The 234,335-nt window shown below is 43.4% G+C and overlaps 1 protein-coding gene and 2 long non-coding RNA genes across 9 annotated transcripts; 1 reads left to right on the top strand and 2 right to left on the bottom strand.

Moving 5' to 3' along the window:
* The first annotated feature begins 600 nt into the window (after window positions 1–600).
* SV2B (synaptic vesicle glycoprotein 2B) lies at window positions 601–155,932 on the top strand. Of its 5 annotated transcripts, none has more exons than XM_010975718.3 (13): window positions 601–763; window positions 96,001–96,854; window positions 121,089–121,269; window positions 121,602–121,753; window positions 125,465–125,598; window positions 126,225–126,314; window positions 131,522–131,632; window positions 132,681–132,769; window positions 135,338–135,502; window positions 143,880–144,013; window positions 146,173–146,373; window positions 150,489–150,648; window positions 152,887–155,932. In XM_010975718.3, exons 2-13 carry the CDS (start codon window positions 96,404–96,406, stop codon window positions 153,068–153,070), a joined length of 2,052 nt encoding a protein of 683 aa, XP_010974020.1. In that variant the 5' UTR covers window positions 601–763; window positions 96,001–96,403; the 3' UTR covers window positions 153,071–155,932. The 5 variants fall into 5 exon arrangements, with proteins under 5 accessions (XP_010974020.1, XP_031296369.1, XP_031296370.1 ...); XM_031440509.2 differs by lacking the exon at window positions 601–763 and adding an exon at window positions 1,311–1,498; XM_031440510.2 differs by lacking the exon at window positions 601–763 and adding an exon at window positions 22,758–22,898.
* On the bottom strand, window positions 63,230–69,920 carry LOC135319593 (uncharacterized). Of its 2 annotated transcripts, none has more exons than XR_010378389.1 (3): window positions 69,671–69,920; window positions 68,552–68,738; window positions 63,230–63,411 (listed from the first exon to the last, which is right to left on the bottom strand). It is a non-coding gene; the product is annotated as an uncharacterized LOC135319593 (long non-coding RNA). The 2 variants fall into 2 exon arrangements; XR_010378388.1 differs by lacking the exon at window positions 63,230–63,411 and adding an exon at window positions 67,554–67,763.
* Window positions 85,874–87,479, bottom strand: LOC135319560 (uncharacterized). 2 transcript variants are annotated; one of them, XR_010378266.1, is made up of 4 exons: window positions 87,443–87,479; window positions 86,407–86,494; window positions 86,194–86,301; window positions 85,874–86,103 (listed from the first exon to the last, which is right to left on the bottom strand). It is a non-coding gene; the product is annotated as an uncharacterized LOC135319560 (long non-coding RNA). The 2 variants fall into 2 exon arrangements; XR_010378265.1 differs by lacking the exon at window positions 87,443–87,479 and having other exon boundaries at window positions 86,407–86,547.
* Window positions 155,933–234,335: the final 78,403 nt, after the last annotated feature.

Here is a 234,335-nt window from a genome sequence, read left to right as displayed (position 1 = left end):
GTTAGAAGGAGGGAGACAGATGTACGTGGAGGGCTTGGTTTAACACATCAAGCCCTCCAAGGCTTCCTCCTTTCCCCCACCTCTCCAGGTAGGTTCTTCTCAGTTCCCAGATGAGGTCAGTACAGAGTCATTTAAGGACATCCATTACCTAAGATACTTTGGTCAGAGGATTCCTCTTACTAGGAATTTGAGTTGTGTCCTCTGACATCCTAGTTTAGGGTTGGTGAAAGGGGAGTACACAGCGCCTCCTCGCCCCAGGCCAGGTGGACAGCACAATGAGACGACGACCATAATCATTTGGGTGTGAAACTCGAAACTTGAGGAATAAGAAGTTTAATACCTATTGCTCTGCAAGTCCAGGGAGCCTGAGGTCCGGCTGGGTCCCTTTCCCACCGAGCTATCCCAAACACTCCGTTTTGAATCAGAAAGGGATTTAGAAGCGAAGAGCTGCCGGCCGCGAATCCCTTTAATGCCCAGGCCGGGAAGAAAGCGCGTTAGGATCTGATTCCGCTGAACAGAGGACCCAGGAGCCTCCCGCTCTCGGGCTCGGTGTGGCGGGGGCGTGCTGCGCGCTGCGCCAGGGCGGGCAGGCGGCGGCGGCGGCGGCGGCGTGGGCGCCGTGATGCAGGTGTGACACCCGAGGACTCCTGCCTCCGCAGGGATCGTCCCAGCACCGCATTAGCCCGAGCTGCCGGCAGAGCCACCAGGGCGGACGATGCTCCGCCCGCACCCGGAGGCGGCCGCCCGCGAATTTCCCACCCAGGTAGGAGACGCCGTTGCTCGCTCCGGTGCGTGTAGATCCAAGCGGGCTGCGGACCCCGCGCGCTCCCGGGGACCCCCGAGGCTCCGGCTCGCCTTCCGGGGCTGAAACGAACACGTTGCTATCTCTGAATGTTGTTTATAGTAAATAGCGTGAAAGGCAGGGGAGAGTCTTGGAAAGCCGGCGCAGGAAAGCAAGGACTTGTCCGCTGCCCGGAGCTGCGCGCCTGTTTGAAGGTGGCATCCCCAAAGGCTGTTTTTAAATCCTGTTTGAACTGTTAGCGCCATACATAGTTTTGCAACTTAGGCTACTGACGTTTATAACCCCCTTTCCGTAAGCTTCCTTGTCACCGTTTTTAGTTTCAATTTTTTCCAGTTAGATGAATTTTTGTTGTTGGTTTGTTCCTAAAGAACAGATTAAAAACAGGTTTACACCTGGTGGCTCTGGGTTGGGGTGAGTGTGTATTTCTGCATGTGGAGGGCGCCCTCCGCGGGCGTGGGAGCCGTTTCTTAGGGACACAGAGAGGATTTGTTTATAGATGGATTTTAGCGCAAGGAAAAGAACATGATTTGTTCTGCAGGGATGGGTGAGCAAATGCGTTTAGCCAGGGAGGAGCGAGGCACTGCCGTTTCTTCCGCAGACGGGTGTTAGGTATCTCTGCTGTCCAGGGTTCAGCCGGGCTGCTGAAACGCGAGCCTTTAACCAGAAATCACAGATGCAAACTAGCTCCTTTTAAAGGTAACTTAACACCGGTGCCTTGGGCTCTGACAGGGGCAGCCCACTGGTGTGGGGTGGGGTGGGGCACTGGGGGATGCCTGCTCATTTTTTTTAAAAGCTTGTTCAGAGACAAATGTGGGTAGCTTTGAGGTACAGGGAGTGGCAGGTGAGGGATGAGAGGTATGTGCATGAAGGGGAGAACTGGGCATTGTAGCCAGCTCAGTGGTCCTTCTGGTTTACACTGGTCTCTGCTTCTGCTTCCTGCTTTTTCCAGAAGAGGTGACTTATCCTTTTTGCTCCAGGGGATGCAGCAGATAACAGTACAGGGTCACTCTGCATCTTTCTTGAGTCAGCAAATACTGGTTGGGCACCTAGTATATGTCAGAGGCCGGCTTAGTCCTTGGGGGTACAGAGATGATGAAAACAAAGTCCAGCTCACGCCTGGTGAGGGAGAAACACCTGTAATAATGAAGTGTGATAACTTCAGTAATGCAGGTGTGAGAAGAGTGGTGGGAGCAGAGAGGAGGGAGGAATTTATTATGGTAGTGATTAGTTTGGAAACGAAGCCCTCCTAGGTGAGGCATTACATGGATTTCAGTAGGGACGTGGACTCTGTCTTGATCCCTTGGTCTGTGAGTGACCCACATCACTCTCCCACCCCGTCAACATCGCAGCCACTGGTTGGGCAGAGCTCTCCAAGTCACAGTGGGGCTGGCATTTGCGGGATATGACCAGACCCCGGTAGACACAGACATAGGCTGAAACCAAGGGAGGAGCGTGCCCAATGCAGGTCAGACTTTTTTTTTTTTTTTTTTTTAATAGTCTGTTTTCCTAAATCCCAGGACCAAGAAAGTTTTGGAGCATTACTTCACAAGGACAGGGATTCAGGTTATTCTCAGAGAAGATGAACTTCTGCCTTCTTCCCCCTTGGGTCCCTGACCTGTCTGTGCCTGTCTCAGTTCAGAAGGAAAGCTCTGACCTTGAATGTCTCTAAATGGGTGGAATAAAGGAAAGCTAGAGCTGTTCCAACCAGTATGCTCTGGGAAATAAAAATCCAATCTGATGTATGTTTCTTCCTGGACCAACGCTGTGGTGGGTGATGAGAAATGGTAGAATGAAGAGCTCTTGTGTTATGCTTGTCGCCAGAGATGCGTATCACGTGTATTTTGTAATCTAAACCATCATTAAGGTATTTGAAAAGCAGGCTGGCGCTTGCACTGCAAGGAGCGTGGGCTTTGATGCTCAGACAGAGCTCGGTGAGTGTCTTGCGCAAGTTACTTAGCCTCGCTTTGAGCTTTGGTTTCCTGATCTGTAAAATGGAAATGACAATGCAGTTCTTATGCTATAATTGTGCCATAGGTGCTTAAAAATATTTGTTCCTTGTGAGATGATCATCATATATAAATTGCTTGGCACAAAGTAGGTGCTTAAGAAATGGCAGTTCATTCACTGAGTACCTACTACGTGTCAGGTCCTGCTCTAGGTGCGGGGAATACAGAATTGAACTAAATAAAGCCCCCTCAAGGAGCCTACCTTGCGTGTGTGTGTAAGTATGCGTGTAAGATAGTGAACAGATAAGTGTCTAGATTGTGGATCAGCCAGGGATGTATTATGATGGAGAGGAATAAAATAGGGTAAGAGGAATGGGGACTGCTGCCAGAGGAAGGGGTGAGGATTGTTAGTTTTCAAATTCAGTTTGGCCAGGGAAGGCTTTGCTGCTAAGTAACATTTGACCAGACCCCTGGGGAGGTGAGGCGTGAGCCAGGCAGATGTGTGAGGAAGAACAGTCTGGGCAGAGTAACAGCACCTGCAAGAACCCCGAAGCTAGAGAGAGGTATGTTCATAAGAAAAGCAGAAAGCAGGCCAGGGAGGCTGCGGTTGAGTGAGTGAGGGCAACAGCAGGAGGACCTGAGGTCACAGGGGTAACACGGCAAGGTCACTGGGGTATTGCCTCTGATGATTTCTATTTGTCATGAAGATTAATATCTCGAGCTCTTGTGGAATGAACTGGCTGAAATCCTACACTCTGTGTTTGGAAGGAGGCTGGTCGGGAGACATAGGTTCCTATGGTCACTCTGCATAAGTGAATGCGGCCAGCAGAGGCATAAATCTTTACAAGGTGATGAGAAGCACAGTGCAAAACAGTGCTCAGAGACCTTGCATCCAGATCAAGGACTGTTTTAGTGCTTCTTTGGAACCTTAGTGTTATGTTCGTTTCCTTTCCCCACAATGAAAGAAAGGGTCACCGTTAGTGAATAGTCCCGCAGGTATTGTCTTTGCTAGTTATTGTTCTTTTCCCTTTGAGAATGACAGCAATTTCTATGGTTATGGAAAGGTGTTAGAATCAACTGGAAATGTATTGCCCTTTGGTGTACCATGGACTGCGTTTACATTGTGTTATGTGATGCATTTATTTAAGGCTTCCATCTTGAAGGCTTAATATGAAAACCACAGTTTGCTGCTCTGCCCCTTTCAGACCTGGTTCCCGTAGAAAGCACGGTCTGGGGATTTGAGAGCTCCACCCCACAGCTGTGCTTCATACAGTAGGGCTGCTGCAGTGTGTTCCAAGGGCAGAAACTGGGGCTGGATGCTGGATGTTTATCAAAGTTTTTGTGAAACAGGATGCGATGAGGCTGGGTCCTGGTTGGGTGACTGACTAGGTGTCCCCCAAGTCACCTAAGAAGGTGACCTTCACTTCTGTGAATTTCTCCCATCTAGGATCTGGCCTTCAGTCTTGCTGCCTCAGAAAGCCAGCGTCTCTCTGGGATATATCACGGTGACCCTGCTTACCTGCATGCCAGTCTATTGATTTGCAATGGCTGGGACACTGTGTGGCAGGGAGGTGTGTCTTCTTCCTGCCGACCCCCCTTCGTGAGAACTAAATCACAGGGAGAAGCTTTTCTGACGAGCATGTACTCAGAGCAGAGCAGCTGAGATGCCTCCCTTAGGGACTGATCATACACTTTAGGGCTGACCTTGACCTTGGGACTACAGAACAAATTTCCCCACAGCTTAGTGGCTTAAGACAGCAGCCATTTCTCATTTTCTCATGTCGCTGGGCTGGCTGGGCAGTTCTGCAGACCTGAGCTGTGCTTGGTTGATTGCAGCTGAATTTGCTCATGTGATTTTTATCTGCTGTTGGAGTGGCCGATGGCTGGCTGCTTTAGGATGGCCTGGGCTGGGATGACTTGGCTCTGCTCTGGGTGGTATCTTATCCTCCAACAGATGGGCCTGGCATGCTCACACGGTTGTCGCAGGAACCCGAAAGAGAGTAGAAACTTGCATGACCTCTTGAGGCCTAAGCTTATAACTGGCACACTGTCATTTCATCCTTGTCTTATGACCAAAAGTGAGTCACAAGGCCAGCCCGGAGTGAAGGAGTAGGGAAGGGAATAGAGTACACTTCTTGATGGAAGGAGCCACATAGTCACATTGCAAAGAGCATGGATACGGGGAGGAGGGTAAGAACTGGGACATCTCTGCAATCAGTCTACCATAGGGATCTTGATATGTGAAGTCTCCTTAGCTAAGGCTCTTTTCTCCTGAATTCTGCTTGAATGGGCAATGCCTGCAATTTGCCCTTTTCCTTTTTTCTATTTTTCTGTATCTCCATGGCTGACCAACTTCAGACATGTATATCTTTAGATAGTCATTCACTCACCAAATATTTATTGAGTGTTCTCTATGTGCCAGGCATGTTGTAGGCAGGGGATCCAGCAAAGCCCAGCCTCCTGAAGCATTCATTCTGGTTGGGGGAGAGAATATGTTAATCAGTAAATATGTCATATTAGGTGATGAGAGAGCATCAAGCAGGGAGAGGAGGATGGGGGGTGCCTGGCTGGGGGGCCTGGGGAGTGGGGTGGAGGAAGGGGTGGGAGTGGTCAGGGTGACATGAAGGAAGTGAGTGAGCCAGATGGATGTCTGCGGAAAGACCCTTCCAGGCAGGGAAAACCGGTGCACAGCCCCAAGGGAACAGAGAACTGGTGTGTTCTGGGAACAGCAAGGGGGCTCAGGTAGAGGGAACTGAGAGAGGATGACGATGATAGAAGAGGGGACTGGAGGAACGGCAGGGGGCCAGGCCATACGAGGTTGTTTAGGACCTTGTGTGGACTTCGGCTTTTACTCCTTGCGAGGTGGGAAACCGTTGGAGAATTCTGAGCGCTTGTTGCCATTCTCTGATTTAGGTTTTGCAGTGATCACTTGCGCGTTAGAGCTTAGAATAGACTGTAGGGGTTAAAGGTGGAAACAGAGAGATCATTCAGGAAGCTACTGCAGTGATCTAGGTGAGAGGTGGTGGTGGTTTGGACCAGGGTGGATAGCAGTGATGGTGAGAAGTCATCAAATTCTGGATGTATCTTGCTGGTGGGTTGGATTTAGGGTACGAGAGAAAAAAGGGAGTCAAGGATGACTCCACATGTTTTGACCTGAGCAACTAGAAAGAGTAGCCCTTCACTGAGATGAAGAAGGAACAGCCGTGGAGTTCAGTCAGCCACCCAATGGGAGATGTTCAGCAATTACTTATATATGTGGGTCTAGAGTTGAAGGAAGAAGTCCTGGAAGGAGATGCAGACTTGAATTAACATGTTTTTTTATCTGTCCCTTCAATGAGCTAACTCACTGCTGTGTCACCAGCGCCCAGAATATTGCCTGGCACATAGTGTGTGCTCCATGAGTATTTACTGAATGAACGAATGGAATCATTTAATCACTGGAGGTGACTGCAGATCTTTGCATTGATGGATTTTGAAGCATAATGCCCTGAAGTTATTCCTTTTCTTTCCAAGGTCTCATGAGAGCCTTACTGTGGATCCCCTGGACTAAAAACAGACTCTAAATGTGAAGGCTCCGATTGCTTACATCTTATAGAACGCAATGTGAAGTGACAAGTAAGAAGGAGAAACAAATGGAAACCAAAAAATAGCTCATACTTTCAAAAAAGGAGACAGGATCCTCCAGAGAGAGGTGCTGAAATTCAGGGGTGTGATGTTCTTGGGTTATTATTGTGCTGCTCTTAATTTAAGATTAAGCAGGAGCAGGGAAGAATCTGGAAGAAGGGAGACGTTTATTTAAATCGATTTATGCCAAGTGGAAGAGTGTCACCAGCTTGCTTGAAAAAATCTCACATCTACAGCGTCTTGCATAATGTGTTCCTGTTTATAAAAGGAGAGAAATAGACAGTGGCCTTATAGGAAAAGGGGAGGGCTGGAATGACTGCAGTCTGACTCTGTCCATTTCCTCCCCGCGGTGTGACTGCCCATGTGTGAGTTTTGTTTGCTGTGATATTGAGGGGGTGGGAGTGGAAAAAAGAAAAAGTAGAGTCTGCAATGGTAAGTGGTTTCACATGTGTGTGTCTGTGAGCGAGAGAGAGAGAGAAGGGGCAATAGTGGGAAAAACAAAGAATTGAATCCTGAGAGGTATGAGGAAGGGAGATCCATTTGGCCCCCATTTGCATGTGTGGGCACCATGCTTGACCACGTTGGATGAGACAGTGGGCTTTGAGATCTAACAAAACTTGAACTCAGGCTTAATTACTTTCTAGCTGTATAAACTTTAGCAAATTATTTAATTTCCCTAAGCCCTAGTTTCCTCAGTTGTAAACTGATGATGATGGTGATGATGGTGATGAGCTCAAGGTGGTAGTAATAATACCCAAATGCTCTGCAGTTTCTTTCCTTCATGCTCCTGGACTTGAAAACATGTTGTTCTAAATATCAATTAAGGGACGACTATACCTAATGAAAGGCTTGAAAATTCTGGGTGAAGAGAGAATTTAGAACCTATCATTTAAAATTGTTTATTTTTAATTTTTTATACAACTTTAAAAGATTACATCCCATTTACAGTTATTCCAAAGCATTGGCTATGTTCCCTATGTTGCATGATACATCGTGAGCCTGTCTTGTACCAAGTAGTTTGTACCTCATTCTCCCCCAACTCTATATTGCCCCAACCACCGGTAACCACTAGTTTGTTCTCTATCTCTGTGAGTTTGCTTTTTTGTTTTATTCACTAGTTTGTTGTATTTTTTAGATTCCATATCCAAGTAATATCATACAGTATTTGTCTTTGACTTATTTCACTAAGCATAATGCCCTCCAAGTCAATCCATGTTACTGCAAATGGCAAAATTTTATAAAACCTACTGTTTAACACTGTCAGTACTATTGAGAAGATTATTTGCATGAGGCCCATGATGTTCAAAACGAGGCAGGTGGACAATAATCAGTCCTATGAACTAGTCATTTCCGAGGTGCCTCAGAGGGAAACCAGCCTTCTATTCTCTGCAATAGTCCAGCCCCACAGGCTTGGCTCTGCACTGTCCCATAGTTTGTTGGAATTCCACGATGAAAATCTCTGAGTCACTTGGATTACGTAGATGCAGAAACTCTGTCACATGCCTCTGGGCTCTGCTCCCATAAAATCTGCCGCATGATGTTTTCTACTGGGAAAGCTGCAGTTTTCCCTGCTCCAGGCTCATAGTAGGCACGCAGCATGCACTTAGTAGATGTGTGAGTGAGAAAGTGCTGTTGCGGTCGCTCCGTTGGCTGAGACTCTAGCTCCTCCTTGCTGGCCTGGGCGAGACGTGGGAACGTAAGTGACAGCGATGAGCTGGGTCTTCAGCACCTAGTACGTTCTCAGCAGCTCATGGTTTCTCTCTCCCCCACCTCTGTGCTTTGCTTCCGTTCTGGCCTCTAGATCAAGGAATCAGACTCAGCTTCCTCTTGGAGCGCTCAGACACACCGGCAGCATTGGCCCGTGCTCCCTTGCTGTCCTGACCATTGGTCACAGCCCACCCAACATTGTCTCCTCCCCTGGCAGTGAAGACCCCCCAACCCTGGATTCCGTCCTCTGCTCCCACACAGAAGCCTTGGTCCTTTCAAGTTTTCCTGTTTCTGTAGACGCTCCTGCTCCACTCACTTCCTGTGTCCTCCAGTCTTTAGAGTTTGCTCTGGCTTGGGCAGCAGGGGAGAGATAGGACTAACTTTTTTTTTTTTTTTTCCCCAAAAGGCCATTGACAATTCTCCCCTAACCAGTGGCTGTGTAACCTCTCAGAGGTAGAGTTCAGCTGAACTTATTTTAGAAGCTAGAACATGGAGGCCATATCTGGTCTCCTATTTCCACTTTACAGATGGGAAACCTGAGGCCCCAAGAAAAGAAATCCCAAGTGAAAGTCCCTTGGACAAGTGGATGAAAAACCTCATTTCTTTCTGTTCCAGCTCTGCATACATGCAGGAGAAGGGGATTTTTCCAGGCTTGTGGGGCATTCTTGCATCACAGACGTCTGGGTCTGGCAGTTGGCTGTTTAAGCTGAGAGCAGGGTGCTCCTACATCAACCCCAGATGATACATGTGTTGGCAGGAGCTCTGGCACCTAAAACTCACGTAAGCAGCGATAGGTGTGAGCTTTCAAGGCTCCCCATAACAGAAACCCACCAATGAACACACGTTCCTGGATAATTGTGCATCCGTCAGTACCCCACAAGCGCACAGGACTTGACCTATCAGAACTTAGTGTTTCAGAGCTGAAAGGGCACAGGAAACTAAACTCCTTACTAGGCAAAGGCGGGTGCTGAGTCTAGAGAAGGAAAGGACTTGTTTAAAGTCCTACAGTCAGTTAGCGCTGGAGAGAGGATTAGAGCCCATGTCAGGCCTGCAGCAACGTAAGTTCACCTGAGGGTAGGGATCAAGAGAGAACAGGTTCACAGCAGTACTATTTACAATTGCCAAGGTATGGAAGCAACCTCAGTGTCCATCCACAGATGAATGGATAAAGATGTGATAGATAGACACACACACACACACACACACACATTCAATATGGAATACTACTCAGTCATAAAAAGGAGTGAAAACTTGCCATTTGTAACAACACGGATGGACTTGGAGGGCATTACGCTAAGTGAAATAAGTCAAGCAGAGAAAGTCAAATACTGTATGATCTCACACGTGGAATATAAAAAATAAAGTAAACTAGTGAATATAGCAAAAAAGAAAGAGACTCAGATAAAGAGAGCAAATTAGTGGTTACCGGTGGGGAGAGGGATGTGGAGAGGGGGGCAAGATAGGGGTCGGGGGTTAAGAAATACAAACTACCATGTATAAAATAAATAAGATACAAGGATATGTTGTACAGCAGAGGGAAAATGGCTCATATTTTATAATCACTATAAACGGAGTCTAACCTTTAAAAATTGTGAATCACTGTGTTGTATGCCTGAAACTTATGTAATATTGCACAGCAACTATACCTCAATTAAAAAATTAGAAAAAAAAAAAAAAAGAGCAGGAACCCAAGGCCTGGGTCCCCTTCATCATTATGCTTGGAAACTCTCTGAAGCAGCACAACTCATTTCCCCAGGCAGGTGAGAGCCTGGTTAGTCTCCTGAACAGCTTCCTCTGAAAAATCCTCTGGGGTGTCCCCTGCCAGCTCTCAAAGCCCAGGTCCAGTGAAAGCTGCTCGGGGTTTGCCTGTGGTCCTGGCTCTCCTGTTGTGCGCAGAATCCGACCGTGGCCTTTCTCCTGATCTGGAGTGCAGCAGATGGTGCCCGGGAGTGGAGCCCAGCTGTCAAGTGGGCGGCTCTGGGAGAGAGGAAATGGCCTTGTGGGGTGGCCCTCTCTGGGCAGAGTCCTGGGCCCTGGGATAGGGCTGGAGAGGTCACAGCAAAGTCAGGAGCTCCTGACCTTGGCCCTGGAGGGCTGAAGGGTCTCGGTTCCACTCCTGCCCCTCTGATGTGTGATGAATGCATCGCACCCATGGTCGCTTAAATGTCCACGGGTTAAATGCAGCCACTTTAATGTTTTTTTAAGCAGAGCATAAAAATGAGGCTTGAAGGGAAGGGAAGCTCTGTGAATGCAATGTAAAAGCAGTAGCTTACAAATGAAAGTGGTAGAAGGTAAGCCCGCATGGAGCCATGAAGGGGTAGATTCGAAAGGCTGAGAAGCAGTGTGGACACAGGGTGGGATGCTGAGCCGAGCTCCCTCTCATCCCGGTGCTGGGTGACGTTGTCTTCTTTTGGTGGTGCCAGTGGATCTCTGGCAGAGAAGCTGTGCTGGGCTCCAGCCCTCACATCCCGGGATGGGCAGCCTCCTGTTTCCACAGTGGCCCAGTGTGCAAGATCTGGGGGCACCAGGTAGGGTTGTCAGAGGCCAGGTTAGTTCTATCAGGTTTCTCAAGTTCATCTGTATCCCTGCCAGGTTGATGTCCTGTGACTTTCAGCCCCTTTCCTCTAGACAAGTAAGGTCCCTTCTGGCTGACTCGATCTTCTGAATCATTCCTGGATTCTTGAACTTCTTTGAGAAGCTAGAGAGCAAAGTGCCCAGAGCCAGCGTCTGCCTAGGTTCCTGGCCTGGCCTTGCTTCTTACTAATGTGAGATCTTGGGCAAAACATTTCACAACTCTGTGCCTTAATTTCCCAATCTGCGAAATGGGAATGATAATAGCATCACCTACTCTGTAAAGTTACAGGGAAGGAGGTGTGAGTTAACTTGCACAAAGGGCCTAGAACAACACCTGCCTCCTAGTGAGAGCTCCCGATGGCAGATAGTATTAGATGCCACATCCTCAGTCCAACAACTGGCTGAGGTCCATTTATGGCAGCTGCTGCTCCAGTTTGAGCCTGTCACCCCCAGATTCCCTGCAGCCTGCTCAGGGCTCTGGTCTGCCCCCTCTGCGCTCACCTTGGGAGGATGGGGAAACACTTGGGGTTTGCCCATCTAGGAATCAGAGGGGAAAGTCACCCTGAGGTTATGAGGACAACCCAGCATTTGTTCAGCACTTAATATTCCAGGAGTGGCATCCTCACAATTGGCAGCTTATAAAACAGTTTTTTCCCATTTTACAGATACAGCGATAGAGACAGCAGAGAAGTTTAATTTTACAGCAAATACTAGTTTTGTACTGAGTCCCAAGGATACATACATGCATTAGATGTGGTTCCTCCAGGAACTTGGAGTCTGATCATGTGACAAAAGTGATGCTTATTATGCATATATGATTTCATTTAATTCTCCCAGTCCTTGTGAAAAGTGGATTTATTGTCTCCATTTTATTATGGAATAAACGGAGATTCAGAGAAGTTAAGTAACTTGCCCAAAGATTAGCATTTACTCAAGGGCAGAGTGGATTCAAGTGCAAGGCTGCTTAATGCTCTAGAACATGTTCTTCGTCCCTCTGAGGTGTTCCCTCCTCACCAAGTCCAGGAAGGCAGGTTAGGTGCGGCACCGGGCCTCAGCCCATAACCTTGACCTCAGCCTCCCCCACTTTTGCTGCTACAACCCACAGTCTCCTAAAGGGAGTTTTCAAATATCTACCTCATAGACTTAAACCAGGAGCTGGACACAACCTAATTCCCAGCCTCTGAAGCTGCTTTCCTACATTCATGTGTCCACCTGCCCTACCTGTACCCTCCAGGCCAGTAATTACTGAAGCAGCAGATGGTTTACTTGTGAAAAGGCTCAGACTTCAAGTGTCCTGGATGGTAATGGGCCCTAACGCAGGGCTCCATGGCTTATAACTGAGTTTCCTCTATAGTCTTGGGACCAGTTTCCTGTCTTCCCCAAGGATGAGTTAAGAAAAACCTGCTTGTGTCCCTCTGCATAATCTGGCTTCATTTATTCTAGACTCTAAGATTGGTTTTGGGCCCATACCCAAATCAGACTCTTTTCCAAATATTTATTCATCCACTGCTACTTTCTAGGCCTTGTCTCTTAAGCTTTTCTCTTATTGGAAGGGTATCTGTTGTTCTCTCTCTGAAACCTTCCGTCCTCTGGAAGCCGGGGTCTCTGAGGTTTGCCTCTCTTGCTGCCCCAGATGTATCATGTGCCCATGCAAACAACCCCCAGGGCCTTGCCACTCAAATTATGGGCCCTGGACCAGTAGCACCAGCATCACACGGGAACTTGTTAGAAAATTAGAATTGTTAATTGTCAATTGTTAGAAAATTAGAATTGGTAAATGTCATTGTTAAATTGTTAGAAATGTAGAATTTCAAGCCTCACCCCAGACTTGCTGAATCAGAACCTGCATTTTAATGAGATCCCTAGGTAATCTGTCTGCACAATAAAATAAGGGAACAGGCTTCAAGCTCTCTATATCATTTTTTCCTAGCTTGAGGATCCCCATGGTCACATATTCTTGGCCCCACACCTCTAGTTCATCAGGGAAGCAGGACTGTGACTTGCATGGGGACCAAGCTGCTTCTGTTGGCCAAATCCTACAGTGCCTGGGTTCCACCAGTGGGGAGCTCATTAATTAATAATTACACTATAAGGTGAGAAGGAGATATACACTAAGTGAATGTTTGTGGGAGTACAAACTATAAACAGTGGCTATTGCTGCATGAGGAGAGAAGGCAGGGCCAGAAAAACTATTGGACAGGGCGAAGGGTGTTACTTAATTGGGCCTTGAACGATGAGTAGGAGTTTTCCAGGTGGGTGCTGGGGAGGAAAAGGGTATTCCTGTTAGAGAAAATAGTTTGAGGAGAAGCGTGGAAGTCCTTGGTTGATTTGGGAATAACAGGCAGTCTGGTGTGGCTAAAACATGGGGTGTGAGGTGGTGTTGGCTGGGGGTGGGAGGAGGGGAGAGGAATGGTGGGAAGTGGCATGGACACCCACCTGAACCTCTTGGGGTTTTAAAGGTTATCGTCAGGTGTGCCAAGGAGGAAAAATATCAAGAACCACTAATATACTCAGAAAGGCTGATTGTTGGCTTGGCTCCTTGAAATGGTGAGATATCTTCGAGTAGTGAGGTAATCACTGTCCTGTGCATCATCCACAAGGCTTGGCTGAGTGTGAATTGAGTGGATCAGAAGTCTGATATGGCCTTGATCACAGGCATCCATCCAATTAGAGAAACAACAGCCTTGGAAACTGTGATTGATGTCCTGGGGTTGCTTTAAGGCACAGAGAAACCCAAGAGAGTGTGGAAATCATTTGAGAAATCTAAAGAAGTCCTAAACCATAGTTGCCCAAAACAAACAGAGCAGGAAGTTCTGTTTTGTCTATTTGGAGTAGATGAGAGAGCTTCCAGGGGGCCAGGGAAGCAGTGTAGCTACTCCTTCTCAGGCAGTTGTCTGGATAACACGGGCCCACCTGTGACTGCTCCAAGGGGACTTCCCCGCTTTCCCCTTCTCCTCACCACTTTGGGTGTATTGGAACCACAGTACAGATCATCCTGAAAACTGAGAGAAGAAAAGGAAAATTCACCTGTAATCCCACCATCCACGTAAGCATTTTTGGAAATAACCACATTAAGCGCAGTCAGGTCTCCGTCCCTGTGAGTTCTGTATCCATGGATTCAACCAACTGTGGATCAGAAAAACTTGGAAAAATTCCAGAAAGTTCCAAATAGCAGAACTTGAGTTTGCTGCACACCAGTAACTCTTTACATAGCATTTACGTTGTCTTAGGCATTATAAGTAATCTAGAGATGATTTCAAACACCCAGGAGGATGTGCGTAGTTTATGCAAATGCTATACCATTCTATATCAGGGACTTGAGCATCCGTGGATTTGGGTATTCACGGGAGTCCTGGAACCACTCCCCTGCAGATGGTGAGTGACAGCTCTGTGCAATTTTGGAGTGGCAGAGACTGGTAAGCTCTTCTTTAAACCTGCTTCCTACTCTTCCTGGGCTCTCAGACTCCATCTCCCAGCCTCTTTTGCAGGGGGGTGTGGCCATGTGACCGGTCTGCTGATGTGATGAGAAAGGGTGTGGTGGGCACCACTTCCAGGTCTGGCAGGTGAACCTCCACCTGCGCTCCTCCAGGCTCTTTCCCACCCACTGACTGGCCCTGCTTGGGGCTGTCTCATGCGCAAGACGTAAACTCTGCCTACGTTAAACTACTGAGATTTTAGAGTTTGTTACAGTGGTTAGTCCACCTTCGTCAATACAGAGCCTGATATTTTAATTAGCATTTTCTCATAAGCTTATGGGAACACATTGCAGAGGATCAAGAAGAGTGTTTCTTGCTAAAAGAAAGACTGAGAAGGGACCTCTGGGCTGAGTGTTGGGTTGCCGGTTTCCTGGGAGCTTCTTCAATGCAGAGAAGGGTACGGGGTTAAATAGCCAGTGTTTCCTCTGATGACTGTTCCAGGAGTGAATGCACTCTGAAAAGACTAAAGTTCAATATTTTCCCTTTCCTTCCACATTGTTTCTGACTTCTACAAAATGATGGGAATATCTGGTAGACTCCCATATCATTTAACAAAATAATACTCTTTTTTTTTTCCCTGAAGACCTGGGAAATTCTTGCCACATAAAGTACATGCATGATTAAAAGTGTTGGATCTAGTTGTATTATGCAGTGTGATCTAGCATCTTGTATGCTGAGAACAGGGCTGGGCAAGTCAGGAAAGCTTCCGGGACATAAGCTCTACCTTGAGTGGCATGTGTCTGTCCATCGTGTAGCGTATATATTTCAGATGAGGCTGACCTCTCTGAGGTTAACCAAGGCAAGTTGGTTGTGGGTATCCTAGTTTGTAGATTTGGCCATCCACTGAGATTTGGAAATAACAGGTGGATTCAGTCTTTTGGTCCCTAATGCTGTAGTACAGATTCTCTAATGGCTTGGTGAGAGGCATGGCCAGACATTTACTGGCTACTGTATTTGCAAAGGCTGATGTTGTGAAGGTGTATAGGAGGTGTTTTGGGGCCAAATGTAGCATTGCATAAATTTTTTAAATTGAAGTATAATCAGTTTACAATGTTGTATCAATTTCTGGTGTACAGCATAATGTTTTAGTCATATATATGCATACATGTATTCATTTTCATATTCTTTTTCATTATAGGTTACTATAAAATATTGAATATAGTTCCCTGCACTATACAGAAGAAATTTGTTTATGTATTTTTTATATAATAGTATCTGCAAATATCAAATTCCCAATTTATCCCTTTCCACCCCATCACCCCCTTTCCCCTCTGGTAACCATACATTTGTTTTCAATGTCTGTGAGTCTGTTTCTGTTTTGTAAATAAGGTCATTTATGTCTTTTGTTTTTTTTTAGTTTCCACGTAAAAGTGATACCATATGGTATTTTTCTTTCTCTTTCTGCCTCACTTCACTTAGGATGATGACCTCTAGGTCCATCCATGTTGCTGCAAATGGCATTATTTTATTATTTTTTACGGCTGAGTAGTATTCCACTGTGTAAATATACCACAACTTCTTTATCTAGTCATCTGTCAATGGATATTTAGGTTACTTCCATGTCTTGTCTATTGTAAACAGTGCTGCTGTGAACAAGGGGTTGCATGTATCTTTTCAAATTAGAGTTCCCTCTGGATATATGCCCAGGAGGGGGATTTCTGGATCATGTGGTAAATCTATTTTTCGTTTTTTGAGGAATCTCCATTTTGTTTTCCATAACAGCTGCACCAAACTACATTCCCACCAGCAGTTTAGGATAATTCCCTTTTCTCCACACCCTCTCCAGCATTGATCGTTTGTGGAATTCCTAATGATGGCCATTCTGACTGGTGTGAGGTGATACTTCATTGTAGTTTTGATTTGCATTTCTCTGATAATTGACAATATTGAGCATTTTTTCATGGCATTGTATAGATTTGATTCTTGTTCAATAGTGACCACTTCAAAGTTCTATTTCTACCTCATTTATTTCATTTTTTTGGATCATACTGATTCATTATTTTAATATGAAGTGGGGAGCTTCTAGCTCTGTCACAGTGCCATCTCTTTCCAGTACAGGTGAACAGTACAGGAAGTATTATAGTGAACACTAATGGAGTCCCCAGTTCACATCACACCCACATGATTAGTCTAGGTCAACTAGCGATTGGCTCAGAAATGTGGCTCAAGTCTGGCTAGTTAGACATGAGTATAAATTTAAAAAGGGGCTTCTGGGAAAGATTTTTCTTATTCTTAGGGTGAAAAAAAAAAAACACAGGAAACACAGCCCTGTTTCTACCTCTGGGCACTGTCACATGTTAATGTTACACCTGAAATTGCAGCAGCCATCTTGCTATCAGCTCGAGGCTGACACCAGTGCTAAGGGCCAGCAGAGCAGAGATATGGAAGGAACCTGGGCTCCAGATGGTATCATAGAGTTAACGAGTCAACTCATTCTGGTATCTCTACTTCTGGACTTCCCATTTCCTTCCTGCTTAAGCCAGTTACTGTTTCATTGTGACAAAATAATTTTGTGTGTGTGGAAAAAAAAACACTGTTGGCTCCCTGTTCAATACTTTCCCTCCCTTTTTTCATCACTATGAGAACTTCACTTTTTTTTCCCTCCAAGGAAGAAAGGGCACTATGCCCAGCTAAAAATGCTTTCTCTCCAGTTTTCTTTTCAGCTAGGGATGGCCATATGACTCATCTGATTCTAGCTATTAAAATGGAGATGAAAATTTCTGAGGGGAGCCTCAGGAAACTCTTTTTAATGGGAATAGATTTTTTTCACCTTTAAGCTCTTTATCATGTTTAGGATGATAGGTAATATGTGTTAAATTGTGGAGTACTTCCTATAGGTGTACTGTGGAGCAGATAACCTTTAGAATTTGTGGCCACTGTTTAGTTTCTGTCTACATGCAGTTCATATCGAATTTGAGCTCCTTTTTCTTTTTTGAAAGAGTTTTTTTTTTTTTCATAAATTACTAGACAATAGTAAGCTATTTTCTGGTGTTGCTCAGTAATGCATCATATTTATTTTTTTTTTCTTTTTACCTTTTGACCCCCTTTGCCCATTTCTCCAACTCCTTCCATCTCTGGCAGCTGCTAATCTATTCTCTGTCTCTATGAGCTTGTTTTTTTATTTACTTATTTATTTTTAGATTCCACATATAAGAGAGATCATGTGGTATTCTTCTTTCTTTGTCTGACTTACATCACTTAGTATAATGCCCTTGTGGTCCATCCTTTTTGTTGCAAATGGCAAGACTTCATTCTTTTTTTATGGCTGAATAATATTGTATTGTATACAATATATATTTTGGTTATTAGCCCATTATTGGATATATGATTTGCAATTATTTTCTCCTATTCAGTATGTTGCCTTTTCATTTTGTTGATCATTTTCTCTACTGTGCAAAACCTTTCTAGTTTTATGTAGTCCCACTTGTTTGTTTTTGATTTTGTTTCCTTTGCTTTTGGTGTCAGATTAAAAAAAATCATCTCTAAGACCTGTGTCGAGGTGCTTACCACCTATATTTTCCCCTAGGAATTGTATGGTTTTAGGTCTTACATTTAAGTCTTTAATCCATTTTGAGTTACTTACTGCATATAGTGTAAGATAGTTTCATTCTTTTGCGTGTGGCTGTTCAGTTTTTCCAGCATCATTTATTGAAGAGGCTATCCTTTCTCCAATGTGTATTCTTAGCTTCTTTTTTGTAAATTAATTGACCATATATGTGTGGGTTTATTTTGGGGCTCTCTATTCTGTTCCATTGATCTATGTGTCTGTTTTTATGCCAACACCATACTGTTTTGGTTACTGTACCTTTGTAATATAGTTTGAAATCAGGGTGGTGACACCTCCAGTTTTGTTATTCTTTCTTAAGATGACTTTGGCTATGCAGGTTTTTTTTTCTATGTGTGTGTGGTTCTATACAAATTTTAGGGTTATTTGTTCTATTTCTTTGAAAAATGCCATTGGAATTTTGATAGGGAATGCATTGAAGTTGCCTGCAGTTTTTAACAATATTGATTTTCCTAATCCATGGACACGGAATATCTTTCCATTTGTTTGTATTTTCTTCAGTTTCTTTCATTAACGTCTTATAGTTGTCAACACTGAAGTCTTTCACCTCCTTGATTAAATTTGTTCCTAGGTATTTATTCTTTTTGATGCTATTGTAATTGGGATTGATTCCATTTACAAATGATGCTTTCATTTAAAAATTTTTAATTTTTTTAGAGCAGTTTTGGGTTCACAGCAAAATTGAGAGGAAGGTACAGGAATTTCCCATCTTGCTGCCCCCACACATACATAACTTCTTCCACTATAAATATCTCCCCCAAGATTAGTACATTTGTTACCACTGATAAACCTACATTGAGCCATCATAATCACCCAAAGTCTGTAGTTTACCTTAGGGTTCCTTCCTGGTGTTGTACACTCTATGTCTCATATCATTTTAGGACCAAGCAGCTTGGTCCGATACTTACAGTTTGCATAACCTTGGGCAAGTTGTTCAACTTCTCAGAGCCTCAGTTCCCTCATCTGTAAATGGTCATAGTAAGATCTAATCCCAGGGGGAATTGAGGGGCATTTGTGGAGGAGATGATGGTTGTCTAGGGTACATGGCACTCAGTGGGTATTTTCACACCAGACTGGAAACTCCCCGAGAGCTAGGACTGTGTCACCTTGTCTCCCTCTGTAGCTCTGGCGTCTAACAGTCCCTGGCGTAGTAGGTGCTCATTGGTTAGTTATGTAACAAACTTGGAGTACCTGAAAGAGATCTGTGTATTTCAAAGGAGAAATGCTGTAACTCTGGATTGGAGAACTGGGAAGGTGATGGAGGATCATGGAGGGGGTCTAACACCTTCACCTTGGGGTGCTGGAGGGTTAATCGATCAGCTCGCCAAAAGGGTTAGAGAACAAGAATTTGCAAGAGAAGGTGGGGGTGCTCCCCATTTCGAATGTGTATGCTTGGGATTGCTCTATATTTGGATGATGACTCTCTCGTCTGAGGGTTAATCCTCTTTGTCTGAGTCATCTAGCCCAGGGATTAACTGCTTTAAACTCCAGGCCTCACTGTCCCTGACAATGTGAGTTTTGCGTTGCCAAGAACCAGAGCTTCGAGGGGTCAAATTTTTATTGACCCAGTACAAAAGGCTCTTTTGTGGTTATTTAATCCCAGCCTGTGAGTACTATGGAGAGAGAGACTGAGGCCTCAACAGGGGAGGTAACTTATTATTTCTTGTGGCAGAGGTATGATCGGAGCCCCTGTTTCCAGCTTGGACTCCTCTGCTCTGTTCTATTGTTTAATGAAGGATTCAGGAGGAGCTTAGCTGAAGAAGCAAAACAATGGAGTGGATGGCTGGAGTACTGATGTCAATTCCGTGTTGCATTCTGGGGAATCTTTGGTCTGTCTGTGGAAAGTCCAGCCTGCCCCCTTGCTAATAGTTGGGCTGTTTGGAAACACCCTCAAAGGGCTGAGTCCCCCACTTGTTTTCTGGCTTTGTGTGCCCAGCTTAAGATTCCCATTTTGGGATGAAGGAAATCTGCCTGGCCCAGCTGGGGTCACATCCATATACCAGAGGCCACCCTCTGAGTCCCACAGGGAGTGAGGAAGGGGAGTTCCTCAAAGGGAAACAGAGGACTTGTTACCAAAAGAAGGGGACACAGTTGCTGGGCAGGGAAACTCCAGGTATCTGCCACATACACTGTGCTGACTTCTCTTGCTGAAATAAAGATGATAAAGTATTAGCTTTGTTGGTGAGTGTCACAGGCTTTAAAGTCTGGCTATGTCTTCATCTTCCCTTCTTTTCTAAGGGGTTCCAATTTTCATAACCCTGTCCTTGCTTGCCCTATTCTTGCATTTTAAGTATTAAAATCTGCAAAATTCAAAGATGGATTCCCTTCCACCCCTGAAATCCCTTTTATGTCAGTCTATTCAGCAAATTAACGGTAGGCAAGGAAGACACCATCCTTTCCCTCTGAATTTCTAGCTTGTCTATAACTGGTTAAGACCCATAAGCCCCACTGCTGCCCATCAGGGATACTAACTTGGGTTAAAGAAACGAGTGCATTGTTGAATCACACTGATGGTTCTGCCAAAGAACGTGACTTGGCATTCTCCTTGTGCACAGAGCATCTTGAAAGTTGAAGAGAAAAAAAAAATCCATCTTGGGACTAAACACCCTGCCATTCTGTTCTCCTCAAACTGGGAAAGAGCGGGTGGTTTTCACTTGTGCTGCTTCTGTTTGCAGCCTGGGAATGAGAACCGCGCCCCCGCCCCAGGCTGCTTTGTTGTTGTGTGGTGGTGTTTGAACACCGGACAGCATCTCGCTTTGCTAGTATCGGGTTATTTGTGTGATCCCAGCAGCTGACAATTGTGTAATCATTTTTAAAAGAAAAAGCCAGAGCTATTTGCTTAGAGAAAATAAAAAACAGGGCAGAGAATGCGGTGGGCTGCACAGTCCCGTGCAGAACGCTGGACGACTACTCTTCACAAAGGCAGAATTGTTCCTTGGTTAGAATTCCCCATGGGACCTCCCTGCCTCCAAGTTCAGGGAAGGGTCATGCATTCTGGAAGGGAAGCCTGTCTCATTCTCTTTGCACGCACTGACAGAGCTAGAAAAGTTGTTTCAGCTCTTGGGATCTGGTCAGGCTTGTGCTAAGAACCACTGTGGCTCTGAGCCCAAGGTCAGCCCAGAGTACAGATTGCAAAGAGCACAGAGCTATGCCTTTCTCTCTTTCTGTCTCTTTCTGTTTCTGTTCCATGGTGTTTAGAGTGTAAGCTCTGGAGTCAGATTACTGGGCTTGAAGCTTATCTCCTTCATGTACTAATTGTGCTTAAATGCTCTGTGCCTCAATTTCCTTCTCTGTAGAATAAAGATAATATTCATAGTGCTTGATCACATGTAGTTGTTAAGAGAAATAAAGTAAGTGAGGAACTACAGTGCTCAGCATAATGTTAGGCAGAGAGCCAGTGTATTAATCAGCTGTTGCTGCATGAGGATAATAATGCTGCATAACAAACAGCCCCCCAAATCTCAGTGGCTCATACAAGTAACATTATTCATCGCACTCATGAGTTTGCCAGTCAACTGGAGTGGCTCTCCTTCTTGCTGTAGGTCAAATGCAGGTCTGCTCCATGTGCCTCTCATCCAGCTACTTGGGTGCTGCTAGCAGCTGCTAAGGGACATGTCCTCATGGCAAATGGTAGGGGGACATGAGGGATGCCAAACTGTAAAAACACATTTAAAGCCTCTGTGCACATCATGTTGCTAAAATTTCATTGGCCAAAGCAAACTGCATGACCAAACCCAACATCAGTGAGCTGGGGAAATACACTCCTCTCACAGTGGAAAACGGTGCAACATGTGGCTTAGAATGTGGATTATAATCATGTTATATGGGGGAGAAGAATTAGGAATAATAATTTAAGCTACTAATGCAAGTTAATTATGTAACAGGATGTTGAGACACATTTTTCTGTTGTCCCAGAATATGCAGTCAGAGTGCAAATCTGAAAATAAGAAGTCTTAGGTACTCTGCTTTTTAAGGTGAGCCACAAATAGCTGGGATACCTTGTGACTTTCCAAGAAGTATCAAAACTGACCTTGGAGCCCTCAACTCTAAGCTGTCAGGTCAATGTAAGTGTAGAGATGGAAAGGAAGGCATGATCTTTGGAATCCTGGCCAATAGGAAGAACTTGCTTGAGGTCAAAGACTGTTCGCTCCCCACAAAGTCAAGTGAAGGGATTCTGAGAGGCTCCCTTGTGGGGATGCTCGCAAGGAGGGGACATGGGGCATCTTGTATCCTGGCTGAGTGTTTGCTGACCTGCAAGCCAGCAGACGCCTCACTCCTTGGTGGTTCTGATGGAGTGGATTGGACTTGGAGGGCTTGACGTGTCCCCTGGAGTTCAGGGCAATGAAGACATCGAGCCTGGTGCCTACTTTTAGTCTGAAACATTTGGTAGGCAGTTGGCTTAATGGAGTAGCCTATATTAGCAGAAAAAGATTCATGGCTGTACAGCGCTAAGGGAAGAAGAGAATCTTTTTCTATTCCATTCATTCAGGGCTTTGGAAGGTGCAGAGGGCTCCTCAGGAGGAAGCATGACGCTTAAGGGAGGGGCAGAGGCACCAGGGCTGCCCAAGTCGTAGCTGAATCACGACAGGGGGAAATCTACTTGAAGAAGTGGCGGGATGTGTGGCCAGCTGGTGGGTGTGAAGTGGGACCCCACTGCTCCTCTCCGAGAGGCTCCTCAGCACTGAAGAGAGGCTGAACATTGCTGCAAGGCAACAGCGTACACAGGAACCACCGGCATCAGTGGGGGCGGTAGGAACCAGAGCAATGGCGGGGAGGGACAGCTCCCTATTCTAATAATTATTGTTATTATGCTTCACTCACATTCCTGTTTGAATGAAGAAAGTCAATCTGCATCCTTCCTCCACTCCTGGCTCCTCTTCTTAGCTCCTTCCCACCTCCCTTAGCTCTGCTGGGAGCCTCACACATTTTATGCGCTGGCTAATGAGCTCTCTCTGCAAGGAGGCAGGCCTGGGGGGCGTGGGCACGCTGGCTGATCCGCTTGGGGCTCCCAGCTTTTCCTCCTAATCCCCAGCTTCTGTCCGGCCAGCGGCAGATGGAATCCTCTGCAGGATGCAGGAGCCAGGATGCTCCACTTTTTAGGATAAGGCGGGGTCCAAAACACAGAAATAAAATGCTGATACAGAGCACCTCTTTGCAAGGAGCAAAGGGTTGGCATTTCTGGGGGGAGCGAGATTTTCCCAATGGTAAGAGCTATCTTTTTCATGGTAAATCTTTTTTTTCATCTCAGGGAGATATTAAATGGCTAAAGTGGATGAGGAAAGGAGGTAAGATGTGCCTAAGGCACTCTTGTTTGAGATGTGAGTACAAAGCTATTGTGAGCTATTCATTTGTTCTCCTGTTTAGATCTGGGCCTCTTGGTGAGCTGCCTGAATTTAGCAAGTGACAAATCCCAATTCTGGCTCCAGTTGTTACAAACTAATACAATATACAAAATGTGACTTATTCCAAGACTTGTGTTTGCAAGGGAATTTGAAATTACCCAAATCTACTGGTGAAATTAGGGGCTATTTAAGTTTGGCCATCCAGGTAATTGGTTTCCTTCTGCTTATTAATTTTTTTTTCTGATTAGAAAAGTAGAACTCGCTATTGAATAAGATTTGGAAAACAGGAAAACGTACGAATTATAAAGCTCTTTATTCATGCTGCCAAGTTGCTTTCCAGAAAGTTTGTGCTAATTTGCCCTGAAACCAACAATGTATGAATGCCCTCTTAATGCATCCTTGCTTGTGGCATTATTATTAAAAAAAACCATTTTCAGTTTGTTAGTTGAGAAAATATCTTATTTTCCTTTTCATGTATTTGATTGCTAATGTGACTGAGCACTTTTGCTTACTAATTGTATTTCCTCTTCTAAGCATTGTCTTTCCCTGTTCCTTGTCCATTTTAAATTGAGTGTTAGTGTTTTCCATATTGTCAGTAAAAGCTCTGTGTATACTGAAGTTATTAAATCAGTGACCCTCATAATTACTGTAATCATTTCGCCAATCTGTTTGCCTTCAATTTTGCACTTTTTTGATCTTCTTTCCATGTAGCAGTCTATAGTTTTCATATATTCACATTGCCAGTGCTTTCAGTTAAAATTTCTTTTTATGCCTAAGAGGTCCTTCCTTACCCTAAAATCAGAAAAGTATTCACCTGTAAATTTTGAATGTTTTTATTATTTTAATTTTATACATGAGCTGTTAATCATTTTCACTTTATTATGAGTTACGGTGCGAGGTAGAGATCCATCTCTATTCAGTCCATTTTCACTGCTGTTAATCAGTTCCTTCAGCACCACCGAATGAATATTCCTTCTCTCCTCAGTGATTTGAAAAGCCACCTGTATATTTTGTTTTGTTTGATCTCTCTGTCTCTTGTGCCAAACTAATGTACTTATAGTTTTATGTTATGTTTTAATGTCTAGAGGTACAAATCCCTCTTCATTCTTACTTTTAAAATATTATTTGGCTGTTTTCATTCACTTATCCTTCCAGATGAATTACTGAATCATGTTGCCAAGTGTGTTGAGAAGCCAGAGCTGGTGTATTGAATCAAGAATATGAAGATTATGACCTGTTGAATGAGGGGGTGGGGCCTCCCATACAGAGTCAGCAGGTGGCTCCCTCAGCATCGAGCGCCCCACTTTGGGGAAGGGGAGCCTAAGGGGTCGTTTTGATTGAAAGAATAGTTTCAATACTCCCGCACAAAGGAGATGAGGGGGCCCAATGGACAAGGAGGGCAGTCTTACATCCCAGGTTATGATCCGGCAGGAGACAGCAGAGTAGGAAACACTTATTACTTATAAGGTGGTTAGGGTGGAGGTCACTAATTTTTTGTGGGCTTAATTCTAAGTGGTTATTTTAAGGGGTATCCTGGGAAAAGCAAAGCAGGAACTTATGTCAGGCATCCTAAACTCAATTCTTACTAAATGTCTTACTAAATGTCACTGGGTGTGAGCAGGGTTATCACACCATAAAATGCCTAGGCAACAACTCAGAACAACAAAAGTTGTTTTTCTCATCACACCAGGTTAAAAAATATCCTGTTGGAATTTGGATAGCAATTACAGTTTAATTCCATTACAAATTACATTTGTATTTATGTAGTTATACTACAAATTTTTCCTTAATTAATTAATTAATTATTTAAATAGAAGTGTAGTCGGTTTACAGTGTTGTGTTAATTTCTGGTGTACAGCATAGTGATTCAGTTATACATAGATATTCCTTTTCATATTCTTTTTCACTGTAGGTTATTACAAAATATTGAATATAGCTGCCTGTGCTATTTAGTAGAACCTTGTTGTTTATCTTTTTTACATATCGTACTGTGTATCTGCTAATCCCAAACTCCTAATTTGTCCTTCCCCACCTGCCTTTCCCCTTTGGTAACCATAAGTTTGTTTTCTATGTCTATGAGTCTGTTTCTGTTTTGTAAATAGGCTCATTTGTCCCATATTTTTAGATTCCACATGTAAGTGATAGCATATGCTATTTTTCTTTCTCTTTCTGGCTTACTTCACTTAATATCATGTTCTCCAGTTCCATCTATGTTACTGCAAATGGCATTATCTTATTCTTTTTTATGGCTGAGTAGTATTCCATTGTATGTATACGTGTGTGTATATACACACACCATAGTTTCTTTATCCAATCATCTGTTGATGGACGTTCAGATTGTTTCCACGTCTTGGCTATTATAAACACATTACAAAGTAATTTGGTGAGAATTGGCATTAACAAACATGGTGTATTTATTTATTCAGTGTTTACTTTCAGCCTCCCTATAAAGCTTTGTATTTTAAAATAATGAAACTATTAAAATAATAAAATAATACAGACTAACTCTTACTGAGTACTTAATATGTGCTGGGTTCTGGATCCTTTAAATGCAGCACATCATTTAAGCCTCCCAACTTACCCAAGATGATCCAGATAGTAAGTGGCAGAGAAACTGACTCAAGGCCTTCTGATTCTGGAGTCTGAGCTGTTAACGTCTACAGTATATCCCCTCCCTTAAGATTCCTGCACATTATCTCTCGCAGTTTAAAGTGGCAGGGAAATAGTCTATGAACATACTCATTCTTGTCCTTCCTTTAATAACTTATTTTAAAATTTTCTCTTTGAAATTAAAAAGTGTCAGGGTAGGGCTGACCTTACTTGGAATTTAGTAAACACCCTTGATTTGAAGAGTCCAGATTTTCTTCACGTTAGGCAAGTTTTCATCTAGTGCTGTGGTTCTCAATCTTGGCTGTATATCAGAATCAGCTGAGGAGTTTATTTTTTAAAAAGCCAATTTCCTAACTCTCTTGAGAATACTTAAGCCAGACTCTAGGGTTGGGACTGGGAAATTGAATTTTTTTGAGAAACTGTCTGGTGATCCTGATGCACAGCCAAGGGCTGGGGCCCAGTGACAGAGCGAAGCTTCAAAGATTGCTTCTGTTTCCATTGTTTTCATTTTCCTTCTAGGTCACCCATAATTCTTGGGTACCACTTCGTTTATCTTTCACATCTGTCCTATCCTCTCACAATTTCCTACCTTTTTATATTTTTAATTTCCTTTCTGAGTGTGGACTCAACAGCTGGGCAGATCCAACAGGGCACCCACTAGCTGGGAGGGAAGAGAGTTGGTTTAAAACTGGAAGCAAGTTGGGGGGAAGGTATCGCTTAAGTGGCTGAGTGCATGCTTAGCATGCATGAGGTCCTGGGTTCAATTCCCAGTACCTCCTCTAAAAATAAATAAACTTAATTGCCTCCCCCCACAAAATAATTAAATAATATAATAAATAATAAATAAATAAAATATTTTTAAAATAGTGATAAAATAGATGTAAATTTTTTTTTTTTGAATGGAAGCGAGTGAGATCAGAACATCAGCTCTCTTGTAACACGTAGGTCCTCAGCTCAGTCAGGGAATTACTTCCTCTCTGCCACTCCCTCTCATTCTCCACCCACCTCAAAAAAGCATCTGTTTGTATTAATATTTTAAAAAGTTATGCTTGTCCATTGACTCCAGGAGTCTGACTTAAGAAGACTGTGTGGGCTGAACAGTCCCCATTTGTTAAACTCCCACGATGTCAGGTTCTGTAAACATATTTCCTTGATTTAAGGCCAGGGTGCTGTGGATGCTGGTTACGGAGAGCACAGAGCCTGATTCAGAGTAGGTGTTTCTCAAAGATGCTCTCCCTCCCCTCTATCAAGACTGAAGTCATGATGTTCACAAATGGGGTCCCCAGCATCCTCCCTGAGGACTCAGTTGGGAAAGCAGGGGTGCTGGAGGTTGATGTCCATGTCTGAATCATCGTTACCTGCTCAGCTCTCTCCTGGTGGGTTGATTCAGCTCCGTCCTTATGCCTTGTGAGCCACTTGGACACCAGTCCCCCGCGTGTTTTCTGCCAGCACACTGGCAGCAGAGCTCGACGGCACTCCCCACTCCCCCCGTTCTGGCTCCCCTTCCATCCTTCCTGCTGCTTCAGTCACTTGTCTCTCTGAATGATTTAACAAAGCTGGATGACCTAGTTAAGATACTTTGCATCTGGGCTCATCTTCCCCAACCTTTCATCTGTTCTTAGCCCTGCACTTTCCGAGACACCTATTTCAATAAGAGCTTCAGGAGGAGACAGTGTGGGTGGGCCATGAAACCACAGAGCCTGCGCTGTTTATCCAGGAGTAACCTAGAAAGTCAAGATCCATGCAGTAAACACTCACGGGCCCCTGTGCCCTTCACAAGAAATTCCTGCAAGGTAGAGGGTACTATTCCCACTTGGCACAGAAGCTGAGTCACTCATCCAGCATCTCCTAGTTGGTGTGTGATAGGGTTGTGATCCAGGCCTTTGGACTCCTTGTCCAGTGCTCTTTTCTCTGTACTGGGCACCACTTCACGGAGATTCTCCAGAGAGGAGCAAGGGGAGGTTAATTGGGAACAGGCTGGATTCTCTAGGTAAGCCATCCCCCGGTGGCGGGGGGTGGGGGAGACACGCCTGAGCCCTCAGCACAGGTGGTCTGTGTTCCCTGCAGGTCCATAGGTTACTCCTTTACCTGGAAGTCACCTAGGATGCGTACAAGACTGTTGCTCAGAGAGGTGTCCAAAAGAGGTGCGTAGGGAAAATGGAGTGCAAAAAGCATTTAGCTTTACCGGTTCAGAGATGATACTTCAAGCCCCTCAGGAAATAATTTGTCCATGAAACCTTGCTCTGCCTCTTCTCCCGAAGAAATCACCCTGAGTTGAGACCAGGGTGAGCAAACTGTGTTTTGGCTTGCCGGTCCTGGGTTGCTATTCTTTTCTCACCACCTTCATTGAATGATCAAAATGTGATTAAGATTTAAATGAAATCTCCCAGCCTCAGGGGCCCATCTGTTCTCGCTATTTATTCCCTCAGGGGAGTCACGAATCTGTCATTTGCGATTTTAGTTTTCCGTATCCAAGGTGCCAGTGGTGTTCCCTCTGCGAGGCTACGATAATGCTCTCCGATGATGCACGACTCCCCGTGCAGGGCTCTTGGGGGGCCTGAGAAACTAGTGAAACCTCCTTCCTCAGGAGGTGAGACGCCCTCTCCTGCGGGCCAGGCACAGCAGCCAAGTCCTGCTGGGAAAATGTGCATCCTCACCTCGCAACACAGAGACTTGCAGGCCTGCACGGGGATCAGGGACTTGTTTAGGTCATACTGCAGCGTCGTGCTGTCCAGAGATACAGACGTCATTTGTTCTTGAAAGCGGAGGGTATGAGTTTGCTGGGGCTGCTGTAACACAACACCACACCCCCGGGCGGCTTAAACAATGCAGAATTTTCTCACAGTTCTGGGGGCTGGAAATCTGCGATCAAGGTGGTGGCAGGTTGGTTTCCCCTGAGGCCTCCTCGTTGGCTGGCAGACGGCCGCCCTGTGGTGCTACCTCACAAGCTTTTCCTGTGTGAGCACCTCTGCTGTCCCTCTGTATGTCTGATCTCTTCTTATAAGGACGCCGGTCAGCATGGGTCAGGCTCCACCCTGAGGGCCTCATTTTAATTTAATCAACTCTTTAAAGGCCCCCATCTCCAAATACAGTCACATTCTGAGGTGCTGGGGGTTAGGACTTCAACGTATGAATTCTGAGGGGACACAATTCAGCCCTTAACCCCACGTGAATGAGGGAGGATATAAACACTCTGAGTTTCTGTTCTGTGCTAGGCACTGTACTCGCAGATTCACATACGTTTTCTCATTTATTGGAAAGGATCTTACAGATCATCCATCAGTGACCCCAGCTGGTCTTTGTATAATCAGCACTGTGCAGTCAGGACACAGGCTTCCTGCAAGAACTTGGAAATTTAACACCAGATGTAAAGAGCAGAGTGGGAAAATGACGTCACCTTGAAGAGAGGAAAGGGCCCCCCAGTCCCAGGGGACTTGGACATAACTGGGTTGAATGTATTAATAATAACGATAATAATAATGATCATTGATACTTGAGTGCTTGCTGTGTTCTAAGTGCTTTAAATGTATTACTTATTTAAGGGTCACAATTCTAAAGAAAGAACACATCTAACATTCTTAAGAGGTGTTGGTCAGCCAAGGATGCCTAGAAAAAGGAGCTTCTCAGAAGGCGATGTTGGCAGTGCCTTCCAAGCACTGCCCAAGAAAGAGGACATTCCAGCCAACGGGCGTTGGCATGGCTGTGCCTACTGGGGGCATGTGGGCAGCGGGCTCTGAGCTGGAGACTGGGAGCAGGGTGACTCATCTGCCTCTGTTTGCTCCAATTCTGTGCTTCTCAGCATCGTTCCAGGTACGGATGGGCCTCCCATGCTGGCCTGCCTAATGGGAGAGGAGGTGCTGGTGGTGCCAGGATGAGGATTCTGTCTTAGATGTAGATGTCTCCTGGCAAATAAGTCGAGCATTCGGGTTGCTATCTGGAGTCCTTGGGTCATGGGAGACAGACTTGTGTTGTAGGGCTGAGGAAACCTGGTTTGGGGTGGGATATTATGTTCGTTTCCTATTGCTGCTGTAACAAGTTGCCACCTATTTAGTGGCTGAAAATAATACAGATTTATTGTCTTACAGTCCAGGAGGTGGGATTTGGAAATGGGTCTCCCTGGGCTAAAATCAAGGTGTCGGCGGGGCTGCGTTCCTCCCGGAGGCTCCTGGGGAGAACTTTTCCCCTTGCCTTCTCCAGTTTCTAGAGGCCAACTGCAGTCCTGGGCTGGTGGACCCTTCTCCATCTTCAAATTTAGCTGCTTAGCATTTTAAGATTTCTCTCTGAGTCCAATTCTTCTCTCTTCCTCTTCTCCTTATGAGGACCCTTGTGATTAAAACGGGTCCACTCAGATAACCCAGTGTGGCCTCCCCATCTCAAGAGCCTTAACTGAATCACACCTGCAAGTGCCTTTGCCACGTAAAGTAATGTCTGCACCAGGGATTAGGACACGGACACGTTTGCGAAGCCATTCTTCTACCACGGTTATCCTTACCGAGAGAATACCCCTCTGGGAAAACTCTTGGATGACAGTCAGCTGACCACATTAGCTACACCCAACCCCACCATTGGCTGCACAGTCTGCTTTTTGAAGTTGGTCCTCCTTACCTAGTGAGGCAGGGAGAATGGTCTAATAGCCCACGGGAAAGTTAAGGAAACTGGCGGGGAGGGGAGAGCTCAGTGGTAGAGTACGTGCTTAGCATGCACAAGGTCCTGGGTTCAATCCCCAGTACCTCCATTAAAAACAAATAAATAAATAAACTTAATTACCTTCCCCCCCCAAATTTAAAAATAAATAAAATTAAAAAAAAAGAAAGTTAAGGAAACTGAAGTTCACAGAGGCTGTGTGATTTTCCTGGGATTGGAACCTCTCCTGGTCAGCATCCCTGTCATTGCCAACACATCATACTTTCTTCCCAATCCGTTTAAGAGACAAGGAGACCGAGACTTATCCCCATCAAGATAAATAAGTGGAGAACCGGGAGAGGGAATATCGTTTCATACTAGGTGGTGGAAAAGTAGAAATAGTACAGGTGTAGCTCTCACATTGTGTGGCAGAGATTGCTCTGTCTGTTTCAAAAGCCGACTTCCCTTGGGTGCTGGTGTCTCTCTGCATTTGGCTTTATTGTGAAACGTAATCCACAAATCAGGTTACAGACTATCTCAAGAAGGAAGTAGGAAGATCTCTTATTTCATTAAATTGTTCATGCAGGCATGCATTCATTTTTTTATCACACACTGAGGTGGATGTTGTGAGAGATAGATGTTTCAAGAATAGTTCTTGTTCTCAAGGAGTTTACAGTGGAGCAATTCAGTCTGGTCCTCTGTCCTGTAGGCCACATAGCATGGGCTTTGGAATTGAAAGACTTGGTCTCAACTGTGAAGCTCCATCAATCACTGGCTGTGTGATGTTGGCAACTGGCTCAACCTCTCTGAGCCTGCCTCAGTTCCTCCTGCTATACAATGAGACAATAACTGTACCTACCTTGGAGGGTCCTTGGAAGGACTGAATGAATATCAAGCTTCCGGCTCTTGGCTAAGCACATGGCAGATGCTTATGAGATGTTCTCCACCCTTCCTTCCCCTGGGTGCTTAGCTTTATCTTTAGAGAGAAGAGAAGAGTGTGGGTGAGACAGGATGGAGAGAGTGGGAAGTGAATTTAAGCATTGCTGGGCTGTTCTAATTATTGGGCAGAGGCCAGGCTGGAGACAGATCAGCTGCACCCTTTGTACGGCCAGTCCAGAACAAGCTCATTATGCTGTGCCCTCTGTCTGAGGCTGCCAGGAAGGCGTTCTGTTCTCCAAGCCCTCACGCTGACAGTGCTGTCCAGCGGTGCTTGCATCCTCTGGCAGAAAGGCTCAGTCGGTGTTTAGAAAGTAGTCTGTCCATTCTGTTCTGATCTTGAAAAGAAAATCTCTTTCAGTGGAACAAATAACCTTTTGGATGAGAAAGAAGAGAGATACTCCAGAGGCGTAACAGACACAGAATGGACTCAGGGACAGCCCAGAAGGGTGCATGTGTGTGTCAGGAGCTGAGATGCCAGCAGGGAGGCGAGGTGGGTTGAGGGGAAGGAGGAGAGAGACATTTGGTCTAAGAGTTCTGCCGGGCTCTGCATGATGCCTTTGGAGGTGGAGTCCAGGTTTTAACCCCTGCATATTGGGGTGCAGAAAGAGTCCCAGGGATTCCCCAGGATTTCTATGTTAACTCTGACAAGCCAAGCAGATTCAGGAGTAAGTTCTTTGAGATTTTCTTTTCTTTTTCTCATTATACGCATTAAAGTGACCTGCATTTTCTGGACTGTAAGGAGCCTTGAGAGGAGGGAGTGAATAATGACATCTGGTGCTCTGCAGAGAAAACATCCCCCAGGTATTCGAGCATATTCCACGGCTAAAAGGAGGTGACTGCACTTGTGAATGCTCTTATCTTTCTTAAGTCCATCCCAAGGGCTCAAGTCAAACCTGAGATTGTGCAGAAACTGCATCTCACCCTCCGGGGACAAATGCCGTCACCAGCCCTGCTCTGTGTCTAGCAGAGATTGTCGGCCCCCTCCTGGGAGCTGTTTTCACTCTCTCCCACCAATGAGTCATCTTCAGAGGCCGGTTCTCGAGAAGGTGGGAAGGGAGAGCAGAAGGAGGTGTCAGAATGCGAAAGCTGTTCTGTTCTTTCCTTGGAAATTAACTTTGCAGCTTGGAAGTGGTGACTTTTCTGCACAGAGTCAGAACAAGTGACTGGACCAGGTAGTGACCTAGGGTCTGGGACCCACTCCTCACCGACCACCTTGTTGAGTAAGAGATCCTGGTGTTGCCTTATGCAAGTCTCTTGTCCTGCTGCTTTACAAACAGGGGTAAAATAATCACAGCGATGGTGTATATGCAAGATCCTTGGGATCAAGTCATTTCAACAGATATTTAACGTGCCCTGGGGTCGGGATATGAGATATACTGAAATGAGTACACGGAGGGTGTCTGCCCTGAGGACAGGGGGTTTAATTGGCAAAATAAACACGCACGTGACCATCATATAAGGTCAACGGAGATGAAGGCTGTGGCAAAGGTATAAGGAAAGTGCTGGATGTGCCAAAGGAGGAGAAATCAGTTGTCTGGAGGAGTTGGCACTAGGGGAGGAGGGAGCATCAAGGCTGAGCCAAGTCAGATGGCGAAGCCAGCAAAGCTGTATTACGTTTAGCAAAAGCCCAGAGCTGGAACGTGGTCTGAGGGCACAGATGTGGCTGTGACGTGGACAGAAGCCGAATGGAATAACATGTGGAGGGTCCAGCGTGAAGAGCCTGGTGCAGGTGATGGCTGCCTGGCTTCAGGGGAAGCGGGCTTGGGGACCGTGTTGGGGAGGGGGAATTGGTAGGCAATATGGAGTTACCCTGGGCTTCTTTGAAAGGGATCCTTTTGGTCTGATCTGGTCTGTGATTAGAGGCAATGAGACTCAGGCTTTAGGTTTGTTACCTGGTTAGACTCTCAGCCCTGACACTTGCTCACTGTGTGCCCCTGAGTGCGATTTTCCTCAGCCTCTGCTTCATTATCTATGCGGAGGCAGAAATGGTACCCACGTGGGGATTTTGGGAGAGTACTTGGAAAGCTCAGCACAGGGAGTGCATATTCACAGCCATTCCGGGAGAAGCTCTCCATGGTGGGGAGCCAGGGGTCGGGGAAATGAAGGACTGCAGATCTGAGCCATGTGGGCAGTTTCTGCGCATGCCGGCAGGGGAAGCCAGGGCCTGAACCTGGATGGTGGTGGGGAGGGGGAAGGAGGGATGGGTGATGACTCATAACGCTGAGACTGCAGGCCTAGGACTCAGTCAGTGTGGGAAGTGGGGCTGAGGAAAGAGGTTCCTAGGTTAGGGGGACTGGGAGGGAGGTGGGGAGGAGTGTCAGGGAAGTCCTGAATTCCATGTTGGGCATTTGGGAGCTGGAGGACGTCTGAGTGGGCAGGCTCATGAGCTGATTGCAAATCAGGGGCGAGGTCGGGGTCTAGTTACGTGCTTGGCTAGGGCTGAAATGGGACATGGCTGCAATCTTCCAGGGAGACAGAGTAGAGGCAGGAGAGAACAGGGCTGCACACAGGACCTTAGGGAGCATTCCCATTTAAAAAGGAGATGAGGGATAAGGAACATGGAGTGAGAGAAGCAGCATTCAGGGGAGAAGGAGGAGAAAAAGCTGGCAGGGAGCTGGTGTCATGGACCTCAGTGTAGGAGATGTCTGACCAAGAAGGAAGTCCAGGAGGTTAGAGGCCCAGAAGAGGCACCTGAATGGTAATTAGAACAGAAACTGGGAGTCTGGAGGACAAGCCACCAGCGAAGCGGTGAGAACAAGAAGCCTAGGACCAGGAGTGAAGGAACCAGGGTGCGAGGGACACAGGCCAGTGAACCCAGACATTCGTCAAAATGCTGGTGGTGGAAGGAAAGAGACACTGTAGACTGAGTTAGTGGGAGAGAGAGTAGAGAAAAGTGTTTTCAGAATGTGTGATATGTGAGCAGTTTTACAGGGTACAAAGTAAGTGTGAGAAGAGAGATCTTGATGGTACCAAGGGAGAGGGGCCAATGGTAGGGGGTGGGGCTGAGCACAGTGGGGAGATCACCCTTCGAAATGGGAAGTGATGCTGTGGAAGCAGAGGGGGGGAGGGGAGGAGAATGGAGACATTTTCAGAGAAGGCCCCATTACTTAGCGAATGGGGGTGAGGTCAGGAAGTAAGAGGGGAGGTTTTGGAAGTAGGGTGGGATTTATGGAAAAGGTTTGGAACAGCCCTTACAGGAAATCAGACTAGGCACTAACCAGGGGCTGTGCAAACCCTGACCAGCAGGACTGGGCTCAGCTGACTCGAGCATCTGTATTGGAGGCTGAGTTGATGAGCACGTGTGTGTGTGCCTACATATATGTGTATTGGGTATGTATATATATGTACAGGTGTATTTGTATATATGCATATATGTTTTGTTTTGTTTTGATTTGTTTTTTGTTTGTTTTACCATGAGCATTGGCAGGCTAAGCCAAGGAAGAAAGTGGGATTATGCAGGGCTGGAAATTGTGCCTGTCCAGGGTACTGCATGGGAACTAGTACCTTTTCCCTCAAGGTCAGTGCCTAGTAAGGAACAGCACACTAAAGACTGTCAGGTGTGTGTTGTGTGCCAGACCTTGAGAGAGGGGTGGTACCCCCATTCAATACAATAAAAACCCTATGAGGGAGGCCACATTATTATTCACATTTTGCAGAAACTGAGGGTCATAAAAATGACTTGAATAGGGTCCCACACAGAATAGGTGGTAGAGGTGGAAATGGACAATGCTTAAGTGAGAACTAGGTGTTTTCTTCTACAGCTGGTGCAGGCAGCAGTGGACTTGGGTTTAGCACTAATGAGACATGAAAGGGCAGCATTCCCTGTGGGGACAGGTGGACCAGGGAGCCAGGGGCTTTCACTCTAGAAAAAAGACCAACACTGAACCGCCCTGCTCCAGTTCCACTACTTTGAAGCAATATGTATGGGAACTTTTTCTTCCCTTTTCTCTTCTTCCTTCCTTCCTTCCTTCTTTTGTTTTGTTTTGTTTTCTTTTTTTTTCTTTTCCTTTCCTTTCTCTTCTCTTCTCTTCTCTTTTTTTCTTTTCTCTTCTTTTCTTTTCTTTTCTTTTCTTTTCTTTTCTTTTCTTTTCTTTTCTTTTCTTTTCTTTTCTTTTCTTTTCTTTTCTTTTCTTTTCTTTTTCAGGTTGTCTGCACAGGAATTGATGAATTCTAATGATAGTCTATTTTGGAGGGAGTGTTAAATTATTCAGACACAGGCAAAAATAGAATGTTTCCAGCAGCCTCAACTTCCTGCTTGAACCTGCAGATGTCAATTTGCTGAGCCCCACGAGGGTCTGCAGAGGATGCTCAGGTGGGGGGTGGGTGGTAGGGCTTTCACCCACCGCCCCGGGAGGTGGGTGCTCACAGGCTGCCATCTGGAGCCGCAACTCCAAACCCTCCCCGTGTCGAATGACACATGCGGTTTTGCATTTCTCTGAGCCTCAAAAGGGCCACATGTGCATCAAGGCTTTTTTAAGGAAGCTTCCAGAAGTGAGGCATGTTGAGGTTTCTCCTACCTCTCTGCCACTTTCTTTTCATACCTCCCCATCCTCTCCTCTAGAAAGTCCTTCGCCTCCTCTGATGAGGATGCTGCTGCAAGAGGCCATTCCGGATCGCTCTGATCCCAGACCCTCTCTGTGGACATCTCGAAGGACTGGACAGAGCAACAGGGTAGCTGCAGCGGAGGGTGGCTATTTAATTTATTATCCAAACCCAGACACTTAAGAGAGTGAAAAGGGGTGCTCATTAGTAGCGACTCTGGGACATCAGGCACCGTCGGGCATTGTCCAGAGCAGTTTGAAAGGACAGCCACTCTAGAGAGAGCAGGCGCCTTGCAGTTAAGTGTTTTGTTTATCTAAACCACCTCAGTTTTCTCAGTGGTTCAACGGAAACCTACTTTTCATGATCATGTTGGAGTGATATACACCATATGCCAGGCTCAGTCCCTAGCACATAAATGCTCACTGTGGACCGGCTTTTTTTCTTTTTTCTTAAACACACAAACCCAACAAAAACAGTAATGACAACAAAAACTGGTCGGCACCAAAAATCATTTGTAGGTTTCCAGCAGGTGACATTGAACTCTGCCTATGTTTACCGCTTCCTCCAACCCCAGCAGTCCTGCTAATCCACAGGTGGAGTGTTGTCTTTATTATTATTTTTTAAATTGAAATATACTTGACTTACAATGTTGTGTTAGTTTCTGGTGTAAAGAAGTGATTCACTCTCATAAACACACACACACACACACACGCACACACACAGTCATATTCTTTTCCATTATAGGTTAAAGATATTGAATATAGTTCCCTGGGCTAGACTGTAGGACCTTGTTGTTTATCTATTTTACGTAGAGTAGTTTGTACTGAGTATTGCTTTTTCAGTCAACCATTTCCTTTTCTTCTCAGATGTTTCTGGTCTCTATACAATGGAGTTTCTCAATCCTCCCCCTTCTTTTTTATTATTACCTCCCAAGGAGATATTTTACATACTTCCCCCTAATTGCTGACTTTTTGCTCCTCATCTTGCAGTTTTAATACCACAGCTACCCCATATTGTTTACGCACCGTGGCCCTTTGAGAAGCCACAAACCACTGTGCTATCCAGGGTCCCTCCTCCCACTTGCAGAACCAATTTCCACTTCCTCCAAGAAGTGATTTTCACCCCCTCCTTGGGGGTCATATCACCCCCCTTGAGAATGCATGGCATATAGCATGTTCATCTTTGCTCTTCCCAGCCCATCTCAGATTCGCCCACACGTCCGGTGCGGTCCTTCTCAGTTGGACCCCACCTGGTGGGAGGGTGGGGAAACCATGAAAACCAGTAAGAGCTACCTTCTGTTGAGCAAATAGTTCAAGGTACCTGATCTCTAATCCTCACAGCAACCCTGCCAGGAAACCTTTCTTTCTTGCATAAGAAAACGCAGGCTCAGAGAAGTCAAATTACCCCTGTGGCCATTGGACTGTTGATTGTCAGAGAATTTAACACTATGCTTGTCAGATATGAAGGTCAAAACCACCCGCCACTGTGCCTCTTCACTCGTAAAGGGAGAAGGTCATGGTAGAAGGAAACCAGCATTAACTGCACTCCTACTGTGTGCTTGGGGCTCTCTTAGGTGCTCCACGTACTTGATCTCATTTAATTCTCACCTCTGTTCGGTAAAGTAGGTGGGATGTCCCCAGCTTTCGAGATGAAAGATGGGTTTGTAGTGATTAATTTGTTAACATTCAGATGTGTTCATGAAGAAGGCTGGATTGTAACCCAGGTCTGCTTGCTCCTGAATACCCCTCTCTTTGGCCATGATGAAACAGACGCCTGGAAGGAAGTTCTCTGAGCCTCTACCCCCATGCTTTTTCCCATGGCCAGCTTCTTATGTGTCAACTCCCTTTCCTCAACACACAAACCTCGATTTTTTTTTTTTTGCATGGTTAGATATGAAGAAAAATATAAAGTATAATGTTTTGAAAACTTTGTAAATATCACTCTCTTTGCAAACTCTGTGGCATCTGGAAATCTTAGGTTAAATCATTGGTGTCTGATACACTGATGAGTGACCTGTGTTCCTGGAGATAATCCAGCAGGACAGCATTCAGGCTGGTGTGGTTTAGATGTGAACCTCAGCGAGGAGGAAGAGCGTGGGTGGTTGGGAGGTTTGATTCAGGGCTCATGCCTCTGACACCACCAGAATACAAGGAGTCAGTTTGGGGGGGTGGGGGGGGGGTGGGGAGCGTTATTCTCTAGGGGCCTTTGGTATATTTTTGGAGAGGAAACTTTTATTTACATGTGCTGATCCCGGCCAGCGGAGCACCAGTGGGAGGGTCCAGCCCCCTTGGGTGCTTTGTTCCCAGCAGAGAACTGTGCAGTGGAATAAAGGATTTTGGGGGCAGCTGCCTGCAATCCCCTTACACCTTTCATTCCACTATTGACTAGATTCACTGAGCCCTGACCTGATGGCTGGGTAGGATCAACCGTTCCTCCATACTCCGGAGGAAGGAGTCTAAGCTCTGGTAGGCAAGCTGCCTTTTCAGTTGTCATCATGTCTGTCTCTCCAGGAACAGGACTGGCTTCCTCTTTCCCTGGGGAGGGCAGGGGTGGTGACAGCCAGGGCTGGCTGGCTCTCCTGCCCTGCTGAGAGGCATCTGGAGGCTGGCTCACAGAGATCCAGAGCTGGCAGTGATGAAACAGAGAGTGGCAGTTTTGACTGGAGAAGACAGATGGCTCCGAGGTGGGTACTCATTCCTGCTCTCCTAGTCATGGGTCACTTCACCTGACTAAGGTTGTGGCAGATTCAGGAAGAAATAGCTGCTCCTAAATGAAACATTGAATCCTGTGCAGAAGACAATCTGTTGGGAAATGAAAAGTGCCTCTGTCTGACTTTCAGGGAATGGAAGTCCCAACTCATAAACCAGTTGTTGGGGCAACTTGGGAAAATCAGGACTTTGCTGAACCTTGGTTTTCCCAGCTCTCAAATGAGGTGGTTTGGTTAGGTAACTCCTACGTTCCATTTGATGTTTTTTTTCTGATTCTATAATTTTAAAAATGGTTTCTTTGAAAACTTGAATATGATGGTCGGAAACCCCTCTGGACTCCAATTACTTATCACACCAGTTATTAATGAGCGTTTAAGCCACCCTTACATCAGAATCCAGCCAGCTCAGTTCTTCTGAAAACTGTGTGATTCTAAATGTGAGATTGAAGGTGAGTGTTGCATTAGAGCATTTACCAGAAAACTATTACTTATTTTAAACTCATATTTGGATTTACTTTGGATCAAGAGTCAGCTTGTAACTCATGAGTAGCTGTGTGCCAGGCATGAGATGGTGGACAAATTACATGTGCTTTTACTTTTAGACTTGGAAATTAATTATACTTTGAAGATTTAATTCCAAAAATACGAAAAAAAACCTTATACAAGCTTATTAATCATAACTCAGAATACCAATTGATTCAAAGATATCAAATATGTTTAGACCTATAAGTTCATACTGGTTCTCAGAATAAAACACCTCCTTGATCACTTTTAGAAAATGTTAGGGAGCCAACTTGTTATTTTAAGAACTGGTAAATAAGTTACCTTGCCTTTCATATACAGACTAGCTCAGGACAATCAAATAGCAGATGAGGAGAAGTTTCTTTTTATAGAGTTGCTCCAGGTAATAAGTAAAGAGTGACAGGATTGGAATTTTGTCATCCTGACTTTCTGGGTCTGGGAAGTGATCACCAATGACTATTAATCTGATGAGAAAAAAAGACAAGATTTAATGTGCTTCTTAATAGAAATACCATACTACTGCCTATGAAGTCGCCTTGAAAAAAAAATCAAATCTGAATGTGAACAACAGCAGCAATGTCTAATAGAACTTTCTGTGATGATAGAAATATTTTACACCTGTACAATCCAGCATAGTCCCCACTGCCACATGTGTGTATTGAGACCTTGATCCATTCAGAAGGACTTAAAAATAATAAAAATGCCTTTTAGCGTTTTATGTAAACATTTTCTATCCTAAAGTTCTATAGATTCTCCCAGAAAATTGGGACAAAAAAATCCTTTTAAAGGAGACTTTAATGAGATGTATGCCCCTTCTGTGTGCCAATTCCCAGGATCTTCTTCCAAGTCAAGTTCTCAGACGCTCCTGGCTGGAACGGGTCCTTAGCACTAGCTCAGTCGGGTCTGGTCTCACTTAACCAGGGGTCTGAGCAGCAGCTGTTCCTCTCTGTTCTCTTTGATCTCCTCTAGCAAAAATTGGAGACCATGGCTAATATTAATTTCTCTTTCGCTACCGGGCTTCCTGTACTAACCAGATTGGATTTGGGGCAGATACTAGATTTTTCTGTGGCTTAAAACACCCTCTTCTCTCAAAGGCATGCTTGCGCTTGTCCTGAACAAGTTTCTGGTATGCCTCAGTGGCTGTTTATCACCTCTGTATTAGCATAATAGGATGCTCCCCCCACCTCCCCATCCCCTGTTAATTACAGCCTTGCTGGGAGTGGACAACCCTATGGAGAGAGAAAATTTCTGCTTTCTTATGGCCACAGACAGCAAACAGAAACCTATCCAGCCTTAGATGAACATATGTTAATGCTTAGATTCCCCTCACTTCCTCCAACGTCTCTTAAAAATAGAGCTATTATTGTGATGGAAGCTGGAAGTCCTACAAGCACTAAGGTGGTAATTCTTGTACTTAAGAGTGGCATAGAATCAGTGTTTCTTAAACTCCACTTCTGGAATGGGTTACTTCACTATGGAACCTTTAAAAAATACAGTTTTTTTGCATCTTGCTTCACAAAGAGTTTGCTTCAGCAGGTCTGCATTGAGAAACTCCAATTTCAGAATGCTTCTTGGGGGATTATAATGTACAGCTTGAGTTTGGAACTGCTAATGCCAAGTTAGAACTGTTCTAGCAAAGACTTGACGTTTTTCCAGATCTTTTGCTAGGCTCTTTTGAGGAGTAGGGACTTGAGGTTTTCAGGAGCATTCTTGCAGTTGGCTATTCCAATTTTGTCCCAATCCAGGGAGGGGTCAGCCCATCAGGGTGGCCTGGACAGGAGCACAGGCAAGGTGAGGCTGGCTCTGCCACTCACCACCTGACACCTGGGGCAAATTACCAAATTCCCATGAGCCTCACTTTGCTTGTCTGAACAATGGTAAGAATAATATCTATTTGGGAGGCATCTTGTGAGGATTAAATGGGAGAATGTAAGTAAAATACTTGAATCTTTAGTCTGGCACATAGTAGATACTCAATAAATAAACATATACATAATTTTTTTTCTCCTTAGAGGTTCAATCTACAGAGTTGCCAGCTAGTTGGTTTTTCGTTTGTTTGTTTGTTTTTTAAATTTTCTGGACAGAGGTTACATTTTGGCAACATTTTTTTCTGCGCCGGGAGATTATAGAAAGTTTCATGCAGAGAGGTGAATTCTGTACCTGAAAGAGTATATGTTAAAAGACTGACAGAAATTGGTGATAAAGAGCATAGGGTTCCCCCAGTGTCAGTGCAAATTTCCTTCAGAGCTTCTGAGCAGAGAGTGGTGTGAAGGGAGGCGCGATGGAAGAGATGCAGGTGACTTCTTAGACATCAGAACGCAGCCGAGGTGTTCGCGGGAGGCACGCGACTCTTCGGAGCTGGATGTGGTTGTCTCATACTCCAGTCAATAGCGTGGAAAAATTCAAGATTTCTTGCAGTTCCCGGGGCCTTTCACGCCAAGATCAACTTGGACTTCTTTCCTCTGCTGATTCTTGTCCTTTCCTCTGTCTTGTTCAGCTCCTTTCCTTGGTTGCCCTAAAAACTCTTTGTATGTAAATTTTACCTAAGTTTGGAGAGACGAACATGCATTTACATCACAGCAGGGCAACTATTTAAATATTAAGCATCTCTGAGACCCTCTTCCTTGCTGCTTACCCCCAATCACACTGTTCTCTCTCTCCTCCCCTCTCTTTTCTGCTAAGCTCTTCCAGTTTGTTTCAGAGGCAGAACAATTTTAGTTACCTCTTTCGCTACTTTTTCTCTTGTTAACCCAAGCTCTCAGGATGTCTGCTGCCCCAAGTGGTGTTGCAAGATATTTTTCTGAACTAAGAGAGTAACTCCCTGGAAGGAATTATGGAACTTGCCTTTAAGATGATAATTTATTTCTTATCCCCGTCTAAACCTAAATAGGTAAGCAGTGAGGTGGTGAGCAAGTCTAGGCACAATCACGTGGGAGGCAGTGGTGCTACTGTTAGTAATGGAGAGAGGGATTGGATCCAAGAGATAGAAACAAGAGCTCAAAACAAATTGAGCATAGAAGAAAAACAAAAGGAAGGGGAAGGAAGGAACCAACATTTACTGAATGCCAGTATCTCATGTAATCCCATGATGACCCTATTATATTGATTTTAATCCCAATTTTCCAAGAAAACCGAAGTTCCGAGGGGTTAAATGATATGTCTAAGGCTACTCAAGCCGTACAGGAAAGATTCAGGATCCAACCGAGTTATGATGGAAACACCTGTATTCTTCGCATTGTATTCTTAATTGCTTATGCTTCTACCGTAGACAGCTTAAGGTTCGTTCTAAAACTGTATTTAGTCCAGCTCTTATTTTAACCTAATTCAGACCAAAACCGTTTTTGATAATAATAAAGTTTAGGATATACCCTTGTTTTTCTACAACCTGCAATTTGGATCTTGGTGTAAATCTTTATACGGTTTCTCAGGTGAAAGCGACAAAAATCTGTCCTTTCGTAAGTGCCAATGAGGCTCCTCTTACTTCCATCCATGTTAGAGCAGGGCCAGTGGTTGGGCATTCTGGGGGGAACTGATTTTTCCAACAGTTAGTTGCATCCAGGGATAGACTGGGTGGCTTGCTCTCATGGGAGGAAGCACGTAAGCAAAAACTGTAGAACCACCTGGTTGGGATGTTGTGAGGATTCTGGTTTGGATGAGACGTTCCCAAATCTAGCCGTCTATCAGAATCACTTGGGGAAGATATGTTCAAAAATCCAGATGCCTGCATCTTATTAGACATGATTCAGTATGTCTGGGATGGTTCGGTGGCATTTCAAACATACTCCCCAGGTTTGGGGACTGTTGGAACAGGTTGCCATTAAAGTCCCCTCTATCACAAGATTATATAAATTCAGTCTTCTGTTGGGGGTGGTGGTCATGGTTGTCCCCACCTTGTATTCTTTAAAGCACAATGTTCTATTCATGTGGGCAGTGACAAGTGGACAAACATATCTGTTTCATTCTTGGAGAAGATAGAATACTGAGATGCCTTTAAAATATCTGGGTTGCACATTCTCTTTGTAATGGGAAGTGGTGTTTATCCTGGTAATAGTACTTGTTGCTGATGCCAGGAGACCTCACACATTTTACTTTGAAGAAGCTGCATACTGTTTAGGCACCTGCAGGAACTAGCTTAGGGATCAAGATGAGATTCTTAGTTGATATCACATTTGTTTTTAAAAACAGTGAAAGGGTAAACACAGGACTGCGATGGTTTGGGGGAATGCAGCATGCTTAAGTACACTTTTCCTTGGCATATTTGAAGCAGAAAAAGAAAACTTCTCAAGGGATTCAGTGGTAAATACATATTTTCTGGGTCTTGGAGAATACATTACCCAATATCTCTCTAGCTCTTGGCTTGCAGTTTTCCTGGATATTTTTATTAAAAAAAAAAAAAAGCTTTGACTCATTCTTCCCCAAATAGATGGATGCCGGTAATAAATAATGAAAAAAGAATCGAATGCTAGGAAAATGCCCTGCAGTTTTTCCTTCCTCCTTGGTATAAGTCCTTCTTAATGATTGATGCACACATCTTTTCTAGTAGCAAAGAGTCTTTCCTTAAAGAGCTATGTAGCATGAACAAAGCTGAGAGACACTTTCTGAGTCCGTGGTCAGCTCTGAGGCACTGGCCACTACACCCTTTGCTTCTCAACAGGGGTCTATCCCAGGCGAAGACATAGTGTACGGAAGTGGTGTCTTCCTCCACTCTCTCACTATTCCGTGATACAGAGCCTTCTTTGGCAGCCGGTCCGTCCCTTTTTTTTTTTTTTTTTAAGTAGGAAGGCTCTATAATTAACTCGAGCCTATTTCTGCTGTGTTAATTAATGTGTTCATACAAGAGGTTGCTGTTTTCCCTTAAGGTGTGATGACTAGAACCGGATGTTCATGGAAGTCACCTAGAGCTTTAGCAGATGTACCAATTGGCTTTGGGAAACATTCACACTGAATGCAAGACATAACTAATTCTACTTGATAAAGTCTGTCAGGGTCAAGGGCGTAAAGAGTGGTCCCCAGACTCCTCTAGGCTCCCCATGGGCACTGGCAATGATGAGAAAAGTGGAAGGACCTTGTCCACTGAAATCAGTCAGACCTGGGTCTGATTCTCAACACCACCCCATGGTGACTGTGTGGTCTTTGCTAAGTCGCTTTATCCATCTGAGTCTTGTTTGTTTATCTATAAATGGGGCACAGAACATCTCTTTTTTTTTTTGCCAGAATTAACTCAGGCAATATTTGGGAAGCTTCTCAGACATGTAACTCAATTCATGAGCCTACAGGTTGGCTCTGAGCATTTATCCTGTAAGCTCTGTGAGCTCTTTGGGGACAGAGACTGTGTCCTGCTCGATTCGTGTCTCCAGTGCCTGGTAACGGCAGGAACTCAGGCTTATTGAAAGACTGAAAGATGAATTGGTCTTATTTGATTAGTGACCTTCACAACAATGCAGTGGCTTGTGCCGGAGTGTGAACAAACTTTACAGCCCTAAACCCTTAACTTGTCTGTCCCTAAAAGAGTTTGAATCTATCACTCAGACCTCCTCATCCTCTTTGGCAGAGTTTTGGTCTTGCCTCTCTACAAAGGCAACACTGAGAATTGCACTGTCCCTTCCTGCGTGGTCCCTCTGGTCTGGGAGTCTTCTGTAGCTCCCTGAGATGTGAGGTGGATGCAAAACTTTGCAGAGATGCCAGAGATCCAGCCTGCCCAGACCTGTCATGCCATCACTCCTTTCTTGGGGCTTGCCAGCAGCCAGTGACAGCGCTGTGGGCAGAGCATGGCAGGCGGCAGGGCACGGGTCTCCTCTGCTCTCAGTGACCTCTCCCCAATCTCTGCTTTGGCTCCTTTCTCTACCCCGGGGAGGGGAGAGGGTCCTCTTTTTAGCATGTGTGAGTTCAGCTCTCCCTTTGTGCTCTTTAAGACACTCAGTCCATGCCCTGAACCCCCCTTCCCCGAAGGCCTTCAGTCTTTGGAACACATGACCCAGGACACTCTCAGGCAGTTTATTTTCTGCTCTATCATAAGCTTCTCCTGGGTGCCGACATGCGAAACTCACCACTTGCTTGACTGAGGCAAGGGAGAGTTACTATCTTTAAAAGTTATACGCATAGTGCCTAGAAGAAATGATTAGATTCTAGGGGCTGGTCTGATTAAAGACAGCAAATGTTACAGGACTTTAGGGGATATTAATTCAAACGGTCCTTAAGATGGTAATGAAACTCCAGGCATCATCTCCGCATTTAAGGCAGGAAGAAGAATGGAAGAGACAACGTTTTTTTCCCCCATATTTTTCCATTTTCATGAGAAGTCAAATCGCATGTTAGAGCCCCACTGCCCCCCAGCAGACGAACGTGTTTGTCTCACGGGCCAGGGTGGGGCCACTTGGCTGCCTCTGACTGCATGGGACGCCAGGAAAGCAAGTGCTGGGTCTCCAGCGTCGAGGGGAGGAGACAGCCAGAGAGAAGGGGGTCAGGGATGCTGTTAGGTCGGCCTGTCTGAGTCTGAGTTCCTGCAGAAGCAGGTCCTGTTACGAGGATGTGAATGCTGGTAGTTTGTTTGGGTGGTGAAGTAAACCCTAGTAGAGTCATCGGGAAATGAGACAAAGGGAAGGGCCATGCGTATTAGTGAGTTCTCCGGAGAAGAACAAATCAGGCATCTCTGTATCTATCCACATCTGTATCTCCATGCACTCACACACACACACACGCATGCACATAGACACACAGACACACACAATAAGGAATTGGCTCACATGGGCTGTAGATACTGAGGCATCTGCCATCGGTAAACTGGGGACCCAGGAGAGCCAATGGGTGGTTCCAGTCTGAGTCTGAGTCTGATTCTGAAGGCAGGAGAAGACTGAGGTACAGCTCAAAGACAGTCAGGCAGGGAGAAAGGATTCTTTCTTTCATTCTTCATCCTTCAGCAGATGGGATGAAGCCCACTCACACTGGGAGGGTGATGAGGGGATAGGGGTGGGCTCAGACAGCACCGGCCACATCAGCTAACAGAATCTGTCACGTCGGCTGTGGTAAAGCATTTGCATGTTCAATAAATACTTTTTTTTTATCTTTAATACATTAAAAAAATTAAATAATAAAAATGTTAAAGAAAGCACTAATAAATAATAATAAATAATACAATTTATTAGTGCTTTTTTTATCTTTAAAGTTTTTAAAGCTAAAGATTGATTCTAAGTCCCAGATGTTTTAACCTCTAGGACCTTATCTCAGAGGAGAAAATCGTGCTGTTAGGACACTTTCTCTGGGAACAACCTGCCAAAGAATGAGGACTCTGCAGACAGACTCTCACGTGATCCAACTGCTGATGTTACAGCCTGGACCACTAGGAGTCTCTCCATCTTGGGTTGGTTTGGAGGGGGTAAATCACATTATTGTCTTATGTAACATTCAAACTCAGCCTCGGGGAAAGGTGGTGCTACCTACTGTCTTAAAGAGAGAAAACTGAGGCTCAAGGAGGGGGGAGCAATTTGCCCAAGTCGCACAGCTGGAAAAGTCACACAGAGTGGAGTCCAGAGCTACATAAATCTGGTGCCCTTTCCATGATACCTGGCTGTTCTCCCCAGGAAAGTGACCTTTCAAAGGCACAGTATGAATTAATAATGGCATAATTATACACTTCTATACTTCTTGTGCTGACTCACATCCAGGCCTGCGGTGGAAAGCTGTTTTTCTGTTGGGGGAATAGGTTGCATGGACCCTCTGACCTCTCTCCTCTCTTCTCTCTCCTTTCCCTTCTCCTCTGTTCCCTGTTCCCTCCCATTCCCGCCCCCCCGACTCCCCCCTCTCCCACTCCCGTTAGTAGGATCTGGTGTCATATTCCTGAGCCAACGGAGTCAGCTCACACGGGGCTGACCCACGCCCTTCACATCTAGCTCTAGAGTACTCAGACAGCTGCAGTACCTGAGTTGATACATAGATGGGTCCACAACACCCTCTCCTTTGGAATTGCTCTTGACCCACAGCCCCTCCGGAAGGGGGGACCAGGTGTGCTAGTGTACGTCTGCTTTCACGAGCACCCGGGTGGACCCATGCCTGAGAGGGAACCAATCTGATCATGTTTTCTGTCCTGGGAATCTTGTTCTGAGGCTGTGAGAGTCTGAAATAGTCACATGGTGGCTAACTATGCGGCAAAATCGAGTCTAAGCCTCAGATACGGGGAGGGCAGAGGAGCTGGGAGTGGGCGGAGAGTAGGCAGAACTTGCTGGGAAACAGACACAGGGGAGCAGATGGCTCCCTATGGAAGGAATTTGGATGCCTCCCCCCACTCCCGCCACCCCGCCCCAGTACTTCCCTGGGCTGGACATTCTTCCCCTGGCTCAAGACAACCGTGTAATTCTGCTTAAAGAAGCCTCCCTGACACCTGCAGCTGGGAGAGGGAGGCGGCATGGGTTTCTTTCCATCCAGATGATCCCCAGTCAAAAGGGCTCATGTCACAGCTGGTGGGCATGCCTCACGGTGGGCACGGAACTTTCTTCCGTGCTGACACGGAACACAGCTAAGCAGGCTTGTGGAAATTCAAGGCTGTGTGTTTATTCACAACGTTGCTCAAGGTCAGAACTCCTAACTGAAACCAAACCAAACCAAACCACAGCCATCAAAAAAGACAACCACACCAGTAACGGTTACCCAGAAAAGTCGAGTTGAAATACCAGGTGGTTTCTACAGAAGAGTTAAATCGCAGTTTTTATAAGTTGTCTCTGATATCCCTAGGGGGTGAATTATGATTTGTGTGTTTATTTGAAAAGGTAAACAATAAGCAGAAAAGCCTGGAATAATGAAAGTTAAATCTAAACTCTTTTAACCCAATGAGCCCTAGACTACCGTCTGCGACCGGACAAAGATGTATTGGCCCACTGCAGTGGGGGAGGCCTCACTTCAGAGGAACCGCGGGGCATCTCAGCAAAAGTGGGAAAAGGTAGAATTGTTATAGGATTTGGGGGAAGGGTAAGTTTTAGGTAAAATGGAAATACAGGTTCAAAGCAAAGCGGAGCTGTGCAAGGGTGTCAATGTCAGACCCAGACTGTAAATTGGCTCAGGCTTCTGTTCCCTTGGAAACGACAGTTATGATAAATGTGAATGCTGTCTTCAGAACCACCCCCTCAGCCTTCTTTGAAACTCCCCACCTGGGCTAGAGATTGAGGCTGGGTCTTGTGTCAAAGTGACTGAGATCTTCTTCCAGGCAAGAGTGAAATGTTTCATTCTTACTGATACAATTTCCAGTACCATCGTTTCTGAGAGTCTCTGCTTTTGGCGATCAAGGCTTTTCAGGGTGTAAGAAAGCTTGGTGACTCAAAGAAGGTTATAATGTTGGAGTGTCCTTGGGAGAAATGTTGTTTCCTGTTCCTTTGCAGCTGGCTTTATCTTCATCTGTGACCCCAGCCTGCTGGATGGTAGGGGAAGACTTTTACTTTCTCAGTCTGAGCTAATTTTGACTTTCTCAAAACTTTGGGGCCCTTTGGAGGAGAAGGTAATGGTTAACAGGTCAGTACTCTTTAATGTTTCCAAAACCTGTGAGAACGTGTAGCTATTCTAAATGAATACAAACCATTATTAGGATTTGGAGAGCAGCTAGGTGGGAGCTACCAGCTCGGCTAATACGGCAGCTGGGACCCCCCACCCCCCACCCCAGTCTTGGGAGGTGACAACACAGCCCACCGCCCCACTTTGGAGTCTCCTGGGCCCCACTTTCCTTAGTTTGCCATATTGGGTATATCAGATGTACTGTTACTATTTTTAAGAAGTGGCCATATACTCATTCCTACTTGGAAGTCTCTGATCAGAGGCAAAGTCAGATGGATGCAAACTCATCATCAAGCCACAGTGACCACCAAGATCCCCCAAGAAGCTCAGTATCACCTGCCTCTACCACTGGCCAGATAGTCTCCAGGTGTAGTGTCCTTTCATCCCATTGTTTTCATGCAAAAGCCTCGCCCCCCTGCTTTATGAACCACGTGGAGACTCCCTACCTCCTTTATGTGGGCTGCTAATTGTGATTTTTGTGTTTACATAAAGCACCGGGACAGATGCTTTATTTGGAAACTAAACTCTCAGGTAAACAGGTGCAGGCTCAAGCCCGTTGCTTGGTGCCCGGGGCTCTCTGTGGCTGCACTTGGCCCCAGCTGTAGGGTCAGTCAGGCCATGGTAAGGGAATAGTTAAGGTGCTGCGTGTATGAATCACTGAAGTTATGAGGAGGGCGGGTTAGGGGCTGGGAAGTTGAGTTTGGAAATGAGAGGAAGTGGGAGGATTTTTTTCTTTTCCCCATTTCCATCCCGATTTTGGAGGAATTGGATGTAAAATCACTGCATGCTCAGAGAATAAATGGTTTCAGGGTTAGCTCATCTCCATAAAGTATCAAGAAAGAGGCTCGAAATCAGAAGACATGTCTGAGATCGCCCGTGGGAGACCCAGAGCTCCTGCTTCCATCTTTCTTCCCTTTCCTCCTTTCCCATCCCACACAGGAGAAGGTGTTAACACGTCCCTCATCTCTTCCTGGCTCCAGGATAGTTTTGACCAGAGAAACAATCTGAAAACAGCTTTCTTCTTGACCCTCTCTTGATCAAAAATAAAAAAAATAAAGCAAACACTTTTCGTTACTGGCAATATGCTGGGCAGTTTTCCATTTCCACCATCAAAAATGATTTACAAAGTAAGATGGAATAAAATTAGTGACAAAACTGTAAAATATCTAATTATAAATTAAATAAGAAGTGTAATAGCAATATAGCAAAACTTTACACTTTTACAGAAGAATATAAATTTTAGCAAAGAAATAAATATAGGGGTATGCTATGGTCTTGGATGGAAGAGTGATGTCATAAAGACAAAAACCCTTCTGAAACCAATAGAAATATTTAATGCAATTCTGGTAAGAATCACAATCATATTTTTGGAGAGATGGGGAATTGAAAAATGTATTTCAAATTTCGTATCAGATACTAAATCTGTGAAAATAGCTAAGAAAACGTTGAAAAAGAAGAAAAGTAACTCGTGGGTACTTACTGTACTAGATATTACAATGCAGCATAAAACTACTATGATCAAACAAATCAAAACAATCAGTGGACTGGAAGAGGGGTCCAGAAATAGATCCCAAGGATAAATGGGAAGTTAGTGATTGTTAAATGTAGTAATTCAAATCACTGGGGTTAATATTATCCATTATAAATAGTGGTGGAAGGATTGTTACCCATTTAGAAAAAAATAGATTCCTACTTCAAACCTTATAATCAAAATAAATTTCATATGGAATTGTCATCTAAGGGTAGTCAAAAACTGGACACAATCTAAATGGACACCAGCTCGTGAGTGGATACACAAAAAGTGATGAATGATTCCACTCATGCGGTGGAATACTACTCAGCAACAAAGAAGATTGACTACTGATACACTCAACAACCTGAACTAACCTCAAAAATATCATGCTAAATGAAAGATGCTAAATACAAAATGCTAAATCTTGTATGATTCCATTTATATTAAATTTTTAGGAAAGGCAAAAATTACGGAGATGAGTTGTTTCCCGGGGATTGGAAAGGGTGCAGAGATTGGCTGAAAACAGGCATGAGGAAGGTTTGGAGGGTGGTGGATGTGTTCTCAACCTGGATTGTGGTGATGGTTGCACTACTGCCTAAATTTACTATAGTTCATATATAGTAGAATTGGAATGGGTGATTTTTTTTTGGTATGTAAATTATCCTCAGTAAAACTATTGACCATGTTAAGAATAAAAAAGGAAAAGTATAAAATAATAAAATATTGGAGTAACATATAGGAAAATATTGTTTATAACCCTGTGATGGGGAGTACTTTCTTAAGCAAGTCTTATGAAAAATACACATTTGATAGCATGCAATTATCACAGTGAAAGATTCACGGTGAAAGATCTTTACAACATAAAAATGCAAATAATAGACTTGGATAAAGTATTTGCACCATTTATAAAAGATAATGAGTGAATTTTTCTTCATACAAACCTCATAAAAGTTAAAAGAGGCAAACAATCTAATCTCAAATTAGCAAAGGATGTTCACAGGTGACAATACAAATGGACAATAAAATGAGAAAATTTGCTTAGGTAGCCATGGAAATGAAAACAGAACTTATTGATTGGCAAAATTTCTAACATTTGGTAACACTAAGTGTTATCTGTGAGGGTGTCAGGAAATAAGCAGTCTATTTTTGGAGTGTGAATCAATTCAGCATTTTTGGAGATTAACTGGATAAAAACTGTTAAAATAAAAAACGTGTATGCTTTTGGTCAAATAATCCCTCTTCCTGCAATCTGTCTTTGGGAAAAAAAATAGCACAGATATGTCAAGACAAATGTATTGGTACGTTTGTTGATGGGTTACTTGAAAATAATGAGAAATAGGAACCAGGTGAATTTCTGTAAATAGAGTTGTATTTGAATATGTTTGTTACATCAAAACAAGATCAAAACAATATAATATTGCACAGCCTTAAAAAGAAGTAGTCTCTTTCTCCTCTCCTTTTGGGAAAAAAATGCAATAGATTTTTAGACCTTCTGATATTGTTTCACACTTCCCTGAAACCTGTTCAATTTTTTTTTCAATTTTTGTGCCTCTATTGTTCAGATAATTTCTATTAATCTGTCTTCTAGTTCATTGACTCTTTCCCCCCCCCCGTTTTGTTATGAAGAATTATTACTCTTTCTTGAGTCATTATTCTTCTGTTGAACCTGTCTAGGGAATTTAAAATTTCAGTTATTATATTTTTCCATTCTGAACTTTTTATTTGGTCCTTTTTTGTAGTTTCTATCGTTTTGCTGAAAATTTCTCTTTTCACTCACTTAAAGAGTGTTTGCTTTTACATCATGGAACATGGTTAGAGTAGTTGTTTTACAGTCTTTGTCTAATAATCTCAGCATCTGGGTTGCTCAGGTTTGGCGTTTGTTGTCTTTTCTTTGAAAGTTAATGAGATTCTCTCTGTTTTTTTTTGTTGAGTAATTTGCAATGCTGTATCCATTTCCTACTGCTGATGTAACAAATTACAACAAATTTAGTGGTTTAAGACAACACACATTTATTGTCTTATAGTCACAGAAGTCAGAAGTCTAAAATTAAAGTGTTGGCAGGGCTGCGTGCCTCCTAGAGGCTTTAAAGGAGAATGTATTTCTTTTTTCCAATATATGAAGTTCCTATATTCCTTGGCTTGCAGCCTCTTTCTCCACATTCCAAATTTATCACTTCAACCTCTGGTTTTATCATCACATCTTTTTCTCTGATCCCGATCTTTCTGCTCTTCTGATATAAAGACCCTTGTGATGACCTTGAGCACGCCTAGAGAATCCAGGGTAATCTCCCATCTTGAGATCCTTAACTTCATCACATCTGTGAAATTCCTTTCACCATCCCTTTGCTTCATATTCAGAGGTTCTGGGGATTAAGACGTGGACATCTTTTGGGGGACCGTTAGTTGAGATTGCATCCTGTACATGCTGAATATTGTGTTATGAGACTCTGGGTTCTGTTCAAATCCTCTGGGCCTTCTTTTTCGGTTGGTCTCTTAAAGCAGGTAATCAATTCTGTAAAGTTCAGATTTTAAGTCCTGTGTTCTGTAGGCTCCGGTTCCAATGTCGATTTAGTTCTCAAAGTCTTTTTTTGCATTATTTGTCCACTCAGGGGCCAGTCTGGAATCTGGGGGATGATCTGTAGTGTAGTTCAGTTTTTGGAACTTTTGCTATACTGCTTTGGTTAATTTTACAGGTGGGCAGCTTGAGAGTGAGCCTAGGATTTCACACTTAGATTTAGAGCATAGCTTTTGCTAGCTGCTTCCAGTTTTCTGATTGCCCCCACACTCTCTGGCTTCTAAGTGTCTTTCTTCCTTCCTTCCTTCCTTCCTTTCCTTTCCTTCCCTCCCCTTCTTTCATTCCTTCCTTCCCTCCTTCCTTTCTTCCTTTCTTTCTTTCCTCTGGTTAAAAATCTGAGACTTCGGTCTCCCTGCACAGTTCTGCACTCTATGTGATTGGGTGCACCTTGGGATCGGCAATCAGATAAAAGAGAGACAGGAAAATAACAAGATTCTCCCACGCTCTTCACACCAAAGAGGCTCATTCCTCCAGCCAAAGAGCAGGATTTTCTCTCGGAGTTTTGGTGCCTGTGTGGCCAGCTCTGCCGCACCTGCTGCAGAGGTGCAGCCTCGTGATCGGGGCTGGCTCAGGACAGGGCCAGCAGAGCGGGAAGGAGACGAAGATGCCCCCACATCCTCTGCCTTCCAGGAGTCCCCTCTCCAGTCTTCTGGCCAGAAAAAGAAAGCTTATCTTAGAGATTTTTTTTTTTCCATTTGTGCCTGCCATACAGCTTGGGGATTTGGGCCCTGTAAATCTCAGTCTGAGCTGGAGAATTGGGAGTTAAAAAATTAAACCAGGAAATTCACTGCTATATTGGTTCTTTGAGTTTTCATTTTCCATCCCAGCACGCCTGCTATTATTCACTTTTTAGAAGTCTCATATAGTTGCTTTATCTAGCTTGTCCGGAGATTTTAGCTGTAATCAGTGGGAAAGAGAGCAAAGTGTACTGATGCCATCTCCCCAGAACTGGAAGTCCCAGGTAGATTATTAATAATATAAATCACGACGTGGCTGTGGCTTTAGATAAGAAAGTGAAATACATCACTAGTCTTGGCCATGGTGATTCTTCTTATCTGGAGAGGGAACCTATACTGAATTCTCGTCCTTAGTCCACGGGCAGATGATTGATACTTTTTAAATGACCACAGTAAACATTTACTGCACATTTGATGTCTGTAGCAGGATCCTTTATCTTTCCGCATATAAAGTAGTAATTATCATCATCATGTTTATCCTCTTCTTTCTTTCTTTTTTTAAGGTATGCAGAATTTTTTTTTTAATTGGAGAACAGTCGTTTACAATGTGTCCATTTCTGATGTACAGCCCAATGTCCCAGTCATGTTTATACATACATATACTCGTTTTCATATTTTTTTTCATTAAAGGTTATTGCAAGATCTTGAACATAGTTCCCTGTGCTATATGTCCTCTTCTTTCTCATCAGTCACTGAGTGCTTACAATGTTCCAGGACCCATGCTAAGGGCTTTACGTACATTTATTTATCTTTGAAGTCACCCTGCCAGTGTATACTCTGCAGATGTTCCAGGTCTGGACTTGTTCAGTCACAGCTTCTTTAAGAGCCTGGACTATGTGTCTTTCACTCTCCTGTATGTACCCAGGACCCAGCCCAGTACCTGGTGTATGGGAGCATCTTAGTAAGTATCTGTTCAGTGAATAAATGGGTGCAAGACCACTTCCCACCCCAACGTTGCATTCCAGGCTATTAGCAGAGAATTTAGTGATTTATACTTGCTTCTCTTTCCTCACTGCAGCTGAGGGGAGAGACCCTTTCAAAGGAATACACACCAATTTTGCCCTTCATCTATTCACTCAACAAGTATGTGCACCGGACAGCGTTCCGTCTGCTAGGGAGTCAGTGGGGAAAGGCAGATGGCATCTCAGCCCCATGGAGCTTGTATTCTAATGTGTGAGAGACAGACAAGAAACAAGTAACTGATAAATGAGATCATTTCAGGGGGTGATAAGTGATATGGAGAAACAGAAGAGGGTAATGGATAGACACTGGGGGTGTGGGACTGCTTCAGTTAGGGTGTCAGGGAGATTCTCGGCCGAAGTCACGTTTGAGCTGAGTTCTGAGAAAGAAGTAGTCAGACATGCATCCGTCTGCAGGTCACATACCAACTAGGAATTTCCCTCTTGCTTACCAGGCCCGTTGTTTTCGCTGGGACAATTAGTGTCAATAAGACTCTAAGAGAAATGTTTTAAAAAGACAAAGGAGAATCATTTACTTTCACATTATTCAAGGTCCTAGATACACCCAGTGATTTGTTTTAGCCCAGTTTTTTTTTTTTAAATCATCAAAGATTAATTTAAAGGAACTACTGTAATTTAATTTGTCTCCTAGGTCCAGTTTTCAGAGTTTGACCACCAAAACCGAAATCAAGCAAAACAAAACAAAACAAAACACCCCTTAATTAATTAAGTAGATTTCTCATGGGATTGCCACGTCAGTAGACAGGGTTGGTATAATTCCAGACAAAAGGTAAAGACGCTTGACTTTTTTTTTTTTTTGATAGCTTGTGTAGCCTTATGAGAGGTAAACATGTTGGTTGGTTAGAATTTTTAAAAACTAAAAAGGACATATGCAAACTTGATTAAAACTACATTTAAAAAATGTAATTGTCCCTGCCTGTGAGGTCAAGGATTTTTCTCTTAGGTTCATCATTGTATTTTCAGAAACCAGAACAGCACTTGGCACTGAGTAAGTATTTGATATCTGGCAAAATGAATAAATGCTTCTAGGGAAGTTTTTCCGATCTAATGGAATAACAAGGCTTTAATTATAACCAACGCCATTCATTAGCATTCAGGTGTTTTTGGGTGGCTAGTTGACAGTGAAGCTTGAATAATGTGTGTCTTGGAAGAGGCTTGTGAGGCCCTAAAGGAATACTGTCACCGCTGCTCTTCATTGTGGACTCACTCTGTGCCAGGAGCTTTCACACATTTAAATCCTCAAAACTCTGCCTTTTTTTGCAAATGAGAGTACGGTGGTATGAGAGGTTAAGTTCAAGGTTGTGCAGCAGGATAGTGGTGGAACCAGAATTTGGATCTCAGTTGGACTCTGAAACTTGTGCTCTTAAACCATTATGCTGTGGAAGGGCATGGAAACGTGGGGGATCAGTCTTTAGGTCTCTGGAGCGGGGCTTTCTGGTTTTGAATCATGGCTCTGCTGTGTGACATGGAACAAGTGACTAGACCTCTCTGTGCCTCAGTTTCATCCCCTTGAAAATGGAGATTGAGCATAATACTCACCTAATAGAGATGTTAAGATAAGTAAGTACATTTTTATGGACAGAACATAGTAAGTAGGTCACAAGATTAATTTCCTATCATTATTTCTGAGCACAGAGAGTTTGGGTGTTTGGTCTTTTGAGCCGGTGGGAGTGCCAGGCTGGTGGTCTAGATGGTCTTGAACGTCTGGGCCAGGCTGCCTTTCTGCCTCTGCAGTAACTCTGGCAACAGCCGAGCCTTGTGCGTTAGACTGCAGTTGATATCAAACACTTCACACTCTCCTGGTCTGCTGGTTTGGGTCGTGTGTCAAGTTGGCAGCTAATTTTCTCAGAGCACTTGGTTGGAATGGGACTCAGAGGCTGTGCCTGTGGTCATAAAACACACAGACTCCGCTTAAATGGCCATCATCTCTCCTTGTGATGCATATGGATTGCTGCGACTTTATTGATCAGGCTGAGATCTCTAGCTCTCAGGAAAAACTCTACACTTAACCCACATAGACCCGTTGTGCTGTTTTGTGCTCTCTTTTCTTTTGGCGTTTTTACAAAGTTTGTCAATTAACAACTATCCTCCTAACTAATGACAGCACGTGGCTCATAGTAAAGGCTCTGTACATATGGCTGTTATCATTATTGCCCTTTGAATATACTGAGATGAGGAAGAGCCCGCCTTGATGGGGCATTTTATCTAGTGGAGAAGTTCAGACAACCAACAAGTGAGCAGATAGATCAATATGAAGATGATGCCACAGTGTGAGAACTGCCGTGAAAGGAACAGAGAAGGTAGTCTTCCAGGGAGTAATTATTTTTTGGAGGAAAGGAGCTCCCTTCTGGCTGGTGTGGTGGGGAGTGGGCCTCTGTGAAGAGGGTCCACTTGGACTAAAGCCTAAGTGTGGAGAAGGAGCCGGGCAGACAGGGAGCAGAGGAGGGGTGTTGCAGGAAGAGAGAACAGCAAGCGAGGAGGCCGTGAACTTGGCGGGTTGGAGGACCAGAAAGTTGCCACTGTGGCTGGAGCAGAGAGAGGCTGGGAGATGGGGCTGGGGGTTGGCGGGGGCATGGTCATGCCAGCGTGTCCCCGCTGTGGCAAGAAGCTTGAATTGGATTCTAAATGCATTGGAAGCCACGAGAGATCCTTAAGCAAGGTCTGATCTTACCAGATTGCTGAATCCTTTCAGTTTCCAGCCAAAGCCAAACCAAGAACTGTCTTCTGGGTTGTTTTCACAAGGGGTCTCCCACGGAGGTGTGCTGATACCACTTCCCCCAGGAGAGTGGTCCACCCAGGCCTGCCCTGTCCTCAAAGTCCTCCCAGCCCACCTCCTTGTCCCCTAACCCATCTAAACTTACCCGTTCTGTGTCCACACTCTCATGACCGTCCTAAGTGACTTTCTGGCTCCAGCCTGGGGGAAGGGTTCCCGGTCTGTTCCAAATGACTGGAGGAAGGAAGCCACACAGAGGAAGTGCAGGTATGCATAGGTATTTCCGATGATAGAATTAGTCATCATGCAAACCAGTTGGGCAAAAGTTGGGCAAAAGGATCATTCTTTGTGGCATCCTCAGATACTGCTGTGCCTCTGAAGTAGAAGTCTCTTCCTCTGGTCATGTTTTTAGTACAGATGGTCCCAGACTTAGGATGGTTTGACTTATGTTTTTTTGACTTCACTATGGTGTAAAAGTGATATGCATTCAGTAGAAGCCCTACTTTGAATTTTGAATTTCCATCTTTTCCTGGGCTAGTGAAATGTGCCACGATCCTCTCCCCGTGATACTGGGCAGCAGCAGTGAGCCATGGCTCCCAGTCAGCCACGTGATCACGAGGAATACACTTACAACTATTCTGGACCTGGACAACCATGTGCTGTTTTTTGCTTTCAGTACACTATTTAAGACAGAATATGAGATATGCAACACACTGCTATAAAATAGGCTTTGGGTCAGATGATTCTGTCTAACGGCAGGCTGATATAAGTGTTCTGAGCCCATTTAAGGTAGGCTGGGCTAAGCTGTGATGTCCAATAGGTTAGGAGCATTAACTGCATTTTCGATTTATGGTATTTTTCAATTCGCAATGAGTTTATTGGGATGTGACCCCATTGTAAGACGAGGAAAATCTACTTTGTGTGGGTTTGCCTTTATCTCACCCATCTGAGGATTTTCATTTCGTCTTTGGGATCTCAGTTTTAACATATGTTGAAGACCACAGCAGTTGTCCTCAAATCAAGCCAGCCAGTGTCTATGTGAGAAAATACACTCAGCCTTCACATCCCCAGTCATGTAGCAATTTAGTGTACTGATTACATGGGGTTTATGATCACTTGTCTAATACGGCTAATACTAAACAGATTTCTGAAGAATCAGTGGATCTCTGGAGAGATAGAGCCTTCAGCAACTCCAGTTCCGATTTGTGCAAAAAGCAAATGCTGTGTACTAAAGCTGGTACAATAGAAGGTTCTGTGGCTAAGAAGGTTTGACTTGGGACAGAGAAGACTTTGAATCTCAGCTTCGCTGACTATCTTTGTGGCTTTAAGCAAGTTATTCCTTGTGCTTCATTGGGGTTGATGAATAGACTTTGCAATCACCAATGTGTGATGGTTCTGCATGTGATAGTTATGTAAACTGATGGTGCATAGTAGGTACTTGGTACATTTTCTTTCCATTCCTGGCTGGAAATCGAATGTTGAATGCTGTGCTATCACTTCATTCATGGTGAAAATGATTTAATTTAAAGCCAAAGATCACATTCTTTTAATAGTTTCAGCCTCCAGCACTATCCCAGCCTACCTTCCTGGATCGCCTCATTAAATGATGTTCTTCATTAGATGGAATCCTGTGTGCATGCATCTGCTGGCTAGCTCAGGTGGTTTATACCTGAGGGAGCAGCCCAGGGAGGGGATTTTAATTCAGGGGGCAAATGGAATCTTACTGTAGTGGAAGAAAAGCTTTTTCTAAGATGGTTCTCCAAATTTGTGGCATTTCTATGTAGCTCATTAGAAGACCACCCCTGCATGGGCCAGTCTCTCACCAGTGAGCCGACTGGTGTCCCCAGTGTAGGATTCAACTGGAGTTGTAGACGCTGAGCAGAGTGAGGGTGAGTTTAGATTCATCTGGAGGTGGAAAAGACCTTTTCCATCCGGTAGTTCATTAAAGAGATGACAAGGGGAGGTGGATGGCTATGAAGTTCTCTGATGCAATGAGCATCAGAGAAGGTGAGAACAATGATGGAGGAGGGTCTCTAAGACCATGGATGTGCAGCATCCTCTCTGCCAGCCCTGTAGCTGTGTCACCATTTCAGACATGACTATAGAGCGTGCTGTTCTGGCATGAATGAAGCCAAGTCTGGAAATGAGTAACTTCCCAATAGATTGTCATATCAAATGTAACATGGGCTACTCCTTCATCTCACCTGGCCGCCACTGGTAAGAGTAAAATAAAAATTCCATGTCATCAACATGCCACAAGCTGATCTCTTGGGTGTTTTAAGTAAAGGAAAGAGAACACTCGTTTCCTTCCTTCCTAGTGAGTGCCGGTATTTTATGTACATGATCTGATTTGTGTCTCACTTTATCCCTGTGATGCTGGTGATCATTCTCTCCACATGACACATGAGGAATCCAAGGTGTAGAAAGTTTAAGCCATTGGTCCAGGATCACATGCTGAGAAACAGAGGCCAGGATTCAAAATTGCATTTGTCTGATTCCAAAGACCGCGAATCTCCTCACTGAATTCCCTTTCCCACCGATGATGGGCACTTTGGCAAGTGGCTTTCCTGCTCGAGGGTTTTAGGGGGCTCTATTTAATGGGACTTTGTGACTTGTCTGGGCTGGGTACAGCAGCGACAGAGATAAATGAGACATATATTCTTCAAGTCTCTCATGCATTATGAGTTCACAACGTTGTGAATGTTAGGTGTTGGAGACCCTTCGTAAAAGATGAAGGTAGATATAGTAACTTCTTAACCAGACAAGCGATTAAATAAGTCCTGATAATATTGCAGTTTTTTTTTTTTTGGCCCCAGGCAGTTACTTAGGGTGTTAAGCAAGTTGTGAACATAAGACGTGTAGAAATGATGAGCAGATGAGAATGTCAACACTTCCAAAGGCCAGGAGGAAAATTCAACTTGTGTTCCATCCTGTCCTTGGCAAATAGTCAGTTTCCTCCCTCTCTGTTTTCCTGTTAATACCAAGTGACTGTAGATCTGGCTTGTTTACTCCTTTGATCTGTTTGCTCACTGACTTGCACACAGCTTTGGGACCGGGGCTTTCATTTCCTTTGTCATATAGATGAATGAATGCCTGTGCAATTATGTAGCAGAATGGCTGTGAAGTACAATGAAACCGATTCAACAGTAGAGCTTAGTCTGTGGGGACAGCTAGATGACACCCTACAAGCAAGGAAATAACCTGTGATGGAATCTACCATGTTGTGGGAAGAAGAAAATTGCCTCAGAGTTTTTGACTTATAACAAGTTGTAAGTCTTAAGCTGGATATTAAACCTGGATGTAAGTGCACCAGCTGAGGTGGAGAACCCGAGAGCTGTTTGTACAGTTGTGCGGCCAAACTACTTGTCATGAAATGTCTGTGTAATTAAGGGGAAAAAAATTTCTGGCTAATGGTTTGGTCAGTGGCTTTGATTTTTCCACTTGATGTTTTAATAGTTTACAATAGAAAATAAAATGACAGTGTCTGGGTAATTCAAGTAAAGGCTGACTTTCCCCAATGTATCTAGGTAATTTAATCCCAATTTGTATGATCAGAATTACATGGTGATCATAGCTATTTGTTAGCTAAATTTTAGCCTTCAGCCAGCTCTCAAAAGCCACGTTCTCAGGGAAGTCTTTATTGATCCTAGACTAGGTAAAGACTTCGTGTCAATTACTCCAACGGATGCCTTCTCCTTTGCTTTTATAGGATGATGTATTTGTATATTTGTCTTGTCCCTAGGATATGTACATACTTGATGAGGGCAGGATCTACAGCGAATCTCCCCAGCCTTGTCACAGTGCCTGGCACATCGGTGCTCCACAGAGGCAGTTGAATAGTAACTATGAAGTGGTTGTGCAAACCTAGAGCCCCTGGACGTGCAGAAGAATGACAATTCCCTGTAACAGTTTCCAAACTTGACAGTTCTATGTGCTTTTGAGCTTGGTTTGTAGTTAACTAACATCCAGCAGAACTGTGGGTTTCTTTCCCTTTACAAATGGCATTTTTAAAGGCAGTAGGGACAAAACACTTTAGATGATGTCCTTGAAATGAAGGACCCAAAGAGATGCTCCTGACTTCTGCTGTGAGAATGGACCCTTGGAGTTGTTTACCCAGCTGTGACTCAATGCTGACCCAGCTTAGATGCCCTTGAGGTCAGTGGCATGTGTTGGAGATATGGTTGCCTGGGCCTATGGCACAGTGTGGCGGCTTAGAATAACCAAAGCTGACTGGCCTCCAGGGAAATCAAGTTCATGAACTTGGCCTGAAGAGGATCAGCAGTACTGTTACCATCATTGGATTTATACTCAGGTTCATAATCTTATTTCAGACTCTTGAAATATGAGCTTCTAGCTTTTGAGCTTTTCAAGACACCTTTTATTCAGTTATGCATGTACACATGCATTCAGCAAATATTAATTGAGCACGTCCTATGCACCAGCCACAAAGCAAGGCACTCCGTTTATTGCAGGTGCTCCATCATAGTGACAGTTAGATGGATGGTCACACACCAGGCCTTGAGAGGTTTCTAAAAAAGAAAGCTCTCCCTGCTTGAACTGATCCTTGCTTTAAATTAATCATGGGGAAAACATTCCTCTTCTGTTTCATACAAGCCTTATTTCTCGCACTTGAATTTATTTTGAAGTGTCAGTATGTTTTTTATTTGAATGTATTTTTTTTATCAGAAGGCCAGTGGTAATGTGGTTCTAGACAGACTTACATTTGAAATGTTTTAAGTATTTCAAAATGAAAGAAGAAAGTGCAAAATCCCAAGGGTCCATTTTCTTTCTCTGCCTTTTAGATAGAAGCTCTTAAAAATATCTATTATGTAAATATACATACACAAGTCAGTCTGTCTGTCTGTCTGTCTATCTATCTATCTATCATCTCTAGATGTAGACTGAAAAAAACATGCAACCCAGCTTGAACAAAAATCTTTCTCATTCCAAGAGACCAGATACTATGAAGTTTCTTATGTTACTTTACACATAACCCAGTATAGGTTCAACCGTGAGTCCCACATGGAAGAAGTGACATATGGCAACTCTACTCAGAGAAGTGACAGCCTCATGATGGTCATCAAACTGATTATTCCATTTTCTCATTGTTTCAGTAATTAATTGGATGAGTTATTATTTAAAGACAATGAGAGGAAATAAAACATATTTTTTTAAGCTTTAGAGTGGTAAGAAGTAGTGCTCTTTGATGTGTATAAAAAGGAAAGGGAGCAAACCCTACTTAGCATAAGAAAGTTCCTGATGCTATGAAATTCGTATCTCCAAGGGTCTGGGACTCTCCTATGATGTCAGTTCTAACCAGCTATGGCTTCCTGAGAATTTGAATCAATCATCATAGAATGAGATTTTACTATCGAAGGAAAAGGAGCCACACACGGAATTCTTTCTTCTTCATTTCATTAGGTTGAGCTGTATGACTTTTTTTTTTTTTTTTTTTAACTTCCAAGGAATGTATTCCACTGTGTATACAGAAGTGCAGTTTTGCAGTGGAGAGCACGGGCTCTGGGTCGCATTTCCTGGTTCATACCTGGGCCCCGCTGTTGATTTGCTATGTGTCATTAGGCAAGTCACCTAATTTCTCAGAGCTTTAGTTTTCTCATCTGAAAAATGGGGATGATAGTGGTTCCCACTTCCTAGGATAAGGGAATGCTTGCAAAATGCTTAACACAATGCTTAACATACGGTAACTTTTCAATAAATGCTACCTATGAATACTTCACTTGGGCATCTCGAGCAGATGTCAGATGTTGTGAGGGTTGATGGATAGGTGCCAGTTATTTCTTGGGGGAAAATCTCTAAAACGTCTCTCTCTCTTAGAGTCTTCCCCAAAGTCCTGCTACTGGAGCCTCTGCTGATTCATCACCTAGCACTTCCCACTCCCCAATTTCTTTCTTCTATACCTTGCTTTTATTCCACTGCTGGTCAGCTGCTTCTTCCTTTATGAGCTTGAAAGTACCTACTCATGACTTATCTGTTAATTCAAAGCCATATGTTTCATTTTATCATTGCTATCCAACTTATGTATCTGACCTTCACCACTTTAATCAGAACCCCAGCAGTCAGATAAAGAACTGCCCTTTATCTCCTCAAATGTTTGCTTAAAAACTCTGAAGTCTATAATGTTACCATGGTGTTTTAAGATTTCTCAGACTCTTGTGCATAAATGTACAAAAGAGAACATGCATCTATACTTAGTTTATTAATGTTCATATAATAAAATTGTTATGAATCTACTTCAATTAAGATAAATATTTATAAAGGTTTTATTCATTTTTAAAGAGATATGATGTTGAAAATTACTTTATCACATCACTGGAACTTTCTTCTGAAACAGATGTTCTATCCATCCAGTTGAATGTCAACTAAAAGACATTGAAGAGAAAAATTAGCCTCCTCAAAATCAAATTTATCTTGATTTCTAATTTACAAAGATGCACAGCACATTTGTCTGTGTGAGTCTGTGTGTGTGTTTGCATCTTTGAATTTTTGCAAGCAGTTCTTTTGACATGATATGGATAATATTTTCCTTCCTTCCATTTAAACGGTCAATGAGCTCTGCTTAACCTAGAAAGTATGCAGCTGTCTCCGGGACACTGATTACAGGTGTCCTGGTCTTGTTGGCCCAGGCTTATAGCTATATTAGAAGACATTATTATTTTCCCCACCAAAGCATATGGGAATAAGCGGAATGGACCATAGATGTCTCTGCCCTTCACGCCCACAGGTCAGTGTCCTTTAAAGGTTTCCTGAGGAAAATAGTACTGAACATTTTCAAAGGTCAAATTGCTGAACTGGAAATGTAATATGATGGTGATTAGGATGATGATAATGGCTGGCACTTGTTCAACTCTTACCCTGCACGCAGGGGCTCAATGAATTCTCAGTCCTCTGTAGGGTAGGTCTCATTTCCTCCTTTTTCCAGATGAAGGAACCTAAAGCTCAAGGGGTAAAGTCACTTGCTCAAGGTCATGTTGCTGTGGCCTGACTCCAAATCCCATGCTCATCACCACTGCGCCACTCTATGAGGTTGACCAGTGTTTTATCATCAGCGTACCCTGACACCCCAGTGGTTTAGGGCCAGACCCCTCCTGAGATGGGTGCTCTGGACGTCCTCTCTCTTCTCTCTTTATCATTATAAACAGGAGGATTCTTTATAAGGGATTATTACACTATGGTATTTTTCTTCTTTGAACGAGGGTATGGGTATTGGCATGGAATTACCCGCTTACTTTCTCCTAACAAATATGCCCTGGCCAGTCTTGTTATTTATTAGTGAGATATGGAATGAAAAAGCCTGAGACTGACTTCTTTTATACCCAAAGCCAGTAACTACAGGTCCTCAGGAGACCTATTTGGCAGCTCACTGTCATAAACATTTTTTTTTTAATGTAAATAGAACTAATGATAGAGTTTAAATTTATTTCCTTATGTTTGTTTATCAGTGAGATAAGCCACTGGGCAAAAGTTGCTTGTAAAACATTATAGTGGAGCAGCATTATGATAAATAGGAAAAACATAATTATACATGGAATTAATTGGTTAAAGCTAGTTTCAAAACCCAGCTCCACAATTTACTTGCTGTGCGTCCTTTAGCAAGTCATTTGACCTCTCTGAGTCTTAGTTTTCTCATTTTCAAGAAGAAGTAAACACACCTACCAATGGAATTATTGAACAAGTTGTAGAAATATATAAAGATCCTAGATGTTCAGTAAACTTTAAAAAATAAGAGAAGACTCAAGTCTTTCTTAGATAGTTAACTTGGAAGCTTAATATATCAGCCAAATACACAAAAGGGATTTATTGGAGGGCTTGTTTATATTTTAAAAGTACACTTTTTTTTTTTTTGCACTAGAAAGAAATGATTATTTGAACACATTCTGTCCCCATAATGAGTGCAGGAGAAACCCTGAGTCACGCACAAGGCATGCTTCTAAGAAAAACTGACAGCATTAACATTTCCCAGGCATCATCCCTGGATGTGTGAACACTGCATTAAAAAAAAAATCTGCCAGCATTACATTTTGTGTCATATTGTTGGAGGTGAATAATTTATCTGGTGTGACTGCTTGAGGAAATATTGCTCCATACTTGCAAGTGGATTCTTCTTTCTCATTTCTCAATAGATTTATTGCATAAGTAAAATGAATTCTATAATGCTCTTAAATGTTTCTCAGGAAGAGACGAATTCCAGAGTCTCACATTTAATCAATAATTTTTTTGTTGACAGCAGAGTAGAGAGCATTCCAACCAGCTTGCTCACCAGTGTCAGAAAACCGCAGGTAAAGGTCACTGTCCAATGTGCTGAAAAGCTGCTCCAGCTTATGAAATAAGTGACCTTGGGTTTGTTTTCTAGAAGGCACCTCATTCTAATATATAATCCAATATTTAAAAATAACTAACAGTATTTAAAGTAGAGCTTCTTGTGGCTTTTAGGATAATGTCTGTCAACAAATACTGGTATGATACTTAGGAAAATACTGGTAATCCTGAAATCATTTGATTTTTTTTTTTTATTGTGGCAACAAATAAAAATTTCTCCTTGCTGCAAAGATAAGTGGATTTGTATAATTTTTATTGAGTACAAATTATAACTAATTTAATAATTTTCTATATTTATCTACTAGGAAGCACCCCTTGGGTTTTGTATTTTTTCATCTTCACAAAAATCTTCACACTATATTTTTTTCAAGGCTGGTGTGTTGGTGCTTTTGAGAAGAACTGAACCACATAACTGAAAGTTAAACTTGCTTTGACTCACTATATTTGAATTCAATTTAAAGCTTCAATGCCACAATAATCAAAATAATAATAATGAAGCTATCTTGTATTCATAAAATATCCAAATATGAATTACTAAGAAGTTTGAGGCTGAAAGTTTAATATATTTTATTAAAACTATGTACTAGCTTTCATTTAATTATTTTATTTTATTTTATCAGTAAGTTTTCCTATACTCACCTTATTTTAAAAGGCATAATTACACAGAGACCAACTGACCTTATTAAGGTTCTAAAACCCGCCTTCTACAGAGGCCAAGAGAGATCCCAGGAAGAGGTCTGTCAGCTGCATATGTGCTTTCATCTCTTGAGTCCAGAGAATTTGGAAGCCGAACAAATGCATTTTCTTTTGAATGTGAATGTGTTGTTTGCATAGTGAAAGTTACTTAGAGACTTTTTGAAAAAAAAGTTACTTTGAAAGCTCTTATTTCTATGACTCACCACGTATTACATGTTGTCTTTCTTATTGTTCTCATAATCTAACAGCTTTTAATACTAAGCCTTGGTTTATCTGCCTTCTCTTTCCTACCTTAGTTGTTTTTTTTTTTTTCTCTTTCTTTTTTTTTCCCTGCAAATGCCTTTTTTTCACCACTATTCCTTTTTCTTTTTTTTTTTTTTTGGAACCATATTTAGTTCATGGTACACTGTCATAATTGGTCCTTGGAAAGATGCCCTGTGTTTTGTGTTAATTTAGTCATTGTCATTTTTTTTCCTAACATCATCCCCATGCACCTCCTCTCGTAGACATTCACTCCAATATGTTTATTAATAAGTCTATTCACATGTTGATACTTGTTTTAGTTTGTATTGCTAGTGTGTAGGTTATTTCATGTTTTATTTTCTTGTTAGTTATTGCTAGTGAAGAGAAATACTATATATTTTAGTATGTTGATCTTTTATCCATCAATTTTGGATTATTACATCTAATGAATAATCTACATGAGTAATCATATCATTCATCAATAATAATTGTTTTGCCTTTTCATTGCCAATGTTTTCTATTTTTTAAAATTTCTTGCCTAGTTGCATTGGTTGGGACCTCCAATACTATGTTGTACAGTTGTCATAAAAGTGTGCATTTTTTTTTCTTGTTCTTGATCTTAAAGTGAATGCATGTAAAACTTTCTCAATAAGTGTGATATTTGCTGTAGGTTTTTTGTCAGTCAGTCATAAATAGTTACCTGGAGTGCTTTGCTTTTCACCAGTTCTAAGTATCTTCAACTCTCCATTTTTATTTCTTCTTTCTCCCAAAGACAGACTGTTTCTTAGTTTTCAGACATAAGATGCTGACTTCTAATTTTTTTGTTTTATGGGCAGAAACTAATCTGTATGAAATTTCTGTTGTGGCCTGGTACATTATAAATTTTTGCAAATGTTCTATATGTATCAATAAACCTATATACATATGTAGTTCTTCTACAGCATGATTTTTCCTTTTGTCTGCTTTATCTTTTCCTGAGAAGGAGGTATTAAAATCTCCAACCACAATTGTTGGTTTATCTACTTCTCTCTGTGGTTCATGCTTCATGTGTTCTGATACTGTATTATTTAGAGCGTTTTGTTCATGATTATTATGGTTACTTGATCTAGTGTTTCTTCTATCAGTCTGTATCATATGTCTGTTTCTTATGATAATTTTTATCTGACATTTATTTAGTCTGATATTAAGATTGTTACTTTGAATTTTTTTGGTTCTTATTTTTCTATTACTTTATTTTCAGCTGACGAAGACTCCCTCTTTGACCCAATTTTTGTCAGGCTCCTCTTAGTCCTCTTCTTGACTAGACCTTGACCTTGGCCTTCTGCCTTGTCCTTGGCCTGCCGAGTCCAGTTTCAGCAAAGAATCCTGCTAAGAGAGTTTGGGGAGGATCCCCCCAACCTTCATGTCTGATCAAGTTCCTCATTCTCCATCCTTGATATCCAAGTCCTTGACCTGCCTGTAGCAAGAATCCTGTTAAGCCAATTTAGTAAAAATTACCACCCCCCACCCGCCCAATACATACCCTGGATATCTAGCCAGGTTCTTAGTAATTTTCCATCTACTGACTCCCTCACTCTACCCTCTGGCTATAAAGCCTCAGCTGTCTTCTGCATTTGGAGTTGAGCTCAGTTCTACACTGGAGTCTCTTTCTACTCTAATAGCTCAAATAAAATTTATCTTGCCGTTTTTGACAAGTGGTGCAAAGTATTCTTTTACATGCCCTCTCCATGCAGTTTGGTTTTAAATAAATCTCTTATAGACAACATTTTGCTAGGTATTTTTCAAAATACAACCTGAGAATATTTTAATCACATTGTTTAACTTTCTACTTTAATTGTAGTTATTATATCAGGATTTATTGCTCTATCTTGTTTTCTGGTTTTGGTTTTGCATAGCTTTTATCTTTTTTTCCTTGCCTTCGTACTTTCTAGAACATATGCTGAATTCCGTTTTACAGGTTTCCAAGTTATAGTTTTGGTTTTCTGGTGGTTACCTCCAGATCATTAAAACTACACTTAACCTTTATAAACAAAGCAAATACATTGTCATGCTCTCATGTCAGTCTGGTCTGGCCCTCCCTGTCCACTGCCATGATAGCATTAATCTTTAGTTCTAGTTTTATATATATATATATATTTGAGTCATCATTTATATAATTTATATATTTGAGTCATCATTTATATAATACATATATTTGAGTCATCATTTATTTAGAAAGTAAAATTTGTTTACACATGTACTCACCTTTCCTTCCTGTATCTGGTGCAGTGTCCTTCTAGAATTTATCTTCTCTTTCTGCAGCACTATTTCTCTTAAAATGCTGTCCCTGACGCAGTGAGCTGGTCTGGGCTGTTCACATCTGTCATTTTTCAGTCTTGTGGCCACTCTCATACCATACACTGTTTCCGCCCCCCTGCCCCATTTTTCTTCTCTAAAGTGAAAAAAAAAAAAAAAAGAATCAAGTCTGGTCACTGATTTGTTTTCTCTATATTAATCCATAGTGGTCACTTTTACTCGGTTTGCTCAGTATCATGTCCGGTTCTGCTCTTGGAAGTAATGAGGCAGGGGAATCAGGAGAGGTGAGCCTAAGAAGGCAGCAAGATGGGAAGGAGCCACTGCAAGTGCTGTGGGAGGGGAGCCCGTGCAGGGGGTATTTGCCGTGCCTGCCTGGTGCCCCGCCATGCGGGAGTACCTCAACAAATACTTGTTGAAAAAGGTACCTGTTGACTGTGATGTGTGTGGTTAGCCTCTCATTTCCAAGGAAGCAGGATTCCCTTTGCTTTGCCCTGACATTTTCCGAATTGGAGATTTACAAAAACAAAAATGACATCAGAGCCAGGAATCCCCCTTAGGGAGACCTGGACTATCTGTCCTTCCTTCTTTTCTCTTCCTTGGAGCAGAACAGATGGTGGCTTCACTTGCCAGGTCTAAGCAAGGGGCAGATCTAAGAGTGGACCCACCCCTATGCGTTTTAAAAATTTTAAAGCCTTTGAAGACATCCAGATATGTGAGAAAGGCAGAAGGACATTTTGCCAACACAGAATGAAGGCAGCAGCTTTCATCTTCTCAAAGTTGCCTCACATCCTGGTTCTAGAAAGCACTCAGCTTTCATAGCTGTCCACTTACATTAGCGTGAGGATTAATTCTCAAGTGAAGTGCCTGTAAAATGGCCACAGAGAGATCACTGGAGTAGATTTATATGCTCTGATTGTGCTTATTGTCTCAGAGACAGCAGGCTAGAAAAAGGTTTTATTTGTTTTCCTCCATATTCCAGCTTGTTTAGGTTTATCAAACCTAAATTATAACATAAGGACCCACGAAGTCTTCCCCTGCTTTTATAGTGTAAAAGTGGGACTTGCAAACCTGTGTTTGTGTTCGCCGGAGAATCATCTGGGTGTAGATGAATCAGAGAACTTTCTTTCTCACAGGATCCTGGCTGGACACTGGGATGCTGGAGCGGATGGCCAGCGCGGAAGAGAACTGAATTTAGGCAAAGTCAGCTGGATCATCCAAGGGCAGTTTTGATTAGTGTCTTGTACCGGGGGAGCTCGAGAGAGACGATTGTTTCAGTGAAGCAGAAATGGTAGGGTGGGGAAGCAGGGAGCTCTGGCTCAGAGACAGAGCAATGCACACGCCACTCCCCCTCAACTCTGCTGTGCAAAGGCGTGACCTGGGCCAGCCCACCCGTGTCTCTGGGCCTCATGAGCTTCACTTCCTGTTTTGATAAAATAGAGATAATGCCTTTGGGTAGTGTGTGTGTATGTATGTATGTGTGTGTGTATATATATATATATATTCCTTGGAAATGTAGGGCTCTGTGGGGTGGAGGGAGGCACAGTCTGTATATATAATTGATTCTGTTTCTTTGGAGAACCTGACTAACTGTATATATATACATATGAATGTATATAATTATATATATACACACATGGAGGTGGCTAGTATATCTATCATCTATATCAATCAATCAATCTGTCATCTACATCAATCTATTTATCCATCATCTGTGTCATATCTATCATCTATATCTATCAACTATATCTGTTATCTACATCTATCAATCTGTCATTTATATCTCTCTGTCATCTATATCTCTCAATCTATCATCTCTCTCCCTCTATCTGTCTATTGAGAGAAGATTTCTGGTGAGGAATTGTCTCACATAATTGTGGAGGCTGGGAAGTCCCAAGCTCTGCCGTCTGCAAGCTGGAGACCCAAGAAAGCAGGTGGTGTAATTGCAGTTTGAGTCTGAAGGCCTGAGAACCAGGGGGAACCAATGGCATAAATCCTAGTCCAAGGGCAGGAGAAGATGGATGGAGAAGATGGATGTCCCAGCTCAAGCAGGCGGTCAAGAAAGGAATGAATTCTCCCTTCCTTCACTTTTTGTTCTATCCAAGCCTTCAGTGGAGGTTTTTGAGGAGGGCTGCCTCCTGTACTGAGGCCACCAAGTCGGATGATCATCTCATCTGGAAACCCCTCATGGACACAGCCAGAAATGTTTAATGTGGGCACCCGTCGTCCAGTCAAGTTGACACATAAAACGAGCCATCACACCTTATAGGCTGGTGGACAGGTTAAAGGCTAAGGTACCGCTAAGGCCCAGCACAGTGGCTGATGTAAGTCCCTGATGATGCTGGCTGGTTGCTGTTGCCGTGGCTGTGTTAGAGATGTTGATGTTGTTCTGTAGGTACATTTTCTGTTGGCATCTGGATCAGAGGGCCTGAGGGAGGGCTGGGGTTCTACAATTCTATTCTGTTACAACTGGAACAAAGTGTGTCTATCTCTTTAAAAAAAATCTGCAGGCAGGGAAAATATCCATACAAGGGAAACTCTTTAAGTGCTTTAGACTTTGTGTTCATAATAACTTATTAAAGATCTGCTGCTGTGTCTTTTTTTTTTTTTCAAAAATAGATCAATAGTTCACACACAAAGCAGGATACTAAAATTCTCTTCTTTTTGCTAGAAATGAGTCATGGGAAAAAAAAAAAAAACACCCTCACATTTTATGTGTTTGTGAAACATTTATTCACTCTATGTCCAGGGCAAGGCACAGGGAGAAAATGATGCATAAAGTAGAGCCCCTGTGCCGAGGTGCGCACAGTCTGGAGGAAGAGAGGAACACTGTCCACAAAGAATTAGAATAAGACGCTGTCAGGGCTATTGCATTACAGAGTCCATAGAAAAGGTGATGGGAACATAGATGTGGCAGTGATATGCTTTGTCCAGGCAGGTGTTGCCCAAAGCCTTGGAGAGGAAGTGGCACTTGGATTGGGGTTTCTAGGTTAATTGGATACCTCTTGGTTGAGGAGGGCCCTGTAGGGCAGAGGGAGGCACAGACTGGGAGACAGGCTGTGGCTAACGACGAGCTAAGTAGCCGAGGTTGGTTGCAAGGCCCTTGATGCCGTGTTGGGGAATTTGGACTAAGTCTGCAGGCAAAGGAAGGACATTGTAAGGACATAAGTATTTGGCATATACGTGTCAGATAAACTCCAAAGACAGAGAGGAAGGAAAATCATCAAAGCTAGGAGTTATACTCTATGTTTCAGGGAAGTTTTTTGCCCACTGAATAAGGTGTGCCTTCCCAGGTTGTTAGCATGAAATCGCGCTAAGTACTAGGCCGTTTGGGATGTTAATGACTAGAAGTGTCACTGTGGGGTGAGTCTAAAGAGGAGACTGAGGAAGGGAGGACTGGGATTCCAGCCAAGCACGGGGTCAGGCAGATGATGATAAGAGTGGTGACTGTTGTTTACACAGTCACCACTGGTAACAGGCCATGTGACAAACGGCCCTACTGCAGAGAGAAGTTGATATCCAGTCTCAGGGCTGTGCAAATTTGCCCCTCTTCTGCTCAGCCCGTCAGCTGTGGCAGCCTCCAGCCCTGAGATGCTGGTCCTAGTTAGAAGCAAGCCAGAAAGGCTGTATGCCCTCTCCCTGGTAGATACAGGAGTGAGGATGGCCTTATTAAAATATCGTACTTCCTCCCAGGGAGTCTGATATGAAGGAATGCTGTGATCATTGTTTTTAATAGCAAAAAAACAAAATTACCATAAAGTGGAGAACTGGGTCATTAAAGAGAGAGGTATGAAGGAATACTGTACAGTAGTTAAAACACATTAGTTAGAATTACATATAGGTTATGGCTAAATCTCTAAAATACAATGTTGGGCTGAAAAGTAAGGATATTTACCATGGAATAGCACTTATGTGAAGTTTAAAAATAAGCAAAATATATTGGACGTATCCATTAATATGTAGGAGATATAAAAACTGGTGAATCTCTGGGAGGAAAAGAGACAGGGATAGTGTGTGAAAGGGTTATACAGGGGGCTTCAAGTTTATCTGTAGAGCTTTTTTTTGTTTTGAAAGCAAAAAGTCCTTAAGGTCAATGTTAAGATTAGATAAAGTTGGACAGTGCGTTCATGGCTGTTCATGATATTATATTATTTTCTCTTCGTATTTCTGTATTTGAAGAGACATTTCATAATACAATAAAATTTTAAAAGGCAGTGCTTTAATCAAGCCACCCAGGCCCACTCAGACAAAGACGTTACTTTTGGCATTGAGTGAATTTTCTAATTGCTTTTTCTTTCCAATGACAGCTTTTGGTTTTCATCTGTGATGTGTGCGTGTGCGTGGGTGTGTGTTTGGAGGTCTGATAGAGGAAGTGAGTTCTTTGTCAAAGTGAAGTATTATGTTTGTACCAGAAACTTAAAAACATGTTTTCTTTAAGTGAAATGCAGAATATGTTACCTGAGTGATAAGAAGGGCACATGCTATGGATGACTGGGCCTCGGCCACAGAAAATGAGGGAAATTTAAGGGGTAAGTGTGGACTCTGTGGGGGAAAGTGATAACCTGACTTGGTGATCTTGCCCGAGGAGGGTGGCTGGAGATCTTAATTATAATTTTTAAAGCTCTGTGGCCAACTTGGGTTTGACCCAGACTAGTCTTGCCGTGTGCACGTGGCCTGATCTGGTGGAGGGGACATAAAGGACAGAGATTCTAATGACAGGGAGATGGCTTTCTGGGACTGGCAGAATCTCTTGTGGATTTGCATGTGCGTTTACAATTTGGAACAGCACACTTGGTATCATAAAATATAGTTTCTGTATTGAATATAAAAACTTTTTTTTTTTTTTTTGCCTTGTAAACTACAGAGAGTTAAGCTCAACAAATCTTGGGGGAAGAATTTTCAGAAAATAATTGGATTCTTAACTGCAGCCATCAGTCCCTAGGGGGAGGAATGAGAATGCGGAAGTGAATGGCTGTGAGATCACTGAAGGAGGGGGAGCATAGGTGGAAAAGGTTGATGACACCACTCTAGACTGGTATGCTCAGGGGACCAGAATCTTGGTGGTATGAAGGGGATGCAGGGGTTTGACCAGCAAAGCATGTTCTTCTTCCTTCCTGAGATCTCCCCACCTGGGATGGGAGTGAGGAGGTCCTGGCTCTATTTGCTAAATACTGCTGTTGTGAACCATGGTGCCTCTGGGGGGATGTTAGGCCCTCCGGTTCTTGGAGCAGAGCACATGCTTCAAAAATCCCAGTTGCAGGCAGTGGTGGTCCTTGTTTGTGTCCAAGTCTGTCAGTGTTGAGTTAGGACCATGAGTAGTAAGAGCTGTGAGGAAGGAACCACCAAGGGACCTGGGTTTCAGTGCCCAGTTGGGGTGATAGGTAAGCCAGGTAATGGAGCAGTGGCCCAGTCGAAGTTTCTGGACATTCACAGTGGGGATGAGGGCTTGGCAGGTTACTCTGGGTTAAAGACTATTAATTTCAAGTCCACTTGCTGATGAGGAAGCAGCTTTAAACTACAAAGGAGGAAAACTTTTCTTTTTCTCTACCCATCTTAGGTTCATTGGCTGGGGTCCTGCCATTAGACTGAAAACAGATGAACAAAAGAAACAAACAGAAGCTTATTAAGATGTGCAGAACACATGTACATGGGAGCGCTCAGGATGAGAACGTCCTTGGGAGGCTAGAATTTGGGTTTCTGTAGCATCTTAACAAAAGAACAATTAATTTTTAGAGAAGTGTCAAGACAAAGGGAAAGGACTTTGAGTTCCAGGGGTGGCAAATTGTGGAAAGGCAAATGTATAGGGGAAACTCACGGAAGATGAGGGCTAGTTAGCAAGATTTGTTATGTAGCTTCCTCTGATGCTACCCTGGGCTCATATGGGTCTAGAGTTTGTCCTTCCTGGTAGAGAGGAGAGGGGGTCACCCTTACAAATCTGTGTCCTGCTCTTAGGCATATAAAGGGGGGGGGCAGAGAGCTTTTCTTGTATCTGCTTCTTCTCAATTGTCTTCAGCTCAAAATAATTAATACATCAAAGTGGCACATTTAGGGGGTGACATATTCTTTTTATTAAATTGAATTAAATTAATTAACTAATTTAAAATTGAAGTATAGTTAATTTATAATGTTGTAGGTATATATAGCAATGTGATTCAATTCTTTTTTTTTTTCAGATTCTTTTCCATTATAGGTTATTACAAGATACTGAATATAGTTCCCTGTGCCACACAGTAGGTCCTTGTTGTTTACCTCATATATAATAGTATGTGCCTGTTAATCCCCAATCCCTAATTTAAATTAGGGGGTGCCACCCTTCAGAATGTATTGCTGTCAGGAGTCAGGGTGGTGTAGCAGGTGGATGGCCAAGTTGGCTTCTCACTGACTGTGAGGGGTTGCAGATGGGTGGTCTGTCCGGAGAGATAAGCTCTGACAGCTCAGAGTCTGGCTTTCTTCTTAACTATCTGTCATTACTTGTTAGGATTTTCCATATTTATGTATCTAAGGTGCATTAACAAATCCAGGAAGTGCCTTGATCCCACACAAGTTCAAGGCTCTCCTATTGCTTATGTCTGATATTTGATAATTTACCAAGAGATAAAGTTTCTGCTGTGGGAATCAGACGCCTTCCTTCTGTGTCTGGTCTTTGTGGCCCATTTCACTGAGATCCAGGCAGAACTTCTCTGCCGGAATCAAGCTTTTGACCTTTGAAATGCGCTTTCTCCAGCAGAATTGATAGGGATGGTAAAGTACAGAGAGTTTAGGGATATTTATTGAGCCACATGGCCTTGAAACCTGTTCAAATATAATTAGAAGCAAGGCAAATGCCAGGCCCTGTCGATTACTTTTTGGACACACTTGCCTGTGGGATAAGGAAGGAAGTTTCGGGGATGTCGGCAGGGGCCACTGGGTGGCTGTTGGAAACTCTCATATATCAACATGGGCTTTCGCATGGTCAGTGGTGCCAGCCCGTCACTCAGCAAAGACAGGTGCTTGAGAAGGTCTGTACAAATGGCCTGTCCTAGAGTTTATTTATTTTGTATAAATAAACTTAAAGCCATTCTCATTCTCTTTAAATGTATCATGGATTCCACAGTATCAGAGAGAAGGACTAATGTAGGTGGCCTAAGATAACCATTTTACATTTAGCTTTTACTGCATATTGGCTATATTTGCAGGGAAATGGACATGCTGGACCCTCAGCCTTGAATGCTCCCACCCCTTCCACCCACCCTTGGTCCGTCTGGCTACCTCCTATTCATCTTTCAAAGTCAAGGTCAGGTTTCACCTCCTTACGGGAGCAAGTCTTCAGACCCAGTGAATCACTTTCCCTGGGCACCAGCTTGTACCTGATGGGGTTCAGATCGCACTACAAAAATGGGGCACCCTGGCATGCTGAGTATTTTAAGCTGAAGGAGTCTGAGTAAAGCAGCAGAAGCAGGAAGGTCCCTCTGACCCCCAGGTCCCCGCCTCACCCTTCTCCTCTGAAACAGATCATCAAACCCTTGTGTGAGAGATGCCCTCCCCACACCCAAGGAATGGAGCCCCCGTATCTCTGAAGGCAAAGGGACCCCGAGACGAATCCCAGCGGGCCTGCCTTGCTGAGTTCCTTCCGGCTTACTGTGCTCACCTCGTGCTCCTTAGCCTGTCGGATTTCTCCAGGACCGCCCCCTGTTCATCAAATCCAGTGCAAATATGCGCAGGTCTACCTGTTTTCTGTGGGTCTTCGTTTTCTTACGAAGGCTCTTGTGTTATGTTAAAACGTATAGTAAATAAAATTGCTCGCTTTTCTCCTCTTAATGTCTTCAGTCATTTTAATTTTCAGACCCAGTCAGGGACCCTAAGAGGGTTGAAGGGGACAACTTTTTTCTCCTCTACATGTTATATATGAAGTCTTAAGTGACAGCCTAGTTCGCTTACTTTTAAACACGAACATGGTGCTTGTTAGTTCCAACCACTTTCACGTATCTTTACTCATTGAACTCTCATAGCAGCCGTATGAGGCAAATGTAAATACGCTCCCTGTGTTACAGGTGAGAATAATGAAGCCCAGAGAGGCGCACTAGATGCCCAAAGTCACACAGCTAATAGTTGCAGAGCTGACTCAACTCTAGGTAGTCTGGCTGTGGAACATGTGTTCATAACCAGTGTTGGGGAGGAGAACGTTTCTCTTTTCTTCCAGGTTCTTTGGCTGGTCTAATAATTAAACTGACGTAAGACAGGTGAACGGGAGAAAAAAACAAGTTTAGTTTTGTATGTACAGGAAACCATAAAAATGTGAGGCTCAAAGAAGTGACCAAAACAGGCAGCTTTTATACCTTTTAGACAAAGAAACAATAAATTTGTGGAGAATTGACAAGACAAAGGGGTTTGAGCTTAGGGTAGTAAATTAGTGAAGAAGTAACAAGGTTTGTTTATACAGCATCCTCCGCCTTGAATTCCCTATCACTGGTAATGAGGATGTCTCTCTTCCTTCTGGCACAGGGAGGGTACCTTTCAAATGGGAGGTTTATTTCCTGCTTTCAGGGGTACAAAGGAGGGTCAGAGTGTCCTTCTTGCATCAGCTATTTCTTAACTAACATGAATTCAAAGTAATCAATATGCCAAGTGGCATATTTGGGGGCAAATATTGCCCTGACCCCCATTGCCAGCCCGCCATAGTGTCTTTCCCTAAACGCTGCTGCCTAATAATAGCTAACTTGCATCAATCTGCATCTCCTGATCCTGCCCCACCTTCAGCCGAAGCTGCTTCTCCCGCAGGTTTTTTCATCTCAGTTCATGGCTACTCCATCCTTCCAACTGCTCAGGCCCCAAATCTTGGAGTCATCTGACACTTTTGCTTACTGCCACATCCCACACCTGATCTGTCTGCAAGTCCAGATGGCTCTACCTCCAGCACAGAGCCAGATCGGACAGTCCCTACCACATCCATCATAACCATCTCAGCTAAACGACTCCTGTCGCTGGCCTGGGCTATGGCAAGAGGCTCCTTCCTATGTGGTTTCCCTGCTGCCTTCCTTGTCTGCCCACCCCCAGTCTGTTCTCAACACAGCAGCAGCCAGGGTGATCCTTTTAACATCTGTCAGATCATGCCATACCTCTGCTCAATGTCTTCCACTGTTCCTGACTTTGCCCTTGCCGTATTTACTTGAAATGCTTTCTGCAACTACAGTTGTTCCTCTGTATCTACAGGGGATTGGTTCCAGATACCAAAATCCTAGGATGCTCAAGTCCCTTATGCTATAAAATAGCCAGCCCTCTTGTATCTGTGGGCTCTGCAACTGTGGATGTGGATCACCCTGGGGAGCTGGGAGGGCTGACTGTATCTGCATGGCTCACTCCCTTACTTCCTTCTGTTGTTTATTCAAATGTCAACTTATCAATGCAGTCTCCCCTCATTTCTCCACCTAAAATAGCCCATTCTCACTGCTGTCGCTTCCTGTTCCCCTTAGTTTTTATACACGGCACTGTTAAGTAACAAAAATTCAATGGAGTAAATGTGCAGACCTAATTGGCTTTATTAAAAACAATTCATGAATTGGGCAGCATCTCATCTGGCGATAGAAAGGAGCTCCACTGAGCTATAGAAAAGGAAAGGTTTTTAAATGTAGAAAGGGAGGGTGGGGCGGGGATGGTAGAAATGAGCAAAGAATGCATTGTTTTAGGCAAGGTGACCCTCCTAAGGAGTGTGGAAGGAGTCTATCAGCAGATTTCCTAGTGCTGACCAGGAAATTCCGAGTTGGCTGGTTCCTGGGGAAGGCTGAAGCCATAATTAGATTAGGCATTAACTCTTGCTGGGGTCTAGCATAAGTGACTCCATTTGGGGCATTTCTCTTAACAGCACTCATACAAAATTTACTTGTTTATTTGTATATTTCCTTCCCCTCCGACTAGAATGTTAGCTCTGTGAGGGCAGAGAGAGAATTTGACTCCTTTTGCTCAATGCTGTGTCTGCAGTGCTGAGAATAGCACTTGGCATATAGTAGATGCTCAATAAATATTCATAAAATGAATGAAAAATTGTCATGGATGAGGTGAATACTGACTCTGGGGTCACTGTTACAAATGTTTATATGCATCATCTCTTAATCGTCACAGGCTCTCCCAGGGCTACCTGGGTATCTTTGGAAAAATTGCTTATCTCTGTGTAAGCTCAGTTTCTTTACCTCTAAAATGAGGATAATCATAGTACTTACTCCTGAGGGTAAGTGCACATAAGTCCTGCAGGCAGTGCTTGGCACACAGGCCGTGTTGCAGGTGGGTTCCCTGGGAAGCGGGGGGAGACTGGTACCCAGGACTAGTGCTCCTGGCAGCAGTACCTGAGGGAGTGAGAGAAGCAGGACTGGGCAGAGGGAGAAGGTGGGCTGCAGTCTCATCTCTATGGGGAGAGCAGGAGCTGGAGGGGCCCGTAGAGTTGGCCTGCACTGGGGCGGGCGGGCCTGGTCCTTGCACCCCCACTTCACTCAGTGATTGGCTTCAGGCTTCTCTGGGAAAGGAGCGTGGCCTTGGATGAGTCCGGCCTCTAAGGAGGTATTAGGGAATGCGGACTGCAGACTGGATGTGCCCGGAGGCTGAGTGGAGCATACCAGCATCCCCTGCAGTAAACGTCAGTAAATGCTTAGAACCACACCTTCTTACCGCATTGTCTAAACCAGCAATCAGTTCCTTCTAAGCACCTCTAGTTAGTCTAGTGCCCACTGAGAACAGAGCAAATGTCATCCTTTGAGAACCTTGGCTTGCTCATAAACATTAAAGTTGGATTTGGTCTACAAGCCTTTCTGCCTGGGGACTTCCTCAAGGGGGGAGCCTTGCCCAGGTACCCCATCATGTAGATCATGGCTGAGGTGTCAACGGATTCTACCCTGTTCTCTGTGATCCAGGTGATTCAGAACAAAATAGGACGAGCCTTCTGAGTAGGTCATCAGGCAAGTGGATGGTGCCATTTAAAGGAAATCCCCCCACTGCCTGGAAGCCTACCACTAGAATTCCATTTGGTATTGAAGCATTTTAAAAAGCACCAAGCGTGTTCTGTTGAAATGCAAATAACTCTGTAAAAGTGAAAGGCTTAAGCCTTTGTGATGAAATTCCTTTGTATCTTTATTTAAAAACATGCTTAAATTTTCTATTTTAAAGTATTCTAAATGTGGCAATCATGTTATGGTTCAGCTTGGGTTTCATAGCTGTTCAGAATCAGGTGGAAAACTTTCAGTTTGCTTGGGTCTACAGGAGGGCTGTCCAATGGGGACATCCTGAGCAAACCCTGCTCTGAAGCTAATAGTCAAATGATTGTTTTGAGTGAGTGGGGGTGGGAGTGAGGGGGCCCATGTCTTTTTAAGAGAATACGGAACTGTCTTCTGGTTTGTCAACCGGTGTGCTCATGAGGATATGAATGTTAGACCAGGTACCTGTTACTGTTCCTCTTGACTTGGTTATATTATAGAGAGTGAGTTTAAAGTCAGGGGTGTCCAGAGAAGGGGAAAATGGGCCCTCTGATCAATGTAGAAGTTTGAAGGGCTGGTGTCCTGATGTTAAGATCCCTTATTTAGCTACATCACCCCAAATAGGAAAGAAGACAGTGATCTTCTGGGATGCGTGTCTTCCCGAGAGGCCTGAGACGGTGAGAGGGGAGCATTTGGTTGAGACCAAGGGCAAGATGCTAACTCTCCAAAAGATGTGAACACCACAAGCAATTTTCTTTAAAACAGTCTTCTGCTGAAACTTTAAAAAGAGGGGACTGAAGAATTCCTCTGTGGAAAGCATCCTGTTTCAAGAACAAAGAATTGCCTCAGTAAGAACTCTTTCTAGTCGCGGTACCTGAAAATGGCCTGTGTGGTCTGTGTGGCGCCTACCGCGGAAGGAGAAGGGATTCATCCAGTTCACGCAAACAGAGGGCGAATTTATCAGGGACCTTTCCGTCTAGTCTGTTTGGCCCTCTTGATATCACCAGTCAAGCCAGGGGCCCTGAGCCCAGAGGAGGCAACTACAGCTTTTCTGATGTGATAGAAACTTACTGGTGACTGAGCAGCTGGTTTCAAATTCCTCAGCAGAGACCCCCCTCCCATTTTGTAAACCCTGAGTACCTACACTTCTATTTATATGCACAACAGCTTGCAAATTCCCTCTTTTTCCCTTAGATCTCTAGGGGGAGTCACAACTGTGTGGTTTATGATGAAGAGGAAATAATTTTTTTTTTTCCCTCTGAAAAGAAAAGAAAACACTGCATTAGTTGATTTCAGGGGCGAAAGTTTCCCAAGATCATTTCGCTAATGATGGCGGCGTATTCATGGAACTCAGAAAGACATGATGTATTTGGTTTCAAGACTCCCAGTGGCAGCAGCAGGCAGCTCTGGGGGTGGATCCCGGACGATGCCCGAGCAGGAATTGTCCTTCATGCAGCATGTGGCAGTGACGTGCCATCTGTTTCTAGGCTGGTTCCAGTAACTGTTGAAGAGCCCATGAAAATATCCCTGCCAGGTCTTCTTAAAATTCATCTTTTCCCATAGAGGGTGTATGACAACCCTCTAAATCATAAGGCAGTTTAGGAATAAGAGGACAAGGAAGATGCGTCTGTCAAGAAAATGAGCTTCCTGTCACCTAGTTTGGCTCCCTCATTCTGCCTCCCTTCTTCTGTTCAGCTCAGTACTCCAGGACAGAGCTCTCTCAGGGTTCATTTTGGTATCCAAAGACAGTTGAAGGATGCTGTGATGGATTATTTGGGTCTCCACTGCCCTGGGCTTCACTTGGGCAGGAGTCCAAACTTCTCTTGATTTTCCTTTTGTAATAACGTATTTATTAAGTGCCTATTAGTGCAAAGTCCTGCAACCTGCTACTATTGAAAGTTCTGTTATTAGAGTAAAACTAAAGAGCTCTTGACTGTCCTGACCGTATTCTCTTGTACGAGTCCTGTTACAAATTTCTTAGTGTTTCTAGCACACAGGGTATCTTTCTTTAAGGCTGGTGTGCCTTTATAGGAAGTACCTGGGAGACAAAGACGAATACAAGGTGGACCCTGCCCTCAAGGTGCTTATAGTCTAGGCACTCAGAGTGAGTGAGTGCGGCAGTACTGGCTTTGATGGCTTAAGCAGAGTTCTTTAAGATGTTGACATCATTTGAAATCTTTCCTTGCCAAGTAAGTAGGAGTAATTTCAACAGGGAAGCCAAACAGTGCAAAGAGGCATGTCAAGGAATTCCATCACCCACGTAGCCAGGCTTGGTAGGTGTCAGGCTGAGATAACATACGTGATGTTCTGTGATGACATGGTGAAGCACAAAGACCACGGCAAAGGCTGCCAGGTACAGACCTGGGTGCGAGTCTGGCTCTGCCTGTCTCCAGCTTTGTGACCTTGGGCAATTCTCTTGGCCTCTCTGAGCTCCTATTAACCTGAACCCTCCTCATAGGTCTTTGAGAGGATTAAATAAGCTCGTGTGCCAGAAAGCTCCCGACACATACTGCAAACTCATTAAAGGCTTCCTTTCTTTCTCCTTCTCTTTCGCTGTTACTCTAGGATTTGGAGTGGAGCCCAGAGCTGTACAAAGCACTAGGCCCCAGCGCTAAATATGTTTGCATTCCTGGCAGCATTTTAGCCCTTTCTAATGACAAAGTTTATACTTTGCCAAAGCTGAATGAGAGGCGAGGATGGGGAGAGGAAAGGGACTAATTACAGAGGTGTAACACAGCGGAGTCGGGGACAGAGGAGAGCCACAGGACCAGTCATACCAGAGACTGAGTAATTCCGGGATAGTTAGGAGACGGAGACAAGAATTAGCATGTAGTGGGGCAAATTTAAAAAAACAACAACAACAACACTTATTATTTCAGAGAAATTCATGGGACTGATAAGAGCAAGATAAGCTAGGAGGCTTCTACTTACAGTTTCTTCAAAGTGAGAAATGCTGGGGTGGGAGCTGGTTTCCAGGGGCCAGGAGCAGAAATCAGGGCCCCTTAGGCAAATATCGTGACCACGGTCCCCAGGCCTGAGCCGCAGGAGCTGCTAACTGCAGGCGACCTTAGAGGAGGGGGCGTTTCCACGGCTGGGCAATTGCAAACCTGGAACGTGGCAAAGAGCAGGCTAACTTTATGGAAAAAAAATGGACGAGGGCTAAGACGAGAGCAGAGGCAAATCAAGACGTGAGGACGTGCTCCTTCAGCCCTGCCGATGGCCCTCAGACTAGCCTTTGGGGCATGCTGGGGAGGTCTTGGATCCTCCTTGAGATCACCTATGTCAGTCTGTCCACCTGCCACTCTACATTTTCCTCATAGATCTGCATCCACAAAGTTCCTAGTCTTTTAGGACGAGATCCACATTTTCAACCAGTGCGCCCCCGGTTGGAGTACCAGATCACTTAAATTTAGTGCCAGTTCTGTATTTTTGCTTTTGGGGCTATACTTCCAAAGATTGTAACAAACCAGAAGATGGAGACTTGCCTTATGTGGGAAGAGCGGACCTTCTCCTTACAGAAAGTCTGTTGTTCTTAGATTTAGTTAAATGTCTTTTAACTAGACTATAAAGGATGTAAGAGCAGGAGCTTGTTATATGCCCCTTGGTGTTCCCAGCCCCTGCTACAGGATCTCTCATGTAGTAGTCCCCCTCCACCCCCCAACCAAGTGATTACAGAATAGATGAATGACTGTAACGATGACAGTTCATTAAGGCTAGTCCCCTAGGGAGGGGTTGTCAGGAAAGGAGAAAATGCAGCTGGGGAAGTGGAGTGGGTGTTGTTTAACAAGGGTCCTTCAAGGCCAAATTTAAGGACAGTAGCTGAGAGGTCTTGAGAAACCACCAAGGGATGTTCATCAGGCCATGTGGAGGGGGGCTGATGGTGCTGGGCTAGCTAAGGTGAGAGATGCTCTGAGGCAGTTCAGTGGGATGGAGTGGAAGGCTTTTCTCCAAATCTTATTTCTTTGGCACAGTGTCAAAGTGTAAAAGCTAATAAGGCCAGTGGGCAAAACCTGTAAATCACACAAGAAGGGGGTTCCGGGTGTTTGGCTTTCTTGATGGGGTCCTTTAAGCTTATATTCATTGCTGTTATTGGCATGGTGCTCTAAACTCTTTGTTTCTTATCTTTAAACTGCGCTTTCCACCAGTAGAATTATTTTTGAATCTCATCTATTTTGGGAAATGCGAAAAAAAATGTGTATCTGAAATGCCCAGCAGGTTCTATTATCTCTTCTTGCTCTGGGAGATCAAAGTCCACCAGCCACTGGACCTATCTTTAAATGCTCCCCTCGATAAGCCCGTGCTGAGTTCTGTGAGCATCCAGGTAGGCTGGAGCAGCACAGAGGGTTCCCTTTTTAATGGCTCTCACTTTTCTTTCCAAAGGAAAGATTGCTTCTTAGGAGAAGAACAAAACAAAACAAAAATAAAAGGACGAGAAGCTTGACCCTATCCTTTTTCTTTCCTCCGGGCTAGCCTAAACACACCTGTGCTGCTTCACCCTTCAAACTTCGAGGTGTCAATGAGTTTAACACCTTTTGTTGTCACTCAAGGACCTCTCCAAACTGGCCGCACCTTCCTTTCCATGTGTATCTCCAGCCATCCTCCCAAAGTCCCCCTGAGCTCCCTCTGGACTCCGCTGGTCCCCATGGAGATCCCATCTTTGGAAAATCTGACATTACTGAATGGGAGCAGAATCTGCCACCCCAGAAGTTGCCACTTTGGCCTGTTGATTATTTTGAATTGAAGCTACTTAAGAAACAGCTGGTATAAGGACACTCTGATCTTCCTTTGTTCCCGAGAAAGCAGGAAATAAATCTCCCACATGAAAGGTATGCTCCCTGAACCGGGGGAGGAGGGGGATGTAGAAGGCATCCTTATCACAAGAAATAGGGAATTTAGAGCCAAGAAGCCTGTATAAACAAACCTTGTTACGTCTTCACTAATTTATTACTCCAACCTCAAACCCTTTTGTCTTGTCAATTCTTCACAAATTTATTGTTTCTTTGTCTAAAAGGTATAAAAGCTTCCTGTGTTGGTCGTTTCTTTGAGTCACATCTTTCTATGAGATTCCTATATGTATAAAATTAAATTTGTTTTTCTTCTGTTAACCTGTCTTATGTCAATTTAATTATAGGCTAGCCAAAGAATGTAGGGTAGAAGGGAACACTTTTCTGCCTCTACGTTACCTAAATTTGCTGTATAAATTTGTCAGTCCACAAATTTACTTCGGGCATGTATGTTCGTAAGCATTCGAACATACAGGGCTGTGTTCAGGTGCTGCTCCGGTACACACTCTCTGTTGATTGTAAGGTAAAACAGAACTGTGGAGGAATGTTCTGGTCTAGAATACAGGAAGCCAGGATCCCAAGGGCCTGGCCTGGGGGCTCTGTGTTGTCTGGTAGGCGGGTCCTCCCAGTTGTAGTCAATAGACTCCTATGTACATTCAAAGTTACTAGCTGTGTGATCTTGGCAAGTTACTTGACCTCTCTGAGTCTGTTTTCTCATCTATGGAATAGAGAAATAAGGATGACTATCTCACAGTGTTCTGAAGTTGAAATGAGATGATTAGTTTGAAGTACTCAGGTAAGAAAATGTTGCTTTCATTCTACCTTGAAGGAGGCAGTGTCTTCTGTCTGAGTAGTATTTGCCAGTCTCCTCTCCTTCGTGCGTGACCCTCAAGATTTTTACCATATCCCTAGCAAAGATCGTACTCTTACTTAATATTTAAGAAAACAACCAACTCACTCTTATTAAAGGAATGCATTTATTTAGGAAGGAAACTATATCATTTCTGTAAATACAGGTTAACTTTAAAAGCAAACACAGTGAAAACAAAACAATGTTACGGTACCAATGTCTAACCGGATACCACACCCTGCTAGAAACCTCTGAATTAAGGCTTGTTTTCCCTTTGTTAAAAAGGGCAGTTAGCAAGTTAGTGAGTAGGGGGTCAAGCTGTGCTGGCCCCCCAAAGGAGACCTTTTCTTTGGCAATCAAAAGGCATTGAAAGAACATTGAAAATGAATTTTTCTTCTATGCAGTTCAATGTTATTTAATGGTATATGTTTGAACATTTTTTGAAATCATATCAGGTACCAAGAAAGATAGCATTTCCCCCCCTGGGAAATGCTGGCCTTGGGCATCAGTCATTTGAGAGTGTCCAGGACAGGGAAGTTTCCCCCACAATCCCTCTTGAGTTCTTGTGGCTGGATTAATAATAAAATTGACACAAGACAGATAAACAGAAGGAAAAGAAGTAAATTTTAATTCGTGCAGATGGAGGCCTTCTTGTAGAAATGAGACTTAAAAAGTGGCCAAAGCAGGCAGCTTGTATGCTTTTGAGACGAGGAAACTATACATGCGTGAGGAATTGACAGGACAAAGACTTAGGTTTTGGGTGCTCGATTAGCGAGGAATCTAAACAGAGTTTGGGCTTGGGGTAGTAAATTAGAGAAGTGACAAGTTTTGTTTGCATAGGCTTCTTGGCCGGAATTCCTTGTCTCTGGTGCTAAGTGCAGTCTTCCACCTCCGGAGTTAGGGAGGGTACCTTTCACATGAGAGATTTATTTCCTGCTTTCAGGGAGACAGAAAGGAGGATCAGAGTGTCCCTCTTGCACTGGCTGTTTCTTAAGTAACCGTAATTCAAAGTAATGAACATACCATTGTGGTGTATTTTAGTGGGGGCCCACTCTGAACCCCAGCAGGAGGAAGCTATCAGCTGGTGACTCCAGGGGTGTGGGTCAGGACTGGGGTCTCCGGAGAAAGGAGCTGGCATGGAGTGGTGGGAAGGGATGGTCAGGAGCCTGGCCCTGGGATGGGGATTCAGGGCAGGGTTTCAGCAGAGTGGGATGCTGAAAATCTAGAGAATCTTACCTCAGAGGCTGCAGATTCGCTGCCTGTCGGATGAGGGGAAGGCCCTTGTCCTCTTGGCTCTGTGACGCATCGCTGCAGAGGTCGGTGTCTGTGTGGAGACGCGCATCTGTGTGATATTCATTTCTAGAATAGCTGTTTTTACTGAGCCCTTTCTTGGTGAGAGGCCCTGTACTGAGCGTTTTGAACATATTAACTCATTTAATTCTCATAACAACCCATTGACTGGGAACCTATATTCTCTTCATTTCACACACGAAGAAACTGAAGCCTAAAGGTTAAACAGCATGTTCAGAGCCCCAGAGCTTGTGAGAGGCAAAGGTGGTATCTGCAAATGTATGCAGTGGGCCAGAGTTTGCTGTACAGTATCACTCTGAGGCTAGAAACGTCGTTAAAAAGGGTTTTTCTTAATCCAGTTACAGCAGGGTTGGTAAGACGGCCATGGTCAGTCTTCGTAAGGGCTCCCTCTCCCACTGCACTGGACCACTTAAGTGGTCCCCCAGAGGGCAGGGGCGCCTGGCTCTCAGTCCCCGGCTGCAGCCAGAGTGGTTCTCCTGGTTCTTTCTGCTACTCAGTGCTGCCTGTGGGAGTAGGCTTTCCACTGTCTGCTGGGCAGTTCTGGTTTGGATGGAGACAGTCACATCACTCAATGATTCTTGATTTGGTTTGTAGGTTGTACCACTGGGTGAGACCCTTGGTACTGATCCCAGGGCTGCCGGGTTCACAGCCTCCACAGGCACCCAGAGCCTACCTTTCACTCAGAGTGCTGCCTGCAGGAGGGGCTCTGTCTTCTCTCAGGGCACTCTTGTCCCCCTTCTCAGTGAGTCCCCCCTCTCATGGCTTGGGCAACTCCCCTACTAGTCAAAGCACCAGCCCCTCTCCCCTTTCCCTTCTAGCTTAGCTCCGGGAAGGATCTGTTTGTCTGAAGACTTGACAAGGGCTTCTGGACTTGCCCTTGAACCACAAAGAAATTGTTAACTTCTTCCTGGGGTAAGAAGCACATAAGCCAGGGGTTCTTGACTTCGAGCACAAGAATTACCCGGAGAGCTTGCTAATAAAACAGCTTTGCGTCCGCCTTCTGTTTCAGAAAGTTCAGGATGGGGTTCAGGAATCCGTATTTAATTGGCACGAAGTGATTCTCCTACAGGTGGTTTGAGGAGCACGCTGTGAAAAACACTGACCTGGCTTTAGAACACAGAGGAGTAAAGAGGGAGAAAATGAGCATTTCAGGGATGACTAGGTTAATGTTAACATCGTTACAGCTCAACCCACAGAGACATTTGCATAATACAAATAGATATTTAAAATCTATACTGTTTTGGAAACTCTGGGTATAGTGGTGTAAGTATATGACTTACCTAGTATTTTCACCTACTATTATGGTGAGATCATTTTCTTTTCTTCCTCATAAGTCCTTCAAAAACCATAATATTTACGTCACCATAATATTTAGCTGTATAAATTTGTACAAGTATAAGCTATACTTATCAAGCTCCTGCCACTTAACATATGGATTGTTTTCGAGGCTTGATGTGCTAAATAAATGATGCTTTGATTAACACACTTCTCCATAACTTGTTATTTTGCTTTTGCGTTTTAAAATGGAGAACCATTCTGAACATTCAAATTGAGGCTGGCATTACTTTAAATGATTTGGTTTTTTTTTCCCCTCCAACTAAAAGATCATGTGGTTTGGTTCTTGTTTAATCATCAGTTTTTTTCTCACACCTTGGTGGAAACTAGCTTTCTGTTTTAACACGATAGAATAGCTGGGCGATTCAGCTAAGAAGAGAGAAGCGCTTTGAATGTCACACTCATGCGCCCACACTGTTCTAAGTGGGACAAGGACAGAGATTGTTGGAAGCCTTCGAGAACACCGTCTCGCAATGCCAGCCAGATAAGCCTTGGTATTTTCAGCTCCTGGTAGATGTAATCTACCCCAGAAACATCAAGCAGTGTATTTCAGGAAGCATCGCAGGTGGCTAAAACGTACTTTATGGTCGTTCGGGAAGTTGATACAAATAACTCAAGTAGTCCTTAGAACCACGGCACCGGGGCAATCTCATCTGGGAACTTGATGTAAATAGAAGGCAGGCAGGGAAGTAAAAAAGTGAATGACTCCTTGTAAAAGGTGGCAGCTTCAGAATGTCAGCTGATCCAACACTTTTGGTAAATAAAGGTAAACCAATTGGTCTATTTACAGCAGGGCAGGGGCCGTCTGACCCATGGGCCAATTTTGACTTGCTTTCAGCCAGTCACTGAATAACTATTAACCTCCTTTACTGAGCAAACATTTTCTATGGTTAAAGACTGTATTTGGTGCTAGAGATGAAAAAATTAGTAAAATCCTGTGCTTTATCTATCCTAGAATTGTTCAGAATCTCCTGGCAGAAAGACACATAAACACTAACAGTATAATGTGGTCATAGAAATAGGTGCAGAGTGCCATGGGACCTCTTGGAGTAATTCTAAACGTTTAAGAGTAAAGAGCCATCAGATTGTCAACAAAGGGTTAATCAGTTTGGAAATGATGCTCTTAACTCAAAATGGACGCTATCCTAGATATTAAAATAATATTAATGATCGCTATGCTTTATATGTTACTTAGATGGTTCAAAGCACTGTCACAGATACAGAAGAACTATTGAGTCAGACAGCTGGAAAGGACTTAAGAAGTCAGTCATCCAGCACAGCCTGTCATTTAGATGCATGAAATTGAGGGCCTCATCCAGGGTCCCTCAAGGTTGCGATGGCAGACATAGATCCAGTGGTCCAGTGGCCTTTCTCTTAAAACAACTGAAAATATTCTCTACTGAGCCCCCTGCCGTCTCTTTGGACTCACCGGCCCGACCTGCACGATGAGGATGGGAACTTAAGAGGTGTCTGCAAAGCCAACGGACACCTTAGCTATCTCGTCGGTACCCGTCTGAGTTTGCCGACCTTCCTATCTCTTACTCATTAAAATAGAATTACACTAAGGTTCTCAAATAACGTTTTCTTGGGCTTTACCCCTCTATTCCAAATTCCTCTTTAATTCTTGCCAAATAGTTTCGGGGGCACCCAGTCTATCTCATGTGTTGGTACACCAACTAGCCTTTCCAAGCATACGGTTGTCAGTCATTTTCTTCTGCCCTGACTCTTTAGGGTGAATCTCCCATCAAGGCCAGTTGCAGCTGAAGGCACAGCTGCTACTGACTCGTGCCAGGGGGCCAGGGAGTGTGCCCAGCGTTCCAGGGGTGGGTCAGGGCGTGCTGATATCTTTACCGAGGTGACCATCTTCCATTATTGTTTGCAACCAAGTTGCTGCATTCTGGACTCTGGAGATACCACCAAGATTGAACTAAATTCTCAGACTTCTCTCTCGCTCCAGCTGTGGCCTGTTTGTCTATAACCAGGCTGTTTTCCTTAACTCTCACTTCTAATGGGTCCTGCAGGCAAACAGACTCCGGGATGCTTGCCAAATGGGCTTTCAAGACATGGTAAAACCCTAGGATGAGTAAAGCTTAGGCTCTGAGCACAAAATCAGTACTTAACTATTTAGAAGAGCCGATATTTCATAGACGTTAACATGGGTTCCAAGGAAAAAAAGAGGCCCATGAGCGTGGGAAACACTGATTTCAACCAGTTAAATAGGTTTTGGGGGGAGGAGGGAGCGGGAAGAACAGCAGCTTTATAATATAATATAAAGTATAAAATCATTGAATATAATAATTTATTATGAACGTATACATGGCACAAATCCACTCATCAGTGTACAATTAGACAGTTTTTAGTAAATTTATAGAGTTGTGTAACAACTGTCACTGTAATCCAGTTTTTGCGCATTCCCAACACTCCTCTGGCTCAGCTCTCCTCAAATTTACAGCCACTCCCCACTCTCACCCCTGGCCCCAGGCAATCACTTAGCTACCTTCTGTCTCTATGGACTTGCCTGCTCTGGGGATTTCATACAATGGAGTCACAGGCCAAGTGGCCTCTTGTGTTTGCCTTCTTTTTACTTGGCATCATGCTTTGGAGCTTCATCCACGCTGTAATATGTGTTAATATTCTGTTCCTTCTTATTGCTGTGTTGTTATTCCGTTGCATGGATGCACCACCTTTCGTGTATCTGTTCACCAGTCAGTCGATGGACATTCGCATTGTCCCCAGTTTGGGGCTATTATAAATGATGTTGTTATTGACATTCATATGTGAGTCTTTGCGTGGGCATATGGTTTTATTTCTCTTAGGTAGATTTTAGGATGGAAGTGCTGGGTTCTTTGGTAAGTGGATGTTGAACATGTGAAGAAACTGCCAAACTGTTTTCCAAAGCGGCTGAACCATTTTTCATTCTTACCAGCAGCATATCCGAGTTCTGGTTCATCACACCCTTGTCGACACTTGTTCTCATCTGCCTACAGATTGTAGCTACTCCGATGGGTGTGGACAGGCAGCTCATTGTGGGGTGAAATAGGTGTTTATTCAGGTCCTCTCGCAGCTTTTCATACAGCCACGTGCGGTATGAATCTCTGAGAGAAAATGGGGAATAGGGTATGAACTTACTTGCTCTTAAAATTCTTTTTTTCCCCCTTAAATGAGCATATTAAAAGGCCTAATGTTCTGCAGAACACATTTTGGAAGGCATGAGATCATTTGATTATTATATTATTTTTAGCTTTGTTCTCTGTGATATTTAATTATGAACGAGTGTTTACCGCGCGATGATTTCAAATCAAATAGCATAGACGCAGAGGTTAATAGAAGGTAAACATTAAAGGAGGATGCTTAAGAGATTCGCGCTGGGACATTTTTTGAGAGGCAGTGATTTCCACAAATAAGTAAATGTCAGTTTGTTTTTCTCTGTTCTTGTTCCCCCAGCCCAGCCCAGATGGGCCCCACGTCTCAAGTGGAGCTGGGCAGGGCTCAAGCTGAGATCCTGGTTACATTTTACTTATCAATCCTCAGTCAGATGGCAATCATAATGACAACAACAATGATAATAAAAAATCAAATTTATAGAGATCACATCTGTGCCTGTCCCTGGGCTAAGCCATCTTCCTGGATTATCTTCCCGAATCCTCACAAGGACCCTACAATGCAGGTCCTGGTTTTACAACCATTTTGCAGATGAAGAAACTGAGGCACAGAGAGGCTCGTAGCTTGCACACAGATAGTAGGAAATGGCAGCGTCAGGATTTGAAACTGGGGCCTCGGATACCAGAGGCTGTGTTCTTGAACCACTCTGCTGTGTATCCTACCACTCCTCCAAAAAGGCAGATCAGCCCCCAGAAAGATTTTCATCTGTCTTAATTGTCGGATGCTGGAAAGATTTCCAGTCCAGGATTTGCCTCCTTGGAGTCATTATGGTCCGTCACCCTTGCTGCTCCCTCTCATCTGACAGGCAGTGCATCTCTTGTTCTCCTGTGAAAGTCCCTTGTGTCCATCCTGTCCCAAGGCCACCAGCTTTGCACAGGGCCCTAACTTCACCTCTGGACTACTAACACACACACACACACACACACACACACACACACACACACACACACACACTTCTACCTGGTTGAGTCATCCCTAGGTTTTCACTTAAAAACCAAGATGCACGTCCCCACCAGGAAAATCTCTCCAGATCCCTGCTCTGAATGCCATGCTGCCCTGCACTCTTCAACAACAACCTTCACGGCTCCCCTTGCTCAAAGGAAAGTTCCCAGTCCCTGAGCAGGGCATTCAGACTGATTGCTATTTACGTCCCCAGTGTATCTTCCGTAATTCCCCCTTCTTGGATCATCTGCTGTGGGCAGGTGCTTCACTGCTGCCAAAACAAACCATTCCTGCCTCTGGCCTTTGCTGCCTGTTCCCCAGCCCGCAGCACCTTCCTCTCCGTTGTTGCTTCTCTGAGCCCTTTCCTGCCCTTGGAAGTCCCCTGACCTCTGGGATGCTTAGCAGCAGACCAGCCCATAGTGATCCCTCCCTCCCCTGAAGCCCCTAGGAGAACCTACAACCTGTGACCCTGGTCATCTGTCCAGCCTCTTCAGCCTCAGTCTTCTCTATTGTAAACTGAGTGTAAAAACATTCCCTGCCTCGCACAGTTGTCTCGGTTGGAAGAGGTCAAGCACAGGATAAACTTTGCATTGCACCTGGCTCAAAGCCACAAGCCAAGTGTTCAGTAAATGAAAGATAATATTGTTGATAATTAAGATTGTCATTTTTATAACTGTATGATACTTTGTGTTCTTTGACTCTCTCATGAGGGGTTGACCTCTTGAGAATGGCGATCAAGTCACGTCACATCTAATAAAATGCATTAAGCACCAAAGATCCTGGGGAATGTTTGTGGAGGATGGGCAAACAGTCTTGAACGTGGGAGTCAGAAACCCAATGTCAGTCTTAGCTCTGCAGGGAACTTGGTGTGTGACCTTGACTTGTCTCCTTGAGCTCCCAGCCCCTTCCACCGTACATCATCCCTCACGATCTCTTTGAAGCTGGCTTCAAATCCAAGCCCTGATATTGATTCTTTGTGTTGATTTGGGCACATTCTTTAATCCTCTTAGTCCTCAGTTTCTTCGTCTGTGAAATGGAGAGAATACTCTTTCTTCACTACTGACTATGAGGATAAATGAGGTTGGGCTCGTAACCTGCTCACCTTCAGTTGGTAGCTGCTCTTCTGGTTGTTTTGTTATTGCTGTGTAGTTGATAAACAGTAGACTTGCCAATGTTTTTGAATGAGTTTTCCTGGTGCCACCAGAACAAAGGACTACAAGTTGGGTGGCTTAAACAAAGAAATGTATTGTTTCTCAGTTCTGAAGTTTGGAAATCCAAAATCAAGGTGTTGATTTTGATCAGTCCTGATGAGGGTTGATTCCTTCTGAGGGCTGAGAGGGAGGATCTGTCTCTCCTAGCTTCTGGTAGCCCCAGGCATTCCTCGTCTTGCAGATGTCTCGTCTTGTCTTGTAGATGTCTCGTACCCTCCCTGTGTCTCCTCAGCGTCTCCCTCTCTGCCTGTCTGTCTCTGCGTCCAAATTTCCCCTTTTTAGAAGGTCACCAGTCATATTGGATTAGAGCCCACCCCAATGACCTCATCTTAACTCAATTACCTGTATAAAGACATGTTTCCAAATAAAGTCACATTCAGAACTACTGGGGGTGAAAACTAATACACCTTTTTGCGGGGCGGGGTGAACCATTCAAACTATCACATAGAAGATTAATAGTTGCATTCTCTAGAAAATGCTTTGCTGAAAAAAATAACTTGACATTTCTCAATGAAAGAGGAAAAAAAAACCCCACAACCCTTGACAGCCATTTCTCCTGACTCCACAAAGCCTCTGCCATACACAGCAGTTCATTTAACTGGATCAGATGAGTAGAATTCGTTTTGACAAAGATCTGCTTCTTTCCATAAAGCAAGTCCCAGGACCTTTGCCCTGAATGGTATTTCCCACATGTGCTTCTGGAATTGCAAATCTATCACTGCTGGTTCCTGACATTTTTGCAGAACCCCCATGATGGAAATAACACACCAGATCTCAGGCAGTTGGCGTTCTTTCTCCGTTTTTTTATAGCACTCTGCAAAACTCTCATGCTGTTTACATGTGATTTATATTCCTCCTGTGCTCCCTAAATGGATATAATAAAAACAGATTTAGAATATTAATCTGCCATGGTTCCGACCAGCATGGTCTAATACAAATTTATTTACTGGGGATGGTGAAAAATCTGAAAGGATAAAGTGAGAATCAGTTCTCAGTAACTATTTTTTGATGATTTTTACCACACTGTTTCTCAAAGCGTGGTCTACTGGATTCCTCGTGGAAAGTGCAGATTTCCTGCTCCGTCCCACCCCGTCTGCAGGTTCAGAGCCTTTGGTGGGAGAGATACTGGGATTTGCATTTCTCATGAGCCGCTCTTGCGCTGAGTGGTTCTGGCCCACCCTGCGTTTGAGAACCGCTGGTGTCTGGTACGCCCCAGTAGAAATGCGTTGGGTTGTGGGAGGCGAATGAGTTCCGGAGCTGGAGTCTGTCCAGGGCTGAGGGCGAGCAGGACCAGGCAGGCAGGTGTGGTGCAGAGGGTCCGGGGATCTGAGGGCAAGGAGAGGGCGAGTGTGTCCAGTCCGCTGTGAGGTGGGTCTGCTGAGCCAGGTGAAAGGGCAGTGTGGGTTTCAGGTGCAACAGCAGCCCGTACAGGTTGATGGAGTGGGTAACGGCAGATGGATGGAACTGGGGAGTGCGTTTCTGGCAACCCCAATGAAGAGCTCTGGAAGTTGCAAGAGTTGAAATGGGTTAAGGTGTGTGGGAGGGTCCTGACCTCCACCCCGAGGGGCTGCTCAGTGAGAAGCTGGACCTCAGAGCCACTTGGCGAGCCCTGTGAAAACTCAGGTTTCTGAGCTTGAACTGGTCCCTCTGCATGCCTTTTAGAATCTGTATTCTAAGGCTCCCCAGGGGCTCCAATGTGACAATCCCTTGGAACAGCATTTGGGAAGCACAATGGCCACAGAAACACTGACTTTGGGGATCAGTGGACATGGGTTGAGTCCTGGTTCTTTGACCATGATCTACATCTGAGCCACAGTTTCTTATCTGTAAGATAAGGATACATTTTTATTTCTTTTTTTTTTTTCTGATTGTTGTCACAATCAGGGGTAAGGCATGTGATACATTTCACAGTTCCTGGTGGCCAACGTCCATCATTAAAGGGTGGCTCTGGACCTTGTGAGCACCGAGATTTTACAAACGTAATTAGGACGGGGTGTGTTGGGCATAGGAATCGACAGACGGACCCAGTGATTGGAATTGGGATAGAAAGTAGGGTCTTGGCTCTGACAATACTGGGTCCTGGTTTCCAGAATAGGAACTAGAAAGAAAAAGAGCAGCAATGACATCGAAGCTTAAGCAAGCAGGTCAGGCCCTGCCCTAAGCACTTCATGCACAACTTCTATGAGTTAAGTACTATTATCTCCCTTTTACAGATGAGAAAACTGAGGCTCAGAAAAACATGTGCATGATCACACGGCTCTTATGTGGCAGAATCAAATTTCAGACACGAGCTTTCGAGCTCTGGGTCTTCAGACACTGTTCTTGCCTATTTAAGGCAAGTACAAGGTCACAATGGCCCTGGGAGCACAATGCTATGTCTCCAAAGTAAGCTGGGCTTTGGGGAAAATGGTCCCAGGAGTTTCTTTGCCGTACATTTCTAGATGTAAGATTGTACAGCTGCTTCCAACAAAGTTAGAAAAGCTGGCATTCTCATAACAGACGCTGAGCTGTAATAAACCTGCACTGTTGCCAAAAGCTTGATAAATTCTAACAGAAAACCCATATCACAGAATTGTCTTGTATTGGAAATCTCTTGTCCCCTTTACATTTCATTTCTATGTAAGATTTGACCCCTTTCATGGGTTGATCAATGCTTCCTCTCTGACCACCGCTGTCTCTCCCCTTGTCCTCTAGCTCATGGATTTAAGGCTCATTTCATTTGATGGGAATCGGATGTCTAGTTAAGATTTCCTCCACTTTATATGGGAAGCACTGGCATTAGTAAATTTATTTGTTTAATTCTGAGAGTATTTTGTCAGAATTTCTGCATTTCATACCATTCTCCTCTTTCCTTTCTCTGTACTCGCAGGGCATCACCTTCAGTAGCAGAACAAATCAGGCCAGCCAGCCAGCTGCCAAGCCCTGTGGGCTCCTCATCAAGGAAAACAGCTGGACCTATTTCTAATCAACGTCTCCCAGCACAACACCTTTGGATCGCTCAAGGAGACCAGACCGGAATCTGAAACTTTCCAAAGACTTCCAGTAAGACATCGAATGCAGAAAGATCCTTGGGTTGCCTCTGAAGACATTCGCTCTGTTTGAGACACAAAGGGGGAGAGAACAGGTTCACTTTCACCCAAGAAAGTACAGGCTACATTTAAACCTCTGAACATAAACATATAATGGATGATGTTTATTGAAACAGCCCAAACCTCTATCACAGTGCAAGGGATATAGCTCAAGAGGCAACCCGGCAGTCCCAGGACCAAGGAATGGATGACTACAAATATCAGGACCACTATGAGGGCTATGGCCCCAGTGATGGCTATTATCGTGGAAATGAGTCCAATCCAGAAGAAGATGCACAGAGTGATGTTACAGAAGGCCATGACGAGGAGGACGAGATCTACGAGGGCGAGTACCAGGGCATCCCTCACCCGGATGACATCAAGACCAAGCCGACCAAGATGGCGCCCTCCAGGGCAGATGGTCTTCGGGGCCAGGAAGACCTGATGGCGGAGAGGATGGAAGATGAGGAGCAGCTGGCCCACCAGTACGAGACCATCATTGATGAGTGTGGCCACGGGCGCTTCCAGTGGATTCTCTTTTTTGTTTTGGGCTTGGCCCTGATGGCAGATGGGGTGGAAGTGTTCGTGGTGAGTTTTGCCCTGCCCAGTGCAGAGAAGGACATGTGTCTGTCCAGTTCCAAGAAGGGAATGCTTGGTAAGTGGAAATTTTCAAAGATCGTTCTCTTTGTGGCATTAAAATGTGAAGGAGAAAGAGCAGTAAAAATTGGATAGCACCTGTCAGTGCTGGGCGTCTTAAATCTATCACAGTGTCCTTGCAACACTATCATTTAAATCCATTTTGTCATTAAGGTATTTTTATCTCAGAGAATTTAATAGGCATAGGTTTACACAGCTAGTAGGTATCAGAGCTTGGATTTCTACCCAGATCTGACTCCCAAGTTCTTTTTTCCAATTTTTTTTTTTCAAATTGAAGTATAGTTAATGTACAATATTATATAAGTTACAGGCGTACAATATAGTGATTCACAATTTTTAAAGGTTATGCTCTTTTTTTCCCAAGTCTTGTTGCCTCCTTGAGCATGTGATTTCTCTTCTTCGTATTAAACCATCTTCCATATCCAAATGACAAATACGTGTTGTGTGTGGCAGGCCAGAGGTCTCTTTCACACTGTCCTTCTTTCTGTGTCCTTCCAGAATCCGATAGCATCCGCGCCTGGTTTCTCCTGTGTCTAAGCATTAGTGGGCTGAATGCCTGTGCCTTGGCGGTGAGCGCCGGGCTGAGCGCACCCGCAGAGGTCCCTGCAGGCTGTGAAGCACAGATGGATTCCGCAGGATGGGGGAGCAGCTTTGCAAATCAATGATGAGACTAGCATCCTCGGAGCCAGACATCAGCTCTCAGGGCTGGAGACAGAGAGGAGTTTGTGAAGTTAGAGAGAAGATGGGCATGAATAGTGTGGCATAGAAGAGATTCATCAAAATATAGACAAGGGTTTGTCTTGGTCATTAAATGTCCTGCAAAACATACCCATTCTCTGCATTTAGAGTCCATGCAGTCGATTGTCTAGCAAACATACAGTTACCGAGAACAGACTGTGAGTCAGGTTTTCACTCAAGACTGAGTCATAGTTACGGCCCTCAAGAACTCAGAATCCATCTAGCAACTTAGTTCATTCATTTAACAAATATCTGTTACCTGTTTACTGTGTTTTAGTCTTTGTGCTCAGGCCCCAGGGAGGAAATATTGAGCAAGGCAGGTGTAGTCCTTGCCTCTCAAAGAAATTACATAAAGCAGGACAAACAGGCATTAACAAACGCAGGGAATTGTTTAATTACTGTAGGGACACACGTGCTATGAACCGCTTTGTGCCATTCTGGTCCAATATCTGCTTTAGAGCAAGGATTGGCAAGCATTTTCTGTAAAGGCTCAGAGAGTAAATATTTTCGGCTTTGCAGGTCCAGATGGTCTCTGTCACCACTATTCAACTCTGCCTTTAGCACCAAAGCAGCCATAGACAATATGTAAACACAAGGGCATGACTTTGTTCCAATAAAACTTTATTTACCAAAAAAAAAAAAAAAAGTCAGCAGGCTGAATTTGGCGTATGGGCTATAGTTTTTTTGCCCCCGATTTAGAGCCACAGTAAATAAGATTGGGATATAAAACAAAGACAGCATCTGCATAAAGAATTGTCCCTGGGGGGTGGTTTAAAAATGATGTTATCCATTCCCACTTAATTAAAGGGACATTTAAAATGATGAGAACTCTGTCAGATGTGGCCGTCAGGGAATCAAAAGAGACCAAATATGTACAAACAAAAGAAATGATTTGAGAAGCAAGATATCACCCAGAGTTTTTAAACACTAACAAAATTTTATTTTTTTAAATTATTTTTATTATTTTTTTTATCAACAGAAGTTTGTGTTTAAGTTTCAATAGATTTTTTTTAAAGGGTAAAAAACAAAATAAAACAAACCCCAACCTCCTGACCAAACCAAACCATCCCCAGTTCATCTAAACATTTCCAAGGTACTATTTTGTGTTCTGCTATTCTCAACTGAAACCCTGGGTCCATGTTGGTCCAAATTGGTACTGTTAGCAGTGATTTCATGCCCTCTTGGTCTCTCAGCCACCCTGGTGCCCAGCAACCCCATTAACAGAGCTGCAGCATGGTTATAGCTCCCGCTGGCTCCCAGGGCAAACGCTGGGAGTGGAGGGAACCTGGTCCCAATCTGGAGAGCCCACGCGTGTGCAATTTTGCTTTCAGTGTTTACCGTGAAGATGCTATGACTCAGCCCAAGAGGGGCAGGCAGACCCCTGAGCAGAGATGGACTCCCTATACACTTGTGGGCCCCCTTGATGGTCAGACAATGTGTCTGAGTGGATCCAAGGAGGCAGATGACTGGAGGGTCTCGTGAGGCCAGCTTTTCCTTGTGATATCTCGTGTCAGCTGCGTAGTCACTGTGGTGCTTAGAGGACTTTTATCCCATCTGTACACATCAGGAAACAGGCTCAGAGAACTGCATTTAATGTCAGGTGGTCATTGCTGGGGCTGGGATTTTAATTTCAAGGTCTGTGCTTGTCCTGCTGCACCATACTGCCCTCCCTTCATGCATGGTCTTCAAGACGGAGGTCATGACCTGGGGTGGGCATTCTCTCCATGTCATCAAGCACCCCATAGGTTGCTTGAGCACCGTGATTTGCCTCTAACAGAGAGATAGCATGGTGTGGGGAATAACGGTGTGAACACTGGTGTCTGGCCACTAGGGTTTGGCAGTTGGCTATACCTGCCAGTGACCTTGGGCAAGCCATCACTTCTTTAAAGATCGGGTTTCCCATCTATGGAATAGGGTAATGATCATTTGTTGTGAGGATTAAGTAAGATAAAGCTGATAAAGCAATCAGTGTTCCACGCCTGCTGAGCAACTGTTAGCTCTTGTTATTCTGTGTTATGACAGTCTCCCTTCAGCATCTGCAGTGAATTATAGCTTCAGGGAGATAACGCAGCAGCAGGGACGCTGGAGCCGGGTGGCCTGGGTTTGAATCCTTGCTCTGCCAGTTCTTAGGAGGGGGACTTGGGGAATTACTTAGTGTCTCTGTGCCGTGGTTTCCTTCTCTGCAAAATAGATGTGCTAATGGTATCTACTTCCCAGGGCTTTTGTGAGGACTAAATGAGTTTAGTGCATTTAACTTGACTTGTCATTTCAAATGACCTCGAATTGTTGGCATCTCAAAGCCTTGCTTCCTTCTAACCGGGGTAGCACCAGCTATTGATGACACTTTGAACAAACCTGCAGCATCCTCCTCTGCCTGCACTTGGTCAGTTGACAACAAAGTTTTCCCATAATTGTCAAGATATCCCTTAAGCTGGAACAGCAGGCAATTTCTAGCACATACTGATCCAAAGAAAGAGAACCTCATTTTTAGGCAAGAGTTCCACTTTTGCCTTCAGAATTTTGATTTCCTGGAAGGGTCTAGTTATTTTACTTTATTGGCTGTTAGTTTGTGTGCCATCCCCAGTGGGAAGGCTTAGGGAGTCCCACACTTCAGACAGTGACTTAGAGCCTAACAGGGAACCCCTGGGCCTTGGTGTCTGTGTGAGCTAAGGGAGGACGTGGAGCAAAGCCAGATGGGGTGGATTCATTAGAATAAATTGCACATTGAGTTTCCATAGCAGCTCAGGGACGGATGTATTACTCTGCTTTCATGAACGATTAACCTTTAATTGTTTCATATGCAGATTCGAGGTGAGAGCATCAGGGCAGATCATTTGATTATGAGCCACTTTTTCTTTGCCCTGAATTCAGAGCGTCAGTTCCTGAAAGGAGGGGCCACTCTGTACCCTAGAGCCTGGCACAAAATATGTGCTCAATAAATACTTACTTACCATCCTGGAAGCAAGTACTCATGATGGTGAAATCTACCCCTAGGACTTTTCATGGAATCTTTTTGTGTTTGATTTGTATCTGTTGTCCTTATTTATATTTTTTAGATCATAAGTTTCTTTAGAATAGAATGAAAGCCAGGGGTTCCCTTAACAGTGTCTACACTCATGGCCATGTTTAGGAGTGTGGACTTGAGTCCACAGGCAATGGAGAGATGTTTAATGGGGAGCTAGTAAATGCCTTTGAGAAAGGGAGTGGTAAGGAGGTACCTGTGATTTAGGATGATCACGCTACTCCAGTGATTTTGGTGTGGGGAGTGGTTTTAGAGGAACAGAATCTTAAGGATGAATTTTCTGAATTGGTTCTGGGGTTTCTGCAGTCAGCCCTGTAACCTGGTTAGATTTAAAGACACTGTTTATTGACTCTATTTCCAGTCGTAAAGAGAGCACTGATCGTTCACGGCATCTTGTGGCACTAGAGATATACAAAATGACATCATGTGGTACTCCCAATCAAACACTTATAAGAGGTAAAGCTCTAGGTGACCACTGCTGTCAAACTAACTTTTGTCAAATTAATGAGTATGAGCTTGGCTGGTTGCTCCTGATGGTCACTGACAAAGTGGGGAAAGAAGCGAATGAGCTCAGGGACTCAAATTCCCAGCGCAAGCACTGCATAAATGACCCGAAAGCTTCTATGTCTGCCCTGAAAGAGACCTTTATCTCCTGAGATTGTTGATAGCCAAACCCAGAATCTCATCCTCTGAGGCTGAATTGCAATGCAAATTGAATTCCTAGCCTCGCAGGGTGTCTACTATTAAAGTGAGAGCATTGATGGGGAAGAAATGGGATCCTGGAAGCCGGCATGGGGATGTGTGGGAAGGCCCTGATGAAGCTGAGGACACTGATCTCCGAAATTCTTTTGAGTCTTCTTGGCCAGTAGAAGCATCCTCTCCACCCCTGTATTGAGGGGATTAACCTTGCATTGATGAGGAAGCTGCAATGGCCTCCCATGAGGCAGTTGCCTTGGGAGACACTGTGTTTTCTCCTCAGGACCCCCACCCCACCCCTTTTTCCTTCTGGACTTGTAACTAGACTCAAGTCCCAGCAGGTCCCTAAAAGTGAGGTTCAGAGTGACCCATAAGGAGGTATGCTACACTGCAAAAGAACTTCTTGATTTTTCTAATTTACACAGGCAGAAATTCAGGGAGTAGGCGTGGGGATGGATTCAGGGTGTGGGATAATGGTGGAAGGAACATAAAGTAGGATTGAGCCCCATTGATTGATATGGACCCACTAAACAGAGATTCTGCATTTAACATTGGAGATTGGGGAGTTAGAAAAGGCTCTAGAAGTTTGGTTGGTTGATTGGCTAAAACATGGGCCAAAAGTTGGCCCAGAGTCAATGATCTTGAATGCCAGATCTGCCTCGATTTATTGTAGTGGAAGAGAGTCAAAGGCTTAGGGAGATTGGAATGTTAAGAGTGGATTTGTCATTTAAAGCCTACTCACCTGCCTTGGGAGGACACACTTCTCACCATGACTGTGAGAAAAAAATTTGCAAAGGGACCCCTGGCATCCTTGAAGGGCTCTGTGAGCACTCTTCTATGTGGGGCAGACCTCACAGTGGGGGCTTCAGTCCCTGAACTGAGGAACCTAAGTGCAGTGGGAATACTTGGGTCCTGGGGTGGCAGGGGTCAAGTGGCAGCACTTAACCACCAAAGTCAAGGTGGATGTGTTTAACGGACAGCAGAGCCAAGGCGTTGATCAGAATAGCCTGAATCTTGGAAACTTGGGTATTCCCAGAAGTGAGATGGATAGGAAGCTTACTAAATTCTTATTTGATCTGCATAAGCAGAAAAATTCCAGATCAAGTGAACGAAAGTTGAATTTGTCTCATAAAAATAAGGGCATGTCCCCTCAATCCATTCCCAGCTTTGAGCCAGTTTATAGAGCCAACATCTATAAATGAAGGGGAGGCTGAGTCCCCTTGGGGAAGGATCCCAGTCCATAGTTTCTCTTTCTCCCAGTCTTCCCCCAAGAGACCTGCAGCTTTTTGCCAGAGTGACTGTGCATTGGGGAAAAGGAAATAAGCAGACCTTATGAGGATTACTGGACACTGGATCTGAATTGACACTAATTCCAGAAGACTCAAAACACCACTGCGGTCTGTCCGTCAGATTAGGGGCTAATGGAGGTCAGGTGATCAATGGAGTTTTGGCTCAGGTCCATCTCACAGTGGGCCCAGTAGGTCCCCAAACCCATCCTGTGGTTATTTCCCCAGTTCTGCAATGCCTAGTTGGAGTAGACGTATTTGGCAACTAGCGAAATCTCCACATTGATTAAAAATGGATTTTCAGAGACAGAGATCAGAGGTGGGAGACCTGGCTGAAGTTCATTGGAATAGTCCAAGGGAGAAACCTGCAATTCTTGGATATAGAGGAAATAGTAGAAATTGTTTGAGTGTTTTGACAAATCGAGATTTTTATATAAAGCTTTAAAGTATCTCTGCTGTAAGCACCATTTTTTCTTATTTAATTTGTGCAAGGAAGAAAACAGACTGACTTACGCAAAGAAGACAACCACTCTTAACTTCAAGAGATTTACATTTTTATACAGCTGATTGTATTTTTATTATAATAAGAACAGTGAATTCATAGTCACAGGGTTGGCTATTACAAAGCTGATGAGTAAATTCAATTTTCTGTAGCAAACATACAATGAATAAAAACAATTTCCTGTACAACCAATGAACCCACCAACCAGCTAATCAACTACCAGCATTGTACTCGTAAGATTAAGAGTTATTTCACAATTAACCGTGGGGGTTAAGAAAAATTTTGCAAAGAGATCTTCTTAAGACAAAACCCTTACTTTTATGATGTGGGATCCAGACTGAGTATGGATTTAGCTTTGAGTGAGGCACTTTTCCCACCTGTCTCCAGCTATTTTGTGTTTCTTTTGTGTGTCTTTCAACTGAGTCCTACCTCAAAGGATAGAGCCCACCTCAGTCTGAAAGCCCTTGTGTCAGCAACTTCTAATTATTAACTGCTTGTTCAAATTTACGGGTCCTGGATTTCTGCTTTGGCTTTATCAAGGTTGAGTCAAAGATATGTGGTGCTTGTATGTGTGTAGGTTTTGGTTTTACATGGAGGGAATAGCATTGACTGGAGAGAGAAGGAGAAGAAGAAGGAGGAGGAGGAGAAGGAGGAGGAGGAGAAGGAGGAGGAGGAGAAGAAGGAGGAGGAGAAGGAGGAGGAGGAGGAGGAGGAGAAGGAGGAGGAGGAGGAGAAGGAGGGGGAGAAGGAGGAGAAGGAGGAGGAGGAGGATGAGAAGGGAAAGGGGAGGACGATGGTTGGGATATTTGCACGCAACTTGACCAGCGTGAAAAAGTGGAGTCGGACCCAAAAACCTTGTTTGTGTTGGCGCAGGGTTTTAGGGATGATCAGTGACCTTTTACTGACCCTGTGAGTGGTCAGAGTGATAATGCCCAGTTTGCAAGATGAGGGCAGAGCTGCTTGGAGACTGTAAGAGATGCCTGCAGTCCCTAAGGTAGTTTTCTTGTCCTTTGCTGTCACTCATTGCCACTCGTGTCCACTGTGGGTTACTTCACAGTAATGGGGTTGGAAGGTTTATTTTCTCATGTACAGATTTCTTCACAGAAAGCAAAGGGAACGGATGCTAAAGGCTCAGTGACTTCCCAGTGCTGGTACAACCTCTGTTACCTTTCTTCTAAACTAAAAGCAACTTATACTGATTATACTACCACCACCAAGAGTTTCGATTTGATAAACTCTTACCTTGCATCCATTTTATACATGACGTTTCTGATCCTTATAACGACCTGCAAGGGAAGCATTATTTTCACCACTTTACAAATAGTCCCTAAGAGTTTAAAGTAACTCGTCATAACTAGTTAGTTGAAACCAGCTGTATCTGACTTCAAAATCTATTGCTTCTCCTTTACCTGGCTGTGCCACCTGTAGAAGATGTTTCCAGGTGCCCAGTACATATGTAACCTTGAGCCAGCTTTTATGCAAAATGCATCACTCCAATAAGAGGCAGTTGCCAAGTAGGCACGAGGCCTCCATCAGAGGGCTGGAGTTTATCCCTGTAGGTGAGAGGGTGATGTAGCCCACATCCCAGCCGGCTGGACCAGAGAAGCCAGGTGCTGATTTTACCCCAGGCAATGAAATTCCTGCAGTGATCCCCGAGGCATAGACTCTCAGCCCAGAATAGGCTGTCAGGGAACTGAAGAGCAGTACCACCATCCTCCCGTGAAAAGGGTCCCAAGGGATGCGCCATCACCCTGTACGGACCAGAGCAGCAGAGGCACAAAGGACTGCCTCCCCCGCCCTCCCATCCCACCAGGAACCACATCAGATGATGGAACACTCACGCCCAAAGTGGAGTTCATGACTGTGCAGCTGTAATGGATCTTTGTAGGCCAGCGGGTGTAAAATGTCTCTCTATTTATAACTCTTATGCAGTGCAAGCCTGGATGAGTTGGTTTTCACTGTGCAAAGGATTGATTTAGTTTCCAGAGAAGTAAGCTTGAAAGTTTCAGATATTAGCAGGGCAGGGAGGAGGGAAGGGAGAGTCAGATAGATGGTCCTGGAAATGTAATAGCCTTTGACATGCCCCATGGGGTCCGCTGAACAGACTGAATGTGAACACTCTTCTCTCTGTGGGGACTGGCCCAGGCGGCTCAAATGTGCAGAGTGAGCACCTTCTCTTTCAACAATGGAGATTTTGCTGACTCAGAGGCGTGCATCGGTCTTCACTGGGGATGTGCAGGAATAGCCCAGAGAAGTCGCGTCCTTTCCTTGGCCTCTCTGCTTCACCTCTCCTTGGGTCCTAGGCAGGGAAGTCTTATCCTTTGAAGGAAATGTGACAACAGATTATAAGGCATAAGCCATTACTTACCACATTATAGAATCATCTAATATCAGATGGGGAAGGGGTAAAGGAGAACTCCTGGCACACCTTTTGTTTCCAGTTGGAGGAAACTGAGCTCTGATGAGGAAGTAAGTTGGTCAAGGTCATGTGCTCCGAAAGTGGGACCAGCAACCCTGACTACTGGCACAGAGCTCTATCCTCTACATCGAGTTATCTCACTTTTTGCTCTAAAGGAATGATTGTATGAATCAATCAGGTGATCATTCCTCTGTATGATTCCTTTTTCAGGAGGCACTATGTGTCTAGGATGCATGCAACTGCTGGTAACAGTGACTCTAAATCATGAAGATGCTTATTCTTTACTTATCAAGATTTCTTACAGTTGGTGGTTCCAGGGCTGGGTCAGTGGTTTACTGTGATGTCAGGGCTTGAGGTCTGGCATTTGTGATTCTCCTTGCCTTTCCCTCATGGTCACAAGACGACCACCAGAGCTCTAAATGCTACATCCTCCCATGATGGCTTTCCAAGCAGGAAGTAAGAGAGATGGTGGCAAGAAAGTGCCTCTTCTTCAATGTTCTCTTTTTCACAGGGCACAAAAATATTGGCCAGGAGCCTCTGACAGACATCCCTATGTATCTTTTTTTGCTCTCCCTGAATTGTATTCACATGACCATCTTAAATTAACTATGATTCATCCTCGGGTTGGGTGTGTGTGTGTGGCAATTTCTCTGAGCACAGCTAACAAATACCTAACAAAAACTACACTTCCCTTAACAAGGAAGAAGAGGGAAAAAGTTTTGTTGGGAGTGTGACCAACAGTGTCTATCATATGTGTAAGTGCTTTGCAGGCGGACTGTCTGACTTTATAGTCTGGCTCTGTCACTCACTATCTCACCTTAGATAAGTCAGTTCACCTCCCTGAACCCTGGTTCTTTATCTATAAAATTAAGACATTATTAGTGACTACCTCTCAGAACTATTGTGAGGCTTAAATAAGAGAGCGCACATCAGGGGCTCATCACAGTGCCCAATAAGGACCCAATAAATATGACCTTGCTTTGTATTTTCTTTCTTCATTTTACTGAATAACTCTTTAAGGAATCAATTATTTATTGAGTGACTCATTGATGAATGACATACAAGTCCCTCTTTCATTTTAGAGGGAAACAGACAATAAGTAAGGTGGTTCTCCACCCCTCTTCCCAACCTCCATCCTTCTGTTGGCAGGAACAAAGGGAGCTCCAGAATTCAGTGTGCTCTGGGTAGGTCCTTCAATACTTCTCTCCCCCGCCCCCCCCGCCCCAGACTGGTTTCGAGACCTTCAGGACTGTTGTCACGACCTTTATCACTGTGTGTGTTGTCACCATGAGACGTCCGTGTCTCCCAAGAAGTTCCTTATCCACCCAGACTTTCTTCCCCGTACAGCTCTGTGCATCCTTTGTTTTTTTCTTATCTAATCCTCACTCCTCAAGGTCTTCTTTTACTGTCATTTACCTTTCTCGCTTCCCTGAGGACATTCCTTAGCCCTGCATTCTTAGTGGGTGGCTCTTTTCTTTCTCATACTCCACATCCTGTACCATAGCTCCTCTTAGCTCCTCAGTAACACACCAAGACCATTCGCCCTCCCTCCTCTCTAAAACATCCCTTGCTTGAATCTCCTGTCATCAGAGTGTGTCACCCACCTTGTTGCAGTCATCTACTGACCCCCTGGTTCCTTGAGGATTTTAGTTCTAGGTTTACTGTCACCATCCAACACTATTTCCATCACAATTCTTGATGATTTCAGTAAGCACTTTCCAGTACCCTAGTGAAAGCCCTCGGCAATTATGTCCCCCTTCTAAGTCTCTTACTGTCCTGGTCTTACTTCAGCTCTTATCACTGTCAATAACTCCAACCCCTCCACAATCCCAATGTCAAGTGCTCCTGTCTTTCTGGCTTACTCTGTCTAGTCCTCTAGCTTCTACAATTGTTCAACGTCATGTACACCTACAGCCTTTTGGGCTGTCTCTTACCACCCTCTTGTCCTCACCCCATTCTTCACTGAACTTAAGCTCTGTGGACCAGAACCAGAACCATTCCCTGCGTATGCCACCAATTTCCTCGTGCCTCCCTCACTTTGTTGTGTTCCCCAGTTCTGTTTACACCAACTCTTCATCAGTCTGTCCCTGTACCCTGTAGCTGAACATGGCTGGTGAGATATGCACAACGTGGTTCACTGGCCTCACTTTAAATTCATTGTCAAGACCCTTAAGGGGACCCTTATGCTGCCAGACATCATCCTTCGTTTCCCTGAACCATTCACTTTCCCAGTCTCCTTGATGGCTGTTTTGTGCCTTATCTTCTGTTCTTCAATTCCCAGGCCCTCCTCCCCATCGTTACCCTCAGCATAATGAAGTCAGTTCCTCTTCCACTGAGAAAACAGAAGCAACCAGAAAAGAACTCTCACAGCTCCTGCCACCACACTTACCTTCCTAACTGCCTCTGTGCTTTCACCTTATTCCTGTTGCCATGGAGGAGCTGAGAGGCTCATCTGTCCTCTCTTACACTAGATTCCCATCCCCTCTTACCTACCTCCCCAGAGCATCACTTTTGTAATTCCTATTTTCCTCCTCCTCATCTAGTTTTAAAAGTCTGTATGGAATCATTCCCATCAGCACACAAACATGATACATGATTGGAGTTTCCCCAATCTTGACCCCATGCACATCTTCTCTATTTCTCTGTTCTGTTTTCAGTAAAACTCACAGAATCTGAGTCCTCCCTTCCCATCCTCATTTACATCCACTGTGAGCAGGATTTAGTCCTCATCACTTTAGAAAACTGTGCTTGTCTAGATCACTAGTGACCCCTGCTTGATCAATCCTGTGGTCCGTTCTCAGTCCTCAGATTTCTTGACCTGTCAGCAGCAACTGTACGAGCTGACCCCTCCCTTCTCCTTGATACGTTTCCCTTAGTGGACTTCTAGGCTATCCCTGCCTCCAGTTTTCCTGCTGTTCCACTGGCCATTCCTTCTTATTCTCCACTGCTGGTTTCTCTTCATCTTCCTGACCCATAAACATGGGAACATGTCACTACTCAGCCTAGAATCTCCTCTCTCTTGCCACTCACTTCTTCGGAGACCTGATCCAATCTCTACTTTATATACCATCCTCTCTTGACTTTACCTCTAAAATCTACCCAGCCACTTCTTACCACTTCCACTGCTATCCATCATCCCACCCCAAGCCATCAGTATTGCTCCCCTCCCTTGGGATCTAATGGTCTTCAAACTGGTCTGTGTGACTCCACCTGTTGGAGGGAGAGGCCACTGTGGGTGTGTGGTCAAGGAAGCTTTGGCCTGGAGTATGGGAAGGAGCCACATCTGAACAAAGAATGTGCTGGATGGAAGACCAAGCAGTGTGAAGACCCGATGGGGAAGAGCACAGAACATCACTATCCAGGGGGTAGGCATTACCTGATAAAAAGGTAAAGAGAAAATTAAGGTTAATTGTCATAGGAATAGAAAAATTAAGATATCTGACCTATGAGATACATTTTATGTCAACGAAAGTGTGAATACTCACTTTCCTAACATACTAATATTTTTGTTTATTTTATTGAAGTATAGTCGGTCTACAATGTTGTGTTTTATATATATGTGTGTGTGTGTGTGTGTGTGTGTGTGTGTGTATATAAATTCATTTTCATATTCTTTTTCATTATAGGCTACTAACATAGTAATACTAAAACCTGCACAGATCTACATTGAATGAAAATAATTGTTTGGTTAGTAGAGTGTTTTAAAAAGCAAAGAATTTTATTTAGAAATCAAATTTCTAGTTCTTTTTGAAACTGTAGGAATAGGGTATATTTTCTATAACACAGCAACTGGCCGAAGTAAAGTATGGCTGCTTCCTTTAGATGGGTGTGTATCCCTGGTCCCTCCTGTTTGCTATTAAGTGTGCCTTCTCAACTTGACTCATTTGCATTTACTGCCCCTGTAGGCACCTGCTTTTGAAATCCTGGGCTAAGAGGTGAAAAGATTTCATCACTTTGGATATTTGAAAGGATTCACAAGACTCCTCTGAGAATAGTCACGTAGGCTCTTATTTAAAAGCAAAGGACACAGTGGAGCAGAGAGCGTGTAGGCAAGCACTGGGGAATCAAGAGACATCTAGGCACAGTCCTCAGGGTCCTTGGACCTGTCTCCAGATAAAACCACCATGACCTGTGCAAGAAATCTTCACTATGAGAGAGCTCAAGGCAGAAGTTTCCAGAGGGGTTTTCTTGTCCTTCTGGTTGTGTGGTTGAGCCAGGTTGACTAAAAAGTTATGCCTCTGAAAACCATGAGTGAATGAACTGGCCCTAGGGATGGCCAGGGGAGTTTCAGACTTTAAACAGCACATCACAGTCTCATTGTCTTTATCTTGGCCATGAGGCAGAGCCAGATATCCAGGTGTCCCTGGAGAGAAAGATAGATCTTTTCCAGTCCGGTTGTAAATCAATTCTATGGTAACATAGAAGGTAATGTTCTTTGAAGACAAGGCAGCCTGTTCAGAGTCACTGTACCAAAAAGACATCCAAATTCTGGAAGGTCGTGAGTTTGACCTCTGTCAATAACGAGCCTCATCACCTTCTGATGCCTTGATGGGAAGCTCAGCCCTGTGCACCCCCATCCAACCGTCCCCCACTACCCCCAGCCATCTGCTTGTTCTAAGACTGCCAAGCTTGGCTCCCACCGTCTTTCCAGTTACCAGCGTGCCAGAGTTCTTGCTGTGGCTCTTCTCTGATCCCTGCCCTGCTCCACCACTTAACTTGTTTCCACCTCTTTATTTCTGCTATATTGTGAGGGTTTTTGAAAACAGAAGACTGAGATTTATTTAATCTCTATGCCCCTTTTCCATACATACTTATATGTAGAGAATGGGGCTGAGCAAATTTCCTTGGTAAAGAATTTGGTTTCCTGTCTTGATTTTTTTTAATTGAAATATAGTTGGTGTACAATATTATATGTTACAAGTGTACAATATTGTGATTCACATTTTTTAAGAATTATACTCCATTTACAGTTATTATAAAATATTGGTTCTATTTCCTGTGTTGTACAATATATCCTTGTAGCTTATTTTATATATAATAGTTTGTACCTCTTAATCTCCTTCCACTTTATTGTCCTATTGTCCTTCCCCTTTAACCTTTCCCCAATGGTAACCATTAATTTGTTCTCTGTATCTGTGAGTCTGCTTCTTCTTTTTTTTTTTTACTACGTTCACTAGTTAGTTGTTATTTTTTAGATTCTACATATAAGTGATATACAGTATTTGTCTTTCTCTGTCTGACTTATTTCACCAAGCATATTACCCTCCAAGTCCATTCATGTTGCTGCAAATGGCAAAATTTCATTCTTTTTTATGGCTGAGTAGTATTCCACTGCATATATATACATTTTCTTTGTCCATTCACTTGTTGATGGACTCCTCTCTTGATCTTTTATCTGCTACTCCTATCTCAGCATCTAGCTTTCAGCCAAAATCTGCAACTAATCAGCCCTATTATGATTCCCCTGGACTGGTCCTAGATCTCATCAGATACATTACTCTACCTTCTAGAAATGACCACAGTGTCAGCCACAATTTGGGCTTTAGTAGAGTGGTTGAGGGATTGCTGAGTCTCAGTGGGTGACGATCATATCTGAGATGCCCACAGTGCCCAGGGGAGTCATCAGAGATGTCACACCTCTGCTGGCTTTAGCCCAGGTGATACCCCCTCTCACCTGCATTGAGAAGTACCAAAAGGAAATCTCTGCTTTTCTGAGATGTCTCTAGTGTGGTCATATGTGAATAGGCAATTTCAGGATTCTCACAGCATCTTCAAGGAATATTTCTTAATGATTCTTGTTATCAGCTTGAGAGAATATTAAGGGACATGTCAGATACCCTGTTGCCTCAGGGCTAAGCTAAGCCCTGGGCAGAAACCTCACTAGTGTCCTGAATTTTTTTCTGTTACAATTGCTTCTGCCATGACTGTGGGCCTGTCTCCCACTCACCAAAGGCATGGCGAGGGATCTGAGGTCTGGGTATCCTTCCAGACTTACTGTTTGGCCCAAAATATTACCTTGTGGCTTGAGCTTAGTTATGCATTACCTGGGATGATAAAGTCTCTAGACTTCCTTGCAGGGTCTCTAATTTCCCATAAGTATGGCTAGACAAAGAACGCTTTCCTATCCTTCCTAAACCTATAGGTTTAAAGCCCCATCCTTTCACTATGTTGCTGAAGCGGGGGGCTCTGTCCCTCAGAGTCCCCAGCCCACCTGCAGACCCCTATATCTGGGTCTGTTGGCTACAAGCAGAACCTAGAACTTCCAGGAAGGATGATTCTGCTCTTCTGTAGGGTCGTGTCTTCTCTTGAGCTGAAGAACCAAGCGTGAGTGAATGACCTGTGTCCTCAGACAGAGTGACAAATGCCTCCAGCCCCGGTGTCCTTGAATAGTGTTGGTGCATCTTTTCTCATGGACCACTCCATAATTTGGGGCACTGATGAATCACCCAACAGTAAAGCTGGATTTCTTCCCATCAGATATTAGAAAATTTTACTTAGATATTTCAATCATTCTGATCAGAGAGGAAAGCTCTTAACCTCATCTGTTAAAGGATTAATACTTCCCTCACATGGTTGGAATGACAAATTGGAATTTTTACATACATCACCTAGCAAAGTACCTAGCACATGGTAGGGTCTTAGGAGGTGCTGATTCCTTTGTCCCTTCCTTTCTCCTCTCCACACTTGTTTCCAAACATCTTATGTGACATTTTGGAGAATTCCAACTTTCAGTAGACCAGGAAAGTTAGCCTGCTTCCAAAGATTTGTTCACTTGAGTTTATTGCACAAAGTGCTAGAAGAGTCCAGTACGGTGATTGGCAGGTTGGTTTCCACTAGACAGACTGTTGAAGTGAAACCTTTTCTGTGCTAAGCACTGAGACCCAAAAGAAAGTACTTACTCATCGCAGAAGTTTTCAAGCATCCGTATGTCCTATAAACAAAGCACTTGGCCAACTTACCCAAGGCGTCTGATTTCATAGAGGTGTGCAGATGCATACCCATGACCTAATACCAAAGTGAGGCTTCTCTGGGGGGTTCCCATATACGTTCAACAGTTACCACATTTACCACCTTTTGGATCTCTGACTCCCAGGCCCTAGTCCAAGAGAACATTACCCTTCAAAAAGGTATATTTGGTTAAATAATAAAGAAGTGGAATACAAATAGTTCCACTGAGGGATGCTGATTTTTATTCCTGCAAAGCATATGCATGCAGTCAAATAAATATTGGAGTGGTTGCAGGAGAAGGGAGCTCAGAATCCTCCCAGGATAATTAATGCACTTAATTTCTAGGTATTCAAGCAAAACAAAAATGTTAAAAAGTGCCTTCTTTGTCCTTGGTTAATTGCTAAATTAAAGAAGATTATCATGCAGGAGCCCTTCTTTCACATCACACATAAGCCAGCCAAGCCAGCCCAGTCTGATTGTTTATCTCTTCAACTGCTGCCTCTGGCGCTGAGAGGGTGTATCCTGTCTGTTGTGAAAAGCATCTCTAGAGGTGGCGAGAGGTTGATGATCCGTACCAGCTCTCTGGAAAGAAATTCAGCGCTGTGTCCCAAGAAGCTCTTTGACCTCATGATTTCATTTCTTGGAATCAATTCTGAGCCAATAACCAGCAATGCAGACAAGGACATATGCACAGAGATGTTCTTCGCTGAGTTATTTATCAAGTGGAAAAAACAGCTTATGAAATTTCCGTTACAGAATGGTCTCAACCACGTAGTTGTATGCGTACAAATACAAAGAATAAGACATACTAATAATAGCTGTCTTTGAGTGGTGGTAGGATGGCTCGTTTTGGCTTTACCTTTTATACATTTGTAATGTATTCTTCAGTTTTTTCGGCAGTGGATATGAATTATTTTAATATTATTTTGTTTATTTCTTGGAAAAATATTACTGGAGAGCTTACTGTGTATCTTTCTCTGCTCTGGATGCTAGAGACGCAGGGCGAGCTCCACTCAGACAGAACTGACAAAGGTCTGTCCTCCATGAGTTTGCCATTAAAGGAGTTTGACAAACGTTGAACCCATAAATATGTAATAGCAATTAGACATATGTGACATGAAGGAAGAAGTATGATGCAGAAAGACCAGGATAACACAGGGATGACAGAATAACACTGGGGGCGAGATGGGGTCTGCAAACTATGGCCCACGGATCTGTGGCCTGTATCTATTTTTAAATTAAAAAAATTTTCTTTTGGTGGGGAGGAAATTAAGTTTATTTACATATTTATTTTTGGAGGAGGTTCTGGGGATTGAACCCAGGACCTCGTGCATGCTAAGCGTGCACTCTACCACATGAGCTATACCCTCCCCACCATGTTTTTCCATTTTTAAGGGATTATAAAGAAAAAAGGGAAGAAGACTATGTCACAGACCACCAGGCATCGGCAAAGTAAATTATTTGCAAGCCAAATATTTATTCTCTGATCCTTTATAGAAAAAGTGTGTTGAGTCCTAGGTTGGAACACCAGGAGATGACATTTAATCTGAGAACTTAAGAAACAGAAGAGTTAGCGAAAAAAGAAATACCTCCCCCACACGTCTTGTTAGAGGAAACTTGAAAATATTTTAGTCAAAGAAAGCTTTATATTGGAAGCTGGCTTCCTTTTCAGGTAAGGAGAGAGGGAGGTGCACTTAAAGGGCACGCTGCTATAAATAAGCTTCTTCCGCTAGTCTTGATCCTCTTTCCTCAAGTTCTGATATATGGTTGGTTTGATTTTTAAAATACCACCAACTTATTTTCATCTTTCCAGTCTCAGGTCCCAGCCGATTCTAAGCCGCACCGCTCATAGAAACAGCGGCATTTAGCACGTGTGCATTTACTTTAGGGCCAGGCATTCTGCTAGACATGTTCAACCCACTGTCCTACATAACCCCCTCACAGCTCTGCAAGGTGAGCACTGGTCTCTTAGAAAGGAGGAGCAAGGATCAGAGAAGCTGAGCGGGGTGCCTGCGGTCATGCTGCTGCTAGTCCGTGAGCAAGCGCTGTGACCGTGACCGACTTAAGTCTTGTGTCTCATGCCTTGTGCCTCAAGAGTGGGCTCTTCCTTTTATAGGCACCTGTTAGAGTGGGTTCCTCCCTCTTCCAAGGAAGGGTATTCCATTTTGTGGTGTTATCACCGATGGAAAGCCCTTCTCGTCCCAAAACATCCCCCTCCTTTCACCTCCATCCCCCCCTACCCTGCAAGTAGCAATCATGGCTTTTAATTACCTCCAAAAGCTCAGTGTTATTAGCGGGGACATTGCCTTAAAATGCCTCTGAGCACGTTGAATGCAATTGAAGGACAAACTTTCCCACTTTCTAACTAGTCCCTTATCTGCTTTACGCTGAAGTCATTTTTGATAATTCCATTGCACTCCAATTTTCCAAATTTATTGTCTTAATTTCTGCTGTGAAAGACAGATTTTAAATGAGTTCAATAGTACAGACATTTCTAATTCTCTTCTCTGTACATAGGCTCATTTTTCTTCTATTCTCCCTTCTCATGGCCTCTCAAGACAGTGCAGGGGGAGAAAAACTTCTTCCTTCTACCCTCCTAGGTTCAGTGCTTGGGGGCCTGCAAACTAAACTGACAAAAGACAGATTAACAAGAGAAAAGCAAAGAGACTTTATTAACATGCATGGTGCGCATACTCATGGGTCACTCTAGGGAGGGTTAGAATTTGGGCTTAGAAAGCATCTTCACAAGGAACAGTGCATTTGTAGAGAAATGACAAGACAACAAGGGTTTTAGATTCCCAAGAGTGGCAAACGGTGGGAAGGTAAACAGATGGGGCAAACTAATACAGAGTTCCTTTAGTAAGGTTTGTTATGCAGATGCTTCTTTGTGTTGTCTCTGGGTTGATAAGAGTCTCTCTGTGATTTAGAGTGTAAGCCTGCTTTTAGGCAAATGTGGGGGAATTGGGAAGGCAAAGAGCTTTTTTTTTTTCTTTTTTTGGAATCTGCTCTTTCTCAACTGTCTTCAGCTCAAAATAACCCTTCTATCAAAGTGGCGTATTTGGAAGCCGTGTATTGTGATCCCTACCACAGCATTTTGAGAAGCTCTTCTTGTTCTTTCTAGTTCCTTCTTTGCTTTGGACAGCGAAGTTTGGTAGGAAAAGCACCAGGCTCGGAGCCAGGAGACCAGAGTGCAGGGTCAGCAGGTCCTGGGCCAGCAGAGCGTTTCCAGGAGAGTCACTGACCTTCTCTGGGGCTCAGCCTCGTCATCTAGCACAGCTAAGGGACTGAGCTCAATGTCTGATCTCTAAGATTCATCAATCTGCCTCTGCATCTGGATCGGTCAGGGTGTAGGTAGGCGACAGAAAACATACCAGTTATTGGAACAGAGAGAATTCAATGTGAAAAATTATTAACTGGCTAAGTGAACTGTTTGTAAAACGTATACTGAGGTGGCGACGGTAGGGAGCAGCTGCCACCCCTAGGGCTGTGGGAATAAAGGGAAGAAATTGGAATTATGATAACTTAGAGGCTCAGAGAAGGGGGCGCCTTGGAGCGACAGCTCAGATCTCCAGAGAGGGGACCCTGGTTGGCTGGTACTGCTGTGGGAGGGGATGGAAGGCAGGAGGATGTCTGGTTCTGCTCATTGGATTCAGCTGTCGCTGTGGAAGGGAATTGCTGCTGCCAGGGTGAAGACGTGTTGCTCCGGTAAAACTTACAAGGACAGAAAGAACAGGTCCTTTTTCCTTCACCAGCCTTTAAGCCTCCTTTTAGTGCCCCCTATTGGCAGGACCTAGCAGGGAGCAGCCTGCAAAGCACACTGATTTGTAGACAAAGTAGGGGCCAGAAGGGTGGCTGCGCGATAATAGCTTAATAAGCATCAGGATGTTCATGGCTAAGATTGCAAACTGGTGGCCCAGAAGCCACTTAGGGTCACATATGGTCCACAGACATGTCTCATGTGGCTCTCCCAATGGTTTAATCAAACATTTGTGTCTGGGTTTGTTCTTTTAATCTGAAAATCTTCTTTCTGGGACAGAACTTCATCTTCCATGACTTACACTTTTTAAAAACAAACGAACGGGAAGGCAGCTTGGAGATTAGATAGCTCAGGAAGCAGTTTACAGTGCATTGGTCAGGCCCTTAGAGGGTGAGAGGCTTTTCTCCCAAATCACACGACCGTGGATGAGATCTTCAGGTTCCAAGGTCAGGACTCATGTCACTGCCCCTCCCAGTGTGTCCCCGAGGGTGTGGGGGTGTGCACTCCAGCCTCTCACTACTGAGTGTGGTCCACGGACCAGCAGCTCCAGTCTTGTTAGAAATGCAGAACCTCAGGCTTTGCCTCAGACCTACCGAACTGGAGAATCAGAATCTGATTTTAACACGATACCTCCGTGATTTGTGTGCACAGTGAAATTTGGGAAGTGCTGACGATAACTTCATTGAAGTCAGAAAAAAAAGCACTTTCATAGGATGCTAGTGTTTTTTTCTGGGGTGGGACTGGGGTATGGGGTGTATGGGCTGGTTCTTAGCTCATCTCCTCACCATTCCTCTAATTCTCATCTTCCCCTCCTCCTCCAAGTTCACAGGCCCACACATATGCAGATGCCACATATGCTTGCACTCATACATGTGCACGCGCGCTCTCTCTCTTTTTCAGGCTCTGAGCCATTTACAACCTGGTCTCTGTCCTGACCTCCAGCCCCAGTCCCTCACCAGGTCCCCCACGTGCATGGTGCTCTACTTGCACTGAACTACTTGGCAGGCCGTTGCCCGACACATCAGGCGTTCTTTTCGCCTCCTCATTTTTGTCCGTGCTATCTGCACCTGCCTGTGATACACCCCCGCCACCCAGATGAAGACCTGACTAACTTCTCTTTGTCCTTCAACAGCAGCTTGATGTCTTTCTCTTGGAAGCCTTCCCACATTGGGTGAGGCGTATCCAAGCTCTGCTCCTTCTCTGTGTTTTTATAATACCCGATAAATACTTGGACTGGAGCACTCTTTCTCACCAGGAGATAATAACTGGTTTTGTTGTTTCTCTCCTTGAACGGAAGAAACCATGCCCCACATAGCAAGCAGTCCTGGGGTTGAGCAACTGAAGAAAGGACAAACTGACACAGAGCTACGAAGTCTGACCAGTGCTTATCTCTAAAGAGCAGTCAAGTCGAGGAGTTAAAGCATGGGCTCTGAGGTCAGAGTTACTGGTTCTAAACCTTGATATTTCCATCAGTTGTGTGACCTTGGGGAGCGGCTTTCTCTCTCTGCAGATCAGTTTCCTTCTGTATAAGGCAGGCGCGGTAACAGTGTCTCCGTTACAGGTTGCTGGGAGCATTACATGGGGTGAGCAATGCCTGTGAAGTGCTTGGTGTGGGGGCTGCCTAGTGGCAAGTGCTCACTCTGTGCTGGCTCTTTTGCTGCTGTTACAGGATACATCAGGCTCCCAAGTTTGTTTGGCACTTACTGCCCCATTGTTTACTGCTGTGTAACTCGGTGGCTTACAGCCACTGTCGCCTTTACTTTGCTCATGAATCTGCAGTTCGCTCAGGACATCCCTCCCTCCCTTCCTTCTTTTCAGCATCAGTTTCTTTATTCCAAATGTTTGTTGATCAGGTGTCACGAGAGAAGCACCAGGCATTCGTTGGCTGAATGGAGTGTCGGAAATTCTCGGCAAGGAGTGGTACTAACTGGAGGCTAACAGAAGTTGGAAGTGGAACAGACTGAACTTGGAAAAAAAAAAAAGAGTTCTCTCTTGCTCTGATCTGGAAGTCTAAATGACCAAGTATAAGGAATTGTGGAAAACTCCAGTGTGAGATGGGCGGTGGTGACCTCCCAGGGGCCCATCTGGGAGTGCGGAGGAAGGGAGGGCATCTCAGATGTGGGGCTCCTGCCCGTGGTCATGGTGTTAGGTGAGCTGTCTAAGTCTGAGAGAGTAGAATCCAGTCCTGGTTGGGCATGGGCAGAGTTTGGGACTTTTCCAATTGGTTGGGGCATCAGATGCTGGTAGGAAACTAGCATGGGGACTAGACTCTCAGGACTGGGCACAAAGCCAGTCATGTACATGGCACCACCAGGTGAGAGTCAGGGGAGCTGCAGCCTGGGGCTCACCCAGCACGTAACCAAATTCATTCTTGGTGGAGATGGGTCGTGGCAGCAGAAGATGGTTTTAAGATACCCTCATCAGTGTGAGTAAGGGAGTCCTGCTAGACATAACACTCAATGGCTAAGAACCAGGCAGGATGAGGTCTGCTGGGAACCAGATGCTGAAAGCCCCGAGCCGGTCAGGGCTGGATCAGACAGATAAACTCACAGTCTAGCAGGGAACACTGACTCACGTGTCATTACAATATAGCATGACCCAGGTCTGAGTTGGGTTTGTAAGCCTTGACTCACTTTCTCAAACACAAGTGTCAGTGACCTAATGTAGTGGGAAATTGCTCACTGCGTTTTCTGAGCTACGGGCTGGGAAACTGGTAAACAGTGGATTCTGAGCCTCACTCTGTCACTTCTCTGTGTGCCCTCTATGTGTGTCCAGGAGCACAGGGCCAGCAGTTTCCCCTAGATGGCCCCATGCTGGGCTCTCTGGAGGTCTTTGTCCTAATGTCCCATTCTCCTGAGGGCTCCCCAAACCATCTTATCTAGAACTGTCACCTCCCACCTGACACTCTCTTTCCCTGCCTCTGTGTTATTTTTCTCTGTATCACTTATCAGCAACCCACTTACTGTATATTTTACTCACTTACGTATTATCTCCTTTCCCCAACTAGAATGTAAGCTCCACGAAGAAAGGGATTTTCGTGTGTTTGTGCCCCTCTGTATCCTTGTGACGAAAATAGCACTTACTTAGTAACAGGCACTTAATAAATGCTGGTAGCCTCATAAGGATATTTCATGAAGTGACATCATACACAAAGAAGAAAAAGGAAATAAACACACTTCATGACTTTGAGCAACGCAGAGCTGAAACATGACAACACACGTGAGGGAAAGCTGTTGACAACACCAAAGGTATCATTTCTTTTCATCTCCTGGAATAAAATAACAAGAGAAAGAAACCTGCCACGGGGAAGATCCCGCAGAGGGTAGTTAAATTTCTCCCTTTGGGGACCTACCTTCAAGTTGATTAAGCAGTGAATGAAGCTCTTGACTTCACGCGCACCCTTCCTAGCTCACATCTGCATGAACCAAGCATCCGCAGAGGGGGAGAAGCTTCCTTTCTGTGAAAGGCAATTTGTGTTCTTCGTTTGATTTACCCTTAAGGCTGAGCAAAAGGATACTTACCTAATTTGTATTTAATATTTTCACCACGTGAAAGACGTTCTCCAGAATTTCCTTCGTGGTTTAGTCAATAATGTGTTCACTTAGCACAGTCATTGCTAATTAGTTAAGTACTCAGTATTTAGTAGTGTTACGGAAATGGCAGGCCAGCAAGAAACAGGCACCACTCAGAGGGTTGGAGTACTCAGATGTATTACGCCGGCGGGCTCAGAGGGGCTTCTGCTCCGGAGCTCTGAGCACCTCCAAGACGTGTGCGTGAGGTTTTATAGGGTTAATTACAAGCTTGGGGTACTTGGCCAAAAGGCATGGAACAGCTTTAGCAGCATCACGATCACAAAAGTGGGGGCAGGGAGGCAGCAAACCAACATTTCAAGGCCAGATATGTCTCTTTGAAAATCCAGCTGGCTAGCAAAAAAAAAAAAAAAAAAAAAAAAACATGAACAGGGAATCAGCAAACTGACACTTATTAACTTAGATTTATGAGTTAGCCCAGCAGAATTCAGATCAGTAATCCGACACTTGTTTCACTTAGATTTGTGAGTTAGCTTGTTAGCCCAGCCCGGCTTTTCCTTCACACTAGGAAAGAATTATCCATGTGTTTCTGAAAGTGTTCCCCCTCTATAAGGATGCTGGCTTTCATTGGAATACCAGCCATAAATGTGTCTACAACCATATATGTATATGCTATCTTAAATTAACTGATTTTATTCTAAGGCACATAGGGGTTACATGTGTTGAAAGAAGGACAGCTCATTGCTACCCTCTTCCATATTTCCCTAAGAAATCTGAACACTGGTTGTGGCTTGGAAAAAGCCCTTCTTGGGTGTTTAAATATATAAGCCATCTTGTTGGCAATTGTTTTCACTCACACCATTTTTTCCCTTCCCAATGTTCCCCATGCCCACTTTGCCACACTTTTCCCTGGAAAATTTCTCTTTAAACCTAACCCCACAGGTAAGGACTTTTATACCATAAATGCTTTTTTTTTTGGCTTAAATATAAAACGAACAGCATTTCTCTCATCTGCGGATTACTCATCTAAAAGAGTAGGGTTTAAGAAAGGGCACAGCAAACCCAGCTATGGTGGATCTATTTTAGTATGTGTACATATGTGTAAGCCTGGGTGGGGGGAGCTATTTTTTTTTTTTGAATAGCATTCCTAAGAAGTCACATTTGTTCAGTACTTCTAATCTGCACCAACATCTGTCACATTCCACCTTTTATGTCTGTGACATGGAATTTCTAGGATGCATTAAAATGGGCATCAGATTTTCTAAACCATCACGTGGTTCCTAATTTCCTGTCTTCTCTCTCCACCTTTTCCTCTCTCTGTCCCCTCCTCACAGGGCTGATAGTCTACCTAGGAATGATGGGGGGAGCCTTCGTCCTGGGGGGCCTGGCTGATAAACTGGGGAGGAAGAGAGTCCTCAGCATGTCCCTGGCCGTCAATGCCTCCTTCGCCTCCCTCTCCTCCTTCGTACAGGGATACGGATCCTTTCTCTTCTGCAGACTCATCTCGGGCATAGGGTACGTAATCACAGAGGCTCAGCTGGAGGCCCCTGGACCAATGGTCCGCCCATCCTGGTACTCTGCCTCTTAGTGGTACCTCCAGAAAACCTCAGACTGAGTTTTTTGTCTGACTTCCAAGATGCTGTGTTAAAGTTGAACCTTAAAAAGGGGCTAGGTGGTAAAGTCAGTGGATAAGGGCAAAATAACCGACATTGTCTTGGTTGGTCTTTCGAATTTACTGGGATATTTGATCACAGAGCCTAAGTGTGAGACAAGGCACTTTGATTCCTGTTATGACCATTTTTAGTGTCTGACTTGATTCTTTCTTTCTGGCATTTTTCTTTCTGCAGTATTGGGGGTGCTCTGCCCATTGTTTTTGCCTATTTTTCTGAATTCTTGTCCCGGGAGAAACGAGGAGAGCATCTCAGTTGGCTGGGCATCTTCTGGATGACTGGAGGCATCTATGCATCTGCCATGGCCTGGAGCATCATTCCACACTATGGTGAGTGCACTGGCACAAGGGAGCCCAGGGGCCCTTGTTCCTACGGTACCTGCTTCCAAGCAGCATTTCCTGTCCTCCGCCTTATTCCTACAGTCACACACAGTTCCTGTGTATGGCCTTGATCTTTCTAAAGAAATTCCAACCCTGGAAACACATTGCTAATTTCCGTGCTCATGTCTTTCTGGAAATAATACAGTCTATCTTCCCCTCCTTCCTCCCTCCCCCACTCATTTCCTTTCTTCTTTCCTTCCTTTTGTTTGAAAGGACTTCAACCTTCATCTCCTACAGCCCTCGTCCTCACAGCAAGTTAGGCCTGGTAACCCCATTTTATAGATGTCACAGAAGCCAAGAAGTTGACAACTTGGCCGAATTGATGACTTGGCCTTGGCATGACCTTGAAGCCCGATGCCGCTCTCTCGCTCTGTGTGGTTTTCTTGTATACTTTCTGTTCTGTCACTCTTATTTGGCTGTAGACATGGAGCAGCCCTTACAGACAAGGTCTTGGTTTCAGCCAGGACAATTTCATTATCCTGGGTAATTGCAAAAACTGGATTTTCCGGATGGAGACTTGGCAACATTAACTTTCACTGTTGGTTTTTATTAAGAGTCAAGTAGGGAGAAGGCAGCAGTTTTGAATTTGATTATGCCTTTTGAGTATCCTGGGTAGTACCATCAGCATCCTTCAAAATTGTTTCTGGTAAACCACTGATTATGGACGTAAGCTTTGCCATCATCTAGAATCCTGCAGCCCAGAGGGAGTAGCAGACAGCTGTCCCTGAAACCAACACTTCTCCACCCATTCTCCTCCATGGTGGGCTTGCTTTAAATCTGACCCTCTCTGATGCATATTCTGGGCTAATGGATGCTTCTGTCTTATCTTTTAAAGAAGGAGCTTTGGCGAAGACAATGCCTATTGTATTAGTTAAGTAGATGCTGGCTGTATTACCCTCAGAAACCTCTGAAATCTCAGTGGTTTCATACAATAGAAGTTTCCCCTCTTGTAAAGCCTGGCTGGCTGTTTCTCATCTGCAGGCAGCTCTACTGCATCAGTAGTCCCAGGGCTTAGGTTCCTTCCAGCATGTGACCCTGCCCTCTTCAACTTGAAGCCTACCTGTGGGTTTGGGGAAGGAGCAGGGGCAGCTGTACATGGGTGGTTCTGGAGGGCAGGCTAGGAAGTGGATCACAGCCTCTCTGCTCATATCCCATTGGCCCCCAGATCTGTAATATGACCACACGCTATGGCAAAGGACCCTGGAAAATGTAACCTAGCTGTGTGCCCAGAAGTAGAAGTAATGGGTTTGGGAACATCATGTAATTTTTGGCATATCCCACTGGACTTTGTGTCAGAGACAGAGAAGAAATATGAACAGGAATAGTGACATAAATTGTTGAAGGGTTTTCCAGATAATTCTGTCACTGTTGGCAGTTCTCCTTAATTTTAGATACAAAATTGTATTACTCCCAGTATCAGGCTCTGCACTCTACCCTTCCCTCAGACCCACACTTTTATTATCCACGTGCTGTTGGTTATGTGGGTCCAAGGAATTGATTTCTTCCCCCGCAGTTCTTGCTATAATATCATTTCCCCTGTTAATTGATCCAAATGTGTTAACACTGAGAAACTATTTCCACATTTAAATTAAATGAGTTAGAAACCTTTTTGGGCAAGGAGACAAGCAGAATCTGAATAAAAGCTGAGTCAAAATAATGGTGCTGTGTAATTTGGGACAAGTTCCTCTGTCTTGTCCAGCCTTGGTTCCTTCAGTCTTGGTCGACACGTTCCCAGCCTGAGTTCTTTTACTGCTTTTTTATCTAGACACACTGTGTGTCTGTGTGTGGTAAGTGAAGTGAAAAACTGATGCAGTTTCTAGTGACTATTATGGGTTGCTCTCCTCACAACATCCTTCCCGTCCTTCCTTCTCCGCTGGGTTGCAGACTTGCGGTTTAGGTGTGACTGACCCCACTCCCAGTGCCAAGGACGAGGAAGGAAGTATACGGAAGCCTCCAGGACCTGGCATCCTCTGGAGTTTAGCGATGGCTGAGGCAAGCACGTGACCTAAAGTGATCCAATCAGAGAGAAGCCTAAGAGCTTTGCTCATGGGCTGAGTGTGAGGGCGTGTTTCCCTTGTGGGACAAGCAGTCTGCAAATAGGGCTAGAATTGCTAAGGCAGCTGAGAAGGAAGAGCCAGCCCTAGTACTAGAATCATCTCAGAAATTTTCTCCATGTTTCTCTTTGCATCCCAAGGCTGAGTGAGATGCCCATGGCAGTGGTGGGGTTGGGGGCGGTGGGCGTATGGCTGCTGGCTGACCACTGCTGGCTGACCACTGCTGGCTGATGGCAGGGCTTGTGGTTGAGTATTTTACTCCAAATGTATAAAATCTGTGACTTTTACAATCCATTTAAAAATACCACCCTCTCGGATGATTAGGCTTAATTGAAACAGGCGTTAGCTTGGGGAAAACCAATCCTAGAGATGTGGTGGACTGGAATCACAGTGTAAGAGGAGTGGTTATTTATTTTCAGCCTCATTTTACCAGGACCAGATGTTTTGTCCACAGTGAATCAGACATTTGACAGTATTTCTCAACAGGCTTAAGACATTAATCCCTCACCCCCCCTCCACTCAGCAGGGACAAAGGCAAGGGTAATCCAGAGAGGAGCCTTGATGTTTGTACACAGCTTGTGCAACCCATTTAATTGCCTTTGCAGGAATGAAGTGATGGGAGGTCTTGGCACTAGGAATTTGGGTGACTGAGTCATTGAGAAAGAAAATTACAAAACTCAGAATATTTTTCTGGGAACTCAGGGGCATAGCCCAGGAAAAAAAAAGGATATATTATGGAAGATTAATTCCCATTGTAGTCAGCACCAGCAGCTGCTTGTGAAATCCTGATGGAGAAAAGTAGGGCAAGCTAAAAAAAATCATTGAGCAGAAAAATCCCTGTCTCCAGATTAACCGTTGTTTCATATATTTGGAAGCAGTTCATTGTTTAATTCTATTTAATTTAAGGCCCAAAGATGTACCTAATGAATGTGTTAAGTGCAGATTACTGAAATCACCATAAAAACCATAGACGCATGAGGGAATGATAGATTTTGGATAATCTGCATATATTAAGAAAACAAAATCTTTCAGAGGTAGAATACTTTCTAAACATAACCCTTCTCCAACTGAGTTTGACTGCTAGATCACACTCTGGGTACTTAGGACTTAGGTATCCCCCCTAAACTCGAGGGATCATGACAAGGACACCCATTGTCACCATGGTGACGTGTGGGGTGACTGCACCTGTTGGCAGAAGGCCCCTCATTCTGCAAGAGGAGCTGGTGTGGGGACAGAAGGGGGTCCTATAAAAGTGGGTCCTGGACAGTTCTGGGCCTGACATTCCAGCTCCTTATTTGTCAAGGCAGGGCGATAGAACATCTGTCATCTAACAGTCTGTTAGCTGAAATTTTAATAGACACATAGAGATATGGAGTGATGCCTGTTTTTTAACCCCAACCCAAGGCCCCATAAATGTCCAGCCAGGCCTACCTAGAGGGTTGACAAGATGCAGATTCCAAGAGCCTGTCGGAATCAGACGCTTTGGGGGCATAGCTGGAAAGTCTGCCTATTACCTTGCTCCCCAAGTGATGCTCTTGTAGTTCGAGAGCCAGTTCTTTATGGCCCCTCTAAGATCGTGCATCAGAGATCCTCTGTTTCTTCACAGGCTGGGGCTTCAGCATGGGCACCAATTACCACTTCCACAGCTGGAGAGTGTTTGTCATCGTCTGTGCTCTGCCCTGCACCATATCCATGGTGGCCTTGAAGTTCATGCCAGAGAGCCCAAGGTTTCTGCTAGAGGTGAGTCAGCCTCCTGGCCCCACGTGAGAGTGATGGGACGGTGACAGGAGCTAGCCTGCTGTCTCAGCCCCTTCGTCCCAGGTCGGCTGCCCTGACCCATCATTACGTCTGGTTCCATTGCTGCTTGTGACAGCTGTGTGCCCGGGGTTCACAGACTGCCAGAGCCGGAGGGACACAGGAGCCCACTGCCCGAGGCTGGGCGGAGCTGGATGGGGCCCTCCTGAGGCTGCTGCCTGCACCCACTTTCTTCAGAGTTTCCGACAATGAGGCTTTTCAAAGATGCATGGAGTTCTTCCATGTTATGGCCATGCGATGCGCTGTAAAGCTGTCACTGCTCCTGAACCTGTCATGACTCTTAGCTCTGCAGGACCCCTGCCCTCCAGAACGCTGCTCCTGGAGTCCTGCGAGGCTTCCGACCTGGGGGGAGCCTCCCTGCCTGTAGTGGTCAGACGGGCAGGGCTGGTGGAGGGGCCGTAGGACTCGCAGGCTCTCACAGCCCTAGTGCTCAGAGTCCACCCATGTGCCTCCTTCTGGCTTTCTGCAGACTGATCCTCCTTGTTGAATTCCTTCTTTTCCACCCCTAGTCAGCAAAGGATTCTTCATGTCTCTTTCCTTGGTTTCACCAGATGGGCAAACACGACGAAGCCTGGATGATTCTCAAGCACGTCCATGACACCAACATGAGGGCTAAGGGGGCCCCGGAGAAGGTGTTCACGGTGAGTGTGTGGTCACCTGTACTGCGGGGTGGGGGTGGGGGGCTCTCCCCTTCACTGTCTTGGTTTGCTACAGAACAATCTTCTTATGTGAGCACATCCCAGAAAATCTGTCAAAAGGAGCCAGAAACCCCTGATGACATCCCTATCCCTGAGTCATCATTATTCTTTGCATTTTGATGGACAATCCTTCTCGGTCCTGCTAATTGTCAAAAAAAGACGGAAGTAAAAACCAGCTGTATTCATATGGGGATAACTGTGTGAAGGTTACTGGTCTTTCAAGTTTTGAGCCCATCTCCCAAAGCAGGTTATTGACGTATTTATTCCAAACAAACCCCACGTTCTCCTAAGGAAGTCTGACGGTAGATTACTTGCCCCCTCATTTGCGTGTCTGACTCTGCCTTTCCCAGTAACCACAGACCTCCCCCACCTTCCACCTCCATCTTACCCTGGTCGTCCCATGCAGGACCTTACTTACACACAGTGGTTTTCCTAATATTCTGTACCAACCAGAGGGGATTCGCCGGACAGGAGCCCCTTTTTAGAGAAGTGGTCTGTTGTTCTCTCTTAACAAACAACCCATTCTGACGTAAACAGCTTACTCTTGAGAAATTCGATCCTAGCCTGGAATTCAGTAAAAGCTCCAGTTTCCAAAGGCAACACTCAGCCCTTACTTCAGGACCAGAATTCCTCATTTCAGGAAGGGAATGCGTCCCCAGGAAGAAAGCTCAAGCAGGAATCCCTGAGAGTGAGGCTCTGAAGGTTGAGATTTTTGTCTTCCCCCCAACATGCTTGCTAGTTACCGAGTCCTTTGGCACTTAACCTCTGCTTTTAGTAGTTTTCACCAGTTCACAGGAAAAGAATTAAAAAGGATGTGGGCCCAGTAGTTCCATACTGACTTAATCATATTGATTAGGTAGAAATGGATGACTGGCTGGACCAGGGGAAAAAAAAAAGAAAAAAGAATCAACCCCAAAGTGTTACTGAGCTCAGAGAGCTGGGCTGTGGCTGGCAGTCAGGAGTGAATACGCAGCCGAGTTGGGTGGGTTCCCCTGCACCTGCTCTGTCCCTGGTGCTCCCGCCGTTAAACATACTCACAGCGTTGCTGGTAGATGTAAAGGGTGTCCGAGTTCTTGTCCCATCCCAGAAAGACTTCAGAGACAAGACACGGAGTTTAAGAAAGTAAATTGGGGATGTATTAAGGGATGGATAGTACACGCTCAAGGGGAGAGCGGGCAGGCTCAGCTGAGCGGCTGCCCTGAGTTTCTTTGGCAAGTTGGTTACATACAGTGCAAAAATGAACGCTCAGAATATTCACTGGGGAGGAAAGGGTTTGGGGTCATATTCCTGATTATCATCCCAGCTCCACCTTCCCAAAGGGAGGAGGGATTTTTGTCCTTATTTAGTCTGGATCGGAAGTGTCACAGCATTGGTGCATGAGGGAAACTTAACACAAGGCTAATTTTATTGAAATGAGGGCATGAATGAGCAAAAGATTACACTCGGACACTGGAGATTCCTGCCTTTTCCCACCTTTTTTTGTCGGCCTCTAGGCCACTTATCACCCCAAAAGGTATGACCCAGAGATTCCTGCTTTTCCTTCTCTGCCCAGGGACCCCTGGTGTTTGCCTGATGTAGGGTTTCCTGCATTTGGCCCCGTGCCCCGCCTTTTTGCCCTGCCATTTGTCCTGCTTCCCCCTTTCTCTGCTCATACCTAGTTATATGCCTGCTCTAACAGTAAGCACACTCAGTGGCCTGGAGGAAGGGCTTAGGGCAGGCCAGGCTCTTAGAGTTCACAGGGAGCCCTGGATGTGGCCCTCCTCATTTCCACCTTTGAGCTGCTGGGGTTCAGGACCTGCTACCCCCAAATATGGTACCTTGGCATATTGACTATTTTAAGCTGAAGGAGTTTGAGAAACAGCAGCAGGTCACTCTGACCTCCCCCCGCTAGCCCTTCTTCCCTGAAACAGGGCATAAATCTCCCAAGTGAAAGGTGCCCTCCTCGCACCAGGAGGAAAGAAGACATTCTTCCGACCAGTGGTGGGGAGCTTAGGGCCAAGAAGGCTGTATAAACAAACCTTGTTAAACTAACCCTTATCCTCTTAGTTACTTCTTCACCAGTGGTTCACCCCAGTCCAAACCCCTTTGTCTTGTCAACTCTTGACAAATTACTGTTTATCTAAAAGGTAGAAAAGCTTTCTGCTCTGGTCACTTCTTTGGGGCTTCATTGTCTTGTGAAGGCTCCCACGGACATGTAAAAATTCAGTAAAATGCGATTGCTTTTCTCCTGTTAATCTGTTTTGCCAGTTTAACTTTGAGACCCAGCCAGGGAGCCCCAGAGGGTGGAGGACACTTCTCCCTCCCCTGCAGAGCCTAGGTTTCACCAACCCCATTCACTGCCGCACAAGCTTCTGAACTGCCCGATGGCAGGTATGCCTGTAAAACCTTTGGAAGGGGAAGGAGTTGAAATATTCCCCTGCGTACCCGTGTTCTTCAGGGCGGGGCCCAACACAGGCCATATTCTAATTTAGACTGAAGCAAAGACAAGCATCCTAGTTAATTGTAAATTAGAGTAATTGTGCTTGAAGTTGTCAACACACCCACTCCCCCATCCCTAGGGAATAGCCTATTATTTTCCCCAGGAGCAAAGAAAAGACATTTGCATTTGAGTGTGATTCTTAAGGTGCTTCCTAATTTGGAGTCAACCTGCCCCCTGGCCTCTTGTGGCTGCAGTTGGGTTCTTGGTCTCCCTGGGGTATCTCATCACACGAGGACCAGCTCCAGTCAGGAGTCCCGCTGCAGACCCTGCTGTGTTCCCTCTCCTGCATCCCTGTCTGATCCCGGCAGAAGAGCATTTGCAAAGGCCACACAGCTGGGAAGGGCTGGGAAAGGCATTGCTGCGTGCTTAGGTACCTGCCTACGCTTCTGCCAGATTCTTAAAGGGGTATCCTGCCCTCCCAAGAATTTAAGAACCACTGTTCTCAGGGTTTAGAAAAACAAAGTCAATTCATCCTAGGCTCAGTGCTTGGGAATTAATGAGCCAACTGCCCCCAATTCGGGGACTGTATATTCCCCTGCAGATATCCAGCCCCATCTTTCGTCTCTTCCTTTGTCTCCCCACAGTCTCAGTCCTTGGGCTGAAGAAAATGATGGAGACACTCTTATGACTAAAGCCTTTTCTCCCTAGAAGGAAGGTTTGTTGGAGGAGGTGAAACTGTTTTTGAATTTTTTTGAATACATTCTTCCGTTTGCCTCTGAATTGGTCTGCACGCACGGACCTTGATAAATTGGCTAAGAGTTTGTATGGTCAGGAGTCTCCTTGATGTGATGGTTAGTTACGGCATTCAGTGGTTGTTTTAAATATTGATTAAACTGAGAATCACTGTCGGTGAGTCAGGATTGCTCATTGGGACTACTTGTGGCGTTGGCCAAATCAACACTTTCCAGGGCCCTTCGGGGAGTCTTGAGATATACAGACTTATCCCCACCCACTAGTTCTTTGATTTCCACCAGTAAAATCAGGGGTAGCAAGGAGGATACAATTTCTCTCTCTCTGTCTTTTTTAAAATTGAGGTAAAATTTACATATAACGTTATATTAGTTATGTATCACATAATGATTCAATATTTGTATACATTGAAAAATGATCACCACAGTAAGTCTAGTCACCATTTGTCACCACATCTAGTTACAAAAAGTTTTTTTTTCTTGTGATGAAGACTTTTAAGATTTACTTTCTTAGAAACTTTCAAATAATGAATACAATGTTATTAACTATAGTCACCATGCTGTACATTACATCCCCATGACTTATTTTATAACTGAAAGTTTGTACGTTTTGACCCCTTTCACCCATTTCATCCACCCCTACACCCCCCACCCCTCTGACAACCACCAATCTGCTCTCTGTCTCTATGAGCTTGGTGTTCTGTTTGTTTTGTTTGTTTGTTTGATTCCACATATTAAGTGAGATCATTCAATATTCATCTTTCTCTGGCTGACTTATTTCACTAAGTGTAAAATTCTCTAGGTCCATCCACATTGCTGCAAATGGTGACATTTCATCCTTTTATGCCTGAGTAGTATTCCACTGTGTGTATCACATCTTCTTTATCCATTCATCTATCAAGAGTTTCTATATCTTTACTTTTATAAATAATGCTGCAGTGAACCTGAAAGGGCAGATATCTTTTTGATTTAGTGTTTTCATTTCCTATGGATAAATACCCAGAAGTGGGATTGCTGGATTGTAGGGTAGCTCTATTTTTAATTTTTTGAGGAACCTCCATACTATTTCCCATAGTGACTGCACCAAATACATCCTCACCAGCAGTGCACAAGGGTCCCCTTTTCCCATATCCTTGTCAACACTTGTTACTTTCTGTCTTTCTGATAATAGCCTTTCTAGCAGATGTGAAGTGATATCTTACTGTGGTTTTGATTTGCGTTTCCCTGATAATTAGTGATGCTGAGCATTTTTTTCACACACCTGTTGGCATCTGTGTGTCTTCTTTGGAAAACTATCTGTTCAGAGTCTCTGCCCATTTTTTAATTAGATCGTTTGCTTTTTTTTAGCTATTGAGTCGTATGAGTTCTTTATGTATCTTGGATATTAGTCCCTTATCAGATATATGATTTGCAAGTATTTTCTCCCACTCCGTAGGTTTCCTTTTCATTTTGTTGATTCCCTTTGCTGTTCAAATGGAGGACACAATGTCTTTTATTCTGCTATATTTTAAAAATGTCTTAGAGAGCAAACCTCCTCTCCTACCACACACACACACACACACACACACATACACACATACACATACACACACACGCACTGTTACCTACATGGGTTCTAGATTTCTGTGATATTAATGCGGATAGACCTGTGAATTTTAAGGTGGAGTCAACGCTACTGTAGGCAAATCAGATATAAACGGGAATTCAGTGTATTATGACCCACTTGTTTCCCAGAGCCATAACGAAGTGAAAAGCCCCTGATTCATTTTTTCTGCAATGGGACATATCCACCTGAGAAAGATACCCTCCCCAAGAGATGCTCTGTGCATTTTTGGTTAAAAATCACTGAACTAGAGGGTCACCAAAGGCCCCTCTAGCCCTCAAGAAGTCAGTGAATTCAGTAGTTGCCTTAAACGAAACACTGAAACGTCCGACACAAAGTAAGCGGGGTTAAGATTCTCTCGACTGTCTTTGCTTTATAGGTTTGCAACATTAAAACGCCCAAGCAAATGGACGAATTCATTGAGATCCAAAGTTCAACAGGAACTTGGTACCAGCGCTGGCTAGTCAGATTCAAGACCACTTTTAAGCAGGTATGATTGGTGACGTGTGGCGGGTGAGAGAGAGGCTCTATGGAAATCTGTTACGTCAGTGGATGAAGAATAGTGCTCCTGGACACGCCCACCAACCCAAGGCAGTGTGATGGGCAGCAAGCAACCTTGGGTGGGGATGTTCGGGTCCCAGACCATGCCTACCTCTCACTCACTGTGAGCCCTTGAGCCACAGACTCTGTAAACCCTAGTTTCTTTTCTTTGCTTTTCCTTCCCAAGGCAGGGATGTTGAATGGAGGTGCAATGTCTAGTCTGAGTCAATATCTTTCTCTCTAGCAAATTCTCTTTAAATAATCCATAGGAAGAAAGGAGCGGGTGAATGAAGTGACTCCATAGGGCTGTTGGTGATTTCTGAGAACGTCTTCACGAAAGGCAAGGCCGTTTCTCCAGGGAAGTGGCTCCTATGAGGCAAATCAGCTGTTGAGCACCGAGGCAGCCAGCAGCCAGAGTCTGCTGAGACTGGATGACCTCCTTGGTGTCTGGTGGTTAAATGTTTGGAATGTGACCCATTCCTACTGGCGGGGAGCAGAGCTCTGCACTCAAAGTTATTCAGTGCCTAGAAATCCCCACTCGGTGTGCTTTTGGTCACATGCACGGAGCACTGTTGTGTTCCCAGATGCTATGGGAGGTTGAGACCAGCCGGTGAGAAGAGAAGAAGCTTTCCTTGTTATCTGAGCAGAATTGCTGCCTCTGGGAGATAATCATTGCTCCTTGTCTCCATGGTTCCTAGGCAACTTATTAGAAAATCTTAAAAATGATACAGTAGTTAGTATCTGCACTATATATAAAATAGATAAACAAGGACTTACCGTATAGCACAGGGAACTATTATTCAATTTCTTATAATAGCCTGTAATGAAAAAGAGTATGAAAAGGAATATATATATGTATAACTGAATCACTGCATCGGACATTAACACAACATTGTGAAACGACTATACTTCAATTAAAAAAAAGAAAATCTTAAAAATGAGCTCTTCCAAGTTACAAGTTTCTGCCTTTGATAGCCCGTCTCTGCTCTGGGTTATAGGTCTGGGAAAATGCCCTGTACTGTGTGATGGGGCCTTACAGGATGAACACGCTGATTCTGGCCGTAGTCTGGTTCACCATGGCTTTAAGGTAAGTTCTGTCTTAAAGTTCGTCAATTTCCCTGTGCTTCAGGTGCCTCGTCTATGCATTGAGGGTTACAGTCGGTTCTAATTCACAGAGTCTGTGTCAGATTGGATGCTTTGGGCTGTAACAGGCAACCCACTCTAGTGGCTTCTGCAACATAGATTTCTTACACTTTGTAATAAGAATTCCACAGGGAGGCAGGCTTCAGGGGGCGTTTCAGCCTCAGGCTACTCGTCATCCAATGGCAAGATGCCCAAGATGCCTGAGTTGTTCTTGAGGTCCTGTAGACACGGAAAAGTGTCCCTGTGAGGAAGAGCCTGCCTTTCTCTGAGCTTCACTTTTTAACAGCAAGGAAACCTTTCTCAGAAGGCCCCAGCACCCTCTCCTCTGCCGTTATGTTATCCAGATGTGCGTCACACACCTGGGGCTAAACTAATCACCTGTGAAAGGGATGTGCTTTCCCAGTGATTTTAGACAAATCAGGGTTTGCCTGTCAGCTGACAATACCATTAACTCTCTGGAGAATCCAAACAAAATCAACTCTGTTCCCAAGGAAGAATCCAGGAATGAGTGCTGAGTGGGCAGCCGTCAGTGTCATTGTGAACATTAAATGGATAAAACAATGAAGCTTTGCAATAATGTGCCCGACAGTAAAGAAAATTAAATATAACACGATTGGTGATGAACTGGCTCCACTCTTAAACAGTAGGCTCTCACCCCTATCATTTTGATTCACATCCAAATAGCATGACCCTTCTTTCTTGGCAAGTTTTGAGGCCCACTTCCAGCATTATGAGGCTGCTTTATAAATAGTCTATAAATAGTACTTGCAATCGTTTCTGGCACATAATAAGTGCTTGATAAATTGCTATTATCAACTAGGAACTTTCAGTGAGATTTTAAACCTCCCTCTATGAAATTAGTTTGTTCAAAGGCACACTCCCTCAGCCCAGGAAATTAAATCGGCTCTAGTGACCTCTTTGATTATGGGAGGGACACGGGGAGATCTGCTTCTCCCAGTATCTCACCAAATGTCTTCTAATGCCTATTCATGGAGACCCAGACAGGTGAAGGTAGAGAGGAACCCTACTCCCCTACACCTGTTCCATCTAAGCAAGGAGAGGACATTTCAGAAGCTCAAAGTGGTAAACACGAGGATCCAATTCACTGACACTTTTCAGATATGTTTTCCTCGTATTTGCATGTGTCTAATTTAATTTTGTTGGATGGGCGATGCATTTCAAATGTTGAAACCACAGAGACATCTGGCATCCCTTCCTCCCTCCCACCTATTCCCTTCTGCCTCTTCTGCAGAATTATCTTTTATCTCCCTCTTTATCATTCCAGTGTTCCTTTTTGCAAATTTAAGCAAATGTATATATATATATATATGTATATATTTATATATATGTATATAATGTATATATGTGTATATATATATATATATTTACAAATTTCGTCAACATTTTCTTATGCAAAGAAACTGCAAGAAAGCAGTTTTGCATCTTTTTGCATGCACCCATGTATTCTGGAGCTTTCTCATACCAGTAAATCGAGGTTTCCCTGTCCTCTTTACCGTGGCATCGTATGTGTGCATAGCACCACACAGTACAGCACCACGTTTTATTCAGCCAGGGCCTGTTGCCAGACTGCTGGGGAGTTTGCAGACTTCTGCTGTTGCAAACAATGGCGCAATGAGTAACTGTTTGTAGGCTGCTTTGCACTGGGCAGGTTTATGAGTGCAATAGATTCCTAGAAATGGGATTATGGAGTCAAAGGGAATACATCCATCAGTAATTGTTTTAGGCACTGAGCAATTCTCCTCCATGGGATATGGTAAAAATTTGTCCTTTTTCCAGCAATCTATGAAAGCACCTGTTTACCTATAGCCTCACACAGTGTTTTGGCAAACTTAAGGTTTTGGCAGTCTGGTAGGCAAGAACGCTAACACACTATGGTTTTAATTTGCCTGTTTCTTACTATGAGTGGGATTGAGCACTTTTTTATGTTTAATGGCCATTTTTTTTTTAAGTTGGTGATCTTGAGTTTTCAGGTATAAAATCATATCATTTGCAAACAGAGATAGCTTTACCTCCCACTTTGCAACTTTATATTTCTATATTCTTTTGTCTAGCTGAGCTAGCTAAGACCTACAGTACCGTGTTCAACGGTAGTGGTGATAGTGTGTGTCCTAGTCTTGTCGCCGATGTTAGTGGAGATATGTTTTCCTGTTAAGTAAGAGTCTGCCCTTTGAACTGAGGTGTATTTTCTTATATGCTAAGAAGTGGCCATCAATTCCTAATCTAACTGTGTTTTTTTCTTTTTTTTTAATCAAGAATGAATGTTGGTTTTTTAAAAATCAAATGCCTTTTTTAGCATCTATGAAGATGGTTGTGATTTTTTCCCTTAGATCCATTAATATGATCTTTTTTCCTTAGATCATTAATATGAGTTATATTATTAGATTTTTGAATGGACCGTATCAATACATTTAAAATGAGCTTGATTTACAGCCGTCAGGAATGCAGACTCTGATCACGTTGCTGCTCGAATATTCTGTCTTCTCTGTTACAGTTACTACGGACTGATAGTGTGGTTCCCTGATATGATCCGATATTTTCAAGATGAAGAATATAAGTCCAAAATGAAGGTATTTTCTGATGAGCACGTGTACGGCGCCACAATCAACTTCACAATGGAAAATCAGATTCACCAGCACGGGAAACTCGTGAATGACAAGTAAGTGGGAGACCAAGGACTTTCCTCAGGTCAGGGTGACCATCTGCGGGGACTGTCTTGGGGAGAGAGCCATTGGGAAGATAAGAGTTCAACATGGTGGAGAAGTGAGCTCCAAGGCTGGTGGAGCATGGCAACATGTCCGGATGCCGGAGACTCGGCAGTGCCCCTGGTGGCTCCGTCTGTCCTGTGCTGTCCCCCACAGCACAGGTCATCCTGGCTATGGTCGATTCCTCCAGGGAGGGTTAACCAGCCCATCTTTCCTGAGACCTCGCACCTTTAATGGTGGTGCACAGAGAGCCATAGCCCCTCAGTGGTGCCTGCTTGGAGAGAGGGCCCAGAGCTCTCACTGCTGAGGTCCTACGCCAACTCGCAGCCTGATGGTTGAGCTTTTTCTTTGATTCTGGATGCTTCTCCAGAAGCAAGTCCAGAGGCTGTATAACACTATCTCATGTTATTCTTTTATCTAATAATACCTCCCAGGGTCGATCGGCATAGCCCATTGCCATCAAGAATATTGATGTTCTTCGGGGGGAAAGATGAGTGGAGTGTTAGGAAAGTCCTGCCTGCATCCTCCTCCACCTGTGTGACTCCTCTTTCTACTCCTGGGACATTGCGGTGGCCAGTCCAGCCTGTTGGGCTTTCAGACTGCCTCTTCCAGGTCGCCCTCTGAAGGCCCCCAGATGGTTCAGGGCAGAACAAAGTTTCCCCCAGGCCACGTTACCCACTAAGCCGAGCATTTTCACCTCTGCTGTTTCCTTTCTTGAATTATACGTAGCAAGTTCACTGGTTCGGGTGAGGGTGTGATGCACCAGGAACACCACAGCCCAGACAGTTCAGTGTCAGTGCTATAAACTGCCCCTTAGCTGACGCCTCTGTGTGCGAGAATTATCACCACGGATTCTCTCCTCCAGTGCGGGTTCCGCCTCCCCAGCCCGCACCCAGCTCCATGTCTGAGGGAGGTGGAACTGCCCATGGCTGTTAGCCGTGATGGGAAAAGTGTGTATGTCCGGGTGAAGTCCAAGGAGGGTGCCTTCTGCAATCTAGTCCATATGGCTCTCATGGGCCAGACCTTAGCAAATAGTCACTGTTACTTAGGGTGAGAAAGTGTGAAATGAAAAGAGGAATATTATTGCTACAAATATGAGAACTTGAGTGGAGGAAAGTTAGGACCCAGTATCAGTGGACATAGAATTCAGACTCTCAGATGATTTTTTAAAAAGCTGAGGCTCAGTCACAGACATCTGTACACTCATGTGCCCACGTGTGCACACGCCCTCGGTAGAGACACTCCAGAGTCACTGGAATCTGCTGAGACTGACCACTCCAGGGTTGAAAGCTTCAAGGTTAGTGGTTGGTGGTGGTAGCAGTGCCCCCAGGATTTCTCCCTGTCAGGGCTCTTCAGAATAAGCCAAGAGAGCTTCTCTTGGCATTGCCAAGGGAGAAATGTTGTTTTTCTTTATTAGATGCTCTGGAAATGTTGAAACTTAAGGGACATTATGGATGGCTGGATGTCACCCATGGTATGATGTTACTCCTTGCAGAGATGAATTCACCAAAAGAAACCTTGTCTATGAAACTCCCAGTATTCAGTGATGCTCTGGTGTGGTGTTAGTGACAATAGTGACAGTAACGACGCTGACAACCAGGCTAGTAACAATGAGGACAGCCAACATTACTGGTAATACAGGACCAGCGTCTGTGTGCCAGGCTCTGCCTGAAGTGCCTCTCCCAGCCCATCTCGTTAGACCCCCACAGAAACTCCAGGAGGCTAGGAAGGTGCCTTCTGTTTTACAGGTGGGGAAACAGAAGCTTAGAGAGGTTGAGTGGTTTGCCCAGATCACACAGTGAACATAAATAGAACTGTCTCTCATTCAGTTCACGTGTTCGGAGTCCAGTCCCGTTCCCTTGACGACTGCAAATATTGTCTCATTGGGAAACTCTCCGTTCTCCCAGGCCCTGTTTTACATGGTATTTTCTGAGTTAAAAAGTTGATCTCAATGCCAGAGCCGTTATGGTTTTTAACAGGTAGGTTTTGGCATTCTAAGGCTTAGCTATGCACAAAGTGGAAACTTTTGGTCCGTCCTGTCCTTTGAAAAGCTCCAAGCCTCCCAAAGTTTTCAGCAAGCTGCCAGGTGAGAGTGAGGAGGAAGCTAGGCTTGATGAAGGTCGGGGGGTGGGTCTCCTCTGTGGACCCAGGACCCCAGGGACCATAGCGTTGTTGTCAAGGGTCTGGGGATGCCTCTGCAGGCCAAGGATTGTCTGGGACTGGGTGTAAAAATTCTGCACACAGAGATGTTCTGCCATGTTCCTGTGTTTCAAATGTGTGTGAACGTTTTCGTGTGATGACTAAAGTATAAATTGCCTTCAAAAGTTTCAACGAGTAAATTTTAATTTGTTGTATATATATATTTTTAACCAACGGATACTAAAAATACAACCACCATTACTTGAAGCCCATAATTTTTACCCCCAGCGATTTGTTTGGATAAAAAGGATGTTTTTCATAAGATTAAGAAACTTTGAAACTGATCTAAGGACTTGAACCTTTTCTTTGCTGCTTTCCATTTCTTTTCTTGAGTTATGCTGTCATCTGGTGGTCATAAACTGGAAAACATCTCATCTTTGGAAACCCTGAGCCCCTTTAGAACATTAAATTGACATTCTCTGGCTTGGGTGGGGCATTTTCCCCATTCGTGCCAGTATTCCCCCTTTGACTTTATCCACACTTTGCTGATTAAACATTTAGATAAACTTATTTATTTATTGACTATCACACATAGGGGAACATTACTCTTGGCAGGGAGAGCAGAGACAAACAAAGCAAATGCACTTCTAGAAAAGAGAAGGTTGATTTCACACATCCCAATGAAATGCTACCCCACACTGTTGAAAGCTCCTTTGCATGGGGCATCAGTAAGAATTTTCTTCAGCTGCAGTGGGCGTGTTCCAGGCAGCAAAGCTCCATGAAGCTGCCAACGGTGGGAAATGTGTTAAGTGTACCTTCTGGTTCCAGGTCTGAGGGAATAGCCAAGGCTTAAGGGACTGGGTTCCAAGCCTTGATGGGTCAATGACTAGCTGAGCCACCTCTGATCTGTTTAAGCCTCTGATTCCACATCTGAATGTCATAATGTTGATACAGAATGTCCACCAGGCTTCAGAGTTAATAAACTATCTTGGTAAAATTTTGTAATTTAATCTAGATCCTGCATAGTTCTTGTAGAGCCTCTTCCTGACTATTTCACAATTAGTCGGCACTGAAAATGAGATTGTTGGTCCTCCACCAAGCATTTACACAGGTTATTGCAAGTCAGTAGAAATCCTGTTGCTTTTTGGGTTTTTTTTTTTTTTTTTGGTCTCTAACTGAGCTCTTTTATTAGTTCTAACAGTTTCCCCTTGTTATTGCTACATAATCCTAGCATCAGCCAGTAACATCATTTTGTCTCCTTTTCTTTTTTATTCCATCGTGAAATATATCCAATATGTAGAGAATAGAGAATGATGCCAACAACCCTATTCAGAGCACCTAGCTTTGTAAAATCATAAACTACGCTCTGTTGACTTCAGATTTTAATATAGATTAAACATCTCTCCCTCTGTTGTCCTCCTGGAGCGATGGCCACCACAGTCATATGTTGGGTATTTTACATTCATGCATTTATACTTTCCTTGTGTATTTATCTATCTATCCACATGGTGCAGCATTCTTTAGTATGGTTTACGTTTTAGATAAATGTCAGACTATATCACAGATGTGAATGTATAATTCTTATACTATAGATTTTACAACTAGTTTTTTTTTTAAGGCTATATACTTTTTTATTTTTAATTTTTTTATTGAGGCATAGCTGATGTACAATATTACATTGATTATGACCCCTGATTTGGTGATGCATAGAACCCATGCTAATGAGTATTCTGACTTCAGTGGGAATACTTGAGTGTCTTATCTGTAAGTATGACATTTACTGTATGTTTTTGATTGATCTTCTTTATAAAGTTAAAGAAATTCTCTTCTATTTTAAGTATGCTGAGAGTTTTGATCATGAAGGTGTATTGAATCTGTCAACCTTTTTCTGCATCTGTTATGACAATTAGATGATTTTCTCCTTGGACTTATTCATATGCTATATTAAAATAATATTTTTCTGATATTCAGCCATACTTTGTTCCTGAGATATATCTTATTCATTTCAGTGTGAATTTTTAAAAGTGGCAATACATTGTCAAGTTTGACTTACCAATATTCTGTTTAGGATTTTTGCATCTAGGTGAGATGGGTGTATCTTTTCCTTACCCTGTTTGCATTCAACTTTGGTTGAATACACTCTCTTTTTAAGACGTGCTAGGATCTTTGTCAAAACTATAGGAGGAGATACTGTGATTTCGGCACTTAAGAAGCCTTATGTGTAAGAGAAGAAAAAGAGAGGAAATTGGATTTACTGGCAGATTTGCTGAGGCACAAGAACATATGTCCTCAGAGTCTGTTTGGTGGGCAGTATTTCCTGTTATATACCTCTCATTCCTCATGAAATAATATTTAAGTGGTTTGGGGACATAAGACGGCCATCTCCTAAGTCTTTTATTTCTTTCTCAGGCTACCTATGGTAAAGGTACTTTTTTTAAAAAACTGAAGTATAGTTGATTTATAATGCTGTGTTAGTTTCAGATGCATAGCAAAGTGATTCTCCTATATATATAGCTGAATATATATATGTATATGAAAAAATATATATCTTTTTCAGATTCTTTTCCTTTATAGGCTATTACAAGATATTGAATATGGTTCCCTGTGCTGCACAGTAGGACCTTGCTGTTTATCTATTTTATATATAGTAGTTTGTATCTGCTAATCCCAAACTCCTAATTTATCTCTCCCTGTTTCCCTTTGGTAACCATAAATTTGTTTCCTCTGTGAGTCTATTTCTGTTTTGTAAAGAAGTTCATGTGTGTGTGTATATATATTTTAGATTCCACATATAAGCGACATCATGTGGTATTTGTCTTTGTCTGACTTACTTCGCTTAGTATGATAATCTCTAGGTCCATCCACGTTGAAAGTGCTTCTCATTTATAGAACCACATACTAGAGCTGGAAAAAGCTAGCTCCTCCATACTTCTATTTTAACGGTTTTAAAATATGAGCCTGTAGAGGAGAGGAAAATTGCCTGAAATCCTTTAGTGACTGAGCCCTGGAAGTTGAACTCCATTCTTCATTTTTTGGAGGGTGATGTCAGAGTAGAGTAGAGGCCCGATGCTTGTATTTGGAGAATTTAAGAAGTTATATAGAGTATTGAGAGAAGACTCTGTGTTTCCTCCATTCTTTAAGCAAACTAAGCATATATTTTCTGAAATGAATGATTTTTTAAAAATTTGTGCTTTGCTTTATCTCAGATCAGGAACTGGTAGGAGATCATGTGTGGGGAACTAGATGGAGTTCTAGTCCTTTGCTGAAGAATTCTCTTTTATTTCACTGTATCTGGAAGTCTCATTGCAGGAGGTTATGTGTGTGTGAACTTTTGGGGAAATATACCCTTTGTTTATTTTCTCCCTGAAAGGTGATAAAAATTACATAAAAGAGAATTCTCTACTTAAAAAAAAGGCATTTAAAAGATATATATATACACACACACATGCCTCTGTGTCTTTGCATATGCTGTTCCCTCTGCCTGGAACGCGCTTCCTCCATGTCTTTGCTTGGTTAGCTTTTACTTACCCTTTAGGATATGTCATCTCATGCTTTACCCAATTGGATCGTAAGTGCCCCCTTTGAAGTGATTTTGTAATGTATCTCTATCTTGCTAATTATCCCACCTAATTTTAATTGTCAGTTGCCTTTTTTTTTTTTAATATTTTGGGGTTTTAGCCAAGATCCTTGTTTATCTCTTTAATTAGATTGAGTTTCTTGAGGGTGACACCCTCAAGCCTAAAACATGGTGACTACATAGATGTGACTTTTGGCAGAGTTTAGATCACATGGTGGGTTAAACATTGGGCTGGAGGGTAATGGAAATAAAGTGTTTGTGGTAACAACTCTATTGTAGACCCTGGATCACCAATGGCTTCTGTTTCCTTAAAGGAAAAGTTCCCCAAGATACTTCTGTTATCCTTTCTTTCAGCCCTTGGACTTTCCTGAATGGAGCATCTTGGACCAGTTCACTATATAAATGAGAAATTGGAGGAGATGATTGATATAAAGACTCATAAAATATGCCTTGGCCCTTTCTCCTTTTATCTCTTCTTTTATAACTTTGGCTTTTTATAACTCACTTGGAGATACATTTTAAGGTTTGCTTGTGTCAGACCTGTTATGATTTATGACTCTGCTTTCTCACCCCACCCCCTTGGCAGAACATTAAAATATCACTGAAGGCCACGTCTCTGGCCTATTACTATATTAAAGAGAAGGATATATTAAGACAGGCAGAGACCCGAGACAGTCTCCAGGAATAGCTTTCCTGAGTAAATACATCCAGCACACAAATTACATTAATTTTGACCTCAGAAGCATCTTCCTATAACAAAAGACTTAACAATTAGTCTTTCCATGGAAATCGGAAGAGTTCGGTGGTAGCCTTTGGAGGCCCCTGTTTAAAAGTCTGTAGCAAACTTAACTCTAAGAAAAATGGCCGAAAATAATTTGGCTTACTGGACCAATGACACTCACATTTTCTAAGGTATAATAATCTGGCATCTTCCTCTGGAGATTATGGTTCAAGAGGTCTTACATTGGAATATGGAAAGCTGCATCTTTCATAATAAGCTCCCATTTTATTGTGCTGCAGGTGTGTGGGGACCTCTCTTTGAGGAGTACCCGCCCAGGCCTTCTTATTGAGAGGTCATTTTGCAGAAGCTAATGAGAGGTGGTTCTAGTTAGGGTTTTCAGCAGAACACAAGGGAGCATGAAGGGTAAGGGGCAGTGGCCACCACCTGCGGTCATGGATTGAATTATCTGGTGGCTCTAGAGAGGAGCAATCTCAGTGCCTGGCGTTACCCGTTACCATGACTCCCACTATATTGTAGTTATCTATTGGCTTGTTTTTTTTCCCCATTAGACTTAAGGGCAGGGACCATGTCTTTCCTCTCTGTACACAAAACCCCTAATGCCATGCTCAGTAAGAATCTGCTGAAGGCTGAATATCTAACTAAATGAATAGACAGACGAATAAATGAAGGAGTGGGTTGCCATTCTTCACAAAGGAAGATACAGCCGAAGGTTTCTAGCTGAAAAGTTTGACCAAACTTGAGAAATATAACCAGCAGAGGATGATGTGAACATATGCCGGTATATGTGTTTAAGTGTAAGATTGTCCTTTCCTATTCAGTTTATGCAGGAGTTGGGGTCCTGCAGCAGCTCCCAAATATGGCTGCACCCCATCATCATCTAGGCGCTTTGCCCCTCATGGGCTATTTTATTTTCAAGTGGAAAAGTAATATATACACTTGGTGGAAAGAAATGCCTGATCTCCTCTTGCACCTCCTCAGTGCCAGTCACACCCACCAGTTTCTTGTGTACCCTCCAGGTATATGCTGTGCACTTGCACACATAGCTGCTTTCTTACACAAATAGTCACATGCTGTGAACACTAAATTACATTTCATTTCTTCCGTTAACAATGTATCTTAAAGATTGTTACATATTAAGACATATAGACCTAAGTAATTATTTTATTATAATGGCTGTGTAGTATTCCATTGTCCATCACAGACCTATCTATCTATCCATCTATCTAGTAACCCATTGCTCTTGTCAGCGATGTTGCAATGAAGATCAGTGAATGTGTCTCTTTGAAGGCATGAGCAGGTACGTGTACACTAAATTTGTAAGGTGCTGTTCCTAGGTCGAAGAGATTGTACATTTTAAATTTTGCACAACTGCTCTCCAAAGAGGCTGCACCAATTACATTCTACTGACAAGGTGAATGGAAGTGCCTATCTCCCCACATCTTTGTTGGTTCAATTTTAAAAACAAAGATTATGAAGCCCTCACACATCTATTGCCTTTAAACTTTCTAAGATCAACCCGAGGGACATTCATGTTTTTAAAGCTCATAACGTGAGATGTTATCAATACTTTCATTTCACACTATTTCAAGTTTCTATGATGCTGATATACATGGTCCATGGACGCGCATTTGGGAGCCACCAGGCTGATGCATATACACCTGGACTAGACACCTGCTTCCACAGTCCTGAGACCTCTCCCATTTATAAACACACAGCAAAGAAATGGGAAACTAGTCTGGGTTGAAAATAATGTCTAGCAACTTTGGATTTACAGTTCTCCATTTTCTTCTGCCTTTCTGTGTTTTTCATTTGAGTCTCAAGGCTCCGTTTTTTCCTGAATGGATCACTCAGGGGCTAATATTTTTTTCCACAGGTTCACAAAGATGTACTTTAAACATGTACTCTTTGAGGACACGTTATTTGACGAGTGCTATTTTGAAGACGTTACATCTACTGATACCTATTTCAAGAACTGCACCATTGAATCGACCGTCTTTTATAACACAGGTAAGAGCGTGGACAGAGTGAGGAGACTGTAACAAGGGCTTGTTGTCTAGACCCACACTGCTCAGTCATAAGCTTCAGGAGTTGTAAAGTATTCACAGATACAAGTGAGCCTTCATGTGGAGAAGTGGGTACCAGCCCCAGGTGCGGCACAGAGAAGCTGCGCAGCCTTACTGAGGCATTGGACTGATCTGCGTCTCAGTTTTATCACGTGTGAAATGGAGAAGCACAAAAGTACTGGGCAAGTGTTCTGATCTCAACGAGACTGATGCTTTGCAATAAGGGTCTTTGGCAGGAACAGAATATGACAGAGATAAAAACCAGCGTTCTGGGGAGGGCTGCCTCTTATGTGTAGAGCGCATTCTTGCAGACCTTGCATAATTTGAAATTTACAAAATTCAAGATGCATGTTTCCCCAATAACAGATGGAAAGAAAAAACTGCATCTTTTCAAGCTTTGCGCGTGAAATGAGACAAGACTATTTTAAAATCACCCATTTCAGATTTCCACGATTAAAAGAAAATCACAAGATTGCACCACTTCCTCACTCCTTGTTATTTTTAATACTCTCATCATAAATTAACACCAAGCGGAGTTGGGTTCTAAGGAAGTGAACTGAGCTTTACCAGGGGCTTCACCTCCATTGTCTCAAGTAAGAGATTTATTATAATCCCCGTCTTCTAGCTAAAGACACAGAGGCTTAAGCAAGCTGCCCAAAGCCACAGCTAGCAAGCTGGGGGAGCTTGGATTCACACCTCAACTATTTAGCTCTAAAGTCTGTGATCTTTCCACTGAACTACTTGCCGTATGTCCAGGCCAGTTCTTTCTCCCTGGCATTGGCACCAAGGCACGGTTTATGCAAGAGAATCTTTTTTTCCTTCATGATGTCAGCCTCAGAAGGTTTAATATCTGGTCTCTTCAATATCCCTCAGTCTCAAACCATTATGAGATTTCCCTTCCTAATTTATTTTTTATCCTAAAAGAATAATAATGACTTCTATACATTTACTATTTGTCATCAAAACCTGGCATAGCTTTTATTTTCTTCTTTCAAGTTTTAATGATGCCTCTTGGTTTGCATATTCTTAACATGGTTTTTTTTGTTTTTGTTTTTGTTTTTTTTGCAAATGCATGGTCATGAAGAATGTCAGAGCTGGGCAGCAGCAGAGAATATCCCGTGTCTTCCTCTAATTGTTACAGGTGGAGGCTCAGGGAGGTAAAAGAGGGTCAGTGGCAGAGCCAGTCCCCCAAACCCAGGTCTCCTGAGAACCTGTGTAGTGATTTTTCTGCTAGAGTAGCTGATGTTAGAATGTGTCAGAAAACATGGGAACTAGAGCCAAAGAAAATGGTTATTGTTATTTTTTAAGACTTTTTTTTTTTAAGAGAAGTTTTAGGCTTACAACAAAATTGGAAGAAAGATACAGTGATCTCCATGTATGCCCTGCCCCCACACCAGAGCCTCCCCCATTATCAATATCCCCCCCAGAGTGGTACCTCTGTGACAATTAATGAACCTGCATCGACATATTATCGTCGGCCAAAGTCCATCGTTCACATTAGAGTTCATTCTTGGTGTGATACATTCTGTGGGCTTGGGCACATGGATAATGACATATATCCATCAACATAATATCACACAGAGCATTTTTACTGCCCTAAAAATCCTCTGAACTCTGTTCATCTCTATTCCTGCCCCACTCCCCAAACCACTGAGCAAATGGCTTTTATTTTGAAGTGTGTTCAGGTTTCTGCATGAGCTTTGGAGTGATTAGCTCAATCTGGACCCAATTCTCTGGTTGTCTGCCTCCTATAAGCTGAGTAGCCTCAGAGGAATAGCCCAGTTGCTGTGAACCTCAATGTTATCCCATTGATACAGACAAGACTGTCATCTAGCTTGAAAGATGATGTATGTCCCTCAATGAATGTTCATTTCCCTTTGCTTATAGGAACTTCAACAGGTCCTGACATTTTTAAGGGTTTCTCACTTCTTCCATACCTGGCCACACGTCACCTTGACTTTGAGACTATCTCATTGCCAGAGGGTGGGGACGCCTGCCAAAGGAAGGGGCATTCCTCCATCCCTGACTCTGCCCCAAGTCTCCCCACACGAACCCAAAGTCCCCTACACTTCACACGAACCCAAAGTCCCCTTCTCTCCGCAGACCTCTACCAGCACAAGTTCATCAACTGTCATTTTATCAACGTCACCTTTCTGGAGCAGAAGGAGGGTTGCCACATGGACTTTGAGCAAGACAACGACTTCCTGATTTACCTTGTCAGCTTTCTCGGCAGTCTGTCTGTCTTGCCTGGGAACATCATTTCTGCCCTGCTCATGGATAAAGTCGGGAGGCTCAAGATGATTGGTGAGTGAGTAGGGACACCACATCTGTGTCCAAGTGGGCTTGGACCTTGGCTTAAAGTGTATTAAAGCAGTGGAATTTTTCTTTTTCTTAAAGAAATCTGGAAACCACACAGGTAAGATGGCATCTGCTGGTGTAGAGCCAAGGAGGCCTGTCTGCAAAGCCCCGGGGTCCTGGGTAGGTGGTCTGAGACCTCTGGTCCATGCCAAGAACACATCTTCATTTCCTGACTCAGCAATTCTGTGATAGTTCCTTATTGTGTTAGTACTCCAATAGGTTATTAAATATATCCACTCTACCAGCTTCGTATTCTTATTGTTGAAAAAATACATAAAATGCTCTTAAATGAACCCTGGTTTCATTTGATGATTTAAAATAAATCATATTACTTACTTATTATTATTTAATAGGGAGAGCATTTTGGATTTTGGAGTTGGACAGGCTCATGGTGGACTCTTAACAGCTAAAGGCTGTTTGACTTTGGACATGTTCCTTTGCTTCTCTGGGCCTTGTCCTGTAGATAAGGAAACCTATCATGGGCTGGTGGGGATTTGTGAGGATGGGAAGTAATGTACCCAAAGCATCTCATAGCAGGTTCTCAAAAATGGTAGCCATTTTCATGTCTGTCTTGCTTCATTCCACCAGATTTGCAGCAGTCTGTTAGAAAAACACATGCCTGGCATGATAAACAAAACAAAACAAAACAAAAATATACATCCAGAGCCAGGGAAATGTACACATATTAGAATGTGAGTCAAGGCCAGGGGAGGGGAGGTAGACAATGTGCTAATAAACATGCCATGAATTCTGCCCCAGGGATGTAGTAAGATTAATTCCAAGATCCTAGCGGCGAAACTCAAAAGGAAACAAAATAAATCACATAGTTATTTTGTCAGAGAAGAGCAAATTGATCTGGGCTTTCTGGGAAGAATTTCCTAGTGTTTGGCTCATACTGAATATTATTATTATTGGTAGTGGCATGAATATTTAGAATGGTGAACACAAGACATGCCTGTGATTTCTGCTTTTTTTTTAATCCTTAAGAATATATTTTTTTAATCTTAATTTTTTTTTTTGTTAGTGGAGGTACTGGAGATTGAACCCAGGACCTCGTGCATGCTAGGCATGCGCTCTGCCACTGAGCTACACATGCTCCCCACCCCTCTACAGCCCCTTGCCCATTGTAATCTTGCAGTGAGGACGGCGTCACCTCTCTGGCTTGGCAGATTGAGCTTTGTCAGAGGCAGTGCCCTGGTTAGACCTGAAACCCACGGAGGGAAGAAGGCGGCTTATTAACTTCTGCGATGCCCGTGACCAGCACGGTGCCTGCCACTTGGTGATGCTGTGGAACTGACCGGAATCGGCGAAGATGAGTCAGAAGCACCAAGCGTTTCAGCGGGAGGTGCTGCAGGCTGGCACGGCGTAAATGACCAGCGGCTGGCCGGCAGGTGGCCATCTCGGCCAACGCTTGCTTCGTGAGCCTGCACACCTTCCTTGGCCTCTCTGAGCTTCTGTTGCACAGCGGTTCTAAGAGCACCTCTGCTCCAGTGAGAGAAGGCATGTGAGAGGAGATGTGTGACACTTCTCCCTGTCTGTCACTGCCCTTTTCAGTCCCAGGGTCGAGAGTGAATTCTGTGGTCAGCTCCTAGGGTGGCTGAGGAATTTCTCAGGAAAGTAAGGTCTATGAAGGGTGGGGTGGGTGCACCTGTGAACAAAAATGGACCGCCTCCCTTGGCCAGCCGCACACGGCCACACAGGAGCGGAGGGAGGGCTGAGAGCTGGATGCAGGGCCCAGGCAGGGCAGGGGGAGGGTGGACATCCTTTTCTTTGCCGTTGAAGCCTTTCTTGCCATCATGAGTGTATCCCAGACAAAGGCTGGTTTCTATAATGCTACATAGAGCCATACATCCCAAGGTGGATATCTGAAACTAATTTTATTATTCTTTACATCTTATTCTTTTATTAATGTCGGTATTTTGTTTCTGAGCTGGATTATTAAAACTCAAGCAGTGCTCTCTTTATATCAACTGGGATATTCTCGGGCACAATAAATACTAGATACTCAATACATATCACAACGGCCTGTGGGTGACCTGTTTTGAAATTGCCTTTCCCATGACCCTTAGACAAATCCCCCTGTAGAGTCTGCTGGAGCATCCTTTGTCCCGTGTACTCTGCTGCCGCGCCCTTTCCTGGGCAGAAGTAGCACCTCGTTAACAGGAGAGTAGAAGTTTTCCTGATGAGCCAGTTACTCCTCATTTATTCATCCAATAAACATTAATTTATGCAGCGCAATTCTCTTCCAGGGTGTACAACAGGCAATGGGAATACAGCAGTAATTGAGGCAGACAGCATCCTTGTGCTTAAGGAGCAAATGATCAATTGGGAGAGACAGACATAAACTAGAAATTTCATTTAAATAACACTTATGAAGTGCTTATTATAGGTCAGGTTTTGTTCCAAGCATTTTGTAAATAGTATCATATTTAACCCTTACAATAACCCTGCGATGGGGAAAGTGAGATAGCACAGAGAGGTTAAGTGACTCACTCAAGGTCACACAGGGAGAGCTGGGATTTGACCTCAGGCCTCTTCAACATAAGGGGAATAAGAATTAATTATGAGGATGGAAGTACAGTGGGTCATAGGGACTTTTAGCAGGAAGACCTAACATAGTTGAGGAGTCATTTGGTTTATTTGATATTTGTATTCAGGAAACGTTTGTCAACAGTTACTGTGCACCAAGCCTCATGGCTGGCCACTTGGAGGGATGCACGCATATAGATGGTACAGTTCTTGGGGCACTCGCGGTCCAGTAGAAGCCAGTCCCCTATCATTCTAGTGCTCTCCTAGCTGTTTGGAATGAGGTCACCAGGCTACCCACTCATAGCTCTGCCCCTTCCCAGAATCAGCAGAGTCCAGGTGGGCAGTTACCGTTCCCCAGCTAGCCAGCAGGGTTTGGCACCAGTCTTGGCAGCTCCAGGTCTGAGCGTGAGGTTCCAGGTGGAGGCTCCCCAGGGAGGCACTTGTTGTGAGGCCAAGCTGGCCTTCTGGCTTCTTGGCAACTGGAAGACCTCCCTTCCCCAGGGGCCCGATGCCTGGTGGGGACTCCTGCCCTATTTCCCAGCTGGTTGTTTGGGACCTGCTTCCTTGTTTCCTTTCTGCTAACTATTCCCACAGCATTTCCAGACATACAGCTGGTCCCTGCCCCGCGTCCACGCCAGACATCCCGAGCTCCTCTGGGCAGGACGTACTGGATCTGGGCAGGATTTGACACAGTCTTCTTTCAGTGGGATCTCTTACCATTAACTGTATCACCCAGAGTCCTGGTGGGAAAAATAATTCACCCCAGGTAGTTCTATGGAAGAGACTATGTTGGTGGGGTAGCTTTAGAGATGTGGGCAGGGTTATGGGAACAAATGAGGCTGATGAGTTACCCAGATACTAGCAAAGTGGGCAGCAGGCACCATTTCTAGAGCTGCAGGGACAAGGGGAGAAGGTAGCAGTAACAGAGCCCACCCAGGGAGAGCTGGGACCAAGAAGGAAGAGGCACCGGAAGGAACTGGAATCCTGGAGGGACGCAGCATTGGCCACAAAAGAGGCTTATAAAGCAGGATGGGAATTGGAAAGAAATACTCCAACCCCTTTGTCCTCTCCACTGACAAGGGAGCCCCAGGTGCGCAGTCCACAGGGCAGAGAGCAGAGCTGGGAAGGGCAGCTTGGATATCTGGGGTGGAGATGGGCGTGAATGGAGAATAAGCAGCCTGGCGCTGTTCAGGTGTCCTTCTGTAGCCCGTTCACAGCTATGTTCTCAGTGGAATCTAAGAGTCTTTTTGACACTGATGCATTGCAGGCACCTAAAACAATGTCTGGTACATCATAGACTCTCACCTGATGCCCAGCCCTGAATGACTGACGACAATCGACAGAGTGAGGATTTCAAAATCCTTCCTAGAGGCTAATTCTGGTGACATGACCCAGGCAGAAGACTAGTCTCGTGGCTGGGGGACGCTGTGGGGATGCAGGCTGTGCTTTCTTCATGTAGAGATGAACCCGTACCTTCAGGTCTTGTCTGACATGGGCTTCACATCTCTTTCTGCCCTGATCTCCTTCTGCAGGTGGCTCCATGCTCATCTCGGCGGTCTGCTGTTTCTTCCTGTTTTTTGGCAACAGTGAGTCTGCCATGATCGGCTGGCAGTGCCTGTTCTGCGGGACCAGCATTGCTGCCTGGAATGCTCTGGATGTCATCACGGTGGAGCTGTATCCCACCAACCAGAGGTCAGCTCGTCCCTGGGCTTCCCTCTGGGGCTTGTTCGGACTTCTGTGGTCAGCAGTCTGCCTGCTCCCAGATCCTCCACCACAGCCATCTCAGTCTTCCTGGTGTCCCAGAGACCAAAGGTCTCTTAGGTTGTTGAGTTTCTCCTGCCTGGGGGCTGGCGTAGGTCTGGAAGTGAGAACGTTAAGGCTTAATAGGATGGGGTGGATAGCAAGATGCAAAGGACTAGTGCCAACCTTGTCCGGGAGACAAGAATTAGGGCTAAACCACACGTATCATGCAATCCAGAGAGGTGAGAACAGGCCTGCCAGTGGGAAATGAAGTGAAAGGTGAAGAACTGGACAAACAAAGGTTGGGGCAGAAACGAAGGTGGGCATGAGGTGTGATGGTCTAGGGCATTTGCGGAGAATGTGGCAAGGATGCCTGGGTTGGCTTTTATTTGGGGCAAGCCATGTGGGGAGAGGCCTGGGTTACAGGCATAGGGTCAAGGCCATTACCTACAAGTTCCTTCTTCTCATGGAGGAGGAATTTTAAGGACAGCAGGTAAATGGCTCTTGGGCCAGAGAGGAATGTGATGTGGCATGGAAGGCAGGAAAATGCAATTCAGCAAAAAAAAAAAAAAAGAAACTTACTGATATTTCCAAGATTGATGACAGAGGTATTGGAATACGGGGAGCTATGGGAAAGCACAGAACACCCTATTTGGAGCCTCTCTTCTGTGAAGCAAAGAACTTTGAAGTTTTATTAAAAGTAAGAGGAGGAAGAGTTATCATTATTTCAATGGCATGTGATTTTAAATCCCAGAAACTCAAGAGAATTAACTAGAGAGACTACTAGAAATAATGAAATAATTTGGTAACGTGGTCGATAATAAAGCTCATGTAGTAATTTAGAGATTTCAAAATAGGTCAAAATTAAAAATAAAATTGAAATCCATTTAATAATGGAAGAAATCCTAAAATGTATAGGAATCGATTTGATGAGGAAGGTGAAACACTTATGTAAAGAAAAGCATAAAGCTTTACTGAGACGTATGAAAGAAGACATAGATGTCAGGGGTATCTTACTGAAGTCTAAGAAGACGTAATCTTACAAAAATGTCAGATACTTAGTGTTCTTCTAACTTAAAAGATTCCATTCAAAAGTCAGTGAGATTTGTTTTACCCTCTCTGGGAACTTGAAAAAAAAATTCCTCTAAAGTTTATTTGGAAAAATGCACATGTGAGAATATCCAAGACATTTCTGAAAACAAAAAGATAGGGGTTGGGGCTGGTGGAAAAGTGTCGAGGTAGAGTTCAGTCAAGTCACAGAAAAAGTGTAAAAAGAATTTAAAGTACAGCAGTTTAGCCACATTCTTAATAAACTTGTGTATGAAATAGAGACATTGAACTTAATTTGGGGAGGAAAGGTGTGGTGAATATTGTGTCTGTATATAAGCGGAGTCAAGAAAGGTTAGATGGTTAACTATAGTAATCACTGGGAACTGTGATTAATAATAATTAGGATTAAGTTCTGCCGTGGGTGATAGAAACCCGCAAATAGCTGTAGACTTAGGAAGGTAGGCACTGCAGACCCTTCTACCTTGTTCTTCCCCTTTCGTGACCTTAGCAATCATCCAAGATGAGACCGTCTATATTCCAGGAAGCAGGGTGAAAGGAAAAAGGATAAAACGGGAGAGAGCAAAAGGACCACTCTTGACATCTCTTAAGGAAGTTTCTCAGGGGCTGCCACTTGCACTTACATCCCTTTGGCCTAAACTTAGTCACGGGGCCAGACTCAGAAGCAGGGGAGTCTGGGAAATGTGGTCTTACATTTGGAGAAATGCTAGTTCGGGACAACCAGCAGTCCTGCCACAAGGGGGTCGAGGTGTTATTAAGGGGAACCACTGATCCTTTCACCTCATTCTTCTTCATTCTTTCATTATGTCACAGCACTCATGTACTACCTGTGAACATTTCAAAAGAGATACATTTGAAAAGAAGAAGAAACAAGTTTGAAGGAGATAATCCAATATGTTAATAGCGGTGATTCCTTTCAGTGGTGAAGTTACACATTCTTGCATCTTTATGTTAGTCTGTATTTCCAAATTTGAGAATGTGTTGTTATATTTAGGAAACAAAACTCCCTCCCACACTTTCACTACGCTTCCTCAACAAGGGAAAAAAAGAACCCAGTCCCACACATCTAAGGAGGTCTAGTTCGTGTCTTTCAGAATGATTCGCTTTCTTCTTCTTTTACAGGGCAACAGCCTTTGGCATCCTCAATGGATTATGCAAATTTGGCGCCATCCTGGGAAACACCATCTTTGCTTCTTTTGTTGGGATCACCAAAGTGGTCCCCATCCTTCTGGCTGCCACCTCTCTCGTGGGGGGTGGCCTGATTGCTCTTCGACTGCCAGAGACTCGAGAACAGGTCCTGATGTGAACAACCTCTGGGGAAAGGAAATGTTGGAAGAACCTTGTCCAGGAACCTTAAATGTGCCCACACTTCCTGCCCATCACCGTCCAGAGGACATCTGGGTAGCAGAGGAGGAGAAGTTGATTTTGTGACCCTTAGTTTAGCACCCATTTCAGCTGTTAATATGTTAGTAACTCAGGTGACTGATTTGGGGGTGTCCTGAACTTCTCTCCCTTAGAACCATCACAGAGCTGCATGCTTGACTTCCGATGTCCCCAGCCCAAGGCAGGGAGAAAAGATAAACCCCTCCGGTGGGTGCGCACACTAAGGCAAGGGGTGTGCATTTCCCAAAGTGAGGTGCAAGGACTTTTTTTGCATTTCAAAATGAATCTGAGGGCGAGAAACACTCCAGCTTCTTCATAAAGTTCCTCAGAGCCCAAGGACCTGACAAACCGACGTGGCCGGGAAGTCAGCGTCACCCTATGAATACTGAAGTACAAGGATACATATATTTTTGCATTTAAAGTATCATCATAGTTTCCATTTGAAAATTGGCACAATAGCATTGAAGATACTCTGATTTAGGAAACCAAGTATTTGAGCAATATCTATAGGTATCTCCTTTCTCCCCTCAAATGTCCTAAGTTTTCTGTGATGATTAGGTGGCCAATTTAAGACTAATATTTACTCCTATTTTGATCTAGTCAAAGAAACTTAATGGGATAGATATTCTGTAAACTAACTTTGTACATAACTGGATTTGAGTTTAATTTGCAGAACTGGTATCTGCAAATATTTGCCAGCATATTTAGCCATATTTCGAGAGGACTTGATGTTTGAGGTCCCAGGAAGTTGGGGCTGACTGAACGAAGCCCAAGCACAATTTCTCACAGCCATTTAGCCTGCTGGCGGGAGGATGCACTTAGCAAACCCACGTGGTGTGGTTCATTTAACCCAGGCAATTTTCTTCATGTGGGTGAAGGAGTTGCTTTCCTCTCTTACACAGATCACTGGTGAGACACAAGCTCAGCATCCTTCAGTCCTGGCATTTAACATTGCTGCTCACCCAGCAGCAACACGAGAAGTGTCCAGTGGCCTCTGGCACCTTCTTTGTTGGCAAGCGTAAAACGTGGTGGACAACATGGGGGATGGAAGGCGGGATGGGGAAGTGTAGCTCCCGTTCTGCAAAGTGTAAATTCTTTCTGTTTCTTTAAGCCATAAAACACAATCCATATTTGTTATAATGATCCAGTCCCATGGGAAGCCTACACTCTGCGTCTCAGTTCAGGGTTTTTGAAGCAGATGCCACTGGCATGGGAGTTAGGGGGTACAGTGGGTGTCAAATAGGTTTTCCTTTAGTGTTGCAAGAGAACGCTTTCCTGAGATCCAGTGTGAAGCATGACTGGGGGTGGGGGTGGGGTGGGGAACCCGGAACAAACTGCTTTGACAAAGGTCAGTAACAAACTGAAGTCCTGACTCCATAGAACAGGCACAACATTGCATGCATCAGAACTGTCCTGCGTGGAAGGGGCAGTGAGCTATGAGCCCCTGTGACTGGCGGTGAACCTACTGAGGCCAGATGAACATCAGTCTGCAAGAAACCAGTTCTCTGAATTGATTTGTGATGCTCTCAATTCTGTAAAGTGCCACACGTTTCCTACCAGAAACCTCAAAAATTTAAAGAAGGATAATGATGGCTGCATGGAGTGTATTTTCTGTTTGGAGGAAGTGCTTAGGTCCCAGGACAGCTTCAGGACATCTTTTGGTTATTCTTTGGAGTAGAAAGTGGACAGGAGGAAAGAGTAAATTTTATGACACCTTTCTACCCTGGAGCTGAGATCAGTTTTAATGGTTAAAATGTTTTCCCTGCTTCTCTGGAACCCCCTGCCTCTTTATTCATCTTTTTTTTTTTTTTCTGTACAGGGAAGCAAGACATGTCAACTCTGATTTGAATCCTGATTCCCCAAATTTATAAATATACCGCTGTGTATTAGTGTTTTTCGCAGTGTTTTACAGGAGTTACCCAACATAGATGCTATGTCAGTAATGAGAGGATCAGTGTAATATAGCTGTAATATACTTTCTTGTGACATGAAATACACCGGCTAGGTTCCTAAAAGAGAATTGTGTCAACCGGGATTACCACATCCCATCTAATATTATTCCCCTGTGGGATGAACTCAATGAGCAGTTACTGCTGAAGAAATTGACAAGGCAGTGAGAATCTGCGTTTTGAGTTCAGGTGGATCTTGGGAATCTGAAACCTGATGAATTTTTGATCGTTGGGATGGCGGTAGCAATGTGGGGGTGAACTCCGTGTGATTCGCAAGCTCTGCCTTCTGCATTGTCTTTCTGACTCCTCACACCAACCGCCTAACCGACCAAGGACATTTCCATCTCATCCATCACTTAGGCCTTTGCAAAGGTAAGGCCGTGCTCTGCAGCTTTTCCTCATGAAGGATTGTCTGGCACTGGGACCTGGCCACTTCTTAAATGCTGTCGCTCTTGCTGAGACAAATGCTTCTTTAGAAGTCGTCTCTGTGGCAGGTCATTGGGGATACCGTACAGCCTTCCTGGCCAGGCGCTTCTTTTTCTTTTCACCTGCCACCCCGAGAAACTCCCGCTGGCGTCCGCGGAGCGTAAAAGGGATGAGGCGCTCTCTCGTTGAGCAAATCTGTTTTCAGTTCACGACGTATTTTATGATGCCCCGGTTTGGGAGTAATTATTTTTAATGGTCTCAACTGTACTGTGTCATCTGTTGATGCTGATTTTTGGTCTTTTGTTTTACTGGTGATAAACAGTGAAAGGGGTGTGCCTGTTCACTCCCAGGGTTCCCTGGCACCTTGTGTTCGTTCATGAAAAAAAATAATAAAAATCATGGTAAGCAAACCTTTAAGAACTGAGACTAGAGATTATTTTCAGACGCTAAGATCTCTTCTGCGTTCCTTGATTGACTAGATCACCGGGGAGGAAGCGCTGAGAATCATTTCCTTCAACTTTCTTATTTTGCATATGGGGGCCCTATGCTAGGGACCCTGAGAGGCTAAATGATGTGGTTAAGGCGACAGGTGGTGCTAAGAGTGGGTTGCAAGTCCTACAGTGATGCTCTCTCTCCCTCTCTCATTCTGGGCGATCTCTCAGTCACTGATAATGCCACTGCAGGGCCTCCCACAGTCTTTGAGGAATGGGAAGGTGGGCCCAACACTTACCCTCCCGCCCCCGACGCCAGTCATTGAAAGCTCACATGATTGCTTTGCCTACAATAACTGGAAGGACCAGTATAAATATGAAAAGTTGAATGTGTATTTATCCATCCAGCCACTCATTCATCTGTTTATTCAACAAATCCTTACTGAGCCCCTACTGTGTGCCAGTCTCTCTGCCCAGTTCTGGGGACGCAGTGGTGAAAAAACCAGTCATGCCTCCTTCCTTGTTCTGCCTGCTGCCAGTAGGCAGCATAGATATTAAATCGGCAAAACAAACAAACAAATAAAACAACAAGAGAAAACAAACCCAAAGTGCAATGATCTTCTAATCGGTAAGATGCACCTTTTGTTCATAAGAGGATTCTTACTTCTTTTCAGTCAAATATGGATTTCTGAATGGGGTTGCCCCATCTAATTTCTCCTTTTCATCAAAGGATGTGCCAATTTCTTATCTTTAAAAACCAGGTAAGGGGTAAGGGAAAAGATATACTTGCTCATTTTCTACAGAACTTAATCAGCTTTTACTTGATCGACTTTGCAAGAAAGTTTTGGATGGAAGAACGGTTGGGGGCCAGGAACTCAAGCAGGACATTGGTTAATGGGGCAAGTAGTCTTGGGAAAGGTGTTTCCACCTCACCATCTGGCTTTCCTAGGGGGCATCTGAGCTAACACTGACCCAACATTTATTTGGGATTTTGTTAGGATTAGGTTGGGTCGCATATAACTGAAGATCCAAACAAGCAGGATTAGAGTATGTTTATAATAAGTTAAGGTTTATTTCTCTCTCCTATGAAGGGAATCTGGAGGGAAGAAAGCCATGGCTGGTGTGATCTGGTTATTGGAAATGGACTCCTGCCTTTAGGCTCCTCAATTTTTAGTGCCATTCTCATCATCAAGGCTGCCTCATGGACTGAGTTGGCTGTTGGAGTGCCGATCCTCACAGCCACAGTTCAGCGGGAAGCCAAAGGAAGGGCGAGAGGCAAAAGGGGCTGCACCTCCCAGCTGAGCCAGCCTCCCTTCAAACTGCTCTCCTGGATGCCTCTTCTTCTTGCTCCCACATCTATATCATTGACCTCTCTATGTTGCAGGGGAGGCTGGGAAATGTGGCATTTACCTGGGAACATTGCCACCCTCCTTCAAATCGAGGATCTTGGCTCTAAGGGATAAAGGAGAGGTGAACGGTACTTCCTAAACCTTAGGACGTGTCCAAATCACCTGCAGGGGTGTCAAAACTCACACTGCTGGCTGGGTGGAATCTGAGAATCTGCATTTTTAACAAGCTCCCAGGTGGCGTGGATGCTGTCAGTCCTTGGATCATATTTTGAGCCGCACCAACAAGCTGCCAATTTGATTTGTTGGAGAAGTTCTATTGCCCTGATAATTGACAACCAGCCCAATCAGAAAGAAACTCACAAAAACTAATAGCCCATGAAAAACGATCACCATCTTCCAAAAGAAGATGACAGAGACAATCAACTACATCAGTAACTAAAGAGTGTCAGTGAAGACACTCCCTTCCCTAGGAATGGCTTGGTTTCACTCAGGTCTTGTCCTTGTAAGCCCGGGTCTGGTTGTCGACCTCTAATCCTCTCTCGGCCCAGCAGAGGATGGGCCTGGGGGTCAATGGGCTCTGTTTTGCCCATTTACATGTGGTCATGATTTTTATAGACACAAATATATTTGTGGCACTACCTAGGGATGTACAGAGGATGATAAAGTGTAAATCTGAGCTGCTGACAGTCAACTTGAACTTGGCATAGAGATGTCTCTTGAAAAGTTTTCTCCTTTAGATAAGAGAATGGCAGAGTGCGAGAAAGTCCTTCACTTAGACCTCATTGAACTTGTGTTTGCAGAATGGCTGCATGTGTCCCATAATGTACTAGGTCCATCCCTCTAAGGGATTGTCCCCCTCAGTCAAACTTTGGGGTTTTGTGGGTAGCTGAGTCGTGTATCAGCACAGCCCTAGGAATAGCGTGGAAATAAATCATATGGAACCTTTGCATTATAGGCAAGCTTAAAGCACATTTTATTTAATTTGCAGAAGCATGGTGGGGAGATTTATATGCATGGCTTTTGTGACAGCACTAAATTTTCCAAAAGGAATAATGATGAAGTGAAACAGAGACTAGAGCTATCCACCAAGGTAAATGGAGAAATAAAAGTTGCTAGAGTTGTTGCCAATTACAGGATGAACAGGGGATCTGCTTGGCAGGATCAGAATACACCGTCTGAAAGGTTCAAGCCATGAGCAGGGGAGTGAGGAGTCTTTGTCATCTTACCTGAAAACACACACTTGGATGTCCATTCATTTCTGGTCCTGTTGCCTTCAAACATCTCAACACTTCAGAGGCCATAAGTATGTGTTCCTTTAGAAAGCAGAGGTCTCTCAGGAGCTGTCCCTTACCCCAAGCTAATGTGGTCACCACATTTGGTAATTTCATTAGGTAGGGAGGTCTCTTTAATCCCAGTGACTGTCACTCAGGAGAGCAAGCTACTGAAAACTGTTCTGTCCTGTCCACTTCTCACCTACAATACATAATCTCAGTAATTCAGATTTCTCTAATCAGCATGTGTGACTTCAGTAGGGTATGAACAAAAGGGCAATAAAAATGGCATTCTAGGAAAATTAGACTTTGAACTATATCACAAAGGATTACTTTAAGAATGCTCAGAAAAACAATTGATAAGCAATTGATGAACAAATGATAAATGACTCATTGATAAAAGTGTTTCTTCCAAAGAATCACAAAGCAAATTCTTTTGACCTCAAAAATATTTGGAAGCGATAAGACTCTACTTCTTTAAAATGTATTCTATGATAACAGCTTTCTCTCCAATATGGAGTTGGTCTGGATAGGTCGGGAGAATGCAACTTTAACAAATGTTTGCAGAGGATTACTAACAGCTAATTTGCTAGTACATGTACTAATGGTTGTTAATAAGGACAGTTTCAGAAACCTGCATTCTACGGTTGAAATATCAAATGAGAAGCTAAAGATTTGCAATCATAATATAGGTGAAACATTGCTGAGATGTATACTAGAAACTAGGTTGTAAAAGTGAGGCAGGAAAAGAACATTTTATAGGTGGTCCTGAATAGACAGAGGTGTGTCCCGTAAGTTTAATTGATGATTTTGATAGGTAGCTCAGCTTTTAAAAATTATATTTTGGGAAGATAAGATGGAGATATTCGTGACATATACAAATTTTAAAAATACCCACCACATCATATACATAGGAAAACTATTTTATTGTTTAATACACATGCCATGAAGTAGTTTTAATTTGGGCTGTTTTTACTTTATGTGATAAAATCTAAAAGATATTTAAAAATTTAAAATGTGAAATATTTATCAAGCAGTTAAACACAGATTTGTCAATTCTGCTACATTTCAAGTAGGTCAAACGTTAAAATAGCCGATCTGTGCATTTCCAGTTTTAGGTTAAGTTTATTTTTTTTCTGCATAAGATTTGGTCCCAGCTTTTTGGTCCATCTAAATCCTGGAGGTCCCCAACCCTAAGAGACCAAGAGAGCATCCGTATCTTTTGTTCTTACTGCTCTGTTCTTGACGTGATAGGTTAAGTACATAAAGTAGGTTAAGGTGTTCGGAAGATAACTTCTTAAAGTTTGTTGGCCCATCTTTCCATTCTGACTTATGCTTATTACATTTTTAAAAAATTCCGAAGTAGCAGGTTAAATTTGGAAAGTCCAAACTAAACCTCTGAACTCTAGTAAGTAACGTTGGAGGATTAGGAGGTTTACTCCCTTTGCTGGGAGGGGAGCTGAGAGGTGCTATTTTGGGGGAGAGGTCAAAGGTATCTGGATGTGGGTGACTATTCACGGCCTTCCTTGAGTGTTTGATTAGCAGTTTTGAATATTTATTTTTATGTCACTGCTACAGACATGGCTATCTCAGTCCTTTGACTGGATGAGACACTTCCTCCAGCTCGTCCATCTGACAGGCTGAGTAGTAATGCCCAGTATGGCGATTTGCTGCTGGAATGGTGGTGTCTGGGAACAAAATTAATAAAGGCAGTCTTGCCAGATATCTGATGTGGTCCTGTGAAGTACTCTAAGATTTGTGAAGAATACTTTATAGGCATGGAAGGCATTTGTAACACCATGGTTGTTGATGAAACGTGCTGATACATAGCCAGTGGACGACAGGGATGTTTTCTCAGAAGCCCGCCATCTTTCCGCGGAAGCACCTTCTAGTGGAGATGATGAAAAGCGGGTTTGTTTCACAGTCTTGTGTTACACTGACCAGCCTTCAGTCCCGTGGCCACTAGGAGGACACAGAGCCACGTGCCACCAGGCATGAAAAGAAAGTCTGCAGGTGATGGCAAAGGGACTCATTACCTGGTTTACAACAACTTGACAGCCGGCTGGATAATCTTTTACCATACGTCCATCCATCGCTGTTGGAATACGTCTGTAAATAATACCATATATAGTGAATGCACTTACTGAATGATTAAACCGGTGCTGTGAGTGTGAAATGACCAAAGTCATTTTTGTTTTCTCTTCATATTTTTCATGCTCTAGTTTCCCTTCCCCTTTAAGTGTTTTCCCATCTGACCATGCCTGGAAAGTGGAATTGCTCTGATGACCTAAGCTTTTTTGTTCCTTAGCGTATTAAAGTAGAAACGTTTGATTTAGTGAATAAATTTTTAACCTTTGTGATCCAAATATGAGCAAACACATGTGGAAAGCCTACTGTATGACCCAGGCTGTGATAAAGACTTTCTCCTTTAATCCTTGTAATAATCTAATGGTCTAAGTGTTGTTTCTTCCCTTTGGAGATGGGGAAGTTGAAATGTAGAAAGGTAAAGGAACTCACCAAAAGCCAAAGAGCTGTTGCGAGAGCCAAGGTCTGGCCCCTTGTCACCTGGCATGGAGTTAGAGCATGATCATCCCACTGAGTTTTTCCCAAGGAAGCCTGGGTGTCACTCAGTCATTGACTGCAGAGGTTTCCAGGTCACTAGGACAATATTAACCAAATGAGATGTCTTCTTAAGTTCAGAGGCTTCCACGGGACTGTGATCTAGTAGAGAGCTCTCCTTTTTCCCCCCATGAATTGTGATTAACCTGGTATCAGGGACATGGTAGGTGTCAATAAATGATGAATAGATGGATGAATGAACGTGCTAGTTGAGTGGTGAGAAGTTAGGTGTCACATTCAAAATATTTAATCACTGGATTGATTCAAATGGCGACCTAACACTTCAGTCATAGCTCTGGATCAGGATCTCGGAGGCACCAACTTTGCCAAGCATGAAAGCTTCAGTTACTGGATGGTGGGGAGCCCTTGGGGGGTCCAGGAGGCAGTCCTGGTTCTGGGGTAGTGGTGTAGGTACTCAGAGGGGTGAGGGTAGTGGCTTTCTGCCAAATGGAATGGAAGCTTTTCAGTATTTTAACAAGCATGGAAGTACCAATGTGAATTGGCTGAATAGACCCCTTGGGAGCCACACCTGGTTAATCCCAATGCAGCATTGTCTTCTAGTGGTGTTTTCCAAGGACCTGCTGGGGCTACTGAGACATACCATTAGTGGAAAAACTTTGTGTAATTGATTCTACCAGGCATCCTTTTTACTTCACTCCCATAACACTAGAGGGCAGTAGGCACCTTGAAGTAAAACAGATCTGACTCCAAGGGTGGTTAGTTAGACTTTGGTCCTGGTCTCTGTCAAGAGGACTGAGACAGCTTTTGCAAAACGACACGCATTTCCCCTGTATTCTCTAGGATGCATCCGAATGCGGAGATGATTCTAGGAGACAATTTCTTGACGGCCCAGGGTATTCGTTAATCCTCTGTAATACACTCAAGACTGAAACAGAAGGACTTCTTAATTGCGGGGCAATTGTCTAGATTCAGATTTAGCAAACACTTATTAAATGTTGGGTGTGGAGACGTCTAGCACCATCCTAGCAGACGTCTGGCATTTAACCCACGCTTATTTAAGACGTCCTGCGCCGTTTACTGTTGCTGGGTAGTTTCATACAGGCAAACCCTCTGGGGGTGACTGGGAATTTGCAGGAGTTTGCAAGAATGCAGGAGCCCTGCTTTGTACGTTTGCAATGTGTCTATTCAAAAACTGAACCCCACACATGGGAGGTGGCTCCTGGCATTAACCATGTGTAAGCACATGTAGCCACTGTCCTAGCTGAGCTCATGGGAGCAAATCTTTTCAGTGCAATGGGTCCACGCAAAGGCAGTCAGATACCCGAGGAGAAGCTCAGATTGGGAACCCAGAGTTTCTTGGCTCCATCCCTGACTCGTGTGACCCTAGGGAAAGCCTGGGAGGTCTCAGGCTGGTTACTTAACTTCAATTTCCTCATCTTTAAAATAGAATATATGGACAAGTGGCTGTAAGGTCCCTCCAAGTTCTGACTTTCTACCATGAGATCAGTGTCCACCAAGGAAGGCATACAAAGCGAAACACAGAAATGGAATCTTGTGCGTGTGAATCTTGGTAGGATGTGGGGAAGGGAGTGCATGCAAGGTTAGACACGCTTCACTCTGAGACACTGGACAGGATGTGCTTTGCTTATCCCTCACCGGTGGCTCTTGCTGAAGGAAAACGCAGCAGGTGATCTGTCAGTGTTATGTGGAAGGAAACCTTGGCTCGGGGCTGACTTAAAGAAAAAAGAAAAAGGAAGTACCCACAGAGAAAACGGAGTCTAGTTTTACAGTCAGATCTTAACTAAGATACCCACAAAGTGGCGACAGAAAACTTCATTTAGTTACATCAGAAGGAACTATGGAAAAATGATAATCAGGGAGAAAGAGAGGTGGGGAGAGAGAGACAGACTGATTTAAATCCTGGTCCAGTCATTTATCAGATGGGTAAGCTTGGGCAAGTGGGGGACCTCACTGAGCCACCTTTTTCTCCTCGGGTGCCTGTAAGTGTTAGGTGCACCCCCTCTTTGCCTTTCTTGAATCTTTATTTCTAAAGGAAAAAAAGTGTTTTGTGTTTCATCTATTCAGTAAAAATGATTCTCCCTGAAGCCAAATGGGTAGAGAGGGCACCAGCAAGCATAGTGGAAAAATCAGGGTAGACTAAGTCTGGACTGAGGGGACCATGCTTCTCTGGAATGTTCCCCATCTAAAGATGAGCATGCAGAGAAGGAAGACCAGACAAGACAGACGGGCGAAGGATGTGGAAACGCATCTGAGTGTGAGTCCTGGTGCGCTTCCTGAGATGGCCCTTGGTTTGCACGGCAGAATTGTTTTTGGCTGGAGAGGAGCAGAGATCAGACGTGCTCACTGGCTTGGGGCAAAGAGGGGCAGGAAGACAATGTCGTCTCAGAGGTGGGTCACCGGCCGCCTCCCTGGACTGTCATGGGAGCCCCACGGGAGAGGAGGCTGTGGGACTGTGGGCAGCAGCCCTGATGATGGAGACAGTGATGTTTGGGGGGGATGGCGAACATCAAAGTGAGGAACCAGGGCGCAGAGAACAGGAGGGAAACAGGCATGCAAGCATGTGGCGCTGCTTGTGAACTTCTGGAGATAACCAGGAGGGACTCCTAATGGGACTGGAAATCTTAACTGACAGCCTGGAGAAAAATCCTAAGAAACACGGGTGATGAGACCCAATTTACGGAAAGCGTGGAAACATGCAGAGGTAAGCCGTGCACCCTCGGAAGAGTGGCTGAGGGAGTTTCAGGTTTCTTACATGGAAAAGAGATGTAAGAAGGCTGGGTGAAGTTCAGCAGAAATTGTGTCTCTTCCAAAAGTCTGGCCTTAAGGTTTCCTTTAGTCAGGATGCAATGCCTGCGACACCAACAGAACGCTTTAGTATCACCTGTTTTCAGTTTCATCATTATGTATTTGCCTTCTTTGGCCTGCCTCATATGAAAGAACTTCAACTTCGTAATTTTGTTAAAGGAATTTTGGCAAGCAAACGAATATAGACTACCCACAATTTACATAATCTTGCTTAAAAATCAATGCTGCATTTGCATCGAATTCTCCAAAGTAATTTACACTGCATATAGGATTTTCCCTGGGGAAACCTAGTCTGAATAAAAGAGGAGGAAGAGGAGAGAGAATGAATTAGATGATGGGGGCAGAAGAACACAGAAGGTGAGAAGGAGGCCAGGACATGGAATGGGGCCAGGTCAGAAGGATACAGCAGGTGGTGCCCACAGAAGTGAGAAAGAGGTCAGCATGAGAAATTCGAAGAAAACAGATGGAGTGTGTTCAGAGATCCTGATTCCTCCAGGAGAAGGTGCAGAATCATAGATCACAGGCTTGGGTCAGCCCTGTGTATCCCAACAGGGCAGAGGGAGGAGGAGCCATGTCTGAGGACACCGGCAGGTTCAGATGAATGTAAATCAAGCTCAGTATGACCTTCTCTCCATCTTGTTGGAGAAGATGCTAGAGAAGGAAATGGGAAACTGCATCCCTGGGTCAGAAACAGACAGTGAAGTCTTCACCGCTTCATGTCGAAGGAGTGACCGAGGAGTCTGGGACTTCGTCCACCTGCCCTCTGCCCTGACTGTTAACTCTTCTAATGGATTTACTGGGTACCTCGAGGCACCACCTGGAATCCTCTACGCCTGGCCTCTTTGTTTCAATCATGGCTGCTGAGCAATCAATTCACACGAGCTTTGACTCAGACCTCACTTGCTGCCTCCGGTGTTTTTGATACCAGATCAGGGTACACCTGCCCGGTACCCACAAATGCTCAGCTCTGACATGGAGGGAGTTCATGCCCTGTGGGGAAGCCCTGGACCTATCAGGGATGAAGCCCAGGATAAATGCCTTCCTCTGTCTTACCCAGATGACTTGGGGACACTTTCCATGACTTCTCAGGGGATGCTATATCATTAAGTGGCTCAAGAACAAGGACCGGTTAGACAATGCAAGTGCATCTCTGCGTTGGATTTCCTTCTTGCCTTTTCTTTTCAGTCTTCCTATCTTGCTCCCTGAGGGAATCACCCTCCCAAATAAACTACTCTCACACTTGCCTTCATCTCAGGCTCTACTCGGGGGAAACCCAGGCTGGGGGTAGAACAGTCTGAGAGTGAGAAGGAGATGCGAATCGCCCCCCTAGGGCACTTCTTGCACATAACACGTCACTGCAGGGACCAGGAGCAGAAGGGGTCCCCAGAACAGTGAGGACACTTCCCATCTTTTGGTTTGGAGGGGTGGCAAATGCCTGGGGCACGTATCTCCCTGGTTAAGAATATTCCTCTTTCAGGGGCAATTCCTCTGTCCTTCAGAGATGATTTGACCTAATACACAAACTTTGGGATTTCAAATCCCACACACTTCTCTAGACCAAAGACTCTCCATTTCTCCAGGGCTTAGTTTCAAGACATGCGTTACAGATCTGCTCACTGTCTTGGTCTCCTGACCCTGAATGGAGATCTATTCATCAATGTCCCCCTGGATCCAGTCGCATGAGCACCAGACATTCCACCAGGTGTGGCTCGACGAAAGCAAATGCAGGGGAATTTTTGCCTCTTGCCATTGAGATTCAGTTCTTGGTCAAATAATTGGGACCCAGATTGTAGAATGCCGGTCTTTGCTTTCGGGAAATTCAATTACAGTGTTGGAAGCACTAATTGCCTGCTTTAAAAACCAACATTATTAACCAAGAATAATTATTACTGCAAGGAAAGCGAAAACAATCAGGACGGAGAACGTCTTTGAAGCCACCTTCAGTTTCAGCTCTCTTCCTGGCAGAGTGGGGGAACGTACAGGTCCCCCATTCTCCTCTCTATTAAGAAGGAAGTCCTCAACCAAAAGCAATCTGCTCCCGAATCCCATTTATATTTTTTACCTTTGGTGTGAATGGTAATTAGACAGAGTGACAAAAACACAACATGTGGTGGTTCATACAACTTTGGGATTTGTTATTTTAAACTCGTTTTCTGAATATAAATGATGTTTGGAGTTTGAGTGAGTTATGGTTGGTGGGTAAGCGTGTGAAGTGTGTGCGTGTGTGTAGGGGGGTGGGTAGCATAAGGAGGCTTCCTGGTTGCCATGGCTACACTACAACTCTGCTCTGGCGACTTGAACAGTGTACAGGCAAAAAGGGGGGCTTGGAAAATCATACAAATGAAATCAGAGGGGGTTACATATTCCCAAATTGGTAAACTGTATTTCCTTAAATACTGCTACCATCTGGGCACATTCTCTTTTAAGATTCTGTACTCCAGATGCATTTTTGTCAAACAAAGCAGAGTTATCTTTAGTAAAGTAAGATTAAAGGAGCAATGACTGCATGTAATAAGTCTCAGGAAACCTGGAAGTTGGTTGTACAGTGATGTGTGAGCTGGCTGGCATCTCTGGGGTCTCTGTACCTGGTGGATAAAATACCCCTTTCATGGGAGCTACCTTGCCGAACCAGAGAGGATGAGCTGGACCACATGAAGATTCCCATCGTCCTCCCCTAATCTGCCTCCAGGACCACCTGCCTTGTCTCTGGGTCCGCCTGGGCTCACCCCAGCTGTAGGGGAAGATAAGGAGAGGAAGGATGAACCCCTGACTTTGGGCCTTCAGCTTCCACATTGAAAAATGGTCAGGTTTGGAGAAAAAAATCGTGCAGATCTTTTGCTTTTCACTTTACGTCTTCATTAATTACTGTCTGTCATCTAAGGTCTGTTGACTGGGCGGAGACGTTTGGCCCAGCAGCACAAGGGGCTCCACTGATCCACTCACCAGTGACACTGGTGAAAATTAGGAATAAAAGCCCAACCATGTAAAACCTTTGGAAATGGTCCTATGCGCAAACTACAAGTGAAAAAACACCATAAGAAAATTTACAGAAATTCTATTAAAAAAAGAGTTTGTTGTCTTTGAAGCACAACCTCGGCCTTTCTCATGACTCCTGCTCAGCTAGAGACTCCACTCCAGTGGCTGCAGCCAGGAACACAAGGCGCCCTCTCCCCCTGCTTCCAGTCCGAGGGCTTTCTTCCCAGGAGGAGAGGGACTTCAGCATTCCTCATCCTGCTGCCAACTACCTGATGCTGAGGCTACAACCCAGGTGAGCGTGCTGGAGGTGGAGCTCCCTTCTCCTGCCCAGTCCCCACGTGTGGGGCAGTGTTCTCCCTTGGGTGTGCTACGTCGTGAATATAAGGGCCTTGTTGCCTTCGCCTGGGCTTGTGAGGTGGTGGTTCCATGCCTGGAGAGCAAGCCTTGAGGACTGCAGGTTGTACCTCCCTCTCAACCTCCAACCAGGCGGTCAGCAAACAGACCAGGTTATCACCCAGAGCAAAGCTTGCCATTTTCCTCTCCTCCAGCTCCAGCGATGTGGCTCAGAGACTTTGCTTGAGGGAGAAGCAGGTGATAAAACAGGTAGCTCCAAATCTCTTCCCAAAAGAACTGGCTCCAATTGTAATGCAGCGCGAAGAAATTCAGACCTAAGGACCCTCTCAAGAGCAGTGAAGGTGGTGGTGAAAGGCAACTGGGTGGAGATTCATGGCTTTAATGAAGACACAGTTTAGGCTGTAGGCAGGCTACTTTGCAGGAGAGAACTGGGGAGTGACAGCTGGGAGGAGCCCTCCTGATGTCAGAACAAATATTGGAGATGAACTTCAGAAACTGTTCCTCCAAAAGAGTCATGATTTAATTGGATTAGATTACAGAGCAATTTATGCCCCAGGGCATTGTCAGAAGCAATAGAGTAATTAGTAGAGTTTAACAGCTGAGGTCAGGGAAAGAGAACGGGAGCCCTCCCAATGCCATTGTCATCCTAGGGTGACTGTGGGCACCCCTGTGTCTACACCTCCCTGAGAAACAACACCAGCAGCTCAGCGCCCTCTGTGTGCGTGTGTGTGAAATGGACTTCACTAAAATCTAACTGGTCATTAAAAAATAAACAAGCAAATAATGAGAAAAAGCTTTGGAGGAGGGGAATACCAGTACCCAGAGTTGCTATAATACATAATCTGAAATGTCTGGTTCCCAAGAAAAAATTATGAGGCATATTAAGAAATAGGGAAGTATGACCCTTGCACCAGGAGAAAAAGAAGACAAATAGAAACTGCTTGTGAGAGTGATCAGATGTCAGCTTTAACGGCAACCAATTTCAAAATACCTACTATAAATCTGATCACAGAACTAAAGGAAACCAAGAGCTAAGAAGTAAAAGAAGGCATGACAACATTACTTCAAATAGAGACTATCAATAAAGAGAAAGAAATTATGACACAGAATGAAGTGGCAATTCTAGGGTTGAAAAGTACATAACTGAAACAAAAACTTTCCTAGAGGAGCTCAAGAGTTGATGTGAAGTGGTAGAAAGAAGAATTACTAAACTTGAAGATAGCTCAATAAAGACTATGCAAAATGAAGAAGGGAGAGAAAAAAGAGTGAATAAAAATGAATAGACTGGCCGGGAAATGTGGGAGACCAGTAAGCACACCATCACACGCATAATGGGAGCACCAAGAGAGGAGGGGAAGGAGGAGAAAACATTCTCAAATAATGGCTTAAAAGTTACATGAGATTGTTGCAACAAGCAAAACAATGTAAAGACGTATCAACTAGGTGCTGATGACTTTTCACTCACACCTGTGCTCCCCACCCACCCCGAGGGAACCAATGTTATAGTTTGAAATGCAGCCTTCCCATACTTTTCTCTATGCTCATGCAAAAATGAGCAAATACACACATACATATTTAGCTTTTTTACATAAAACAGAGGGATAATATTCCATCATTTGTATGTACCACAATTTATTTAGCTATTTCTCAATTCAACCATTTCTCTGCTAGATCTTTAATGACTATGATTCTGTTTACCTAATAGGCATTCCTATGCAAAATAACTTCCCAGTCATGTCTAGCCCAGTTTTAGAAGCTCAGGGAAATACATGCATTGAAATAGGTTTAAAAGAACTTGTCATTTGTAGGATGTGCACCAGCCCAGTTTGGATATTGGGTGTGGGCGGTCATAGTGGGAAAAGAGAAAGGATGACAAAGACGACCTTATTCAGATCTCATTCGGTTCAGCCCAATTTCCTACAGATCAAGTGTGGTTTTAGTAAAAGTTTTAGATTGTGTGGCAGTATGGCACAAAAAAGACTATGGATTTGGGGAGGTCTGAGTTCAAATTCTGATATAGTCAGTGTTTCAGTTAACCATGGCCACAAGCATGCTAAGTCATAACCAATCACAAAATCTCAGTAGCACATAAAAAATAAGGAGCAATTTAGCTCGTGTGTCTGTGGGACAGTGTGGGGTTTGGATGGGTAGGGGGTGGACTGATCTGGGCTTGGTTCAACTGGGGTGGCTCTGCTTCATGTGTCTCCTTGGAACCGGAAGAGTAGGCTGGTGATGGCAGAGGTGAAGAGAACATGTCCGACTGCAAAGGTACTTTCAAAGTCTCTGCTTGCATCCCATGGGCTGAGATCCCATCAGTCGAAACAAGTCATGCTGGCTGAACTCGGAGTGAAAGGGGCACCTCAAGCTTACATGGCCAAGGGATGTATGATCCTATTATTGGAGAAGAAGTAAAGACTTGGAGCTATAATTCTGTCTGCTATAGTCATTTGCTAGCAAGTCACTTCATGCTATCTGAAAGAAGGAGATAATACTACCCAACTTGTAACTTTGTGTTGAGGGTTAATTGCAATATTGTGTGTATATCTCGGCATGTAGTACATAATCAATGACTATTAATGCCCTTGCTTTATAAAAGCTATCATGGAATATGTGATTCCTTTATGTTCAAAATCTTATACAGTGTTGGTCAAATTGATCAAATAAAAAAAAGCGTATGCAATAATTTAAAAAATTCTTTTTCCAACATGCGAGTAGGGTAATAGCTTTCACATTGCCTATTATGTACAACTTGCATAAATACTTTGCACAGCTGGGTCCAGGGTATATGGGCCATTCTGAATTTTGCTGTTTTTAATTTTCTTACATCAAAACATTGTCTTATACTCCTACAGTTTTTCTAGTCATTTGTGTGTGTGTGTGTGTGTGTGTGGCCGTGTGATAGTTTATCATTTGACTGGACCATAGGAGGTAAACTATTTCATGGCAAGTTGGCAAGGCCTCCAGCCTGAGCTTCAGTTACCGGGGCTGGTGTCCTGTTGGTTTCAGAGCGTTGGCACCTGCTGAGTGATGGTGGGGTGGATCTCAGGGCCTGTGGGTTCTGGAGCGCCCATAAATCCTCTCTTCCCCGAGAAGACAAGGAAGTGTGCTGGAAAAGTAATAAAGCCCTCCGCGTTCTGTTAGTGTGATTGTGCCTGTGGGAGGATAAACAAAGCCACCGCCAGGTGCTGTCAGTGACAATGACACAGGGCACCTGGCTCCAGTCCCACCGAGTTGATTTTGTGGTCTAAAGTATTTTAACCAGACATAGGACTGAATCTGTGGCTTTGTAAATCTGATGAAGGAACCCTATTGGCTCATTTGTGACATTAAAAAGCAGTAAGTGGGCGTTCGGGCTTTGGAGGCACAAGCCACCTGCTCTCTGTGCTTGGCCCTGCAGTAAACTGTACGCAGTAAATGGAGTGGACCTAGAAGTGATTTAATGAGGAAGTGGCTAAACAAGAGAGCAGGGAGAATGGGGTGAACCCCACACCCTGGGCAGGTTTTGTCCAATTAGGGAAGGTCTGGGCAGCAATCCGCGGGTCTCTTTGCCACGTTCCTGAGACTAGTACCCTGGCTAGACTCCAGAGGAGCCATGTCAAACGAGGGGTTTGGTTCAAGCAGGATAAGGGGCTTCTTTTGTTGAGAGGTGTCTGATAGACACGTTCTTGTGAATTTCCCAGAGCCCTGTGGAGGTGAGACTAGCTCCCTGCTGTGTGTCCTGAGTTCTTTATTGCATCATAACAAACTCTCCAGAAGTGATTGCATCTCATCTTGCTCTGCCCAGGAACTTTGGAGAATAATCTGTGTATTTATCATGGTTCTCATGAGCATCTTTGATTTCCCAATGAAGCCTCTCTTCTGTGCCTCAGTTTACATGCTCAGCAGTGGGTCCTTGAATTGATGGATACGTAATGCAGTGGTTAAGAGCATGGACTCTGGAGCTAGACTTCCTGAGTTTGATTCCTGGTTCAGCCCCTCACAAGCTGTCACCTTGGGCAAATCACTTACCCTCTCTGTGCATTAGTTTTCTCATCCGTAAAATGGGGATACTAATGACACCTTCCTCATAGGGCTGTTTCAGGGATTGAACAATTATTAAAATATTTGGAGAAGTTCCTGGCACACAGTGTTAATAAGTGTGGCGATTAGTATCTTAAGACCTTAATAAACATTAATAAAATGAGATAACACATGTAACATTCTAAGCATATAGAGGACATTGAATTATAGATACCATCACTACTACTGTCAGATATTCAAGTTTTATCTCCTCTTGGGAAAGATGCCCAAATATTCACATGGACCTCCTGCAGATCAAGCCCTAATCTGCCTTTTCCCCAGCTGAGTTCAGCTCTACACAGGAATGTGTTCTGTGGTCACAGACGTTTGGGAAATGCTGCCTGGCTCTGTGTGTGTGTGTGTGTGTGTGTGTGTGTGTGTGTTTCCAATGCATATTCAGAGCATAAAACCATTTTGCCTGAAAACCACACTTTGGAGACATTTTCCCATGACCCACTGAACAACTGGGAGTGGAAATTTTCAGATGAGGCGAATTGTTGGGGGAAGTGGAATTCTGAACCCTTCTCAAGTAAGGCTAATCAAGAAGCTGCCCTTCTAACCTCCAAGGGCAATGAAGGGGATTTATTAACATCTCCTCTGTGCCAGGCATTGATCCTGGCACTTCAGATACATTATTGCTAATAAAAATATGCTAATGGCTACCGTTTAGGGAACACTTAGAATGTGCCAGGCATTTTATATAAATGATCTCCACCGTCCATAACTTTTTTTTTTTTTTTTTTTTGTAGAATAAGCACAATCATCCCCAACTTGAAGATGGGGAAATCGAGGTTCATGTGACAAAGATGCAGAGCCCAGTTTCAAGCTCAAGTCCAAAGGCTTCAAAGCTTCTCTGGGTGAAGCCCTGATGGGAGAATTTCGCATTAAGGAGATTCAGGGAGGAAAGAGGAAAGGAAGTAATCATGACAGCAGACATTCATGTTCAACTTGCCATTTAGAAAGCGTTTCCCAACACAGTCTCTCATTTGATTCTAAGACTGCGTGATCAGGGCCCGGCCTCCCTTTCCAGCCTCTGCTGCTGCAGTCCTCCCCAGGGGAGGCTCCATTCACGGAGCCCCAGCCTGATTCTCTCAACTCACACAGCTCTCTGGACTGCCTGCTCTTCTCACATGGATGCCTAGGCGTGGTTGACATGATCCATCTTCCAAGTTCCTGTTTGCTTTCCCTGAGCACCCTGTCCCAACGCCTCCGGATAGAACTGAAGGCAGCTGCTTCTTTGTGCCCCAGGATTGTATACAAACAGTCTACTGCAGTCACCACAGGGAGTGACAATCGCTGGGTGAAGGAATGAATGGATGAGTACGTAGCAGTCCATCTTGCAGGCAGGCATTGGTTCTTTCTTGTGTTCTGTTTTATGGTTTTGAATGAGGAGACTAAAGCTTGGAGAGACTCAGTGACTCGTTCAAGGTCACATATATATGGTTGCTGGTGGAGCTGGGGCTTCAGCCTTGATTTCAGGAGCCAGGGATAAGAGCTAAGTTTTCACAGGTTTTTCCCCCAATCTCTTTCCTGAAGGTGCTTAGCTTTTAAGGCAGGATTGATTAGCTCAGCAAGAGAACTCTTATGAAAAGAGTACCTATGGTCTCCTACTTACATGCATTTAGGGCGTACGAACTGCCCGATATTCTAGCCACTTCAACTGTTATATCAAGAGGATTACACCATGATGTTATTCTTTTTTCCCTAACTAACTGAAATAAGAATGTATATTTTCTGAGGGTCTTAACTCAAAGGAAAGCTCCCACCACAGCCCTCTCATGACCACCCCGCCCTGCATTCTGGCCCTTTCCTTGGACAGACTACTGTTTCTCTTGTTAACCTGTGGGAAATTTTGCACTTTCACACCCTACAGAGGCCAATTACAAGAATCAATTAAAGTCAAACTTGTGAAGGCAGTGATCCAACAAAGGGGGAATAAAAGAACAAAGGATGTTTATCATAAGGGAAGCTGAAAGGCTAATATTACCTAAATACTCATTTTCAGGTCTCTGGACTGACAGCAAGGTCCCATCCTAGGAGGTCTTGATTAGGCGAAAGCTTTGCATGCTGGCATTTTCTTGAAAGTTTCCCTCTGCAACCTGGTCCAAGGTTCAGGTCTTCTGTCCGCTGGGGCAGAGTGTATCAGTCAGAGCAGATGGGCAGCCTCGTTTTCCCTTCGAAAATTGGAGTCTAAAGCCATATTAGCTCCAGCCATAACAGTAATTATCGCATGACTTGCATGGCAAGCCTTCCTGATTTTTTTTGGTAAATTTTCTTTGTAGATAAGGAGGAAACCACTAACCCCGGATTACGTTTGTCAGTTCAAGGAAGTGCTGGTTAAGGCAGTTTCTCGCACTATTTTAGACAATGAGGGAAGGAGCAGCAAGCACCTTGGGCGTGTAAAGGGATGACACGCTGCTGTTCCTGGGAGCAGCTCCCAGCCTGGCCCGCAGATCTTTCTCATCCATCACTGCCTGACCCGGGAAGCTTGTCTCCTGATTGCTTTGTCGAGAGAGTGGAAAAGTGGCTTACGACTTCTCAAAAAGATTCAGAAGGGAGCTTTGTCTTTTATATTCTTTTTTTTTTTTTTTGTCTTAGAGGTTTTTGTTTTTATTTTTTTTCTCTCTCTCTGATCAAGGTTGGCTATTGCAGTCTGGCTCCTTCATGGGATAGGGGAGGACTTGAATTTGCAGAACTCATTAAAGGAAGCCTAAGGTGGTTTTGTTTTGTTTTTCTTCCCCCTGAAGCCAGCATCTCAGAGCTGAACTGGAGACTGAGCCTGGTAATGTCAGGGCTAAACCTCTTTCATTAATTCTTCTACTGATCGTGGCCTTATGTATGGTTCAGAATTTGATCTCTTACAATTTTACTAAATCATTTTTCCCCCCATTTTTGAGAACTGAGCATCTTAGGTATTATCCCAGATGAATACCTTTATGCCTATATTTTTTACTATCAGGTACAAACCCAAGTTCTCTGGAGAGTTCTGGGTGTAGCCTCAATTACACCAAAATGAAGGTGACCTTCAGAGTAGTCACCTTGGGCGGATGTATTATTGTTTAGGATCATTTAGGTGCAAGTGGAAGAAAATCACGCTAGCTGCATTAAGCAAAAACGAGATTTATTTTACAGATACTGGGATGTCTCACAGAAACCTGAGAACACAAATGTTACCAGTTCTCAGGAAAGCCTGGGATCAGAGACACAGATGCTCTCAGAACGGACCTTCTATTTCTTTTACATACAATTCTTCCTATGTACCAGTTTCTTCCTTCCTCCTTTTTATGTAGAAATATTCCCTTCATTTCTCTAGTCTGTGCTGTAGGAAACTAGGATATAAATCCACCTTGAGCTTCCATTCCTACAGTAAATCACTCAAGGACTGACTGGCTTTCTTTCTCCATTCTGGTTTCAAGATTTCCATGCCAGCACTCTGGTTGGCTTACCTTGGGGCTGGTGCCTGACTCAGAGGGCTCACCTGGTAGCCATCTGGATGGAGTGATCAGATGTGGTAGGTGGTGTTGGAAGAAGAGCAAGGGTGTTGGGAATATGCATGAAAATCAGCAACTTGCCACTGTATTTACGAGCAGACATTGAATTCATTAGTTCTGCTAAGTCAATCCATTTGCCTAGGAAGTGAACAGTTGTAGATTTTTATGTCTATGAGCTATTAACCTCTATTATTAATTGAGTTTAGTTACTTAGAGAAATCAGTCTCTTTATGAGACAACCACTTATTTAAACGCATCTATTTACATTGCCTTTTTCCTTGAGCAGCTTACAGTAAGAGCAAATGCACGGGGCTTACTCTATGTCATGTGTGTGTGTGTCCACACGCACACTTATTCCGCTCCCCAAAACAACCATTTGGGAAAACTGAGGCACAGGGAGTTTAAAAAATTTGCCCAGGGTCAAGTGATAATTCCAATAAGCTTGGAATCCAACATGCATGATCAAACTCGGGAGAGAAGATATATTCAAATTAACAGATAATAATGCAGTGCAGAATGTGGTATACTGATTGTATTTTAAATTGATGCTCTAGAACCTGGAGAAATTTAAGAACCACATGAACCAGTCTCATGACTTTAGGTTTATTTTATATTTTAACAAAATTGCTATTATTGACACAGTCAATCACTACTATTTCACAACACTGGAGAACATAGTTTAAGTTTTACCAGACAACTTTTTATGATAGCCTGCTTGAAAATGACCATAAGAGGCCGGAGATGGGCAGGAAAATTATCTCCAAATTTTTGAAGCACAGTCAAGTGGAAGAGGGGTAGACCACCTCATTGGATGAAGAGTAAACGGGGCCGGATCGCCTTCAGGATGAAAAGCTTGATGACTGTAACCCTTTCAGAGCAGCGAGTATCCCGAAGCGTGGTCCCTGGGCCAACAGCATCACCTGGGAACTTGTTAGAAATGCAAATTCTAGGGCCTCCGCCCAGACCTGTTGAGCCAGAGACTCCGGGGTTGGGGTCCAGCCCTCTGTTTGAACAAGATCCGCAGGTGGTTCTGATGCCCCTTACAGTTTAAGACCCACTGTTGTGAAGGTTGGGCCACAGAATCAAGATCTGCCAGCATCCAAATCTGTTGAAAGATAATTAAGGCAGTGACACAAACGGTAATGCCTGAGACGAGGGGGTGAGGTTTAGTTAACGTAAATGTGGGAATCGTCCTGGCATTTGGGGCTGAGGTGCTGTGTTGTACCAAGGATGACTCCCGCCTGCCTGGTTGTATTGCCGTACGAACCACTGGGGGCATAGCAATTCTGTCAAGCATGACGTCTACAGTCCATGTGGTGTTTTAAAGCCCTGAAGTTTATAGATGACAAAACCGAGGTCCAGCGATCATGAGTTGGAATCAGAACATGGATCTCTCTTGACTCGATTCAGTGACAGAAGAGAGACTGGTGTCCACTATACTGGCTGTTAGAGGCCATGAAGAGTGTCTGTACAAGTGACTTGTAGGACATTTCCACACACATCAGAGTTTTCTGAGCTGTATGTGGTGACCATTGATTGGGGACAAGGCTATTTTAATAATCAGGAGCTTGCTTTGGCCCAAGCTCCTCTACTTACTAGAATACGACTTTGTTGTAGTTATAAAACAAGAGAATCATAGAGATCATCTAGTCTGGTTCATTTTATGGGTGGAAAAAAAAACCCCTCAAAACCTGAGAACCAGAATGCTCAAGAGTCCACCACTATCTAATGCCAAGTCCTACGTTTCCAGAAGACACTGGAATTTTGTGTTATTACATTATGTCAGTATCCCACTTCATTTCAATTTTCTCATTTCCAAGATCGGTACAATGATATTTCTATCCCTACTTAAAAACAGAGGTTGTTGGGGATAAAATAAACATAGATCGAAAAGCACTGTTATAGATTAAAATGTCACAGAATATTCAATGCTATTCTCTTCACCGCTGACTTTATCATAAGACGTATCCACCTGCATGTTGGCTAGATTTTAGTCATAACATTTTTAATACTAGGAGGGTCCTTAGGGGTCACTTCTGCCAAGCCTTCATTTTACAGATGATGACACTGAGGTCCAGAGAGGCTTGTGTGACTTGCAGAAGGTCACGTGTAATCAGAAAATTCCTCTCTGTTGGACTTCTCTGAGGAATAACATCTTGTGCGTGCTCCCTTGAAATGCCTGCACAAAGTCAAGCTGAGGCTGTTGTCTGTTTCACACATAATTTCCCCTCTGGCGTTTGACATCACAAACGGAAGCACCAGGCCAGATGCTTAATTGCTTCTAAATGAAGGCTGTGAAATGGTGAGCGACTTTTTGCCATCTTTTCTGTGGGTCATTGTGTCTTCTCCAAAGTCATTGCATTTTTGTTGCTTATGAGCTGATTTCCAAACTGGGAATTATGAAAACCATCTTTTAAAGTGTGGAATGACTTACGGAAAACTACATTGTGGTAGTTCTCGGTGTTTCATGCATTACACTCTACCTTACATTTCCATTTGGCGTGCAGTTAGATGACTTTAACGGGCATATTTCTAGTCAACTTTTAGCACAACATAAAGCTGTAAATGGAAAAAAAAAAGGCTATTCCTGACCGAGATGCTCTTTGACATCCTGCATTTCTTTCCTTCTTTAATAAATAGAGTTTACTCTCCTCAGATAATGAATAGCATTCATGTGCACTGCAAGAAAATTAGAAAATATTTTAAAACGTCAGAAAAAAGGAAATGCCCATACTCTCACCAGTCAGAGAAAATCTCCTTTGTTATTGCAAAAAATATTTTTATGGTGATAAAAGTACATAAAGAGATATGTGTAAGTTAACATACAATAATGAAGCTTAATGAGTATTACTAAACCAAACATCTATTTAACACCTACTCATCCTTTATTCAGGTCAGGAAATACAGCATTACCGGCATCCCAGAAAATACCTTCATGGCCCTTGTGATCACAATCTCTAATCTTCCATTTAAATGAGCACTATGTATTTTTAGCTTCTCTGTATAGTTTTACAACTTTTACATGTACCCCTAAATTATACATCAATTGTAACATTTATTAAAATGAATAAACCAATTTTGATACATTACTGTTAACTAAAGTCTACAGTGTATAGACTTTATAAATTATATAAAAAGTGTTAAGATCTGCCCAGGGCAGTAGCGGGGCTTTGGTGTCTGGACCACTCCTTCCTGTTCCAGTTCAGGACTTTAACTTACTTTCTCTTGGAGGCTGAAAGCTAGCCACCATCAGGGAATGATTTCTGCCCCAATAAGAAACACACGAGTCCCCTGGCCCACCCTCCTTCATTACTGGAAGGAATGTAAATCGCCACCGCTATTCTGAAGACGAATCCAATATTTAGTGCAATTAAGTATTCATATGCCCTGCAACCCAGCAATTTCACTTCTGAGTAGTGTGTTCAGAGAAACTGGTACACAGGCATATAGTGAGACATCTACATGAGTGCGTGCGAAAGAAAAAACTGGAGGCAGCTCACTGCTCATCCCTAGAAGAATAGATATGTGAAATACAACATGTGCATATGACAGAACGCCGTACAGCAGCCAGAAGAGGGGAAACAGATCTACAAATAGCAACAGCCCAAGCACAGAACGTTAAACGAAGAAAAAAGTAAGAAATAGAATGAGATCTGTAGCTGCTATGAGGTCTGTTGCTGCTAATAAACCATCTCGAGCTTACTGGCTTATCACAACGACTTATTAGCTCAGGAGGTTGTAAGTCAACATGCGTGGCTGGGATGAGCACAGCAGGTCTGCTGGTCTTCCCTGGCCTCACTCATTGCCCTGCCGCTGGTTGGCACCTGGAACAGTTGTTACTAGGTTGTCTGCGTTGGCTTCACCTTCCCGCGTAGCCACTGACATTGGCTCCTTATATCTGGGAGGGTCTCATGTCACCAACAACTTGTGGGCTGCCTTGGGCGCTCTCACGTGACAGCAGGGGAGTTGCCAGCAGCAAGAGAGGGCAAGCCCCAGTGCACAAGCAGTTTTCAAGCCTTTGCTGGATCTTGTTGGCTAATGTCCCATTAGCCAGAGTACGTTACGTGCCAAGCCTGGAGTCAGTGACAAAGAGAGTAAATGAGAACATGGTTCCAAGGAAGTGTGTGGTTCATTGGGTGCCGGGACTGCAAAAATCTCCTATAATAAAACAATCATTGTTACGGCCTGAATCATGTCCCCACAAAATTCATATGTTGAAGCCCTAACCCCCAGGACCTCAGAATGTAATCGTATTTAAAGACAAGATCTTAAAAAAGGTAATTAAGTTAAAATGAGGTTTTTAAGGTTGGGCCCCAATCCAATCTGACTGGAGTCCTTTTAAGAAAAGGAAATTTAAATCCCAGACAGGTGCTCACACAGAGGGAAGGACCACATGAGAACACATTGAGAGGCAGCCGTCTGTTAACCAAGGAGAGACCTCAGAACAAACCGACCCCACTGACACCTTGATCCTAGAATTCTTGTCTCCAGAACTATGACAAATGCTGGTTGTTTAAGCCACCACATCTGTGGTGTTTTGTTACGCCCGCCACCAAGTAAACTAACATGAAACTATTTATGTAAATTTAAAGGGTGCATCTACAAGCCATAGTTTTCAAAGAAGAGAACTGAACAAACACGGGTGTGGTTAGAAGTACATATACTAAATACTGGAGGGGAGGTGCTTCATGAGAAGAAAAGAATGGGATTGGAGCAAGAAATAAAGCGAAAAACATTTCTAGCGATCGGTTTGTTCGAGTGGTCAGTTTCTTCTTGGTTCAGTCTTGGTGGACTGTATGTTTCCAGAAACTTGTCCATCTCCTCTAGGTTATCCATTTTGGTTCCATATAGTTTTTCATAATATTCTCATATGATACTCTGTTTCTATGTTATTTGTTATAATTTCTCCATTTTCCTTTCTTATTTTGTTTATTTGTGCTCTTTTTTTTTTTCTTCTTTGTGAGTTTGGCCAGAGGTTTGTCGATTTTATTTACTTTTTCAAAAAGCCAGCTTTTGGTTTGATTGATTTTTTTCTATTTTTTTTTTTATATCTCTATTTTATTTATTTCCTCCCTGATCTTTATTATTTCCTTCCTTCTGCTGACTTTTGGGCTTTTTTTGCTCTTCTTTTTCTAATTCTTTTAACTGGTGGGTTAGATTGTTTATTTGAGATTGTTATTCTTTTTTGAGGAAGGCCTGTATCGCTATAAACTTCCCTCTTAGCACTTCCTTTGCTGCATCTCATAAATGTTGTGTGGATGTGTTTTCATTTTCACTTGTCTCAAGGTATTTTTTAATTTCAACTTTGATTTCATCATTGACCCATTTTTTTTTTAATAGCAAAAATGTTCTCACAGCAAAAAGAATTTGACAATGAATATATGTATGTTTATATATAACTGAAAAATTGTGCTCTACATTGGAATTTGATACAACATTGTAAAATGACTATGACTCAATAGAAAAATGTTAAAAAAAAAAGAAATAAAGCAAAAAACAATTTAAAGAGACCCACAGGTGGACAGATGATAAAGGTGAACCAGGTATTTAAGAAGGTGATCAAATCTGTGTATTTGAGTATGAAAAACAGGATAAAGTCAAATTCTTTTTTAACTGATAGACTTAATTTTTTAGAGCCGTTTCAGGTTCACAGAAGAATTGAGCAAAAAACAGAGAGAGTTTGCACAGAGCCCTCCCCACCCACACATATATATTCCCCTACCTTCAACACAGGATAAAATAAAATTTAAAAAGTCTTTCCTGGGTGAGGTAGAGTTGGCTTTCTTACCAGTAATAAGATCAATTTTTAAACCTAATATTATTGAATACTAATACACACACACACACACACACACACACACACACACACTACTCATATCATTAAATCCTTTAGATGAAGACACAATTGCTCCCATTTACGGGAGAGGACACTGAGGCAAAGAGAATTTAAATGAGCTGCCCACAGGGAACTGTGAGTAGTAGCTGGGCAGAGGTTGAGCCAGTCATTGTGAGTCCCATCCCGAGCCTTGGAAACGCCCATTTGATCATTTGTTGCTTAGCTCCCGTGTCCCTTCCACTCCTCAGACCCTCTTCCTGTGTCTGGAATTAGACTCCTCCCTTGCCCTCTGCTGCTGGTCTTGTTTCTGAGTCCCTGCTTCCGTCGCCCTGCCTTGTGCCCCGCAGTTTGATGGCTCTGATTTGCAGGCTGGCCCCTCTGATGTGCTCCGCCTCTCCAAGGTAGGCTCCAAGTTTGTGCCCACGAGGTCTGGGAAAGTCAGGGACCCTGAGAGTGAACGAACATAGCCAGCAATAGGCAGAGAGAGGCATAGGATCAAGCCTTAATGTCCCTCAATTGTGGGCACTTTGAAACACGGGATGACTGGGTCCTGTCAGAGGTTTTGATAGAACTAGTCTGGGCTGCTGCCTGGGCAACCAAAGCTTTTAAAAAGCTTGCAGGTGACTGTAATGCAGAGTCAAGGGGGAGAACCACTGGCCTGAAGTTTGATTTTAGTGCTAATTGGATATGGACATATTTAATAATATTTAATTATTACTGCACTTTTGCAGCCTTATTGAGGTATAGTTGACAATTAAAACTGGAAGATATTTAAAGTGTACATCGTGATGATTTGCTCTAAGTATACATTTTAAAAGGATTTCCTCCACTGAGTTAATTAACACATCCATCACTTCACATATTTACCCCCTTTTGAATGAGATTATTTATTTATTTATCCTATAGTAATTTAATTTAATTTTTTTGATGAGAATATTTAAATCCTACTCTCTTAGCAAATTTAAATTATACAATACAATGTCAACAACTCTAGTCACCATATTATGTATTAGGTCCTCAGACCTTATTCATCTTCTAACTGAAAGTCTGTACCCTTTTACCAACCTCCCCGTATTCCCTTGCTCCCTTCCCATCCTCCCAGGACTTGGAAACCACTTTTCCTCTCTCTGTTTCTATGAGTTTTATATAAAAGAATCAGGTCAGTGGTGGGCTGGAGCTGGTTTATAATGGCTAGTAAGAGCAGATTGTTCTGTATAGAAGAATTTTCCAAGGTGGTTGTTGAAATCCCAGAAATTGGCAAATGTGACAAAACAGGGCTTGGTTCTGGGGGAGCTGGCTTGTCAGAACACTAATGGATAGAATTCCTATGGGCTGTAACAATTCATGTATGTAAAATGTCACTCACTGTATAATGTAGCACAAATGTCCGTGCTGTGGAGTCAGAAGACCTGAGCTCCAGTCAAACAGCTTTATAGTCAAGTGATGAAGGGGAAATTATTTTGTCTTACCTGAGCTTTGATTTTCTTAGCTTTTAAGTAGGAATAAGAATGCCTACCTCACTGAAGTTCTGTGAGAAATGAAAAGTAAATATGAAATCATTATATACAAAATAGGTGATTGAAAATTATTAGCTGAATTTGCCCAAGGAGCAAAGTCTAACTAGTAAACCCAAATAATGATGGTATTTACAAGTGTTTACTGTATGTCAGATACTGTATTTTTTGTTCATTAGTCTCCTCTTTCTACAGCAACCTTTTGAGGAAAGTACTGTTTTTTGTTACCATTTTCAAGATCATTAAACTCACAGAGCTAATTTTTTTTTTGATACAGGGCAGATCTATCAGATTTTAGAACCAGCTCACTTAACCCTCAAAGGCTATTGGTAAAGGGTGATAAATGCTGAATGACGATAATGCATGCAATAAGCACGCTCACATATGGTAAGCGTGTCTGCTTTATTCAATTAGGTGTGAGGTCATCTGGAAAACAGCACCTTTTGTATCAATTAACATGGAATCACAGCTTTGTCGGTCCCTCAGGAGCTGCCTGAGATCTTTTCAAGAAAGTGTGCCATAAACTGCGGTCATGTTTTATGCAGTGCAGTCATTTTCTTCAGTCCTGTAGGGATTAGGGTTTTACTGGAAGAGGTTCTTAACGGTCTTCAGCTAAACCAACTCACAGCCCAATTCTCATTCCAAGATCCTATTAACAGACCTTTGATATGGTACTGATAACTGCCCAACACTCTGTGATTAGTCTTTCTGTCTTCTTCTAAGTCTGGGCCGGTTTCTTTAAAGAATTTAAAGTGAAGCTACTCATTTCATCCTAGGATCCTTGCTTAATCGGTTATGCGGCTTCTAGGCCATTAGAAGATCTCAATTTCTTCATCTGTCTGTGCTGCATTTCAAATAAGAGCAAAGATAGTTTTTCTTCTCCGGAATTTCCCCTCCTGTCTGGTGTTCCACAGAAGAGAGGCAGTGTAAGAATCTTCCTGTTTTCTTTTAATGGAAAAGAAAACTAGAAAGTGGATTTATTTCCCTATCATTTATTTTTCTTTATTCAGTAGCTACACTTACTCCCATAAACTGCAGTGGCCATGAGAGCCAAGTGATTTAGAGGTGTCCCCGAGTGGCAGCTGCAAAAACTGGGGCTCCAAATGAGTGTATAAGCACCTGTCTGGGAGAGCACAAAGATGGTACCCCCAGCCTATGTTCCCTGAGAGCATGTCTCTGGCCCCTAGATGTGTGCACAACCTGAAGCCTGCCCTCTAGGCTGAAGCTCCAGGACAAGCAAATAGGCGTCCTTCACAGAAAGACTGAGGATGGGTTTCATTCTGCTTTCTGTGCAGTGCCCTGAGGGTAGTAGCCTGCCAAGAACTCTCTCCCTGATCGTTGCAGTCCTGTGGGACTCAGGAACGCGAGTCTCTCTGGCTGCCAGAGCCGGGCAATCAAGGAGCACCCCCGGAGTGGCAGCCTCAGAGGCTAGGGCACTTGGAGTAAAAACTGGGGCGCCAGATGCATGTAAAAGCTCACTGAGAGATTTTGGTGCTCAAGAGCACGACAGAGTGAGAGCATAAAGCTAATTCCTCCCATCCAAAGTCTCTGGAAAGGATTACACTCAGCTCTTAGCTGTGTGTTCAATTAGAAGCCTGCCCCTCAGGCTGCAGCTATGATGATTAGCGAATAAGATTCTTTCACAAAAAGACTGAACTCCTGGGTCTTCCTGTGCTCTGGGAGTGACAGCCATTTAAGAACTCTTTCTCCAGTGGTTAGAGTCCTGTGGGATCCATGAGTGTAAGCCCCACTAGGCACCAGAGCCAGGTGATGTAGAAGTGTCCTCTGGCAGCAGCCACAAAATCCAGGCACCAGCAGCAAACCAGGGAACCAGACGTGTGAAAAAGCTCCTCTCCTGGAGGTACTGGCACTCTGGAGCATGACAGAGGGAAGGCGGGTAGGGGGAGAGAGTAGAGGTGGCTTACGCCGAGACAGACAGAAGAAAGAAAAAAGAAAGGAAGAAAGGGAGAAAGAAAATGCCCAGAATTTAAAAGAAGGAAAAGAAATGGCTTCCACTGGTTGGGGCAAGACAGAAAGCCTTTTCCTAGCCTTTCATGGTAGAGCTTAGGCAATGCTTGTTTCATGTCTCCACTGAAGCTCAAAACATATTGTTTTTCAATTCATCTGTTTTCATATTTGTCATCTCCCATATGGCACTGAATCCTCTTGACCAAAGGGAATACTGTGAATGTTGTTCATCTTGGTACTTACCCAGTATATGCACATTATTGTCTCTAGTTATTCATCAGATGTTTATTGAGTGCCTACTATGTGCTAGATATTGTGGTAGGGACTAGACATACAATAGTATACAGTCCCTATTTTCAAGAAGCTCACAGCCCAGAGAGAGATATGGAAAAATAGCCAACTAAAATATGGTGTGATAAAAGGGAAGTTTTGCTACAATTTTTATCTTAGAATAAATCAGGGAAGGCTTCCTGGAGGAGGAGGAGGTTATATCTGAATGATACATAGATATGTGTGAGAATCTGGGGGTCTTGCTTTCAGTACCCTCCAAAACAGAACCTAAGAAAAGGACTTGGGTGTAAGGAAGCAGGATTGAGAGAGTAAGGAGAATGAGAGGGAAGGAAGAAAAGTCGAGAAAGGGTGCATTATTGAATTGAGTACCACTGTGGGCAAATGGGATGCAGAATCCACTTTAGAATTTCCTTTTGAATGGCCAGAGATGGGACATTTATTTATTGACTTAATCTTCTACTGGATGAGAGTTGCCTCCAGAGGCATTAACTCTAGAATTTCTGGCTCTGTACAAAGGCTGAGCAAGCTTCCTTGAAAGAATCCTAAGGCACATAGAAGAAAAATGCTTGTGGGAGGTGGGAGGATGCAGTGTGAACTGTCCAGCAGAGCTTCGGCCGAAATTACCTCCAAGTGATGATGTGTACTTGCAGAGGGCCTTGGCCATCTCCCCACTGGACGTTTAAAGAGAAATGCTTTGCCCTAAAACTCATAGTTCAGAGTTCAAGCCATCTTAAATGCTATGAAAATTACTTCAGAAATTTCTGTAGATTCCTACATTTGCATACTGTCAAGGTTCAGTTTGGCTTCCTTTTGTAATCATCCAACAACTGTCGTTGGGAAATAAAACATTGGTTTAAAAAATGTGTAATATATTCAATGGGTGTGTGTTTAATTTAAAAATTTTCAGGATAAATTCTAGTACTTTTTGAAACAAAACTTGTTTTATATTCTCTCAAAGCCTGATTCATCTTTCTCCCTTAGCACGTCAAGTCATCAACCCCCTGAGGAAGCAGCTAACATTGCTTCCTGAAGAACGAAATACTCCTTTCCTAGCAGGAGGACATGTAGTGTAAGGGAAGGGAAAGAAGAGAATGCAGATTAATTTCCCACAGAAGGTACAATATTTGAACAGTAATGTGATGGCCACAGTTACATTTAAAGGATGTGGTACAGAAAGTGTGCCTCTGAAGATCCCTGATGCTTAGATTCATAAAAGTTTGGACACGAAATTTAACACCTCAACTAATTATTTCTGAAAGAATGGCTACCATTCCACATGCCAACCTTCTCTTTGGTTATGGTATCCATAACGGTAACGATTCTCTTTACCCATGGAAAGTGCATTGGTTTGAAGGCAGACAAACCTGGATTTGAATTCTGGCTCTGCTGATCTTCCAAGATCAGGATAAATATCTCTATTTTCCTCATCATTGAAAGGGAGAAATAATACTACTTTCACAGTTTTGTTGCAAGGATTAAATGAGGTGATATCCATTCAACTCTGAGTACAGAGTCAATACTCAAAAATGTTATTTCCTTAGCTAAGGGGGCATGAAGCAGTGTTGGGTTTCCACTGCTAGCAGAAACTCACAGCCCTCTGGGCAGATATCTCTCACCCATGGTACAGCCATCATTGTTGAGTTCCCAAAACTCTGAGAAGCATGTATGCGTTAATTTTATTTACTTATTAAATTTTAGAATTATTTGACTTAGACTTATTTTATTTGTTATTCACTTATTAGATTTTCCTCAGTCAAGCTTTCAACGGACTATCCTCCTCTAAAGTAATTAGAATACAGATATTATTGGAAACAGACTTTTATAAGGGTCAGCAGAAGAAAAAGAACAAAAGATATGGACCCATAATTCACGGGAGATGAAAACCAAATGGTCAGTAAATTCATGATAAGATGCTCAATCATACAAGTAATCTTGTAAATGAAAATAAATATTATGAGGTGTCATTTCAAATCCATCAACTTGCAGAAACAGGTAAGACTGACAGTACTGAGATGGCGGGGTGGTAGGGCAGTGGATATCCTCGTGTCCTGCTGGTGGTGCTGCAAATGAGCGAAGCTACTTTGGAAAGTAGTTTGGCAGAAGGTGGCAAAGTTGAAAGCACACACACACTTTGTGACGAAGCAAATGCAATTACAGGCAATACAATAAAGAAACTGTCACATGTGTCCATAGAGATGTGATCGCTGTTAAATTCTCAAAGTAAATGGAGGGGCAATCTAAATGTCTGGCAACAAAAGCAGATTAACTATATTTTTGTGTTTCATTTGCTAGAATGCTGTTCAGATGTTAAAAGGATGAGTTATAACAACAGCCTGAGAAGATCTCCAAGCTGTACTGTTTTATTAAAAACATGCCACAACCATTTCACATGTGCATAAAGAGACAAGTCCAAAGATGTTCATTGATATGATTGCAATAGTGAAAAATTGGAAACAACTTACATATACACCAGCAGGAGAAGGGATGAATAATTGTGGCAGATTCATAAAATGGATTATTAAATGGTGCCAGATTAAACTGGAGCAGTCGCATCAACATGGGTAAAAACCAAATGCAGGATGAAATATGTATACTTTCTGAAAGTTAAAAGCACTCAAAATACTAGGTATTGTTCAGCAGTATATATGTATACAATTAAAGTGTAGCGACATAAGTGGGAAAAATAAACACCAAACTTGGAGTAATTGTCATGGAGGATGTGGAAAAGGAAGAGAATGTAATATGCGGGCACAAGGGTCTTTTATGTATCTGAACTATTTTTAATGTCAGCTGGAAAATAAGGGTCCCAATAGGAGAGAAATTGCCTTTCCTAATTTAAATAGTATTTTATTTATAAAAGAAAATGAAAAAACCCCCCTTGTCTCATGCTTCCCTTTCCAAGATCTAGGCAGGAAATGATTAAACTGTGTTTCTACACTTTGGACTTTCCAGAGTTCATGATGTGAGCTTAGCATCCCTGTTTCAGTTATGAGCAAGGATCAGTGACAAGACAGGGAAATAGGACAAGCCTATCTGGAGATCGATGCTCCAAAGATCCCAGCAAACACACCTGTCCTGTTTGTTCTGACCACGCACTTCCCCACAAGCCCCTTTGCTTCCCCTTTCAGCCCCAGAACTCCCCACGGCGCCTTAAGCGCCACAATTCTTGGTGAAGACTAGGGAATTAACACATTTTATCATCGTATTCAGCCCTTGTGAACAGAGCTAAATGGTGCCCAACTCTTTGAAATTTTGCTGCAGTCCTTGTCACTGTGATGAATTAGCCTTCTCACCATGTGCTTTGCTTTAAGCTACTGTGGATCCAAACTCTAATCTCCATGGCTGGAAAAGAGAGGGGCGAGTGCCTTTGTTTCATGGGATTGTTCACAGTCCTTCATAAAATGTCCAGTAGGAGAAGGATGTTTTTAATGGACAGAGACTTAACTCCTACATTGTGCTGAATCCTTACCGCTCCTGGAATCAACCCTGCTTTGTGGGAGGTTCTCCTTTTATCCTCAGGGACTTCTCCCTATGGGGAAAGAAAGCAGAATCCCAGACAGGGATTGCTTTGTGCTTCCTTGACAGTCTATGATCGTTGCTTTGGGTGTATTCCTCTGTGTTTACAGATTGCCTGTGGCTGAACATATATTGAGCCGAAAGAGGGATAACTTCATGAGTAGGTGCAGGAGAGACCCTGCAGGGCTAACCAACTCCCCAGGAGGCTCCAATCCAGGACCAGAATTGTCTTTTTTTTCCACTTGTAATATAAGCCATGATTCCAGGCATGAGATCCTGGGTGAGCCCCTTTTGAGATTTTAAAAAGGATGGTATGGTTGGGTTGGTGAAATTTCTCTGCCTTTAAAGACACAGAAGGCAGGAGGCCAGATGGGGAGGTTAGTTTCACATGGGTCTGGACACAGCTCTCCAGGATCTTGGTTTCCTTGGGGGAAGACCAAGCAAGATTCCAGATTCTGGACACTTTTTCTTGAGGCTGATACAATTTTGTTTGCATATTAAAGCTGAGAGGGAAGCTATCAGGAAGAAGAAAACACCCTGCTGAGTGTGATTTATCAGTTTGCTTGATGAAGTGTTCGTGCTGTGGAATTAGTTTAACTCTGTGAGTCCTGGTCGTTCACATGCAAGACTCCGGCTTTATAATTCGATCAACTGCTTAGACATCTAGAATAAAATGGAGATGGGGACAGGAAAAAAACAACTCTACTAATAATCGCATAATCAGCCTAATATACTAAATATAGGCTTCCTTTCACCCTTCAAATAAGCATCGACTTTCCGTGCTACAGGAAGCCCGTGTTGTTCTCAGGGCAGAATAATTTAGCTGGCGGAATTAAGGGCAAGACGGCTGAACTTTCAGCTTGAGCTTCTTAACAGAACAAGGATCTAAAGGAAGAGTAGAGCTGTGACTATAGGGAGGTTTCATTGTTTTTAATGGCCACATGGTTTGCCATTCACGATGGACACTCGGTCACCGTGCATCACTACGGATGTGCCACTGGCTTCTGTCCTTGTCCACTGAGTGTCTGTTCTGAGTTGTTAGTGACAGTTTCATGCAGCTTGTTGAATATAGTTAATTATCACCCTGATTCTATTGTTCCATGGACATGTTATTTATTTGATTGGTCCCATATTGATCGATACAGAATTTTTTCTTCCCAATTGTTTGCCCTTACAAGTAATGCTTCCGGAAACATCATTGTACATACAAAATTTCACACATGAGCAAGAATATTCTTAGGGAAAATCCCTAGTGTCTGAACTTCTTGATCAAGTGGCATACACATTTTTAATTTGGAAAGATATCACTAAGTTGGTCTCCATAGAGATTGCGCAGAAGTCATGAGGTGGAAGGAGCTGACGGGTTATGGTACGTACCCACATGGAGCAGACCCTTTTGTGTTGCTTGTCACATCCTGGCGGTCTGCCTCTGATTTCAGCTGTGGCTGAGTGGACAGTATGCATCTGCTTCCACTGTTGATGACTGCACCCCTCCTCCAAGACACCGAGCCTCTTTCCGCTTTTTGTCACAAGCAGCTGGAGCTGCTCAGCCGGTGCACAGTAGCAGCAGGACATGGGGCTAGGAGCAGCTAACACTCCTTAGGGAAGCCCTGTGCAAGGGAGAAAGGGATGCAGTGGGTAAGTCCCCCCCCCCCCAGTTGTGGTGTGTTCTGTACATTCCTCAGGGCTCCCTACTGAGCCCAGCCCCATTGCTTTGCGCAGTGACTTTGAAAATGCACCTTTTCTGGCCTTTCCTCCTCCCTGCCTTGCCATCTCCATTCCTTCACTTGTGTATTCAGGCATCGCCTTCTAAACTCCTCACTCAGGCTCTGTTTTGGGGAAAATCCCAAATTAGGCACAATGCTAATCACTTGGTGACATGCAAAAAATGATAGATATTCTTGTGTTTAAAAATTATGTTGGATGCATAACCGAAGCAACTGGCAAACCCATTCTACTGCTCTGTATTTCAAACTCTGCTTCACATGCCTCTGTAACCCAGGGTCTTGCCTGTCGTTAACTAGCATTCACAATTTCAGGTAGAAAATTCTAGTTTTAGGGTTAAAAAAAAAAGAGGCATTCTTCTCCATCTCATACGCTTCTGCTTGGATTGAGGATGGCTTGGGGGAAGAGCTTGGAGTGGGGAGAAAGATTCCATGTGCAGTAACTCAGAAGAAAGAATTAATTCTTTATTTAATAGATGTCCTTGGTGAATCCTTTATTTCCTTTCCCCCCCTCAGGAATTCCTAATTATCTCCACATACCCTAAGCCCTAGAGCTGATCCTTATATTTCAACATGGCAGTAAAAATAAAAAGGACAACTGGAACATTTTCAAAGTTCTGACAAAATTTAGGGCTAGTCAAGCTGCACATTCCCTTTTGAACACTGTGCTCTTGGAAATTGTGGAACTAGAGGCTGTCCAACCCATGACACAAAACTTTTAGAACACGTAGGGTTAATATATTCAAGGAACCCTCATAGTTTCTTGACAAGGAAATTGATGACAGGTTAATACATAACTTCAAATCAAAATTAATGTAAGAAGAGGAAGACATGTTCCTCTTCAAAGAGGCTCCTGGAATAGGAATTTAGGATTTAAAACTCTGCATATCTAATGTATTTCAAAATATTGGACTTCTTTTTCTCAAATCATTAGCACAAACTCATTTCTTCCCCACAAATACAAGAATTGACAAGAATGAGAAGAGAAGAGAAACTAGGCATAGAAACAAGTTTCATGTTTCTCCTGCCTGAGTTTTCTTCTCCGGGAATGAGACGAATGTTGGAAGGTATTGGAGAAGTCACCGGGGAAATGGAGCTTCTCATCTACTCTGGAAATTTCCCAATTGGAAGGACTTCACCGCCTTTGCCTGAATGTTCAGGAATGCTGATCTCTGGGTCAATCCTCCAAGAGGCAAGACCACATTAGTACCGTGGGGGCGTCACAGAGTTTAGGAAGTCCTGATTTTGTATTGAGAAGACTTCTGCCCATTTTTAACCATGTTTTTGCTCTGTCAACGAGGCTTTGGTCCAGGACTATTGGTCAATGGCCCCACCTTGACTTCTGTTCCAGCCTTGGTCCTCCCAGCTGTCACCGACAGGTGGCGCAGACCCTGCTTTGACAGGAGGTGTGAGTTAGGACAGGGGCTTCTCTTTGCACTGACGATGCCTGTACCATGTATGCACGTGCACAGGATGTGTGCTGTGTTTGCTTCTGAGATTTTGGAGGGCAGGTCTATGACCTAAAGTCAGATAGAAGTGAATTGGGTGGTTTGCCTGTGATTTTTGATTAACTTCATGCCAACTTCCTTCTCTCAATGTGGATATTGGAAGAAGGCACATTTCAGTTTCCAAAAGAGAACTTCCCGTTGGTCATGAAGAAGTGAACCAACCAATCAGGGTCACGGTCAGTCTTTAAAAGGCCATATTGCCAGTAGAAAGTGGAGAGAAAGGAAAAAATGATCTTGAAGAGAGCAAAGCCAGTGCTGTGTGCTCTGGGTGATTCCTGCATCCTTTGTCATTTCCTTTGAGAGAGAACTAGGAACTAGGAATACACCTGCTTGAGGCTGGGCATTTAACTGGAGAAGAAAGGAGAACAGTTTCCCTCCGATGGTAATAGCTAACTCTTGTGCAGCATGCTTAAATAATTTTCACAAGTATTTTTTGTTTGTTCATCTCAACGGTCCTGTATGGTATGTAGGATTAGCCCTATTTTACAGATGAAGATACAGGACCAGAAGGGTTAGTTGCATTCCCTGAGTTCCCAGGGCACATCAGTGACCTGAGTGCAAAGACAGGCTATGTGATGCCAAGCCTAGTGAGAATTCATTCAGATCATCACCATCTTCCGTATGAGTGTGGTCTGAAGTGGTGGCAGGAGAGAAGCATTATTAAGAAACGACAGCCACACTGAGAACTAGTCTGAACCTCCAGCATGCTGCCTCCAAATAAAGCTCACAAGTATTTCATCGCACGCTTTGTCTCACTAGAAAAGGCTGAGCCATCGTGCTTGTATCTTGGTCAGTAACGACAAGACCCTTCCATTCTCTTCTTTCCTGTACTTTCCCAGACTCTGTGTTCTGACTCACGCTGAATCTCTCGTCTGCACCAAAAAACTCAGTTGATATGAAAGGTAGGTTTGTTTGTAACATTGCCTCCGCCTTTGGAAGCAGGCGAGCTACATCACTCCAGGTCTTGGTAAAATAAGGGTCACAGATCCAGCCTCCGTAAGACTGCAGGGAAGAATGACAGTGAAAATGCGTTCATCGTGCACCTGAGACAGAGGAGTAGCTATTATTAGCCAGCAATCTTACTAGTCAAGTTTTAGACTCACAGCGATTGCAAGTACATCACTGGGCCCCAACCTCCCATAATGAGCTGCCGATGCATCTGCAACCAACTCCTAGGGTCTGACGCTAAGGTGCTTGGATGTGAGGACTGCCTGCTTCATCCTCTTTCTCGGAATTATTTCTGGTTCCCTTTTTCCATGACTGCTGGCATATTTAAAATAAAATAACATAAAAAATGTCAAGCACGCTTGCCTCGAAAGGGCTAAGTGTGAAATAATAATGCCAGGCTTGTCTCAGCATCCTCGTGACACCCTCTATAAAGCCATAGGACTGAAGACCAGTGCCCTTGTTTCCAGGCTTCTTCAATCCTGAGAGAGAGTTTCCTCCCTGTAATGCCTGGGATGGACAGTGCTTAACTGAGTCTACTGAACAGAGAACAGTCAGCCCCTGCTCCCCTCTGAGAGGTGGCCCAGGGCATTAAACCCCCATCTTCTGGTGAATCGGTTTCCTCCCCAGGCTGAGTTAAGCCTCAATTTTCACTTTTGACTGAATCTGTCTTTGCTGGCAGATGTTTTCTGGGCAACCTGGAAAGTCCTCAGCATGTGATAATGTGATGGAGGCTCTAATGAATCCATAACTCCTCTGCTGGAATTATTTTCTAGAGCCTTTAAGATATCAGGGCTGAACTGTCACAAGGGGAGTCACTGGGCCAGTAGATCACTGGCATAATGATTTCTATGAAACTGTTGCCTAGCCCTGCTCCAAGCATGTCCTGCTTCTTTTCAAAGGCAACATGGGGGTTGGAAGGGAGAGTTAGTTAGTCTTGGATTTAAATCCCAATTCTGCCACTTGCCAGCATTGCTGCTCTCACTATGGAGATCACATTAAGAGCCCCAACAGTAATTACCAACAGCTACGGTTCTTTTGCATCCGTATCACTCACAATGTGGTCCTCGGACCAGCAGCATCTCCTGGCAGCTTGCTAAAATGCAGAATCTCAGGCCACCCTCCAGAGTCGTGACTCGGAATCCACGTTTTACCAAAACCCCAAGGTAATTTGTACACTCTTGAAAGTTTGGGAATCATTTGCAGCCATCTAATTTATTCCTCTGTATAGTATTGAATACTTCTGGAAGATGTTGCCGGCTCTTCTCCGCTCTCACCCCTGCTGTAAAGGGCTTGATGACATTTGCTCCCAGCCATACCACTAGGACGAGGAACAATCAATCCCCTGAGAGGGCAGAATCTTGTTCCCTTCGTCTTGACAAGTATCTTAGGTTATCCTAGGGCAGTAGTGGGATGAGTTCAAGATTTTCACTTCTTATTTTATTTTCTCAAGAAAGTTGCATAAATGGTCAAGTCTCTGGGGGACTACAGGTTTGATTTAGAAAAAGAAGGGGCTCTGACTTATAAACACATCTTTTTAAAGGATGAGCCTGTTTATTGTAACAACCAGTTTCTATGGTTTTGGTGCCTCAGTAATAATGATGATAAATCATAAAGGACAGGAGGATGGTAGAAGTATTCGAAGAAGAAAGAAACATGGGATCTAGACTAAATAAACAAGAATATATTTAAGTGCCATGATCCTATCATTTCAGGATCCAATTTCCAGCCAGATGCACCTCAGATCTTATTATGTGCTCCTCAGAGGACAGATCAGATATAGAGTATGTGACATTCACACTGCCTAGTCAACCTTATCTCAGGCTTTAGACACCAGCATACAGTGAGGAAATTGCTTGGGGACAAGACGGGGTACTTCTGGGGCAGCTGGGTGAAGGCCATGGAGAAATGAGATTATTGAAGTAACTTTTCGCATTTGATTAATGTCTCTGAAAGTGAGTTTGGGGAACTACTGAAAAGTGGATTTATGACAACATTTTAGGAAGAGAAGCCTGGAATTCAGGAGGAGAAAAGAGAATGTGCACATACCTTGGAGAAATTACTGCTCACAATGGGACGTATACTGGTTATTTATTGCTGCTTAACAAGTTAATGTCAAAACTAAGTGATTTAAATAGCAATAAACATTTATTATTCACACAGCTTCTGTATGTCGGGAATTCAGGAGCAGTTTGGTCAGGTGTTTCTGGATCTGGGTCTTTCATGAGGTTATAGTCAAGATATTGGCAGGGACTGCCGTCATTTAAAGGCTTGAATGGGGCTGGAGGACCCATTTCTAAAAAGGCTCAGTCACCTAGACAGGATGTTTGTGTTCCTTGCCATGTGGACCGCTCCAAAGGGCTCTTGAGTGTCCTCACAACGTAATGGTTGGCTTCCCTCAGTGCAAATGATCCACGAGCACAAGACCGAAGCCACAGGGTCTTTTATGACCTAGTCTCGAAAGTTGCACATTGTAATTTTCACAATATCCTATTGGTTATACAAGTCAGCCCTCTTCAGATGGGAGGAGATAACACAGGAGTGTGATTCTTAGGCGATAGAGTTCATTGGAGGTCACCTTTGAGGCCGGTTGCCACAGAAGATAAAATGTAACTGTTTAGGGACCAGGGGTTGGTGTTTGGGAAGTGTCCTGGCTGGATTCCTGATGTTCTCTTTAATTACATGATCTTAGACAAATCATTTGTAATCTCTTAGTCTCAGTTTTCTAATCTCTATGAAGTTGTCAGAATAGATGATTGCTTTTCCCATGACTTCTGGCATACTTAACCTAAAATAATATAAAAATGCCAGGCACGCTTGCCTCAAAGGAACTGTTCGTGTGAAATAATAATGCGAGGCTTGTCTTGGCAGGGCGCTTATTGCTGAAGTGATAGGGTGACTGAGGCTAGATTTGAATGGCTTTAGAGGAAGATCACTGCTTTGGACTTTGTTGTATAAATGATAGAGAACCATTGGAATAATAGAAGATTCTTTCTCCTGATTACAAAAGTATGTAGAAGGCTTTTGAGCAAGGAAATGGCATGAAAAGGTTTAATGCGATCGGCTCTTGGTACGATAGAAAGATGAGAGACTGGCAGTCTGAGGACCTTAGTTTGAATTCCAATCCCCTCTCACTTGCTGGAAGGTCTAAGGCAAATCACCTCCGGCCCTGAAGAGTGGATTTCTGATTTGCAAAGTGAGGACAGTCCTGAGTTTCTTATCAATCTAACTTCCATGCACTTGTATAGTATTTTATTTCCTCCTGAGGAAGTTGAAGTAGAGGCAGCCAGAAGGCATATCATTATCATGCAAAATAAAATTACCTGCTCCTCTGCAATGTACTGGAGCCCTCCAGACAGACTTCTACCCGCCAGGCTAGGTTGTGATCTTTTATTTTTTTAAACATTTTTTATTGATTTATAATAATTTTACAATGTTGTGTCAAATTCCAGTGTAGAGCCCAATTTTTCAATTATACATGAACATATATATATTCATTGTCACATTTTTTTTCCTCTGTGAGCTACTATAAGATCTTGCATATATTTCCCCGTGCTATACAGTGTAATCTTGTTTATCTATTCTACATGTGATCTTTTAAACTATGCCAGGTGCTTATTATAATAGAAACTAATAACCATATTATTTCACATGTGTACTTTACAATTTATAAAGAGCTTTTACTGACATTATGTTATTTGGGCTTCATTGTTTTTTTGCCAGGATAAAATATCTCATGGATGAGAGTACTTTTTGAACTAGCACTTTTAAGAAACGTGAATGTATACTATTCACGCTGGTTGTTATTCTTATGACTGATTATCATCCTCTCTCATGAAGTAGATAAAGTCATCCAGTGAGGTCTCATCCTTGTCTTCTATCCAGGGAAAAATTTGAAAAGGGATATCTCAGAAAAGTTAAGTGGCTTATCTGATGTCACATGTCTTATGTCTGTGGCTATTTTCATTTGGAAGAATCATGTTCTAAACTCCTGCAATAAAAAGGCAATAAAAGGAATCATAACTATTATTATTATTATTAAGTTCTATAAACACCCATTATGTTCTTTGTTCATGCCAAGTGATGGAGTCATAAAGATGAAGAAAATGTGTTTGTGGCTCACTTGCTAATAAATACGGTGGGTCAGGCTAGACATACACACATACAGACAGACAGACATAAATCATTTCAAGGTATTATGATATGTCTCACTGCAGAAGTTTATAAAAAGTATGTGCTTTGGGGGAACAGTCGATGAACGAAACATAGTCTTTTGATTGAGGAGATGAGGAAGTGGGGAGTGGTGCTTTGGGCTGGACTTTGAGGGCTGTGAGGAAGCTGTTAGTAGATGAAGGTGAAAAGCATCGTGGTGGCAAAGAGGGAATTTTGGCAGGAGGATGCTTATTCCAGAAGTGATGGGGAGACTGAGGCCAGATTTGAATGGCTTTACATGCATATTACAACTATTTTGGACTTTGTTCTATAATGATGAAGAACCATTGGAATAATAGAAGATTTTTTTCTCCTTATTATAAAAGTATATAGAAGGCTTTTGAAAAGGGAGACGGCGTGAAGAAGGTTATGAAAATTATGTTTTAAAAAAGGGCAAGAGTGAAGGCAGTAAGTTCACAGCTGATGAAGTGGGTCAGGCTGAAATGAAAGGGAGTTTAGTGTTGGCACGCACTGTGGGGATAAATGGATTTGTAGCCTTTGAGCAGCAATGTGCCATAGCTCAGAGGGCAACAAACATTTTCCGTGAAGAGCTAGATTGTAAATATTGTAGGCTTTGCTGGCCATATGGGCTCTGTTGCAAATACTCAACTCTGCTGTTGTAGTGGGAAAGTAGACAATATGTACATGATTGCACTGGCTGTGTTTCAATAAAACTTTACTTAAGGATGATAAACTTGAATTGTATATAATTTTCACATAATTTCATATAATTTTCACATAAAATGAAATGATCTTCTTTTGAATTTTTCCAACAGTTAAAAAATGTAAATCCATCCTTGGTTCACAGACCTTCCAGAAACAGGTGATGGGGCACATTTCACCCATGGACCATCGTCTGCTCACCTGTGGCAGCTTATTGAAATTCCATTGCCATATTTATCTTCGTGGTCTTGGCCAGCTCACGCACACCAGCCATAGGGAATGCAAACTTCACCGAGCAACCTTCTGTTTCATAGCAGTCTTCTCATAAATAGTAAATCTGAAGCATGAACAAGGAGAGATGTGCATCAGACCATCTTTCTGACAGGCCACCAAGATTCTGTGGCCAGGTGGGGGCCTCCCTGCATTCCTGACTCGGACTTTCTTCTTGTGCCTCTGCCTCTGCTCTGGCCACCCCAGGCTGGCTGGGCTTGTACTGCAGTCAGGCCGATGGGTGGCATAGCTTGGCTCAGAAGACAGGTAAATGTATGCTTGTTGGCTGGTGATGGAAGAGCTGGGCAAAAGGGAAGTCCTGAATCTGGCACCCTTGGTCGAGCAATTTATAGTCACAGTCTTTTGGGGAGAAATGTCTATTCAGGTCCTTTGCCTCACTTTTAAATCAGATTATTTATTCTTATGCTACTGAGTAGTTGGAGTTCCTTATATTTTGGGTAGTAATTCCTTACCAGACATACGCGTTGAAAATATTTTCTTCCATTCCAGAGGTTGGCTTTTCACTCTGTTCTTTGATCCCTTTGCTGCACAGAAGCTTTTCAGTTTCACATAGTCTCATTTGTCTGCTTTTGTTTTTGTTGCTTGTGCTTTTGGCGTCATATCCAAGAAATCATTGCCAAGCCCAATGTCCTGAAGCTTCCCTCCTACGTTTTCTTCTAGGAGTTTTACAGTTTTAGGTCTTAAGGTAAAATCTTCAATCTAATTTATGTTTGTTCATTAATTAACATTAAACATTAAACGTATATAAGTATTCATAGAGATGTACTGAGTACTTGCATTATCTTGTTGATAATACTCACAAACTTGTTTTACACATGAGACAAAACGAAGCCAAAAAGGATACCTCATTCCATGTAGAAACTCACAGCTAATCAGTGGCAGAAGTTGGGGCTCACAACCAGATCATTTGACACCAAATGCCATTCATTATCTTTCTATCACCCCATCTGATCTTTTATTTGGTTCATTTTTCTTTTAATATTTTTTTTGGGGGGGAGGTAGCTAGGTTTACTTATTTTATTTATTTTCAGAGGAAGTACTGGGGATTGAACCCAGGACCTTGGGCATGCTAAGCATGCGCTCTACCACTTGAGCTATACCCTTCCCTCCTTACTTGGTTCATTTTGAATAGGGGTAAGGGAGTCAGGAGGAGAGAAGAAAGGGTGAACGGAGCACCCAGGGGACTGCCTTCTTCCACATGTTTTCGTTCAGTCCCTAACGAGAGATCAGCTTTCTCAGTCTATTTTTGTTCCCCAACCGTCTCTGCCTTCTTCCCTGCCCTTGTCTCTTTTCTCCCATCTCTCTTGCTACCTACTACCAGCAGGTGTAATTATTACAGCAATTATTATTATGTCTAGGTCAAGAGACATAAAAGCAAATATGACTTTAAACCACAATAACCCCAGTATTTGAATGTCAGTGAACATGTGGCCAAGACAGATTCTGTTTTTTATCAATCACGTATTTGGCTGAGAGGGAAGGACAGAACTAAGGGGATTTCATCATTTTTCGGTGTGCTATAAGGAAACTCCTGGTATGCCTATATTTAGCATGGTGAAAAAACAAACTGGGAGCAGTAATGACAATTCTCTAGTTTAACTCCTTTCTAAATCAGGCGTATCCCTTCAAAGACTATCAGAGAGCACTTAATGTAAGATCCTCTTCTAGGCTTTGTGGCAGGACGGATGGCTTTTGAAGGAGTGATCTGGGTCCCCACTATAAGCTGACTAGACTAAGAAAGGTGTCTTAGAAGCCGAAGCTCTTCGTCATGTTTCCTCAGATTGTGCAGAAATCTGAAAACCCTTGCTGCCTTCACCTGATGAATACAATCTGATCCCACACCTTTCATCGTTCTCACGCAGCAAACAGCACGGGCCCCACTGCTGTTCCGTGAGAACGCCAGGTGGGGGCTGCCCTTGTGTCCACCTGCTGTTACTCCTCACCGCTTTAGGTGGGGATCAGCACCCTCTTCACATCTCAAGACTCAAATCAGAGCCTTCATAAGTAGTCCAGATTTTCATGGCGATTTTGAAGACAGAAGGAAGAGAAATTTCCACGGCACACCCTGGAGCAAATTTCTCAGATGCTTTTGAGCACACTCCTTTCCTTCCAGCCCTTCTGTCTTGTGACCCCTCCCCTTTCTCTTACCTTCCCCTCCATACCTCTAGTTCTTGGTCCTTTCTTTTGAAGCATCCAGGTTTCTTGATCTATCCATCCCTTTATGACGAACAATTTGGCTCCATCCAGATTCTACTTTCAAGATCCTCCGGATGCCAAGACCCACCCTCCTTACAGAGCTGTGGGGGATTTGAACAACAAAAATTTTGTTCTGTTATATTTAGAAGACTTGGTTTCTTCTTTGTTTTATCATTTATAAGATGTGTGAGATTACACAAAATACTTCGTGTCTTGGAACCAGTTTCCTTTCTATAAAATGAAACTGACATCTGTTCTGCTATCCGGGGGATCATCAAAATATAAAATAATCATAGCTAATATGCGTGGAGCACCAACCACGTCCCAGGCACCATGCTAAATGCTTTGTGCATCTGGTTCCATTTACCTTATGACGTTGGAACTATGATCACCATTTCACAGACTATTAAATTGAGTATTCGAGCTGCTAAGTAACTCACCCAAGGCTTTCCATCTGGTAAGGAGCAGAGCCAGGATCAGAATTCGAGATGCAAAGCTCTGTACACAAAATCTGGAGAACCCAGAGTGGTACCAGCCCCAGGTAAGGGCTCAGACCTGTTTGCTCATTGAATAGGTGAAGCTAGAGTAAATGCTTTTGTGTTAGGATGATAGGAGACATTGCATGAATTTCCAAATGACTAGAATAATGTGAAATCACTCATTTTATTGCATTATGTTGGCCTTACTGGTATTTGACTCTGTTATACACTAAATACGTCCCACACAAGCATGCTAGCCTAGTACCATAGCTTTGGAAAGAGATCAGGATTTAGGAGCTGGGCAAGAACTTATGCTTTCTAAGCCTCCTTCTCAACTTTACCTTCTATAATTCTGAGTTTTAAAACCACCCATGTTACAAACTACTGTAAGGATTCAATGAGACCATACACATGAAGTGTTTACCATATGACCTGGCATCACTAATCATTCAACAATAATAAATAAATAGTAAGAAACTGGTAATCAATGTGAAAGTTCAAATGAGTCTTGATCTTGCCCTGCTCCTCTGTTCAGCGTCTGCATGATTCATTCTCCACTGAATGGCTTATCATTGGCAGGTGGGGGATTTTGACAGACATATCACAGAACGGGGAGCTATTAGACTTACATTTTAGTCACTTCTGTTACTTCCTTGTTTTGTGAGCTTCAGCAAGCTACTTTTCCTAAGTTAATCTCACTTGTAAAAATAACAATTAAAGTTCCTTCTCATTCCCTACCCTGTACAGTGTGACGTTCCACTGATACAGTGTGCGTGATGGGGCTTTATCAACTCAAACGTGCTGTGTACGTGTTACTTTTTTCTCCCTTGCATTTGGGAGCAGTGTTTTTTGGTTCCCCTTAAACGACCTGGTACGACACTCTTGGTTAATAAAAACAGTTGCACATGAACAGCACTTGCAATCGATGTTTTCCCTTGAACAGCAAAGTGAGCCATTGTGAGCTAAAGTGTAACAGTTTCACTTACAATAATAAGTTTATAAGAGCAATTGCTACCTTGCCTAGTTTGCTAGTGTGGCTAACAAAGATGACGTTAGGTGACTAGCTCAGTAAATCACCAATTTGATAGAACAATCAGAGAAGAGAGTGAAAAGAAATGAATGTCTGGATTCCTGAATTTACAATCAGATCAAGAAAGAATAGCCTATGGGCCACCAGTCACTTTCTAGAACCTTCTCTAATGCTTCTAACAACATTGTGATATAGGTATTACTGTCCTCATTTTACAGATGAGGAAACTGAGGCTCCGTAGTTTAGGTCACCAGTCTGGACCCCTTTGAATTCTGTTGTTCAGAGGTCTGGTTTCAGGTACTGCCACCTACCCAGTTACACAAGGCAAAGTCCTACGAGTTAGTTGATAGATCGCTTTCTCTCACTTCCCGTATCTGATCTATCATTAAGGCCTATTGATTTTGGCTCTGGAAAATCCCCTAGATTCTGTTCACTCTTTCCATCTATACAATTACTAGCTCTTGTGTGGATTACTGCCCCGGTCTCCTACCTGTATACCTGTTGCCCCTCAGTCTGTTCTCCCTTCTTTGGTTGGATCATGTCTCACGTGACACCTAGAATAAGGACAAACCTCCTTACTGGGGCCACAGGTCCCTGTCCATTTCTCTGACCTCACTGTGTGCCCCTCCTCTGAGCTCACACTGCACAGACTCAATCTGCTGGACTGGATGTGGTCCCTCCCACCACAGCAACTTGCCTGGGAGGCAGGCTCCTCCCCACTTCACCGACCTGCTGTCCACTTATCCTTCTGATCTCAGCTTCAGCCGCCTTTCCTAGGAAAAGTCTCTTTTGACCTTTGTAAGTAGGGCAAATCTTCCTGCTGGGGGTCCCCATAGTTTCAGGGACCTTCCTTCGTAGCCCTTGTCAGCAGCTAATCCTTTGAATTAATTTGAGTGATAGGTGTGTTAGTGTCCAGCTGTGCCTCTGAAGTGTAAAGTCTGTTTCTGTTTGCATTCCTGGAGCCAAGAGTGCCCAGTAAGATGGGTTTGAACAAATGAATGACTCAGGCAAGGCATTGCAGCTGGAAAGTGATGGGTTTCGGATTTGAACTCCTCTCTTTCTGGCTCCATAAACTTTGCTCTTAGCACCACTCGCTTTCAGGCAGTGTCGTTCCAGCTGTAGGACTGATAAACGTGCTTTATACTAAGATCAAACATATTTTGGTTCCATCAGATAAAGTTTGATAAAAATGGATTATTAAGAGCAGATGTGATAAGCAGAGCTTCCTGACCAAGGTTTCTGGGGTTTTCATCAAAGAGAAAAGTAATGAAAATGGCTCAGCCTGGGACGATGGGAGGGGTGTGAGCTGCAGAGCGAAGGAGAGCAGCTCCTTCTCTGCTGCCCTTGACCCTCGCCTCTCTTCTTCATTCTGGCTGGGGCTGGCCACCCGGAGTGCTGGAAGGTCACGATGAATTACCTCCCCTAGGCTGTGTGTGTGTTGGGCTATGTGTGAGTGGGGCAGCTTCTGTAAATGAATGAAGCTATGTAATTAAGGAATTTGTAGAAAATTGCAAGTGTGCATTGTTGTCCTATCCTAGTCTCCTCCCCAAGCTACATTGCTTGAATTTGCTTTTATTTACCGCCGACAGGGCAAGCAGCAGGATGGAAGGCAGGGAGAGGGAGGCCCGGTGTTGCAACTCTTAGCTCCTGGTTTCAGCTCTGCTACAAAATACCAAGCTGATTTTGATCAACGCTGTTAACCTCTCTGGGCCTCAGTTTCCTCATCTGAAAAATCAGTGAGGGTCTGAATTCCTTTCGGCTCTCACACTCTCTCTCCCTCTTCCCACTGTTGAAACACATATGGGAGCCACCGTTCTCTTGTTCCCTCTGGTGACCATTGCGACATCTGTATTACAAAGGTGCGGTCTCCAACCTGAAGGACCCCTCAAGGAAATTAAACTTTTAATCATTTTCACCTGGTGAGTGAAAAGGCTCAAGGAAAGCGCTAGCTGTCAATAGATCTGTGGATGGCAGATTAATTCAGGGAAATAGAATCCGAGCAAACACGTGCTTACACAGCCATAATTTGTCTTTCATTTTCCTTTGCAACTTAGAAGAAAGTGAATAATTTCCAATGAGCCTCTCATTTGAACATATTGAAAAAACATGTCATTAGCAAAAGGAGTATTTAGTTGCTTGATTACCATATATCTCCAAGTATGTGGAGCAGTCCTTTTTCAGTTGGGGGTAATTAGTTGAGCAGAAAGACGCAAAATCTTGTGGGGCAGCAAAATCCTTGTATGTCTTAAATGAGTGTTGAGAAAGCAAAATGAAAAGGGGAGAGCATAAGAGGTCATTAAATAACTAGGGGAAAGGAAGGGGTCACTGCCTTTCCTGTGGCTACTCAGACACAAGTCCCTAAAGCAATGAAGATGAAATTGTGGACGGAAATGCATTTGGAGGGTTTCATTGACCCAAGAAAAGTGCAAAAGAGAAGGGGCTAAAGGAGACATAAATTTCAAAATCCATTATTTAATTTGCTTATCTGCCTTTGAAGCTTTCCAACTATGACTCTCACATTTTTTTTTCTCTTCTTGTCTAAGGCCACCCTGGCTTATCCACTACAAGGGCAACCTTGGCAAATTGCTTAAAAAGCCTCATTTTATCAATTTGTACACTTTAGGGCAATCATCCTTGGCATTTCTGCCTTGAGTCATTGCTGTTCAGGTCTCCTAAGATAACTGATTACATGTGTGCTTTGTAAAACTCATCACCCAATACATACTGTGGGCAACTTCAGATGACTGAGAGCAGCTGCTTCTTGGCGTTTGGCTATTACTAATGGGGTAGATTGGAGAGGAATGGCAGAGGAGAGGATTGTAGAATTCTCCCAGATTTTTTTTTCCTCCAGAAAATAACATGCTCTTACATTTGAAGACACTTACCTGCACAGGCATGCAGAAAATCTGAGGTTGTCAGAGCTTCGCCCTGATTCTAGAGCTGCAGGATTGCTGGAGCAGTGCCATTATTTTACATTATAGATTGCAGTCAACAGGCTGGTCATGGCCTCCCTGATGTACAAGAATCTTGTTGATGGTGGGGAGTCAGAAGGCTGAGATTACCTCGTCCCTCCTTCAGGCTGGGCAGTCCCACGAGAGCAATGCTAAAAATTTAATTGGAACATATATCAGCAGTAATAAGGAATCCATCTCTTAAAGGCTTCCTAGGAGAGTTTCTGAAGATTTATAAAAGACACTGCATTGATTAAATGACTCTGATTCTCCCTTCTCAATGAAAACAACTCAGGTCATGAGGCTACTTAGGACCTTATGTTCCCCCTTTCCCAATAACCCCGCACCTCATAGAATTTATTTTGGGAATAGCTCATGCTATTTGACTCAATATTTTGATTAGCCGAGTGAGCACTCCTGGAATATCAATATAAATTGCAATTCTGTAACAGACTTCATTTAGAAAGTATCTGAATCTAATTCAATTTTTCTTTAAAAACAGATTTTTGGGGTAACTTAGTTCATCATTATGAACATGAACATTTTACAGAGCTGAAAAAAAGATTGAATTTTTTTTCATTTAACACCTATAGCTTTTTATTTAGCCCAAGTTTTGCAAATATTTTATTTTTCTAGTATAGAAGAATTGGTGTCTAGAGAAAAATCAGAAGGAAAAAGTCACCTTAACCCCAACTCCAAGGGTTAACAACTGTTAATATCTTGGTCTAGTTCTAATTCTTTACGCTATGTCTGTATTTCACATAGTTTCATCATGTCATAAAATTGTATATGTTAACTTTAAAATGACCCATTTTATGGCTATAAATAAAACATATTTCACTTGTACAACTATAACATATAGAAAAATACAAAAAGAAAAATTAAAGTCATTTAGAATGTTATCTTTTAGAGATAGTCACCATTAAAACTTTGGTGTGTGTTCTCAGAGTATTCTTTCCTATGTCTTTTCTCTTTTTCCTTCTTATGAAATACTTCAAGGATACAGGAAAGACTGAGAACAGTATAACAAACACTTATGTATCCATCCTCAAAAGTTAAAAAAAAAAGGATATTTTTCTCCATATACTTCAGAATCTTTTATTTTTTTCTATTATCCAGTGCCCCTCCTCCTCCCTCCTTTTGTCAAAACAAAATATTATAGATTCAGTTGAAGCTCCCTGGGCTCAATTTTATCTTGTCAAGATCTGTCTGTAATGAAATGTATAGCTCTAGTCTGTTTAATTTCCCTGCCGAATGCTATTCTGCCACGTGGACATACCATAATATAAGTGCTACACTCTTGCCATGTGCATTCTTGTGTAGGTCTCTTGAGAAGATGCTCTCCTACTTGTGTGGAATTGCTAATGTGTTTCACATACCTTATTATTGACCTATCTTTATTTCTAAGTCACACCTGGCATGAATTTTGTTTCCAATTCAACTTATCCATGAGCAAGTGCAAGGTTTCCTGAGGTTACTACTCAGGACTGCTGATGGATCTGGCTGCTCAGATCCAGCTTTTCCAGCTCTACACCAGCAGCATTAATAGTCCTACCTTCCAGTCCTAGTGTTCTTCAAGGTCTGGGAAGGTCCTGGCTATAGAACTCAGCTGCAGGAATAGGGAGGGTTCCAGTAAAACAACTCTATTGTCTTCTTACCTAGTTACCATGAAGATCTTAAAATACGATATTTATAAAAATTACACAAGTTAAACATGAAAATATGGAACACCAAACCATACTAAAAAGTACAAGTTCCTCTTTATTCTCCTCTTTCTTCCCCAATAAAGAACCACTTGTAGATAACCTCTACTTGTTCCTTCATATCTGTGTATATGTTACCAACGCAATGAATATTCTTGAACATGTCTCCTTGGGCCCATGAATAGAAGTTGAGTGTGATTTTTTTAACTTAATGCTGTCTGTCAACACCTGCATGGTATTCTATAATATGAAGGTATCATAACTAGCTCTTATTCTAATGATGGCATTTAGGTTGCTTTCAGTTTTCCATTACTGTTCACAGTGCTGGAAAATATTCTTGTAAACGCCTTTGGACATCACTGTGAGAACTGCATTAGGAGAAATTCTTAGAAGTGCTATTTACATGCCAATTTTTAAAGTTCCTAGGAATTGGTGACTTCTAAGTAGGTTTTGGACATGGTGCCTAGGTTCTCTGAGCTTTATGCTCAGTATAAAATGGCAGGAACCATAGCAACTAGCTGATAGGAGAGTTTTGAGGATTAAATGAGACAATGTGTTTATAGTCCATACACAGAGTGTGAACCACAGTAGAGATTCAATCAATCTTAGTTCTTTCACTTCTTTCTCCTTATACCTCAGCTCCTAGTAAAAGGAAAGTGTGAGAAACAGGGAAATAAAACATGTTTCCACTTGTGTCAGACTTTGGTCTAGAGTTGGTATTGTTCTTGAATATTTTTAACAGGCTCCTAGGGAGAGAAAAATCTATTTCCCATCCAGAATGTAACAGGAAACATAACAGGTGGGAAAAGCCTTCGATTCTCTCTGCGAAAAGCCATCATGTTGATTATATTTCTCAAGTGGTAAAGTGAGGCATAAAGGCAGCTCTCAGTCATTCTTATTTTCTCACTGTCAGCTTTCCTCTGCTTTTATTTTTTCATCTGAGAGTAATTGTAATAACTGTAATAACAATGAAAAAACAACAATAGCACTATAAGAAGTTCACTGAATGTACTGGATCTAGTAAGGAGCCATCAGAAATGGTTTACTTTTTCCCTCTACCCTTCAGACTTGTTCTCTGGACTCATTCTTACTGATCCATTGGATGAAGTCTTGGGTAGCCCATATTTTCCTGAACAATTTTAGGTTTAAAGAAATTCTGTCCAGTTTAACTTCCAAATTCAAAAATCTCATCCAATTCTAAAATTCAAATTTAATTTCCAAGTTCAAAAATCTTTATTCTTCCTTACGTATTTTAATACATAGGATATTCAATGAGAAAAAATGGAAGGAGGCGTATCTAAAAATTCAATGGATGATTTAAAGTGGAATCATAAAAAATATTTAAATAATCCAAAAGAAGTCTGGGGGAAAAGGAACAGGGACAAAAAGCAGGCAGGACAAATAGAAAACAAGCAAAGCAGTAAAGCAAATATAAAATGGTGAGCCTAAATCTAATGACATGGTTGTATTACCAATAGACCAATATTTAGTAACATTAAATGTTAATGAACTACACCCTCTAATTAAAATTTACAGATTGTCAGAATTGATAAAAGCTGCAAGACCCATCTACTCTGATGGCACAATGCAGCTCTTCCTGCTAAAGTTGGGGGACGCCCACCCCTGGCAGGAAGATTTTAGGGGTAGTCTTTTTCAAGATCTATGGTTGGTTCCCTATTGCAGAGTCTACATTAAGCCCATGGCAAACACACATCTTTGTCTGGCACAACTTGAGTTATGGGCCACTCCCAATACAAATCTTTCTCTTTCCTCTCTGCCCCTTTCTTCCAATCCAAACTCTTGTCTTTGGGTTTTATTCCATTGTGAATAGCAGTCCCTGAGTTCTTCAAACTTTGGAACACCTGTCAATCTGTCTGAGTGGTTGTTTTGAGGTTCTTCTTCATGCAATTTACTTGCTTTAAAATGATGGGGACGCATTTTCCCACCTATGAGAAATGTGTAAGAAGGAGGTACTTATGGAACACAACCCTTTTATGAAGTCCTCACTCTAAGCTCCCAGTGAAATTTTAGTCTTTTCTTACAAAGCTGGGAGGCAGATAACAGTCTATGCTGGCAAAACTGGTTTTTAACTCTGCCCTTTGCAAGTCTTGCTTAGAATGTTTAGAACCTGACTTTAAATGAGAGGGTTCTTGACAACTATTGTTTGGTACTTAATCTTTGGCTCCAATGCCAAACTTGGAGAAGATAGCAAGTTTCCACTATCCTGTAATGACAGTTGATCTGTTTCTCTTCCCTGTCTCATGTATAGTGGACTATTTATGACGTTTGCAGAAAAGTGCTTTGGAATTAGGAGTCAGAACCCTAGTGGTGCAAAGGGGTCTTAAGAACCTCGACTCCCACTACTTCTCTTCACAGAGGAGACTCGGAGATATGATGTGTTTGCCTGGGAGAATGCAACTAAGTAACAGGAGAGATTAACTAATTTCTGGTTCACTGCTCAGAAATCAGCCTTTTATAACCTCCCCTCTGCCAGAGAGATAGGAATTAAGGCAGCAATTTTCCTCCTCTTTCTGATCCTATGCTCCACTGCTCCGTACATTGAGTCTTTGAACTGTGAGTGGCTGAGAGTAGAGCATCCTTGCCCAGATAGCCCTAGTGGGACCCTCAGGTCACCTGAAACTGGTTGCACTGCCCATCATTTGAGCATTTGCCCCTTTATAAGAGGAACTGGATTGAAGGGCTTCATCTGGCTTTGTGAGTCAGCTGGAAGGAGGCCAGGTGACTCTAAACTAGGGTTAGAGAGAAAAGGGGCTATTTGACTGATAGACTGTAGGAGCAGAGTGATGGGACCTCTTGATTACCAGTTGGAAAACCTGTGCTTGGGTTGATCATGAACTCTGCCTCCATTAAATGTCAAAATGCTTTTATTGTCTAAAATACCAGGGACGGTCTCTTTGCTCCTTGTCCTTCTGAAGAGTGAGCAGACATTGTACTTGAAGCACTTGATATGAGGGATGGGGATGGGCAGACTCAGGTGTCACTGAGTAATCTCAAGGCAGAGCAGCGGTACGGTCTGGAGTCTTGTGTTTGTCCCACTGACCAGGGCTGTGGTTGTCTTAGGGTCCTCCATGTGGAGTGGTCTCAGAGCGGAAGGAACTAGACTGTACCATTCAGCACTCCCTGAGTATGGACCCTGGGCTAGGAATTTTGTATTCATTACTTTGTTTCAGACTCATGACGGCCTTGATACTATATTTCCCTTTTTACAGATAAGAGGTTAAGTAACTTGCTCAGGATCACACAAGTCAGAGGCAGAGAGGGGCCAGCTTCTTTAAGCAGTCCATGAGACCTCCCCCCAAGCACTTGAAGGTAAAGGCAATAACTTTGACCTTACAATTAAACTAATCAAACTGACATTTAAGGAAAAGCAATAGATTGCCACCTGTAACCCCAAGAAGAGCCACTTGCCTGTAGATAATCAGTGATAAATATGCCACAAGGGAATAAGTGATCAGAATTCATGGGCAGCAGTGGAACATAGGGATGTGGGAAAGAGGGGTGTAAACCCTGGATGGTATTGAAAAAGGCATCTCCCAGTGCCCCCCAACCCTGGCATGTGAGGGGTGGGAGAATTGGGGGGATGCTGGTCGAAGGGCACAAACTTGCAATTAGGAGATCAATAAGTCCTGGAGAGCTAACGCACAGCATAATGACTGTAGGCAGCTGCATACTGTACTATATACTTCAAAGTTTCTAAGAGACTAGATCTTAAATGTTCTCAAAAAAGAAATGGTAATTATATGGCTGTGATAGAAGTGTTAACTACCACTATGGCAGTAATCATATTGCAATATAGAAGTGTATCAAATCAACATGTTGTACACCTTAAGCTTACATAATGTTATATGCCAATTATATCTTTATTTAAAAAAATCATTAGGCAAGCCTAGAAAAATGAAAATACATAAGTCTCTTCTTTTTCTGTAAAAGATAGGGGCACAAATCCACTCTTGGCTTGCACCCCTCTGCCCCAGGAAAGGCCAAGACATCTTGTTTGAAATACCTTCATTAGTGTTGAAAACTTTAATTTTGGTGAGCAGAATTGATTTAAAATTGTCTTCTCATAACAGGTTTGTTTCCCTGGGGACAGAAATCCAGTTTATGGAGTTTTGGGCATAAGAAGGCATTTGTTGAGGTTTTGAGGTAACTTTTGGGACATTCTCAAATAGACCTCTGCACAGTCAGGGGTCTACAAGAGGGAAAACCCACCCTTCTGAATCCATCCCTCACCAAATGTTGATGTAATGGGGAGAGGGGCAAGATGAAGGAGGTTCTTTAATCTATGGCAGTCAGCCACTCCCATTTATTAGGTCTGCATCTGTCAATCATTTTGCCAATCAGTTGGCCTTTGTGAGTTCCTTGATGGGTATGGATTTACAACTTATCAATGCTCCCCCCTTCCTCTCCCTTCACACTGCCCTGACTGTGCTTCTTCCAAATCCTTAATCAATTATGCAGCATAAACACCTATTTAAATAATATGTGTAATGAAAATGATTGGGAAACACTATTCTAATGACTAATGATGGGGTGAGGGGGCAGCCCGCATGGAGTCCATATGTGCTCTTCCAAAGTGGAGAGCCCGAGGCAATGTTAGAAGGGTGAAAATTATGCTTTGATCTCTCCTTCTTATTTGTGACGTCAGTCTCTCTCATCTCTCCTTAATGCCTCCTCGTCCTTTTTGGATCCAGTCAAAGTCCGTTTTCTAGGTATAGGTTTTCTATCTTGTGTTGGGTGTGTCAAATATCTGCATGTACGTGTGTGTATGTGGAGACAAACACTAGCTTTCAAGTTTTAACTTCTAACATGCATAGTGTTTAGAAGGGTTAGGTAATTCCATTAGGCTTATATGAATTCTAGCATTCTCCTGCCTCCAGTGTCTCTGTTCACAGGCAATCATTTTCAATTCTTGTAGCTACTTCTTTTGATATTTGTTTTCACATCATTAAATAATATGCTATTCTGTTACTGCTCTATTTTGGGGGATTCAAGCATTCTCTAATTTCTCTTTTCTGTATACAGGAACATTTCTTATCCTCCCCTTCACCCAATCCTCCCTAAATAGTCCTATCATTTTGGTTAGATCAATATTCAACATTTACATTTTTGTGCTATGTATAAATGCTATTCATAGTGAAGCCATATGTGCCATGATAAATTTTCCTTTCTGGAATAATATTTTCTTTCTCTGGAGTTAATAATTTTTTTCCTGGGATGTTTTAGTTTTATTGTGTAGTTAAATCATTCTCAATCTCTCCCCATTGCTTAATTTTCTTTGTGTACCTTTAAAGCACACCCAGGATTCCATGAATTTTATCTGCTTGGAGTCCTCCATCCTCGAGCTTTTTTCTCACTCCAGTATGGAGTGGTTGCCTCTTGCACTGATGTCAGTGTGGGGTCTTCCTTAACCATCAACATGGGAATTGTTTTGCCTTTTTTTATTGGGTTGGACCCCTATTTCTTAGATCCTATTCATTTCTTAGTTCCTTTATTTACTCTCTAATTTTGGTGAAACACTTCTTCCAATAACTTCCCGACAAGGGATATGTTGAAGCAAATTTTTATGAAAAATGACTTTATTCTTTATTACACTGAAGTGATTGGCTCAGTATAGCATTTGAAATTGGAAATAATTTCCCCTTCAAATTTGGAAGATATTGCTCCATTATTTTCCAGCTTCTGGCATTGCTATTAAGAAACCGGTAACCATTCTGATTCTTAATCTGTTGTAAACAACATGTTTTTATTTTTCCTTTCTGGAAACTCATGGAATCTTCTCTTTGCTATATCTTCCAGTTTTTTTGGGTGGTATATTTTGCTCTGGGATTTTTTTTTTTTTCATGTGTTTCTACCTGGGAAATTACGTCTTTTGACTTTGGGAAATTTTCTTTATGTTTTTGAGTGTCTTGTTATTTTTCTCTCTGCTTTTTGTCTCTGCCTCTGTTTTTCTTTCTTTCTGGAATTCTGATCATTTGGGTGTTGAATATCCTCAAAATGTCTTGCTTTTTTTCCTCCTCTTTTTCAGCTTTTTCTTTTAGCTTTATTTCTGAGGGAAATAAAAGTCTGTTCTCCACTTTGTCTTCCTATCCTAATGAGAATTTTAAAATACTTGGCTTTCATGTTTTAAATTTTCTTTTAAAAATTATTTATTTATTTAGTTTGTTTTGTTTTTTGTTTTGGGGGGAGGGTAATTAGATTTCTTTATTTACATTAATTATTTAAATGGAGGTACTGGGGATTGAGTCCAGGACCTCGTGCATTGCTAAGCACACACTCTACCACTGAGCTATACCCTCCCCACTCATATTTTTTAATTTTAAAGAACTTTCTCATTCTTTGGATTGAATTCTTGTTTCATGAAAATAATATCTGCTTTTTTTTCTGAGGATACTCATGATGGGCTTTTGAAGGTTTTATCTCTTCACACAGTCCTTTTATCATCCAGGCTGTCTTTATTTATCTGTTTGCTGTGGTCTCTGCCTTTTATGTTAGAAACTTTCCTCAGATATCTGGTGACTTTTAGTTGTCTGTTTCTGTTAAAAAATGGAGTATCTAAAAGCTGTTAGAAACTCTGTTTGTAGGCTTCCTTGGAAGGTGATCTGGCTGGGTCAGTTTTCTGGGAACTGCCCTCCAACACCAGTATCTTTAGATATGTTCAGTTGAGCAGGTAAGATTTTCTCCAGAGAAGAATCTTTTTATCTTCTGCCCGAGTGTCTTCTATCCTCTTTACAACCATTTGGGAGGAAAAGCTGGAGGATATCAGTATTCACTATACAAATGATTACTTATTTCTAGAATTTTCAGCACTTTGTGTTTGGAGAGCTCCTGCTCAGAGACCCTGCAGAAAAGAAACGTCCAGATGGTGGAGGGGCAGCCATCCAGAGCAGGTAGAAGAGCTAGGCTCTATTGCTCCTGAAATAGAATTCAACCCTGTTTTCACCCATGCTTTTACCTCTGTCTCTAGAGATAAATTATACTGCCAACTCTTGAGCTTTTAGGCGATCCTGGTTACCTTCCCATTGCTGGCTTAGAGCTCAGTATTTCTGGGTCTGCGATGTCAGATACCACTTACACTTTTTGCTTCCCAGCTTAGTAACTGCTATAGGTATTGTCTTCTCTCTTCTTTTGATCCTTGGGGGTTTATTTTAAAGACCCTCTCACTGTGACTTTAACGTGATGTAATAAGGAATGGAGGCACGTGCATTTATTCAATTACCTCCTCTTAGCTGGAGTCTATTTCTCTTACAGTAAAATTTTAATCATTCCATGTTTCAATTAATTAGAATTTTGTATGTGTGTTCTGTTTTGATGAGGGAGAAAGAGAGAGACAGAAAGATGGAGAGAGACAGAGACAGAGGGGAAGGAAGGGAAATGTGTTTTTGTAATATACAAACCCACTTGTCTATGTTTTTGGAGTGAATAAGGATTTAGCCCTGTTTTCTGTTTAAAAAGAAGTGATGCTCAGAAAATGATCCTGAATCAGTCTTAGGGAAATGGGGAGGATTCATCTCTGTTCAGTTTATAATCCTCAGGCCAAAAGAAGAAATAGTGTAAGACACATTTTCAAAAAGAGTTTCCGATTAACCCTCAAATAATTGGGCATGGAAAGTAGCCCGTGCATCTCTGGCTAAGTCAGGGTTTGTTGTGACTTCCTCTTTGTCAGTGAGTTGTCCTTCATATCACTGTCCTTTTTCTTCAGCTTAGTATCAAAAAGAGAAAATGGAGATGCAGAACAGTTGAAATAAAAGGAACAGATCACCCATAACCTGCCCCCGTTTCCTCCCACCCAAAGACAACCATTATTAACATCTTGCTGTGTTCTCTTCCTATACTTTTTTTCCAGGTCCATTTTTAAAAGATATTTTTGATCATGAAATTGCCTCAGACCATGAATAAGTTGTCAGAGAGGACCACCCACTCTCCTCTCCTCTCCTCCAGCTTGAAGGTGATTTACTTGGGAACCCCATGTCTTAAATTTACATTTGTTGACATTATGTCTTCTGCTTGGTTACTGCGTGGTGCTTTCTCCCTACCACCTTCTCCTTCTTCCCTCCCTTCTGTGCTTCACACACACACACAAGATCACTGGACCAGAGGCGGCCATGCAGAATAATAATAATATCAGTCTCTAAAAGAAGGGACAGCTACACTTTTACAAATGACAAATAGAATGTGTATGAGAGAGATTTTCTATTAGTCTTGGCAAGAGGCTGAGAGGTTTCTCTCTACCCAATTGGAGAGAGAGAGAGCGAGAGAGAGAGAGAGAAGTGAACAAATGCATTGTGGGAAGTTCATCCTGTCTGAGTGGGGAGCAGGCAGCTGCAGCGCTGAGATAGGAGCTTGGAATGCTTCACGGTGCCAAGACTGTCAGAAACTGCTCCTGGGATCTGAAAAACAACAGCAGGACCCGGCATTCTTCTGACAACCACTCAGAGAATAGAATGTGAAGAAGTAGGAGGAAGGGAAGATGTGGGGCAAGCCATCAAAATGCTTCCTCCTTCTGCATGGACATCTACGAAGTGTGGCCACTTGAGGGGCACAGGTGAGGGGCGGTGTGGACAAGTGGTAACAAGGATGCTGCCAAGACACAAAGCCTGTTCTTCTAATAGTAATTGTTCTTAGTTTCAGTACTTGGGAGGGGGGTTGTCCCCTAACTTAAATAGCCCCCAATTATCCTAGACGGATTTTTCAGGTTTCTGAAGTGATTGCTTGGTTGCCTATGTCAGGGGTGAGCAAACATTTCTGTGAAAAGAGCCAGATAGTTAACATTTTAGGCTTGGTGGCCCATGTGTTCTCTGTTGCAACTATTCAACCCTGCCGCTGTGGTGTGAAAGCGGCCATAGGAATGTGTGCATGAGCGAGTGTGGCTGAGTTCCAGCATAATTTTATTCATGGACACTGAAAATAGAATTTGATTTAATTTTTACCTGTCATGAAATATGATTATTCTTTTGAATTTTTCCAACCATTTAAAAATGTAAAAAGCATTCTTAGACCTTAGGCTGGATTTTGCCCATTGGTTGTGGTTGGCCAAACCCTGGTCCTTGTCCAAATCATGGCATTGCAGAGGCAGGCGGGAGGGCAGTCTAACTCCTCCCCGTCCCACCCCTCCCAATGCCTCTCCCCTTCTTCATTGCTTCCTTTCTCATCTCTGCTTCTCACCTTCCCATTGTGCTGATTTGAAAATCACAAACAGAAGCTGAGGGAAGTGAAGGATTTCTTATTTAACCCATAAGTGGCAGTGTCAGAATAAAAATTCAGGACTCAAGGAGTCATCTTTATAGCCCAAAGCAGGACTATGGGATGCTTTTTGAGATTCCAAAGAACACACTATCAAAAAGCACACAAGCTCCTTAGGGGCTGTGCTGGGTCCGACACCTACTTCTTTCTAACTTCCAGTTCTATGATTCTTGAATGCATAATTAATTAATTTGTAGTAGTTAATGTGCTTCACATACTGGGCTATAGAGATAAGCAAGGTTCAACCTGCCTTCTAGGAGCTCACTTCTTCAGGGTATGATTTTGAATAATCCATAAAAACCTTCTAATGTGTTGTTTTACCCTTAAAAATTAAATCCCAGCTATACTTATATAAGTTGCAGTTATAAAGTTTGGAAGGAAATCCATCCTTGAAGCAAGTAAGCAAAAGGAATTAAATATATATATATGTATATATATATATTTTATATATATAACTATAATATATAATATAATATAATATAAATGTGTGTGTATATATGTGTGTGTGTGTGTGTATATGTATATATATATATATGTATGTGTGTGTGTGTGTATATATATATATAATTCATCCTTCTTACCTGTGCATTGAGGTTTAAAACAATATCACTATTGTTTTACAAGGGCATAAAACATTTTTTGCTTCCAACAAGTATAGTTCCTAATAAGTGACACATTGATTCCTCTGGTCCCAGGTGTTTCTGGAAGCGTCCTTATTGCCTAGTCTACTTCCTTCTGTAAAGACTACTGGTCAAGTCTTTATCCTTTTTGGTTGGATTTTTTGCTTTTGGAAATGACAACTTTTTTTTTTTTTTGAAGTCACACTTTGCAGATTACCTGAGGCATCCTGCCAGGTTGTCATGTTTGAGTCAAAAACTTCATGAAAAGCACATTGTGAACTAATGAGTTGCTATGGCAAAACCCCCAAGTGTTGGATTGAGGAAGAGTGGCCAAAAGAACGCAGACTTAGAGTCAGAAAGTTTGGAGCCCACCTCCGCCATGAATTAGCTTTGTGACGTCAGAGAAGATACTTGACTTCTTTGAGACTCAGTTTTCCTGTCTATAAAGTGGGGCTAAGAGTACTTTCCTTGCACTTTTATTGTAAGGATTAGAGATGATGTATGTAACATGCTCCGAGCACGCTAGGTATTCAACATACATTCGATGCTCTTACTTGGGCAGTTCACTGCAAAGGATAGGTGACGTAAGACAGAATCTTTTTAAAACAGGCTTTTTTGGGGATAAACTCTGAAGCAGTGTTAAATAAATGAATCAAGATATTTTTCCCTCCTGTTTTTGAAGTATGTGTCTTCTTGGGTTTTGGTAGTGTTGAAATTTTCCACAGGAAAAATTGACACCTCACTTCTGAATCACACTAGAAGCACCACGTTTCATCGCTAGTTACTATTTTCTTTTTAGAAAAAGTGTTATTTGTCCAGCTTCTCTCGAAAGATCAGTTAAATGTCACATTATCCCTGCTTCTGTTAATCTTTCAAAACGCTCACCACAACTGTCGCCACCATTTCTTCACGCTCAAGTTTAAGACGTGCTTCTCTACCTGTAATGTTACTGAATTTTATTTTTATTTAGTACATCTAAGCTTATTTTTCCACATGAAAATCTAGATTCATTATAAAACACCTGGAAAATATAGAAAAGTAGATTTTAAAATATTCTTTAGTCATATGACACAAAGCTAGCCACAGTTAAATCAGTGCTCCCATTTTGGTATATTTCTCTCTAAGGCCATTACTGTTTTTGCCGTCCTTCCCCCAACCCGTGCCGGTGACAGCATGATGTGTCCATACATGTGTATGTATGCACACAGGCAATCTATAAATACCTGTCTTTGAAACGGTATCTGTATTTTTGGCCATAATAATATACCTATTCATCATAGGAAACTTGAAAAATTTTGAAAGACAAACAAACTTATTTACAAAACAGAAACAGACTCACAGACATAGAAAATAAACTTATGGTTACCAGGTGGCAAAGAGGGTGGGAAGGGATAAATTGGGAAATTGAGGTTTGCAGATACTAACTACTATATATAAAATAGATAAACAACAAGTTTATCCTGCACAACACAGGGAACCATATTCAGTATCTTGTAGTAACTTATAGTGAAGAAGAACATGAGAACGAACGTATGTATGCTCCCATGTGACTGAAGTATTGTGCTGTACACCAGAAATTGACACAGTATTATAAACTGTACTTCCATAAGAATATATTTTAAAAAAAGACCCCAAGAAAGTATTATTTTGCATTCCCACCAGCAAAGAATGAGAGTTCTTGTTGTTCCACATCCTCACCAGTATTCAGTGCTGTCTGGGTCCATTGGAAAGCTGGATGAGAATGAATGGATCCTTATTCAGTCAATAAAATTTTACTGAGGGTCCATGATATGCCAGACACTGTCCTGGAGTTTGGAAAACAACAGTGAAGAAGTGTGCAGTCATTTCCCGTTTTGATTACTGAGTTATTCTCTGACCTTCCCCTACTCTGTTGGAAACGGCATCTTTCAGACTCCTTCGCCAACTGGCCCCTGGTGAGCTTTCGACAATGGGAAGGATACCAGTTGTGGGAGGAGTAGAGAAGCCTCAGTGTTTCTCCTCCATCCCTCCCACCCCCTTCCCTGGGCCATAGGTGGTATCTCCAGCAGTGGCTGTGTTTCCTTGGTGGTTTCAGAGCGACTAGAAGCCATGATTCCATGGTCCCAGCTCCCACAGGCAACCCCACTGTGGCTTCACTTCCCACCAGGTGGCCCCACCTTCTGCCTCTGGTGATACCACTTTTTCTCTACAGACCTAGGGAAAGAAGTTTCTTGCTCGTCATCCCCTGTTTGCTTTTTGTTATCTTTTAACACCTCTGTTACTGGTTCCCATCATTAAATGTTGCATGGAACCTCCGGCAAGACTCAATTGGCGAATCACATGCAGACTCTTACGGTTTTACAGCTTCCTTCTGTTGGTAACTACTCTTGCCCTGAGATGCAGTCCCAGGCACACACATGGTGTTTAATCCTTAAAAATCAAATGACCAGTGAATCCTCCGAGTGAGTAGAACCTTGGTCCTGGCCTGTCAGCTGTGAACCGGATGCTGTCGGATCTGTCACGCCACAAGCTTGCCCCACGTGAGTCAACACGGCATTGTCAAGTGGAAATGGTGAGCGTGAGCTCAAGCTCTAAAAGTTTAAGAAGACACATATATGGTGTAGGAGTAAGTAATTCAGATTCCCAGGGCATCTACTTCTGCAGCTTTGCCAACCTGGCTTCAGCTACTCCTAATGGGGGTGTTTCCTATGACTAGTTGATGGAGGAAGGAAGGAAAACTTGAACCTGGGGAATCGATGGGTCTGCCTGACAGGCTGACAACAGTTAAAACGGACTGCCTCTGCGTTCCAGCTCCATTTAGGAGTGATGAAGTGAATCCTCTGAGTGGGTGGAACCTCTGGCAATACCTCTGGTCACCTGCTTTGTAAGGAAGCAGAGATGGCCATAAGTATGCATCTACACTGATTCATGATAATGGCACAGACTGGTTAGTCAGAGAGTGGGAATGAGTCAGACTGGAAGATTAATGACAAGGTCGGAAGTCTGAAAAAGAGGGATGTGGTTGGACTTAATGGAAAGGACACAAAGAATGAATATGTTCATGTCACAAATATGGTCCCCATAGGGCACCCACAGAAGTGAAGTCCTTCCATAATCAGGAGAAGAAGGTCACTTATTTTGTAGACATCACTTGGCCTCTCCTCAGACTACCTCAGAGCTTGCCCAAAGGTCTCATGCACAAAGCGGCCACAGCAGCAGTAATAAAGGCTATTCACAGGCTCAACTGAACGGACCCCCCTCATCAAGGCTGACCTGGCTCTGCCACTGCCGAGAGCCCAGGCTGCAGCTGGAGGGTCAGTGCAGTATGATTTCACATTGATTATGTTGAGCTCTTTCCAAACGAAGGGGATCTGTTCTGGAAACTGGTTTGCCTTCCCTGCCTCCAGAGTTTCTATCAGATGCCGTATTCACCATCATGGTATCTCATTTAATCATGTTCCTGACCAAGGAATTCATTTTATCTTGAGAGAAGTTGGCCTCAGGCTCGGCATGTGTCTTACTACATAACCCCGCTGCCCGCAAGGTAAGGCACGTGCTTTGTACAGTAATAAAACTATAATGTTCTTTCTGCCTCAGCTAAAGTACGTGGGTCTGGGAATTAAGGGTGAAAATGGGAGCACTTCTCATTATTACATTTAATTGCCTGCTTACAACATTCTTTTCTTCCTGTATCAGCAACTGATGTTCAGAGGTCTTAATTCCCAAAGGGAGGGGGTGTGTCTATCAGAAGGGACTATAATGGTCCCATCAAACTGGAAGTTGAAAATTCTACCTGGATACAGTATTTTTGGGCTTCTCACATCACTGAATCAGTAGGCACAGAAGAGACTTCAGATTTCTTAACCGCACCACCCCTCCTACCTGTCCTCAGTTGTGGAAAACCTTTTCTGCTAGTCTTCAGGTCATCTTCATAGGTCGTTGCTCCAAACGTAGTTGTAGTTTTGGTGTGCCCATGGGAGGAGGTGAGCTCAGGAGCTTCCTGCTCTGCCATCCTGGCCACCTCTCTCTCCCACACACTGTTTGGTGGGCAGTTTTGGTGAGAAGATCTGTTTGCATGAGAGAAGGGAAAGGTGTCAAGATTATTTAGAAAACATAGAGTTGAGAAAATTTAAGGGAAAACATATAGCTCAATGCGACCTTACGGAGAAAGGCAGAATGAGGAGGTGAAAATGGCAGAATGTTTGCATTCTCAGAATGACGAGTGAGGGAGGGCAAGAGTACAGCTGGAGCTGGAGCAGATCAAGCAGAAGTTCCAGCTGAGACAAAACTGAGACAGCACCGTTCCTCCTTACCTTGCTAACAGCCCCATCTTCTGCTAATGATACTCACATGAGAAAAATCTTGCAAAAATAGCCAGAAGAGATGTCATTTATGATCCAATGTACTTCACCGTGGGAGAAGTCTGGGGAGGAATTTGGGAAGGATTGTGCTGCAGACAATGGATGAGATAACAATGGGAACATTTTTGGCTGCGCATAAAGAAAGCGGAACACCTGTCTGTGAATTTCTGTTTGAATACTTCACCGTGTTGCATTTCCTGCTAAATTTTATCCCAGTTAGTGTAAAGAATAAGTTCTGATGATTATAGATATCACTTGCTGGATGTCTGTTATTTTTCCAGAAACGATACCAGAAACTTTATATAAGTCATTTAATTACATTTCCCAATCTGCATATGAACTAGATATTATGATGATCATTTTATAGATGAAGAAAATGAGACTGAACGCAATTAACAAATCGCCCGAGGTTAGGTTGCAAGGAAGCACCAGAGATAAAATCCACATCAACTAATTCCCAAGCTTCTGCTCTTTCAATTACGTGACAAAGGTGATCACGAAAAGAATTACTCTATTTGCTTAGGCTTTTTCACTACCTATTAGATTTATCTGTCAGACAATCTAATCAAGTGAGTAGGAATAGGTAGACTTTGAGGAAAGAAGATTAGATTAAAATAGTTGACACAACCAATGATCAGAATATTCTGTGTTTTAAAAATGTATATGAGAATAAAATTAATGCTGACAAAATTTCATTGTATAAAAATGTTCACATTCTTCACGTACAATCTTGGAGATAGCGACTGATAACAAACAAGTAGATTTGCTTAGAAAAATCTGGGGTGGTGGCCCATTTCACAGCCTCTCCTGAGGTGAACATCCATTTTATCCTAGGTCTTTGGCCATGGGCAATTGATACAAAGGATAGAGATATCTAACCTCAAAATGTTATCTTTTGCAGACTTCAAGACCTGTTAGGGAAGATACAGAGATAAAGGCTTGTAGAGCTGAGTTATACAGATGACAGCCCTCTAGAGAGAAAAAAACCCATCTTAGCTGCCCTGTTCAATAGCAAAGGTTAAAAGAAGCTCCTGCAGCACCGTGCAAGTTGCAACACTGAGAGCCTAGACCATTTAGGAGTAAAATGCTGGACAACTTCCCTGGGTGAAGAATCCTGATTAGCTGAGTTCCTGGCTGAAGGCAACAGTCAAGAAGAGTCAGGAGTCTGCAAGGAAGTCAGAAATGCCAGGTAGAATGTCGCGGCCGGTTTCAGCAACAAAAGAAGAACCTCCACGTGCATTTCTTTCTTCACAGTATGTCTATATCTACACTAACTTTTACTGTAGAATAGCCTTGAACTTTCCTTCCCTTCATAGGCTATGTATTTGCAGAATATTAAGATAGAATTACTGCAAATCATAACAGATGGATATCACCTGGAGAACCTGGAATGAATAAAATGTGGTCTCATGACACTGTCCCCTGCTTGACAGCAGGATATATGTTTGGGATGTGTCCCATTGGAGCAGAGAGTGAGAGTGTTAGTTATTATTTATGGAATAATTACTTCGAGTTGTAGGGCGGAATCAATGGATATGTGGGAAAAAGGATTTGTGTGTTGGGTGTAGGTATGTGTGTATGTAGGTGCACGCACACACACACACAAACACACACACACACACACCCTAGGCAGCCGAGGGCCAGAATGCAGGAGACACAAACTGGGATGGTTGCCCAGCTCCTAATGACTTCCCCAATGCCATGCTTGCATGATGTACTCCGTCCCCTGGGCACGGCTGTTTGTTCCAAGAATAGAGATACCTGACTCAAGCTGGGTCCATTAGATTTCCTTTTCTAACAATTTGAAAACCTGAATTGAGACACATGGAACTAGAATGCGGTTAGAGTTGCATAACCCTTAGCAATGCTGTAGAAAGCTTGTCTTCAATCCCTAGCTGCTGGAGGCCCTGGAACTTCTTCGCTTCAGTCACCACCAAACTGAATCATTCAGTTCCTCCTTTATTCTATGATTACTCCAAAATCTTTGCAATACATCCTTTGCTTGAATTTTTTTTTAAATAGGAAAAAATAGGGCAGGGAGTCTAATCTTATAATTAAGCTTAACAGAGAGGACTGATAAAAATGTATGTATTTGTTTAGAAGGCTGTGTTCATATGTCACAGGAAGAAGAGAGGGAGATACACCACAGATACATATATTTCAGATGCAGCTGGTCTGCTATCATCCTTCTGAAATAGATTCCTTCCTTATCTTCTGCATTGCTCGTGGACCCCTTTCTTCTCTGAAACACCAGTTCCTTGAACCTGGCTCTTCTTTATATCATTAAGAATTGATCTGAGCTGTAACTAGTAAACAATAGCATAAGCAAGTATGGAATTAGTTTTCTTATGGAAGAAGAGGTACAAAAGTAGAGCTCAGCTGGCAGTTTGCTGGGACCGCTGAAGCCCATACCCATTCTGTCTTTCGGCTGCACTGTCCTAAGCAAGCAGCTTTCATTCCCGTGGTTACAAAATGACTGCAGGGTCTCTAGGCATCAAGCCAGCATAACAGAAAGAAGACGGATGAAAGGGAAGGGGAGAGGCAGCACAGAAGCTTTCTGCTCATGTTTCAATGGCCAGGGCTCTGCCTCATGGCCCCGTCTAGCTATAAGAGAGGCTAGAAAATTATTTTTTTTAAGCAAAAGAGTAAGGAAGAATAGGGCTCGCATGGGTGCTGAGAGAACCAGCTAACTGTCTCTTCCATAGCCTTCCAGAAAAACCCTAGTGAATTTTCTTGGCTATAATAATATTTAGAAAGTAAAAGACAAAGTAGGCTCCCCAGAGCAGATTTCTGGTTTCCTGGCTGGAAATTCAATCACACACTGAAGACTGCCCTCACTCATACCTGTTGCCAATGGACCTCATTCACAAATCTGTATCACTGATCCACTCAGCAAATCTAGTGTGTGTGTGTGTGTGTGATTTCATTTTTAAATAAGCAATACACTTACATGGAACAGAGTTCAGCTATACAAAAGTTACCTCTCATCCTTGTCCCTCACCCGTGTCCCCATCGCAGATGCCATCAGTTATCAACTTACTGGAGATTCTTCCATAGACAGTTTATGTATTCATAAGCAAAAATGTGTGTGAATTGCAATCCTTTCTTAAAACCGCTGGTTCCATCTTTGCACATTTTATAAACAGGTGACCATGCCAACGTCTTTACCAGGCAGTTAACCTTCACTCAACGACTCTGTGCCAAGTACCTCCATACACACTGTCTCATTTAATCCTCACAGTGACTGCATATTCTGGTCAGGAATCTGAGGCTCAGAGTAGTTACAGGACACGTACTCGGCCACAGAGCTGGTAGAGGGTTGAGTTGGAGTTTAAAGCCCTGTGTTGGTCTGCCTGCCTCGGAAGCATCTACTATTGAGCTCCTCTGGCTTCATATGTTCCAGCCCTTGATCCATCATGTTTCTGCCAGACTGTTGACTCCTTCTGCAGCAGTTGAGTTCACAGGTCTTCTTTCTCTGCTGCTCTGTCTGTCAGCTGATTCTCGGACAATGTACACCAACGATGGCGAAAGCTGGACCTCTTTCCTCATGGTGCTTAGAGCAGTGCTTTGCAAAGAGTTGACAATAAACGACCGCTAATTAAATTATCTCTCCTCCCTCTCCATTGCTTCCTCTGCTCCTAGCTGTATAAAGTTAACCGATTTTTTTTCCTTTTAGGATTTTTCATCTTATCATCCTTGTCTCTCTAGAGTGTGGTTCATCAAAGTGTGGTCTGTGGACCAGCAACTTCAGTATCACCTAGAAGCATCTTAGAAATGCAGATTCTCAGGCACCACCCCTGGACCTGCTGGATCAGAATCAGTGTTCTCACAGGAGCGTCTGGTGGGTCCTATGCACATTACTGTTTGGAAAGCTCTGTTCTTAGATATGCCTTCAGAACAAACCTAGTCAGCTGCCTGTGATCTCATTTTACATGGTTATATGAATACCTGTATAATACACTCAATTTCTCCTCTTGGCGCCCAAAGCCTCCAATATTAACTATCTGGTTTTTTAAGAAAGAGTTTGCATACAAGATCTTGTGGTAGCTCACAGCGAAAAAAAAAATGTGACAATGAATTTATGTATGTTCATGTATAACTGAAAAATTGTGCTCTACACTGGAATTTGACACAACAATGTAAAATGACTATAACTCTAAAAAATGTTGAAAAAAAAAGAAAGAGTTTGTGGGTCCTGCTCTAGAGCATGCGCCTTACTGTACTTGAATTCTCCTTGGATTTTATCTTGCTTCCACCCAAATACCATCCGAATGAAGATGGGCACGGGTTCTGTCATGCTTCTTGTCTTTGTGCACCTACAGTCTTTGGGACGTGTGCCTTCCTGACTTTGTGTTACGACTTACTTTTGGCTTATATATTTACAGATATCTTTCTCTACTAGGCAAACAGCTCCTTGAGGGCAGGATGAGACCAGGCTCCCAGAAGCAGAGCCTGGAATGGGGGTTCTATTCAAGGGTGAGATTGAAGGAATGTTCTCAGGAAGGACCTGCAAGACTGGGAGGGAGGCAGGACGGGGGAAGCCAAGCAAAGATGGTGCGGCTGCACTGCAGTGTACCCTCACGCTGATCCATGGGGAGCTCCAGAGTGTGACCAGCACCACAGAGCTGTCCCGTTGCCAGGCACGGGGCTGGGATTTTCTACCTTCCTATCAGTCATTGGCTGAAGCCGCCCTGGGGGCAGGTAGATCCTCTCTGGCTTTTCTGTATGAAGCTGCTCCCCTTGACTGTGGCCACCTGTGCGCCCTTGGCAGCCACTACTCAAGCAGCTGGGGGTGGGGCTCAGTTCCAGTGTGTCTTTTTGTTTTAATCTCCGTTTCCTTAGTTACTAATACAGTCCTTGGCACTCAGCAAGTGTGCAATAAATCTTTGTTACATGAATGAGTCCCTTCCTCACGTAACACATACTCGCTGGCTAATTAAGACAGACGGTATCCATTGTCTTCGTTCATGTTCATCCAATTAATAAGGTAAATCATCTTCCAACTAGTTTGTTTAACAAGACGAAATGAGATAATCCAGATAAATGTACCCAGCAAACCGCCTGATGTATAACAGGCAACAATAAATGTCAGTTTATTTCCCTTTAGGATTAAGTAGGCTGTGTAATATATTTTATTAGGAAGAGTGTCAACTTTCCTGTTTACAGCTTGAGCTTGTAACACATTCAAGAGAATCAAGAGAAATTTCAGTTTTTATTATCTGTGCAGTCTTGACTTGTGTCTTCCCAAGATCATTACCCTCAGCTGTGGGGAGGCATAATGAGGATATAATCTGAGATATCATAATAGTAATGACATTAGAAAGTGCAGGAAGTACTAAGAAAATATGGTTTCTGTTAACATGGCTGACAATGCACATAATCGTAGCTTCCACGTATTCTGTACCTATTACGGGCCAGACACGCTGCTTGGTGCTTTAGATACCTTATTGCTGATCATCAAAACGACCTTATAAGGTAGGAATCATTAGTGTTAGATACACAATAGGTGGAACCAGAAATGCCGGGGCACCAATTTTTAATATAAAAAATATAATTAAAGTCCTTATGCTAGAGGTCAGAATTTTGTGAATTTCTTCACAGTGATTTGTTTACTATTTTTTTTTAAATTTGAATTACACAGGAGGGGGCCACTATTACCTTTTTAGAGCCTAGGATTTCTAAAAGTCTTAATTTCTCATGCTCTTCTCTAGGAGACATTATTGGCTCAATTTCAGAAGCAAGGAAATTAAAACTCAGAGAGGTGGGGTAGCTACTGAACCAGTCAGGGGTCGCTACTGAACCAGTCAGGGGTCATTGGAAGGAAAAAAGAGAGGAGGTGATACTCAAGTGAAAATTTGCAGTAGCTCCTTAACTGGAGCTGAGCTGCTGAAGATGCTGCAGAAGCCAGTTCTGAGCCCACAGAAGAGGTGCCACGGCCTGGAATCAGTTCGGGCTGCCAGATTCTGGAATAACCCAGCTGAAAACACCTAGTGATCTCCAGCAGCTGCCACGCTGCTGGAGTCAGGGCAGGAGGCCCCTCTCATCCTCCTGCCTTCTGATCTCTAGCCAGTGCCTACTGTTGGTAGAACTGAACAGGAAATCAGCAGGTGAGGGAGCCTGAGAAGCAGAGCCTGGGGAAGTGGGGGGTATGGGCTGGAGAGATAACAGGCGAACATCCAGGACACCCACACGGCGGGAAAGTGGTGTGGCAAGTCTGCCCCGTGCTGTCTGTCTGTGAAATGCATATGTTTGATGGCAAAGCCCTACTATTGCATTAATCTTATTTATTTCACTTGAAAATTCATGGTGAAGTGAATCTAATTCACTTTACTTGGAAACATGTATTTCTGGGGCCTGAAAATTGGTTCATTTGTTCTCTGATTCCAGCTCTTTATTGAACTTCGAATACAATCTTTCTGAAGAGAGGAGAAATTTTCCATATTGGTGAGCTTATGAATATTGGCATTGGGTTGAAATCTTACCATTCTGGAACCCTGCTGGGATTTTCTGTTGCTACTCATTATGGCATTTTCTCATGCCCTGGAGAGCATGTTTGAAACTGAAATGGCAACTTATATTCCCACTTGCAATATCTCAAGTTATTTGGTAGCAATTCTTAAAATGTGTTTAGGGCCAAGTGGTACTGGATTTTTCCATTGCTGTTGCCCTTGCAATAATGATCATTTATTAAACACCCCTTTATTAGGTACTGGGATTCCTAGAATAGATAAAGTAAAATACCTAATAATGAGGTGCTCCTATCCTAATGTTTGACCCAAATTGAGAGAGTTTCTATTAGCCCCCAGCAAATACTTTTCTCTGAAACATTTCAACTTAAGTTGTATATTTTATTTTCTTTTAAAAGGCACCAGTTCTCCACTTCCATCCAAGAAATCAGAGGGAAAGGAAGGACATTAAGGTGGGTAAAATTTCTATCATAAGCTATTTCTGGGATGGTCCCAGGTTAGCCAGATATTCTTCCTAATTTGTAACATTGGTCCTCTATTTCTCTGCTGGAGCAGTAATGGCTGAAGAGTGACTTTCTCTTGAGGGTATCTGTTACCTGACATGGCAAGGACAGGTGGGAACACTCTGGCCTGGTTTCCTTCTTATGTTGCTGCCATGCAAGGATCATGGCAGTGACAAGCAGAAGTCAGTAATGGAAGTGATTCTGCAACTCAGAACCATCAGAATACTCTCCAGCAGCAGAGTATGGGATGTGGCTAATAGAAGGGCATTTTTATCAGTTTTACACTGTCATTAAAAAAAACACTACCCACCACCTAATAAATGAACCTAGAATTCATGGCATGGAGTTAATCCATTGAACAACTGACCCCATTCTTCTTTTCCAATCTTGTCTATCATTACACCCAACTCCTATTTGCCAAGGCTTCAAGTTGTCTGTTTGTTAAGCAAAGCAATCCTTTTTAATAAAACAATACATTATGTAGAGCTGCAAAATATTGCACAGATAAAGGCAGAGCTGTCTGGTTAGAGGTGGTGGGGGATCCAGAACCCGGCTGCTTTATCTTCTCTGTGCTTTGACCACAGAGGCAGCTCTTCCAAATCCCAGACTACTCTGGCCATTCTAAAGATTTCCTCTTTCTTGTATCTTTTACTCTGTCCTATTGCTCAATTGGATGTTTTTGCTTGGCATGCCTGTCTTCTCTAGCACTTCTTGTTCAAATATATCTCCAGCCTAAATTCTACCTCTTGCAGGAAGCTCTTCACTTGAAACCAATCTGGACCTCCTCTGCTATCCCATAGCACTTGTGTTTCCACTGGCTGTTTTCAGGGAAGGTTGCCTTACATATGGCAAACTGCCTTCAAGTCAGGGAGGTTTTTGTCCATCTTAGTCTCTTCATCATGCCCTGCATACATTAAGTACTCAAAGATTTAATTGCTTCATAAAGATGAGACCATTTGCCCTTAGGTTATTGATAATTCTCTATGTACAGGTCAAGATTTTACAAATTTGTTTTCCTATTTGTGCCGTATGGAATGACTTCTTCCCATCAAGGCTCTGTTCAAATGCCACATCAGAAATAAAACCGCCCTTGAATCTTCCTAGATGAAAATAATGTCAAGTTCCTCTGAATGTCCAGCGTCATACTTCCTGTCTCTCTCTGAGGATGCTGAGCTTTCTCTCACGTATGATACAGCCACCTATATGCCTATTCTACACAATTATTACTTAAGAAAATATCCATGTTATGGAACTTTAAGAGGATCAAGTCTGCAGTAGATGAAACTTGGCTTCAAACAGAGACCACGCCAGTTAATAACTGGGCTGACAGTAAGTAAAGAACTTGAGTTCTCTGAGTCCATTTCATCGTCGTAAAATGAGGCTAATAATGTCTCATTCAGGGACTTCTTTGGTGAAGATTACATCCAATAAGATCAAAATAAATGACAAACACTGGGCCTTCGGATGATAAGTCCCTCTCTCATATTTATCTTTGAGACTTCCCTAGACCCTAGGACAGTTCCTTGTATGAAACACATACTCAATTAATTTTTGTTTGCTTGCTGAATTGAATTAGGCCAGTAGAATTCCTATTCTAGAAGATTAATGAGAACTGTGTGGGAAAACCTGGGCTCCACTGCCAAGAAGATTGGGAAACTTCAAGTTGCATCTAAATACATTTTTAAAAAACCAGATTTAACAAAAACTTGATTTTCTAATGTGCATTATTTGGCTATATATCTCTTCACAGAGAATCTCACAGGACTAGTGTTTATTGCAGCAGAGGTTGGGAAATACACAAATATGCCACCGGTCCTAGAGAGAGTGGGAAGAAAGTCTTTCTGCCCTGAGGGTGTCTTTCTGGCCGAAGGCTGGCTGGCAGTCTCTGCAGAGGTTGGCATTTCCTGGGTAGATTCACCCTAGCCCATAGTCTGATGTTCAGCCTCTTCAAGGTGGCTGGTCAGCCTAAGGATGTGGACTCGCTCTCATGGACAGATTCACATTAACCAAGTTTAGAGACTGATGAATAAACATGGATCGGAATTTGTTAATTCATCATGAGCCTTCTTGCTTCAGGTGGAATTTACCATATGAATTGGCCCCATTGCGTAAGTTTTTCCCTTGCAGCGTGATCTACAGAGAAAAGTCAAATTATAATTAGAAGACTTGTTGGTAAGCCTGAATCAGAAAACGCAGGGAATTACTGAACTGATTTTAAGAGGTGTCCTTCAATTGGGACTTCTGTCCCTTCCTCCCTTCCACTTTCCTTCTCACCTATTCATTCAGCAACACTTCTTGGAAACCAACTATGTGAGGCAGAGAGCTCTGGGGTGAGCCTTCCTGTTTTTAGTCACAGATGTTCTGCCTCTGGCCGTGTGGTCTTGGTGAGGTTATTTAACTTCTTAGTGCTGCAGGGTTGCCTTGCATGATAGCACCCACTCCAACCAAGTTAAAGAACTCACTACGTGCCGATGACTTAGAATAGGACCTAGCACCGATGGTTTGCATATCTGTTCAACGTGCACGTAGGTTAGATAGGCTGTGCTTTTTTAATTGTATTTTTATGCGCATTGGGAAATTGAGTTTCACAGTGATTAATTGCTCTGTCCTAGGTCACACCCAGTTAATAAGTAGCAGACTTTGTTCAGGGCCAAGTTGTAAAATCTACTGTTTATTCTAGAAAATCATGGATTTTTGGCACCCTGAATGGAGGGGAGGGGGTGTGGATGAGAAATAAAACATAATAGTTATGTGAGCTCTCATTTCCCTTAAAAAAAATTCTAAGCCTGTAGAAATAAAGGGTAGACTCCAGTTTCTTTGTTTATCCTCAAATTTTGATTGATTTTGTCATTTTCCATATTTATCTCCTGTAATTTGGACCTCCCTCACATGATGCCCTAACAAATGAGATCAGTTTTCCTCTGAATTTTTTTTTTTTAAAAGAAATTACAGCCATCCCAGACTCATGTTCTTAGGGAGGAAACAGTACATTTGGCAATTTCCATTGCTTCTGGTTGTGATCAGATTGAATTTCAGGCAGTCATCTTCAAGCTACGTTCTGATTAAGATGAACAGATATTGTCAACTGGCCTGTTTAATCAGTTTCCCATCTGGTATAATCATGTTTATGAGTGGGATCTGCTTTTGCTTGGCTCTGGCATTAGCTAAAATCAACAGAACGAGGCAGTCGCATCTCGTAAAGTAAGAACCAGGGCCCACTCTTCACTGCTAATCCTAGCTGGGAAAGCACAATTTCAAACCTGCAGAATGATTGTATGGGATACATGCACTGCTGGCATACATGGCATCCATCCATCCATCCATCCATATTTCTGCTTACTTGCATCATTCCCCTTCAGTGAACAGTCCCTGAGCCCCTTTCTTGTATTGGTGTTCTCTATGACCCAGGGCATACTGTTATATAAGAGTATTTATGTTCTTGGTGTAGTGGACAAAGTCTCAAAAAAATATGGATCTGAAAAATAAAGCCTAGCACTATTTAGGGAAGGTAGAATATGAAAAATTCTTACATTGAAAATAATTGTCTGTACAGTTTTGTGTTCTGTTTCTAAGGATGATGATTGTGCCAAAGGAGGGCATCGTTACACTATTTCCTCAAAGGAGCATGCCTTTGATAAATTATTTGTATCTCTGTAATGGATGGTGCTTCATTGATCTCCTGACTAAATAAAGGACAGACAACACTGGGGGAGAGATTTCAAGTTAACATAGGTGTGAATGGACGAATACCACTGCTTCCTATCAGGAGAACAATTTAGGCATCAGGATAAATATCTTTGGGAACGTTTCTGCGTGTCTCCTGTAGCCCACTCAGATCTCAGCCAATGTGGCAGCTCCTGTAATGTAAACAGACAAAAGAAAGATGCTAAAATGCTCTGTGGTTCAATATGCCCATAATATTATATTTGACATGGGGCTTAGTCAAGATTTTGTTAACAAGAGACTTATGAGACTAGACTGTATTGTTTAAGGAATAAAATAAATAGTAGTGAAGGCAAGGTGTGTTTGCTCTTGGGAAACTCCATTTAACACTGGTTACAACACTCAGCGAGGAGAGAATGAAATGGGTTAGGAGTTCCCACCTCCGTTCTCCCATTCTCGGGGGCCAGTCCTCCCCGTCTCCCTGTGAGCTTGTGAAGCCTGGGCAGAGGGAAGCCCCCTTTAGCATGGAAGGAAAGCCTTCGGAGGCTAGAATTCCTTTCTTAAGTAAAGAGGGCTGGGGTTTCACACAAGACTGGTGGTGACACTGCATGGGGGGGTGTTGAGGTGCGACTGTAGGAGGAAGGTAAGAACAGGGAGCAGCAAGAAGGTCACTAAGCAGAAGGGAGATGAGGTGCTAGATCACATTCACATGAACAACCAACAGAGGTCCCGGGGGGAGCCCTTCACCTCCTCCTCTGACAAGTATGAATGATTCTGACCGAGTCATCACCTCCTGTCTGTATTGCCTGGCTGCTTAGCCTGAATCACCGATAAAAGAACTGCTTCTTAACACTTCGGTGAGGGTCCCGTGTCTCTTTCTTCAAGGAGGAGGCTGTGGGATTATTCGCAAGAGCGGCGGTTCCAGGCAGCATGTGGGACCACCAGGTGGTGCTCTGGGAGGCACAGCCCTGACCTTCCTCTTGGAGTCATCTGTGTCAAGCAGACCACACTGATCGTCACATGTCTTCCTGGGCACTGCAGACTGTAGGGCGGACTTCCTGCATTCCCCTGGTAATCTCTTCCCCACTTAGGGACAGAGGTGGGGCCCTGCCATGCTGTGGTTATGGAAAAAAGCACTTCATGATGGTTTAAATGATTTAAATAGGAAGTGGACCATGGAGGGAGGAAGCGAAGTCCTTTGCCTTAGATGTGTTTTAGCAGATGTTGCTCAACAAATTGGAAGGGGCATTTGAGGTAGAATGTGTTAACTCAAACATTGTAAGGGTGACCAGAAGCCCCCCAAGTTGACCACATACCAAGATCAGCTATTGAGCTGTTGACAAGACAAATATCTGGGTTCTACACCAAGACTGGCCAAGTCAGAGCAACTGGAGGTAGAGGAAAGGAACCTATACATTTTTCACATAGTGGCTCTAAAACACAACCATGTTTTAGACCCAGTGGACTAGATGAACTTTAAGGTAGAAATTCAACCCTGAGATTTTATGTTTCACATGAAAATCAGTAGCAGTCTCAGAAGTCTGATAAGGTTTTGAGTGTCACCCTACATGTTGCATCACTTTTTAAGGTCTGGTCCTTCTGTATCTTGTAGGAATTGGGGGAGTTTTACCGAGTGTTGAAAGACTGTCGCAGTAAGGGTGGGTGTATTTTAGTTACTACCTGCCGGGGCTGACAGGTAGAGCTGCGAGTGACGCGGTGCATGGGTTCGAAAAGACTTACAAATAAGCTGAAAAAGTGAAAAAGAATTCTGGAACCCTTCCTGGGACACTGGGAGCCATGCACATAACATCACCCATCTGGTACCTATTTTTTTTCTTCCTTGTGTGGGCTGAGATCAGTAGTGAGAGAAAAATATAATGAAGACAAAGGTGTACAAGATAAGTGATGTAACACAAGAGTTTCTCAGCACGGACTTTCCCGTATCGGTGCCAGGCAAACGCGGGGCAAAGGACCATATTAAGTGGCCATTTTATCATCAAGGGCCCTGGCAAAACTCTTCTCTTTGAGGCTCAAATTTATACTTGTCACCCGATAATCAAGGAAAGGCTCTTTAAAAACAGACGTGGTGACAGGACGCAGTACTTGAAAGCAAGCTGTAGAGATTAGCACATGGGCTTGAGGATTTGTTATTGGACACTTCCACACTCTTACATCGATTTAGTAGTCTGTTTACAGCCCAACTTGCCTGTTAAACTCTTGCCTCCGTGGAACTTTCTGTGCAAGCTGGCCTCCACCACAGCACTTCTCCCCTTCTCAAAATATTCAATAGCTCTTCATCACTAAAAGGATAAAGCTCACTCCTTAGTGTGAGAGTCATCAAAGGCTGCTGTGATGTGCCCTCTGCCCACCTGTCTAGATTGCTCTCTACAGTTTTTTCATGCCCTGTACTTGAGCTGTGAGTCCTTGCTTATCGTTGAACAAGCTTTGTTGAGATTGCTTGTTTGATTTTGCCCACGCCGTTTACTCCACTCATGTCTCCTGCCCACCTAGTGATTCTTCAGACTATAACTGAAGCTCTTCATAGTTTTTGCTCTGATTCTCCATCCCCCACTACACTTCCCCCACCAAGCAGAGTTGATCTCCAGGCTTGGGGCTATTGTTGTATATAGAACTTCAATTTATAGATCATTTATTACACTTCACAATAAATTGTTTATAAGTTTGGCCCGTCTCTTCTAATGGACTGCAGCTGGTTGAGCGAAAGCATGAGTTTATTGTCTTGTTCAGTATCTGGCACCCAGAAAGTGCTTTCTGCACATTGGTGACAAAAATATGACAACTATGAGCCAATAGTTAGGGGATTTTTATGTTCTTTATGAAACAACAGATTCCAGGAACTTTGAGAAACAGTCATGGACCAGGAGTACTGATGTGTCAGCCTGTGTTTGCTGTGTTCTCCCTAAGAGTCAGAGCAACCTGGGTGTGTCTGGAATATCAGATAAATAGACACTAGGTATTCCTGGAAAGGACACCAGGCATTTCAAAGAGGAATTACAAACTTCTTCGGAGGAAAACTGGGCAAGTCAGAGGGGAAGAGTGATTTTGGGGAGAGTGTAATGTTTATTATTCCGAGTATTGTCTCACCTAGTCCTCATGAGCTGATTGCGGGAAAGTCCTGGGAGAAAGGGCTGTGATCATTATGGGGTAAGTAATTAGAGATAGTTTAGTGAAATTGATGTGACCCATTCAGAGTCGCTTTCTAGCGAAAAGAGACCCTAGTAGGGGTGGCAATGTAATTGTCTTACTTGGAGTGATACCATGAAAACATGTTGACATAGAGTAGAGACATTGACCTGGAATGGCCAGGAATCCAGAGAAGCCTAAGGACAGCGAGAGAGAGAGAGAGAGAGAGAGAGAGAGAGAGAGAGAGAAGGAGAGAGGAAAGAGAGAGACAGAAAGAGACAGAGATATGCAGGAGATGACAGCTCTCAACTGCAAGGCATCAGAGACAGAGAAGGAGAGGAGAAACATGATGTGGATATAGTGGGAGCTCAAGCAAGACCCCCTCCAGGAGTTCCCGAATTATTTGGAAGAAAGTTTTATTTCTTCAAAATGAGAGAAATGCAGAAGTAGAGAAATACTGTTTTCTTCTTTTTTAAATGCGTACACTTCTGCTTTTTAAAATTCCATGTCCTTCATTTCCCTTTGGTGTGGTCTTGGAAAACACAAACTGCAAAAACGAGTACATAGTGTGGTTCCCGCCAATTGATGGACCAAGACACGCTTAAATAAAAAGAAAACCATGCAGAAGTACTTTAGGAGTTCATAGGATGA

Source organism: Camelus dromedarius, chromosome 29 (genome assembly GCF_036321535.1).
Source record: "Camelus dromedarius isolate mCamDro1 chromosome 29, mCamDro1.pat, whole genome shotgun sequence".
NCBI lineage: Eukaryota > Metazoa > Chordata > Mammalia > Artiodactyla > Camelidae > Camelus > Camelus dromedarius.
The sequence above is the reverse complement of the archived record's forward strand: the minus strand, read 5'-3'. Positions and strand labels throughout refer to the sequence as shown.

Bases quoted from the DNA above. Each gene is read 5' to 3' on its own strand.
- SV2B (XM_010975718.3), top strand. From the start codon at position 96,404: ATGGATGACTACAAATATCAGGACCACTATGAGGGCTATGGCCCCAGT. The intron at 132,770-135,337 runs GTAAGTTCTGTC...TCTCTGTTACAG, and splicing joins TGGTTCACCATGGCTTTAAG to TTACTACGGACTGATAGTGT. The intron at 146,374-150,488 runs GTGAGTGAGTAG...CTCCTTCTGCAG, and splicing joins CGGGAGGCTCAAGATGATTG to GTGGCTCCATGCTCATCTCG.